This window comes from Dermacentor variabilis, chromosome 5 (assembly GCF_050947875.1).
Source record: "Dermacentor variabilis isolate Ectoservices chromosome 5, ASM5094787v1, whole genome shotgun sequence".
NCBI lineage: Eukaryota > Metazoa > Arthropoda > Arachnida > Ixodida > Ixodidae > Dermacentor > Dermacentor variabilis.
The window spans coordinates 107606291-107894648 of record NC_134572.1 but is presented as its reverse complement, the minus strand read 5'-3'; the positions used below and the strand labels follow the sequence as shown (position 1 = coordinate 107894648).

General features: G+C 44.3%; 1 protein-coding gene and 1 long non-coding RNA gene across 2 annotated transcripts; both read left to right on the top strand.

Moving 5' to 3' along the window:
* The first annotated feature begins 126315 nt into the window (after positions 1-126315).
* Positions 126316-133466, top strand: LOC142583017 (uncharacterized). The gene is made up of 2 exons (XM_075693245.1): positions 126316-126475; positions 132006-133466. Exons 1-2 carry the CDS (start codon positions 126412-126414, stop codon positions 133421-133423), a joined length of 1482 nt encoding a protein of 493 aa, XP_075549360.1. The 5' UTR covers positions 126316-126411; the 3' UTR covers positions 133424-133466.
* Positions 133467-148162: 14696 nt separating this feature from the next.
* On the top strand, positions 148163-253844 carry LOC142581942 (uncharacterized). The gene is made up of 3 exons (XR_012828328.1): positions 148163-148282; positions 220333-220491; positions 253502-253844. It is a non-coding gene; the product is annotated as an uncharacterized LOC142581942 (long non-coding RNA).
* The last annotated feature ends 34514 nt before the right edge of the window (positions 253845-288358 follow it).

Sequence of the window (288358 nt, the reverse complement as noted above, 5' to 3'; positions counted from 1 at the left end):
GCACGCGCTTTTTCTTACGCGTGAGCTTTTCCTGCCATAGGACGTAGTTGACTGCGCTCCGACGAGGATGACACCCAGTGGTGAACTATTTTGCACTGTCCGCTGGATGAATGCTAGGCATTAGAAAGAATAAATGAGATGGGTTTGGGCCCTGAGAGCTAAGAAAGTAGAATGCGCAGAGTGGCACTATCTCGTGAGATTTATGCGCCGCCTCAAAATCGGCGGAGCAGAAAGTTTTGCAGAAAAGGGCGTCGCCTTAAAGAAAGGAATAAAGGAAGAAAGAAAGAAAGAAAGGAAGAAAGAACAAAGGAAAGAGAGAAAAAGAGAGAAGAGAAATATAAGTGTGCCGGTGATCCACCAAGCAAAACTAAAAGGACCGAGCGAGCAGAGCATCAGAAGAATTTGGGCGTGCGGAGTGACAGACAGAAAAGTCTTGGGCGAGCTTTCCTCAGCTTTAGCTTACGCGGCTGGGGATAAACACGCTCCCGGTTCTTGAGGAACAGCGCAAAAAAAAAAAAGTGTGGCAAAACTGGATTCGGGTCGGCAGCTCGATGCGATGCGTCGTGGCTTAGGCGTCGGGAAGTTACGCAACGTTGCGCGCTGAGGCTTCATCCAGGACTCTTTGCTGCGACTGCGATGGCGTAACCTCTCCCCGCCCTTCCTTTTTCCTTTTTTTGGCTCTCTATTTCACTCGTGCGAACCTCTGGGTTTCGTTGTGCTTTCGATGATGCCGTTTCATCCCCGAGCTATACTGTAGTGGGAACCTGAAAGTGAACTGTTGCACAATGCTTCGTAGATTTTACCGTTGTCTTTTGTTTCGGTTATTATTGGAGTATGTGTGCGCGTTGCTGTTGCCTTGCGCTATACTGCGGCGCGGATACGTGCCACGAATACGCGTTCTCCGTGGAGCGTTTCCGCGAGTGTGTGCGTTTTTCAGTCCGAACTGCGTCCTTGTTCACTGCATTTTTGAATTCCTCCCCGAGGCCGTTTTTCGCCGGCGATTTGCGACAAAAGTGACGATAAGAATTGGCCATTTTACGAATCCCGATTCCGCTTCGAGCGTTGACCTAAAATGGGGCCAACAGTTAACTTCTACTTTCGGACTCTCTAAGCTAAAGTGCATTGTGGAGAAATAGAGAGTTTTAGAATACTGGGGACCTATAACGTAAAACTATTCCAATATGTATTTATTAAAATCTCCTGATGTCAAATTTGCATAAATTCCGACGCAAGGATCGGGCGGTCACCCGCAGGGTTGTCTGAATAGACCAATCAAACGCTCTCTTCGTTCATAGGAGGTCACTGTTGTTTGCTTGAAAAAAGAATAACATTGCCTACACTGAGTGGCTTGTCTTATCTAATTGGCTGACAAGAGGCGAGGAGCACGCTCAAGTGGAGAGGGATTCAATGGGGCCGAGCCACTGCACTGAAAATTGATAACCGGATCAAGAGGGTATAGTGCCGGCGTCTGCGATTGGTCCGCTTTCCCTTACTTTGCTTGCGGTGGCTCGTCGACAATCGCGGCGGCATGCAACGGAAACTTAAGAATGACGAATCCTCAGCAAAGAAGAGTTGGCAGAACGAGGTCGTAAACGTGCCGAAAGTGCTCGAAAACGTTGCACGGCCACGCAAAAAGTCTTATTACACGCAAATAAACCCATGCTCACCGATAGGAGCGAGTAGCCAGTGAGTGAGCGATCGGCGGCATCTATCTTTTATTCCTTTCGGAACGGGGCAGCCTGCGGTTATTCAGAAGAAAATTCAGTTTTGTTCGGCATATTAATGCATCTTTATCGCGTACACATTGACGCGGTGAGTTTTTGCGGTTTTGTGACGCCGCGTGAGAGGCAGGTGAAGAGGGTGCAGCCCGAAAACTCTTGTCCAATAGCCGAGGGATAATGGCGAAAAGGCGTTGAATCAGAAATAACTATCTTTCTTTTGTTCGATCAAATCATGCATAATAAGTGTGCACACATCGTATCAGATGGGGAGCTATCACGGTTTTCGTGACGTCGCGTGACAGACAGGTTAAGGGGGGGGGGGGGTCCAAAAAAAGTTTTTGACCAATCGTGGAGCGCTGATTGCAGAATCGGAATAGAAAAGTTTGGAATAGTTTTACGTTATAGCGCCCTGGTGCTCAAGGCACACCCAAACTTTGGGAGATACAAATTCCACTGCGGGCCCTTTGCATTCTTCTCTGCTCGCTTTAGTTTCTTTTGAACTTCCGGCGGTCTGTGGTCCCCCATGGCTAGGGCGACCTAATCTGAATCTCTCTATTAAGTGTAACTGCAATGCATTTCGCCATGCGCATTTCATAATAATTTCATAATTTATTGATTGATAAAAATAAAGATAATTACATGTGCGTAGTATACACAAGGAGGCTACTTAGTCGATGACTGTATCGGGACCTCCTGTTAAGGACACTTATGATGGTATATAATGTTTAAAGCAACAGTGTCACAGATAAGAGCTAAGAGTAATATCAAGGCATGTTTATGCTATATGAGTAATAACAACACTTGTTAACAGCACGACAGCGTAAAGAACAGAATAAAATGAGAAAGAAAAGGCAATATCAATAAGTATTTATTATGAATGCTTTAGTTCTCTTTTAAATTGGCATAACATTTTTGCATTTTTGATTATAGGTTGTAGATTATTCCAAAGCGATATCGAGGAAAATTCCGCAGTCTGTTTACCATAGTTTGTGCGAATTTTAGGTAGACGGAAACTGTTACTGAGTGCAAATTTAGTGTGACTACGAGCTATCAGATCACAAGGTGAGAAGCAGATCGATGGTAGTTCCTTAGTCATATATTTGTAGCATAAAATCCCTAGATTATATTTGGTGAGTTCTGAAATGGTTAAGACGTTGTTTTCATGTAGTAGCGTTTTTCCATTTGCAAAGCGTGAACTGCTTGTAACAATTCTTATGGATTGGTTCTGGATTACCTGGAGGGATGCCAAGTGAGCTTTATAAGTGGTAACACTTATAACACTCACTTGACATCGCACACTGATAGCATATTATGCCGTAGTTAATATGAGAGTGAATGAATGAGTGGTATAGCGAGATTAATGCACCATGTGTAAAGTAGGCACGAGTTTTAATTCGAACGCGAATACCGTGTGCTATTTTTTTTAGTGTGAGAAATGTGATATTTATATTTCAAGTTGCAGTCAAGAGAAATCCCAGTACGTATTTCTAGAAGCTGCTACGGTTTCTAGCAAACTACGGTTTCTAGCAAGCAGGCGTCCTTTGCGTATACTGGCTGTTTTCAGTCTTGTAACTACAACATGTGGTACCCTTTGAAGTTGTCAATAAAAATGTGATTGATTGGAATTTTTTTAGTTATTTGAGTGGTTGGGTTAGTCACACAGGCTCTGACATCAGCCGCTGTACATGTATTATAAAAAAAAATATCACCGCCTAATCTTTGCGGTGCCGCGTTTCGTAATCACTCAAAATCTTCGTGACAGCATTTACTATAACGCGTGTTAGAATACGACAGCTGTTGGTGAGTATAGTGAATAGTTATGCGCAGGTTTTCCGCTTAAGTAACGATGAATTACTCCAGAGGTATTGCAGTGTACGCCTAGGATTATGTACTACAACCTTCCTTGGGAAGTTAATGTGGTTTATGACGCATGCGCAGGGTATTCGTTAAATATTGACAAAGACAGGATGTCATGCCACCGTGAACTACATATTCACGTCGCACAACCTCACAATTTAAACACGCCTGGGTCATTGGAGTGCATGCTTAATGGATAATGGGGTTATAAACTTCCATGTTTCAATAAACCTCTGTTCTGAAACTGTTTCCTGGCAAGCTATTCGCTATCCGTGACTCTTTGCTGTCGAAAGCGCCTTGAGATCTAGGGGAATTTTCCTTAGTGTTTATAGCACGTCTACCGACCTCTCGAACCAAGTAGAGAAATGTGGCGTCGAAAATGTATTTTTTGTTGACAGAATGAAGTTTTGTAATCGTTTACGGCTATATTTAGAAAAGTCGAGCCGTTTATTACGTCTTATTTGGAGAGCGCAATCCTTTTTCACACCTCGGCTTCTAGCTCGGTACGGTTTATAGGTGCACCATTCTTTTAGTATCTTTGAAGAAAATGGCAATCGCGAAGAACACTGTGGGACATGAACCGCTTTCCTGACGAACACGCTCATGACTCAAAAGAAGGAACAAGCGTACTCGTGTTCTCTGATTCCTGGGATTCCTCTGCCAATTCCACCGTGACGTGATGCCCTTGCATGGATTTTGATGTCGCTAGACGCGAATGTGGCGCACCACCAGTTCAGCGCGCCATTCTGCGCTGCAGCGCGCAAATTCGAGCCAACTCGCTGCCTCTGCGGGTGATCGTGCCCTCCTTGGCGGCTGCGAGAGTAGTAGGGAAGAGAAGCGATTGTCAGGCAATATGCCTTCACGACTAAACAGCCCATGACAGAACACAGTTGGTAGTCGCTCCTAAGCGTAAGTCAGCGCCCTTGCTTTCTGATTAGTGCCGCTAAGCTAGTAACCCTGCTATAGTTACTGTATATGCTCCCTACGGGAGCACTAAAGGGAGCCATATACAGTAGCTCTAAACAGTGCTACATTCCCCTTTGATGAAGTAAGGTCATTGTATTGCGCAAGTATACAGCCACCAGCCTATGGCACATACCTTCTTGTTTTTACACTCTACCCCACACGAAACAAGTTGCATGCACCTCTGAAAAAGAAAATCAGTTGTTGTTGCCACATGTCAGGGGCCCTTTTAACAAAATTCTTAAACGTTCGACAAGAACAAAAGCCTTGGGTGCTTTTCCTTCAGCAGTGCTGTTCCATAATTGCTTTCTGGTTTGCTGGTTAGGATGTCTACTTCAGTTGCTTTCGCCATCTGGACATTTTCAACAGGACGTTTATGTTTAATTTCCTTCTCCCCTTTCCGGTCACAGAAATGCCATAATTGGCGCTAATGTAATTGCATTGTCATTGCTCGGATATTGCGAGAGAAGTACAATTGAAATGCGACAAGTGTCGTTTATGCCTCTAACATAGTTGAGTAAACATTCTTCGTGTGTGAATACTTGTACAATGCTCGTATTTGTCTTTCAGCAAAGTGTTAGCTTTGAAACTCCCCAACACCTTGTACACTATAGGGAAGATGTTTAAATTTGAATTTTATGTATACAGTGGATGAGGAAACAGCAACACATTCCTACTAAGACGGAAAATAAAATAAATTGGGATTATTTACAGACGTGAAAATGCCAGGAAGAAAATACAGAACGTTTCTGTAGCGAAAATAAATGATTACAGCACATGCTGATCTTGCCTTGCAGCAACAAACCCCGAAAGCTGTTACAAAGTCCGTCGCCGCTCCGCAGTTTCTTATGATTGCCGGTAAACATAATGTAAGCTTGAACACGGCATCGCATTCAAAGCTCTTGTTCAGATGCGGGTCAAAACGACTGTCATCAGTGGCTAACGACGTCGTTTAGGGATATAAATGGAGTTTCTGCGGAAGTGCCCGCACAGTAACTGAAGAGCTTGCTTTATCTTTTCTTATCGCCGCACTCCTTGTAACAGCCTGCGACACTCTTTCTCCACACGAGCCTTTATTAAGCTTAACAATCCTGGCGCCTTTCGATTTAATTCTTACGACCGGAAATAGCGCACGCACAATTGTGACCGGGACAACACCTTATGTATAAATGTGCTGGGCAGCCTGTGAGAAAGTGAAATCAGAGGCAAAGAACCCACTGGAGCGCTGCTCCAGCAGTGCACAGCAGGAAAAATTAGCGCTATAAGTGTGTGTTTTAGCGGCAATATGCAGTGCGTACTGCGCTAAACACTAAACACTGGCACTCACGCACACTTACGAAGATTGAGTTGCGGGTGCCTTCCTATTGCGAACATTTTGGAAACGGGTCAACAGAATAGTTGGGATGCGAAGTCAGAGCGAAGAGCCCAGGTGGTGCAGTCGGTTGTTTCGAAAACTTCGAGCGAGTCCACCATGCTTTGTTGGCTATTGCCATAAGTCGGCATGCTCACTCGCCAGTACACTGACTCATGCTCGCTGCACACTCGTTTCACACACCCGTGATAGGGCATTGATGAGTAAGATTGGGCGCGAGTATTGAAGGGGGCGAGTGCCGATGAATTTAATTAAGGTGACCATAGGTACCGATTAAGGCGGGACCGCTTTTACCGCCGTGTTCCCGCTGTCCCACTGCTTACGTGTGGGGACGGTGTTTTGTCCCGCTTTGGTCTCTCCGGACCTGGAGTTGTCCCAAAATGCCTGCGCTGTGGTGGCTGAGCTGACTGTGCTCTTTCTCGGGCGTGGTGGCTCCGCATTGCCCGTGGAAGAACGTGGAATAATGCCTAAACGCAAGTGTGAATACGGGAATACTTGTGACCGCATAAACCACCACAAGAGCGCTACTCAGTATATCAGGCTAAAATATCGCTGGAGAAGAACACTCAAAATTGAAGAACACGCTGGTGAAATTTCAAAGTTAATAGTTGCTTGCAGGAGGAGGAGTGGGTTTCTTGAAGAATGCCTCTTGTTAAGAGGCGTGCGGTGCGTATAACGGGAGAGTGGGAGAGCTATATAGTCACGCTAACAGCTACGCTGCAAGTTATATTGTGATTCTGCCTGGTGGCACAAGTGTGCTATTCTTTTCTGATCTGAAGGGGAAATTCGAGCGTTTTTATACTCATTACCCAGAAAACAACAACGACAACAGCACTGCGAATTCCGGAGGGTAAAAGAAACTACTCTACTTGTGTGCGACAATATCCCTGTCGACTTGAAGATCAGTGCCGCATGTCAATAATTGAATTAGAGATAAAGGTACATTGAAAAACTCGACGCCATATGGTTTGACGAGTGGGTGGAATCATCTCTCTTGTGCAGACAGTACTTCTTTATGCCTCTAACCAATGCTCAAGATTGAACAAACCTTAAACATTTACATCGTCTACATCTCGAAGTCTCACGATCCACTTTCTTTGTCGCACACGTAAATAGGTCGAGCATACTGTTGGCTTGACCTAGATGCTCGGTCATGGTTCAAAGATGTTCATATGGCGGTCATCCAATCGTTGTGTTCGTTGTCCTGGTGTAGTCTGCGCCGCGAATTTCTTTGAACGTAGTAAGTCTTCTTCAAACTTCACATACTTAACTACCTATATACTCTGTTGAGCGCACCTTCATTGAAATTCAACAATTAAGCCAGCCATTAAGAGATAACTTCGTGGTCATCTTGCCGTGGTAAATAGGTGTCTGTTATTGCAAAAAAAAAGTACATGAACCGTGGCCCAATCTCTATATATAGCTGTGAAAGCGTTGTACGATTTCGTTTCATGGTAAGTGATCTACATAATAGTGCTGTAAAATTTGTATGGTACACTATTTATCCACTTGGAGTCACATGGTGACTTTCTCTTGTCATTTACACTGTGTTCTTTGATGTTATGTTAGACGTTTGTCACTGAACTTTTATAACTTGTGCTGTGCACTCTTCTAATTCAGCATCATGAGAGGCTACTCATGCTTGTCGCAGGTAAAAGCTCCCATTTCTTGTGTCATATTGTCATTAAAATGTGAGAGTTTTGTAAAACATTAGTGTTTATTTTTATGTACATTTTGTTTTTGCTTAGATCTTTCTTTTTACCGATTATACGGGGATGTACGTATTGCGAACAGACGTACAATAATGTTGCAGTTAGTAACAGCGAGAGACACATTTAAATGACAAATATATACAAGTAACATAGTTTTTTTTCATGTAGGTGAAGCCTGCGTGCTCGTGAATTTATTTCTCATAAGATTCATTTCTTTGCCAGATAATGCTACAGACAGCCGATAAACGCTCCATGAAATAGCAATGTCACGTGGGAAGCATTGATGCTTCCTGAATATTTTTCCATGTAATGCGAGGCGAAGGCGACGGTTTCGTCAAATCTTTACAGGAAAGCTCCCGCTGAGCGGTACAAAACGAGGTTTTCTGGTGTAGTTCCGTTGGTGTACTTGTGCTGTCGCAGTCTGCCATTTAAATATCGACCAGCCATTGCCTAGTGCCACTGCTACTACACAAAATAGGTAAACTTTGTGGAGAATTCTATTACTGCGGTCTGCAATTTCGAGCATTTGGAATTCATTGCGTGCGTTGGCCCTTTCGGCTATTCTTTTCGCGTGCTTGTAGGTCCGTTGTAGGAAGCATTTGACGCTGTGCTAACTTTGGGAAGAAACTTGTCTGGTAAAAACAAATTCTTTCTGAAAGCTGAAACAAAATATTGCTTACGAGTTCTCCCAGATTACGCTTGCAAAATATGTTACTTCAACTGCGAACCTTCTAAGGTTTCTTATAGAAAAAGAGACATTTTATTCGTTGCCAGAAGTGTAAACATGAGCGGCTACCTCCCCGGCTGGCTGGCTTTAGTTGGCTTCGCCGAAAGCGATACATAGTGCGCAACCAGTTCTTGAGAAAGACTGGTCAAACGAAAAAAAAGGAGCTACAGATGCAAGATATGACACGTATCTTACGTACGTCATTTCACGCTCCCTTTTTCACAATGAATCAATGCCAACTTGCCTAACTCACTATTCTTCTCAACGGTGCACGAAAACAGCTGGGCTATGTAAGCACTTAGCTATAGCAGCGCGCGAGCCAGCGTGTACAGTCATCTGTCTGGCCGAGTTAACTGGATCAATCGGAGACTTAATGAACTATGGTAAGTCGGCTGGTTGATTCTGATAACTGCAATATATGTGTTTTCGCAGAGTTTCATTGCGGTTTGTAACTAGGGCCGTCCCCGGAGGCGTTGAAATTGACAGTTCTCACACACCTCACAGAAACAGAGCTAACACGTAAGTGTTCGCAGCAGTGTATATCAGCAGGTTTACCGGGTAGCTATCGCTTGAATTCGAAAATCATCTTTCGGTGGTCACTGCCCAATTATTAAAGCGAAGCTTTCTTTGCCTCTGCCTTCGACTGTCCCACTGCTGCTGCTGCTGCTGTCTGGCACACCATGTCAGGGGGTGGTTCAGAGCGCCTGTATGCATGACACAAGTGAGTCAAACATGAAAGGCGAAACGAGGAACTCGTTTGAACCCCAACGCGTCCAACGTACACAATGCCCTCTGGAGAACCCTGGGCGTCGCCACATTAGCCGATTGACAGCAGTAATTATCCATGACCCCCCTCAAAGGCGTTGCAGAAACTGCAGCGCTTCCCTTTTTACTAACTTGTGAGTCCAGAGGGTACCTAGATAGAACTGTAGAAAGGAGGGAGAAGAGGCAGTTCCCATACAAGAGAGGTGGGGGAAGGTGACGTGAGAAGGCAAGAAAACCATACTAGTATACGACAGCGGTTGCGGAGAAACTGAATTACCTTAATTTCAAGGAATGGTACAGTACTTGCTATTTCTGAAAAAATAAACATCACGCAAGTATGTCAGACATCATGTTAGGCGATGAAATTATTCAGGGCGTGCAGAAGCAAAACTGCATTAAAGCACACCAAAGGGTTCAGGCGACACTACGGAAGCGGTCGACCGTCAAATCAACACTTCTATGCCCGCCGCGGTAGCCTTGTGGCTGTAGCATTGCTAGTGGTCGCGGCTTTGGTGCCAACCGCGGCAGCCGCATTTCGACGGGGGCGAAATAGAAGACGCATGTGCACTTGAATTTTGGGACACGTTAAAGAACATCACGGTGTCAAAATTAATTCGGAGTCCGCCACCACGGCGTGCCTCTTAATCCGATTGTGGTTTCGGCACGTGCAGCCCCATAATCCAATTCAAGTTTAATACTTCTGCCCCGATGCGAGGTGCCATGAGGCGATGACAATGCTCAAGCCTTTCAGAGGTTATGAAATATGGCGCACAAAAACGCCTAAAGCAAACACCTCGCTCTGTGGGTGCTGTGTACTACGCAGACAAACAGCAGTGGTGCATGCAAGGTAACGTTTAACATTGAATTTAATTTTAATTAAATTCTTAGGTTTCACTGGCCAAAACCATTATTTGATTATGATGCCCGCGGTATGGAGCACTCAGGATTAACTTTGACCACCAGGGGATCTTTAACATCAACTCACCACTTTCGTGTTAGACTAAACGTTGAAGACATTCCGGAGTGTATCTCTGTGTGTCTGCTTCTCTCTACGTCCTCGTTCAGTCGCGCTTACGCACTCTATCATGAAGAAATTAAGCTTTTGCCGTCAACATCACCGCTAATTATCGTTAATCAAAGCAAGCAGCACAGAAAGCTTCGCTTACATCGATTCCCACAGTGCGTGGGATCTGCATAATTTTTATCATTATTTGTTTATTTCTTAAAATGGCTGCCTGGACTTCACACATCTGTTCGCTGTTCGAAGACATCGTAAACAAGTGGCGACCTGTGTGTGGACGCCTCCCGGCACACAGCGCCATCCTCTCGCGCTCGTGTATTTAGCCGGAGCGTTTTTGCGTGGCTCCTTGCAACAGCTGGAGCGTGAAGCGCAATGGCGCAGCCCTGGCCGCGAGCACGGAGCGGCTTTAGACCGACCACGCTTCGCTAGGTCTCAGCCCCGAGCTCCCTAGAAACGAAGGCGCGGTAGGGCTGGAAGGGAGCCAGAGGCGGAGGGTCGTGACGGGCATTTAATCAACGCCTTCTGGTCTACGCGCCCCGCTGAATAAAGTCAAAGGAACGCCTGGCTGCTGTTCGTTGTGAGCTTTACGAGGCCGGGCTTGAACCCCCTTCCCTATATGGCTGCCCTCCCTTTCAGCCCGTCATCTAGCCTCAACCCTGCCTCTCTTCGTCCTCTTCTCCATTGCTAACTGTATTATTATTTCTGTCTTTTATTTGCTGTAGCGGGCTCTGTTGTCGGGCGAGCTGGCCGATAAGCCGGGACGCGGTCTCCCTGCTAGACGGAGAGATTTATGAGGGCGAAGAACCTAGGCCCCCTCTTCCTCCTTCCGGACGAGGTGCTAGCGAAAGACAAGCATAAATGCGGAAAACGGTAACGCGCCCTGCCTGTGAAGCATAACTGAAGACTTAAAAAGCAGCGGAGGCACCTGCTTGCTCTCGGTTGCCTTAGTGCGGTCCCTACGCCAACATGAACGGAGACGCCTTGTATCCTCGCTACTGCCGTGTGGATGTTAATCTGCACGAAATTGTACTAGAAGTGAGGCACCCTGTTTTAGAATATCCATAAAGTTGCTCAGTGGGAAGGGAGGTGACGCTCGCGGAGATCGAGCACAGCGGAAAGCTACTGTGTTCGACATGCGCGTTTTTCACATCCGGTGATGCATTTGAAAGAGGCGGGCGCAGAAGAAACAGTAGTGCTTGTATTTTGTTCAATTTATTTCTCGTAATTGCGCCAAAACGTGTTTACGTGTGCGTGTTTGAGAGAGAAAGAGAGAGAAAGAGAGGGAGAGAGATACCTAATTTATTTGAAAGCATTGGCGACTTGGCTGATATGGGAAGGGAGGAGGCATGGAGGCTTCGTGCGCCACACTGTCTAAGTGTATTACGGGATGCTGTGAAATGCAAGGATAATTTTCTTTCTTTCCCCTTTCTGTTTGGGCACATCGTTTGAGTTTGGACAATTTGGGTGGAGTGTGGCTATTTGCAGTTCGTCGCAGTGTCTTATAAGTTGTCATACATCATAAAGGGGACTCGATCGATCGGAGGAAAATGTCGTACAAGTGTTTGGTACTGGTAGGGTGAATTTCCTGTTTGCTACGCAGTTGATTGTAATGTCGTTTTGCTACCATGTTTTCTGTGATAGCGTAGCCCATTTAAGTTTGGCTGTCAACTTGTACCACCTTCTCAGGCAGCCTAGTGGACGTAAGGACAACGCAAATACAGCTTCGTCAAGTTATAAGGACACAAACATAACAAGATCAACAACAACAGAAATGACAAAGAAAGGAAGATTGGCCTCTTGCATCACCAAACCCCAAAATTTTCGTAAAGGGACTAACGTGCTCCGCTTCACCCCATGAAATACAGTGGTGTAAAAACAATTGAAGCGTTGTTGTATCAATCTCAACAAGCGGAATACTGGAAGTCCTTCTATGGTCCGGATACAGATAGGCCAAGCATTTCCCATCTCGTTTCTCCGCGTCTCAAGCCACCTCATTCCTGGAAGTTATTATTTTTAATTATCGCACCAAGAGTCAGTATAGTTCGACACGTGTTCTTGTAATAAAAATGCGTGTGAGAATAGGCTTGTACTTGCAGCTAATAGACTAAAGCGATACAAGTAAAGAAAGAAAGGAAGAAAAAAAATTGAACAGATACGCCGAAACGTCACCTCCGTGAATCTGTAACGCTTTGGAGGATATTTACGAGATCACGGGCAAAAAGCAACGCTTTTGTGAAAACTTACAAGTGAGAAGCACTAGCAAGAAACAAAGTCAAAACAAAAGGAGATTCTACGGAGTTAAGAACAAAGCAGTATTCTCAACGGGCGCTGGAAGACAGACGAAGGAAGAGGACATAAGAGTTGAGCAAACTAGCCATGAAAAAGAAATAAGAAAATAAAAATGACAATAAATCGAACACATCAAATTCTCTGGAGCGGGAGAAGGCAGAGCGTTCTTACAATGGTCGCGAGGTGCGATAGTGCTTCTTTTCTTCCCGTTCAATCTCGCTGCCGCCTCCGAAGTGAGGCGAGTCGCGACAGGGATTTTTCGACTGAGTCATGTAAGCCTCTTATTGACTGACCGACCCGCGGCTCGAACGAGCAGGGAAAACAAAAGAGTTTGTCGACCTGATGTGAACATTGAATGAAGCAGAAGCAACTGCATCCGACCTACGGGTCGCTCTTGGCTGAGCGCCGTCGACGAGACAAAAGGCAGAAAGCCTCACATCTATTTCCACAGGAGGGATGCGAGGATATAAGGCTTGCTCGCCCCCGCCGGGGTCTTCCCTGTTCCCCCTAAGGCTAACAGAGATGGACTGCTCGCGTGCTCTTGCATCATGCAACTTCCTCGCTTTATGTCACTGCTATGGATCTTTTATTCTTTTCTGCATCGTTCTGGCTTTCCGTTTTAAAAAAGAGATCCAGGAAGACGGCGGGAAATTGCGAGCACGCTAGTTTGCTGCCACCTAAAGTTAAAGAACTTGGGTCCGCAGTCGACCTGTGCTTTTGAGTGCTGGTAGAACTCGATAATCGTTGTCGTGGACCTCCAGTCTGTGTGATTTACCTATTATTACATTTCACTGCGTCCTCCGCGGCTAGTTTTAATCAGTGTTCAGTACATCTTAGTTACTTATTGTTCGTTGATGGTAAGCAGAATATTACGGCAAGACGTTTCTGGTTTCTCTGCATTGTTCTTATGCCAACGTGATTTCCCCACATGGGAGGCTAGCCAGTGTGTTTGTGGACGTCATAGCGTCCAGTGTTGGGAATAAGGACTTTCGGGATATGTAAAAACGCTTGCCTGCGGTTTCGGCTTTTTTTTTTCTGCGTAAAGCTTCATTACACGCGATAACTTAATGTGGCCGTTTTTTCATCGCGCGAGCACAACACAAAACACGTATGTTAAACCATCTGTCTTGCCTTGCGCCAGCTTTTTTTTCTGTTGTTTTGGTGATCACTTCAAAAGTATTTTTCTGCGTCGAGCGCGTTGTTATAGTAAGCGGCCCGCTGCGCGCTCACGCGCGCCCTAAGGAACCCCAACAAAGTTCATCCATCCATCCATCAATACAGCGTTCCACATACTTGCGGCTGGTAAACTTGTCCAAATGAAACTTCGTCGTCGGGACATTATCATTCGAATTGATTCAACATTACAATCTAAAATTAATTTTTTAAAGCTTCCTTCACAGCCTGTGCTGCGCTGTTGAAATGTTTCCCATCAATGGACACCGAAAGAAAGCGGTATGAGTCGTCGAGGTAGGGACTGATTACTGCAGAAAACAATGTACTGCTGATCCCGCGCACCTGCGAAAATTTGTGTTCAGCAAGCTTTCCTAGATAACTACGCATGATGTGAATTTGCGGGACTCGTTTCTTTAGTATTTTGTTGTAGTATTTTAGTATTTGTAAGTAACTTTAGTATTCGTTGTATCGCCGTCACTCGAGATTTCTAATTCGACACTAGTCATGCCGTCATCGCCACCCCGTTGTCATCACACAGTCGTTATTCATTCGTTGTTACACCGCTATAGTGATGCGGCATAGCCACTCAACCTCGTCAATTAAGCTTCATTATCCGACCATCATGAGGCCGTCGTCATACAGTGGTCTCCTGTGGTCTTTATGTGTCCTCAACAAGACACATTCTTTCTTATCGGCTGCAGCGGAGGGCATCCTCAACGGCAGCAGAGCTTCACGGCATCAAAGAAGCCGTCCTCTATCTACTGCGCGGAGCGCCTGATCAACGATGATTTTCACTGACTCTAAAGGAGCACTACAACATTATGTAGTATGTGAAAAAACAATAATTAGCTTGTTTCTTTCGATATTGCGTGCTTACATCGCTTGGCCATTGAATCAGGCCACTGTATCACATTTCAGTGGATACCTGCTAATTGTGGTGTTCTGGCCAACGAAAAAGCAGATGAAGCGCACACAAAGGTCTTCAGCACCAAAACTATAAGCGGAATTTTTCACCAGATCTGATGCTTCCCAACTAGCTAAAGCATTTGCTTCTGAAGAAAAGGACCGGCTGTGGAGCTTGCCGACCCAACATTACCCTTTTCTGGACTCAGTCGACCCAACTCTCAGATCCAGACTCCCATCCGACATTCCTTGCCATTTGGAAACTCAATATCATCGTCTTCGCCTGAACACAGCCTATATGGAAACGGCTCACAGTACCGCTTCGGTTAAGCGACAAGTCCAGACTGCAACAACTGTGGCTGATTTGAAACCATGGAGCATATCCTGTTTAAGTGTCAAGCGCATGTCGACGAGCGTGCGTTCTATGAACATTGTATGCATTTGTTTACGCAGAGACTTTGGCATTTGACTGTCTTAGGCCCTTTAGTCTACCTCACACAACAGAGGCGTGCGATGAACTTTTTATTCACATACTTAAAGAACATTGGTCAACTCGACAAACATTAGTTCAACTCTGTCACGCTCACGCACCTTTCATGCAGCGAATTCTGTCACCTCATTGTAGGATGGTGCATACACTGAAGGACTTTACCATAGCATGCCGTTGCCCATGGGTCAGAAAACTGAGTGCCCGACCTTTTTATTAACTTATTCCTTTTATTCCTTTTTTTGACGCCTCTCTCCTTCTCTCTTTCACTCCCCAATTGCATTCCCCACGCAGAGCAGCATGTCAGTGACGTCTGTACGACTGCTAAAATCTCTGCTTTTCATTGAAGGGTTCTCTCTCTCTCCATTGTCAAACCGTCGTCGTGATGGCGTCGGGGTCATGCCATCGTCGTTATACCGGTCATCGTACACTCGCCGTCATACCATTGTCCTCATGCCGTTGTCTTACCATCGTCCTCACTGCATCGTCGTTATACAGTCGTCGCCATACATTTGCCATCACACCGTTGTTGTCATGCCATCGTCGTCATGCCATCGTCGTCACGATGTCGTTTCATCATCGTCATCCCATTGTCGTCATACCACCTTCGCAGATCCTTCGACGACATTCCCTGTTCTTCATTCTAACGTAATCATGCTGTCGTCATTAGATCGTGATTATGCCGCTCTTGTCATGCCACTGTGGCAATGCGTCGTCGTCGCACAGAAGCTATCAAGCGTACGTTGTAGCACCGTCGTCGTCATCTCACCTTGTTGTTCGATCGTCTTCATTCTGGCTTCTTCATCCGGTTGTCGTCATTCCGTCGTCGTCACACTATCGTGGTCATCTGTTGTCCACACCTCGTCGTCTTCACGTTGTCGTCGTTACACCATCGTCATAATTTAAGACTCGGTGAATTTAAGACTCGCGTCGTTATGCGTCTTTGCCGTTCCATCGATGTCATTCTTTCTTCCTCATTCAATCGTCACTGCGTCAGCACCATACGGTCGTCTTAGTGCCTGCACGCTCATGGGTGACCTTGGCAAGCGAGTGCCATAGCAAAGAGGGACAATATTGGGGTATGCTGGATATAGTGGAATCAACGAAAGTCTCGGAATTACCACTACATGTGTTAAATAGACTGGACTTCAGGAATCTGGTCTGTCCCTACATTGCTCGATTGCTATTCGCATTACCGTCGACAGTCATCATGAGATCAGTTCAGCGGTAAATTTTTTTTTTTGCACCGTAACGAAGACCCGCCTGTTCCGCCAGACGCTTCTTTCGTGCCTGCACCTCCGCGACATTAAGAGAACGTTTCGGTGGTCTTTTGCCAGTGGCTTATGCTGGGGCTCGTAATTGGGCGAGTGGAGCTGGTGCAGCCCCCACGAGAGTGATTGTGACGGATTTTAGAATTGACCCGTATACGCAGTCTAATAAAGTACGCGGGCTTTTACTGGTTGATAATATTAAAGCTTTATGTAACTATAAAGTGAGTCTGGCATTTTTTCGCCAGTAAAAGTCAGATGAAGTGCAACTCACAGTAAACGCTTGTGTATGTTGAAGACACCATATATGTAGAGACGCACCCTAATTCGTACAGCATGTTTGCGAAGAGATTAAGCGTCAGGTCATTATTTCGCAGGCATCAAATTTGTTAAATGAACGTCCTGTAATTTTAGACACATTAAATGCAGGAACTACCATGTGTCATTAAGGAAAGCGTGAAAGAATGTTTACTTACAGGAGCGCACTGAAAATAAATTGTAATCCGCTGAGAGTAATGCTCAACTGTCTTCCGTTTCCGGTATATCGCTTCAAATTTATCTTCATATTTGTTTTTTTAACGTTCTCTGTGAGGTATATTTCTACTGTTTTTTATTTTTGATAACGTTTGATTGTTGTAAGTAATACTGTGGCTTTGCCTTGTTATTTTTGATATGTTAATATTGATTTGTGTATGTACTGAAGTCTTTGTTCTGCTTATGTCTCCTTAACTGTGACGCTACCTTAACGGGGGGGGGGGGGGGTGGCGTGATCAGGCAGTGCGTGCCTTTTGCCAAGTCACCCTAGACGACTTCCTAAGCAAACTATTTTGAATAAATAGAACGAAAGAAAGAAAGACGGTAAGAAACAAGAAAGAAAACGAGTAAATACATATTTTGCTTACCAACCGGATACTGATTGCAGACAAGCTAATAAAACTTAATATCAGCCGAAGTTCGACCCTGCGGACTATACAGCGGGAGTGGACTATAATGCGAAAAATGCGGCACGTTTCGAAGCAAGAACTACTGCGACGCAGGTTGCGTTTTCAGATTGGCACAGAGTACGCCGCCGCGCATCACTGTGCACGAACAGCTGTGAAATTCTACTGTACAGCCTCACTGTAAAAAAAGAAAGAAAAGGAAGAAATAGTTAATAGCTTAAAACATATAGTTGGCAGACAAAATTATTCCAACTGCGCTTTCGAACCATAAGATAATTAGCGGTCGAACTTAGCCCACAATCGGCATCGCATCAGTGCGCGTTCACAGCTAGTTCTACGGCGCTTCGAAACAAAAGCTTTTCGCCGGCGTCGGTCTTCGGAGCATCATCAGCTCTGCAAGGAAACTACTCTCTTTGACGGATGAGTTCGCCGCATGAGTGGTACTTGCCAAGAGGTAGTCTATGACTCCTAGTTGTGATGAGAAATGTAGAAGTAAAAAAGAACCAAAACAAAATGCGTAAGAGGAGAAAGAAAGAAAGTTTTGGCGGTCGGGACTGGCGATGAATGCAGTAGCAGAGCGTGCCGCGATCTTTTCGCTCAACCATTGCGCACCAAGAGCGCAACATTGTATCCTAATCGTGTCCCACTTGCAATTAATTGTATCGTTTTGAAGGAATAAAAATGTAAATAAATGAAACACCACGCGCACGTCTTCTTCCGCGATGTAGTCTTTCCTTTGAACGTCGGTGCTCGCGGGGAAAGCCCCCTTGAAAGCGAAGTCGATGTTGCTGTACTAATGAGCACGAAGCCTCTTTCAGAATCGAAATCAAAAACCCATTAGGCGGGCTACCCACACCCCTGCAAATGGCATAACCCTCAGCATCCAGCTTGCCCCTTAATCGGTGCCCGTAAGCGTCGGTTTCAGGGGCCACAAAGGAACCAAGGGCAGCCACCGGTCGATCCCCGACGGGAAAAAACTTTTGCATTCGCCCGGATCCCTTACTTTTGCTACACTCACTTGCAGACATGCACTACTGGACTTCTAATCTCCTTGTACGCCTGGTTGAGACAGAGAGAGGGAAAGAGAGGCAGATGCAATTTAACTTGTCTCACGAGAAGCGTTAAGACTTCAGAGTTCGGCCGATCTTCTTTTAATGTCCACTTGTATTTTTCTTGGTTAATGGCATTTTTTACTAGCTTGTCTGTCCATTTGAGGGACCAAGTGCTGTTGCCGTCTGTTGTCTGCCTGACTTATTGCTGTTAGTTCGGCGGTAGCCGGGAAACGTACTCCCAAGCGCTCATCTGAATCGTTTCCTTTGTCTCGATAGAAAGAAACTTCTAAGCGAAAAAGACTGGAGGCGGTGACGAGGTAGCTAGCCTCAATGTCTCGGAGGCTACCCGAGTTGCAGCAAGTCAACTGCTCAGTTTTGAAATAACCTGTGGTCGAATTCAAGAAAGATTTTCATTCGTTAGTGCCACTTACCATTCGCCGGCCGCATTGACTAATCCTATGTCAAACAACCATTTTCGCTGACGCCTGCCCCCACGAACTGTTCCAGTGTAAGAAAGTTCTCTGAATACGGGGTATCTGGAATATTAAAGCCTTCTCTGAAGATCTGCGTGAGCCTAATGTACTAATAGGTCGCGCTGACAATCGCATCCCCTTGCCCCTCCCCCAGTACAGGGTAGCCAACCGGAGATAATCTCTGGTTAACCTCCCTGTCTTTCCTTTGCCTTTCTCTCTCTCTCTCTGACAATTTGTCAGATATCGGGTAAAATACGGGTAGGTGCGTCAGCACCACTGTCGTCATCATCACCGTCACCGAGACCGCCATCACCACCACAATCATCATCATCATCATCATCATCATCATCATTGTCGTCGTCGTCGTCGTCGTCGTCATCGTCACGAACAACAACAATAACAACGACAACGGCGACAAACAATCCTACTCCAGAGACGATGAGGGGTTTGCCACGGCCACTCAGGACAACAACAACAACAACGACGATGACAGCGGGCCGGCAATTAGCAGTACTAGCATCCTTTCAATGAATTGTTTTACTCGCGAAGCGTGAAAGCGTTAAAAATCATGTGGAACCAAATCTGTTGGTAGGCAGCTAGCTGGTCGGCTGAGAAAGCAGCGGTTGGAAACAACGTGATTATCGCTACCTCATTTTATTTTATGGAAGCATAAGTTGTACGCTTTGAAGAAATTATTGTCATAAACTAAGACGATAACCTATTGTTTGTTTTTGTTTTCGTATTGCTGAAAAGGATGGCTGCTGCCTTTCATTCCTATATTGGAGAAAAATTGTAGAATGCCTCGGTATTTTAAAATTTTTATTGCTCACACTATTTTGTTATTTCGTTCATATTTGTTTCTTATTCACTTTTATTAAGGGTTAATGAGGTGGGACATATTTTCCACTAACCATGAAATAGAGAGCGGGGAAAAAAGTACTGCGGCCTGTCTAACGCTTACTGGCTACTAGATCATATTTGTCGCGTCACTCTTCAGCTTCGTTGGAATAACACTAACGCCCAATTTGATTTGATCACATTGTTAAAACGATGGTTCACACTCAGAACGACAGTAAAGGACCATCAGGTACGATAATGGTGTAGCTGTTGAAAAATGGCCCAATTATGCACTCAGGAAAGCCACCTTTAACGGAGGCTATGAAAGTGGTTCTTTTCGCTTTACGAGGTTATTTATATAACCACAAGAACCGCTAGTATGTGCTTTATCAAGATTAATGTGAAGCCGCTATGCGTCGAACGCAAGCACAGGGCATTTGTAATCGGCGCTGCGTGAAACTACGCTCACTTTTTCATGCTCGAAGTTCAGCAAAGTTCAACTTTTAGTTCTCGTTCGGGAACTCACAGCTTCTCGTGATACACGCACTTCGATAAAGCACTAATTGGTTTCATTTAAATCTTTGTGAAAGTGATCAGCGATGGGAATAGACTGGATAAAAAAAAAAACTAGGCCCGTTATCCACTATACCAACTTCGTCGGCAATACGTCGTTGTCCCCTTTTAATGAAAGAATGCAATATGTAGAGGCCTCTCCGAATACATTGTGTTCTAAAAGTCGCCATGAGACATTGTAGTTCATCAAAATTGTGTGCTGTACTGTTTGCTTTCGGTGATTGTGTTCAGTCCTATAGCTTGGAAGCGAATTTAGGCTCCGAAGAAATCTCAGAATAAACGTGCGTCACATGTCCCTTGTGATGATGAGGCTGTGTACGCTAAGCATTTAACGTAGCTTTTCTTGGCAGTTCCAGCAGCATACGTACCGGGTGCTTCAGCGAACACGTTATATTATAAAATATTACCTGCGCCAGAGAGCACAATACTGACTAGTCCATGAGCTGGCGTCTACTACAAGAGGCAGGCATTACTAGCACAAAAAATTGAAATGCCTGATCGACTAATTAACAAAGATTCACTAAAAATCCTTTAGCTATTTACCTTATGACACATATTGCAATTTACAAATTCTAGCCGAGGAGTTCGCGAGGCGAATCCAGTTGGAACGAGTTCACAGAATGACACCAGTTTCGATGTATTTATTGCTGAACTTTGCGGAGAAATACATTGGCGTTCTGGTTACTCTTGTGCTTCAATGCATAAACCATCCTTTTGTTAATAAAGCAACTGGAACGACGGCGCATTTTCACTGCAACTTTGACAGCGCATATCTCGTAATTGGTTCCATCTGCACAATGCCCGCCCCTATGACTGGCATACTCTCCAGCAAAAGTTTGCTTAAGTAAGGCAGCAAGTTTGCTGCCTTACTTGAAACTCTAGCTGCTTTACTGGATTGTGAAAGTAGTGCTGTTCTCTTAGGAGACTTCAACTGTGTGTGTATGCGACGAGAATGACCGTTCATTACACAACACCACAGGGACAAAAGTAGTGAAGTGCTATTTAACGTCACTGAATATGCGGGGCTCATAGATACAGGAGCATCAGGGCATTAGGGCTTACACACGCACATTCAAGGGCGTTAACTCGATCATGTATATGTTTCGTCATTGTTGATTTCTAGAGGTCTCCTTTGCAAAAATCACCATGTTTCGTTCTTAGACCGCTGCATGGTGGTTGCGCGACTGGGCGGTGGCACTCCTGCTAGTTTCCGACCCCAGCGGGCCCTCTGGAAGTTAAAATAATCTATTATTGGTGATATAAAGTTTACTGATCAAGTCTTCTTAGCTCTGAAAAATTGCTTCTTTCTTGATTTGCCTCTATTCGCTGCATGGGAGCTTCTTAAGAAGGAAATCATATCAATTACTGTTGAACCTGGTTCTATTAAGTCTTTCTGCAAGAAGTATGAACAGAAGAAATTGCTGAAAATCTTCATAGCCTTTATGAGCTTGAATGTGAGGTTCTTGGAACGTACGCTGATGACATTGCAAACGTGAAATGCGACTTGCGAAAGTTTGACGCAGGATGTTATAGAAGCGTCAGTGTTCGGTCAGGTAATAACCCCACCTTAATTACTAAGAGGCCGATCCGTCAAGCTTCGATCGATGGACACCACCACGCTTCTGCGAATGTTATTAACGACATGCATTAGAACTGCTCAGTAGTAACTGACTCGAGTGATATCGTGCCCCAATTCGTAGAATTCTATTAGAAACTCTTCAGTGATATTTCTGGGGACCAGGATACCAAACTTCTACAGTAATTTGCGTCTATAACTCCTATAATAAGTGGTTCGATTACTAAACAGGAGTTGGAGGTCGCCATTGATCATTATCCATGCCGAAAACTCTCGGTCCTGGTGGTATTTGAAGTGAATATTATAGAAGTCCATTCTTACGCCTGTTCTCTGAAGACATTTTTTAATGAGTTTCGGATTACAGGATTCACCACTGCCTTTTACAAAGAGCAACACAGTGTTAATACTTCAAAGTACCGTCAGAGAAAAAATGCATTCTGTTGAGGGTTATAGACCGGTTAGATTGTCAAACGTTGACTACAATATGTTTCCTAAAATTTTGCCAAATCTTTTGCAGGTAGCGATTTCGACCTTTTTTGATCGTCATCAAACATTTGGTATCAAAGGCCGTTCGATACAAACTAACATACACATCGCTCGTACAGTTACAGAGTACTGTTACACTTGTTATGAGTCACTTGCTATACGTCAGATTGACGTCGCAAAAGCATTTGATCGAGTCTGGCATTCCTTTTTATTTTCTCTTTTAGAACAAGCTAACGTTTGATCTACAGTGCTTAATGGCGTACGACTTTGTTATAGTCAGTGTGCAACTCACTTCGTTGTCAATGGTAGCCTCTCAAATTCCATCCACATCTGTTCTTCTGTGAAACAAGATGCCCTATGTCCCCGCTCCTCTTCGCCCTTTACTTAAAACCACTCTGTTTGAGCATGTTGAATTGCAGCAATGTTCGCGGCTTTAGTATTCTTGGTAATGGTAAACGTGTTAGCATACGCTGATGATATCGTATTCTTCTGCAAGGACAAGCTCAGTATCAATAAAACTCTATCGTAGAAGAGTTTAATACTGTCTCTGGTGTACAAATGCATAGTTCTAAGGGCTCAGGACTATAGTTTGGATCTTGGGCCATTACACCATCACACTATGCTGGCATTGAATGGTCTTGTGTGCCATCTAAATATCTAGGAGTTCCACTGCATGCCTACATGTTAAATGCACACTACTGGAGGGAGCATGTTCCAGCCCTCCAGTGCTACACAAATACTTTTGTCTCGCAATGAATTCCAGTATTTGGAAGAGCAGAAACCGGCAACATGTTTTTGGCAACCAAAATTTTCTATGTCTTTCAGGTTCTTCACTGCGCGGAGCTTTACATTCAACGTTTTCAGATAATTTTTTCAAAATTTATATGGTCCAGTTTTGAACCTACGAGACGCGACAACAATTTTCGACCAGTGAGTGCGGGAGGATTAGGGTTGGTGCATTTGTATGTGCGACATTTAGCCTCGCGCTTTCTCTTTCTTCAAGATAGCTCTCATCCGGTATTAAGAACCTTCTTGCAGGTTAACTTGGTAAATGTCCTGTCAGAATTGGGGGTGTTTTCAAGTTTTCTTTCTAGACCTTGTTTACGGGGGTTCATGCGTGAGGTTTACTTTTCTATTGCTTTTCTGACTGTTCGTTTCTCTAACTGTGTTCTTTTGTAATTTATTCGCAGTGTCACGAAAAAAGATTTACGAAGATTTAGTATCGATGTTGTTCCTACCGCCGTTTTATTGATTAGTGTACGCCAGATTACCAAGACATGATGCACTTGAAGGAGCGTAAAATGCTTGTTGCCCCTTCTACAAAGACCTTCTTTTTTTAAAATTTACACAATGAAACATTGTCAAGTAGAACATGGTTTCGGAAAAAGAATATTTTCGTTTCGTCAATTAACTGTCGCCTTTGTGACGTGCCTGAAAATATTGAACACAGCTTCATTGATTGTAAAGGTGCCCTTTTATATTTGGATGCCCTCTATAGAAATTTGCAAAGATATTTTAATCTAAATGCTCACAGTATCCGATATCTCGTTGCTCCGTGCATGATGTACCATACGATATGTTTTTACTTATAGGCCTGCATAGCCTATAAAGAACTCGTATGCATGACCGAAATGTAGAAAGCGCAGTTTCATCAAGATCGCCTTTCGTTGAAATGATTACACACTTAAAGGACATTTACGATCAAGAAGAATGTCAGCTGGATTGGTATTAACTTCTTATTAGGTGTTTAAATTCTTCTTTTTATTTTTATTGTGATGAAAGATGTGGCTTTGTGTGACATTTTCTTTGTACTTATTGTCCGTATACATGTGATCGCTTATGAGCACCTGGGGCTCATATTATTGTAAATAATTCCTTTGACGTAATAGTTCTGCGAAAAGCCGCAAGGTGGAGGGAAATAATTAATAAAGGGGAAAATATCATTTACCTTTATTAAATAGTTTGTTCACATACATCAATTAATTCATTGTAAAAAAGACGACGTTTTGAAAGAAAGAAAGCAGCGGTGGCGCAGTGGTTAGCGCGCTAGGCTACGGAGGAGTAGCAGCGGCGGTGGGGCAGATGATCGAATCCTCACCGTGACCACATTTTTAACGTAGTTTTTGTGCCGCTTTTCTGCTACAGCTTTTTTCGTTCGTAAGTGGCCCACTGTGGTCAAAGGTGGTGAGCTCGATTCAGCCTGTTTCTGCCGTTCTGGCCGAGTCTCTACACGCCATTTATGGACTCTGTGCGTCGAATCAGGCTGCGCCATAACAAAGCAAGCATGAAGTTAATGCAAAAAATTGCTCCCTCGTAGGCCCTATAACTTCTGACGAGCACTCGTTTGAGGTTGATGGTATGCACCTACTATGGCCAGGTGAGCTCTCTCAAACATGACCACTCCCGCTCGGATCGACAAGCGTACTGCCGAGCATTATCTTGGCAGCACGTGGTATTCGTGGCGCCGACGGTGCCATCTGTGCACACGACACGCCAATGATCAAGTAATGACGTCTTTCCTTTTCACAATGATACTAAAGTAAGACGCGCTGGTAGTACGCTCGCAAAATTATAAGCGATAATGCTATAACATACTTTCGCTACATGCGGTTTTGACGAGCGACCCGATCTGACCAATTTGGAAGACCTGAAAAAAAATAAATAAAGGAACCTCCGAGATCAAAATATGTCAATCACATGTGTGGCTGTGTCATGAGCGGCTCTAAGAAACAGGCTCATACGCCTTAGGTTAGCCTGATACAGAGAAAAAGAAATCTTAACAAATTGAGCATAAGCCTAGTTCTAGATGACATCGCCGTTTTCCATTCAGTGATTTTCTTACCAGCGTCAATGTTTTCGTTGCTTTTTTCACTGCTGTCTCGGCTCATTTGGCCTTCTTCTGCAACTCTGCCTTTCTCTTACTCGTTGCTCTGGGATTTCTGTGCTTGTGTTTATTGCAGTGAAGCTACCTACCTAAAATACCTGAGGCACGGATGTCCAAGATGATTTTGTCTTCCGGCTGTAATGTCAATGTCTGAGTGAAATTGAAATGAAGGGAAGTAAGACAGGAAAAGCAAATTAATGAGAAAGAAAAGAGAGAAAGACAGAACCTACGCCGTTGCAATCCGGGAATTAATGTGCTGAGGCTAGAAAAAGGGCAAAACTAGTGCATTGCAAGTCTTGGATCTCGGTAATATCCCTCAATCCATGTTTTTTTGATGTTCAGCTATCTTTTACTACTTCCTTTCGTATAACCTGTTTGCTTCTCTTTATTCTCCCGCCATTTCTTCCCTTTTCGAACGTATTCAATTTCTGCTGTCTCCTTCACATGTCTCACTCTCTGGCTGCGGCTTTTGGGAGGCGAAGGATGAATACTGTCTGCGTAGACTGTAAAAGCAATAGCAAGAGAAAAACAAAAATATTGGCTTACATTTGTTTGAAACATGGAAAATTCTTTTTTCGTTGTACGTCGCCTGGTCACATTTTTCGCTCGGCCGCGTTAAGAGAGCGATGTTATGGTGCCGACACCCGTGGTGATATAATGAGAGACGCTAACGGGAAAAGTATTTTAGCGCAGGAACGGTATTCTCGATCGATTTGCCTAATAATATAACTTCAAGTGCGCCAAGCCGGGGTGAGGCAACGGAAGCCAGGTAAATAAACATATTTGATGATGACACAGTAGGGGCCCCGCTGCAGCTTGCACAGTAGTCAACCCTGCTGGAGATGCTCAGCGAACTGCATTCTCCCTAGAGCTTCTTGCATCTGTATTGGCGAGCAGTCCCATGTGGACAATGTATGTTATGTGTGTTCCATCGGGTCGGTTTTCCCTTAAATCTACTGACGTTACTGGTTTTGGAACGCTGTTCTAATATTAATTGTGATATGCTTCAGTTCTGCTTTGGGCTTCATACTGCTGTGCAGAGCGAAAGAGCGAAAGAGAAAAAGCATTTATGTGAATTAGGGTGGACCCCTTACCTCTGGGATTCATTGGCTCGCGCCACTCCACGTGCCCGCTGGATCAGCTGTCGCTGGTTAGTGCTGGTCTGAGCTGGTCTGAGCTGGTCTGAGCTGGTCTGAGCTGGTCTGAGCTAGTCTGAGCTGGTCTGAGCTGGATTGAGCTGGTCTGAGCTGGTTAGCGCAGTCTCGCAGGAGGTAGTCGTAGGAAGGGTAGCATGGAGGGTGTGAGTATTCCCAACGGAGTGCGTATTCCACCGTAAAAGGGACAGGAGAAGGGGTAACAGGTGATGGATGAAGTGGCGAGGCAATGAAATAGGTTGCAGTTTTTGCCATGCAAGGTTCTCTTTCCGGTTAAGAGAATGGAGCGGGAAGGGGGGGGGGAAGGAGCAGTGCTGGGCATTATCGAAGATACATGTATCTTAGGTACTATTTTAGATACTCTTTGGGTATCTTGTGTCTGTACCATGATACGGCTCGCAAAACGTGTATCAGTGTCTGTATTTTCGATACATCAAAGAATATATCGTGTATAGTAAGATACAAGACACTGCTATCGCAACATCGCCGTGCGCAACGATAAACGTTGGCTGAACTGCGCTTCTCAAGCTGCTACTGCTTCTACTAAGCCACCTGAATAACACTAAAGGCAGCAACATTCTTTTATCTTTCCGCCAGAGACCTCCAGCGAGGGCAGTCGATGAAGTCTGCGCGTCCATTATGGTGGAGCAGGGTCATGAGGTGGCACTCGCGCCGTCTCGACTAAGACAAGCGCGCGAACGTCTGCGCGCAGCTGAACTTTTGTTTTCTGGATTTTTTGTTTTTAGTTGCGTTGGTGCCACGACACTTGCTCGTAGCCACCGTACTGGGCTGCGTACGCGAATGCGTGCGGCATCTTTCGCGCAAATTCTGATGCCGCTATATTGTCGTTATCGAAGGGACTCTTGCGTGGTGTTTTATTACGAAGTCTGAAGAATGCAAGAATGCCTTGCGTCTAGTGGCTTTCATAAGTCAGAAATTTGAAGGATCTCGTAGATGTAAGTTTGACTGTCGTGAACCAAAGCCTAGATGGCGCTGCTTCCGGAAGATTTGTGCATAAGGCGGCTATTTTGTGTACGTGATTGTTGCTCGCAAGCTTCAAAAGCAATTTTTTGGACCATGTTACATGATAAGAACTACGCGAAATAATAATAAGCTACGAAAGCTGCGCATTACGGATGGATTAGAGCTTGTTTATGCGTTATGGTCGGCAAGTAGAGCAGCGACTCGCACCAATTACAAGAGCGACAAGCAAAAACCGCTGGCGGCGCAGCATATGAAGAGCTTCCATGTTAAGAAGCTAAAGCAACCCCAATAAATTGTTTCGGAGTGAAAATATTCTATTTTTAGCAAGAAAGACAAAAGTTTTGAGATACAGACAGACATTTCATTTAAATGAAACAAGGTGGAACGGAGTTAAGAAATTTCCGAGCAAACATTTCTCTGCCTACGGGTTTGCTGCTACATTATATAGATATCTAATAAGAAATTTACTAATGTATCGAAGTACTTGAAGATACAAATGGAAAGTATCGTATCGGTTAGAGTAACTGCGCTAATATCTTGGATCTGTATACCGTATACTTGTTGCCCGAGGATCTGGTATTGTATCATAATACAATTGCAAGGTATCTTGGCCCAGCCCTAGGGGGAAGTGCCTGCTGCTATGCCTGTAATGTTCATAGCGATGAGGATGTTCAGATATTGTGCTATTTTAATGTTTAAGTTATTAGAATTGTAGAAAAATTTGGGGCTGTAAAAATTCGAAGCGCTTTCACTGCTTCTTTTTCATCTTGATTACCGTAAAACATGGAAAGTTTACCCACTGCAGCAACAAGCTATTCCTAAAATCTTTCTAAGAAAAAAAGATATTAACAACGTAATAAAATACTATCTAGGCGAATTCTAGGATCAAGAAACAATAGATAGATAAATGAGATGCGAAAGGCGGGTAGATGGGGAGATTAACCAGATAACTGCGAAAGCGGCAAGGGGAGACACAAAAATGAAAAAAAAACGAAGAGCACATACAGGGAGAGAAAAAGAGCGAGATAGAAAGATGAAAAGCAAGATAAAACAAAATAAAGACATACACAGGGCCCGTACATAAAAGGACGCGGCAGTGTCAGAGTCGTTCAACAAGGTCGCTTGACCTGAGGAACTTCAGTAGTGCTTTCGTCACCATCTGATGAGAAGACCGTATAAGCCGGGAAGTTACAAAGTAAAAAAAAAAACGCGCAAGTGAAGGAGTCATAGGAACAAAAGAAGAAAACAGTGTGAAGTTGGTGCTTCGCGATTGCCATATGGGCAGGCACGAACATAAATATGAAGTGCTCTGTTTGCCTCACTTTTACCACGTTTGATAGGAATTCTGTCTGCATTCATTGCTCAGGAGGAAAAAGGACACCTTCGAGAACACTGTTACACGCGTCGTCTCGGCTTCGCAGCCTGCACTGTATTCTAAGTAGGTTTCTGGCGTACTCACGGTTATGGTCGCTCGGGTCATTCCCACGCGATGAAGCATAGTTTTACTCTAGTCCCCACAGTGTGCCAATACCGGTACCTGGGCTCGTCGGAGCACAATTGCTTTCACCGCTCACGACCTGCTAGAGGCCGAGCGAAGCGCAAGGGGGAAGTCTAAGTACTAGCATCCAGCTGCTGGTGTTGATCGTATTCGTTTGCGCGGTCAAACAAGATCTCTACGGTAAAGTGAGCGCCCTTGCTCCAGTTATCCTCGCAGTCTCTTATGCAGTGCACCATATTATCGTTGCAGCTTACAGCTGTTTGCAGAAGCAGTCATTTCTGTATGAGAAGGCTTAGGGTTCCCGAAGACTTAGCCTGCTTCTGCTGCTTCTTCTGCGCCCGTTCTATTTGCCTTCCCGTGCACTAGTTTGTCCTTCGCTACGCACTGTGAACAGTGCAATAATGAGCCGACCTCGAGTGCTGGAGTGTTTTCCGCATACAGGAGAAAACATCGGTGGTCACCTACGATTTGGTAAACGAACGGACAGATGAGGGATCAAGAGCTTCGTCGAGTCCCAACGGCTAACAAGGCTGGGAAATCCACAAGAGGGAGTAGGCTCACAGTCAGGTACGACAGCTGCTCCCAACGAAACTTCTTTTCTTTTTTTTTTGCTCTTATAGAACAGTGCAGGTTATGCTGGCCCGTGGGCGGCGTGGTTCTCGCATCACGCGTGGAGGTACCAGTCGCATTCCTCGTGCCTTTGCTTTCCTACCGGCTCTTCCTGTTGGCTTCGGGCTGTTTTTTTTCCTGTTCAAGTACGTCTCTGGGAATGCACGCACAATGTGCTTGTCGCCTAAGAAGACTAAAAGAGAGGTCAAACTGCTGCGCTGTGTACGCAGCTCTAATCCTCTTGCCTGAGAAAGAGAGAGAGAGAAAGAGAGACATTCTTTAATCACCGCTGGAGATGTTTGCCTGGCCATACGCCTGGCGTGCTACTCCAGATGAGATTGATGCTGTATGAAATGGTTCACTCGTTCACAGACAGCGCACACACGCACGCAGTGCGCACCACGCATTTTTCTAGAAGCACGCAGATGTGATTTTTGCAAATCTATAGGTGATGATCGAGCTGGTGCCTATCTACCGAATGCATACTGCCTTAGTTGGCTTGTTGGCTTTGCCAGCTATTCAGTCGTCATGAAAAAATAATGGATGATAAAATTAAAAGAGATAATTGCGGCCAACTAGAAGTAGGTTGCATCAGACTCGTTTTTTCCTTGATTAATGATGCATTCGCGGAGCTGGCAAGTTTTTGAATTCAGGAGTGCAAGAGCTGTTTATTCGTGTTCATTTAAGTGTGTGCTTTAGCAAGTAGCCATTGGTTCGATCCGAGCAAGCGGCTTTGAGCTGAAACTTTGCGCTTGAAGCACTTTTCTACTTTCCGTCAAGCGCAATAGATGAAGCTTTTATATATATGAAGGGGTACCTAATGAGACAATGTGCTTTAGCAATCACCTCTTCATTTGATAAATGTCAAAAAGAATAAATTAATTTACCAAGTTACACGATATGGTTTGCTTTTTTGTAAAGTATCATTCAATAATGCAACGTGCACTAAAGATATTGATGTTGCCAGCATAAAAACTTATTACGTAATAGATACGTGGAGAATGCTTCGCTGTCTTTAGAATATTAAGGTTGAATTACCTAGCTGGCCTGGGGTCCTAATTATCTCTGCTAGAACAAGCAGGGGACTGTCCACGATATTGTCTATGATGAAAAACTTTATTTATCCATCTTTAAAGGGAAGGGGGCAATGGAATAGAGGGTGGGGGGAGGAACTACTTGAAGTAGGCCTCTTTTATCCTCTCAGCCCACTGCAGGATGGCCTCCTGAAGATCGGGCCTGGAGCTGCGCAAAACCGCGCCAAGAATCTCAGCCTAATATTTCACGAAAACAATTCTCATTGGCGAAGCTCGCACATCGCACTGAGGTGTCCACTTCTCTTTTTATTCCGTTCTGACCAGACGGCGCGCAAAAAACAACGAAATATTATTGCTGCCAACAAGAGGCTGCCTTTCTTGAGTGCGAACGGTGTGTGCAAGATAGATGTTCCTTAACACTCGGGTTCACCTTCGCTCCACATCTCCACAATTCACTACGGGTTCCATTCTCTGTTTATCGCGAAACCCTTAATAGCGCTGTTCTGTGTGTGACAGAGATGGCGATTCGTCCTGCAACCGAAGACAAGCGGAATGAAGGCGCGAACCGAACTGTGATGGTTGTTTATCGTTAGCCGTTTTCTTCCACGTTAGCGAAGAAAGACACTTCTCTTACGCTTTTTTTTTCATTCCACTCTTCCTTCGCTCGCTTCATGCTGCTCAGGTTGTTGCAGATCTAGTTTACTCGCGCTTCCAGGATGCCGCGGCATTCTCAGGCTACGGCTTTTAGCTCTTACTCATACAGCAGTTATTGGGATATTAAAGAGCAAATCAGGATGGGTAAATTACTTTTGTCTGGCCCTAAAAATGTGAACACTACTTTGCGCGGAGCCTTGATCAAGCCAGAAAAGGGGGGAACATACGAGACGAGCGGCGCCACGCCTCCTTAGCGTTTTCAATCTCGCCATGCCGCCACGAATTTTTATACCGTCTGCTCGGGACTTGTCAATATTTAGACAAGCGATGCTTGCGTCGCATTCTAAGATAACCAATGGTTCTACCTTGCCCATTTTCAGAAATTTCACCGCTAGGATCATGGCGAAAGCAGGAAAAATGCTTCGAAATCTAGGGTGCCTTGCGGCCATACCGGCGCCAAGGTTTGGGCAAGCCGCACGCCTTCCTCCTTCTATTACCTCGTTACTGGTTCGTCTTGTGCGTTGTAGTGTTAAGTATAATGCCTGCTTCGAGAGACATTGCTGCTTGTAGCGCTCCTTTTTCGTTGGCGCTGTTGTGGCGCGTCTTGCCGAAGTAGCCATTTTCACAAGCCGGAGCCGATCTCGGTTCGCGGCCACTTTCTCTTCTTCGAACTTCTATGTGTAACTTTATCGTGGTCGTAACTTGATCATCGTCATTTGTTCTGTAGTCGGAACATGGCTGATAGTATTCACATGGGGTGCGGCATTAGGCAGCTCTCCACGAGTGAGCTTCTTCACCGTTGTCCTCTTCTGTTACTTCCACAGCAACCCCTTTTGCTGTGGAAATATCAAGGTTAATGACTACATCGGCTACTTCATTTCTCTGTTATGCCGCAACCAAATGAAGGAGTAAATTACAATGATACAATATATAAATGAAAAAGGTTTCAGTGGAGATATAGCGCTAAATGCGAGAGAAATGCGTTAGCACGACGTCGCAGCTCTTTGAGGTCCCGAATTGATGATTTCAACCGCGTTAACCACAGTGCAAAGTTTTGTTCAGGAGCTAACTCGACACATGTCCTGCCTCTTCGTTAAGCTCCCCTATCCACTCTCTACCTTTACCACGTAACCACCTTCTCACACTCCACGCACGTACACTTTTTTTGGCACTCCTGATGCTAACGCTCTAATAAAGCGAAACAAGTAAAGATCACAACATCGCAGTGGAAAGTTCGCTGATGTCTGTCCATGTCGATACACAAATAATAAATGCCCTTTCTAGTCCTTATACGTTGGTCCAAGTTGTGTCCACATTACTGAATGTAAGCGCGTGCACTTCATGTATAACTGGACAAAACTACTTATCACAACCGCACATCTAACTCAGTATCCACTTTGAAGTATTTTAAGAATGCTTGCGTTTTGCTGGAAATATCTTGATGACCATAGTCCAAGGAATATTTTTGTTGCGAAGGAGGGCTTAATATAAACTTCTTACTTTTTTCGCTGACGTTGTTCTTTCCTCGGCGTATCTTGAGCACTCAAGAATGCGGAAAACGTTCTGAATTTCATGACAAGAACAGCGCTCGGGAAAAATGGAGCGGCGCATCCTGCACAGAAAACCTTGCAGTTGGAGCCTGTGGAGTAATGTATCTATCTGGTGCGGGATATTCGCTCTTGTGTTGAGTTCTTGTCGTGGGTAAATTTCATATACCATTGATTGTTTCGCTTTATCATTGTTGAACCACTTCTCGGCATAACTGCGGGTAGACATTTGCGTTATAATATTCCAGATACCGACTTCGGCATAAAGATCGCGCAATAACTCTCTTCGTTCAGGGCATTTTTAGCGGTTCTGTAAGGTGGATAAGCAAAAACTGTTCTTCGAGTTATGTCACGAACTTCTGAAAAAATTTCCGCAGTGGACGATGACTAGACCGTTGTAATGTTACCTCTCGTAATGGTAACGTCTGGAACAAGGAGCAAAGTGAACGAAACACTGTGATTGAACGGGGCAGTTATACACTGAGAAGACTGCCGTACATAACGACGCCTCTGGTTGCTCGCCACAGCGCCGGATTGAAGGCACAGCGAAACTGTTAGAAGAGTGGCAAAGGGGGAGAATGCAAGCTCGCTGTAAGCGCTGCCGTCGCTGCACACGCTCGACTTGCTTTTACGCTTCCACATTCACTTCCATTAGCTAGGAAACCGAACGATGCGAGGCTAACCGTACCCGAAGCGAAGGGGAATGACAGATCTTATATGGAATAGGTAGCTCTTGTTACCCGATTGTCCACCCAGTTAGTGGAACGCAGCAGAGAGACAGGCAGCATACTGTGTAGTTCCTGAGTAAGTTGATGGAACATAGCAAATGCAGTCCTCCAGAGCTTCCTCCTCGTCTACTTACGTGACTCTCCTTGCCGTCTCTCTCTATATCTAACATTCTTTTACTCTCTTTTTCATATCATGTGATATTGACCGAACAACAGACCGGCGCCGCTTTGAGACACATGGTAAAGGGAGAACGCTGAATTGCTCGGCCCGACCAATGACATAAAAATGACAATAGCGAGAGGGAAGAGATTTTGCTTACTCTGTCATCGTGGCCGGCGACACAATCGTGAATGTTTCCGTACATCTGTAACGCGTGTCTGTCTTGGGGTGAGCAAATACGAAAAAGGGCGGAGAAACCAAAAACCTGTGCTTGCGCCACTCTTTCTCCCACTGAGTCAGTCAATCAACGATTATTTTTTACATGGCAATAAATGGAGCGTGAACGTGAAGAATAAAGAATCGCGCTTCTGGTGGAGTGCGCTAGATGACTCAGGGAGTTTGTTCCGCGACAACGTATGCTCGAGTGAATTAATGCGCTTGTATTTATGGAAGACAGTATAGGAAATCGATTGCATTCACGGACAGTAACCTAACAGCACTTTGTAAGATGGAAGGCTTAACTTCAATATCACATTGCATATTATGACGACATTTCGTGAATGATGTACTTTTACATGCTACACTATAACAAGTACGATCTGATTTCCGTCACTCGAATAAACATGCACCGTGATGCAAAACCAGCCTTTGCCTACCTTCGGTGCACTTAAGATTGTTGACTTGCAGTTTCACTTTTGTTTATTGCGGCAGGGTTGGTTGTTGCACAGAGGAGTCGCATTTGGAAAATGAACGAGCAGAAATGTTCGGCATGCTTTACAGACATACTGTGCTCTTTTTCCGCCAATAGATTTGATGCTACTGCATGCCAGGACTACAGGCAATGCAGCGCATTCCAATAAACACCATTTTTCACGCAAAGTTTTGGAAGAAGTTTTCAGTACGGCATGCTGCAACCAACTCGAAGCTAAGTGAAAATAGGTTTATTGCTTTTGTCCACAGGAGACTGTGACTAGCAATTGGCGAAAAAGAAGCACACCAACATTATTTTCTAACAAGTTGTTATTCTTGTTTACAAAGATGGGACAATCGACATCGTCGAAAAATACTGAACGAAATGAGCAGCGCAGCTATCTTGCTTTCAGCACACTCCGCCATCGTCATACCAGCACCGGTGGTATAGTAATTCCAGGACTTAATTTGCTGGCGCAATAGGCCACGCGTCGAGAAGAGATCACGTACATCAAAGTTTAACAAAAACGTTGGCGGCTCTGTCACTATATGCCCATGCCTCTATGGTCCCAAAAGGCTGCAAGCTCATCGTCGAGGCTGCTGAATTTGCGCAGAGATGTCACAATGAGCACGATAGAACGATTTCTTCCTCGGGGCGCTATGATGAACGGGGAACCGGAAAGCGCTGGTACTGCTTAGAGCCAACACGAGGGCAAATAATGCTGTGTGGAGCATTCCTATCGCTGTTTTAATCAGTGGACTATGATTGTAGCTTATATGTTCGTGCGTAGTCGCGCCACTCAATGAGCCGAATTTTAGACAGAGATATGCATTTTGTGTTTCAGGCGGTGCAAAATCAAAATGTGTTTTCCACTAAGTGAAAAAAAAAAGAAAGGGTCTATGAAGAGTCCAGGCTAAAGAGGACGAGTTGATCCAGATGATTCGATGATAAAATGTTGATTATATCTGTCTATTCTACCTCATATTCATGTTAATTATTCACTTATTTTGTATCTTATTCGTATCTTACTTTACGCGCAATTACGTTCATTTGAGCTTTTTTAGCGTCGACACTTGGTTCACCCTTTCGTTTTTAGTGTTTGACAACACTCTTGAGCGCAACCCTTGCCTCGGTTTTCGTTTTTCTCTTTCATGCTACCGCTAGACACGGTCCTGTTTACCCTGAGTAGTAGCAGTAGTAGTAAACTTTATTTTCTCCCTGATGGAGTCTATGGAGGAGAGAAGATAGAGGGCCCAACCACTTCTTCTTCAGGCGGCGGCCTGGCCTTGCGCTTTGGCGGCGTCTTCAGCCATATGGATGACCCGGAGTTGGAGATCCTTGTCTGAGCAGAGCAGTGCAGTCTCCCACTGCTCTAGGGTGGTGACGGGAAGGGGAAGTAATGAGTTAGTGCGTTTTTTGGTCCTTATCAGGGTGCACGCCCACATGATGTGGTGAAGATTGGCTCTACATGCGCATAATTTACAATCTGCTGTATATAGTCCGAGATAGAGGTGACTGTACATGACTGGGTTTGGGAAAGTGTGTCTGCAAGAGGCGCCAGGTTACTGATTGCTTCTTTAAGTTTTTCTGAACGGTGGGCTAATGCCTCCTACTCGGGCAGTAGAATTAAAAAAAGTTCATTGAAAGATACCATCCGGTCCCTACCTGAACCGCGGATGGATTGGAACTGCTCATCGCAAGATGTTGTGAGGCCGCGGATGACCAGTTCTCGGGCCGAACTGTGAGCAGCTTCGTTTCCCGGAGCACCGGAGTGCGCCGGTGTTTAAACGAGTTGCGTCCATCTGTACCGGGTTTCGTGTACCCTGGCCATAATTTTGAAGGCTTCAGGCGAAATTCGCCTTTTAATAAAATTTCGTATGGATGTGTTTGAGTCGCTGACCATGAATTTGGCTATGGAGGAGGCATACTAAAGGCAATTGCGACTTACTCCCCTACCTCCGGCGAGGTTGTAATGACTGAGCTTGCAGCGATGCTTTGATTTTGTTGATCTAGTAAAGCCGCTGTCATGGCTCCTCAATCATGATACTCGGCCTCGTCTACATAGGCCACGTCCTTAGAGTTTGCAAAGCGTTTTTTTAAGGATTTGGCTCTTTCCTGCCTGCACTCTTGGTTGTGCAAAAGGTTGGTGTTCTTAGCTAGTGTGGGACGTGTATGTGTCTTCTGAAATCTGTGGGAATGTCCCGCTTTGGGCCGAATTTGGTGTTGTATGCAATCCCGAGCGACTTCAGAATGCCTTGTTCCGTCTGGGAGAGCGAGAGTCTCTCGAGTTGGGAAATTTTTTATGCTGCTATGAGTTCATCAAGAGTACTACAGCCTCAAACTTTTCGTTTGGGGCGGTAATTGAAAGACGCAGAGCCTACTTGTATGATCTCTTGATCATCAGGCCAATTTTGGTGCGTTCATCACTCTTTATTTGCAGGAATGGGGTATCTCAGGCTATTCTGCTTATGACAAGAGCCTGTACCAATCTGAGTAGGTTAGTTTCTTTCATGCTGTGGTGTGTGTTGGCGATGCGCGAAATGAGGCTTGCTGTTTGATGCACATGTGAGTCCAGCGCCTTTATAACTTCGTTGTTGTGTCCATTGGCCTGTTTTCTAAGTCAAATGATCCTGATGCTCGGCACTATTGGGATGTCCTGTCCGTTAGCTCTGGGCGTTATTTGGGGGGGGGGGGGAGGGTGTTGTGACAGTTTTTGTGCCTTTGCACGTGGGCCTATACAGTAGTAACTCTGACTTTTGTGGGGAGCAGGAAAGTTATCTTGGTGTTACGTATTACGTGACTACTTCTATCGCAGTTTGTAATGTTTCTTGGATTTCCCCGTCACTTCCTTCAGTTACCCGGCTTGTTACGTCGTCTGCCTGTAAGCTATGCTGTAGTTTAGGAATTTCGGCTAGCTTGCTTGGCAATCCTAACATGGTCATATTGAAGAGGTAGGTAGACAGAACTGAGCCCTACGGTGTCCCTCTATTTCCGAGCGAAATGCTCTCCCAGATTACCTCACCGACGGTGGTTGTGGCTGTCCTGTCTGTAATAGTCTTTGATGTAATTGTATGCTCTGGAGCCCCCTCCTAGTTCGTTTAACTGGGCTAGGATGGCTTCATGGTAGACATTGTTGAAGGCTTTGGCTAGATGAAGGCCGAGAATGGCTCAGGTATCAAGTTCTGAGTGTGTTTACAGTCTATTATATCGTGCTTAACTTCAAGCATTAAGTCCTGCGTGGACAGCTTGAGCCTGAAACCAATAATCGTGTGAGTAATGATGATATGTCACTGGAGTTCATCTAGGCAGGAGGTGAGCGAGATGGGTCTAACATTCTCTACATGCAACCTCTACTCGCCTTTGGTATTATGACAACTTTAACTTCTTTCCACTCTTTATAGATGTATAGATGTGGCCAGTTTCCCAACACTTGTTGAGATAGTTATTGCTTCTATGTTATTATCGTGAATGTTCCTTATAATTTTGGTTGTTGCGACATCCGTGCCCGAGGAGTGCTTTCGTACAGTGTGCATGGCCTCGCGGACTTCCACTGCCGTGATCGGTCCGTTGATTATTGTGTTTGGGTCTCCCGTGTATATGGGCAAGGGCGTTTTGGAATAGTTTCCAATGTATCGATTCTTGAGTTCATTTATTAGGTCTTTGTCTAATCCCCGAAGGTATGGATTATTTTGCTAAAATTATGCCTTTGCGTAGTCACACTGTTCTCGGGATCCAGTAGATACCTGAGTATGTGCCCTGTTATGGCCATGCCTATTGGCGCTTCCATGCCATCCGATGCACTGTGCCAGTTTCGGCGGGCTAGCTGGTGAGCACACTCTTCTAATTGTTCGTTTGAGATCGCTCTGCGTTTGCGTAGGGATCTATACAGTTTGTGTTGTTTTAGTCGTCTCTGCAAGCTAGCTCTTAAAAGGCATGTTCTTGCCGCAAGCTAATATACACACAAAAGGCGGACACATAGAAAACAACAAAGGCGGCACTTCCAGCTGATTTAGTTTGGCCGGTGACCCAGGAATATATATTCACATACATGCTTCACCTGGGTCACCGCCTTCCTGGGTGACCACCCAAAGTAAATTGGTTGGAAGTGCCGCCCGTGTTTTCCTCTATGTGTGTTCCTTTTGTGTGTGTTTTAACTTGCGGTAAAAAATGTCTTTTAGGAAGCACCAAGCAGACGAAAAAGCAGTTCTGTTGCAACATAAGCTACCTTTTGTGTCCCGCGCGTGCAGGAGCTTGACATCTCCCACCTGACTGTTAGCTTCTTCTGCTATAGTTTTGGTCACCTGCGTAACATTTTGTTAAGACACAGGCCTATTTACCGTGAGTGTATATGGCGCTTCAATACGCGTCAATATGTTGTGACATCATTCAAATTAGTGCACATAGAACTTGCTCACTCGGTGGTAGCAGATTATTCGACCCACCTAGACGCCTGATTTTGGGTAAAAAAAATCCACTTGGTAGACAAGCTCCTGCATTCGCCTTAATAGTTAGATAATACACTTCTACCTTGCCCTCTCTTTGCAAGTGGAGATGCCACTTTTATGATGAAACGGAAGGCGCACTGCCAGCACTGAACGCTTTGTAACCTCAAGTATCGGTTCTTACTGCGTTCCTATTAAAGTTAACACTTGCCTCTTGTTGCCTCTTGCTCCTACTTTGTGGGTGGTAGTTGCTATCTTGTCGAGCAGCGCATTCTTGTGAAATATCCTGTCGAATGGCTCGAAAGCTGATTACCTCATCATCAGCCTATTTTATGCCCACTACAGGACGAAGGCCTCTCCCCGCGATCTTCAATTACCCCTGTCTTGCACCAACCGATTCCAACTATAGCGCTTGCGAATTTCTTAACTTCATCACCCCACCAAGTCTTCTGCCGTCCTAGACTGCGCTTCACTTCCCTTGGCACCCATTCTGTAACCCTAATGGGCCACCGGTTATCTAACCCACGCATTACATGACCTGCCCAGCTCCATTTTTTTCCTCTTAATATCAATTAGAATATCAGCTATCCCTCTTTCCTCTATGATCCACATCGCTCGCTTCATGTCTCTTAACATCACGCCTTAACATCACGGTCCTTAGCTTTTCCTCGAGCTTCTTGGTCAGTCTCCAAGTTTCTGCGCCATAAGTTAGCACCATTAGAATGCACTTATTGTACACCTTTGTTTTCACTGATAATGGTAAGCTTGAAGTCAGGATCTGAAAATGTCTGTCGTATGCACTCCAAGGACATTTTTATTGTTCTGTAAGATTTCTTGTGGTCAGGGTCCTCTGTGAGTAATTGACCTAGGTAAACGTAGTTTTTCACAGATTCCAGAGGCTGACTTACGATACTGAACTCTTTTTCCTTGCCCGGCTATTGATCATTATCTTTGTCTTCTGCATTTTAATCTTCAATCCGGCTGTTACACTCTCTCTGTTAAGGTCCTCATTCATTTGTTGTAACTCGTGCTCAGGGTTGCTGAACAGGAAAATGTCATCTGCAAATCGAAGGTTGCTTATATATTCGCCGTTGATCCTCTCTACTAAGCGCCATTAGAGACAATCTGCTGCCATTAAATGCACAATCGGCTACCAGAACACCCAGTACTCATATCACGTGCGGCCCAGGGCAACGAGACGCAAGAATAGTCTGGAACGTAGAATTGAAGAAGCGGGAAATAGGAGCTGAAACCAAACTGCAGCAGTTCAAACAGCGCAGTGAGGCGATCGATTGCAACGTTCGAAACCACGACATGTCCATCATCTCGTTCAACGTATAAAGTCTGTATGCTCCCGTTCTTCAAGTCGAAGCTAACCACGTGACGCCAAAAAAAGGGACATCGGGGAAATATTGGAGACGGGCAGCGTGGATCCGCCAGGAATTTCCGGTTTCCAGTGAATGTGCCACTGAAAAGCGTCAGTGTGCTAGGTGCGCTAGCGTACAAATTTACGAGAGACTATCACGCGCATCAGCAGTCATGCAGGTGAAGAAGTGGTCGCTGCTTGCCGACCCGAGGAGCAAGTGCATTCTCGCAGATGGTCTGGGCGACGTGTGCTTTGCATTAGTGAAGCGCGCGTGGCGGGGGGGGGGGGGGGGAGTGCAGGCGCGGAAGTCGCATTGGCCGCCATTCGCATCAGTGCATCGACAAACCAGAAGTAGGCTATAGTGTAAAAAAAAAAAGAAACTAGGAAAGTTGGTATGCATTCATCTCGAGGATTGAGCTTCAGTAGACGTGTGATGATCAAACAAAAAAGAAACACCGGCGCTCTCGCAACTAACAAACATTTGTTAAAGGGAAACCGTTATAATTTGTGAACTAATTCAGGCCTTAACTTGGGAACTAGGCCAGTGATCCGGCTGTGTCGTCGCACCAAGGTGAAGTCGCCGGCAGCTGCAAGTGTAGGTGCCGTGACAAGAAGTGTGGTAGCGGAGGCAAATTTTAGTCATGAGTATTAGGGAGGCCTGCGTCACCTCCTGAGTGCTTTGTACGAAGAAAAAAGAAAAAAAAATGAGGAGTCACATTGAGCCTTGCTGCACGAAGCTTTTTCGCTAAAATTGGGATTCAGAAACTAATTCGCGAGTGCAGCACCTGGCTTAGCGTGCGCTGTTTTCGCTTTCAACTGAACGAATATTTCACTTAGTAACCTCGCCAGTTATCACGGAAAATTCAAGTGTTGCCATTCGGGGAAAATAATCTATCCCTAAATAACGCGGGAATTTACTTTGAATGTATACGGCTGCCAATACGCGAACTGTTCATCCCATCGGTGATTGTCGACTAAAGGAGAGAAAGAGACAGAGAGAACGAGGGAGAGACTCCCTGACCACTTGGCTTCGAATGACCCAGTTTTAATGAGCCATTTGGTTGTTACAAAGGCCACGTGCTTTCGATGCTGACGAAGCATAGAGAACCTCATAAAAATATATTTTGTGAAGAAAAGCGCCACTTCACGGATGTTCGGAATGCTCCTGCAATGAGATCGTATGTCTACTTTGATTAATGTTAAGAGTAAGAAAGGACATTTTCTGTCCTCAGAAGCCGACAGTGCCGCAACATATGGTGCGCAATTTCGCGCTGTATATCTTTACGAAGGCAACAATCGGCTGATATTAGGCTATGCGTTTTCTTATTCACTTTTACCTCCTTTTTGTTTAGGTTCTGTGCAGAATACATTCATTTAAAAAGCATCAGTGAGGACTATCGCAAGTGTAAACTCGGTGCAACACGGGTAGATTCAACAGCGATTGAGCCCGATCAGGATGCAATTTCTTGGTCGCCATAGGTTACTTGTGCAGCTCGCAGAAAAAAGCAAATAGGGCAGCAGATTTCAGTTGTCTTCTGTGTGCACGCTCTTTCAAAGTATGCGTGTGACACGGGTATAGTCTATTATGTTACCTCACTATTTATTCACGTACCTCAACATGCACGGCTGTTTCACTACCGGCATGGCCGTTTCGATCTTATATATATATATAAAAACTATTCACAGGGACGGTCTTGCAGGAGATGAAGTTGAAGATAGATTAGTGCCCAGTCACTATGCGACCAGAAAAATTGCATAACGCAAACCTATTTTTAGAAGAAACTTAACTGCGTGCATTGCTCCCCTTCCGCTCGTTTATTTTTTTCATGTCGAGGATGAGTTGAGCATTAAATAATCGTTGCATGCACTGACGGATAGAAAACCATATCGATATGAGGAAGTCACATTAGCTGGCGAGCAGTTGCTAAAAAGAGCGCGTCGCGAGTGTAATCTCAGGCAAAAAAGCGTCGAAAGGTCCTTGCAACCATCGAGAGGACCCAGTTCCAGCTGCTATCATTTTCGCTTTACGATACTTTTGTTATGCCTTTTCTTAATGCTGACGAGCATAACGGGACGATTTACATCTACATGACCTCAATACGTCGTCGCCAACCAATATTGCCTGCTTTGTGTCTCTGAAAGAGACGTACGCGAAAGTCCCCACGGCCGTTTGGCGTTATTAGAGAGTTTTAGTTTAGGGGACGCAAGCGGCTTGCGTACGCAAGAACTATGGGCGACGCTACTGCGCATGCGCAGACCCAGACGTAGCGGTCTGCCCATGCGCAGTACCGTGGCCCCTAGTTCTTGCGTACGCAAGCCGCTTGCGTCCCCTAAACTAAAACTCTCTATTAAAGCAATGCGCGTGACCCTATCTCCGAAGGAAAGCGCGCGTCGTTTAAGGGGAAGCTGGATATTTATCTATCGGTTACTTTAAATGGCGCAGCACTTTTCCGCCACCGGAACAAACGTTGCAGACCCACCACGTTGACGTTGCCCTGAGTCTCTCGTACTCCTGTGTGTGGCATGCGTCGTTGTGAATTGCCTTTGCCACGTGCCACACTGAGAGAGCGCCCTTCCCGGCGAGAAGTGAGAGTAAGACTCATTGCTGTATGGTTGGTCTTGCTTCCCACGGTCGCATCGCCATTTTGCACGTGCATTATGTTGGGTTGCGCTGCAGCCACAGCTATGGTTGCCATTTATTGAACAGTTATCAAATACTCGTGCTATAGCAGCCGCATGCTTTCTACAGCAGGAGGACCCCAGGCTACAGTAACCGACCATTTTACATGCAGAAAGGTTCAACCGAGCCACTGTTGAAAGCATCAGCCGTGAGAAGCCCACCACGCGCAGCAACAAAATGACAATGGTGCCTGGCACAACTGGTCCCGAAACGAAGGGAGGCGGGGGGAATCTTTCTCAACTGCAGCATATCACATGTCGCAGCGTCGCAACCTGGTCAGACCGGACCATGCTGCGACGGCTAAGAACACATTTTTTTTTCCATTTTTCAAAACATGACTGAGTGGTGTCGCCTGGTGGGAGAATCTGAACAACACTCAAGATGGCGACAGTGATACCTTCGCCGAAACTGTCCATTTGCTTCACATAGTTGCGACTAACAAAAAAAATCTCACCTCTCGGTTTTATCAACTTTTTAAGGCTCGAAAAAAGCTATGAAAGAAATTCGTAGTGCTTATTAATCGTATTTCAGATATTGCGTTATTCAAAATTAGCTGTAAGGAAAAGAAATTAAGACAACTACAATGCACACTATCACATAAAAGTGAACGCATGGTAATTTGCAACCGACCATGTGTATGGTTTACGTGTACTGGTATTTTTGTACTGTATATCCGTCTTTACTGGTCGCACCAACGTATTCATATCAGAAGAGTGCTTGTAGCTCACATACAGGGTTTCCCAATTATCATGCACAAAGATTTAAACATGAGCAAATGCCACGTGGCTGGACAGAAGCAAGGTAATCTTTTTGTTGGTAATGTTTTTGCGTGCGTGTGTCCACGTGTGTGGTGTGGTCGGGTGGGTGGGTACTTCAAGCAGCGTACTGAAGCCAACTTTCTGTGCAATTAAACAAATCTTTATGGGTGTTCTGCAAAGAAAGTTATTATTATGAGTGTATGTTGGGCAATCAAGCACTTAGAAAAGATTGCCATTTGGCAAGCGTGTTTTCGAAAATTAACTTGGGAGGTAAACGGTTAAAGTTACGTCAATTGAAAACAAGTGAGTTTAGCTGCAAGACAGAAGATCAGTTGCCTTGTTTCGTTGACAACCACAGGTCCTACAACAATATATTTTATGGTTTTACGCCAACTTACCAACAAAACTGGACAACTGCATGCGCCTTTGGTATAACAAAGCACTCATAATGCACAACTAAGCGAATGAGAATCAACCGGTAACCTAAAGAAACCAAGGTGAACCTTCACTAATTCACGAGCAGGTGGCTTTACACTCAGGTGGCTCATGAAACAGCATGTTGTGCCAAGAACTTTAACACAAGTCGTGAGCGTAGTATGCAGTGTCTCAGGGAAATGCATGCAGCAGTACGACAATACCAGCTTTCCTGCACTTGCTCATGGCACACGAACCGATCAATTGCGATTAAGACATTCATCGAAAAATGTGAGAGTTAGAATTACCCAGCACGAGACACTACTGGTAATTCAATAAGCTTCAGTGCATGTCTAATGAGTGCAGCAGTGCTACAGTTGACCTGACGAATTGGGCCGTGCGCCTTCTAAAAAAAAACATAGAGGAGGGACTAGCCCCCCCCCCCCCCCCCCCACACACACACGTTCACATTAAGCACTGCATGAAGGTAGAAAGCCAACAGAGAGCGTGGTGGTCACGCGTAACAGTGAAAAGTCGACTATAAGTAGGACCAGAACAATGCTAGCGTCGGCATAGTCCGGCTTACATCCACATAAATCGAGATGAGACAGAGCCTTGAAAGCATTCACCCCTTTCAATCACCGCGCTCTCCTGCGTGAAATCTGCCCGTCGATGCGTGGAATGCGAGACAATAGAAATACATGGACCATCGTTTTCTGGTGGACGTAATGGGAGTGATAAAAGCGCTCACAGATGAGGCTAGTTGTCTTTCGGGTAGTTTGGAAGATACAAATATTGCAGCTCGACTTTACCGCAGACACACTGCAAAGCGAGTGTAGCATTTTGGGGGCGCATAAATTTATGTGCGACGGATCATGGCAGACGCAGTAAAGACTGGGATAGGGCTGCACGTTTACTTCGGCTCCACTGAAATCCCAGGGGACTATTTGGAGCTACGTTGAGCACAGGAGGCACGTGTGATGAGCCACAACAGAATAGCGTAGACTTGGCTGTACAATGCAGCCGGATACGTAAACCAGTTAGCCAACTCAGCTATATAGGAAGTTAGGAACGAGCACACAGCGAGCAATTAGAAGAGAGCGGATTAGCCCGAAATTGAATCCCGATCCTTCGTTTATTGGTCGTCAGATAAGGTAATCCAAGTAGACTTGCCAGGCCTCAGACTCTTGGACAAAGCTTAGTGTCCGTCTCTCGTTGCTCGACCTTTACGACCTTCGCACATTCGAGTACTTTTGGTTTCTGGATAGCAATAGGGCCTCCCCTCTCAGGGCGAATGAGGCGACTGCGTCTGCCAATTCAAGATGCTGCTTCTTTGAGACACAGCAGGTCGGTGGTAATCCTAGGAATGGTTGACTATGGCACCGGTGTTTCCCTTTCCGACCTTCACCGCCTCCGTGTTTAACGCGCGACTTCCTGACACAATGTGTGCGTCGCCATCTTCCCTAACGGCGCCGTCGTCGTCCTCGTTCTATTTCTATTTGTCTACTTCAGGAAAACGGCCTCTTCCAAGGATCTCCAATTACCCGAATTGTATTGCGCTGGCGGACTTCCCCATATGCCCGCGAACATCCTTATTTCATCATACCGCGAAATCCTGTCCCGCTCTTGACAAAGTTTTCCATCACTCGACACCCATTTTGTTTCTTTAATAGAGCGCACGCTGTATGCTCTGCATGTTGCAATAGTCGCGCAATTTCATTTATACCGGTTAATTTCAGCTAGAATTACAGCTGTTTCGACGTCTGATGCCTAACGAATAGTGCTGTTTTCCTGTTTTGACTGGCTACGCTTATCATGTCTCCTTTCATCGCTCGTTGTGTGTTACTTGACCGCGTATCAAGTTCCCTTGTTATTTAAGTTTCAACTCATTAGTTTACTAGAGATAGAATACATCGGTTATAAAGTTCTAAACTTCTCGGGATAACGACAAGATGCTGAAATCATTAAGGCACTCCGGAGTTGTAATTCAACCATCAGGATGGCGGGGGGCGGAGGAGAGGAGGTGGGTTGGATGGGTGGTAATGCTACGAAACAGTTGGCCCTATATGGGAATAGTATATGCGCAGGTTGATTGCTATGGAGTAGCGGTGCGTTTGGGATTGTAAATGCACTTGTACACAGCGTTTTGCTTGCGCCTTCCCACGTAACAATGTTTATCGTAGCACTCTTCCTTCGACTATGATGGTTCTCGTCATCACTAGTTTCTTGTGAGTCGTCTCCGGCCTTGGCGAGTGGGACTTTTCTTTGAGGTAGGTGCAGCTGAGCAGTGCATGCCACTTAGACTTTTCAGGTTTAATTTCAGGTTTTCATTTTCAGGCTTCCATTAATAGGGAGGATGTGCGCTGCAACACAAGATCTTTCTTTTGTTTTTTCACAAATGAATACTGCGGAAACGAGCGTATAGAGGAGACTTCCATGCACTTTTGACGTTGTTGGATGGTGTGGAGTAAGCTTGGTAGCTCAGCTGCGCCATTGGGCGATTATCGCAGAGATTGTTGGGTTTGACTTAAAAGAAGATATTTCTAATCTCTCAGCAGCAGCTGTAATAATAATTGAACAGTATGCGATTTAGAAAGCGTTTCCTACTGTGCAGGCATGATAACTGTCCGATGTCTCGCAAAGTAGAAAAGGTGTTCTACGTGACCTGTGAACTATATCATGTAGTTAGTACGGGAAGAAAGATAGCAATGCAATTAATGATCTGACACTGGCGTGTTGGTGTGATAAGCCTGGATAGACACTCCCGTGGAACGGTAACAATGCAATTAATGAGGTGACACTGGCAAGTTGGTGTGATAAGCAGGGATAGACACTCCCGTATGTACACGAAGAAAATGTTCCTCATGTTGTTTTCTTCTCTTAGTGTGAATGAACTGACTCGAATCTTGCATTCAAGTGGTGTTATTGACGCAAAAAACATAAGATACATTTTTTTGCATAAGTGAATCATTATGAAGCAAGTGTCATCGTTTTGTGCACGAAAATAAATCTTAGGTCGTGAGGTATCTGAATGAACAATCCTAAGAGCAGGTCATAGTGTTAAATGTGCATTCGATCACACAGAATTCAATAACAAGAGAGAGAGAGAGAGAGAGTAAGGCAAAGGAAAACCAGGGAGGTTAACCAGAGATTATCTCCGGTTGACTACCCGGCTGGGGGAAGGGTAAGGGGATGCAATACGTGAGAGAGAGAGAGAGAAGGAAAAAAAAACTAAAAAACAAAAAACAAAAAAGGTAAACCTTCACACGCACACGCACGTGCAGCGAACTGTTTTTGTGGGCACTGCCCCACAGCCCGCAAAGGCGTTCCTATTGTTACGTAGTGTCAACGTACAATCCTACGTCACACAGTGTACAGTCACAATTTGTCAGAAAGTCCCGCGTCTTTTAAGTCCCACAGCAGCGCCTTCATAGCGGATCGTGCTGATGCTCGCGTAGGCAAGTTTCCAAGGATCTCGTTTTCTGTCATTGTCTAGGGTGGCTGAGAGGACTGCTCTTTGTGGGTTGAAACGAGAGTACTGACAAAGAAGGTGCTCGATTGTTTCATTGCACCTGCAGAAGTCAAAAAGTGGGCTGTTGGCCATTCCAATCAGAAAAGAGTACGTATTTGAAGATGCTACTACAAGCCATAGACGGACTAGAAGGGTGCAGTCACGCCGTGGAAGCTCGGGTGGAATGCGGAGCTATAAATTAGGGTCCAGGGTATGAAGGCGTGCACTTGTGAATTCAGATTAATTGCATTCAGTTAATGTTACGTCACGCGCAAGTGCGGAAAGTTTTTTTTTGCTGCGTCGGCTCTCGAAAGAGGAATGGTAACACAGTTGATGCCGTCATGGGCAGATCGGGCAGCTGCGTCTGCTCGATCATTGTCATGTATGTCACAGTGGCTAGGTAACCACTGACATATTATATCGTGTCGTTCGTAAACTTTGCGATGGTGGACTTCTCTGATCTCTGCGACGAGCTGCTCATGTGATCCATGGCGCAGTGCAGAGAGTACACTCTGTAGGGCTGCCTTGGAATCACAGAAGACTCACCATGCATGGGTTGGTTCCTCCTGAATGAAATGAAGGGCTGCACGCAGGGCTGCCAGTTCAGCAGCTGTCGTTGATGATACATGTGATGTATTTAGCTGTATTTTGACGGACCTTGTAGGTATCACCACAGCAGCAGCTGAACTTGCAGATGTGATTGAGCCATCGATGCAAACGTGTACGCTGCCACTGTGCACCTCATGTAAAAGTTCTAATGTGGCCCGCTTCAGGGCTGACGACGGCATGTTAGCTTTCTGCAGCATTCCTGGGATGGTGAGGCGTATTTAAGTTGAGGATGGTTTTGCTGCAGGCATGCAGTTCGATGGGAATGAGGTACGATTGGCCACAATTATACGACTGAAAGTTGGGTGTGGCCTTTCTGCGGTTAGAGCGGCAAGATCGTGAGAAGGTAGTCGGGCAACGTGCCAAATATGCGCCATGAGAGCGTCGGTTGCCAAGTACGTTGACATTGCGTGATCTAGAGCTATGACAATCGTTGCTGTTGTAGACGCACACCTCGGAAGAACGAGACACGTCCATAGGGCTAGAGCTTGTAGTCCCTGGAGTACACGCAGGTTTGTTTCGCAGGTGTTACCAAGCACAGGGAGGCTGTATCTTGCGAAACCGAGGAACAAGGCGTTATAAAGCTGCAGCATTGACCGCACCGATGTACCCCATGACTTTCCGCCGAGAAATTTGAGGATATGTATTATTGTCATTAATCTCTTCTTTAGGTATGAAACGTGCGGGCTCCATGACAGGTCACGGTCGATAATTACCCCTAATAAGCGGTGTTTCCGTGCATTTGCAACTGCTTGGCCATTGACACTTAGAGTAACGCTTCATTGCCTTCCGAGTGAATGTAACAAAGCAGCATTTCTCTGAAGACAGCTATAAGTTCTGTTTTCGCAAGTACAGTGATATTAACGTAGCTACCTTTTGTAGCCGTGCGCGTACCTGCAGTCGTGTTACAGCAGACGCCCAAATGCAGATGTCGTCTGCATAGATTGATACTTGATTTGTGTTGGGCCAGCATCTGACTAGGCCAACGAGCACTAGGTTGAATAGCGTCGGACTCAACATTCCGCCTTGCGGTACTCCATGGAACGTTTGGTGCTGAGTCGTGGCGCCATCCTCAGTCATCACGAAGAAATGCCTGTCGGTCAAATAACTGCAGAGCCACTGGAAAATGCGGACACCGATTCCGGCTTCAATCAGAGCCTCTATAATGGCATAATGTGCTATATTATCATAGGCGCCTTTTATGTCAAGGATTAATGCCGCAATGAGTCGTTTCAGACGTTTTTGATGTTGAACAAACGTTACCAAATCGATGACATTATCTATGGATGAGCGCCCACACCGGAAGCCAGCCATATCATCTGGGTACACGTTGTAATTTTCTAGGTACCATTCCAGGCCCGTCAAAATTATTCTTTCCGTTATTTTCCATATGCAACTGGCCAGAGCGGTGGGGTGGGTACGATGACAAATATAACGGTGATTTATCAGGTTTGAGAAGTGGAACCAAGCGGCTGCATTTCTATTCACGTGGAACCAAACCGTTGCGTCAAGACTCGTTGTAATTGTTTAGCAGCATGAGTCGTGCTTTCTGCCCAAGATTAGCGAGCGCCGCATAGGTAACCCCGTCCGCCCCAGGTGAAGAAGAGCGCCCGCAAGTCGCCAGTGCCGCTTCAAGCTCCTCCACTGAAAACATTACATCCATGCGGGAATCCCGTGGCCCAGGAGTGGCACGTAGTGCAAGCGCGCGTTGGAGCTGCAAGCTGGCAAGTCTTGAGCAAAATTCTTCAGCAATGTATATTTCGCTGCGACCTTGATGCAAAGCGAGGGATTTGAAAGGAACACGCTGTTGCGGTGATACGCGAAGACCACGCATGGTTCTCCATATCTGCGATAATCGCTGACGTGGATCCAACGACTCAGAGAAACGTTTCCATCTTTGAGATTGTAGTGCATCAATGGGGCGTTGAATCTTCTTTTGCATACGCCTTGACTCTCTGAGATCATGGTTGTATTTAGTTCTCCTGTATCTTCTTTCAGCCCGCCGGCGAATTGCTCGTAGTCACTGCAGTTCAGCTTCGAATTCTTCATATCTCGGGAAAGGCTGAAAACAACACGTAGCCTCTTGAATGGCTTTTTGAATTTCGTGTTCCAGACTTGAATGGTTCCCTTGCTGACATACTTCCTCCATGTGCGACGGAAACGCCGACCAGTCAGTTCGCCGGAAGGTCGTGGAGGGGCATTTAGATGGTCCCTTGATCTTCAGGTACGCCGGAATATGGTCGCTTCCATGTGATTCTATGTCTGGAAAACCATTGCACGTTTCTTTCAAGACGCCGAGAAACCAGGCAGCTGCTGTATGTAAGCCCGCGTAAATATGTTGGAATACCATCGTTGAGGCAGTAAAGGTCGTGCTGTGTGGCAAAGAATGCCAGTCGCCTTCCTCTGGAGTCCATCTTCAAGCTCCCCCATTGCGGATGGGGAGTATTGAAAGCTCCGGTGAGAATCGTAGGGCCGCGTGTCGCTGTTGGCACGTCGTGCAATCGTTTAGAGTCGAAGCCACTTGAAGGAGCAATGTAAACAGCGACAAGTGTTAACGTAAGCTTATTCGTTTTCACAATTAAAAAAACGTATTGGTTGTCGTCGTGAGACGGGACTGGGTGCAACACGCAAGTCAGATCATATCTAATATGTACAATTACCTCGCTCACATTACCACAGGTAGAGGCGATGAATTCCTCATAGCCAGGAATGCATATACCATTCTGCACGTTCGGTTCACAAGTTACAAGGGTGGGAAAACGGTATTCGAAGACAAAGTGTCTAAAATCTGAAATTCTCGATTTGAGACCACGGGAATTCCACTGCAGTAAAGATGCTTTTTTGACTTCCTTGTGCAAGGGCAGCGAGGGGCGGGCCATGGTGCTATGCGATGCTTTCAAGTACTGGAGTCAGCGCGTCCAGTACTTGCAGTGCGCTACGAGCAGCCGGAGTGTCCATGCTTGTCAGTAGTAGACGCATAACATTCGCGAGCGATTTGAGCATAGCAATAACTTGTGAATCCTTGTCTCGCATTTGGTCTACTGAAGTGATATTTGACGTTAAATGGCGAGTCATGTGCTCTGGCTCTGGCGCGTGGCTTGTCTTCGGTAGTGCTGGCCACACCTCACTTGATGAACCATAGCATGGCCGCTTTTTTCGTTGACATTCATGCTCTTATTGGAGACAGATGGAACAGGAGGCGGCGTCACACAGAGAAGCATCTCTGTGTGATGATCCGTCTCTGGCCATTTTTCTCAACATTTTCTGCTCTTTCTTTAGGCGTGGACGGTCTTTTGAGGATGCAGCATGCGAGCCTTCACAATTTGGGGACTTGAGCTCCGTTGCACGGTAAGTGTCAGTGTCGTGTTGTTCGGAGCATCGCGGGCATATCGTTCTATTTCGGCAGACAGCACTCACATGTCCAATTCTTTGACACCTTCTGCACTGAAGTGGTTTGGGTACGAAAGGTCGTACCACTTGCCGAAATTGGCCGACCTTTACATGTGATGGTAGGCAGTAACCCTTAAACATGAGCCTTACACAGGTAGACTTGCCAAGGCGCCGAGCTTGTAGTACGGCAACACCATCTGTGGCAGGTTTGGAGAAGATTGACAGGTCGCTGTCGCTAATCGTTGTGTCAGTATCACTAACTTTAATTTGTAATATAACATTTTTAAAATTTTAAAAGTTACAATTTAGTAACAAGACGATGAAGACGAACGCGACTTGCAAACTATGAAAAAGGGTAAACTGAAATATAGATCAAGGCCTCCTGAGCGGGAAGAAAATACACACCAATGGACAGACAGGCATGCTATGACTGGCAGGAGCGATAACCTTTTTGGTAAAAAGTAACGAACATCATTCGCACCTCCTTCACTCTTGGTAGTTACTCTCGGAAAGCTTGGAGAAGCCGCGCTTACAGTAATCTAAGACGATCCTTGCTATAAAATATCGGAGGCGGCACGTTATGTCAGCTCCTGATTAAAGGACGTAGTTCGAAAAGTTGGTCTGACGATGCGATCTGAGAACTCTGCAAGTAAATTAAAAGTGTAGGTTACACATATAACAATACATTCCAAGGCCATAGCTACACGACTTCTCCAGTTGTCTGACTGAGACAGTGCACTACAAGAACTTGATCGATTGTGTCAACCATGCTAATGTAAACATGGCTGGAGATATCTACAGTGGGGGTTTCGTGCGACGTTATTTCTTGCTGCATCTAGATCGCGACTTATTTAGAAAATTTTGGATTTCAGAAGCAACATAAGGAACTGTGGGAAACCTACTGTGTGATAAAGAAAGAATTATACGTGCGAAAGCCAGCGCTTCGGTGGCCTATTTGTTTCAAGTTCACATCATACACAGCAGCAGCAACACAAGTGAACGTGTTTCGTTATCGCGATACTTTTATGTATTAGAATTAATCTCAAACATTTTCCACTAGTGTGGTGCGTGATAGCGAACAAGCTTTTATATTTGTAGAAATTTCGGTTTCCTTGCATACAAGGGTGTGTGGGGAGAGGGCGAGAAAATTCCTTTATATTTGGACATTGTGGTTATGGGCATCAGCCTACGTACAAGGTTAGCTTACGGCAATGGAAGTTGGGGTCACGATGAACAATGTAACGTACATAGACTAAAAAATTGCTAACAGAAGAAAAATGAGATTATTTCGGCATAGTGGCGGACCCGCGAAAACTGCATCCCCCTTTTCCCGAGAAAAAAAAAAAGAACAAGGAAAAAAAATGAAATACATAGCGGCACTGTTGGATCAGCGTCAATCTGTCTGTCCTGTCCATTCTTTGTAGCTTCGGTCGGCCTGTTTAGCCCCGGCATTCGACAAAGTCCTTCAGCCGCGTCTGTGCCTTCTTGTGCCTGTTTGCACCCTCTCCCTTTGTGTGTCTGCACGCGTGCGTCAGGTATCGATCGAAGCCTTCCTGGTTCTCCAATGTCGACAGTGCGTAAAGTGGGCATGCAGAGACGATCGAGAAGCAAAAGAAAACGGCGACATAAGCAGCAGCGGCTCCCCGAGCCGAACCGTCTTGAACAAGGCTCCGCGTTTTCCACTGCGAAAGACCGGCCCGGCGAGCCGCCGTCATCTGTGATGATGGTCTTCGGAGCTGCACCGGACAGCGGGATCTCCTGAGTGGAAGCTGGAGTAAGAGCTGCGTGGGGGTCGTTGCCGTCTTGTTTGACCGCGCAAATCGCTTTTGTCAACAACAGCCGACGTGTACTTGCACGTTGACCTCACGGCCTCAGCTTCTCGAATTTAGTTCGCGTGGGACGTGAGTTGTGAACGATAGTTTTGTAGAAAAGGTGCGCCCATCTCTGTCGGTATGCTTTATGTTTACTTACTTGACAGAGTCTTGTATTCTGCGATGTTGTGTCGGGCCACTTTGTTTGGCAGCGCTGCACTCGCATTGTTTGGTTAAAACTTGCCCGTGTGGCGTAAAACGCGGATGTAACTGTGCAGTGAAGGTTGATTTCAGAGATGCGTTTGCCCGAAGAAGTTTAGACTCAGGAACATTTACCTACGGTTGCGCCGGCTTCCGGTATGTTTCAGTAAGTTTCAGGGCACAAGTCGTTCGCCTTTCAAATGTCAATTTCTCATGCAAATGTACCACTTTTGTTGCACAACAACTTGATGTGTGGCAAACTAACGCCACATACGAGAAGCACTTCAACGGTGGGTAAATTTACCAATGCTTGGTGGATATTGGAGATGTTGGCGCGTGAACGTTGCTCTAGCTACTTTTAACACATGAAAAGATACTGCTTTACAAATATGCTTTACAGGTAACATACTTTACGTATATACTGTAGATACTTTACGCACATAATATAGCATACATATAAAATTGAGCGCATTGATAGGTCTTTCATTGCATGACGGCAGATCTACCGAAAGGAGAACGTTCACAAATTCGTCCAGTTATCTTTCCGGTGCTTGAGTAGAGCTCGGTTTTCTTTGATTTGTATAAATTATCCATATACATTGTTGTTGTGGGGCTGACGTGCCATGTGTTAGCATGTGCACCGGCCATCTCTATTTGGCACTGTCGACACGTTGAAGGGAAAATATCAGGAGTGGCGCGTTGATCACAGTCGTTCCACATAAGTTGAGCACTCTCAGAGCATGCAAAGGCACGCCTTAACAGCTGCGCGCAGTTGCTAAGTAAGTTCTTGAAGTTTAGCGAGATGTAGACCTAACGAAGCAAAGTCCCGGTCAGCCACAAACAGCCAGCAATGTACAGCCCAATTGGCTGGTAAGCCACTCGGCAATGAGAAAACGTAGGAGAGTCGAAGCAGTTTCAGCTCCAAGCAACAACTGGGCATTGACCTATACACCTAACTGTAATACCCAGTTATGTAATCTTCAAGGATAAAGCATTCGTGATTAACAGAACGGGCTTGAGGTACTTTTAACGTCGAACGCTATTCAATTCTCTTCACTGCGGCGAATGAACGGGAATGTCAGTTAACTCATTAAGGAACGCTATTAGAAGTGACGCTAGAAGGTGGTATCAGGCAGGGCGTCCTCTCTGTTAAGGTGCTTCTGAGATACGTAGTAGAATGGGAAGCTCACGATAATTTCACTACCGCCATTTCCTTGATGTGCGCTATGGGCCGAAGTTAGCCGCTGTTTATACGTTAACATCCTTATAGGCTACTTCACGCACTTTCAGGGGGCTATCCATATATGTTTGCACCTACTGTATCTAACCGTTTTCCCGCCTGCCTGTGTCACTTAGTCCATGGTCTAACGGGTAGCGCATTGGGCTGCTGTGCTTCCAAAGGTGAAACCAACCGTTGGACCAACCTGGATTACTGAGTATGTGGCAATGTACACATATGTGCCGCTCTTCAACGAACCTCTTTCATGCCGACATGGGTCACTGAAGATACAGGACTGGCTAGGTACCCGCTGTTCAATGAAACTCTTCGATGCCGACTTCGAGGACTCTGTACGTGCCACTCGGTCTCTGCTGCTCTTCAATTAACCTCTTCATTGAATAATTTTGCATGTGCGAGTAAGTACTTACCGCTTTTCAATAAACGTCTGTGATGCCAACTTAGACAACTGGGTATATGCCACTGGGAATGTGCCGTTCTACAAAGAAGAAAATAACCCTTAAAATTTTCCCATGCTCAGCCGAATCGAACCCACCTCACAGGGACTCCTCAAGGACAGTAACCCGACCTTTTGCAGGCTGCGCTACATATGTACTGGGTATGTGCTGCTTTTCAATGACCACCTTTCACGCCAAAACTTTTGCGAGCTGCCCCATGAAGGCACTGGGTATACGCCGCTCTTCGATGAACCGCACGCCAACTTCGGTTACTGAGTATGTGCCACTGTGTGTACAGCAAGCGCGGGAACAACGTCATATGTGCGTTTAATATTTGCTTCTCTGCTGCTGTATGGTCTCACACCATCTCACTTATGTCTCGTGGTATGACACATATTGCTTAATTATCAACAAATAACCGCAAGAAGTCCTCAAAGCGCGGCGTTCAGATATCGAAGCGACCACTTCTCTTATTTGCAATGATGCTTTTTGTTTTTTTCTTTTTGTGAAGTCCTTAAATCACAATGCGGCTATAAATTTTAAATGATTGTGACGAACGGAGCACGCGACGATCGCACATCGCGCGCTCGAAGTGTGAAGTCACTAATTTTATCGCAGCGCAAGATTGACACCGGAAAGTCAAATGAGTCTCTACATTGAATAAAAGAATACATACCACCATTTGCGACTGGGATACAACCACGTTAAAACCGACTATGAAAGATATGTGTGCCGCACGCGCACATGTAACCAAGTAGCTGCTAGCAGCCAGCCCGACGCATCAGCCACACTATCGTAGTTCAGCCAGCGTCCGCCAGGCGCCGACCCCGCCCTCTCTCAAGGCGGCAAATTCGTTTTTCTTGTTAGCGTCAATTAATCCAAACCTTTAGAGACATACCTTAACAGACACAATCTTGAAAACCCCCCATTCATGCTCTGGTTGGGCTGGAGTTTTCGCCTGTATACTTAAAAAGCATTGCAGACAACTTCGCCTTAAAGCTAGAGTGATAATATTCTTTAAGCTTCCTTCCTATCCTTTAACCCTTTGAGACCCAGTGATTTCAAATGGAACCATCAATTTTGTAGGCCGGTGGACAACCTGACGTTAAAGAAAAGAATGGTTCTTCAGCTACAACTCTTCTGTAGCTTTTGCTCTACATATGCTGCCAACCTGGTAAACTCAATGAAGTACCGTCATCTGTGAAGGAAGAAAAAATTCGCAGTTCCGCCGGAGAGGTGAAACGCCGATTGCGATAGCAAATTAGTATAAAGCTGTACGGAATAAGAATAGAAGTTTTATCGACTGTATAAACTTGTAAACATTCCTTATTAACTAAATTAACAATGATAGAATTTGTAAGCGTGACTCAACGAGGCCTTAGAAAGAAACAGACACACGCAGACAGCGCTGTCTTTTGTGTCTGCTTCATTCTACGACCTTGTTCAGTCACGCTCACACATGTTATCATACGTTCAAACCAACTAGCTCGTCAACGTGCTTTAACTAAATTAACCAGCATGGTGTAACGCGCACACAGGTAGCTATGAACACACACCGCTCGATGATTGCGAAAACTGTCTGTGAAAACTCTGTAGTTAGGAATCGCGGCAGTAGCCACAAGCCAATTGACATCCGTGCATCTGTCGCTTCAAGGCGTACGAAACGTCTAGAGCACTGCACATACGAAGCTACCGGCACAATTCGCACTATGGAAACATCGCAGATCGCTTTGAAGATGAGGTCCGCACGGGCGCGCACTTTAGCCACGTCGCAGACCGCTTTCAAGGCACACGAGCACCGGCAACGCGTCTCTACGGCGTCCGCCAAAGGAGACTAATACGCCGTCCGCGATTCGCGTGGCCAACGCCGCAGAAGAGGCCGTGGTTGTGTCCACTCCGTACGAAGCGGCGGGCGAGGAGGACATCGAGGCACCGTAGCAGCCACCGGAGAACACCCCTCCTCCCTCGCCTCACCCTCAGTCTCGTGCGCCACAGGAGAGGGCACGCATTCGGGACGCGTCGCTCGCTCGTGAACGCGAGATTGAATTGCGTTCGCTCGCCCTCGAAAGCTTTCACTCGCTCACACAGCATACGGCGCGCGGCGGCGGTTTTATCGCCCTTGGTCTTTACACGCAACATCACGTCGACACCGATGGTGACGGTGACGCCGACGGCAGAAATGCGCCTGGAGTGTCCGTATAATGGCTATCGTAATAAGAAATGTTCCGAAGCCTGTGCTGACCCCTCGAGGTGACGGGTCAGACGGAGGGATTGATTTGTCCGATGAAGATGAAGAAGCACTCATTGCGCGAACTAGAAAAAGTGAAGACTGTGCAAGTGAAAATCTTGCCCATGATATCGGCCTTGAAGTCGAGACTAAAAACTTCAGTGATGGTGAAGATGGTGGTGAAGAGGCAAAGAGTAGTACAAAGCTGTAGCAAGTCAGGGACCCCACGAAAAAATTGTTAAAAAATCGCTGTTGTGGGCGCAGGATCATATACACCACCTGCAAGTGGAATACAATGAAGAAATTGAATCTCCACAAGATTACGATCGCCTTACCTGTATTTAATGTTATTTTGTGACGACTCAGTTTTTGAAAACTTCGCAGACCAGACATGTCTGTACTCGGTGCACTCTACTGGAAGTTGTGCAAAAACGACAGCTAAATAGATGGAACAGTTTGTAGGCATACATGTTATTTCTGGAATTGTGAAGACGCCTTCCTACAAGAACTATTGGAGCGGAGCAACAAGGTTCAGCCCTGTAGCAGACGTATTTCCGAGGAACTGTTTCAGGAAGCTGACAACACTTTTCCATGTCAATGATACCAGCTACGTGGCTGCTCCTACAGACCGCGAGCATGACAGGCTCTTCAAGTTAAGGCCACTGCTCAAGCGAGTTTCTGAAAATATGGCAAAAGTTGAACCTGACAGGTTCAGCGCGCTCGATGAAATGATCATGCCATTCAAAGGTAGATGTGCTCTAAAACAATACCTAAGAAGCGAGCCTCATAAGTAAGGCATCGCAGTTTTTTGCCACAGCACGAGCAAGTGGCATCATATCATCTATGTAGGTAAAGGCGCTGTCACAGAAGCCTCAGAGCTCGACATCAGTGGAGGCATTCTACTCGAATTGACCGGCGCTTTCTTACCGAACAAGAGCTTCAAAATAGCCTTTGACAACTGGTTTGCCTCATATGGTCTTGTATGTGCACTAAAGGGGAATTCATTCCGTGGGGACTGTACGCCCCAACCGCCTACTGGGTTGCACTTTCAAAGGCGACGTTGCACGAATGAAGGAGGGCCGAGGTAGCTTCTGCGCAAAGAGTGAGCCAAAAAACAAGATCGCTGCGGTAAAGTGGTATGACAATAAGGCAGTTAATTCGGGATCGTCCTACGTTGGAGTGGAACCAACTGTACAAGTTCAGAGGTGAAGCTCGACGAGTCACCCTCATGTGACAGTTGATCAGCCGGCCATTACAGGAGAGCACAATCGCTGCATGGGACATGTCGACTTGTGCGACATGATGGAGGAACTGTATCGCTGGGACATTCGCGGGCAAGCACTGCTATCCGCGCATTGTGTTTCACATCATTGGTGTTTGCGTTGTGAATGCCTGACTGCTGTAAAGGAGGCATTGTGCTCAATTCGGCATGCGACATTAGCCGCTTGTTAACTTCCGTATGCAAGTTGCTCAGGCTCTCCTGAAGGCAGGTACACCAGAAGAAGGAAAGCGTGGCCCCCCTGCACCTCACACGCCGCTGCCGAAAAGAGAGACTCCATACCTCCGACCAGTTCAAGATGTGCACTTGGACAGGATGGCACACTGGCCTGTGAGCTGTTACACGTAGCAGAGGTGCAAGCTGTGCCGTCTATTACTCCCGCATTCGGTGCGATAAATGTGTCACACCTCTGCCTCAACAAAGAAAATAATTGCTTCAAAGAATTTCATCTGAAAAAGACTTTTTAGGTATTGTTTGCAACGACGCTTTTAAGTCCACCAAGTCGCGTTGATCACATTTGGAATTATTAAATAAGATATGATTGAAAAGTGTGGGCAGAAATATTTGTATCTACCACGATCACGCACGTCTCAAATCGTCAAAAAATATCTTAATATCTTAAATATCTTAAAAATATATGATTTGGGCCTGAAAGGGCTGAAGGCGGCAAATGTGTGGTCCTTATCTGCGTCATGGGAGCCAAACATTTCTAGACATTTTTAAGATACCCAATCTTGAAATTCCTGCTCTGGTTGGACTGCAGATTTCGCCTGCATACTTAATCAGAATTATAGGCAGCTGCACCATCAGGTTCTAGTGATTATACTCTTTAAGCTGCCTTCAGGTCCTTTAATATAACATCTCAGAACGTGAAGTAAATACCTGCAGACTTGAAACTGTGCTGTTGAGATGCTTGCAAATAAAGATACAAAAATTGGTCGTGTAATGTCGAGGTTCGGCCTGACTTGTATAAAAAGTGTGAAGAAAAAAAAAAGCCGCAGTTTCGCCTGAAAGGCGGAGCATCGATTTCGATAGCAAATTAGTAGACAGCTATACGATGTAAGGATAGCAGCTTTATGGGCTGTATAAACTCGGGAACATTCACTTACTAAATTAAAGAAGCATGTTGTCACGCGTGCACGAACAAAAAAAGAACACACCTCACTCGATGAGCACGGATAGTCACTGTTAAAACGCTGGCATGAGGAAGTGCCGCAGCAGCAGCGATCGAATTGACGACCTTCGTGCTGCCTCTCGCTTCAATGCGAACGAAGCTATGAGCCATCGGCGCGCGGAAACTCTGTTCTCGTCGCAGATCGCTTTCCAGATAGGGCCCGCGCGGCCACGCCATACGCACAAGGCTGTTGCTGGCGGTAGATGATGGAACGCTTTCTTGCGCAGCAGCTCGAGGTCACGGAAGCTTCAAGCGACAGCTTTATTTTAACGCGTAACGTGTATTTCAAGAGAACTAGCCAACCTCGCCATCTTTAGACGGCTTTATCCCAGTACAACATAGCGCACCGTATTCTAACGTGTGTACCTTAACACGTCGGACACCGCAATGTGTTTCACATGTCGCTCATATGAATTTGCAAAGCCGGTATAAATAATGGCAAAATTAGCGCACTTTTCATCAGCTCCTGAACGCGCATAATGAGAGCGGAGCGAACCGTACGCTGGAGTTGAAACAGGTTTGTCTACGTGGCCTCCTCCGTTCCTTCGTTGGTGGCCAGCTGGAGCGGAGCTAATTGAGCCGTTGTACCTTAGCCAGTAGAAGGCGGGAGCGCGAAAGCGGGGAAGGTCCGGGCGCATGGTTCGTGCCGTTTGTTACAAGCAGCCGGAAACCAACTCTGCCCCGTCGCTGATCGGCGAAGAGGCCATGCGAAATCACCCGCGTCGAGTGCCGGGGAATTGCATTAGACGGGATCTCTAACGAGTCCCGAGTGACAGCGCCTGTTTTGGCTGCCGTCTCGCACACTGGAGTGATGGATGGCCCTCCTTGTGGGCACGTGGCAGAGCACGCGGGACACGATAACGTTCTCTCTCTCTCTCTCTTTTGTTGCTGTCAAATGAGAGTGGTAATTGTAATAAGTACACTAATGGCGTCCCGTCTATTTTCGCACTTTTCTGGAGCGTCTCTTCTTGAGCGGCTGGTGCAAAGGCGAGCGGCGTTGCGGTCTCGCGTTGGATATGGTGCCGCGATAGCAGCTCTTCCAACCCATGATTGGAGCGCCAGTCAAAGCCGGTTTTGTCGCTGTTTGAACCGTCGTTAATAGAGTTGGTTCAACTCGTCTCAACGTCTTATGCTGTGTGAGATTAAGTGGAATTCACACCATGAAGCATGAAATCAGCAAGAAGGAGACTTGACGTTGGCAGTAACAAATGGCACGCAGTCAATGAAAAACACGGTGCCATCGTCAGCAACGTTGATCATATAGTAATGATAGGTTGGAGATTCTGTCCTTCTTGCGTATCGAAAAGAACGAACAAACTTCTTAAATCAAACATTGCAGTGCCTAGAAAAGCCACGTAGCTATGATAAGAAAAGTTGTATAGAAGAAATGGAAGCCTTGCGTGCAACTAGGAGTCACGCTTTGCAAGATATACATATGGAGAACAGAGATCTGGGAACATGAAAGAGTAGATCTTATAAAAAATGGCTGGTGTGAATACTTCAAAAAGTTTGCAAGCCTTTATGTAATTGTCATCTTTATGTTATTGCCATTGAATATCTTCTAGAGCATTAGAAAAATGCCAACATTATATTAATCCGCGAGAAAAGAGGCGTTCAAGCGCTGGATAATTGCAGGTGATTGAGCTTTCGGTCTTTTTTGTACATGATATATACACTAAAGTAATTTAGAATAGAACGGGGCAACACTCGATATCAGTCAATCTTGTAAACAGGCTGGCTTTAGAAAAATATATTAACCGTTGGATCACGTCCATGTGATCCGCCAGCTAACTAGAACATTGCAAGCCGCTTAACATTGCCTTAAGCTTACCGAAAAGCATTCATTTTAGTAGAGTTACCGACAGCCCCAAAGACATTGCATGGTCAACGAAGAAAGGAAGCGTCCCTAAATATTTTAGAAATTATATACAAGAATTCCACAGCTGTTTAAATGTTCGTGAACAACAAGAACGACGGGAAATGGAATGCCGGTTAGACAGGTTTCACGGAAAAGAGACGCTCTTCCCAAGACTATTAACAGCAGGCTTGTTCGAAGTATCCTATATGCTAAATTGGGAAGGAGGAGATGTACTTACATCTCCTCTTTAAGGAGGAGATGTAAGGAGGAGGAGATGTAAGGAGGAATGTGCGAAGATGATTAAAAAGGAATCCGTCATCCATCTGCTGTTTGGAGATGGCAGTCTTCTATTGAGCGACTTTGAAAGCGAGTTGACACAAATGATTTGAGAGTTGAATAGCCCAAGTCTGTGTAGCTTTGGAGATTAACATGCAAAAGACTAATTTGATGTTCATATAGCTCACAAGAAAACAAGATTTCATTAATGGCTGTCTACTTCGTGAAACTGCGCAACATTTATTTTATGCCGATTGGTCACAAGCGATCCGAATATTTCTTTAGTATAAGTATTTTTGCATTATATTGCTGCATCCATTGCGTGCAGTAATTGCAAGTGTGTGTTGCAGTCGTGTCTATTTCACCCAACAGTGCGATAAATCAAGAAGGATTCAAACATCACGGATAGAGAAGTCGTAAGGGACAGGCAGGGAGGTTAACCAGGCTGAGTCCCGTTGGCTACCCTGCGCTGGGGAAGTGAGAAACGGGACTAAAAGATGAAAAGGATGACGCAAGAGATGGTCACAACACTCACGCGCTCATGCACACACAGTCAAGCATTCACAGTTAGCAAGAACGGTAAGATAGAGAGAAAGGCAGGAAGGTCAGCCACTGTAGAATAGGTGGCTACCCTGTGCAGCCTGGTTAATGGTGACATATCTGTAGTGATGTACAGCGTGGTTTTTTAAGCTGTACTGAATTTCTGAATATTGCCTGCGGCAGATAGCAGAACATTAAACCTTGAGCTGTATCACTCACTGAGGCGGCCATTACTTCTACGATATATCAAAATGCCTAATGGAACAATTGACAGAATTACGCTAAATAACTTTTTAAATTAATTACATAACTGTGCCTATTTTAATCTCCGAATCGCAGCTAGTGAGTCTGCAAGGCATATCAACTCGGAAAGAATTCTGAGGATGGCGCATGTTTTGAAATATGCGCCGTCAAAGCTGCAGTAAAAAGGCACTGTTGCTCCACTTCCTTTATTTAGGAAAAATCTGTTTCATGCATTGAGGCACATAAGTAACTGGAATGCCAATGCATTTCGTCAGACACTGAAAATTATTATCTTGAAGATTGTGCAGCCCTGGGAATTCGTTCCAAGTGGATAGTCCCTGTGAACTCACAGGATATAATTCGGAAATTGACATACGGGGAGCAAAGTAAATAATGAAAAAGCTTGTTTGTGTAATTAGGGTAATTATTCAATTAGGCATTTTGATTTCTCGTAGAAGTAATGGCCGCCTCATTCAATAATTTTGGCTCGAGAGGTAAGATTGTCCTGTCTGCCACAGGCAATATTTAAAAACTTGGTTGAGCTACAAAAAAAGATCTCCTTGCATGTGATGTAGATGGTACTTCGGTACAAATATTATTTCTAATGAAACCGGAAGTAAATGTTCGCGTCGCCAATGCGCCCCGCCCCCTTTCCTTCTTTTCGCTCTACTTTCATCTGTTGCTTTTGAAGGCATTCAAGAATGCTTTTTTAGGAGTTGGAGGGATCACATGTTTTCTTTTGGATTTTCTTATGGCTACAAGCTGCCTCCTACGAGTGAAACATCACTTGTCTGGACAGGAAGCAAGCTGGAGTTCAAGTAGGCGCTCCAAATCATTTTGTGAGCTCGCGGAGCATCCGGACTGTTTTATCTTCTTTGAGTTACTTTATTAGCTTCATGAAGTTTCAACAATTCCCGAATGCCTGCACCTCCGGACTGTGTCCATATAGAACGTCCAAGAGATCGTGCTTGTTCAGATCTACGTGATTTGTCGAGCATTTTACTTAAGCTTACGCTTTCTACAGTTTATGTTTAACTGTTGTGAAGAGGAACTATACAGAGGACAAAATATGTCGAGAATTGAATTCTTGGGTTTTACTCGGGAAAACAACTATTTCATTATCAGGCGCGCCGTAGGGGGGAGGTGGACTCCGGATTAATTTTGACCACCATGGAAGCTCTAAAGGGCCACGAATGCACGAGACACGGACACTTTTGCAATGCGCCCCCAGCAAAATGCGGCCGCCGAGGCCGGGATCACGATCCCGCGCACTCGTGCATTGCATCGCAACAACACAGCCGATTAGCCACCGTGGCCGGTGCCAAATGTGTTAACGGTGCTAAACGCTCATGTCGCATTCTGAAAAGAGCCTACATCCTTTGGGGCGTATCTTTGTCCCATAGCGATATTTGTCGTCTCTTTTGCGTGCTTTTCCTATCTTGAAAACTCTGCGGTCACCGCTTTCCTGTCAATAATGCTACGTTACGCTGATAGGGCGCGTGCCGTTTGTGACCAAGAAATACCGGGCGCAGCGTTAAAGAAAGGATATGCATGTAAGATAGACTATGAATGTGGTTGTGGAATGACTATGAATGAGGCATGCCTGAAAGTGCGTAAACATTATTTGGAGCGCATTGCTTAATCGGTGCTAGGTCAGGCTATGAAAGGTATGAAAGCCCTCCGTGAACTTATTATGGACAGTGATTTCACTGCTTCCTTGTGAATAGTGCGGTATAGCTTATGAGACGTACCTTCATATTTAGTTTACTTTTTTGCAATGCAGGAGTGTCATTGTGTTGGGTCAAAAGCCAAGACTAAGTCACCCGTATGACGGAGTAGAACAGAAACAACAGAGGTTGCACAGGACATTCGCATCTAAAAGAAATTTTTATACATACGAAAGATTATTACGCTATAAATTCAGGCGGCATGTTTATACAATGGAATGAAATTCACCTAATTACTTTCAGAACTTTATTAATGACAAGTTCGTGCAGAACAAACCGATTTCGCTATTTTCATTACAAATGCCCCCCCCCCCCAACTTCCAAACGACATCAACAAAAACGAAAATGACGACGACAACAACAACAAGCTGAAAATGAGAGAAAAATGTGTGTAAATTGAAACTAAACAAACGCGCAATGATATAAACACATACCGCGCGTTCAAAATTAAGCTTTAGGGTTTTCTTAAAATTAGGCACTGGGATACACACGAAGACCACCTGTGCAAATAAGTTGTGAGGTCAGTGGGACACAAAGTGACATGATAATTATTGCTGTCAGCAGCCCAAAAAACTAAAATTGAATAATTAACTTTTTGTTGACTGCAACAAATGGGTATGTTTGTATTGAAAAGTTAGAGTCAGTCGTGTTTCTACACAGTATCAGTAGGAAGAATTCTTTTGGTGTGTCTCTGAGATATCCGACTCCAATTTTTGATTGGCGTTCGCATGATTACACATGCAAGTGACTGAGGATCGGTGCAAAGCTCTTCCCTGATGTGACGCGGCTGTTGCGTGCGGCGTTTAGTATGACAACAGGGCGGAGTCATAGGCAAAGATAACTGTTCCCCTTCCCCTTTGTTCCCCTTTTCTCCTTGGACAGGTGGTATTTGCGTGCCTCCCAGTGCCTAAATCTAAGAAAACCATAAAGCTTAATTTAGAACACCCTGTATATATAATATGATATCAATGAGATTTTATAATTGAACAGAACTGTTTGTTGGCTTAGTTGGTATTTGCTGAAGGACATACTTTGCTGCAAACTAGAAACACACGAAAGGAAGATGTAGATGTTCGACCGCTGGATATCCTAAGTTTGTGACTAGCCTGCGCATGCGTGTATCTATCTATTTATTACTGGGTCTGTATGCCAATTAAACCACTTGGAAGTACCACCCGCGCGTTGCCTATACTTCGTTCCATGTGTGTGTCCTATTTCACGGAAGAATATGTACTTCAGATTTTATATTTTGCATCATGGTCATATTCTCGTGGCTGTGGCATTTTGCGTGCTGTGTCACGTTGTTTGTTTCTCAACCTAATTCAGCGCAGAGCTTTCTGCCTCAATGATATTTTATGCACTTGGATGTGAAACCATCATTTCAGCAGGATTAGAGGCCACTCGTGGTCGTGACAGGTAATATGCTGACTCTACGTTGCCCATGATATGGATATATGTTCTTCGTGTACAGTAAGAGTTTCCTTCATTTTCAGCATTTGTGATATCATTTGATTGTTTCTATTTATCATATATATTTATTCCTTAATTATATAAATTAAATTATGAGGTTTTACGGGCCAAAAGCACGATCTGATTATGAGGCGGGAACTCCGGAAATTTGAACCACCTGGGCTTCTTTAACGTGTACCTAAATCTTAGTACATGAGTGTTTTCGCATTTCGCCCCCATCTAAATGTGGCGGCCGTGGCCAAGATTAAATCCCGCGACCTCGTGCTTCGCAGCCCAACACCATAGTCACTATGCAGCCACGCCAGGTATTTATTCCTTGTTTACAGTGTTTTGTTTTAGCTACAATTCGGAATAATGTCCTGATCAGTAGCAAAATGTATCATTTTGTCACAACTAATGAACAACAACAAAGTAAAATCTCTTTTGAGAGTTAGTTATATTTCTCATGCACTCAGGTGCTTGCTGACTATATAACGCAACGTTTCATTATGGCCTATGAGTAGTTATGATTAAAAAAAATAAAGTGTGAAAGGCATTCACGTGATTCTGCATGGCTAGCAGTACTCTATGTGCAATGTATATTTTTTGCATTGTTTTTGTTGACAATGTTTTCAAACTCTGGGAAGATGGACCCGTCTGGACAAATTTATATCTTTGTCTACCGTCCTTAGCAATTGAGAATGTACTGTAATAACACTTTTCACAAATATTCATATGACTACTAGTTTAAATATATTGGGAGCGGCAAGTAGGCTTGTCTTGTTTTCTAAATTTCCTCGATGCTCTGATGTAGCCCTGAAATTTTCTGAGAACATACTAATAGTACAAAAAGACTGGTTTTAGTTCAGCGGTTGCCCAAGTTAGAGAATTAAGTTCAAAAACCATGCGGGTCACTGTTTCCACAGTCGCCCTGAGAATATGAAGCATGGTTTTAAACTTTGTAGATGTGCGACCAGAGGGAAAGTATTCTTTAATGCGCTGTGTGATTTCGTTGACAAAAGAAACTCCTGACTTTATATTGAAGCACTTTTGTGCTTTCGTTGATGTACTAATTGTACTAAACCACGACAATCGATGGCTTTACAAAAGAAGGCTTCGTAATTTTTTGAGCCCTTAAGTAGCTACTAATAAACTTTGCTGCTTATTTATTATTGAATTGTGGAGCCTAAACGATAGAGATGGCAAGTACAGCAGATGTATGAACGTACTGCATAGGTGTTCTGATATGAATATAATTTAGTGCCTGGTTCGTAAGACTGGAAATCGACCTGCGAGAAACAGGAGGCTACTGCACACCGTGTGAAATATTCAGCATAAAGCCCAGATGAATATGTGCGTATTATGTTTGTCAAGTGTAAGTACGCTTTAATTTCTCCTCAGCGCTTGTATTTTAGTTAATGATGTAGGCCAAATAAAACAAGCCACTTCGCGACTACTGAAAACTCTGAGAATCTGCTCGCCAAGTTAGCTGTATGTTTTTGAATGCTTCAAAGACAGATCTTTTAAATATCGTCTGAGAAATTATAATATCATGATTTTATTCTCAAACAAAATAATTTTGGGTACTGTTGCTGAAAGTTTGTTTTCGTAGTGTCATTTAATAAAGTATGAACTGTGCAGTCTCGTTCTGGTATTGTTTTGCTTCAATTGTTTCTAAGATGTGATTACTGACAACGTGTGCGTATTTGACAAGTCACTAATCAGTATGGATGTTTGTAGCAAATTGTAGCCATAATTTGTCTTGCCTGTCATGTGCGGCACACAGGATTTGCAATTTTGGTATGATGATTGAAGATTGCTACCTGCGTTGTACACAACATACCGCCTTAAGCATTTCCAAATGCAGTGCCCTGTTCCATTGCTATTTTGTTTTCTAAAATAATTACAAGATTCTTGAATACATCCAGAAAAACGTACGAATTGTTTAAAGCTAGTTGGTATGAGTTAACGCCTAAATTTGAGAGACAGTGCTGCCGGTTTAATATATAATAAGAAACGTGCCATTTGCTGCAGATGTTTTCTAGGCGATATGGAAGAGCGCTACTGCATTGGCTCCGGCTCTGATGATGCAGTTGTCACAAATATGATGTGTCTTGGTTTTTAACATTCTCGCCATAATTTGGGATGATGTTTGCTGCACTTAACAGAACACCCACGATTTCGATGCTTTGAAAAGGGTCTCTGTCAAACCAAGTTTTCTCTTGGCCATCCCAACATCAGCGAAGTATGGATAATTAATCAATGGAATGCCTGAAAAATGACGGGCGCATAGCAATGAGGTACTAATAAAAATATACCGGGTGTGTGTTTTTAAGATAATGCAGAATTTTTATAATCCTTCGTTAGATGGCGTAATTCTTGTCATTGAGCTGGATTACTGAAAGAGGCAGACATTCCTTCCACGAGAAATTGAAATTCGTAGTGGACTTATCATTAAAAAGTGCACTAATAAATTTTTAATCATTAGTTTGAGGGCAATATTGCAGTTTACGAATTGTAGCTGCTGCCTCCGGAAGGCGTGTGTACATGGAACGAATTTTCAAGATGACATTAGTTTTAGATGACAGAAGTTGACATTAGTTCCGTATAAATAAAATAAGTCTGCTTGTTACGATCACTAGATTTTAACATTTTCGTTTAGATGCCACAAACCTAATCATACTTAGTGCTGTGGTTGCTGAGAAAGACTATTTCACCGTTCCCATGTATTTATATAGGAGCTCCGGAGCTAAAGGTTTTATAGCAATCTCAAACTTAAATGCGGATTCTCTACGTAGGGTCGCGATGTTTCAGTGCATTCTCGGTAATATGCCTAATAGGGCCTTGCGAGTGAAAACGATGCGAATGTAAAGGCTGCACATAACTGCTTTCTGCGTCAGTGAACCCGTGAGCCGATCGAGGAGGGCAGTTTGACTTGCAGGAAAGAAAAAATGCACTGACCGCAATCGGCGAAGGAAGATTTCCACGAGAGCTCCACCCGGAATTTCTTATTCCAACTATGGTTCACGCTGATCGTGGATACTATCGCACGTAATTTAGTAAAGTGACATACAGGAAAGAGACGGGTGCTGCGTTGTCCAAGGACTCGCTGAGGATGTATGGGCCTAGGAATAAGCAGCGCGCATGATCCGGGCTCCACGGGATGCGCGATCGTCGAAGAACAACCACGCCGCGCGCAATGACAGCGCACGAAGTGGAATTTCGCGACGAACAACGCACGCTCGAAGAATAAAATGGCGATTTTCGCCGTGGAAATAGAATCAAATTTGAAGCCTCGGATGTTTCGCGGGAGCGACCTCCACGAAGTGTTGTCGGGGAAAGCGGGTATAACCAAGACGACCGAGGCGGACCACGCAGTGCGACGGATGAAGCTCGATGGGCAGCTTTGCGTAACTTTTTTTTTTCCGGGCGCGTAAGCCCCGGCGCTTCGTATGAGCTGCGGACCAGAATCGAATACTGCTGCGATAAATAAAAATACATTCGTCGCGACGACCCCGTGACGCCGGGTCGTGGCGGGCTTCGAGCAGCGCGAGCGTATACGCAGATTTAAACTCGGTGATAACTCTGTTTCTGTATGTGGCTCTTTGCAACGACAACTCCTTGTTTCGTTCACTCCAGATATGTTTCGCACTCTTTTTGTTTTCTGTGCACAAAATGCGGCGTGCATTTGCCGTTGGCCATTTGGCTTTCGCCGACTCTGAGCGGAGCTTTTGTGTTCCGCCAGCTTTAGGCTGCATAAATTCACGGACGCAGTGGGCGTGCGCTATTTGCTTCGTATTTCACGCGCGCCAGCTCGAGCCCTTTATTTCAGCGACCATAATGCTCGACATTTCCGCGGCGGGGTCGCCAACATTTCAAGTGGCTGTCAGCAGCGGCTTGTGGTGCCTTGGCATGCTGCGTCAGGAGGGCAGTGCCACTACTTCACGCTAGCCATGTCGTCCATATATTCGTATGATGAGCGTAGCGCGCTAATGTTAGGTATGTTTGTCTTCGGCATTAGGTAAATAGCTTAAGCTGGCTGAAGTATGAGGCAATGTAGACGAAAAGCGCTGCAGATTTTGCACGTGACCATCGAACGTTGCATCAAAGCAGCGAGAAAAGTTGCCAAAGTTCTTAAGTTACTGAGTTGGGTGGTTAGTTGCTCATACTTAGTTGCTTAGTTACTTAGCTAGTTAGTTACTTGGCTGGTTACTTAATTACTTAATACTTATATACTTAGATACTTGCTGAATCTTTCGGTGCGTTAAACAAAGGGGATCATCAAAAATTACAGCGCTGACAGCGACGGCCTCAGCGCACGCCTCCATCGGAGCATGGGACGGCCGCCTACGTCGGTGGTTCTTTGTCTTTCAAGCAATTAACTATCGCCTGCTTTTACTTCGTTGGAGTGGAACACGCACTACGAAAGTAGAACAAATTCACCCAGCCATTCTCAATGTTTAGGCTTAGACACGCATGAGAAGACGACTCCCGTCAATCTGAATCGTTCGGGCATCATTATCTACAGCGTTAAACCCAGACCATGAAGTCTGGGGCTCTCCACCCTATGACTTCCAAAAGCGGTTCTGAATAAGGCAATGCGAGCCACTGAGAGGCTTTGAACGGCCCATGTGCCTGAATGACAGTGATAGCCTTTCCGCCAAGTAAAGGTGACTTACCCAATTATTTAAGCATGTTTTGAGACTTTCCTTTACGCAGTCACAAGTAAGCGACCCACGTTTTAAAATAATAATAATAATAATAATAATAATAATAATAATAATAATAATAATAATAATAATAATAATAATAATAATAATAATAATAATAATAATAATAATAATAATAATAATCAGCCTGGTTACGCCCACTGCAGGGCAAAGGCCTCTCCCATACTTCTCCAACAACCCCGGTCATGTACTAATTGTGGCCATGCCGTCCCTGCAAACTTCTTAATCTCATCCGCCCACCTAACTTTCTGCCGCCCCCTGCTACGCTTCCCTTCCCTTGGGATCCAGTCCGTAACCCTTAATGACCATCGGTTATCTTCCCTCCTCATTACATGTCCTGCCCATGCCCATTTCTTTTTCTTGATTTCAACTAAGATGTCATTAACTCGCGTTTGTTCCCTCACCCAATCTGCTCTTTTCTTATCCCTTAACGTTACACCTATCATTCTTCTTTCCATAGCTCGTTGTGTCGTCCTCAATTTGAGTAGAACCCTTTTCGTAAGCCTCCAGGTTTCTGCCCCGTAGGTGAGTACTGGTGAGACACAGCTATTATATACTTTTCTCTTGAGGGATAACGGCAACCTGCTGTTCATGATTTGGGAATGCCTGCCAAACGCACTCCAGCCCATTCTTATTCTTCTGATTATTTCCGTCTCATGATCCGGATCCGCCGTCACTACCTGCCCTAAGTAGATGTATTCCCATACGACTTCCAGTGCCTCGCTGCCTATTGTAAATTGCTGTTCTCTCCCGAGACTGTTAAGCATTACTTTAGTTTTCTGCATATTAATTTTTAGACCCACTCTTCTGCTTTGCCTCTCCAGGTCAGTGAGCATGCATTGCAATTGGTCCCCTGAGTTACTAAGCAAGGCAATATCATCAGCGAATCGCAAGTTACTAAGGTATTCTCCATTAACTTTTATCCCCAATTCTTCCCAATCCAGGTCTCTGAATACCTCCTGTAAACACGCTGTGAATAGCATTGGAGATATCGTATCTCCCTGCCTGACGCCTTTCTTTATTGGGATTTTGTTGCTTGCTTTATGGAGGACTACGGTGGCTGTGGAGCCGCTATAGATGTCTTCCAGTATTTTTACATATGGCTCATCTACACCCTGATTCCGTAATGCCTCCATGACTGCTGAGGTTTCGACTGAATCAAACGCTTTCTCGTAATCAATGAAAGCTATATACAACGGTTGCTTATATTCTGCACATTTCTCTATCACTTGATTGATAGTGGGAATATGGTCTATTGTTGAGTAGCCTTTACGGAATCCTGCCTGGTCCTTTGGTTGACAATAATAATAATAATAATAATAATAATAATAATAATAATAATAATAATAATAATAATAATAATAATAATAATAATAATAATAATAATAATAATAATAATAATAATAATAATAATAATAATAATAATAATAATAATAATAATAATAATGCCGCAAAATTCTTTGACATTTCATCATCATCAGCCTATTTTTATGTCCATTGCAGGATGAAGGTCTCTCCCAGCGATCTCCAGTTAGCCCTGTCTTGCGTTAGCTGATTCCAACTTGCGGCTGGAAATTTCCTAATTTCATCACCCCGCCTAATTTTCTGCCGTCCTCGACTACGCTTCCCTTCCCTTCGCACCCATTCTGTAACTATAATGGCCCACCGGTTATCTACCCTACGCATTGCATGGCCTGCCCCGCTCCCCATTACTTTCTCTTACTGTCAACTAGAATGTCGGCCATCCCCGTTGCTCTCTGATCCACACCGCCCTCTTCCGGTATCTTAACGTTACGCCTAAAATTTTTCATTCCATCGAGCTTTGCGCGGTCTTTAACTTGTTCTCGAGCTTCTTTGTTAACCTGCAAGTTTCTGCCCTGTATGCTAGCACCGGTAGAATGAAATGATTGTACACTTTTCAACAACCAGTGGAAAGCTCCCAGCCAGGATTTGTTAATCCCTGCCGTATGCACTCCAACCAATTTATATTCTTCTGTAAGTTTCCTTCTCATGATCTGGGTCGGCTGTGAGTAATTGACCTAGATAAAAGTGCTTCAGTGCCGATTGTAGGGGCTGACTGGAGATGCTCAATTCTTTTGTTTCCTTGCCCATATTGAACACTACTTTTGTCTTCTTCATATTGATCTTCAACCCCGCTGTCGCGCTTTCTCGGCTAAGGTCTTCAATCATTTGTTGCAATTCATCTCCAGTGCAGGTTATTGTCATCTCCAAACCGAATGCTGCCGAGATATTCGCCGTTATAATAATTTTTTTTCTCTCGCCGTGGTCAGTAAGGTAGGAGTGCCCATCGAAGTGAAGCAGGACCGCAAAATAACGCCAAGAGCCCAAGAGGCCCCCAGAGCTACCTTAAAAAAGAAAAGAAATTCGCAGTACCGCCAGAAAGCCGAATCACCAATTCCGATAGCAAATTAGTAGATAGCTGTACCAAGTAAGGATATTAGATTCATCGGCCGTACCAAATTGCAAAATTCGCTTACTAAGTAAATTAACAATGATAGAATACGTAAGTGTGACTCAACGAGGACATAAAAACAAAACAGACACAGAGACAGCGCTGTCTTTGTGTCTGCTTCTTACAAGTCGCGCTTACAGATTTTATCATGGATTCAAACCAACTAGCCCACCAACGTGTTTTAACTACATTAACCAGTATGATGTCACGCGCGCACAGGTAAACGTGAACACATCTCGCTCGATGAGCGCGGAAACTCGCTGTCAGACTTCTGGAGTGGCGAATCGCGGCAGCATAAGCGAATTGACCTTCATGCATCTCTGGCTAACCAAATGTCGTAAGCACAGCGCATAGGAAGCTACCGGCACTACGCGCAATCTGCAAATATCCTAGACCGCTTTAAAGATCAGGCCCGCGCGGGCGCGCACTTTAGCCACGTCGCAGACCGCTTTCAAGACGTACGAGCTCCGGTAACGCGTCCCAACGGCGTCCGCCAAAGGCGTATACTGCGGCGCCCGCGATTCGCGTGGCCGACGCCGTAGTAGACGCCGCGGCTGTCTCCGCTCTGTACGGACCGGAGGGCGAGAAGGACATCGAGGCACAGCAGCCGCCGGAGAATAACGCCCCTTCTCCCTCGCCTGACCACCCTGCCTCGCGCGCGACAGGAGAGGGCATGCATCCGGGCCGCGTCCCTCGCTCGGGCACGCGAGTTTGAACCGCGTTCGCCGGCTCGGCCTCACATGCTTTCACTCATACGGAATTTCACAGCGACGCCGACTGCAGAAATGCGTCAAGAGTGTCCCGGTAGTTGCTATCGCAATAAAAAACGTCCGTCGCTCCACGGAGTGTTTCGCGTGAGCATACTTTCTCTCATTTTTGCTGTTGTTTATCACATTTGCGCGTGCGAGTTGGTATCGCTCCAGCTGTGCCAATGACGCTATCCGCAGTAACGCTCGCCTGTTCTGATATATAGACGGTGACAACCTCAGAATTACAAGGTTACACTGTCCAAGTACAACAAAATTGACATAGATGCGCCAGCCAATTGGATTCGCCTCTCTACCTGACAACTTCGTAAAGATCGGGCTTTGTGTTACTGGTTTGAAGACGAAACCTGAACGTCTAGGTACATTTTATAAGTGAACCTGATGCCACTGCCGAGCCAAAGGTAAAATTGTGACTTTGAAGAACTAATTAGAACTAACTTTTCTAATTAGCCTAACATTTACTTTAGCCGCCCAAAGTTATTAGGTTTTGGCGGAATCCAGCTGATTCATCTCTCTTTGAGAGGTAAGTGGTGCACTGTGTTTTCGTGGTTGTAGTTTCTTTGTAATTCTTATACGTTATCACGAGGTATAGGTCATCCAGAAGGCGGCTTAAGAATTTTTGTAAACCCCCTTGGTGATCCACCATCCACCGTGACAACTGCGCCGCTGACCTCATTCCTGTCGCTGTGCCAACGTTTATCACCAAGTTTCATACACCCGCATCGCAAATCTTCAAAGGGGGACTCATATGCTCACTCGTGAGAATAGACAAACGGGACGCCGAAGAAGCGGACGCTAACATGTGTAAGCCGGCCTAGCTCGCTTCGGTGGGGTGTCTGCCGTATGACGCATGCAGCTCGAGCATACGGTACATCTCGTGTGTTATTGGCTTCTCGCTAGGTAATGCGAAAAAAGGGCAGTGGCTTAGCTTGGCTATGCCAGGATATAAGTAGCGAAAGCTAAGGCATAGCATGGTTAGCCTTGGTTAATCTTGATTACAAGTCCAGGTTAGTCCCTACGTAACGAAAGCTAAGGCATTGCATGGTTAGCCTTGGTTAATCTTGTTTGCAAGTCCAGGTTAGTCTGGTTGTCTAGCTATGTTGCGGCGTTTAGCCAGTCGTAAGGCGCGCTGTTCGTCTGTTTCCTGGGTGATTCGTTTCCTCTTCATCTCGTTACGATGTCGATTCCAGGCCGACTCCACCAAATGCCGTCAGTTCAAGTGCCTTAATTATATTTGAATAATGTACCTCAATTAGCTTCGCCTTAAGTAACGCCAAAGGTTGTGGGTTTGACCCAATCAATGGTAGTGGGTTCGTAGTGTTTTCGAACCATGGCGTGGTCACGCCAACGTCGTATATTCCGCCTCATGAGCCATATAAAGCTTTCGCATTAAGAAGTCGCAAAGTATAACTTTATCTATCCGTACTGCGACGGCGCTTTTGATTGACCCGATAAATATTAGCCAGAGCGTCCAAACAATGGTTCGGGCTACGATCCACTGCATGCACATTAGCTTTTTCTGACACTCAGAAGGTTAGATGAACTACGTAATGTAGTGACGCAGCAGCACGGAGCAATAATAAAAAAAACGAGGAGTTAAGAAACGTCGCGCAAATAATAAGCATGGAGACCGTAAAATTTGTTCCATAAGCATGCACGGTGGTTGCAAGCAGGATTAATGGCCAGAAATTTACGCGTAGCCGATTTACGAAGATATTAGCTTGTTCGCCTTCACCGAAACGCATCTACGAGATCTGGAGGAGCCACCTGTTATGAACAGTTTCGTATGGAAAGGATGCAACCGAATGACAGGGTCAAGGAAAAGTGGAGGCGTAGGTATGCTGATTAGGCGAGGTATGAAGTGGCAAAGGTAAAAGAGACATGTAAGGAACATTTGTAGATTAGCGTCACTTGGGAAGGAGTAAATACGTGTTTGGGGTAGCCTACTTATGGTGTTAGATATGGGTCCTTTTCCTGGACCTACTTCGAGTTCACCAGACCACATCGAATCGCGTCACAGCTAATTAAGGTGCGCAGAAGCACATCTACCACGTTCCTGAGGCGCCGCCCTTCCAAACAGGCTGGCGTCCCCCACCTCGTGCGCCGAAGGTGGAGCTGTTCACTGCTTGATTCTTCCCGAAAGTGTAGCGGGAGCCTGGCAGAGTTCCAGGTAACGTGGGTCCCGAGGCAAGACGGCTGTAATGCACCGTGAAGCCCTCGCAGCAATCCCCCCATCCGCCTTGGTGAAGGCAGTTGCAAGCCAGGAAGGTAATACCGCAGAGAGGAGTAAGACCTCGGACAATTGGAACCCAAGGAGCGACTCCTTGCGCCGGGTGTGACAATCGCACGGGTGCCTACCTTTGGCCGAAAATGACGCCACCTGAGCGGGCTCGCCGATTGGCCGAACGTGACGTGACTTCGAGACACCGAAAGGGGGGTTAAAAGCCAGAGACCAGGAGCAGCAAGAGAGCATTCCTTGATTCATCTCTTTCGAGCTTCTTGCCACGGGCCGCAGCGTCCGAGTTGCTGCCGGCCCATAATGACTTCATGACTGTTAATTTCTTGGTACTCTCACTCTAAATAATGTAAATAAACCTCCAGTTTTCATCTCAAGGTCCTCCTCAACCTCGGCCAACTCCCGCACCCAACGGCAGGGTCCAAAATCTGGGGGACAGCATTTGTGATCGTCCTCCAGATCCAACAACGGAAAGGTAGAAGACTTGTACGTAATGAATTTCATCTAATTAATTACTGGTAATTAATTACATTCTTGATAATATCGTAATTCAACGATCACATTGCTTACTCAGTAATGCTCATGTAATTCAGTTACATTTTTAGTAACACATTACAAGTAAATATTTACATTTTAGCCAAAACAAGCTATAAAAGATGATGCAGCTTTCAGCACTTAAATTTGGCGGGAACTAAAGTAGAATGCCCGTGGCTTCAAACAATTAATTTAAAGGCTGAGGGTTTACCTGCTTATACCACGATTTGATTATGAGACGCGGCGTAACGGCGCACCAGCGCAATAATTTCGCAGCGGAATAACCGTATGCACGGTACATTGGCCTTTTTTGCCTTTCTCCCCCATCGAAAAGCAGCCATTGTTACCGGGAGTGCATCTGGTGACATCAGTCCACAGTGTGCAGTTTAAATTGTCCAAAGGCATGAAAACCCGTACAGGGGGTACCTTCTTTCCACAGTCAGCGTCCTGCAGCTACGCTTCGATTACTAGAACGTGAGAGGATTGCAGATTTGCACGTCTCTCTCGGAAGTTCGACTTCTGAGCTTTTCTCTTATAATAAACTTCTTTGTCTCTCGCTTTTGGAAGTACTCTTAAGCGCAGTGCGTGATTTCTACGATATAGACAGATTTTGGTCGTTTGTCTGTCTGATACAGGCCTTTTACACCAATTTGTCAATTGTAACACACAGACAGTATTTAGGACTGAGAAATGTTCAACCTTATTTTAAACTGCTTCACAAATTGGGTCACGTTTTCAAGGAACGTCAACGTTTGCTGGCATCAGTTACAATTAGTCATATAAGTCTAAATGGCTAGCGTGTGAAAGGTGCTGAGAGGAGGTTCACCAGATGTTGGCCGACAAATTGCAACGATGCTTCTAAGGACGTCGATACCACGGAACCATCTATGGACGATTTTTCAGTTTTTCACTGGCCCTATGAGGAGCGCGTTCCCTTAACTCCTGCAACAATTAAACGAAGCGCTGCGCTTCATAGAGGACCCTGATGCAGGCATCGCGGCATTGAGTTACTAGAATTTTTTGGTGCGATGTGCTCGTAAGTAACGACACCACCCTTCCCTCCAGCACGCATATCGAGCGAGTTTTCAGTGTCGTTGCTGATGCCTTCGCCAGAAAACGAGGGCAGACGACCATCGAAAACTTGAAATAGGATTTGTCATTGAAGATGAAGAAAGCGTGAGGGGCTGCAGTGTGCGCAGTGAAACAGCCAGGTCAGGTCGTTCGTTTTGCTGTATTGGTCCAATGTAATTAAAGGTTGGGAGCAATTTATAAATGCGCAATTCATTATTTTTAGGAATTCCTCAGTTACTTTCCTGGGGCAGTAATTGGCCACTGTTTTAAATTGCAATTTCGAGCGAATTGTAATTGTAACCGGCTTTATTTTTCTGTAATGCCTAGAAGTCTGACACGCACCGATAGCAAGCTCAAAATAAAAGTTCTATTGATTGTATTATAAGCAGTATTAATGGCGTCCAGGAAATCGGACCAGGTGATATTAGGAGTTGGTATGAATGTGCACATGGAGGATTTAGACGGCTATGAAGGCTAGAATGGTCCTCTAGGGCGGGATCTATGCGATGAACAAAACTTTATAGTAGTTAACAGGGAGAATAAGTGCCATGGACAGGTAACCTGGCAGTGCAGATGTAGACGGTAAAGTAATGACTACGTACGCCTTAGTCTTAGAAACGTTCCACGAACGACTAGATCAAATCGTATCGCATGATTAGTGCCGAATTGTTGATATCTTTGATATGATGATTATTGTAAAAAACGCCACATACCCAGTGACCGGCGTTGGATTCAAAGCGGTTCATTGAACAGCAGCACAAGTTTGTCAACCCAAGTTTGTCGGACGGTTGGTTTTGAACCCAATCCCCCCAGTACAGCAGCCAGATTCTGCAGCCATATCACAATGCACGATCCAGAGATCCAAGTTGGCGAGAAATAGGTTTGGCGCGGACATACATATACACATATTCAGAAAGGCACGGCGCAATCTTGGTGAAGTAAACCCCCCCCCCCCCCCCCTTATCCCGAAGAAAGAAAGCATGCTAGTCGCATTGAATTGCATTTCAGATGTATATGCGTAAGAGAACGCTGCAAAATTGGAAAGCATGATTTTTTGCCCATCACCTTCTTGCTGAATGAGACAATGCGGCGTTTCCATGTTTCATCATCATCATCATCATCATCATCAGCCTGGTTACGCCCACTGCAGGGCAAAGGCCTCTCCCATACTTCTCCAGCAACCCCGGTCATGTACTAATTGTGGCCATGCCGTCCCTGCAAACTTCTTAATCTCATCCGCCCACCTAACTTTCTGCCGCCCCATGCTACGCTTCCCTTCCCTTGGGATCCAGTCCGTAACCCTTAATGACCATCGGTTATCTTCCCTCCTCATTACATGTCCTGCCCATGCCCATTTCTTTTTCTTGATTTCAACTAAGATGTCATTAACTCGCGTTTGTTCCCTCACCCAATCTGCTCTTTTCTTATCCCTTAACGTTACACCTATCATTCTTCTTTCCATAGCTCGTTGTGTCGTCCTCAATTTGAGTAGAACCCTTTTAGTAAGCCTCCAGGTTTCCGCCCCGTAGGTGAGTACTGGTAAGACACAGCTATTATATACTTTTCTCTTGAGGGATAATGGCAACCTGCTGTTCATGATTTGGGAATGCCTGCCAAACGCACCCCAGCCCATTCTTATTCTTCTGATTATTTCCGTCTCATGATCCGGATCCGCCGTCACTACCTGCCCTAAGTAGATGTATTCCCTTACGACTTCCAGTGCCTCGCTGCCTATTGTAAATTGGTGTTCTCTCCCGAGACTGTTAAGCATTACTTTAGTTTTCTGCAGACTAATTTTTAGACCCACTCTTCTGCTTTGCCTCTCCAGGTCAGTGAGCATGCATTGCAATTGGTCCCCTGAGTTACTAAGCAAGGCAATATCATCAGCGAATCGCAAGTTACTAAGGTATTCTCCATTAACTTTTATCCCCAATTCTTCCCAATCCAGGTCTCTGAATACCTCCTGTAAACACGCTGTGAATAGCATTGGAGATATCGTATCTCCCTGCATGACGCCTTTCTTTATTGGGATTTGGTGCTTGCTTTATGGAGGACTGCGGTGGCTGTGGAGCCGCTATAGATATCTTCCAGTATTTTTACATATGGCTCATCTACACCCTGATTCCGTAATGCCTCCATGACTGCTGAGGTTTCGATAGAATCAAACACTTTCTCGTAATCAATGAAAGCTATATATAAGGGTTGGTTATATTCTGCACATTTCTCTATCACTTGATTGATAGTGTGAATATGGTCTATTGTTGAGTAGCCTTTACGTTTATGTTTACGTTTACTTTATGTTTCATGTTGTCACAAATTGAGGTGCTCATATTAAGGCATATCAAAGGTTAGCTGGTCTGACAACGTGAGAGAGATAAAGAAATCAGAAGTACGTGCTGATATTAATAATTATATATACTAGACGCAGGCGATGTCCCGAGTTTCTATGAATTGGCACTTCGCTTTTCTTTTTAATCACTTCCTATACGATGGCAATTTTGCCAGTCAGAATTTTCGCAGAAAAGCACTTTCTTCTTCAGTACCCGGCGTAAAGAAGGCGTGAATAACGGTTTCCTTGCTACGCCGACGATGCCCCCTGTTCCCGATGCATGTCACGTCCCATCTTGCCTGAGAGCGTTCCTTCGCCGCTGTGTACCGCGTTATTTTCAGCGTGGCTTCTTCGCGTTCCCTTTTTTTTTGCGACAGTTTCTTCCTTTAACACCCAATTTCTCGTGATTTCTCCAAGGACGAACCACAAAGGGGCTTCTTGAAGAGGCAGCTCATTAGGCTTAAATTGCCGGCTCGCACCCTACACTTGTCATGTCGGTTTTGCTGTCTTTGAGCCGAGGCGCACGTGCTCTTCAGCGGGCTCTGGGGAGGAAGCGACAACTTGCGAAGCCACCACTGGTAAGTTCAGAAAAAAAAACAGAGGTGTCTGCAACGAGCGAAACCTAATCTCGTGCTTGTATGGGGCGGCCGTTTTTTGGTCGCCTTGCTTTGGAACGGCCTTCCAACAAGAATTATCGACTAAGGACTGCTTCACACGACGTGAATTAGCTTGTGTTTTCGCGTTTAGAAATTTGCAGGTGCTGGTAAATGGGCCGTGTGAGCGATATTTCATGTTCGGAGGGGCCGAACTTCTCTAACATCCGGCATACGGCGGGCACTGGTAACTGATGACAGCGCGAATAGCCAGACGCGTCACTGTGACCTGACTACTTATTTTTTTCGGTAGTATAACAATTTCAAACATGAAAAAAAAACACATTTCACAAGATCAGTTCGTAGCCTGTTTGACTTGATGTTCACCGAAGGAGGCAGAATCAGTATATTTGAAGTATCATTTAGTCAACCACTAGATGTACGCAACTGCAAAAATCATAGCCGCCGCAGTAGGCCCACGTGTAAAAGTAATGCAAAGTTCGAATTTGAAGAAATTATGGTTGCTTAAAGCGCATTGCAATATTGCAGCATGTGAACCAGACATACGAATATCTTGTAGTTTTTGCTTATACTAATATCTGTATGCTGTTTAAACCATAAAACTGCACCTTGCTTTATTAGGCACAAGACGAGATAATCAGGCAAAACCAAAGCAGCCAGTATATTACAGGAATTGCATGGAAGTCCTCCTACCTTCACGTGCCGGAAGGGGCGATCCAAGTTGCAGGAAACGTGAATCTGATCACGTTCTGGGATGATGCGAATCCCACGGACACGTAAGTCTTGCGGCAAGGGTGTTTTCTTGGCGTATATTTTTCATCCTGGCCGGTATACTCTTAGGTAATGTACACATCTGATAGGTATACACGTGGCAAACACCAGAAGGTTTATACCCCATTAGTGCAGTCTACGACTTGCATCTTCTGAGCCCCTGAGATTACGTGAGTTATGCGGCAGCGTTTTCTAAGTCGCACTTGTGGTGGCTAGGTGCGCTCGCAGTTTACATAGCCTGTCAGGAGATGGCTCCATTAGCCGCATGCTTACCCACACTCCGCTACTATGGCCCTACTGAGCCTAGTTGTGATGCATTGTTGCTGCATTGCATAGGAGGGAGACGGCATTGTGTGAGAGGTGGGCATCTGTAGCATTAGCGAATGTAACGTGCCAGAACTGAGTCGTACACTGATGCACAGTGAATATCAGACGTAGTGAATGACACAATACGTGGAAATAAAAGATAGTCCAGTCTTGATAGCTGTATATAGCCGTCAGCAATTGGTACGCACAAATGAAACCTTCCATTCGTGGTACCTTTCTGTTGGCTGGTTAACATAAAGCATCAACACACGTTATTGCTAGCAAACACTGCACTTTCGAATAAATGTTCGCATTTACCAGTACTCAGTGAAGGAAACATGCTGAAAAAATTGCTGGCTCTCCCGTAATCGACTGTAGATGTAAGCATGAAGTGGCAACCGGCAAAGCGGATTGGTTGGAGCTGATACTAGCAACAATGTGAAAATGGGGGTAGTGCATGTTCGCAACGGCACAATCCACCCCACCACTCCACACCACACCACACCACACCACACCACACCACACCACACCACACCACACCACACCACACCGCACCCCACCGCACCCCACCGCACCACACCTCACCCCACCACCCCACACCACACAATACTGTGCACTGGTCCATATGGACGCTGCCCCACTAGAAGAAAACTGGCTGAAGGCCGCACGACAGGCAGCGAAAGACACCAGGAAGACAGAGTGCACTGACTAGCTAGAAAAAAGAAATGAATTCCAGGGTCTAACGTGCTAAAACTACAATTTGATTATGAGACACGCCGAAGTGACGGACTCCGGATTAATTTTGACCACCGGGGAATCTTCAACCTGGCCCTATTCCACGGGGCACGGGCAATTTTGCATTTCGCCTCCATCGAAATGCGGTCGCTGCGGCCGGGATTTGATCCCACGACCTCGTGCTCAGCAGCGCAACACAATAACCGCCAAGCCACCGCGGCAGGCAGAAGCGCCTGAAGGAGGCGCCATGCAGCGTGGCGCCATCTCTTGAGGCGACGCCAAAGCCGCGCCCAGGAACTCGCGGACCGCTGGCGTTCAAGAGCGCTGAGCGACTAAAGATGGCAATGAAGTGCATGGTGCCTTGTATCTATGTTTTGAACGTCTGTATTGGAAATGAAAAATAAAACTTCAACGTGCTAGAAGTAACAGTTTGAGTGATATTGGGAACAAAAATTAGGAAGAACTCGGAAGCAATGTTTTTTGTAACTCGTTTGGTCTGTAGCTAGCATATGTAATGCGATCCTGTACAAATGTTTGGTGGCCAGATACCTTATTTTCTTAAGGTTTGACTGGTTGCCAGGATATTCTCGTTTTCTTCTCACAACTTGGCCAGATGTTCTCGTTTGAGTGCCCGAATAACGGCTTGGCGACAATGGCAGCTGAAAGAATTTCATGCTTAAAGCTACGCTGCTCAGAAAGTATTTCCCCAGCTCCGTGAGAAAATGATCATAAAATAAATGAGGAACCTTCAGGGGTTCCTCGGGCCCTGTAGTCCCTTACTGCGATAGCATGAAGCTGCAGCGGACATATCTGTATTCTAGAAGCTTGTGTTTCTTTTAGGGAAGAGTTACAAAGATTAGAAGCCTATGCTTAATGCTACTCCATCATTTCACTTTTACATGTGCTAATTTACTATGAGCAATAAAATTTATGTGATGCAATGCTGATGGGCAGTAAAAATGACGAACAAATGATGGATGATGTATTGTCACGCGTAAGTGCGAGGTTGAAAAATATAATGGGTTTAAATGCATGTACGTTGACAATGCTTGGCGGTTAACTGGTTTTGATTAATTTCCTCCCAGCACATAATGCACTGTTTGAAATGTCTGGAGAAGGTCAGGGTGCAGGAATGTTCCCCAAAGACAGCGCAGTGCTTCTAATTGTTCTAAACTTGCTGTAGAACCTTTGCCTCTGCTGAGCAAGTTAATAGCACAAGTGAGCCGTCCTCATCTTGTTCGCCACAAGCAAATGATGATGATTAGGCGCGGCATATGCCACCTCCATCTTCTAAAGAACAACGGCTAATTTGTGATGGGAACAGCGTCGTCCTCGTCACTGCAGTATAACCTGTGGGATACGTGCATTTCTGTGTCCTGTAGTTTTGGGCGCACCTGAAATACACTTCTACCGAAGTCGCGTACGGATAAGGGAGCGACCACCAACGAACTTTTCGGATGCTACGACATATACACGTATGCGGCACTTTAGGGATCTTAGACAAAGTAATTAGACCATGCTTTCTTCAGAAAATCCTGTAAAGCAAAAATGAAGACCGAATAATGAAAACCCGTTGCACGTCAGAACAGCGTATACTACATTATTGATAGTTCTACGTTTGAGACACTTGCAGGTGACAGCAGGCGCACTTCGCTGCCTTCGCAACGAAGACGATGAATAGGTTTAGCGTGAGCGGGACTGCATCTTGCTCAGCGCAGCGTATCTTCTGCAAATACATTCTGTAAGTAGTTTCGCGCTTGAGTTTTCTCCTACGTAACATCTTTCATGAAGGTGCTAATTATCTCCCCCATCTACGACCTCTTTAACATGCGCTGCATCCGACTTTCACTTTTTATTTCCTGAGGGGTTGACACCACACCAGGTCTGACAAGAAACAATGAATCTTGATCAGTAATTCGCTCGCAATGTCCCCCTCTTCTTACTGAGACCACTCACGTATATTCCGCCTATGACACAACAAAGGTACCAATAAACGAAACGAAATGCACACTTGGAGTTGATTGTGTTTCAAGTAGAAAGATTTGCCCGGCCAGGGGGCTGCTTAAAAGACACTAAAAACAAAAGATAAGACTTTTGCAGCGTTGATGCTGTCTATTATGCGAAACATTCACCCAGACCGAACAAGAATATCAAGAAGTAATGCTAACTACTTACTCTCTCTCTTAATACTTCTACGTGTCGTTTCTTAACTTTTTATTTCCAACGTTCATTTTTACCGTATAATTCCATTATAAAGTTTAAGCCTGGCACAGACGCATCTAAAGTATCCGAAATTTCTTTAATTTAGTCGCCATTTACAGAGCGAAGGAGCCATGCTTGATGGCACGCCCTGTGAGTTCAGTGTTGCAGTAAATCCTTGAATGTGTGCGAGCACATTTGATTACTCTGGAATGTATGGGGAGATGTATAGGTTGACTCAAGATAAACCGAACCAAAAGCAAGGGAAGAGCATACAAACTGTAAGGCGATATTAATACCCGAAATGTCGCTCGTCCGGCGTTAGTTGCTCTACGAACGGCTGGAAGATGTTAGCAATGTAACGCGCTTAGTTCACTGTGTACGCTACTCGTATTATATCGCCTTAGAGTTCACGTGTTAGTCACTTGCTTTGGGTCTGGTTTACCTTGGTCCACCCTGTACATATAGCGGACCAACACGACACGTGGGATTACTTTAGATTACCGACGGCTCTATTGATCCCTATCGTTGTTAAATTGAGGGTTGCTTGCCTTTCTTGGTACAAGTTTGTGAAATAACCTGTTGGATCATACCTCTCAATTCTAGCATTCTTAACTCTCAATTCTACCTCTTGTGTCACTTCAGTCATTACACTACGTGACAACATCGATATATTCTACTTAGCGCAAGATGAATGATTGTCATTAGGCATCTTAGGCTAGGCATTGGAAGAAAATGAAAATGGAACATGTTTACGGATCCAACAAGGTCCTAGGACTACGAGCCGTAATAAAAAAATTGCAAACCCTGTGCGCATGTTGAAATATTTATGAAGCGAAGCTTTACTAAAGCGCTTAAGAAAATTCTAAACGACTAATGGTGACGAGTAGAACTGCATTATTTTGCATCCTATGCAACCTGTAATCCTATGCAATGTTAACGTTTATCCACCACAAAGGTCACTACTCGTGCATTTCTTTTGCATTTACGCACTACACCATTCGCCAGGTACGGCGCAATGCAAGCACCAAATCTTACGGATGCACAGCGCGACACGTGTACACAGTGGTGTCAAGAAGACGGAGGCTTTGCATGATGATTGTCGAGGGAAGAACTGTGGTGACAGGCAAATACACAGAAGAGTACAACAAACATACGGCTTCATTTAAATCGTGACTGACATGCTATACCAGTGATTAGCAGACTTAGATGGGCTAGTTGGTTGCTGGCTTGATGGAACCTTATTATAACGACGCGTTTTGAGGACAGGACAGAGAAAGAATGCACACAGGACAGACGCCGGCGTCTGTCCTGTGTGCATTTTTTCTGTGTCCTGTCCTCAAAACGCGCCGTTAAAACCATGCTATATCAGCCTATTGCCTTTTTTTCTTGCGCTAAATGAAGGTTCTAGGATTCTAAACTCTAGAAAAGACAGTGGGAAGGCTCAGAACGCTGTTAACATTCTAATTTAGTAGCCAGTTTTGGTTTCGTTTTTCACGATGATATTGTGCTGTGACGTCATGACACCGTATGTGGTCATGTGGGAGCAGGACATTGCGACGTTTGGACACTTTCTACGGCTTGCTCTGTCGTCTCGTAAGCTGCTGCTCGTGGAGAGGGCCGATGTTGCAGCACAGCGGACGACCTAGCGAGCCGTAGTGTCTATATTTTCTGCTCTCACGGGACCAAATGCTGTGCCATGACGTCACAGCGTAGTACGAAATCGAAACTGGCTGCAGAAAAGCTATTATATTACATTGTTTGCAGTGCTCCCAGGTGTGCGAGTATGGTTGCTAGAGTTTAGATGTGCCGGACCTTCATTTAAAGGAGAGAAAGAATACTCGAAATTATGAGGTCAGTACCCATTCAAGGATTCTCTACCTCTTGTGTCACAGTGACAATTAAGAATTCTGGTTTGTGGATTGGCACACACATTTTGGGAAATGACCAGGAATGGACCCACACCCAATGGTATCTAGCGAGTTTCACATACCGAGCTGCACATAAGTGCAGAGCTTGTTTGTTCGGGCACATACGCAGTGACTCAGATGTCTTTCCAGGCCAGACAGCAGTTGGTCGCAGGTTGACTGTGCAGGCGCATACTCAGGTGGTCCGAGTTGTTTATGTACAGAGTGTCCCAACTATCGGGCACCAAGATTTAAAAGTATGCAAATGCCACGTAGCTGGAAAGGGCCAAGGTATTGTTGTTTGCCGTCACTTGGAGATACTCAGACTATTTCTTTTTGCATTCCGCCTACTTACATATTTACTACAAATTAATTAATCAACTTCTCTAATATTATAATTGGATGCAAATTGCCAGTGAGAAAATTCTAGAGCAACATGAAAAACTCTCAATACAGTTTTCTGTTGCTCAATAAGTGCTACCTAAAACTGTTTTTCCGAGCGTGACAGTAGCCTGCGAATACACGCAAAGGGCCTCGAGCGGCCAGTCGCGCGGTAATTTTACTTGCACTCGTGGAACGGAGGAAGGAAAGCGTAGGAGAGGCCCCAGCCAGCACGGTCGTGCTGGAGAAAGTGCGGCGGAAGTCACGTGCTGTTTTTCGCAAAGGAACATTGGGACTGGTACCCCAAACGTCAACTTTGCCATAGCAACCACGCTGATGAAGTTGTCGCTGCTGCTCTCGGCCTCTGAAAAATGAGACGAGATTCTTCGGTTTGTGTCTTTCTCGCAGTATATACTGTTCGCGAGACAAGCTGACTTCGGAGCGTGGTGTGTCAGCTTGAAAGTTGTTTTTAGGGTCTATGAGTGCGAGTGTCAGCCAGCAACAGGGACACTTAATATCCAAGGGGCGGGTCTTCGTCGTCTTGGTCAACACGCCGCTAAACAGCACAGGAGCACGTCAGCTCCACTAAAACTGTCACAGATCTTTCTTAGGCTTTGTTCTGACGCACGCACCTCAGCAGCACACACTTCCGGCGGCTCGTAGCAATGCAAGTTCAAAGCTCACGCCTTATATGCTCCGGCGAGCTGATTGGAGGGGCGAAGGGAGATGGCACACCAAGATGGATGCCTTTCAGGCTTCAAAAACGTGACGTCAGGACCTCTGCTACGTTGTTTCTTTCCTCCAGGATTCGCGGGTTCTCACGCTCGAAAAAAACACCTTTATATGGCACGTATTGAGTAACAGAAAGCTGTATCGGGAACTGTAAATGCGTAAGCGTAAATGCGAATTTCAAGCGCAGCAGTTTAGGTGTTTTGAATTCGCGATATATTATGGCAAATAATTTCATTCTGAACGACAAGGTGCTCTAGACGGCGGCGCTCAGCCTTCAGCTTGTTGAGCCGAAGTGGCAGACGAAGCATTTCCACCGGTTATGTCGCTCATTGTTCAGAACGAATGCATGCCGAAAGCGTGAAAACGAGGACGCATGGCTGGCGCGGTGCGCGTTATTTAGCGGTGCCGCAGGCGAAGTAGCGCATGCTCAGTGGGCCCTAGACCCCCCTCCCCCCCCCCCCCCCCTCCAGCGCTTTGTTTCCGCGCTGGCCGCATGCCTGGTCGTGCCTTTCGTGCGGCACGCCGCTTTCCTCCTCACCGGTTTCGCCGTGCCCTAGTCCATTTTATCCATGTTATCAAGGTCCTGACGTCACGTGTCCGTCATCCCCGAGGGTCCGGGACGCGCGGTTACGTCGGGGTGTGGGGGTCGGGTTGATTTGCAAGGGCCATGGAGTGGGCGTTCGCCGCACGCTCTCCAAGGCCATTAATACATCTGATTAGTTTCATTAGACACGAGCTGTCGAAAGGAAAGTCCAAACAGCTTAAAAAAAAAAGCTACACAGCAAACTCACCTTTCCTTTGAAAATGTGAACGCTTAATGAGTCTATCAGCAAGTGATGCATATTTGTCTAATTAAAGCAAATGAACCCCAACTATTTAATTAATATCAGCACATTTCGGACGGGCAATGAACTTCGTAATTCTGCCTGGTGTTCTTAGGATTTTCCAACGAATCAGGAGGGCAACATTAATCGAGGCCTCAATACTTAATGAAAACTGATAAAGCACTTTTGAATAGATGTAGTTTGTTTTATTTGGATAATAAGAAATATAATTTTTGTTTTTCTGGACAATACTTATCACGCAAAGCCCATATAATACTTTGCAGCATAAGATTGGGAGCGTTTCCCGCCTTCCCTGATAATCGTTAGCAATGAGAAACATAGTGTAACAATGAAATTAATTACAATTTCCAACTCCGCTCTCACCTTAGCTGAACTTCCTATATTTATTTAGCTACGAAACGTAAAAAAAGGCAATGTACTTCATACACCACTATTAGCATTGCAGCAAAGGCCAGCCAATTATAACATCTTGCGTACTATTATTATTGGGATAGCAATTATATGGCCACTCCTGACCCATTTCTCCCTTCGGCGTCGCCGTCGCCGTGAGGTTCCGTATAAATAAAAGCGTGTGAGGGTGAGCCATCGAACGCGGTTCAGTCACGCGTACGCGAGCGAGGAACGCGGCCCGCGTGCATGTCTTCACCTGAGGCGCGCGAGGCAGGAGGGTCAGGCGAGGGAGGGGTGTTCTTCTCCGGTGGCTGCTAGGGTGCCCCGATGTCCTCCTCGCCAGCCGCTCCGTACAGAGCGGAGACAACCACGGCGTCTACTACGGCGTTGGCCACGCGTATCGCGCACGCCGTACTAGGCGCCTTTAGGCTGTTTCGCATGGCGCAATTGGGGCGAAAAGAATCGCTCTGCCGCGCACGTCGCAGAGCGATTTTCGCTGACAGCTTTCACATGCGTTCGCGGCAGCGTGATTTCCGTCGCAGTGATGCGCAAGGTTGCCTCCTGCTCACCAAGTTTCTATGCCTGCATCGTTAAATAAAAACAACATGGAAACTAGTCAAATAGTCGGATTTTCCTGTTATTATTCGAGGATAGAATAGGTAAGACACTTTTTAACGTTTCAAAGCGTTGAGACTTTACGACAGCTTGCAGATACGGTGAGTGAGGCCCTGCAAAACACCGCCAGTACGAGCGTGCAGCTTGTGCGGCGTCGGTGGGGTGGTTCCGTTTAGTACACTCTAGTTTCATTGTTACTATGGAAGCCACAACTTTTTTTCCTGGATGAGTATTTGCGTTTGCAGAAGAACAAGATACTATTGAGTGTGCATGTATAAGCAGCTGGCGCAATATGTAGCGATGAAGAGGTTAACGATGGTGGCGATCAAGTGGGTACGTGCCTTATGTTGAAGCGGCGTCCTTCTCCCCACCTGGATGGCGTGCAGCTTCTCCTTTTAAACGAATTGTGTAAGCGCAAGAAAAGAAAAAAAATTACCGACGATTACGTTACTTCCTAATGCGAAATTTGAGCGCAGCAAATAAGCTGTTTCACCTTTTCGATAGATTGAGGCAAAGAAATCGAGCAACACATGTATGCGCTATCACAGAATTTTTTTTTATTTTTCACACGTATTCCTTTAACAAAGACTCCACTAGGTAAGCTTCTGCTTCGGCGGCACGCACCTCTGGATTCTGACGGCGACGGCGCTGGGCCTCTGCTCTGGCAGCTCGTTTAGCAGCAGCAGCAGCAGCAGCAGCAGCAGCAGACGGAGGACTTCCATCGGTCGTCTCGCTCATGGCTCAGAAAGAACTGGCAGATAATTTCGCAGTGGCGAACGGCAGTGGCAATTTCGGCTCGGGCGGTGCACATATACAGATCCGCCGCCACCGATCTGGCTCTCTGATTGCCACCGCACAGGGCGAACGGCAGCGGCAATTTCGGCTCGGGTGGTGCACATATACAGATCCGCCGTCACCGATCTGGCTCTCTGATTGCCACCGCACAGGGGTTGCATTGGAGGAGGAGCGAAGAAAGGAATTAAGTTCGAGCCGGCGCTTTGACAACCGGAGACTCGCAGGAAGAGGGGGGAGGGGGGCGGCGTGTACACCCAGCGGCAAACGATGGGGGCAGAAGCGCGCGCAGCAAGCGGACAACACGATAAAGGGAGGAGGGAAGAGATAGCAGCGACTGACTGATGCCGCTGACGCCGATAGTGAGTCAACCCCAGCTGCGGAGTTGGTTTCAGGGACAACGCCGCCGATGCCGACACAAACAATATGATACCCTCGCTTCCGCAGCGCTAAGAACCAGGTCTAGCCGTGGGAAGGTGGTCACGTATTCGTCGACGTGCCGGGGCCTACGTGAAATAACCGGCGCGTCGGCAACTGAAGAGCACCCTATCCGCCACACAAGAACAGGGGGGGGGGACCCTTTCCTCCTCTTTCTGCATGGCGGCGACGGTGTTCTATGCAGTCACGTTATCTTGACTCTCTAGCGGCGTCAGCGGCATCCAGCGGTATCAGTCGGTCGCTGCTAGCGCTGGGGGGATGAAAGGGGGGCGGAGCTGGTTACGAGGCCGACGACAACGCCGACGACGACGCGAAACCCAGGAACGGACGCCAAAGAGCTGCGCTCTAAAATGTAATGAAGCTCCTAAGCCGCGAACGCTGGTGCGTAAGCCCTATTAAAACGGAGCTAAAGTTGGCGCGCGACATTGCTCAGCAGAGCTACCAACGCGCGGTAAAACAGGAAAGCGCCTATTTAGACGGCGCTTTGTTTAGTCACCATTGCCGCTCCCACATCGCGCCGATCGCTGCGACTCAGCGACGGCGCGACCAATTCTTGGAATGTCGCGGAGAGCCCACGATGTCGCGGCGGGCGCTCAGCGGCGGTATTCGCTGTGTGGCTGACTCAAAATCGCGCCATGTGAAACAGCCTTTTGCCGGACGTCATGGGGACGCGTTGCCGGTGCTCGTGTGTTTTGAAAGCGATCTGCGACGTGGCCAAAGTGCCCGCCCACGCGGGCCTCATCTTCAAAGTGATCTGCGATGTTTACAGAGTGCGCGTAGTGCCGGTAGCCTAGTATGCGCTGTGCTTCCAACGTTTCACTCGCGTTGAAGCGACAGATGCACGGATGTCAGTTGGCTTGCTGTTGCGGCGCGATTCCTGACTCCAGCGTTTTTACAGACAGTTTCCGCTGTCATCGAGCGGGCTGTGTTCATGTTTATTTGTGCGCGCGTGACATCGTGCTGGTTGACTTAGTTAAAACACGTTGACGGACTAGTTGGTTTGAATCCATGATAGACTGTATAAGCGCCACGGAATTAGGACGTACAAAGAAGCAGATACCCAAAGGCAGCGCTGTCTCTGCAGTCTGTTTTTTTTCTACGTCCTTACAGAAAAATTCGCAGTTCCACCCGAAAGGCGAAGCACCGATTGCGATAGCAAATTAGCAGATACCTTAAAATTGTAACAGCGCAAACACATGCAACCACAAAGTACCAAGGACGAGACACAAGCGCTTGTGTCTCGTCCTTGGTACTTTGTGGTTGCATGTGTTTGCGCTGTTACAATTTTTATGTCAAGTGTGCACCAACTCGCCCAGAAAGAAGTTTTAATGTAGTAGATACCTGTACGAAGTAAGGATAGTAGTTTTATCGGTGGTATAAGCTTGTAAACATTCGCTTTCTAACTAAGTTAACGTTGATAATATATGTAAGCGTGACTCAAAGAAGACGTAGAAAGAAGCAGACATACAGAGACAGCGCTGTATTTGTGTGTCTGCTCCTTTCTACGTCCTTGTTCAGCCACGCTTACATATTCTACCATAGTTAACTTAGTTAGTAAGCGAATGTTTACACGTTTATGCGGCCGATAAAACTACTATCTTTACTTCGTACAGGTATCTACTAATTTGCTAAAGCAATCGGTGCTTCCCTTTCGGGCGGGACTGCGAATTTTTCTGCCTAGGGAGCCTCATCTGTACGCTTGGGATGTCTTGAAAGAACAGGCGTCGACTAACCGTGAAGCTTAACATATTGCTAACGAAGGCAACCGACCTTTGACGCGCTGCTGACCTCGTGCTCAGCAGCGCAACATGATAGCCGCTAAGCCACCACGGTGGGTTCTGACACAGAATAACGATGATTGTGAGTATGCAACTTTGTTGATTGTACATGACTTGATCTCGGAGTGGGTTCTTCTTTTTTTGTAGCAGACGGCTTCACGCGCGCTTAACTCTTGTCTTAATCTTGACGCTTTGAAGAATTAAAGTTTATGAAGTGCGTCACTGAAATGTTCTTTTTCTTGTCTATTTGAAGGAAGACCGAGACAGAAAGGCTTCTATTTTTTTATGTGAGTACGTCTCGATATTTCCTTAATTCGACGCCTATATTCAACTCGTACATACGTCCCCTCATACTATTTTAAACCTTGAAGGCAGTATACTCAGTGGGTACTGATTTTCTGGCTTGCTGAAAGGCTTAGTGCGCCGTTGAAAGAAGAGCCAAATGCAGGTCGAGCATTTTTAAAGAAGTGGAAAACGGTAACCTTCGTGTTCGTTTTCTGGTCCTATTCGTAGATCGCCGAGAGAATCGAACAAAGAAATCTGAAAATAAATTGAATACAAATTATTATAGCCCCCAGATTATATTTAGCACTGCTGCATACGAGATAAAAGGGAAGCAGTTGAAGTGTGCCATGAGAGGCCTTATCAGGGTTCACACACGTGGTGCGAAAATTGAATTCAGGGGAGGTGAGTTTAATATAACCTGCATTAAAGGAACTCTCTCGAATATTTGCTGCCTGGGAAGCCAAACAATGAATAGAAGGTTTTTGATGGGATGCTCCGGAGAAAGGCTCATTTATCGGCAGACCGGGCTCGCAAACTTTTTGGGGCCAGAGCTCACTTCCTGCACTGTCGCATTAGAGTGTAGTTGCCTACGCCTCTTGAATAGCCTCTCTTTATATTTACATTAAATAAGTGCTTAGGCATTCGGGATCTAGAAGATGATTGGATTATTTGATGCTATTTAAATAATGTTCTTAGCAGCAATCGGACTTTCCCTAATATTCTACTTTTGCTGAAAATACGATACACTTGGAACCCACACTATTGGCTGCTTCAAGTGGGCATTGCTAAGATCGTTGATGTAGACTTTAAATTCAAGATTAACGAATTGACTCGGAACTTCGTTATCACGAAATGGTAGCAAGACTTTCTTACCGTTCTCACCGCAACCGTTTTTAATGAGAGTTTATTCTTTGCAGCAACATGTTCCTCATGCGCAATGGGAGCAGGTGCTGGAAGACTACACATGGTGGTTTATTTCCTGAGCGTCTTACAGTGAGGTAAATCAGGAAGCCATGCGTTTATGCTGCTTGCAGATATGTAATCGCTTGTGATGCGACGGTATGCATTGTTTTATTGGTCGTACCTTGGCACCTTGACTAATGATAAATGCGGTGCTGCGTATTGCGTTCATATATTTTTCTGAGCGATGACCTAATGACGTTGCACAAAACGTTACATACTCTGTCGACAAAAACAGTTGATGTGAATCATTTTTGTTTTTTCTTGCCGTGGTAGTAAAGCGTTGCATGGGATGTTCGGTAGCCGCTAATGTATAATCAAGTTGATGTGCTTTAATGTTCATCCGAAGAATATACAACCATTTCAATGTGTAGCCTACTGCTGCGTTTCTACATTTCACACTTTTGTAAATGCTAGGTTATGAAGATCATAATGAAAATAAGTTTTTCACGCATTCCTATTTTCTTTCGAGCATTATTCATCAAAAGTATTCCGAAACTCTAAACTGGGACTCTTCATTTGCACTTATTTTTATTCACTCCTCTTCCCATGTCACCCTGGTGTTACAGAAACTGAAAACAACTGAGACAAAGGGAAAAATGGAGAGAGAAAGGGAAGCAAAGAAAGGCAGGGAGGATACCTATGCTTTGTTCAGTTTGCTAGGGTACACTTGGGGAGGATGAAAGAGAGAAGGCATGAGTCACTCTCATGCGCTAAGAAAGGTACAGCGCATTTACAGTTGAACACTCAAGTCTGTCGCGTTCATGCAGTGTGGAAGAGCTCGTGTGGCTTTCTAGGCGAATGAGCTGTCAGGTTGCGCTCCCAAGACCTTTGCCTCTGTAAACGACTGACGCTATAGTCTATTGAAGCCACACTAGAGAGTCCGGCATTGTTTGTCGAAGTGGGAAAGTTTTGGCGAAGTGGCATAGGAGATGATGGATGGTCTATTGACATGTGTACTTAATAGATATCAGTGAGTCAGTCATTCTAATGCGATAGTTGTGTAAGTTAGTGAAGGCTACTCCGACCCACTGCCGACGCAGCAGTGTTGCTCCCCGTCGTGGAATATTTTTTTTTTGGTAACTGCAGTTCCAATGATGGATCGAGGCTGCATAAGCAAAGGTTGGATTTCTCTAAAATAACGATAACAGCCGCAACGATGTCCTTTTGACTACTTATTTCAATGCTAACAAGCAGAGAAATCGCGCGATAATGGAGGCCACACACTAAAGCAAGACGCATAAAAGTTATAATGATGCTCAACTAAAGTGTACAAAATGGATTGCAAAAATTACAGGAACTTTACAGAAGGCTGTATGTATTTTAGCGTCAGGTAAACTTTTTTTCTCAACATACGAGCCTAAGCGGGGCCATCAAAGCCAAGTTTTTTTTTGCACTTCAGAGATCTGTACTATACCGGCCAACTTTCATTTCTTCACTAAGACACAGTCGGCTTGGTAATGAAAGTGTTAGATCACTGTGGAACCCCGTATTCGCTGAGCGGCTGTGGTGTTGTGCTGATGAAGACGGTGTTATGGCTAGCATTCCTGGTTGCGGCGGATATTTGAAATCCCCTTGTGCCTGAATGCAAATGATCTCGCGTATCGTGCTGTGGGTGGATGTCAAGAAACACTATAGCTGGTACGAATAATCCGCAGCCCTCTGTTACCTCGTCTGCGCTATATAATGCTAGAACAGCAGCTTGGGCTTGTTGGTTTTCCATCCTGCTAGTAACAGCGCTGTTACTAGCAGGATGGAAAACCAACAAGCCCGAGCTGCTATTCTAGCGAAATACATTACAGCGCTTGTGGTGTCTTCTTGTCTCGTCTCTTGTCTACATTTTGCGCTCTTACTAGCAGGAGGGCTATATAATGGAAGCTTCATCTTTTTCCTACTTTTACAACGTGCGAAGAACCTTCATCGCACAGTCCACAGCCGACAAATATAATCGTAAGCACGTTCGTAAGCATGGGTTCATATCAATGCAACTAGCTTTCAGTCTTACTTCAATGTCATGAATCGGGCCCATTGCCTGGACTATTTCCACGGCCTATATCCACGGCCTGGATTCGCGTGTCTTCGTCCTTCTGGCCGATGATAGAGGGAGGTGGCGCAATAACTGTGGTTAAAATCAGATATCATCGTCAGTTTTTTCCGCGTGCCAACTCAATTGAAACGTAGCTGACAGGGCTGTGCTATACCTTAAAAAAAATGACTTATTACATGCACGCCGCCCTCCTTCCCTTGCTTTCCTTCTTCAACTCGTTCTTATGCGACTAGCTTTCGAGTGACAAGCGCAGTAGGCCGGGAGACTATGTTCTATGTTCGCATACGTTAGGGACTGCAAGTGAACGTAACAGAAAGCAAAAAAAAAAATAATAGGCATATCAAGTGCATACGTTGGAATGTGTGTTAAGCGAAACCATAGTGAAGCGGTTGATTACACGCTACACAATCAATGGTGATGTATACGATTGTGGTTACATTCGTCCTATGCAGCCTGTAAACTCACGTACTGTTTATGTTCATACACCATAAAAGTCACAATTTTGATGCCACGCAAGTTTTATGTTTAGGCACTGCATCGCTCACAAACTGTGCCGAAATATGAAGTACAGGGGATTCTGAGACGTATGAGACGTATGAGACGTACACGTAGCGATTGCTAGTATTTCGATTTGGCGCGCGTTAAACGTTTGTATATTTATCTACAGCTATATCCACCAAAATACCGACCAACCCAGCAGCTAGCACACGGCAGAAGCAGCAGCAACCTCGCCAGCTTTGGGAGAGTAAGCAAGAAAAAAAACTCACTTCTAAAGAGAAGCAAATGAGGTAGCAGTTGAACAGGAGGAAAAAATGGGGGGAATTCAACGGCAAAAATCGACGTGAACCCAAACCGTTGTAGGTCACCTACTCTGCTGCTTCCACTTTGTTTGCCCACAGTATCGTTATCGTTTTCTCCGAATCGCAGCATGGTCCTCGAGGCTAAAAGACGTTGTAGCCGGCCTATCTTCTGGTTTTAAACTGTTTATTTTACGTATGTCTGTCAGTTGCCCATTTCCCTCTGACTGTTTTTTCTCAATTTGTTTTTTTTTTACACAGCACTGCGGCATTGAAACCGCGACGGTACACGGTGACTTTCCTTGCTTATTTGTGCTTCGAGGCCGAGTGATGAAAGCGGGGATAGTGTTTGCGCACCTTGGGGGTGTGTACAGATCCTGCTTAGTGAGCGGAAAGGCCAAGATTGCATTGCACGGGATCTCGGCATCCCCAAAGTCGCAGTCGGTGATCGCTGGCAGCCAGAAGGCGAACGAGCGATGCGTGAGGTACGCCAGTTGCTTGCTGTGCTTCCTCATTTTGCGCAGCCTGTTACCTCCTTGCAATCCGAGACTGCTTCATTTTTCACTTTGGGCACTGTGCGTTTGATGAGACAAGACTATACTGTTTGTTTTTTCGCTTGTCCGTAACATGGTGATTTCATTTCATTTTCTTCCAGAGCTTGAGCTTCAACGTAACATACGCCATTTGCAAACATACTGAAGTATATCGCGTGACTATTTAACTGTTACCCTTATAAAAACGGCCTCGTAAAACGACTTCAATAAGAGCTTGAAAGTAACAATAAAGCTATCGCAATGTTTAATAGCAAGGTGGCAGAAAACACATTTCAGTGTATTCGTAAACGTGCGTGACCCGAGCCATTGCATTTCAAGCATTTCAGAACCGAAATCTGGGAGAGCGCTAAAACCACGCGAACACTGAAAATCAATCAATCAATCAATCAATCAATCAATCAATCAATCAATCAATCAATCAATCAATCAATCAATCAATCAATCAATCAATCAATCAATCAATCAATCTTTCGCATTAATTTATTTACAAGGAATGAACGCTGGGACAAGAACTAAGAGCTGCTTTTTTGCAGCTTGACAAGATTCTTGCCCGTATTCATGACAACGGTGACATAATTAAATAAAGTTTGTACACTTTAGTGTGTGCAATGTACAAATGTATAAGTGAAAATGTGTAAGGCGAAATGTACAATTAGTGATACAAAGCAGTGTGTTTAGTCAGTACAAATGACATATATGAATATACACTATAATGTACAATAAATGATACAAAGCAATGTGTTTAGTCAGTACAAATGACATATATGAATGTACAGTATATAACAGATATACATCAGATTATGTATGCACAATGAAGCTGATCAAAAACCAAATTACCACTTCGAGAGTTGTAGCGTTAACCGAGAAGAGATAAGATGATGTATCTGCTCTGGTTTATATAGATTGGCTTAGATATAAGGCCTGGTTGAAGTTGAAATAGTGTTAGCACTTTGCATGCCCTGAGTCCTCGCAAGTGAGATATTGATTATGCAACAAAAAATGTCCACCTGATTTTGTACACGTGACCTTTTATTTCTCAGAAACTTCTAGTGCTCATTTACCGCCTCTATTTATGTTTCGACCTCAGCCAGTGCGCTAGGCTAGAAGGTGCGACGTTCATCTGCTGAGTACTGTATCGCGGCTTCGATTTCTTGGTGCGATCCTCGTATTTGGACCGAATTAGAACTATTTTCGCGCATGGGTTGGTGCATGTCTAACTTGTCTTAATTTTAACGTCGAACTATATAATGCGCAGTCTCTGAAGCTTTATATGTGAATTTCGAATATAAGTAACGCATTCGCATTGCTGTTACTTCCTGCTGACCCTTGGATCCGAGGAGGTCGAGGATATTTCGTTTTAAAGCAAGTGCTATTGATGTTAACGTTGTTTTATATGTTAGCTAGGAAAATATACTTCGATCGTGCCTTACAAAATGAGGTTTGTTCAGAGCATAAGTGACCCAGCGAAATAGCTCAATCAACATATATGGAAGCGTTAGTTGGCGTGAATGCATAGCTGATTATGACATTTCTCAGAATGAGGACAAGAAAGGCACAGGCAGGACCGTGCGTTATGTTAAACACTAACTTTTTAAAGAAAACTTATCGCCTGAGCACAACGCGAACCTCCGTGGGCAATACTGTCCCAACCAAGATCAGCTGTGAACCACTGATCTCTAAGCTTGAGGAAGATGCCCTGTCTCAGCGAAAAGGACAACTCCTCAAATTGCTGCATTTTCTAAAACATACATTGGAACCACACAACTATGAGACCTCTCTCGAACATGGGCTTGTTGTCAGATAAGTGGGTGTAGCTGAATTTTGAAGAAGGTAAGCCTAATACCAAAGCACTATCTCCAGTGTGTCATTTGCACTTGTTTTCTCCAAAAATAAAGTATTGACGAAGTTATATATAGAGGGAAATATGTAGACAGAAATATGCGTAGCGCTCAATATCAACGCAGTTAAGCAATTTTTTTCTATGCGTTTTGGTCGAGGGGACCAAGAAAGGAGAGAGGAGAATTAATTAGAACCACGATAAATACATATGAATTTCTGAGATTTTTTAACTCCGGTCTCATACTTGCTTCATTCTCACCATATGACGAAGACGACACTGTGCGCGAGGAAGAGCAAGACTGCTCTAATCTCCACTAAGCATCGAATTCAGTGTGGCAAAGTTCATTTCAGAGCCGGATGTGCTAAACACGAGCTATCGTGTAACTTAGATGCCAGGTAATTTGTACGGACTTTCGTTCTCTACGCAGTCTCGGAGAGTGGTGTGCAACTCGTCATGCATTTAGGAGGCCACTGCAGATAATGGTGCAGAGGTCGAAGACGACAAGGGGACGTCGCAAGGACGCTGCTGAAAGGAACATGGGGGTTTGACATAATTTGACACAACAACAACGACAACGACAACGACAACGACGACGACGACGACAACGACGACAACGACGACAACGACGACAACGACGACGACAACAACGACAACAACGACGACGACGACGACGACGACGACGACGACGACGACGACAACAACAACAACAACAACAACAACAACAACGACGACGACGACGACACCGTGCCTGCTGCGAGAACTTGGCGCTGTCGTAGTAAATTAATAATAACAGTGTTGGAGGAATCGCTCCAGCACCCTTCGTTTAAGCTCCAGGGCAAAAAAAAAGAATCCTTAGGTTTCTATATTCTGAAATAAGAAAACAACAATTGAACTAACATCGAGGATGACTTTTGCCGCTGCGTACTGGACTTGGCGTTAGAACCAGTGCTCTTTTTGAACAAAAAGAAAAAGAGCTGGCGTACGATGCTGAAGTCTTCCGATGTGCTTTCAATCAATGGGATTTACACTCGACTGTGCGTTGGAGGATAAAGTTTTATGTCCTATTTCGTGGCTCCGGGTCTCGGCGGTACTGTTTCATGTCACACTTGGAAGCTCAGTTTCCTTGTTTCAACTTATACGATCAAAATTTGTATCCTTATCGAGAGGCTCAAAGGCGTGAGTTCGGCAATGCCATAAACCTGTGGTCGACGAAGCGCGAAGTCAGGAGAGTGAAAAAAAAAAAGACTACGACGAAATACTAAAATTCGCACGTCTTTATAGATAACGGGAAGAAGACGAAAACGCTTGCACAAAAGTAAGACATCTCACGAAGGCGTCGTACCGTTAAAAACGGTGAAATTCGAATGAAATTATTGATGATCAGAATACAGCTGCTCAAGAGAACACGGGGCGTCGCAGTCTTCTACTTCTTTTGCTTGTCAAGCAAGAGGCGAAGCGTGTAATTGATATCACGAAGAAAGCTTAGGCGCATGCGTCTCTCGCAGGTGTCAATCTTTTTTCCATAACTCGTTCTTTTTCTTTTCGTAAAAGTGCGGTAAAAAAATGTGTCATGGATGCGCATGCATAGTAACTCTTAGAGGGGGCGTGTCGCACGCAGGGGCATCTAGACATATATGTCTCGCCAAATGTAGCAAAAGTGAGACCGTTTTGACGTTAGTTGCTTAGAAAAGGAAAACGTTGAGAAAGGAATAAGGAAGAAGGAAATGCAGAGAAGTTGGCTATATTCTCGCCTGATTGACTACCCTAAACTTGGGGAAGGCTAACCGAGGAAAGATGCCCCCCCCCCACAAAAAGAAAAGAAGAAAGAGAAGAGAGAAAAGAAAGCAACTTTGATAGCTACGATGTGAGGAAAGTTTCACGGCTACATGACCCGAAGAAAACGCTAATGTGAAAGTTGATTGCTTAGATTTAAGTTATCCTGTCATGATCTGCGTACATAGTATTCAAAGATTTTCACCGTTGCCAAATAATTTTTATCAGAAGAGAGCTGGGGGGGGGGGGGGAGGAGTGGAATCGCAGCGTTTGGCATTGACGCATTCTATTTCGAGTCTTAAGCCGATTTGGCGGCGGAAAGCGATCGAATGTTTTACCCAGCTGATGAAATGCGCATGCATTTTTTGCACACTTGCGACCGCAAGGCGAAGTGGATTAAGTCTGGTCAACATGACGAGTGTCAGAATAAAGCAGCGGAGAATCATGGAAAACTTGCCATTACAACGTGTGTAATGGCAGTCTGTCAAACGATGGGGTTAAGCATTATTGCGTTAATGTGGTGTTTTCAGCACCGAGGCTGAATTTGAAATTGTGTGCTATTTAACCGATACACAGCGAAGGGTGGTTGCACAACCAAGCTTCTGCTTCTCTAACTCTGTCATACGTATTTGGCTTGCTCTCAAGCTAAACGAGCGTGAGAAAAGTTAGATAAACGCGGGGGGAAAGAGAGAGAGAAGGAAAGAAAAGAAGAGGGAAGTGAAAATAGATTAGCACAGTGATATTGTAGCGCCTAGTTTCTGAATGCCATGAATATGGATGGCTGCTTTTGCATGGGAGCAGGTTAGAAAGGCACTGACTTTAGTTCAGTGATACTATGATCGTTCGGCCGAACAGAGGTAGGAACATCTCCGAGGTGATTCACGCATAAGATATAGGCTAACTATCACCCTTGGATGGGTCGAAGCTAACTGTTCTTTTGTTCACGGAGTAAGTAATTGTCACGACTTGTCACCTGTTCGCCATCGGCGCGAAGTCGTGGATTGGGTATACAAGACGATTGGTCGTTCTGTACTCAAGCGAACACGGCGAAGGAGTTACAGCCGGGAGAAAGAGAAAAAAAATACTTATAGACTGGCAACGGCACACAATTTGAACGAAACACAAAAACACAAGAACGCTAACACACATGCTCTTAATCTAGATCAATGATGAATACGAAAGAAATAGAACGAATAGGTAACAGTACATATAGAAATTAACAATACAAAAAACACACTTCACTGTGGTCAACTAAACAGAGTTCAAAGGAAAACAAATGATGGCATACGCATGGCCGGGTAGGAGCAGCAAGTCCATAAAGCGTGGATTCGACGACAGAGCTTTCCCGAAGAACGCTGGCCAGCCAATCTCGTTGCCGTTTATGCGATTGCTGTGCTTGGTTTCCAGGGAGTCTAGGCCTGACGTCTTTCCTCGAGCAGGTTGAGCTAATTTAAGGGGAACTGCCGTGAGATTCGTTGCAGACGTTGGTTTGTCGTCTCTTACGTCAACTAGTAAGTCGCAGTTCAGACGCGGCTAGGCGGCCCAGATGGTACTGGAGGGCACTAGCTCCTTGACGCTTCTCAGCAGATTGTAGGCTCAGCTTCTAGATTGCTTAGCTCGGTCTAAACTTGCGTTTAAATAACTTCTTCTTTACCTAGTTCCCTGTGTTGGGGAACGGCAGATATCGGTTACGATCCAATCAAGTTCACCCAATTGCAGGCCGGCTCCTCCCAAGGACATGGCCGCGCCCATTTTAATTAGGGGTGAGGGAACGGGTGATTCACCCCCGCTGTTAGAGGTCGCGCACTTCTACTGCACCACACACGCACACCCTTGAGTTCATGGCGCGCCTCTGTTGTTCTTTCACAAAGACAGGAGAAACAATGGCAGCCAGCCATACGGCGTTGTCGGCACACATACACTGTCAGCAATTCGTGGACACAGGATTCTACAGAGACACCACATATTTCGGAGTATTCACACCCCTGCATTCTTAGCAAGCTTCTCAATACACGCTCGGGGCAGAGAATACACAGGGGTTCCTACAAAACGCTGTCGGGGCGTCACGGTCGCGCCGACGACAAAAAGCCTGCCTTCGACTTCTTTCGGTCACTTGCCCGAGAGGCCGGCAGTTACCGTCTTGCTCATCGGTACCTAATACTACGACCTTTTGGCGCCCGTCGATTGGTGCTTCGAACAGTGATACTCATGCCACACCATGACAGTAATTAAGGGGGTGTCATGGCACGAATTGTTATTGCTTTGTCAGCTCTTTTAGCTTATACCTAAAAGTTTTTAAATAGAGGACGTGGCAGTCTTTAGTCATGATCACCGGGTGAAGTGTCTAAATTAAAGCTAACAAACAAAATTGGTTCAATCGGCATTATAATATTAAGGATATGTCGAAAGGCTGCACTTCGTACAGGTGTGGTGCCCTTTTTTCAATTGTAATCTGTCTAACTCTTTCTTGTTTTTGAAATGAAGGAAACGCTATCACAATAGTGCTTTTCCAGCTGGTTCTTACCGTCCCCACTTTGTCTGTGGTATATTTTGCGAAGTGTTAACATATTTGGGTGACATGAATACACTGTTTGGGTACCCTCTTCGTAGCCTAACCAAGTCTTAATCTTTGATGGTCTGTTTGATGAGGACTTACAGGCCATCCTAATGCAGGCTGCATGCATACTGACGTCCAGTCGATGCGATTCCAGTCATGGTGGTTCCAGTCAAACGATGCTCATGCAAACCAATGTTTTCGTTTTTTGGAACTTACCTGATTACAACAAAAGCAAGCAAGGGGTTCATAAAAAACGACAGATGTACACTCATATCTCCAAGAAAATTTAAAACCACTCGACGGGTGCTTCTACTTCGTTCTGCTCAACTACAGCGTTTCAAAAAATATTTTTCTTTTCCTTTTTCGCTTAAACTGTGCTTTCAGTGGCCTCTGTTTGTATGTAGCTTTTGCCATCGCCACTAGTTCTTTATTTTTTTACGATCCCGCTCTATTTTACGACGGCCATGCCAGTGCATAGCAGGGTATATCAATCAACTTCGGCGAAGTCGATCGCCGCCGTATAAGTTTGCGGTTCACAGCTCTGTTCGTAGGCAGCGAGGCAGTAGGCGAGAGAAATCGACATGGCCCTGGTCGTTCATCACGCACGTGCGGCCGAGACCGAAACCGAAGTCGAAGCCAGTGCGAGTCAAACAGGGCGAACCTGCTGAGCCGATGAAACCACGACCCACTGGTCCACGTAATCTTTCGGGCGAACAAGCTCGCCAGCTCCCGACGAGTTGAGCGGGAAGGTGTGCTTTCCCGGCTTCCCCGTATTTCGGAATTGTTTATTTCGCGTGTTTTCGCTGTATTTTCTTACAGGTGAATGGATCACTCGTCCTCGTGTATTTGCGAAATCTAATGGTCTCTTCGACACATCACGAGGCTTACCTTAGTTGTGAGGAGCGCAATGATTAAAGATTTTCACGAATAGGAGGTTTCGATTTCACTGAATATGAAAAATTGAAGATACGCCGAGGAGTTCCCAAAAGTGACCTTGTTTGATTTTTCGTGAGAGGAGGTAAAATATCTGAAGGTTGAAGAATGAAAGCTGCCAACTGAAGTAGCCTCCATCGTTGGGTTAGTCGCACAATAAGGTTTAGGCTGAACAGCTCACTAATAGCAAGGCTTCACTCCATCCATCAAAAACCCTCATTCTTGCACCAATTTAAGGTTGTAGACAATTTAGCGACATATTTAAGTTCCCGCCAACCATATCCTATCAGTAATGAATAAAAAAGCAAATAAATCATATCGACTTCAGTGGTTGTGGAAGAACGTTCAGTCTAGAGAGGGGTTAGTCACAGTGCCGAAAGAAAAAAAAGATGTGCAGAGTTTGCGGAGGGTTTCGCTTTCGAGAATGTTCTCATAGAAACCAGTTGTCTACTTGGTTGTACGCCAAGTTTGCAGGACGTTATTTATCTCGCTTACACTATAAGGGTTGCTATTCGCCAAGCTTGGAATGACGCACAGCTCGCTCAAACTCAACACTAAGCGGGCAAAGTACGAGCTATAAATAGAATGCGAAAATATTCTTACTTACATCTTTTAATGACGACTTCGTCTTATTATTCCATAAATTTGGTGAGCTCCTATATTACGCTACATGAAGCCCAGCTGGAACTTGCCTGCACAAGCTTTGGACGGAGTGACATCGCTTCGTTGAAGGAGTGCAATTACTTTGTGCAGTCACTGGCAGAGACCATCGATGCCATAACCAGTGTGAAAGTGCGTGAATGCGGCCGGAAACTAAAGATGGCAAGCTAATGCGATGCACATTCCCCTTCAGTTTTTGATAATGTCTAGCTTAGGGATAAGTAGACAACACACTAGAACTGTCTAAAGCCAGTGTGATAAAAAGCTTTACGGGCGTTAGCTGCAAAGCAGAACATATATTAACCGTATACATTCAAATTTCTACGCATCCATGCGTGAGCGTGTCCACAGAGGCAACATAAATTTAGCTAAAATGCGGCCGGTAGCGTGATTCGAGCCCCTTGTTCCTGATAGCTTGCTGTGGAGCATGTAGCAATCTACGATATTTCAGTCATAGTTAAAGTGCTGAGGGCCGCACGACATGTAAAACTAACACTGCTAACATGCACTGCTGGATGAAAAACAATGTAATCCCTCCTGAGACACAAGCACCTTATGTGGGTGAGCGGTTAATTAAATGGAAGTTTCTGTGCATCGAAAATATTTACTGCGCTTGACGTGTACAGTGCAGGTGTCTTGCCCTTAGAAGAAGATGACGAATTAATAATGTTTGATGTGGTTTGTGGCGTTCTTGTAGCAAGTTCTGAATGAGCAGGTCATTAACTTTATGCTCTGCACTGCAGTTTGTGGCAACCTCTAGGAGGATCAGATTTTGCATCCGCGTCGTAGCAACTGGTGGGGTTATCCCGGCTTCATCTAAGGGATTACCGTCTCCGGAACCGATCGGTGAGAGGGCAGTAATTTTTGTCGTGTGATTTCTTTTTCCTGCGGTTCTTCCTTTTATCTACGCAGAGAGACTCATCCGGTCAATTTTGCCTTCTTTTCTCCGTTAAACATATTTTCTTCCTCTTTATTATCTCACCTCTCAAGCAGTTCATGCAGAGCAAACTAGTTGGATGGCCATGGGCCGTATGACACGGTGAAGCTTTGTGTGTTGTCTAGCCAATTAGGGACCACACAATTAGTAATACCGGCAATACTAAACAAAATGCTTAAATGTCCCTTGTGTCTCCCCCTCCTTCCCCTCCAACATGGACTCTTCGTAGCTTATGTGGAGATAATTTCTATTGTCAGAGCTAGTTCTACACATGCTGTTTGCTTCTCGCTGCTTCTCTTCAATACCTACAATATACTTTTACACGTGCATTTTTTGTCGTCCTGCCGAGGAAACCCGCCGAGTGACTGTGAGCAGCGGAGCTTCAAAGAAATAGAGCCTCATGAAATTCCCCGGCTACCCCACATGTTCTCTTCTTCTCCATCTCCTCTAACACTGCGATTCAATAGTTTAGGCGAGCCGTAGACGTTCCGCCAATACCACGCGCTCTTCGCGGAGACGCATTAGTTGTCGGCTGAGGATTCAGCACGCCAGACAGACAGCTTGGCTAGGTACCGCTGAGAGCGGCCTGATTACGCCATCGTGCACTCTGGGAACTCAAAAACGAAATCCGACTAACAGTAAGGCCGGTTTCAAGCGGATATAGGAAAAAATTCTGGTTTGTCTTACACTACATCCAATAATACCAAAGGACACAAAGACAATTTAAGGCAAGCTTTGAAGTTGATGGCCTTGCAAGACCACTATTATGGAAAAAAAGATGGTGCCTCTAAATTTTAAAGCCTGCCAGATTTCACCAAAACAAATACCTTTAGCAAACGGGTATCTGTTAAGCCTTCTGAGCCCTCTCTTATGGGCATTATGTTATATCCATCCTAACTAGTGATGTGTCTAAGTGGCAGTCGTCTGCCATAAACCCGAACCGTGCACTTTCGGCTCTTTCCCCTCTCTGGACCTAAAGCGTCTTCCTTTTAATTAGGAATAGAAGATTACACAATTAAAATGAACGACATTACTTGATATGTAGCTATTGTTGCGGTGTAACGTCAGCAGAAAATTGACGAAGAAAAGAAGAATGAAATGGTCAACCAAGTGCCGATGCTAAGAAAGACAATGTGACGTAGATAGATGCTCAAAATATTTGATGATAAAATGCTGATGATATGTTTCTATTTTATGTTTTCGTGTCTTTCTTGCATTCATTATTCACTAATTTTATATTTTATTCGTTGCGCATTTCACACACAATTACGCTGGCCTTGTCGGTCTTCTTCAGCGCCGACACTTGAGTGACCCTTTATTTTTTTTTCCTGGAAGTGGTTACAAGACAGCCACATCCGAGTTACGCCGAACACGTGTGAAATCCGCAAAGAAGACCTTGCCTTCAAATGCCCGTAAATCTGACGCGCGCAGAGAATGCATGGGGCGTGCAGAAACACCCGGGATTACCACCGCGTGCGTGTGATTTGGGGATGCCAATAAACCACCATCAATAAATAAATTTTGTGGACCCTGTATCTATTTTATATGTGTAAAATTTTTCATTCGCCCTTATTTATGTGTATGTACACCCGGCCACAAAAGTTTACGGACCAGGGAATTGTAGAAAACGTTGAATTTCCAAGCAGTCTGTAGCAGTAGCCAGTAGAACTGTATACGACTGTGTTGTTAACATATTATAGTCGATGCCCGAAATGCAAATACCAGGTTGCGTTGTGAAGTTGCGGAGATATTCAGCTTTTTCTCAAATTTTATGGTCCGAAATATTTTGTGGCTGGGTGTACGTGTCAATTGTCATATTAAGGCGTAAGCCTTTAGAGGCTCATGGGTGTCCGTGCACAGTCCGTAGTGGGCGCAGGAAAGCGGTGATCAATCACAGCCGGTGACACTGCGCTTGCATCCCATGCTCGCGGTCACGGCGGCGTCCGTTCGCAGAACAGTTCAAACAGCAATACAGGCAGTCACAGATAGGCTTTAGCCTATCGCAGTTTAGCTTAACCAAGCTGCCATAGATTTCGCGCGTTGACCTTGGCTAACACGCCTTACTCTCTCCACGCCCCCCCCCCCCCCGCCTCTACTTTCTTTGACGAAGAGGCCAGGCTGGCTGATCCTGAAGTAGTGCAGTTTATAGAACAGTGTGGTTAAAGTGGCCTGAATCCCTTTTGAATATAGTAATGAAACAATGCCGATCAGTAAACGAGGCTCCTGTGAACATGTGAGCCAAGTATTATTCCCTGAGATGCAGCAGATAATTTACTAGCTCGTGTTGAGAACAAATAGCTTGACCTCTCCTTCGCAATGTCGTCAGCAGCTACGTCACGAGTAGCCAAGCAGCCAATCAACAGGCATTGGCGGATTTTGGGTTAGCGAGAACGTTATGGCACTACTATTGTTGTCAATTTCGAGTGAAAAAAAACAAACTTACAGGGACGTTTCACTTCATGAGCGCGGATGACGCGCAAACGTATGAGTGTTATTGGGCACAAAACGCTATCGGCCCTCGGTGCGCCTAGACGCCTTCACTACCCGTCCCCATCGCAGAACATATTAAATACAGGGCTTGCGCGGCCGCGCCATCCGCAGCAGCCGCCAGAATAGAACGAACGCGCCGTTCTAAACATTCGCTTACTAGCTATCACCTAGCATGGCGTCAGCGCGCATAGGCAAACATGAACACTTCACAATCGATGACGGCGGACGCCCGCTGTCAAAACGCTGGCGTGAGGAATCATTGCAGCTGCAGCGAGCGAAGTGACCTTCGAGATACCTATCGCTTCAACGCAAACTGAGCGGTGAGAACACAGCGCAACCAAAGCTACAGTCTGTCGGCCCACCTAAACTGTGCCCCAAAGCAGATCGCTTTCAAGATAAAGCCCGCGTGACCGCTCGCTGCCAAAGTGCAGCGCCCCCTCCCTCCCCTCCGCCGGTGCCATGGTGCCATGTGCGCGACGGAATTTGGCACACTTTCTGACCTTGCGCACGCGATATTGAGCCGCCGTCATTTACTCACCGTTGCACGCTTTCACCCGCACACACAGTGTATGGTGGGCAACGACGATGTTACCATGACACCAACCCAATACGTAAGCATCGCAAGAAAACCTCTAGCAACTACCAGAAGAGGTCAACCCAGCGCACCTCTACCTTCCTTCCTCCTCCGCGACCCTTCGCCTCGATACTCCATCCCCACTTCGCTCAACGTTGCCTACACATTCCTCTAGGCGGCGTTACTTTGCCGTGCATTCAGCGCCCTCCTTCGTACTTTTCCCGGCGCGCGATTTTCTTCGCCTCCAGGCACCTTCCTCGTTAGCTTGCTTCACGGCCGGAGTCAGACACCGCCGATTTGAAGAGCAGGCCAGTTAAGCTTGCGCGTAAAAATACCTGTGTCTGTGTTCTAAAAAAAAGCAAACATGATTCATTTTGCCCTTTCCCTGTATCCGCAACAGTCGCGCGTAGCTGCATCTGGTGGTCATGGCCTCAGAGATCGCACCGGTTTGCTGCGTACCATAGATAGCGCAGCGGCCGCGACGTGCGGGGATAAGCCCTCTGGCCACTGACGACCGCGGTCTTTGATTGGCTGTCTAGCGGTGACGTAGCTGCAGGGAAGCGGCGGTGTGAAACAGCCCCACTGCTGGTCTTACGTCGAGAGAGCGACGCGCACGTTTGAAGCGGAAACAGCGTCGTAAAGAAAGAAAACATGGAAATGCCCAACTTTCGGGCGAGACCTTGCCCCACTTGACACACTCAGTCTAGCTTCCAGCGCGCTAGTGGAGACGAAAGGAGAGAATAAGCCGTGCATCGGTGCAATAACTAGTTGTAACTGCACTCATACTTGAAGGATTCTAAAGAAAAACATTGAAAAGAAGAGTTGCGGTAGGCTATGACCGCTATCTAGTGAGACCATTTTATGAATAGTTAGAAAACGTGTTTTAGGGCCCGTTTAATCTTGGACTAAGTGGCATCTAATTACTCCAATACAGTTCGTTTTGCCTACTTTGCGACTAATGCTTGGTTCCTGTCTCGTTGGGACTTACAGTTTGGTTCCTTTTTCAGGTCCGTACGACACTTGAAAGTAAGGAAATTTGCCCCCTTTGTTAAGCGGTCACAAGATAGATGACCAGGTCTTCAATGCACCAAAGCCGCATTAAGTCAGCAAACAAGACCTTGTCTTCAGTCGAAACTGGAGCGAGGCACTATGACGATTTCTTGGAAAATAGATAAAGCGATAGGCGGGCGCTAAAGATACGGTTGAAATTAAAAAAATATATATAAGAAGCAGTGGGGCGGGGAAAAGTGCGAGCCACACAGTGAGTCGTCGCGGTAAAAAATAGAGGCGCAACGGCGAAGGCAGTGTCTGCGGGTTTCGGTGTCGGAAAAAGACACGACGCGTATCACTCATTTCACTCTGAAAATAAGCGAATCTACTGAGTCGCACAGGTTATCTTTCCCTTTTTTTCAACAGTTTCTTTCTTCTCCTGAACGCAATACAGGCAAAAATGCTGAAATTCTGTGCGTACGTTGTAAATCTTGGAAGAGAGGCGCTGCTCTAAGAATCCTCTTCAGATTAGTCTTTAGGCCTGTATAATAAAGAGAGGGACCATCTATCAATTTCTCGCTGAGAAAGAAGATGACGATGAATGGGAGCGCAGTGGAAGCTTTGTGAGGCCGGAGTAAACTGCCAGCTGGGATAAGAGTCACACTATATAAGGTAGCAACCTCTCGAGGAAAAAAACGCAAGCGCTTCGTTTGACAAACGCGTCATGGCAACGAATATATACCACGTCCGCCTTCCAGGCCGCTTTGGGCGCGAAAAGCGAAAAAAGTTCTTACGTGGGCAGAGTTTTGATGGAATAGATTAAAAAAAAAACAGGTATATTGAAACGATGGCCAATAGTCAGAAGAAAAAAAAAGAAAAGGTAACTCTGAGGAGGCAGACACCTAATGGGCGTGGTAAATCAGTGTGATTGCCAAGGGGATACTTTCGCCGCTTAGGCAGAAATAGGCAGAAATTAACTAGCACGATGTCACGGGCGTAGGTAAACATGAGCACATCTCCCTCGATGAGCGCGGGAAACCGCTGTGAAAATTCTGGATTGAGGAATCGCGGCAGGAGCAATCGAATTGACCTTCATGCATGCCTCGCTTCAGCGCGAACGGAAAGCCGAAAGCTCAGCGCATACAAAGCTACCGGCACTACGCGCACTCTGCAAACATCCCAGATTGATTTGAAGACGAGGCCCGCGTGGGCACGCGCTTTAGCCACGTCGCAGACCGCTTTTAATTTCCTGCCTCAACTCACCCCCCTGTCTCGCGCGCCAAAGGAGAGGGTACGAATCCGAGCCACGTTCCTCGCTCGCGCACACGAGATTGAACCGCGTACGCCGGCTCACCCTCACACGCTTTCACTTACACGGAACCTCACGGCGACAGCGACGGCGGAAATGCACCTGGAGTGTCGGTGTAATTGCTATCGCAATAATAACTCTTAAATACATGAGAACTGCGTGCATACTCCTCCGTCTTCCCCTTTACGTGCAACATTGTGTTGCATTTCTGGTGTGTTCTGCCATATACTTGCAGTCGCTGCACAACAGTCATTTGGAGCTCCGAATTTTCAGCTCGGGGTACGTTGGTACTCATGGTTTGGACTACAGAATGGCGCGTTACGAAGGCAAGGTTTATATTAAGTTTATACAATGTAAGTCTAGTTTATTTTATATTATGCTGTGAGCGCAGGCACCGTGGCGACAATACTGTACACGGCGATTGTGGCCAGTGCCATTAACAGTGGAAAGATTCACGATGCTGCTTTTCTCCTTGCTGTTCTCTTAGCCTTGTCAGCCCTCAATGAGCGCCTAGGCCAAGAACTAAAACATTTCTTGCGTGTCCGACTCTTCACTTCGATCGTGAAAGTATAGCCCGAAGCCCCAGTGTACGCCGCAATGTACTTCCAGATAAGATAGACGCCAATATCCACTGCACAACGTATATGCTATGTTTTCACAAGTTTAATTCAAATGAATTGTGTTATTAATCTACTCTTGTTCTCGGAGCGTCCTCTGTCTAGCACGCCATTCATTATGAGGCTTAGGCGCAGATATTAGCTCGCCAGGTAAGAGTTCCGATGAACACAGATAAGCGTTGTTCCTGGTGTAGTAACAGGACCATAAGTACGTATACTGTTGACAGGACATCAAGTGCGTGTTGCTCACTTGCAATTAGAAAATAAGTGGCAAACGATGATTTTGATTTTGCAGTAGCTGTTGTAGGTCGACATGCAACCTGCGTCTCTTGAGCCGTACCTTTTTCTCGGGCGCTACTGAAAAGAGCGACTTTGCTACTACTTCAGTATTAGCAGTATCAGCAGTATACAGGAGTATTAACAAAGTCACTATCTTGTATAGCTGAGCTGTGCAGCCAACAGCGCTTCTATTGCCCAGAAAGGCGTCCTTTTGTAGGGTTAGGCAGGTACACTCATGATTCCTAGTATATGTGCATGTGTCTTTCTCTACAAGAATGCGTTGAAGAAATTGTTCGCAGCAATCTCATTAGGGAGGTGACCTTCATTGTGGGCTGCTTAATGCGTAAAGCAGGAGAAACAAATATAAAACGCCAAATTTTTCTGAAATACATAGGATACGAATACGATAACGGCAGTATATTGGGACGTAGCAGCGAGGAAGGAGACGTTTAGGGGAATGATCACATTAAGGAGAGAGAGAGAGAGAGAGAGAAAGAGAGGGAAAGTAGTGGTATAGAAAGATATGGCACTCAGAAAGAGATTCGACGTAGTAGTTCTGCGGAAACCCGCAAGGTGGAGAGAAGTAATGATTAAAGGGAAAACCAGACATCCACCCGTCCGTAGCAATTGCTACAAAGGAAACCCATACGGGTTCCTCGAAAGGAAAGCCTCATAGTTGCTTCGTGTTGTCGACAAATTCAACTTCGCCCTGCCATCTGCTAGCCGCCTGGTTAGCTCAGATGGTAGAGCGGCTGCCCCGGAAAGGCGGTGGTCCCGGGTTCGAGTCCCGGACCAGGATGAATTTTTCTTCAACTATGAGGCTTTCCTTTCGAGGAACCCATATGGGTTTCCTTTGTAGCAATTGCTACGGACGGGTGGATGTCTGATTTTCCCTTTAATCAGAAAGAGATTCGAGAGAAACTATCGATCACAGCTTTTAGTGGCTTGTTTGCATCGCACGGAGGGACCTTGTCAGCCAAGAGAAGTCCTCATAGCCAGTTTATTCTGCGTCGAGTCTTAGATGTCTCATGTCTCATGATGATGTCATGTCTCATGATGTGGCTGCGTTTCTAACATGATAAAAATATTTTGACAATCGTACCTTTCTGCGATGACAAATTTTCTGGTTGAATAAGCTTTGCGAACCCAGCTAACATGCGTTTTTAACATGATGAAAATATTTTGTCAATCGTACCTTTCTGCGATGACAGATATTCTGGTTGAATAAGTTTTGCGAACCAAGCTATACATGTCGCAGAAGCACAGGCGCTTCTTGCCGCCGCATAGCTGTTGAGATGTCGCATAGCTAAGAGAAGTCCTCATAGCCATTTTAGTCTGCGTCGAGTCTACGAGTCGAGGTTAATGGTAATAAAAAGCAATCACTGTGATTTTCATCGTAAAAGATCCGTGTTGGGATCACCATGTATATTTCCTTTGTTGACGACGAATCAACAGCACAACTTATTATGCTTAAAGGCAGGATTCCGAAGTTTAAGAAACAATGGAAATTATCCTTTCTTTTCAGAGCGTGCCATATAATCGCCGACTATATTCTGTGCTATTGTCTTAGATCTACTGTGACAAATTGACTAGTTGCACTTAGTGCAAACGCACTTGGTTTTGTTGATTTCGGGGAAGCGCTAGTCATGTATAGTGTCCATTATCACTTGTGTTTGTCTCCATTATTGTAGGTGGCTAGGCTGCATGGCTTCCGAAGTGCAATTTCAAACGTTGGACAATAAACCCACTTCTTTTTGGTTGCTCCAGCGGCCGTTAAGGACAGAATGAGACTGAGAACTTCCAAGCGAAGAATTTCTAAAACCGTCACGTTGTGCTTGAGCGCTGCCTTCTTACATTCAATGCTTTTAAGCCCAACCGCAGCGCGTCGGCTTACGTAAGATGGGATATCGATGGATAAAGCATAAAAGGTGAAATGTGGCGCAAGAACCAATCTGGGCGCTAAGCGAAACGAGGAACGTGATTACCAGCAGTTCAGCATGTTGAGCATTGTTGATCTGGGAGTTTGAAGTATAGCAATGCGACAACTAGCGTCGACTGGTGGTCTGTTCAGAGATGTAGACAATGCATCGTAGAATTTTGAACCATCCGATTACATGCAAAGGGGCTTATAGACCTAAACATGACGTCTCATGTAGGACCTCATAGTTCATAGTCGTTGTCCCTGGACCTCAAAACTGTTCTCACTAGTAATTCATATCCAATAATCATCATCATCATCAGCCTGGTTACTCCCACTGCAGGGCAAAGGCCTCTCCCATACTTCTCCAACAACCCCGGTCGTGTACTGATTGTGGTCATGCCGTGCCTGCGAACTTCTTGATCTCATCCGCCCACCTAACTTTCTGCCGCCCCCTGCTACGCTTCCCTTCCCTTGGGATCTAGTCCGTAACCCTTAATGACCATCGGTTATCTTCCCTCCTCATTACATGTCCTGCCCATGCCCATTTCTTTTTCTTGATTTCAACAAAGATGTATTTAACTCGCGTTTGTTCCCTCACCCAATCTGCTCTTTTCTTATCCCTTAACGTTACACCTATCATTCTTCTTTCCATAGCTCGGTGCGTCGTCCTCAATTTGAGTAGAACCCTTTTCGTAAGCCACCAGGTTTCTGCCCCGTAGGTGAGTACTGGTAAGACACAGCCGTTATATACTTTTCTCTTGAGGGATAATGGCAACCTGCTGTTCATTATCTGAGAATGCCTGCCAAACGCACCCCAGCCCATTCTTATTCTTCTGATTATTTCCGTCTCATGATCCGGATCCGCCGTCACTACCTGCCCTAAGTAGCTGTATTCCCTTACGACTTCCAGTGCCTCGCTGCGTAGTGTAAATTGCTGTTCATTTGCGAGACTGTTAAGCATTACTTTAGTTTTCTGCAGATTAATTTTTAGACCCACTCTTCTGCTTTTCCTCTCCAGGTCAGTGAGCATGCATTGCAATTGGTCCCCTGAGTTACTAAGCAAAGCAATATCATCAGCGAATCGCAAGTTACTAAGGTATTCTCTATTAACTTTTATCCCCAATTCTTCCCAATCCAGGTCTCTGAATACCTCCTGTAAACACGCTGTGAATAGCATCGGAGATATTGTATCTCCCTGCCTGACGCCTTTCTTTATTGGGATTTTGTTGCTTGCTTTATGGAGGACTACGGTGGCTGTGGAGCCGCTATATATATCTTTCAGTATATTTACATACGGCTCGTCTACACCCTGATTCCGTAATGCCTCCATGACTGCTGAGGTTTCGACAGAATCAAACGCTTTCTCGTAATCAATGAAAGCTATATATAAGGGTTGGTTATATTCCGCACATTTCTCTATCACCTGATTGATAGTGTGAATATGATCTATTGTTGAGTAGCCTTTACGAAATCCTGCCTGGTCCAATAAATCCAATATCCAATAAAAAGCAATAAAAGCGACGTGCCAGCCGATAACAATTATTTTAGCGACGCTGCACCCATGTACTAGAATTGATGCTGCTGCTAGTGAACTTATTTACTGAAAGAGTAGATGAGTTTAGTAACGGCAGGATCCATCCTTGCAAAAAAAAAAGGAAGTGGCTGAATGTCTTCGTAGGCACACCGGACAGCATTGTCCTCAAAGTCGTTACCAATAATGCGACAATGGGCCGGAAGCTATTGTAAGATGATCTCGTGCGCTGTTTCCAGAACGTGATCGCACGATTATAGAATTCTGTCGATCCCGCATGCTGCAGGCAGGATGTATTCACTTTCTCCCTCTAATCCTTTTCCTATTTTTCCGTTCCCTGACCACCCGGGTAGAGTAGCACGCCGGACGCTCGTATGGTTGACCGTCCAGTCTTTCATCTCCTTGCTTTCTCTCTTTGTCTTGTCACTGCGAACAAAGCTGTGAAGTTTTGCTGTTTTAATGCCTTAACATTAGGACTGTCACAGTAAAAAGAAGAATTTGTGCTTGTGTGAAGTGTGGGAAGCCGGTCACGCGGAAGAGTTAGGGAGGGGATTGTCCTTTTTTGAAGTTCTGAACCCGGCTGGCTTCTTAGACGCACGCCTGTGCACGCTCGTAGCACATTGCCCCTCTTGCCCATGACATTAAGAGGAAGCTCTAGCTCGGGCCCAACTCCGACGCGGGCTATTCAAATACATGTAAAACGCAAAAACATTTTTCTGAGATAACCCCTGGACCGATTTTAATGAAGTTTGTTGCATTTGAGAGAGAAAGTTAAATTCTAGTGACTGTTGGAAGCGAAATTTCGATTTAGGTCCTGGGTCCTGTTAAAAGAACTTGCGAAAATTCGGAAGTTCGAGAAAAATAGAAGAACGAAGTTTACAAATTCATAACTCTGCATCAAAACAGATATCGCGTTTTTGTAGACGGCATCCATGAGACCATTGAAAGCGGATAAATTTGATATGCCATTTTATGTTTTACGCGAATTCGTTACGCTGTTTACAAAGGTTCTGCAAAAGCTTTATTTCCATTTGACAAAATTTTTTTAGATTCATGTATAGCATAAATTTTGTCCGCATTAGATGTACTATTAGATTCAATTCAAAGAATTGTATTGTCGTTTTTCATTTTAGAGTTACAGAGTTGTAAACTTGATAGTTTCTTTTCTTGAAAATTTGCAATATTTTGTCAAATTTTAATAAAAAATTATGGACCTAAATCGAAAATTCGAAACCAACAGTCACTATATTTTAAGTTTTTCTTTTAAAAGCAACAAACCTCGTCAATTTTGGTGCAGTGGTTGCCGAGGAAAACGAATTCTCCTTTTACATCTATTTAGATAGGAGCACCCGAGCTAAAGCTTCCTCTTAAGTCAATTGGTCGAGATGGTCGTTCAATTCCATCCCAGATGAAGGTAAGCGATAAGCCACTTGCGAAGGTTGGGGATTCGTGTGGAGAGCCAACCCAGATCCGCGCTTTTAAAAGCTATCGCAGTAAAACTGTGCAGTGTGCTGGTGTCTCGATAGAGCCGATGTCCATAAGCTGGAATGACAATACTACTGCAGACTTCCATGTATCTACGGACTGCGCCACAATGTCTCCTTCATAGATCTGTGGTATGTTTATTAGATCCTATATTCTTCCTCACGAGCCACCATTGCCTGAAGCGTGATGGTATGTCGGATGCGCAGCATCCATGTCAGGAAGAGGCCTCCTCTCTTAACATTAGGGTGTACATACAGTGGCATATGCTCAGATCTTGTGAAAGCAGGCAAAATACGGCTGCGAAGAGAATCCTTTTGGAAATATCAATTAGAAGTGGTCAAGAAGAAAATCGGGAACATTCAAGGTATAACGGGTGAGCGTGTGCATTCCAATAAATTTCTGTACACGCATATCAAGGCACAGATGCATAAGCGGGACTCAATGTTTCGCGACGTTCGCATAAGCCACAAATGACAGCCTGCGCACAATCAGCATATTGAGAAAAGGTCAGGATTTGCAGAAATTACTAGCCTCAGTGGGTCATTTTTGGTTGCTTTCTCTTGGACGTGATATATGGCGCGCGGTATATCTCACCGTATTTTGGATTAAGGGGTAGGGAAAACCGTGGAACCCTAACTTGACTTCATGGTTGGCACATCCTTGAAATGGTCACTGTCGTGACTCTGGCGAAGCTGCACTTGTGCCGCACAATGCGTGTGATTTTTCAGACTGCCGCTCTCAACGGAAAAACGATGTACAACAGTGACTGCACACAAGACTGAAAGTTTACGTTCGCAACAGCTGGTTACGCCTTCAGCAGTTTGAATAAGATGAAAATTATGGTTCGACAGCTTCTGTTCTTTCCTTTCTATATCTAGCACTATCATTATTCCCGAATTTCCAACCTCCTCTTGAGGAGAAATCAATACACTAAGTTCGATAAATAATTGTTCTACCATTAGAAAGAACTTCCTGTGCAAAAAGAACCTTGGCCATTAAGTCCTGCGAAGTAGGCTGATGCGAAAAAACACTGAACAATAGACAGTAAGATTGTTTGTGCTGTGCAAACATAACAGACGTGGACAATGTTTCCACAATCGATCTGGTAAAATGGGTTGGAGGTAAGCACCTTCTTCAGGGAGCGTCGGAACAAAAAGTGGACCTGGAAAAGCCATAATGGTGAAATAAATGAAATTGGTTTCATAATGTTTGCCGGTCCCAGCATAGTGCAGGATGTAAAAGTGTTAGGTAGGGCAAAATGCAGGGATCATGGGTTAGTGAGGGCTAGGAATAACTTTAATTTGAAGAGAGAAAGACTAAAATTGGTCAAGAAGAATGAGGCCAACCTAGACAAAGTAAGGGTAAAAGCAGACCAATTCAGGTTGGCACTTGCAAACAAGTATGCATCCTTAGAATAGACAGATGGAGATGACATTGAGGTATTGAATGAAACTATAACTAGGCTAGCTTCAGAAGCCGCAATTGAAGTGGGAGGTAAGGCACAAGGCAACCAGTAGGTAAGCTATCCCAAGTAACAAAGGACCTAATAAAGAACCGACAAAGAATGAAAGCGTCCAACTTAAGAGATCCGATGGAATTCTCGGAACTGTCAAAACAAATCAACAAGGAGAAAATAAGGGATATTTGAAATTATAACGTGAGGTAGATTGAGGAAGCAGTAAAAAATGGTCTGAGCCTGAAATCAGTGAGAAGGAAACTTGCCATCGGACAAACCAAGATGTATGCACTGAAAGAAAGCAGCGTAATATCATCAGTAATCTGGAAGATATAATAAAAGCAGCTAAAGAATTCTGTACTGGCCTGTACAGTACCAAAGAGCCACAGCTACTCTATTCGAAGTGCTAATGAACAGGTTACAGAGACCCCTTTTATGACTAGCGATGAAGTTAGAAGGGCCTTGCAAGACATTAAGTGGGGAAGAGGGGCAGGATAATAGGGACTACCAGTTAATTTTATCAAAGATAGAGGAGACATAATGCTTGAAAAACTAGCAGCACTTTATACCAACTGTCTATCGACTTCAAGAGTCCAAGAGGAGTGGAAGAATGCCAACATTATACTAATCCACAAAAAGGGAGACGTTAAAGAATTGAAAACATATAGGCTCAATAGTTTACTTCCAATATTATATAAAATATTCACCAAGATAATCTCCAATAGAACAAGGGCAACACTGGATTTTAGTCAGCCGAGGGAACAGGGATGTTTAAGGAACGAGTACTCTACAATGAATCACATCCATGTCATCAATCAGGTAATAGAGAAATCCGCATATTACAATCAGCCTTTCCATATGGCTTTCAGAGATTACGAAAAGGCATTTGATTCAGTAGAGATACCAACAGTCATATCGGCATTACGTAATCAAGGAGTGCAGACTGCTTACGTAAACACCCTGGAAAATATCTACAGAAGTTCTACAGCTATCTTAATTCTCCACAAGAAAAGCAGCAATATACCTATAAAGAAAGGGGTCACACAGGGAGACCAAATCTCTCCAATGCTATTCACTGCGTGCTTGGAAGAAGTATTCAAGCTATTAAACAGGGAATGTTTATGAGTAAGAATCAACGGCGAATATCTCAGCAACCTTCGATTTGCACATGGCATTGTCCTGTTCAGCAACACTGAAGACGTGCTGGAACAAATGATTGAGAACCTTAACAGAGTGAGTATAAGAGTGGGGTGGACGATTAATATGCACAAGACACAGATAATCCTGAATAGCCTGGCAAGGAAACGAGAGTTCAGGATCGCCATTCAGCCTCTGGACTCTGTGAAGGAGTACATTTACCTAGGTCAGTTATACGCAGGGGACCCTGATCATGAGAAGGAAATTTACCGAAGAATAAAAATGGGTTGGAGCGCATCCGGCAGACAATGTCAGATTTTGACTGGAAGCATATCATTATCATTAAAAAGGAAGGTGTACAATCAACGCATTCTTCCGGTGCTGACATACGGGGCAGAAACTTGAAGACTGACAAGGAAGCTCGAAAACAAGTTAAAGACCGTGCAAAGAGTAATAACGAAGAACGTTAGGAGTAACGTTAAGAGACAGGGATAGAGTGGTGTGAACCAGAGAGCAAACAGGGATAGCCGTTATTCTAATTGACAATAAGAGAAAGAAATGGAGCGGGGCAGGTCATGTAATGCATAGGTTAGATAACCGGTGGACGATTAGGGTTACATATTGGATGCCAACAGAACGGAAGCACTGTCGAGGACGGCAGAAGACTAGGCGGGGTGATGAAATTAAGAAATTCGTAGATGCTAGCTGGAATCGGTTGGCACAGGACAGGCGTAATTGGTGATCGCAGGGAGAGTCCTTCATCCTGCAGTGGACATAAAATGTGTTGATGATGATGATGATGATGATGATGATGATGATGATTATGAACGACTTTGCTTTCTATAACCTTAACACAGGCACGTTTCTTCCAGTTATATAAGATTTTATATAAATATTTCGCTCTGAAAGGAAGCAAGGATCAGTGCGGAAAACCAGAATGTTTTTCGGATGATTTCCTGTTCATGTGTTTGTGTCGCAAGTTTGAATGTGCTGCTGCAGCGTTTTTTTCCCCAGAAGAATACTGACGGGTTTCCATAGAACTATGAGCTAATTTCAAGTAGAAAGAAATTTTCTGTTGCGTGCTTATGATGTATAATATACAGGTATGAAAGCGCATGGTGACAATGACTGAAACAATTTGCTTTTTCACTAAGCGGCAGCATGCTGAGTTCAGTAATTCAAAATGTCGCGCACAACAAAATCTGCCGAGTCTACGAGCGAAGTTAATGGGCAAATATTGTCGAAAGGGAGGAATGCAACTGCCACTATACCGTGATTCCCAGCTAAAGTTAGTTAAGCTGTCCGAAGAAAAAGAAAAGAAGAATAAGATCACGGAATAAGACAACTATCAAACATAGGGTGCACGGTCGTCAGATGTCTGACAACCAAGCACCGTAGCTCTTACGTTTGTATCCTGCACTGTATTTATTAATCAGTTTCTTTTTCTTTAAACAGCTTGGATAACGTTAGCTGGGACACCTTATAGAATGTATTGTCTAATCTAACTTCGACTATGTATATGAAATTGGTTCCTTGAGATGCTGTGTCATTGTATGCTATATTGATGAGGCTCACCCCTCTGCCTTCCATTCAGTAAAATCTCTGTCTCTCTTTCAAGCAGGTGCAGCGTGGATTGAACATCTTGATATTAAGAACGAACAACAGCAGTAAAATAGATCCGAATTGCGTAGTGTTCTAAAACATTCTGTTAATTTGTTAATATGCAGTAAATATTTATGTGTATGAGCCGTTATTAAAACAATTTTATTTTCGCAAATGTGCATACTTGTTGCATAGTATAACGCTGTGCAGCTGCAGCCGTGCGTAAGTTGCAAGAATATGTTATGCAGTTAGTGAAAGGTCATTGCGGCAGAGCAGCCTTGTGAGAGGAATATAAAGGCTGTTTTTCTAAATCGTATATATAGCGTTCCGCTATTGTGTACCAAGTTAATAAAAGACGGGAGGCTTTCTGTGCTGCTGAACGAAACTGCATGTTGTTAGCAGCAGCCCAAGAAAAGCGCGCACTATTTAAAAAAAAAACATTTTCATTGGTTCTAAATATTAGCTTATGTACTACGATTAGCTTGCTAGCCTTTTAATTATCATACTTTCAAAAGACGTCAAAGCTATATTTGAGATAACATTTGAGAAAATCCAATTCAATTGTTTCCGGTGTGCTATATCTTATTGTGCCAAGTTAGGATGCAACCAGGGGAGGAAAAAGCTTTAGGACCGTAGAAAGCGCTCTTTCCTGCCCTAAAGCTTTTTTCGACCCCTGGGTGCATCCTAGTTCTGTGGAATAAGATAAACCAATCAGCACAGCAACAAGTGCTGATATGCTTTCTTATGCGTGGCTCTTTTTCTCGCGTTTAAGAGAAATAGCTCAAAATATAGCGAACGCTGACTTCGGACCCCACTTGCGCAGCGCAGCTGTAGTGCTCTCAAACACGTGGTGAACGAACTAATCCCACCCGTACAATGGGCCATTCAAGTCATAACTATGCATGGCAAAGTGCTCTCAAACACGCAGTGAACGAACTAATCTCACCCGTATAATGGACCATTCATGCCATAAGTATCCATGGGATGTCGATTTTCTTCTAAAGTGGGTGCCACATGTACGGTTTGTCGTTACGCGGTAAATCGACAGCTGGCGCAGCAGTTTTTGCCAAGGTGGGGTTTGGCAATCTGTGTAGCGCTGTCACAAAGGTCGTGCGCCGAGACTAGAGGCTCATCGCTAGCAAGAATTTCAAGGCCATACCGAGAGACGAGCCACCCTCCATGGTTGCTGAGGCGCTTTGGCGTTGCGTTGCTAAGATCGAAGTCGTGGGATGAAACTCCGGCAGCGGGGGCCGCATTTAGGCAGAGGCGAAATGCGAAGATGCACGTATACCGTTCATTTGGGCGCAAGTTAAGCAACCCCTGGTGGTGGAACTTATTCAGCAGTTCCACATTATGGCGTGCCTCATAGACAGATCGTGGTTTTGGCAAGTGAAAACCCAAAGATAATTAACTGATAAGAGTCAAACGCCCTGTCAAAGTGGCGCAATGGCCAGGTCAGAGAGGAATCTTGTTTAGTTTCGTTGCGGCATGCTTAAACCCAGCACTGCTGCGGCGCGCAGGCACAGCCCGGGGTCGGCATTTTAAAGTGTTTCGTGGGCTTCCTTTTAAACACTAACGAAAAATAGACACGCAGGCGATAGCGGGTTGCAAACAATTGAACTGGGTATTTGCGAGTGGCTTCTAAAACATAAAGGTGACATATATATTGTAACTGTAATAATTAAGAAGGTGGTTAATTAGTCAATGAAAGATAATAAATTAAAGACAATATAAATATGAAAAGCAGCGCAAATAACACAATGCACACAGAATAGAAGACCGGCTTCTCCGGACAACACGCAGGGACCATTGTGTACGCTGTTGTGTTCCATGTGTCTTGTCCCATTCGCGCGGTAACGGCTTCATTTGGTACAGACGAACAAACCCAAGGACAAGTTATTTTGAATATAAAGAATACTGGACGTTTCTTCTGTCTGATGCTGATACACAATTGGCTTTCTCTACAGTTTTTTTAGCACATGGCGCATGTTAACCGGGAGACCCTCTAGATATGCTTTTTGTATGATTTGTGTATCGTTCTGTTCACCTTTATATCTTAGAGTACATCGGGACTTCATACGTTTTCTCAGCCCATAAAGCGGTGAAGGTGCTTTTGTGCTTCTTGAGGACGACGGGCTTGTGCGACCATCTGTGACTATTAATGCAATTTCTATAAGACCACACGCGTCAGCGAACTCACCGCAATTTCCTTTTTTCCTTCCCTCCTCTCTCTCCCTGTCATATTTGTTTTTGCCTTTCCCGTTCCCCCGGTGTAGGGTAGCCAACCAGACATTATCCTGGTTAACCTCCCTGCCTTCTGCTTTTCCCTTTTCCCTCCCCCCTCAGCTCTTTCTGAGTAAGTGCTCGCCACATGCTCCTGTATTTCTTGGGCCACAGGATGATCTCCTTGATTTCCTTTAACTTTCAATGCGAAAGCGGTATATGCCCCATTAAGCGAAAATCCGTCGGCGTAATCGGCGTGACCGATCGATGGTACCAGAAATGATAGACACACAATGCACAAAGAGTAAAGACGCGTCAAAAATACCCGGACTGACGTCAAATTTCTCAGGGAGGTTTCTTTAAACAATGCAAATGATAGCTCTGAAAAGAAAATTTGGTATATTTCGGTCTGGGTTGGAATCGAACCCAAGCGCGACGAGCACGCTGCCTTGATGCCATGGTGACTCCATGGTTATGGCAGACTGATGGTTCAGATTCAGATTGAAGTTCATTGTTTGATTAGTTTCATTATGGTTTGTCCAGATTCATATTGAAGTTCATTGTTTCATTAGTTTCATTATTGTTTCATTAGTAGTTGTTATACAGAAAGAGTAGTTCCGCAGTTAGAAACTGCAACAGGACCTCTTGTTCTTGGTTACATAATAACATAAGACTGAAAAGGCGTCAATTGCGGTTAGGAACACAAACGGATTACACTAGTTATGCAGTGTCTCAAAACATCATAACATAAAAGTGCACATAATAAGCAACATAAAAAAAAAACACCGAGAAAGAGATGCAGTTTACATAAGCTCCCAGGGACCGCTGGTACGATGATAATATAGGTGATGAGTTTACAAAAAGCGTTTAAATTATTCCACATTTTCACACTAGCAAAACCAACAGTTTGCCACAGTTGCTGCGACATTTTGGAAGTAAAATATTATTTTGCTATGAGAACTATCTTTCTTTCTTTCTTTCTTTCTTTCTTTCTTTCTTTCTTTCTTTCTTTCTTTCTTTCTTTCTTTCTTTCTTTCTTTCTTTCTTTCTTTCCTTTTCTCTCTCTCTTTCTTTCTTTCCTTCTTTTTTCTTTCTTTCTTACACAAATACATTTCATTATACAAGATACGCACAATCTGTATGGTCCCATAGCCAATGGCTTGTACGGGGCCCATTTCAATATATACTTATACGAAACTGTTATAAAATAGCGCAAGTAAAGAGTTTCCAATATATTAACCAAGAATACAAAAAAGACAATACTTTGCAATAAATACAGCAATAATGAGCAATAGTAGTACACAGATTTTCAAAATGAAAACTTATTGGGTAGGTATTATTATTAGTCTTTTCGAAAAGTTAGCAAAGAGAGCAGGAAAATTGCAACACTTCGCGATAAACGTAAAAAACCGGATGAAATAATAGTTGTACATGGTTTAACAAAAAAAGAACATAAGGATCAGTTCAAGGAGCAGAGAGAATAAATTCGAAGTAATACTTATTCATTCCTCTCAGCAAGTTCGGCGAGTTCTTTATGTAATGCGGAATATCATTCCATACCTTCGCTCCAGGATACTGTAGCAGTCGTTTGCCATAGGCGTTTTTTATTGGCGGGATAGTTAAGTTACCAAAAGTTTGGTTCCTAGCGTGGAGTTGTGGGGGGCAGAGTAACGGAATAGGGAATGGCTCGATGTATCTTATAGCATTGCTAATACATGTGGCTAATCGTAATTCTTGTACGAAATCAGAAGGCAAGATTTTTAGCATAGAAAACAGGCGTTTGCTTGGTTCATAGTATCGCGAACCTAGAAACTCGTAGTGTTAAGGTCAGCAATACTATTTCTGCCAATGACATAATGTAATTGCGTGCTTTTAAGTAGGCGGGAAATAACGATGCTGTGTGCCAAGTGCACACGTCATTGAACACGTGACGGCGCAGCCACTGGGGAGGACGTGGCGCCGCGTCTTGTGTGCATAAAATGAGCAATCTGCCTCCCGCACCTCACTTGCTCTTCGGATTTCAACGATGCTGGGTCTACTGCGATGGACCCTCGGCTGCTGTCATGAGTGTATAAAATGAGCATGTCTTCAGCCAATGTATATGCAAACACACACAGTCAATCAGCAGACAGAACTTCAATGCATGTAGAAAACATCAGTCGAAAACATTTCACCAAAGGGACTCCAATGCTTTCGCATTCCCACACGTAAGCAGTCTAGCGTATTTCCCAATATTTTTTTGATCGTCATGACTTAGATTGATAATTTATTCTTTACTTATTGTCCTTCTCGCTCTTACTCAAAGGATGTAGCCGCTACCACTGTAAGGTTATTGAAGGTTTCTTTTACAGTCGTCGCAAGAGAAGAAAGAAAACTTGTCGGAAAGTTTTTGCTGGAATGATGCGTCAGCTATCACTCTTACTCGGGAAGCATATCTGTCATGGACGACTAACCTAGCCACGCCGCATGCCTAAGATTTACTATTTGGTCCATCTACCTCGCATTCGTTCCCCTTTTTTTGTGTGTTTGGCGCGAGACCATAGTTCCGCGAAAGCTTTCTTGCTTTGCGTTGCTTGAAAAAACACGCTGGAGGTTAAAGGAGAATTATATGCCACAAAAGTTTGCTGACCGTGGCGTGCAAGTTTCTTTAATATGTCTACATGGGATGGCATAAAATGTGGTAAGCTTTCAGTAGCCTCGCAGAGCTACGTGGCGCAAAACAATTGGCTTGTCAAAGCGAGATGACCTTGTCATTCGTGCTATTGATATGGCCCAAAAGCAAGACTAGTTCTCAAAGCGACGCGCTGTCAGGCCTTTCTACCACAATAGGTAGATGAAAGAAGAAAGAAGAGCTGTCTGAGGGAGTATTGCGAATTCGGGTATTGTGTTTTGTCCTGGTTTAACGAAATGGCTTCAACTCTGAGTGATGCTGGAACTGTGTTACAAAAAAGCATGCAAATGACACAGCCGCTTAAGAGAATGACGATGGCCTTTCTTGAATGTTGCATCTAGTTGGTGGTTATAAGATTAAGCACTGGTCGTCACCATGATTTCGGCAGTGTTCTTTGTTTTTATGATATCCGGAACCAGCCATGCTCATACGCTTCCAGGTGATGGCTACTTTTTTTTTGTGGCCCTTGCGGCGGACATTTGCTTCCTCAGTAATACCGAGCTCTTGGCTTTGCCACTTATTGTATAAAGTGCGTTCGAGAGGCCGTAGGCAGAGAACTCGCTGTGTATTTTGTCGAAGAAGCCATGGATTAGAGGGAGGAGAAGCTTATATTAGTTCTTAAAATACTGTTAGCGAATTCCTGACGGAACTCGCGGTGCTCTACTTAACTTGGCATTACGCGTATTTGGGTCACATGTACCGCGCACGTATCACGTGTGAACTACAATGCGCGTTTTGTGCATCACATGCGGGTATGTGTATGGCGTGCATGCGGGGCTGTATACACACGCCGCATATGTATCGCGTAATGGCAAGTTTCTCTAGTGTTTCACATGTTCTCGTAACATGGCAAACTGTTGTTTCTTACTTGAATGGCGAGCTTTCAATATCGTTGGCACCAGCTTTACCATGCGGGTTGTCTGTTTAACATGCAGAAAGATTCTTGAAAAAGAAAAAGGAAAAGGATAAAGCTCGTATATCCAGTAAGCTCCAAAATCAATATTTTAATAGGATCATAAGTGATTTTAGGATTCATGATTATATTGCGCTTAGTGTTACACTGACAAACGGGAAGGACAGGACGCGGACGGACATTGCGCTACGTACGTCCGCGTCCTGTCCTTCACGTTCGTCAGTGTAACACTAAGCGCAACATAATCATGAACGTCCAGGAACTAGCCCCGTTCATTTCTTTACTAAATGATTTTAGGGTGTTAGCGTGAGGTTTTTTTCCGAGCTTTCCTTGTAAGCAAAGAATTGTTTTAAAGTTTCTCCAAGAAACCAAAGTATGCCTTAATATGACGTACCGGGTTTCATTTTTTCAGACCACATATGACATAAGTAAGTGAGAAAATTTGCTCTAAAGGTCACTTTTGCTGACATACAAAATTATACACAAATTATACAAATTTTAAAGGGAAAATGCCTAAGTCTCACACGCGCTCACATGCATTTTTCTACGGTATATACACGTCTGAGAGCAGCCCTTTATTTCTCGCAGTTTTGAAGTGGTGCGGCCTTTACACGGGGTTATGCCATTTGTTATCTAATTATGCTGGCCACGTGCGACACAATTGATTCCCTTGTGCTAAAATAGCAGTGCTGTTAGTTTCGTATACCATATATTTGTTCGCGTAATCTCGCCACGCAGCTGGTGCCCGTGTACAGTACTCACGACTGTCACTGTCACCACTGCTGATATTTAGTTAGGCAACACGCTCTTGGATAGAGTTGTCCTCAGTGCCCTCCGTGGCGTTAGGTATGACTGTGACGTCAAAGCTTTCCGCAACGGTCTCAGGAGACTGCACATGCCACGCGCTCAGAATACAAAAGCATTTGCACAAGCTGCGACGCTCTCTTCAGTCTTCGAATTCTTTATTAGAACTATTCTTCTTTATTTTTTTTTTATTTCAGGCTGCCAATTTGTGGTTATGGCTCTTGAAAGGGTACGTCTCTTAGTCGAGTATGTATGGTGTGTAGTCATTGTGGAGGTGCAGCTTAAGCATAATGCTGTAACCTTAAAGACATTCTTAACAATTGGTGGCTGTAGTGGACTGTTAAGGCCGGCTGCCTAGAAATATATGCCTTCCCAAACTACTAAATGAAGTTGCGGGCTACTAAGTTAAATGGGCAGCTTCTATTGTCTACATCCTTGCGCTTGGGGGATCAATCTGACTTACATGGATGCGTAAGCCTTACAAAAAGCTTTAGCAAGCAGTTCTATGATTTCATTTGTGCACAAGTTGTAGATTAAACAGGACAAATTATGTTTTGGGGAGTTTGAAGTGTAGTTTGCGATATAGATATACGATGTCACAAGGCATGGCGTGGAACGAAATGTATGATCGGAGAGGCCCTGCGGTACAGGTCCGTAAGTTGTGAAGATCAAGCTCTAGCCTTGGCAAATGTCGCTTGCCACCTATGCAACTTGATATTCTTAGGAAAAAAAAAAGAAAACAAAGTCAATGCCATAATTCAAAGAAGGAAAAGGTATTCTGTGGCTATCAGTGCTTGTTGCAGTCATGTTCCTCCGTGTTGTTTGCGTCGTCAGTGTGCAACACAAATAACTAGCCTTGCTCAACACTTTACTGAAGTACAGGTGCTGCGTTTGCGTAAGGTGGTGTCCACATTTGCTCAACAACCATTGATGTCTTTAATTGACATTGGCGCTCAGTAGCAGCTATCACATGAGAACGCCATACAGAGAAAAATTAACCTTACAGCGCTTAGAACAAAGCCACTTCCGCAATCCTGTCAAACATGTGCGAAATTCCCGGTGGCTCGCGCAAATACTGCTGTATTGCACTTTAATGGGACCTCAGGTCCACACACGCTTCATGCGTTGCTGTAGTGACCCAGAGAGGAAGAGGCATAGGTATGGTAGCATATATCTGACCCAGCCATTGTTCTGGCTATACGGGACCAGAATAGTGTTTCACAGCCTGGACACATTTTTTAAGTACTCCACAAGGCTCTATATCCCACCCTAAAAAGCCTATGACAAAGACTCATGTCCATGGCAACAGTATAAGCTGACTCATGTCACTGTAATCACACAGCGTGATAAAGCGTCCTGAGGTTTGCTACTGTGCGCTTTTTCGGGGATAAAATAACACTCAGTGAAGCATTAACTCATCACTGGCACCAAAGCCTACTTAAAGAAAACACAAATGGAGCATTGCGATCACGTTTTGCTTAAAGGGTCGCTGAAACGGTTTGGACAAATGTTGTAGACGCGTAGAGTACAGCTACAGTAAACTCCAGTGCCACAATTTGAGCGAGGCGTCTCATACTAAGAGAAGTACAGATGATGGCAAGTTACCCTCCTTCCTAGCCGTGCTTTCTCTCCTCAACTCATTCGCCGAGTTAGCGAGACTAAAAGCGTCGCCTTCACTGGTTCTGCGCCATGATGTGACGTCGTGCTGTTTACTTGCGGTTGTCTTGGAGCCAGCGCGCGATGCCTTTCCAACCCCTCCGTTAGCCGCCTGGCCGTCGAACTCCCGCGAGAGCTATCCAACCAGCGTGCGTTGGGAGCGTTCTGTTTCAGGGCCGAGTGTGACCGGCATTCCAGTTACCGCAAGCGAGCTGGACGTTTCGACGGAGGGGTGGAGGCCTAAAGTAAAGCCCCTACATGCTGATACTGCTGTGATGAAGGGGCATAGAATAAACGTGAGTGGCCTGAGCGGCCTGTATGGTGTAGCAGCCTGGTGGCGCAGAGCTTAACCGGCGAAGCACATATCTACTATAGCTTTTACCAAGTGTAAGACGTTTCGAACATTTTAAAAGGTAGTGCGTTTACGATGGTGCTCCTGCCGAATATTTACGCGAGTCGCAAAGTAGAATACACTTAGTTACTGCTAAATTACCTCTGTGGTTGTCTAGTTGAGCTCTGTGTCACCAGGTGGCGGCACCATGCAGGGGGTTCCTGCCATGAGTAACTGCTTAAGAGGAAAAAACGAAATCAGGAAAGAAACAATTTATGATAACTGAAAGAGAAGCTCATTACTTTTCGAAGTGAGATCGGGATGCCTTAGAACACGCACCTATAAAGCGAGATATAAGAAGGAACAAGAAGCATGCACTTGCTGCGGTAAAGCTTGGGAAACTATGGAGCATATTTTATTAGAATGTGAAGACGTCTACCTAGCGGTGAATTTAGGCACCACTGGCCTCCTTGAACCCCTTGGGTTCAGCGGGAGCAGTGGAAAAGTAAGCATGTCCGCAATAGGCATTAGTAAGAGGCGATTGGAGGATTGGTGGACGAAAAGTAGGGAAACGACAAAAAATGGAAACGTACAAAAGCACAGTTAGCAATAGAAGATCATAAAATTTGGGTGTTGGAGCTCATAGTGTTTATTTATTTATTTTAATTGTTTAACTTAGGTAGGACATTAGGCAGTATAATAGCAAGTGCTTGGTGGCGCAAACCACCGCCCCGTTCCAAAGGGGACGCTCATAACATCCATCCATCCTTCACGTTTGCGCCTCCACTCATCCGGTAAAACGCGCAGGGCCACTCCGCTTGCGCTTGCGTTTATACGAATACCGGGCACGCTAAAGCTCTCTATTGGGGTAGTAATCCTTCGGCGGGAAGTCAGGGCCACAAACGTGTAGATGCTGGTGCCAGTCAGTTACCGACAGCCCGATGCGCTGCAGCCACACAACTCGCATGTTACTTGCAGAGGGAACCCGCCGTGGTTGCTCAGTGGCTATGGTGTTGGGCTGCTGAGCACGAGGTCGCGGGATCGAATCCCGGCCACGGCGGCCGCATTTCGATGGGGGCGAAATGCGAAAACACCCGTGTACTTAGATTTAGGTGCACGTTAAAGAACCCCAGGTGGTCAAAATTTCCGGAGTCCTCCACTACGGCGTGCCTCATAATCAGAAAGTGGTTTTGGCACGTAAAATCCCAAATATTATTACTTGCAGAGGGACACGATGTCACGGCTTGACATGATGACGATCGCTAGATTTGCAGCCCACAACATAACAAGGGTGATCCATGGTGCTCGCGAAAAGAAAGCTCGAGAAAAGCACTGACCGCGCAGCTTGCGTCCATATGGAGAACCTTGTAACACAAGTAGACGAGACCTGCTATTTGCCGGGAGTGCTTGAGTGTAGTGAGAAATTGCTGGTGTGTATCTTTCTGTTACCTTTTTCATAGAAAGAAATTAAACAACATTCCAACTATTACGAACACCATTTGTTCACCGTAAAGTTACAAAAATTATCAGGGACGCGACCTGGGTAGCCAATGGGATAGCTCGCCCTACTGCCGCCAATTGGAAGGGGCCGGCTGAAAACAGTGCAGCTGCGCCGATGCCATTGGTAGCGATGCAAATTTCAAAATCCTAAATATAAATTACGTGCTTTACGCGGAGCGCTTCAATGCTTCACCTAATGATCAGAAGGACCTAGCCTAACGACTCAGTATGTTTGTACAATATCATTAAAAGTGTTTCAAGGTCAATTTAGGAGAGTCTGAAAAGGGCGGAGTTTCTACTACTACGTGGTTGGATGCCTGCAGCCGGCCAGCCTTTTTTCCCCCGATATTCTAGAGTCGTTTTTCTATCACAGATTCATAGTCGATGCTTCTGCAGCCGCGAGGCACAAAATAGCTTGGTATACATTGTCTTATACATTTGCCGTTATTCTGGGTTACCGTAGAAACTGATATTTTTCCCCATAATATTGAGTTCACAGTGTGGAGATAGGCAGTAGCAATTATGAGCCCTCGAAGCCTGCTGCTTCTGCTAATTTATTTAGGCAGCAAACGTTTGTGAAACTATGGGACTATCCTCAGAAAGTTGTAGGCGCATATTTGTGAAAATCGACACGTTACAAGTGTTTCATAGCTATTGGATAATAAAACTATTATCACGGTATTGTTGCGCAATACAGATAGTTTCTGATAAAGAAACAAAAATGATTTTTCGGACTAAAGCACAGGCTTTTCTATCTCCTTCCAGAAATGCGAAAATCTGGAACGTACTTGACAGTGTCATCGTTCAGCGGGCTTGAGAAGCACGGCTACTTCGAGCTGAACTGGTTTGGCATACAAGAGGATTACATAGGCGAAACATTTGCCGTTCTCTCAAGATATAATCCGCCAAGGGCCCTGTCTGACATTCTCAGCTTGTGGACTATCAAAACTTCTTCCGGTAGATACGAAACTAGCGCCTTAGCACCAAACTTCGGCGTCAGCACATTGATGAGAGGAGAGTGCCTCGGCTACTGGGCACTCATAGTGCGAAACGAAAATGCCGACAAAAATGGGAAAGCGTTGGAATTTGTTAAACAGAAAGCAAGGTGGAACTTGGAAAAAGGAGAATTGAACACAACCATTCTCCACCTTACTCAGCTTATACGCTGTTTTCCGAAGCGCCTTTCGTCGTCAAAGGGACCAGCTCCCAAATGCGTCGAAGTACTGCATTCATCGTGCTTCACACCGAAGCCCCGCTGGATGCGTGAAAACTACTCCGTACTTTCCTCGCTGAGTTTAATGGACATGCTCATTCCCGGAACGCACGATGCCGGGATGTACAACCAAGGCGTCACGCTTCCACACGAAAAGCACGTGTACACTCAGGACCAGACGATAAAGCAGCAGCTGGCCTATGGAATTCGTTCCCTGGATCTGAGGGTGCAGTATTCCAGTGGCCAGTTTTATATTACCCATGATAGGGTTCGAGGATGGCCAACCGTAAGGCAGGTACTCAGGGAGGTCCGCGAGTTTGTGGAAGAGACCGGGGAGCTGGTGATTCTCGACTTTCACAGATTCACCACGGGTTTTGACGAAGGATACGACGACGTGTCGGCACGACATGCGGAGCTTCAGAAACTAATCGTGACAGAACTGAGTGGCGTGATTCGAAAGCGGTTCGATTATTTGAAAAAGTTGAACGAGATCTTTGGTGAATCCCAAAATGGAACCATGGTGCAGGGCCACGTCATAGTATTTTACCATTCGAAATACTTTAGAGGGCGTTATGAGAATTACTTGGCACCAGCCATACTGCACCGGTGGGCCAATGCGCAATGCCCCAAAAAGCTTATGAAATACTTAGACGCAAAAGCTTGCGCACACGGAAGTTGTAATCCTATTTCTATAATGGCTGAGCTCACGCCGTCATTCCCGGACCTTATCGTGGGTACGCGGCGAGCGGCGGAGTGGGCAAACCATGACGTGACGGAATTCTTCAGACACAAACAACAGACGTGCTCCGGCATCGTTGCCACAGATTTTTTTCTCGGAAATGGAATGATTGACGTAACAATCGAAGCCAACCTACTTAGAGGACGCGACGGACAATTCGTACAACAATACAAACCATACACTCAATGCGACACGGCAGATGTACATTTGAAGAAGACTTTGAAACAATAACCCTGTGTTTGTATCGCGTGTATAAAAATGTTATTTCCCCGAATGTTCACAAGTGTCATTGTTCTTTCTTTCAGGGGAAGGGGTTGAGAAAGCATGGAGCTAGCTGTCTCAATTGATAAGTTCCAGATAGCCTATGCAGCGTACGCCACATGCTTTGCGTGCTGTACCTATGATAATATCGATTAAATAGTTATGTTCCTAGAAATGTGCTCTCGGTTCATTTGGTAGTTGATGCGCCATTTTTCGTATTTCTAAATTTGTACCATCGGTCTACACTTCGATACACCTTGCCAGATATATTTAAAACCTTACGTCCAGTATTATGGAGGTCGCATACAAAGGGCAAAGAGGGACAAAACCGAATAATTTAAAAATAACGAAGAAGTGATCTCAGTAATTACAAACAAGGGCATAGCAGAGAGTGAGTATACTTTAACTAGAAGAAAGGAAACACGAGCGTACATGTATATTGACATATGTACTTATTCACGTGTGTCCACTGTCCGGTTTTCACCAGCTAACAAATGTGTAACGCAATCGCTCGGCGCACTTATCGATGGTGCTGTCCGTTGTCTGTTGTTACCACACATTGTGTAGCCTGATGTATACTCGACGCAAATTGTGTAGTGCTTTCTGGATCGCACACCGAAACCGGCCATTACGCCGGAACCTTGGATGAGTCATGTACAAAAGCCGACGCGTTTGCCCCGCTGATCAGATTTCGACGATCGCCGACTGCACTCGCCGCTATCGTTGGCTTTGAGGTTCAATGAAGAGTTCGTTTCGGGCGTGATTGACAGTTGTTGCCATATATATGTATGTATATATATATATATATATATATATATATATATATATATATATATATATATATATATATATATATATATATATATATATATATATATACGCACATTTATGATGACATGATTTCGATGCATGGTGGCAGCGCGGCGTTTTGACGCTAGTACATAAGCCTGCGCAGTAGATAACGCTTATATTGATAGACTATAGATACCTTTAAACCAGATGAATAGGCTACGAAATCGTCGTTTTAAAAGATGACCTCTACTTAAACAAAGTTTGGTGTTGTTCCCGTGCGCGATAGCGGTGAACGTGCTTTGTTACAATCTCCCCACTGGCACAGTTTCTTGCAACTCCTGCATAGTGACTGCTAGTTATCTATCGTTGTGCGGGAAAGACCAGTAGAAATCGAAGTGAATACAGAGTGTTTCTCCTGTGTATTTCCCTCTACTCTGTACAAGTTTGCGTCGTAATATATTGTTCACTAACACTTATAATGAACATACCCATCTTACTTGATCCCTCCTTATCACGCGAGCATTGTAAGACACCTGGTATAGTTCAAAGTGCGCTGTTTTTTTTTCCCGCGCAGCAGGAGTTGCCTTGCGTGCTGCATCGTGCCAACATATCGCACCCGCGTATAGTTGTACTACTGTCACACGGGCTAAAACAAGTGCACTTCACCGCTAATGTCATTCGCAGGCGGCCACGCGGGAGCGCTTAGTGGCACTTACGGCAGAGCGCGCTCGTTCGCGAGCGTGTTTGGCAAACACACTTCGACGCGGCGAAGTGTGTAGCCTCGTTATCAATGAGTAAACTAAAATAAGTAATATTGAAAGCAGAGTTAGGAGTAATTTCTCATAACATATTCTTTAAAAACTGCCAGCGTTACAGGTATTAAAATGTGCCACACTGCAAAAAAAAAAAAAAAAACATCCTACATTCGCTGTCGGCTGTTTACGGCAACGCCAGGTAATGGCCGTGCAGTTGCTTGGCGGAACGCGTAATTTGGAGTGGTATTGGTCCAGTCGGTCGTTGCGGCCGTCCGGTGTTTGTAAATGCTGTTTATAGAAGTAACAACCTACCGACTGTGGTTTCTTAGTGGCTTTGGTGTTGTGCTGCTAAGCACGAGGTTGCGGGACAAAATCGCGGCCACGGCTGCCGCATATTGATGGGGGCGACATGCAACAACACCCGTATACTTAGATTTAGGTGCATGTTAAAGAACCCCAGGTGGTCAAAATGAAACCGAAGTGCTGCACTACGGCGTGCCTTATAATCAGATCGTGGTTTTGGCACGCTAAAACCCCATAATTCAAATTAATATATCTTAAATAACGAACTGTTATTCCTCACGCTTTCTTAGTTGACAAGGCAAATATGTACTCCGCCATCTGACTCCCGATCGCCATTGCCACCAACTTGAAAGAACACTTTTCTTTCTCGTGTCTGGCAGCGCACCGCTAAAATAACACTCAGCATCTTGAAGTGCATTTGCTCAAAGCGCACTTTAGTTTGCCCGTGTGACAGGGATACTACAACAACACCTGAGGAGTCAAGCGCAACGGTAAGTCTTCCTGTTTGCTGTCAATGCTTCAAACTGCCAACCTTCTTCTATAAAAATTAGACCCACCTAGAAGTTACACCAGCACTCCTTGGTATCTATGAGTAGCGAGCATGTCTAGAACGCAACTTTAGGTATATATTTAATTTCTTTCAAACATGTTAGTTTAAAAAATATGAAGGAAACTTCAATAAAGTTGCCATTAGACTTTTATGTCGTGGCTCGAAGTCTTTGTTAGATATGCAGATAAGATCTGCGGTCTAACCAGAGGAATTATCGAGGCTTTTCAAGATACGTTATGTTAGCAGTGCGTGTGTATATTTTGCTCCTTAGACACTCCGTAGAGTTCGGTTCAAGTGTTTCGTTTGTACTTCAGAATTGCTGCCCATTTCACTCCGTTTCATACATAGCGTGCGGCGCTATGGAGACTAGCCTATGGCCTATGACTAGACTATGGAGACTTTTTGCAGTAGCTTCATATTCTCACCAATAAATGTTGTTTTTTTACCAGCAAATATATAAAATTGTCGTTTATTTGGGATCAGTAATATATGAATAAAAGAAATAGGTTTATCCTTAACATTTGAATACCTGTGTTATACAGCTCTCAGATTTTTTTTTTACTCCTTTTCTGGTTTTTCATTACCGGCCCATCGTGGCAGCCATGCGCAAGCTCGCTTGCAGGCTCGACCGAAAATGCATGCCACGATAGTTTATCAGGAAACGTGCGGAGTGGTACATTTCGATTACCGGACTTATTGCGTAGCTTCGACAGCGCGGCACATTAAATATGAAACAGAGTAAACGTGCTTTATCGCCCTTGCGCTTAGGAAACCTTCATCTGCACGCCTAGAAACAGATCTTGAGCATGTGTATAAGATCGTTTCAAATGGGTCGGGCAGCTTCGGGCGAAAAGTGGTCCAGAACCAATTGACGCCGACAGCAGCAAGGGCGCTTATGGGGGCATCGGATTGAAGGGCGGCTAGGTGAGAAGGGAAAAAAATTTCTTCAAGAAAGACTGCTGTTTTCTGAAGAACAAGACACAACTTGGATTGATTCACAGAGATCAAAGTTTCTAATTATATTTATATAGATGTGGTGAGGAAAGAAAGCAATTTTCTAACTTCATAATTAACAACGGACACCCGTTTTTCACCACCCACAAAATAAAAGCGCGGGGGGGGGGGGGGTGTTCACGCGCCATCAGTTTGCAATTCAATGCAGTTTGTGCAGTATGTAGAAAGACGTGCTCGTAAATTTAACATGCCAGTATTCGCCCCTTCACATGTGTTGCTTGCCAACGCCTGTAGGAGTTCTAGTGGCGTTGTGCTTGCCAGGTGTGTTTCACGGTGGTAAACGTGTTCAGTGAAAAAGTAGTGAGTTACTATCACGAAAACATTTTTCACTTAGCCGCCTTCGTGCGGCTGCACCGGCCAACTGGCTTGGCGTCTGACGATGAGACCGAGACCCAAAGCTTTCTTTGATCCGCAAAGAAGCAATGCTGAGTGCATGGGTGCGATTGTGACACCCGTATGGCTGGCCTTTCGCTGCACCGCTTTCCCCGCTAAAAGCTCGAAACGACCATAGCGCCGAAGTTCGGGATATTTGAACATAGTGCCATAATGGCAGGCCATCAAAATAACTTTTTTGTCCTTGACGATTAAAATTACGTCGCTTGTTCTTCAACGGATATGGCGCCACTTCATTTTTGGTTCAGCCGGGATTCTTCCCTCTTCCCACAGGTAGCGCTAAGCCCCATGTATCGCCGATGGACCGTCACGTTTTGACCGTATGGGCTTTTATGGCGGCTTCGCTACCTGGTATATTTACTTTGGCGCATGTACAAAGGGTGCAGACACGCGTTTGCTCAGGCTTACAAATTTTGTTGGTCATTGCACACAAATTTTGTTAGTGCCACTACTTTGTGCCAGTTGCCTCCAAAAGAATTCTAATATTTTACGCCGTGACTGTCATCTGACTGTTATGACTGTTACCTTAGAGTGGCCGTGAGTCAGGCTCAATGTCTATATTGGCCCTCGTATGTATATCCAAGGTGTACTGGGGTATTAGCTCTGCCTTCTGCAGGCTAGGCGAAACTGGCCCGTACGTTTGTGTACAAGCGAATCCAGAGCTTTCCGATATTGGGTCGTAGTATGACGCCATAAGCTAAGCGGAAGTGCCCTGCCACCTTTGATTTGCTTGAGAATTGTTGCAGTTCGTGTTAAGCCACTCCCTAAGCAATGTTTGCAACGCCACTGCTGAAGCTGTTCCTAGTTGCCGTGCACAAATTATTTTTCTCATCTGATCAAAACATGTTTGCTGCTGCAGTTACTGATGGTGAATGCTATTCTCGTATAGGGAAACAAAGGATTTAGCTTGCATTGATCCATGGCCGTTTTTCCATGCATGCTGGTATTTACAGAAAGCTCCCGCCTCCTTTGACGTGTCGCTTGTTACCGTGGTCCTCTGCAAACCAGTTGCTTCAAGAAAGAATACGGATTTTTGGATAATGTGATGTGGATAATGTTTGACCGCGGAACTCGGTAAAAACGAGATAATACTTGAATTTATATACTTATATAATCTAATTTCGTTGTTAATAATTACGTTTGGTCACACGTTGCACTTGCGGAACCGAAGTCTGTCAGTGTTTGAGGTACATTCAATTAATAGAAATCTGATGTTAAAAGTCGCATCAGTTTCGAGTATACTTACCAACGTATTATCCAAGACGCAAAAATGCCCTTCGAGGCAGTTTGTAAGCCCGAGTTACTCGTAAATATAAGAGTTTCAGCTCTTTCACTTTTTTTCCCAAACTAACATGTTTTAGAAACGTCTGTCGTAGCGTTCTTGGTGCTTTTGCATATTTTCTGAACCAAACCATTTGTATTGCCTTTCAGTCTAGGCTTACTCATATAGACAAGAATGTACCCATAAAATCGAACTTTTTTGACAAAACTACTATTCCTGATTTGACCCGTATTTTCACTGGTAAACCAAATGATCATTGAAATTCTTTTGATGAAAGAAATTTTATAAATTTGCGCGAACAAAGCTAGTCACCTGTTTTATAGAGAGTATATAGCTGCTTACAGGGAAAAAAAATAAGAATGGAAATATTTACAAGCAGCAAGGAAAATATGGTGGCGCCGAATGAAACAGAATGCTCTGAAAGAACCAGGCCTCTCGCAAAATTTGTTGCAGAGCTGGCGAGCTTGCACATTGAGGGATTACTCGAACCTTTGGGCTAGCGGTGTTGCGGTGTTGCTGCGGTGCATTTGTGTTCCTTGGCTGGCGTTGCCTTCGGCTTGGATTTCGTGCTCTATCGTACATTGGTGATGAACGAGTTCAGTCACGCCGACTTCGCTGGCCGACTCCCTCGCTCGGCATAGCTCACTGCAGGGAGTTGCGTAAACATAGACGGCAGCAATTGACTGCGCCGAACGAAGTCGACTGATCTGTCCAGGCTGTGTGCTGGAATCACCCCGTATAGAAGCGTGCGTAACCTTAGAAAGTAAATTGGCGCGCGAGACTAGCAAAAGGGGACGGCTGTCTGCTAGAGGGAAAAAAAAAAGAGAACGAAAATTTAAACGGCTGTGGGACAGGTTGAGTCAGTTCTTTTTGTTAGAATGTTTGCTTATTTCTTTTACGTTACGAAGAGCGTGCACGAGTAAACAGCGAAAAAGGCGAATCTGCAATGCCGCCGAAAAACTTACCGAAAGGGCAAAGCGGGAACGTGATGAAAAAAAAAATGTAGATCCAACTGAGATATACGAAGAAAAAGTGATGGTCTCAAGGAACAACAGCAGTGGCTGAAACAAGCGAAATGGTAGTGCCTTCTATTTTTTTTATCCTCTGTACGGTGGATCAAGATGATAGAGGAAACGAGATGCGCATATCCACTCGACGAAGAATATTGAGAATTGCCTGTTCTATTTCTTTGTATCCGGTAGGCAAACACATACATCACCGCCAACTGCATTGGGATGCGCATTATTGTTGGGGTTGTGACAACGTTTACATGTGGTCCTGCCTATGAACGCTACCTTGGGACCGTTGTGCACTGTGGGTGCATTGCTTCAAATATTTCGTATGCTTTTTGCTCTTAATCTCGGTTTCCCTGTTCGCGATAGCCGACTGAACGAAATGGTGCCTTGTGAATTTACGGCTTGTTTTATTGCCTGGAGAGGCCGCCTTGCTCTGTGGCCGTTACGCGAGCATATCAGTCATCGCATGTAGTGAATGGAAAAATGGACTGAGGTTGAACTTATAAGAATTGGCAAACACTGCACGCACGCTAACGTTACTCGCAGCGGAGATTTCTTGAAAGATGCGGCTGTACCTACTGCCGGGAAGCAGATGTAACGTACGAGATCAATCACAAACCTTGCAGCAGCGTTAGCAGCGGCCGCGCTTTTCAGCTAAATAGATGTAAAAGTGCGGAATTATCTATGCGCGTGGAGGTCGTCGACGCCAATCAGAGAGAGAAAATGAAGACTGCTGCAACATCGTGTCTTCGAATTAGCCATTCCGATCTTGAAAGTAGGCTCTGAAGTCTCCGGTGATGCTTTCTGACGAAAAGTATACTTGGGTGATAGTTTACACATACGCAAGACGAAGTGTAGCTCAAAGATATAGCAACAGAATAAAACTTCAAAAATAAGTATAAAATATACATTGGTGAGGAAGGTAATGAAACTGTTGCCCTATCTATGATTTTAGAAGCGGACGTTCCAAACGATGCCTTTAGAATAAGCAATGAATCTTGAAGCTTCGAGAGAGAGATGGAGAGAGAGAGGGTGTTGCGAGGAGAAAGCGTGTAGGGCTGCGCTCTTATAGAGTAGCGCTAGAGAGATCTTGCATTTGCTTTAGTGTTTTCCTTTAACCGAGTGTTCCATGCACTCCACTAATATTGAATCGTCAAATTTTTTATATATCTCGACGCCCAAGTCACATAACTTAAATCTGCTTTCGTGGAATACGGTGGCGTGAAAACAGGCAGAGATTGATTTAAAGATGAGTACTTTGACGTAAAGTACCACCTCACCGAAAAACAATTGAAAGAACGCAACGAAATGCATCGTCTACAGTAAATTAAAGAGGTGAGAGCCCATCGACGGCAGGCCCGGTTCTTCGCATACTTAGGTAATCAATTTCTATAATTTCTGCGTGAATTTTTTCAGTCATATCTGCTTTGTGACTCTTGCGTTATACCCTGACTGCAAAGAAGAGAAATTCCGGGTTTCTGAAAAAGATGGCGAAGAATGCTACTTCACGTGCCGCCATGCCTCTTTACCAACAATGCTCAGTGGCGTTCTGCTCGAAGCTTTTATTTTACCTAGTGCCACGCTTGCCTCACTTCTTAATTCACCAGATCTTCACAACGCTTCCCTTCGTTAATACAAAGGTCTGTTTACTCGAGGAATGCTGACCTTCGAATGAAGATCAGTATTCCTCAGGTCCTGTCATCGTCATTGCCCAAGTCCGGTCCTCCGTCGTTGCATCTTTGCTGTCTGTTTGTAACAGCGCCAGAAATATGCAATAATATGGAGTATTCCAGCAGGCCAACTGTGCTGCATTAGCCAAACACATAGACTTGAGTCAGCTATGTTAGCTCCGGCGCATTTGCTGAGATATTAGTCTTGCTGTCAAATCTAGTTTTACCGTACCTTCAGGGATTAAGGATATGTCACATTAAAAGTTTACTACAAGCCATGACTGGCGAGGTCTAGTACGTTTTTGACGCAAGGTTAACTGTAATTCGCTGCAATTAACGCGAAATTACATCGCAGAGAGCGAGAGCGCTCAATATCTGGGGCACGCTGCACTTAACCTGACTTCGCATTAATTTCAATTGCACAGAATGAAACTTTTTACATCATTAATCTCTGCGTCGCAGAACAGGGATATTCGCTTGAGCGCGTCAGGTGACGCTAGCGTGGTTTCAAGTCTCAAGGAACCCGCCACGGTGTCTGAGTTGTTGCAGCATTCTGCTGCCAAGCACAAGAGAGAGAGAGAGAGAGAGAGAGAGAGAGAGAGAGAGAGAGGAAGAGAGAAGTGATAAACGCAAGAAGGTAAGCCAGGCAGGGCCCGGGTGGCTACGCTGAGTGGGGAAAACAACTGAAAGATGAGAAGAACGAGAGAAGTTCACAGTGTGCACATACGTACTTGCATAAGCGTCCAGCGTTCCGTCCGTCGTAGGTGGTCATATAATTTGGTGGACCTCAGAAAGCGAAGCTACGCTTTCATGCCTTTTGCTCATCGCAGACAGATGAGGTCACTTTCCAGGATTTTTCTGTTCTGTAAAGGGCACGCGTCACCTATAGTGTCTCTAAACGGCCCGAAGAACACGCCTTTGATCTTCGTATGGTGAGAAGTCGCACAACAGGTGGAACGCAGTTCCTTTTCTGCCACAAGTGTCACAGTTATCACTGTCCGCCATTACAATTAGAAATGAGTAGGCGTTCGTAAAAGTAACATCCATTCTCACTTGACAGAGTAAAGTACCTTCACATCCAGTATGACTGGTTTGAAATCCCGGCCGCGGTGGCCGTACTTTATTAGGGGTAAAATGCGTAAGCGCTCATCTACTGAGAGTAAGGTGCACATTCAGGAGCCATAGGTGGCCAACATATTCAGGAGACCTTCCCTACGCGTCTCTTATAATCCCAGCGTGGCTTTTGGACATTAAGCACCATATATCTATCAATTATTCAATCCGTCCTCAGGGGCCCAATCACACGCTTGTTTCGTGGTGTTTCACCATCGCTCCCTGCCCGAGGCTAACAATAAGAAGCAAAGGAATGTGACGGATGTTTTAGGAATTTGTGAGCCGGCAGCAAAATACGGCATCGGTGGTGAATAATAAGCATTGTGCAAATAATTTTCACGTTGCCGCACTGGTACTTTTGTACCTTATGCCTTACTCTCAGCAAATTGTGCGACCATCTGTGACTTTAATTGCAATTTCTGTAAGACCTCACGCGTCAGTGAACTCGCCGCAGTTTCCCTCTTTCCTTCCCTCCTCTCTCTCCCTGTGATTTTTGTTTTTCCCTTTCCCATTCCCCCGGTGTAGGGTAGCCAACCGGACGTTATTCTAGTTAACCTCCCTGCCTTCTACTTTTCTCTTCCCTCCTCCTACTCTCAGTAAGCATGAAAAAAAGGAAGAGGTTGAGATGTCGTAGGCGACGCATGTACGACTTGTGAACAAAAAGTTTAGATAAAGCAATTCTAGCAATGCTCCCATTGAACGTGAACGTCAATGATTGAAAGCGATAGCGGAAGCTGAAAGCAGCAATAATTCTTTTTCAGAAAATAAAAGGGGAGGGGAGCTTGTAAATAATCAAGATCAACATGTTTAGAATTAACCCGAGAGAATGCAAAAATATTCCGTACCTCAAACGTCTTCTTAAATTTCAATTTTTATGAGTTTAATTTTGTTACGAAAGAATCCTTACCACGAGACAGATATACTTTATAGTCACCACTTATTTACAGGCAGCTCACCAGGCAAGCGTTTGTTACCGAAGCGACTGAAGGTAGCATTTAGGAGACATTGTAACGCATCAAAAGCTGAACTCGTCTCTGCTACAGTCCCACTCACTCGTTATAACGTGTGCCCAGTTTCTTCACTTTCCAAGGTTACGAGCACATAGGACGGGACTGAGAAATAGATTCACCCTCTTTTATTAGGCGCCAAACAGGAACGCAAGAAAAGAAGACGGGCGACAACGCCGTTGTCCGTCCACCCCGATAAATCTGTAAAAAACTACCCAAATATTATTTCTTCGGAGGAAAAGATATTTCCTTATAGATACTTTAAAGTTACTGTAAAGTTATAAGATCATTTTTAAAAAAATGTCGAGTATTCGGTTGCAGCATTTGTGAACTAGAAGGAGTACAACAGGGGCAATAAGCCAGGAGTGATCAGCGTCTCAAAGAAAAGATACGTTACTAAGAATGAAAGTCACAAAGAGAAAGAGAGACAGCGAGAGAGAGGGTTAACCAGTTGAAGTGTCCGGTTGGCTACCCAGCACAGGGGGACGGCGTCAGGGCAGAAGAGATAAGAAAACAATAGAAGATGAAAATACAGAACTCACCAGTTCGCACACCCGATAGTTTTTCGATCAGTTCCGTTTTCTTTAAAGAGAACAAACTAGCACTTTTCAAGCAGTTAGGGCGGACGTCGACAGGGGCCAGGGTCCAAAAATTCTGGTCTTCGTAAGGGGACGGTTGGCAATCTTGTCGCGCGGGGTGCTGAGGACCATTCTTTGCGCATTGAAACGACGAATGTGCGCACATTCGTCGTCGAAGATAGCGCACAGAATGTGCGCTATCTTCTCTTTGTACCCGCAAGCGTTACATTCTGACTTCGGCCATTTGTATGAGGTCCGGAACACGCATTAATAAAATCTACTATATGTTGCTTAGGGTGCTCACGCGCTATGGTGATTGTGGCTGCTGTCGATGCCCTCTTAGGGAGGTCGAGGCACGTCCGTAGAACTTGGGCTTGCATGCTGTGGCGCAGTGCAGGGTAGTATTGAAGGTACATGTACCTTAGATACGGTTTGAGTATCTTGTGTCCGTACCATGATACTTCTGCCAAGATGTGTGTCAGTATCTGTATTTCCGATACATGAAAAAATGTATCGTGTATCTTAAGATGTAAAATACTGCTACTGCAACATCGCGCAACTGTAACAGTTGGTTGAACTCCGCTTCTAAAGCTGATATCGCTGCCGCTAATCCACCCGAATAAAACTAATGGCAGAGATATTGTTTTTATATTTCTGCCAGAGACCTCCAGCGAGGGCAGGCGATGAGGCCTGTGCGTCCCTATTGGTGGAGCAGAGTCACGTGGTGGCGCTCGGGCCGTCTCGGAAAAAACAAGTGCGCAAACGTTTGCGCGCAGCCGATATTTTTTTTAGTTGCATCGGTGCCATGACACTTGCTCGTAGCTATCATACTGTGCTGCGTACGCCATCGCGTGCGGCATGTTTCGCGCAAATTCTGATGCCGCTGTAGTGCCGTGATCTAAGTTTCTCTTGCGTGGTGCTTTGTTACGAAGTCTGAAGAATGTAAGAATGGGGTTGGCTTGCGTCTAGTGGCTTTCACACACTGCTTCGGAATGAAAATATTATGCTTTGAGCAACAAAGACGGAAATCTTGAGATAGTAACAGACATTTAATTCAAATGAAATAAGGCTGTTTGGAGTTAAGAAATTTTCAATCGAACATGTGTGTGCATTTGCCTTTGCTGATACATTATATCAATCTATCATAAGAAATTTGCGAATGCATCAAAGTATCTTGTGATACAAATGTAAAGTACAGGGGTGCTATAACCTAAAACTATTCCAAACTCTTCTATTCCAATTCTGCAATGAGGCCTCCGCGATTGGTCAAAAACTTTTTCGGACCACCACCTCCACTTCACCCGACTGTCACGCGACGTTACAAAAACCGCAATAGCTCCCCATCTTATATGACGTGTACACGCTGATTATGCATGATTTGACCATGCAAAAGAAAAACAGTTATTTCTGATTCGACACCTTTTGGCCATTAGCCTTCGGATATTGGTCAAAAGTTTCGGGCTGCACCCACTTCACCTGCCTGTCACCCGACGTCACAAAACCGCAAAAACTCACCGCGTCAAATTGACGTGTACGCAGTGAAGATGCATTATTATGCCGAACAAAACTGAATTTCTTTCTGAATAGCCGCTGGCTGCCTGCTCCGAAAGGAATAAAAGATGGCTGCCGCCGATCACTCAGGCGCTTGCTACTCACACCTGCTGGGGAGCATGGGTTTATTGGCGTATAATAAAGCTACTTGTGGGGCCGTGTAACGTTTTTGGGCAATTTCGGCACGTTTACGACCTCATTCTGCCAACTCTCATTGCTGAGGATCCGTTTTAGCGTCATTCTTAAGCTTTTGTTGCATGCCACCGCGATTTTCGACCAGCCACTGCAAGCTAAGTAAGGGAAAGCAGACCAATCGAAGACGCCGGCACCACATTTTTCATCCGGTTATCGATTTTCAGTGCAGTGGCTCGGCCCTATTAAATCCCTGTGCACTTGAGCGTGCTGCTCGCCTCTTGTCAGCCAATTAGATAAGACAAGCCACTCAGTGTAGGCAATGTTATTCGTTTTTAGAGCAAACAAAAGTGAACCTTTATGAACAAGGAGAGCGTTTCAATGGTCTGTACAGACAACCCTGTGGGTGACTGCCCGATGCTTGCGTCAGCGGTTACGCAAATTTGACGTCAGGAGATTCGAATAAAAACGTATTGGAATAGCTTTACGTTATGGGGCCCCGGTGTCGGATACAATAGTTGCGATAGTATCTTGTATATGGATATAAAACACTTGTTGTCCAAATATCTTTATCCTATCATGATACAGTTGCAAAGTATCTTTGCCCAGCCCTGTTCTGGAATGTGCGAAGGTTTATTTTACTGGTGCTACCCGGCACGGGCAGGCTATATCTTAGGAAACCCATGAATAATGCATGGCATAGCTGTAGCATCTGTTGCACAGATGCGCCCCAAGGCTTTCCGTCGACAAATTTGAGTACATAGGCTATTGTAGTTGAATACATAGGCTATATAGATGTATTTTATTCGCCACAGCCGTTGTTTTTCGTGAAAATGCGACTAATCCGTACTTTTCTGAGGACACGTCAGGCTGGACGCCCTGATCAAGATATCTGCACAGATGGATATCTGGACTGTCTTTGGCAATGATCCAACAAGGCTTAATAGTGCTACGTTGCAGAGCGCGGCACGCATGTAAGTCGGCGCATGTTTTGAAGAAAAAATTGTTTATGCTATCAACATAAAACAGAAACTCTGTCGTGGACGGGCTCTGAAGTTCTGCAGACAGTGTCTGCTGTATCTCACAGTGAGTTACCCTGAAGTCAAAGTTTGATGGCTCGAAAAAGGTGCCTGGAAAGGGGCTCTAAAGCATTAGGGTAGCCATAACAGCAGACATGCACGTGGGTATTTGATTTTACTCACCAAGGAACATCGAGTCGAGTAGTTCATATTCACTTTTACATTGATACCTTTGTTACGCCAACGCTTTGAAGGCTGGATACTTATGAGCTGCCTCTGTTTTTACAGAAAGACACCTGGGGCAAAATAAAAGAAGTTGTGAGATACTCTATAAGTTTCGTTTTCTCTATCACGTCTAATCGGCAGGATACACTACACCCCATCAGCTGTCCCTGCCGCTGCTAGGCGCTCATTCGTGAGACACCTCTTAAATTGCATTAAGTGTTGCTCGTGTGCTCATCTAACGTGACTATGCTGGTCAATGATATCTGGAGAAAAACGGCACCGAGTATCCGTCTCACAGTTGCTGCTTGCCCACGAAAAAAAAAGATCTGAAGAAGTCTTGCAGAAGCCCGCTTGCAGCTTGCTGATTATTAGGCTCTTGTGACGCCTCCTCATTATGATTGCTTCAGGACGGGTAACTGAAGAATGTCGCAACAGTGCATCATCCTAGGAGCTGACAAATTGTTTTCTGCTCTCCCAATAAAGATAAAAAAAATGACGATAAAGTACAATAATAAAAAATACTCAGCCTCACATTATATCGGCGATGTAACACAAGTAATTGGCTCCTATTTTGTACTAGGTGAATAAAGGAGTTACATAAATGCACAAATCACGCACGATGCAATTGAAAGCAGATGGCATCCAGCGTTGGAGGGCAATAAAAAATAAAGATGGTCGAAAATAAAACAACCAAAGCCCTATGAGGCGCCAGGCCCTGTATGCTGTCGAGAAAAAGAAACCACTTCTATTTGTGATTTCTCCATGGTCCTCTGTTTTTTTTTTTAATTTCTACTTTTCTTGATTTTTACCGCTTGCTGCGAGATGTCAGCCCACCTAAAGCATTGCTCAAGCCACGTCCTCTCATATCCGCTTTCTCATTCCCTCCGTTTCTGACAGCGCTTTCATTGTCACAGTTTTTCGGACTCCTTTCCTTTTCAGCTCAAAATAAGAGAAACGTAAATACACCTACGAATGCGTGAAATACATTACAATGCACAGCGAACGAGCAGTTCGTATGGGCTTTTTGGGGTGGAGGGATCAACGTCAATAAAGCAGCTGTCAAAAATGTGCTGTAAATAGTAGCAATGGCGCAAAGAAGTACAATAGGGAATATTCGGAAGCTAATAAGTCTAACGAGAACCGAATGTACAGCGTGGAAAACAATGTGTGTGTGGTAGGCGTCTGTGTAGATGCAGAGGGCAAAAAAAAAAAAAAATGACAGGAAACGAGGGGTCAAGGAAGCTGCTGCGGGAGAGGAGTTTGTATGTGGTCGGGCACTATCCGAAGCACTTTCGATTTCCTGGTCTCTCGCAGGCATCGCCAGTGTGCTGCCTGTGGGGAGCCGTTATTGGCATCGTGGTGGAAAAATGCTTCCAGCAGCTGGTTCCTCTACTTAACTCTTCTTTCTCAGCGCTTTGTTTTCTCGCGGGTGAGTTGCAGGCACATGGGCGGGCATCTAGCTCGGTCCTCGACCCATATGCGGTCACGTTCTTTAGAAGAACGCCTCTGCCCTGCTCGCCCAGAGTAGAGCCGAGTCGTTGGGAATGCCCCCCGGGGAATCCGGGTCTCGTTTCTTCTGAGCAGGGCAGTTATAATTTGTGCGGGGGCAGGGGGAGCAAGAATAAAGAAAAAGCATTTTAATTACGCCAATAATTTTGTGTGCGACGAGAGGGTAAATTTTTCGGCGCACAGTTTGTACTGTACGTACCCCCCGTGCCCTGAATATACCACGAGGGGAATGCGCTATTAGGAGACAGCGCTCATTGCAACTGACAGCTCAAAAGGCATCGTGAGTGTGCGTGGCGCAGAACGTCTGACCCGAACAACTTTGCCTGGCTTGTGTGATAGAAAACTACGGATGAATTCTAGTTTCCTTGGCTTCTCTCCATGGTAGTTTTTTACGTGTTCTTCTGTGCAGCACTGCTGCTATACATAATGTTCCTCACATTCTTTCCCTGTCATCCCTGGTGTGCAAACAGTAAAGAGTTTGAGTACTGTCTTATGCAGTTTTGTTTGCGTGGTAAGCTTGGAATATTCGGGGGTATTTCAAGTAATTACGGCGTAAGTGCGAAAACAATAATGTCATGAGATCCAAAGTAGGTGCCTGCTGGTTTCTAAAATATTTGCCATAGTTGTTATTCTCGCCGCCTACCTCAGCAGCTGAATGTGTATCGGAAATATGAGTAAGAATAACTATTTAGGACATAATGTAGCAATATCTAATGAGCGTATTCTTTCATTACAGTACTAAGCTATAATACAAAATAATAATTTATGTCGGCATATGTACGTCATCTAACAAGTCAGTCGAAATCAATTGCATCCTGATCTGTAGATGATGTTGCAGGTTTCGTAATCAACGCAGTAAATAAGTTTGATCTTAGGAAATCCTATGAGTAAATACAGTTTTAGGCTCAGAAAGAAAATACAGGGTCCATAAAGTATAGGAGGTGAATGGTTTCTTTGTGCATTCGTATATGTATCCAGTATTATTAGTATTCTTTTATTTATGTGCCCAACGCCCAACCACTGGAAAGGGCTACGACTTGCATCTCGGAGTTGTGCGCGGACGACGACGTTAGTGCGGTCGTTCAAATAGCGGCGATCATCGGCGAATAGCGGCAATTATCGGAATCTTTTAACGACATCGTGCACACTTTGAAGACGATATGAATAAGCTGTCACCATAACACGCACTGTGTTTTGATGCGGACTCGTAGTGTTGTCCGGCTTTCGCTTCCGTGGAGCTCAGGAATGCGAGAAGGAAATACGAGAACGACGTTATGATGGCTGTATTCTGAACACCTACAGGCTATTAACAAAACATATGTCGAGTGATAGGCTGCAACGTAGCACATTTTCTGAGAAACCAGTGTGTGTAGCAACGTTCTGCGTGAACATCCAAAAGGCAGGCATGCATTCTGGCTATTCACTTGCGCGTTCGCATTTCTACGGGCAGATCGCTTGATCATCGAAAACCCACGCACAGTTGAGGAGGTATCGACCTATACAGACAGGTCCTTAGTCTTCTTCTCTAATAAATATTAAAAAAATAGATGTTTGCTCACAGATAGAGGCTATACCATAGATCATACGTAGGGAGAAAAAGAAACTACGACAGTAAGAATGCTCGTTCATTATCTAAGACAACGGAACGTACTTCTCCCATGCACCTGGCTCTAAGATCGAACGAACTTGCGTCCTCCCGGAGAAGCGTTCACTCGAGGACCGCCACATGCGCGCGCTGGGACACCACGACGACGTACGACCGGAACCAAAGGCGGTCACAGACGCTACACGCCGCGCCAATTTCGTCTGACAACAATGCTTTTGGAAGAGCGTGTCTGCGACCCGAAAGTGGCGGTCCTCCAATCGGCGCCGCTCGGTCTCGGCTGCCTGTTCAGCGGCCGTTCGCTCGGTGAGCCACTGTTGCTCGGCCGCCCGTCAATTACCTTGTTGCTCGCGCTCCACCGCTGCGCGTATCTCGTCGGCCCGTCGCTTCACTTCTTGCTTCGCCGCTTCGGTAGGCATCACGTATGCCTCTGAAGTCTCCGCAGAACCTTTGCACTCTTCCGCCCCTCTTCCACTTGATAATTTCGCTCTTTCGAGGGCTCACTGTTGTATCTACAAGTAGAGGCGTACGCGCAACATAGCGCGGTTTGGGCAACCGAGCCATGTCTATTTGCGGCGCGGACACCTGTAGCGGCGAGTGGAATAAGGAAGCACGAAGCCAGTAGCGGTGTGCGAGCGGGCGCGTTGAGAGTGCGTGCATGCGCGTGGTGCTAGGAGGGGCCGGGCCAATAGTGGCCGGCTAGCGGACGCATGGGGGCGTGCGCGCATCGGCGACAAACTTAGTCACCTTGGTCGGCCTCACGTGAGACTTTGGCTCCCACTAGGCAAGGAAATGCTTCGCAGTTAAAAGACAAACAAAATTAAAAACACCGTCAAACGTCTGTATCAAAACGGCAAAGCAGTGCTGATCAAGTCCATGGGTCACCAGAAAACTAAAGAAAGCAATTTTCTCGATAAGAACAAACAAAAATGTACAGATGCTTTGAAAATACGATACTTTGAGTAGACAGAAGAAATGCAGACCATGTACGGTTTACGAGGAATTCATCAATTCACTGTACAAGAGAAAATATCGTAGAGCCATTAAAGCCAAAATCTGTTTGTTTCAGCACGACCAAGGTGTCCGAGGAGACGTTAGTGCACTTCAAGTAGAACGTTTGGTGAAACAGTATGGCGCAGAGGGTTTCCAGCAGTGAGGATTCATCACGTTGAAAAGTCGTCGTGCACACCTCATGCAATCTTTGTGCTTCAACAGTCACTGCTCTTCAATCCACCACCGCTGCGTCATCGCTCACGCTTTTGCAGCCACGCGTCATCACGCGCATGACTTTCTTTTGTAGGGTTGCTGGCAAATAGATTTATTAAATGTGTAAGCATCTTTTATGCTTACCCAACGAGCAAAACCGTCTGTGCGTCCGTCCCGTAAGACGATCCCTTTCAAGATAGCGCGTGATAATCAATAGATAACGTAACAATCGGGAAATACGCATGTCAAAGACGTCTGTGGTTATAATACCATGACGTTACCTGGTCAGAACTCTTTTCCCGGTGACTTACGTCTTACATCTCGCGTTCGTATTACGAAAGTGCGCCGTCTCATTGTGGTTCTCACAGCAATGAATTGAATTCCGGGATTTTGCATGCCAAAACCACGATTTGATTATGAGGAACGTCGTAGGGGGGTCTCCTGATTAATTTTGACCACCTGGTGACCTTTAACCTGCTCCCAGTGGAATGGGACACGGGCGTTGTTGAATTTCGTCCCCACCACCCCACCAAAATGCGGCCGCTGCGGCCGCGATTTGATCCCGCGACCTCGTGCTTATTAGCGCAACACCACAGCCGCTAAGCAACTACGGAAGCTATTGGCACAGTAATGACGTACAATTTCGAGCCAGCCTATACAATACAGCGGGCCTTGCCTGGCGCGAACGTTCCGCCTTTGGCAAGGCGCTCAAGATGTTAAATTCATGGGACTGCTGGAGGGAGCTCAAGGTTGCAGGCTCACTTCGATGGCTGGAGTGGGGGGGGGGGGGAGGCAGCGCTAGTGGAGGCAAGAACTCTTTTGTCCTTAGAGCTAAGTGCACGTTAAAAAACCCCAGGTGATCAAAATTAACCCAGAGCAGCCCCCTGCGGTGTACCTCATAATGAGACCGTGGTTTTGGCACCCACAACCTCAATATGTAAATACATTATTATGGTGTTTGACAAAAATTCTACTTCCAATCTTTCAGTTGCTGCGCGATGGTTCATAAATTCTGTATGTTTCGTGAAGAAAATTGGTTTTCTTCAGGAGAAGTGGTTGCTCATGTACTCCTCAGAACAAAAGGAAGTCTCTGGAGTAGCCGAGAGGAGTGAGAGGGAACGAAAAAACAAGAACATGAGAGAAAGAAACCATTTTTTTTCGGGAAGTTTTCGGCTGCCGCGTTTGCTTGCCCGCAGGATTATTGGACGCAGCTGCCGCGGCGGCCGGTTTTGCAGCTCAGCAGTGGCTGTCTCGTTGGGCTGGCATTGACTTCGGCTGCTTGCCCGATCGTACGTGAGGGATATACGAAGTGTATCCGAGCCGATCTCTTTCGCCCACTGCCTCCGTCGGCCTCGCTGCTTTCGAACAAAGCTGTGAAGCGCAAATTTATGCCGTGGCGATGGACTGCACAGGAATTGATTAATGTACCAGGCTGCACAGAAAACGAGAAAATTAAAAGAGGGCCTCGCGCAGAAGAAGGATTGTGGCGAAGCGAAATCAGAAAGCTGACAGGAGCCATTCAAGCCGCACTGCAGGCGAAGAATAGTAACTGGAAAGAAATCAGCAAACGAACGTAAAGCTCTTGTTTTTTTTTCCTCAGGTTATTCGTTTATATCTCGCTCCTTCACGGGAGCCGATAAAGATTTGCTGAGAAAGACATGGCTGGAAAAGCTTAAAACAGCTTGCTGTGCAGTCTGAACTACAGAAATAACATGGGTATAGCTCGCGACATAATGAAAAAAAAAGGAACGAAAGTTACAATAGCTCGAAGAGCTACATAAAGCTTCTACGGAAATGTAGGGTAGGAAGACTGGATGGAAGGAGGGCAAATGCGTGTGGCGCAAACCTCTCGAGCGTTTTATTTATTTTTTCTTGAATTTCCTGCTGACTCGGGGGACGCATTGAACATTTCTACTTGACGAACTGCTTCGAAAAATTGGCACAAGCTCCATTGTGCGGCGAATACACGAAGCAAACAGACATACGGCGCACAATGTCCCTTTGAAGGCATCGACGGTAGAAACACAACGCTGTATTTGCGCCGAAGAAAATGATCATTGCTCAGAAAGTGCCCGTCGCAGGCATTCGTGTCGATTGGTTGTGCCGTAGGTGCGTGGCATGCCTCCTATTCTGCAATTCTTCGCGGTCAATAGCCATCGTTGCAGCTGCGTTATTTACCGCGCGCACGTATCTGCTTTCCCGACGAGGATCCTTTGGCCTTGTGAGGCCTGTCGTTCCAAACACATCACAGTTTACGAGTGTTGTCTTGCTTTTATGTCTATGTGTTCCGGCGTGCCTTATTGGAGGAAGCAAGCCTTTCGAATTTATTAGACAGCATATTGCTTGAACAAGGTCACCCAGCCTTATTGCCGTTGTGCCGAAAATGATATTAAGGCTGTAGGAAAGGGATCAGTGATGCCCTTGTAAGCTATAGCAAGAGGGAAGAAGACGCGCAATAAGAAAAGATTCCGTATAAACTTGGAAATGGTTGCACGAAAACACACGCAAGGCGCAAATGCTTGACACAAAGGGACGGAAACGTTAGAAGCGGCACACGCACGTGGCGTTAGTGTTACCGCATGCATATCCGCCGAGAGAAATTTTATTTAAAAAATGCAACAGCCACGACGTATGAGGATAGAAAAAAAAGAAAATGAATTTAATGGGTTTTTCGGAAATTCTGGGAAGGGTGCAAGGTGAGAAGTTGATGGCTGATAATACAAGCAGTACCAATGGCACCCACGACGATAATGGAAGAGAGAATTGTCTAGAGGAATTCGAAATCCCACAAGTAATGCCAGGAGAAGTCAAGAAAGCCTTGGGAGCTATGCAAAGCGGGAAGGCAGCTGGGGAGGATCATGTAACAGCAGATTTGTTAAAGGATGGGAAGGGTTAAAGGGTGGGAAGGCTGTTCTAGAAAAACTGGCCACCTTGTATACGCAATGCTTCATCACCTGAAGCGCACCGGAATCTTGGAAGAACACTGACATAATCCTAATCCATAAGAAATGGGACGCCAAAGACTTGAAAAATTATACACCGATCAGCTTACTGTCTGTTGCATACAAAGCATTTACTAAGGAAATCGCAAATAGAATGAGGAGTACCTTATACTTCTGTCAATCAAAGGACCAGGCAGGATTCCGTAAAGGCTACTCAACAATAGACCACATTCACACTATCAATCAGGTGATAGAGAAAAGTGCGGAATATAGCCAACCTTTATATATAACTTTCATTGATTACGACAAAGTGTTTGGAGGCATTACGGAATCAGTGTGTAGACAAGCCATGTGTAAAAATACTGAAAGATATCTATAGCGGCTCCACAGCCACCGTAGTCCTCCATAAAGAAAGCAACAAAATCTCAATAAAGGCGTTAGGCAGGGAGATACGATCTCTCCAGTCATATTCACAGCGTGTTTACAGGAAGTATTCAGAGACCTGGATTGGGAAGAATTGGGGATAAGAGTTAATACCTTAGTAACTTGCGATTCGCTGATAATATTGCCTTGCTTAGTAACTCAGGGGACCAATTGCAATGCATGCTCACTGACCTGGAGAGGCAAAGCAGAAGGGTGGGTCTAAAAATTAATCTGCAGAAAACTAAAGTAATGTTTAACAGTCTCGGAAGAGAACAGCAGTTTACGAATGGTATCGAAGCAGTGGAAGTGGTAGGGGAATACATCTACCTAGGGCAGGTAGTGATCGCGGATCCGGATCGTGAGACTGAAAGAATCAGAATAATAATAATGGGCTAGGGCGCGTTTGACAGGCATTCTCAGATCATGACCTGCAGGTTGCCATTATTCCCCAAGAGAAAATTGTATAACCCAGCTGTGTCTTACCAGTACTCACGTACGGGGCAGGAACCTGGAGGCATAAGAAAAGGGTTCTACTTAAATTGAGGACGACGCAACGAGCTATGGAAAGAAGAATAATGGGTGTAACGTTGAGGTATAAGAAAAGAGCAGATTGGGGTCAGGGAACAAACGCGAGTTAATGACATCTTAGTTGAAATCAAGAAAAAGAAATGGGCATGGGCAGGACATGTAATGAGGAGGGAAGGTAACCGATGGTCAATACGGGTTACGGACTGGATTCCACGGGACGGGAAGCGTAGCAGGTTGCGGCAGAAAGCTAGGTGGGCGAATGAGATTAAGAAGTTAGCAGGGACAACTTGGCCACAATTAGTACATGACCGGGGTAGTTGGAGAAGTATGGGAGAGGCCTTTGCCCTGGAGTGTGCGTAACCGGCCTTATGATAATCATGATGAATACACGCCCACATGCAGTCGCATTTTTTCCGCAGACCACGATCACTGCAGAAATACATTTTAATGCGCAAAAATTGTTTTGATGACGCTTTACTGCGATGCACTTAGGCTACACGCAGTCAGCCTTGGCTATGTTAAACTTCTGAAAAAAGTGGCCTATAACAATAGTGCGTAACGGCAGTCAGTTACGAGATAACCGTGGCCTCGCGTCATGAGCTAACAACGCTGCCACGTTTGCGAACGCTAGGTTCGTACATAGAATTTAACGCATCTTGCGGACGAGAAGCCAAGTGCACTGTTTAAACTAGTGGTACATTACTTGTATTTTGCCTAACAGCCTGCATACAATGACGTTTTTGACCTTATTTGGTTCTTCCGCAGAATTCTGTGGTCGTTCATCGTTTGTTTTTACTCGCCATCTAACCGCAAACGCAAGACGTTTATTAAATAAGACACAGAGAGCGCGACGACACGTGAACAGGCAGTCGTAAAACTTAGAGGAGTGAAAGAAGTAAAGTATTGAAATTAGTTCTTTTTTTCGTATTTCCAAGGGATGCATTCGCAGTTTTAGCGGCCCTGACGAGTAGACGAACTCGCCGTTCTCGAACATGGCAGATAATTTCTTAGCATAATTACTCTCTGCTGACTTCTTTCTTACTCAAGAAAATTGCGCAGGCCTCATAACGGGACATTTTTGCTATTATTACTGGCTTTTCAATGCATCACACTTTGGGGGCTCTATAACGTAAAAGTATTGCAAGCTCTTAATATTCCATTTTCTTCGTTAGCCCTCTGAATCTGGTGAAATATTTTCGAGACCACGCCCACTTGGTCTTTCTTTCTCAAGGGTTCGCGAAAGCGACGAGAACACCCCATCTCAATATAGTGCCTGCAGAGTGATTATGCATGATTAGGCCAAAAAAAAGTAAACATATCGTTCAGATTTTATGCCTATGTTTTCGGGACACGCCTAGTTCACCTGATTGTCACGCGACGTCATAAAACAGCAGTAACTCAACACGTCAAAGTGAGGTGTGCGCACAAAAGGTGCGTTACTATGCAAAAAAAAAGGAACTAAACTTTATTATGAATAGCCACAGACTGCCCCGTTCCAAAATGAATAGAAGATGGCTGTCCACTGATCGCTACGGCGCTCTGTACACTGAGTTGCCGGCGAGAACTGGTTTCTTTGCGTGTGTCTATGTTTTTTTTAAATCCTTTTTCTCTTTCTCATCTATTGCATCCCTTTGCCCGTCCTTCTGTGCAAGGTAACAAACCGTATATAATCCCTGGTTAACGTCCCTGTCTTTCCTTTGTCTATCTCTCTCTCTCTCTATATATATATATATCTCTGTCTTGCGTGTAACTGAAATTTCGCGGGGCAGTATACCGTTGCGGAGCCCTTTCGCCATGTATACGACATCGCTTTGCCAAATATCCTTCACTGAGCATCCGGTTTGGCAACATCTTTGACGCTACGTTGCAGCATTCCAGAACCGTCGACAAGCCACTGCAAGCTAAGCAAGGGGAATCGGTCCAATCGAAGACACTGGCACCGCTCTATTCACCCGGTTATGTACTTTCCATATGCTAACTCAGCTCCACCACGGTAGGCAATGCTATTTGCTTTGAAACCAAACAAATGTCCCCTTCCCGTCCTATAAACATGGCAAGCGTTTCAACTGTTCAATCAGTCTTGCGTGTGATCACCTGTGCTTGTCGGTGGTAAGTTTGACGTGAGGAGATCGACAAGAAGTCAAAATTAAATAACTTCACGTTATAGTGACCCAGTCGTGCGAAATAGAAATGCATGTATGCGCCAACTTAGTACGCAGCATATAACTCGACATTGTTACACCTTGAAAATATCGTACTAATCTGGAATGTATAAAATGCCGGCAGAGCCCACTTCACGTTATATGTCGATGGTAATGTGATTACCAATGAAGCAATTTGGCGATATATCGTATTGACACTGCAGAGATGCGTCATGAATGAGGCCTGTATGCCACCGTTGTCGTCCTCGTGATTTTTTTTTTGCACACTAGCTAGCAGAACGACCGCGAAGTCCTCGCTAGTGTCAAATAATTTCACTGAAGGGCGGCAAATACCCCGTGACACATACCCCGTGTCGAACCTAGTTTCTTCAGCACAACAGTCCGATGCTATTCTCTATTCCATACGACGATGGACTACCCAGTAAACTAAGTTGGAAGGAGAACGGTTCGATAAAGACAGACAGATAAGCAGGCAGCCTGGGAGGCAGTCAGGTAGGCAGGTAAGGCAAGTCAGGGCAAGTCAGCGCGGAGTAGGGCAGGGCAGGCAGATCGTATAGAGCAGGTAGGGCCGGCAAGGCAGGGCAAGGCAGGCACGCAATGCAGGCACCAAAGGCAGGCACCCAAGGCAGGCACGCAAGGCAAGCAGGGAAGGGCAGGGTAGGGCAGGTAGGCAAGACGAGGCAAGGCAAGGCCACCGGAAAGTGTGCGAAATATTCTGAGAAGGCTAATTCAATTAAAAGTTAGTCCACCGGGCTTTCGACGAGTTTTAAGAAACTCGAGGGGCTCTAAAATAAACCGGAGCCTCCCACTATGCCGTCTATCATAGTCCGCAAGCTGCTTCGGGATGTAAAACCCCAGAATTTTATTTCAAATTTGAATGTCAAGAGTAAAGCATATGCCAGCGTTCGACAGGCTGCTTGCTTTTCAGATACATGAACGTCATTGTTCACTGTGCGCGTTGTCATACCTAAAGTAGCTAAATCAATGAGGGCGCTTAGTGCATCAAATATGCTAAAAACATTAAAAATACCCCTCCTAGTCATTGTGTTTTCTTTAATTTGGTGGTGGACGTCCAGGGGGTATGTCCGGATGTCCTTGCCCTGACTCCTCCACCCCGCGTCCTTAAAGGGACACTAAAGCGAAACAATAAATCAGTTTAGGCTAATGAAGCTTTGTTTGAGAACCCTGCAGGTAGTCATTTAGAAAAAATGTTTCATTATTAGATGAGAAAATGAAGGTCCAAGTATCAGCATTTGAATTTCGCACCGACACCCTAGCGCCGGTACGTCAGCGTGACGTCAGGGATTCGAAAGTATGCTTTCGCATTTGGTCCACGTTGGCTGAATAAAGGTTCCCGAAACTTGCCATGTTTAATATTTGGTTCCGTTAGAACACAATGTAGCCAATCTATACCGCTATACATATTTAGTAGGCCCTAGAAGATGCCATCAAAATCCAAGACGTCACAGCCCCCAGGTGCGGGAACTTAAGTAGGCGTCGCTACCCGTATTTCGTTCTTGCGCTTTTTCTGGCTTACCAAACGTCTTATCGTTGCAAGAGTGGTGTTTTTGGTGTTGTAGAACGGTAATTTACTGATGCCGAAGAAATAATTTTTCGCTTTAGTGTCCTTTTAAATTTGAATGCGCAACGCCAGCTTACGTGTGACAAACAGATGGACTACTTAATTCGTCCCAGCTGTTTCTGTTCTTTTCCTTTGGAGTGACAAGAAAGGTTTAATGATTAATGAAGAGAACCCGCCAGCATGTAAAAAAAAGACTCTATGATCATTATCGGTCGCCATCTCAGTAAGACCAACTCTCCTTGAAGAGACCCTGGATCCGTGCCTGACCGTAATTAATAATAGCTGCAGGTCAAGAGAGCGAATAAATCAGCACGAGTGTCCATAAGCTTCGTATCTCCTCTCTAATCCGTATACTGCTCTGCTTCGAGCTCTCGAGTACCAGAGAGTTCCTCGTAGCTTGCTCTTCAGCGTGATAGTATCACCAAGTGCAGTGTGGGCCCTGTCATTCACTCGGTAATATTATGGCAACGATGTTCGCAAAATGACGTGTGCTGCAAACATTGCATTACTTAATATTATACCTGCTAGAAATGAGGCGCTTTCTGTTAATGCGTTAGCATTCTTGGGGTACTTCACGCACTTTCCAGGGTCTCTCTCTTTATGTGTGTGTGTGTTAAATTTGGTCGGCCTTTTCAGCAGGTGATGGAGACCGAAGTGATGTTTTGTGTATGACATGGATGAAAGAGTGAAATAAGTGGCGTCTATATTAACATACACCATCTAGCGATCATCTGTACTAACTGCAGGGCAGCCAGGAACCTATACTCCGTCTCAAAATCAACTTGCCGTGCAGCGGAAGATACGTCGTGTGCTAAGACACTGGAACGCACCACGTCATGTAATTCGGGGCTTCGGTTTCGGCTATATCGTAGATACGTTGGTTCAGCAAAGTTAGGCGCTACATAAAAGCTTATGTGTTTTATAACGTCTGCAGGAGTTTCCTTGTCTAAAAGTGACAGCAGCGTGTCAAAGGCGTGGATTCATAAATCGCGGACTGACACCACTTGTACGTTGGCCCCTCAAGCTTACACATCCAGTACCATTCATCGCATTGCAGAAAGATTGCGACATGGATAGTAGGTGGATTACTGTCGGTCTCCCCCATGTTATAGGCAAAATGCTCACCATTAATAGAATAGTATACTTATTGTACCTCTGTTTTGGGGGTGGATAGGGGGGTTCATAGAACTGTTCTCGCGCTTATAATTTTCTATTTCTGAGTTAAATGCAGGAGGAGGCTCAGTATAAAGCGGCGTGAACAAACGGACACAGGACAGCTTTATATACACACCACATTGTGTGCGCTCCTTTCCAGCTTTACAATAAATCCGCACCAATTAGATCAGACCTATACTCTCCAATAGAATGAACGTATTTTCTTTGTTGCATTGCATGTTTCTGTTGTTGTTTTCGCTGACTAGGCAAACCTACGTGAAGCGATATACCGCTAATAATTTTCCTTATGGGCGCTGGCCTCGCCTACCATTTCCTGCGTAACTACTGATGCTTCTTTTGTTGCCAGAATTTTGCCTTTCTGGTAAATAAAACATAAACACTGTCGCTTCTTACACCGGGCACATAAAAAGATATATCTTAAGAGAGCTCTGCGCGTAGCATAAATGCAGAAATATTGCCGTATTTGCTTTTATACTTTCTTTTGTTTTTGTGCTGGAAGAGAGATTAAACGATAAGTGGAGGAAGGTGGGAGGTGAATAACGAGAAGCACGCCCATTTTATTCACGAGATCAATTATACGCTTCACCTCTTTTCTGACAAAAGGATTGCTGCCCTCTGAATTCTTGAGCGAGTCCGTTTTTCTCATCGGCAATTTATTTTATTCGCTATACTTGTCGTTTCGTCACGGTACAGTGCCTTTGCGAGATCTCACTTTTCTGAAAAGAGATCCCGACTGCTTCGTGTTACCTTAAAAAAGCACGCGGAAGTTTCATTTTTCTTGTCACCTATTTCTGTTTTTATCCTCACTACGATTTCACACCTCGTCGACCACAGTCGTCGTGTGTTTCTCAACAGATTATATTGGACGTTTTTATGCGAGAACTAAATCGTTTCTCAAATTCAAATAATAAATGAGCGAGCGAGGTTGTCAGGTGTGACGCGAGTCATTTGATGCCACACGTGTAATTGTGGTGCTGGCATGTAAGGATTTTTGTTAAAGAACATCGCAGAAATTTTGTAAAGCGTCTTGCTGATCATGGTCACTTGCCATAACTTGAGTACTTTTTGTCATTGGCTGCTTCTTCTGTCGCTGGGGAGACTCGCACACATAGAAGTGATGCGTCGCACGTAAGTTCAATGGGGGAAATGTGTTGTCGGTGTTCGTTGTTTTTTTGGTCTGTCTTTTCTAAGAATGAAGAAAGAAAGACAATCCGGCAGAACCCTTCTCCCGACGAATGTCGACGTTAATGCCATTAGCAGTGAAGCAATCTACTCGACACACCGTATTGCCAACGCCGCAACACGTATCCAGTCCGGCTCCTCGCTCGCGCTTCTTCAAGTGCGTATTGTGTCACCTAGCGGCACCGCCATGAAGCCTACGCGTGGCGCTGTTTTGATTCCACCGACCGTCGGAGTAATTGAAGGGATCGTTTTTTTTTGTCATCGTGGGGCATTGAATACCCAATGGCATATACCTGGTTACCCAAGTTAACGTCACAGAAATTAATTGAAGAGCGGCACACACATTACTGGCACATAGCCAGCGATTTATGCTGGTATCAAAAAGGTTCGTTGAAGGGCAGCACCGACCGAGTCTCGCATACTCAGTGTCCCGATAAGTGCCAAAGATATTAATTTGAAGAGCCGTACATAACCAGTGCCACATACCCAGTGCTACATGCCCCCCCTTCCCCCCGGCCCCTGAAGAAAAAAAAAACAGTGCCACCATCTTTTGGGCCCCCCCTGAAGAAAAAGAAACAGTGCCACCATCTTTTGGAGGCCGCCTCCTGAATTAAGTAAATATACGGATTCAATTTCGTATGAAGATAGGTTTGCGAGCATTTAGTACTTGTTCTGTCAGTATCCGAGTAGTCGCGCTATCCACATTGTCCGTTGCATAGCTTCTATGCGGATGATGTTGATATGGCTCGCAACATATTTGCCGAACACGTTGATTTGCTATTTATCGCTTCGTTATTACGTATTTCTTCCACTACCACTATTTCCTGGCGTTTTTCTTGCTGCATTAGAAAGCTGTCTACTGAAGTGTTCCTGCTACACCTGCAATGGGCTCACCATACTAATGTTAACGCGAAAAAGCCACGCGAACAAATGAAAAAAGTGTCTTGTGTGCTCCGTCTCTACCTCAGTCTGGTCTCCTGAAGAATACAGGCGGGCTTAGGTGGATCACTTTAGCCCGGCTGCATTACTTCAGGAAACCAGACTGAGATTTACTCGTAACTGGACAATAAATGGAGGTCTGGCTGCATGATTGGTCGTACTAACAATCTTCAGGAGGCTAGCGTGGCTTCATTAATAGGCATGCTGGCCCTGCACATTTATGTTCACCTGCGCACAATTTTACAGCACCTTCGCTTAGCAGCTAAAAAGACTAACTATAATAAGAAGTAGTCGCTGTCATCCACTCAAGAGAGCAAATGGGAAAATGTGCCGCGAATTTTGTGCGAATAGCTGCGTCTACGTTCAATGAAATCGCACACTGTAGAGTGTTTCTTTTTTCTGGAGGGCCCGTTTTAAGCCTGAGAAAGCCACCAGACTGCTTATGCTCCGGCATTATCAGCTGCAATATGGCATATGCGAAGCACGAGAACACTTTGCATGAACTCATAACTCCTGCAACATTCTGCTTTGTAATATCGCTTATAACATGAAGTCTAACTTTTCTGCACTTACAAAAGTTTACGTGATGTTATCTGAGTATTGTCGCTGATGATCTTGTGCACGATACGAATGCACTAATCATTGTCGAGGAACGAAATTGATCTTACTTGAACTACGCAACAACTGCTTTTTAGGCGCTAAATTTTAAAACCATTCCAGATTTCTCACACGCTGTCACATTATTGGTCGATATGTCTAGTATTTTAAGGTGTGAATGTTCGCACCTCGAAACGCTTGACATATTTCTGTACCACTAAGCATATCTGTAAATGCGTTGCACAATTCAACTTCAATCAGGCATTCATGTATCATTAGGTATACTGAGGCGCTATAACGTAAAGCTATTCCAAATTTTTCTATTCCAATTCTGCAATCAGCTTTCCGCGATTGGTCAAAAACTTTTTTTGGGCCACTCCCGCTTCTGCTATATGTCATGCGACGTCAAGAAAACCGCGATAGCTCTCAATCTGACATGATGTGTACACACTGATTATGCATGATTCGGCCGAACAAAAGAAAAATTATTATTTCTGATTCGATGCCTTTTCACCATTAACCCTCTGCCAAAGGGTTTCAGGCTGCACCCACCTCCCCTGTCTGTCACCCGATGTCACAAAATCGCGAAAACTCATTGCGTCAAAGTAACGTGTACGCGCCAAAGATGCATTAATAGGCCGAACAAAACTGAATTTTCCTCTGAATACCCGCAGGCTGCCCGATCCCGAAAGGAATAAAAGATGACTGCCGCCGATCGCTCAGGCACTGGCTACTCTCACATGCAGGAGACCATAGGTTTCATTGCATGTAACAAAACTTCTTGCGTGGTATGACGTTATCGAGCACTTTCGGCACGTGTACGACATTGCTCTGCCAACTCTTCTTTGCTGACGATTCATTTTAGTGACATTTTTAGCCTTCTGTTGCACGCCGTCGTGATTTTAGACAAGCCACGGCAAGCTAATTAAGGGAAAGCTGACCAATCGCAGACGCCGGCACCTGGCTCATCATCCGGTTATCTATTTTCCGTGCGCTGGCTCGACCCCATCGAAACCCTCTCCACTTTAGCGTGCTCCTCCCCTCTTGCCAGCCAATCAGTCTACAAAAACCGCTCAATGTTATTTCGTTTTTAAAGCAAGCGAAAGTGACCTCCTATAAACGAGAAGAGCGTTTGATTGGGCTGTTCAGGCAATGCTGCGGGTCACCGTCGGAAGCATGCGTGGGCGGTTACGTAAATGTTAGGTCAGGAGATTGGAATAAAAACATATTGGAATAGTTTTACGTTATATGGTCCCTGTATAGATTACCTACGTAAAAGGCAACGCTACACACCGCAGTTTCAGCGAATTTGGTATGTCACAATACTTTTTCGAGTTTAGATTATAGGCTTGGCAGCGCAATGATCACCGTTTATTTACTGGTAGAAATATTCTAAACGCGGAAAAGCTTTTGTGACACGCCAAGGTCGCTGGAATTGGGTGCGTATTTTTATTTTTCTTAATCCATTATAGCGCAGAATCTTACGTCCTGCTAGGCTTGAGCATCAACATAATGTTTCAAAACTGTGCTGTAACGTACGGTACGGCGTGGTAGTGTGACACGTCACACTGGCAGCGTTCTTTCTTTTTTGGCACCTGATTTGGCCTCGAGAAAGGTCATTGGTTTTTTTTATAGAGCCTCTGCTCTGGCATGAAATTATTAGCTATAGCAACTTCACGCTCACGCAATTTGTATTTTCCCTCAAGCACATCTTGGCGCTGCCCGCTGTACGATCGTTCATTAGACCGCTCGTGAAATCAGGCTACAGTAACGCTGCACAATCCTTCAGTGTGGGTCTCTTTATTTCTTGCCGTTGAATATGCTGGAAACTTGTCCATGTAACCGTAGCGACATGGCCGTTCCTGTATTCATTCGCAAGTGTTTGAGCGAAAAAAAAATTGTTTACCGTCCTTTTGCGAATAAACAAAGATCGCTTTTCGCAATAAGCCGGAAACAAACACGGTGTGCTGTTTATCCCATAAAGTTTCACTCTGTGTAAGGTCGCACCAGTATTGCATAAACGTGCCCTCGGGGGATTCTAAGAATTGAAGTGGGTGCGTAGACGTGGACGAACTAGTGGAAAGAAATCACCATGGCACAAAAAACAAGAGACCAAACAGCAGCAGATTGTAAATTTTAGTTGTGCGAGTGCCTAGGGGGACGAGCTAGATGTATTCGTGTGAGGTTGCGCCTCATAGAAAGAAAAAAAAATATCTTGAGCCCTGCGTGTTTTTCTTGAGGACCCAGAATTTGCAGAGCTAAACACACGGAACGCTAAGCGTCGCCATGCGTGGCTCATTCGCAGGCGCCAGTTGTCACCAAGCACTCCTAACATTTCCGGGCATACACTATTCGACAAGGACAGTCGTTGTTCCTCCCTTTTTTCTACGAGAGTATTCAAGATCTTTCTTGTGCTGAACTGGCCGCCCATTCCTCTTATTTTAATTTTTCCTTAGGTGAATGTTAGGGTAGCAGCCACTTTATTGCTGTCGTTTGGACGGAGAAGTCATGTTTTCTTGCCGCCTCTATTCGTTGCTGTCTGTTCGCTGCGATAAAGATCACATTGACTGTCATACACGTTGTGAACTTTTAAGTTTCATGTTGCGAAAATATTGCCCAAACTAAATGTTTGGGATTTAAACCTATGGAAAAAAACGTATTCTCATATCTTACTTTGAAGTTCACCGATATCAGGTATACATAGGCATTTTCCATATTTCTGCCCATTTCGAATTCGGAAAACAAGGAGTCTGAATTCAGCCTCGGCAGCCAAGACTCATACCGATGACGACAACCTGAGCACAGTAATACATAAGACAGTGATCAAACACAGCAGGTGAACTTATTACACAAAATAAAGATCGCGAAGATGTGTGATCGATCCCCGCCAGCGGCAAGTAGTTTTTTCATCCACTTTCATTGCCATTAATTTATCATTTCTTTAATTCAATTGGCAAGTACAAGTAATTTCCTTTATGTTGTTCTTTGTGTCCTTGTTCGTTGGCTTCTCGTGATATGATTAATAAAAATCGGACTCCTCGTTTAACCCCCTTCCTTCTCGTTCTTACACAACGAGGGTCTCGAATCCGGCAACTTTGATACCTTCAGGCAGCATGTGCGGGCTTATAGACCAGTTGCCTTCACCCAGAAAGATCACGTACTCGTGATGCCTGCGTCAGAAAGAATGTTCCATGTCGGCTGCCAAGGTTTGTGAGTGGTGACGCTGGCTAACACTCCCAAGGTTAGTTCTAGTAGTAATGCTTAAATAACCAAGAAAGCGGATGGGGAAACGACGCCGGTGGTAGCTCAATTGATTACGGCATCGCACGCGTAAGGGGAAGACGTGGTTTCGTTCCCCACCTGCATGAAGTTGTTTTTTCATTTACGTTCATTGCCAATAATTTACCATTTCTTTAATTCAATTAGTAAGTACAAGTAATTTCCCCTATGTTGTCCCTGGTCTCTTTGTTTGTTGCCTTCTCATGATACAATTAATAAAAATCGGGCCCCTCCGTTAAGCGCGTTTCTTCTCGTTCTTACAACAAATATTAGTTATACTATACTAATATGGAAGTGCTGGGTGCCCGTCTCGTTCGCCACGGAGCTCTGCAGCGGGCGTCACATGCAGCTTGTGAACATGCCTCCAGGGGACGACATGCCGTCTACGCCTGCACCTGTATCGTGGGCTACCCAGCACCTCTACCAAGTGTTACGCGTATAAAACTATTTACAAGTTGTATCATATAGATGGCCTTCGCAGAGACGGAAGATATCCCAGCCAGGCTGCGTCTACTCTTCGCCGTCTTCGGGACCGTTGTCGTTCTTTTTTTCGCCTAACCGTAACAATATTTGATAATAGTGTGGCTATAATTTTGATATCAGTATGCGAATGTACTTGAAATTTACCTGTGTACCGAGAACTCTTTCTGCTGCGATGGAAGGATGGAAATTTCACTCCTGTGTACATTGTATGCGGCCTTTGATAGGTTATCTGCCACATTGGCCTCACGAGCATGTTCAAAGGCTCCCGTGAAAGGTATTTTGTGCCTGTAAAATATTTTTCTGATTTGCATGAGCCTGAAGTGCACGACATAGAATGATCCACATCTGCAGAAAATAATTTTAACGAGTAGGTCCACTAGAGGCGTTACGATTTCATCCAAGTCCTTTTATCTCCGCGTGGTTTAGGCCACGATGCTTCCATTGATCAGAAGTTTAATTTTAATGTGATTATTTGGGAACGTCACCCAGCCGTCTGTCGGTCTGTCTCTCTGTCTGTCTTTCTGTTATGTTCTAGTTTGTTTGGTCCTGTCCTGTCCTATTCCATTATGTTCTGTCCTGTTCTGCTTGCAAGTCTGTCCAACATCCTTCACCCCACCTTAGATCACACGGTAGTCAACGGTGTAATGAGTAGCGCCTCAGGCTGCTGTGCTGAGAGAATGAAGCGGTTTAGAAACCAACCGTCGGACCAGCTCGTGTGACTGGGTTTGCGCCACTGTGTATGTTCTATTTTTCAATGGACCTCTTTGACGTCAACTTGGATCATTTGGTACGCGCCAGTGGGTTCGTGCTACTGGGCATGTGCCTCTCTTCAATGAAAAAAAAATCCTTTAACATTTCTTCGGGCTTGGCGGAATCGAATTTTCTTCATACATATTCAGAGAACTATGTCCCAGTTCAGACTCAAGCCACGCGCAGATCTCGCGGCGGTGGCGCTAGATGCCGCAGCGTGTTCAGAGGAAAGCGTGAGAGAGAAGACCGACAGCAGTAGATGCGTCATACTCGACGTGCTTCGACGGTGGCAATACGATGTGTCGCCGCATTGCTTCAGTGATAATCGCATTAAGAGGAAGCTTTAGCTCGAGTGCTCCTATCTAAATACATGTAAAAAGAGAATTCGTCTTTCTCGGCAGCCACTGCACCAAATTTGAAGAGGTTTGTTGCATTTAAAAGACAAACCTAAAATCTAGTGACTGTTGGTTTCGAATTTTCGGGTTAGGTCGTCCATTTTTTATTAAAAATTGGCAAAAATCGAAAATTTTCAGAAAAGCGAAACTATTAAGTTTACAACTCTGTAACTCCACCACTAAAAAACGATAATACAATTCTGTGAATTCCATCTATAGTACATCTAAAGCGGACAAAATTGATATGTTAGACATGAATATAAAAAAAAATTTAATCATAGGGAAATAAAACTTTTGCAAAACTGTTGTAACCAACGTAACAAATTCACGTAAGATGTAAAATGGCATGTTCAATTTGTCCGCTTTGAATTATCCAATGGATGCCATTTACAGAACCGCGATATCGGTTCTTGATGCAGAGCTATGAATTTGTAAACTTCGTGCTTCTATTTTTTTTTTCGAACGGTCAAATATTTGAAAATCGTTTTAAGAAAATTAAAGCCTTAAATAAAAATTCTCCTTCCAACAGTCACTAGAATTTAATTTCCTCTTTCAAATGCAACAAATTTCAGCAAAGTCGGTCCACGGGTTATCTCATAAAAAACGTTTTTGCGTTTTACATGTATTTGAATAGGCCGCGTCGGAGTTGGGCCCGAGCTAAAGCTTCCTCTTAACGTCCACTGTCATCCCGAGATAGTTCCTGCCATAATTTTATTTTTTCGATTCGGCACGTACGTTAAAGAAACCGCAGTCCTTGGCTCTGTCTTCACTTGACTTGTAACAGTGAAATAAAAGAAACTTGGCCAGGCTTTGTATTCTTCACTGAATTTTGCTACGGATCTAACTGCCGTGATATTGAATTTATTCAGTCAGTATGGAAATATGCTGTGACTCAAGAACACATTTTATTGGCATCTGCTTTTGCATCTTTCAAAGCGACCCATTCTAAGCGGGCTCCTAGAACAACTTTCTCTGATAAGCGAGCATACGCTGTGCTAGTTTGGTTGAAGGATGATCTACTGAACTTAGTTAATAGATGGAAAATAAGTTAAAAATAACGCTATTTGAGAAATCAATAAGAGTAATGCTACACTCCTAGCATAAGAGCCTGATAAAAATCAAATCGATGCCAAATTGTATCGATAGAATGAAAAGATAGCGTGAATCGGTGCGTGACAGCATCAATCTTAAGAGACAGCATTAAGAAACATTTATGAATAGCAGTTCTTAACCTGCACCCTGCTCGCCTTCTTATTTTGCACCACTTCACCTGAAGCCGTGAGAACATCTACTAAATTGCAGCGCCTTCGCAACCAGATCTGTATTCACCCATGAACATAAGAAAACTGCATACCCATTTCTATTTAATGTACGTAGCCTTGAGCCGAAATAGGAGCGCGGCGTTGAAAGCGGCCTTTCAAATTCAGTTACTTTTCGCTGGGTAAATAAAGACTACGTGGTGGAGCGTGAGAAAAAGGGCACCTTGCCGAACAATTTCATAAAAATAAACTGTTCAGAAGTAAACAAGCGCTTTGCTTGGGTACAATGTTTCTCGGCACTGATACCGTGTTCTGATGTGGGAAATAAAATTAAATATGAGAGCTAGATGAATAAGAAATAGTTGATGGAGAAGGAAGCGTCAGGGCAGACTCTCTTTTTGACAAGTATTTGGTCTTATTCTGCTTTTTTTGCCATGTTCCGTCTTCAGCTGGTTCTTCTGTATTCCCTTGTTTTATATATTGACCGTGCTTTCGGATCGAAAGCCATGCTACTGTAACATCCTTATTCATGGTGCAGGTCTCTCACGCTAGCTGCAAATAAATAGCCTGAAAGAGGGAAGCAACGTGGGAGAAATGAATCGGCAGGTTGCATTCACAAAACTAGCAGTGTGCCTTTTCTTCGCAGTGCCACGTGTCACCGAGCTGCTGGCACGGTCTGGACGATAAGACGGCAAAATCCGTGAAGAGATTTGAGTTTCACCCGCGCGTTTATGCTTTCCCTTTACTTTCCACAACACTTCCCTGTTCATTTCTTGAAGAGTAAGGCATCCCCGTCGCAGTCCTGGCCATGATTCGCAATGAACGCATTGCGTGGGCGAGCATCGAGCGGGATCGAGCCATCGCACGTGCGCGGACTGCCAACAAGCACGGGGGTGCGTTTCTGTGCCACACACTCGGTGGCAGCTTCCTACTTTCTTTTTCTTCGGATGATCGTTTTTTCTTTTATCTTTCTACGCGGTTACGCAGAGAGAAATTTGCTTCGCTCCGTTTTTAGTTGTTGTTTAATGTAGCTTGCGGAAAGCACAGGAAGGAAAACCATCCTAGGAAAAAACACATAACACTCAAGACATTCTTAGTGCCAAAGACTAAGACATACTGAGCGCTCAAGCGTAGTGGCACACGCGAACAAGCAAGCGGAAACACAAAAGTGTTTGTATTTGTGAACTTTCGTTTGCGCGTCTGTCACTGCGCCTAAACATTCCTATGTTTAAAACGTTGGTATACATCTGCTCAAATGAGCAAGAACACTTTAACCTGCGCTAGCTCCTATATACATCAGATATCTCGCAGCTTCATCCATTGTGACAGAATTTACTGCTTCGCTATTGCAGCCATCAAGTTATTATCTCTTCGGAGTTTGTGTTGCATAGGTAACAACACTAAAGAAGTTGACGGGACCGTACTTTGGAAGTGACAATGAACGTCTTCAATGTGAACGCCACATTTGTCTCACGTCGAGGTCTTCGTCTTCGTCGAGAATTGCGGATCACTCGAAGGCGTCGCAGAAGCGGCAGCAGAAAAGCATCCCAAAGCGTTCCGCAACCAACAGTCAGGCACACGCGCCATAACGCAGTCTCTACACTACATACCGCCAGAAAATACGCCAATAGATTGATGCACAGAAAATGTGATAGGGAGCCTCGTTGCTATTACCAGGGCCACGCGCTGTTATATGTACACTGAACCGGACTAGAAATCTTTATTATGCACATCCATGAGCAAAATTAAACGGAGCTCAGGCTCGCGAGAAAGCCCTAGTTTATTTGGAATTGGGAAGCTCAAGTTGAAATTGACAAGTTCGCTAGAAAAATCGCAATGCCAGATTTCCACTGCAGCTCCTAAATTGCAAATTACTTTCATAGGGGGCGTAGAAAATTCGCATTATCGCAGAATTCGTGGTCCGCATACCTAAGGATGAAAAGCCAACTTTTCGGGTTCTGTCTGCCAAAACCGTGACATTAGGGAATACCGTAGTGTTGAATTCAGAATTTTTACTAGCTGGGGCTTCTTTAACGTCCACGTAATTCTATGAATACTTTAATTTTCGCATTTAGCCCCCATCTAAATACGGCCGCCGAAGCAGGGCTTGAACCCACGATTTCTAGCATAGCAGCGCCACGCCATAGCCAATAATGCACCGCGGCGAGTCCGTATACTCTTGATCAGTAGTGTAAGTTAATGCGTTGGGAGCCAGTCGGCGTGCCATGTATGCTGTGCCACACGCGTCATTTCGGGGATCTGACGAAGTGGGGCACAGCTGTGCCCTTGTCCCACTTATAGCTGGGGTGAATGTCATGGCATGCCAGCTTGTGGAATTCTCAAATGTCGACTTCCAGCTCCTTTCTTGTTTATCATGACTACAAAATTCGCACTCTGACGTGAGAACAAAACAGTACAGAAACACGGGGATGCAGAAAGAAGTAGTCGGCAACATGGACGCTTCCTTACGTCTATACACTGTAAGCGCAGTATGGCGACTTCCATCTTTTTCATGTGTAAATGTCATCATCGAACATAAATATTCCCCATCTGCACGGATCAGCATCAGGACGTGCTGCGTCTTCTTGGTCGACACCGTTTTAGCCCAGCGAGAAAGGAGACAATTTTTCTGAATACACAAATATATGTATGTCTCGGACCAGAGCATGCAACATCAGTATAACAAAATGGCTCCTTCAAATGAAAGAAAAAGGGTCTCAGGAAGTGCTATAGCGTACACTTTGAGACACAGGAAGTTGTTTAAATTGCCAATGGAAGACGCACATAAGTGAGCTGAAGCCTACCAGGCAGTGTGCTCTGGTCATAGCAATAATAATGGAACAAAGTACAACGAAATGCGCGTTAGCGGCGAGAAAGAGTAGGCAAGAGAGAAGTAAGACCGAAGCTTGGGCCGAGCATTGGGGGAACTTATAACCAATGACGGGCTCATGAAAGCAGTACACCAACTTTCATCAATTTGGGACATCTAAGAGCGCCTGCTCTCGCTGGCACGTGCCTCAGCATTCGGGAAAATGCTTTTGCTGTTGACCTATTCACGTACACAGAAGAAAAGCCCACAGATGAGATGCGGCACTATGCTATGATCACTGATGCCAGAAAAGGAGACCTTTTCCGGCAACGAATATTAGCACTGTGGGTTCAAAGAAGCAGTTTCTCACTTGGCTGCGCACCTGCCCTGTCCAGGGTATGAGAAAGAAGCTAGCATGTGGAGCTCAATGTACAGGCCTTTGCAACACGTGCTTCGAGAAAGAGCCTGCTCGTTCGTTCGAACGAGAAAGGGGCAAGAAAGACAAACTGCTTGACCTCGATCTGTATGCGCGTGCGTGTGCGCCTGTGTGCGTGTGTGTTTAGGTAGCTCGGGCTACCTAAAGCGAACTGCCTTGACTTGTCGGTGTAGTCAAATGCGTGTTCCTGGGCTACTAGACAGTATTTAACAAACACCTGGCGAACGTCAGTGCTTCGTTTTGATTGACTCTTGCGAGTTATATCAATTTTACATGATTCGAAATGGGAAAAAAATTTTGGTTTTCAGAGACAGTGGGGGAGCGTTCTTTTTACACAGCAGCGTGGTTGCAGTCCTGTACCTAAAGTAATACTCTTTCTTTTTGTTACGACAGAAACGTATATTATAACATTGACGTGATTTCTCGACAAAATCTATTTTTGTCCTGATGAGAAGAATTCTCAGACAAGTATTTCGATACGTCATTTTGAAGCTGCCGTTTGTATGTGTCGAAGGCAAGAAAGCTGAAAAAGCTGGACAGGTTTCTAAAAAGCAATGATGCACTTTGTGTTTCTAGAATACAGCTATACGCGCCTGTAATAAAAACAGTATGAAATGTGACCATCTCATTTTTCGGATTAAAGCCTTGTGTTGTACTGTCTGTAGAACATGAGGTGACTAAACCGAGCGCCCTTTTCTCTTTTCTGTGTTATGACTGACTGATCGAGTGGGGGTAGAAAGTGGTATGGAGCAATTATTGCGATAGCAATTGCACGGACGCTCAAAGCGCCTTCACGCCGCCACTGCCGTCGTCGTCGTAATGTCCCGTTATCGACGGCACATGTGCGCAGGTGGGTGGAACGTTAGAAAGCTTCTGAAGACGCGCTGCGCGTTTGTCTGCAAAAATGGCGAAAATAAGTGGACGCGTCGTCACGATTCACTCAATTGGCTCGGTGGAGTAAATAGCGCAGCGGTCAATCAATCAATCAATCAATCAATCAATCAATCAATCAATCAATCAATCAATCAATCAATCAATCAATCAATCAATCAATCAATCAATCAATCAATCAATCAATCAATCAATCAATCAATCAATTCTTTATTTCCAACGACAGTTGGGGGTCCCTTAGGAGAAAAGTGGCAATAACACTACTTGAAGATGCCTATAGGCCCACGTACATGACAGCGGTATTAAGATTCATACGTTCAAAAACAAACTTACAATAAGCGAGTAAAAAATGCAGTTTAAAAAAAATTAGGAAGAGGTTGTGCAAATAAAACAATGGAACAATAGAACAAATAAGGTCGATATATAAGAACACTCAAGAACGGTTATACATTGTACATGAAATATGCAATGTTCACGCGGACACATATTATAAAATGACGAAAACAATAAACGGGATACAAAGAGTAATGAAACGTACTTGATCATGTTCGGACAGTATAAAACACATTAGACAAGAGTTAGAAAAAATTCACGCATTTCTTTTTTTTTTTTTTGTAAACGCAGAAAAGTTGGCGTCTTTCTCTTCATATTTATTAAGTAGGGACGGCAGTGTGAATCTAAGAGACCGCAAAAAATAGGTCGTGCGGGAACGAGGAACCAGCCACTTGACAGCGCTGCGGGAGCGTGAGTCAGTGTAATGCATGCTTATATTAGATAAACCTTTAATGAACACTATGAATTGTTCTTTTGGGAAGAAATGAGCATGTATTGAACGAAAATCGAACATGCGTTTTACAGTGATTATGTTATAGCGGGTAAACAACGTACCTGTAGAACTGTTGCGCAGGACGCTTGCAATATACCGAAGTGCTCTCTTCTGCAACAGGTGAATTGTATTTATGTTACTTAGGGTTGTGGTGCCCCAGACTAACAAACAGTAATTTATATGGGAAGAAAACAGAGCATGATAAATCTGAAGACCTCCTTGCTTAGCCGGCATGAGCATTTCGCGACTGCACACCAGCAGTCCTGCTCAACAGTTGTGTTTGTGCACCGGTCTGAGAGGCACGGATAGTAAAGATTACAGTCTGGTGTTTCCCGTGCCAAAAGCACGATATGATTGTGAGGCTACATGGGGACCTTTATTACGTACCCGATGCCCGGGCCCTTTTGCATTTCGGGCCTTTTTGCATTGCGGGCCTTTTTTTGCATTTTATTGACGTTATTACTTCCGATTTCTAATTCCCGGCATCCGGGAATTTCGCCAAAGTCGTGCTCACGTGGAGGGGCTCCAAAGTCTACGATATTGTGCTTTGGTGCGCGGTATATAATCAATGATTTCTAAAGAATTTTAATTATTCCTGACATTAAAGTAACTCAACTTGTAATTAACTTAGGCTCTGATATCATCCATAATGAAACCCATGAATTTTGTAGTGTACTATGCTTTTCTATTTTTTCTGATTTATATTTTAAATTTCGTTCCTGGTTGTCTCAGTGATTTCTAATTGATTTTAATTATTCGAGACACTTCAGTAACTCATATTGTAACCAGAGTTAGGCTGTGATATCATATTTATAATGAAACTCATGAATTTTTACTGGACTATTTTTTTCTTTTTTTTTCTGACTTATTTTGACTGTCCTCCCCGGTCGTCTTAGCAGGTGAACTGTAAGTGCTGCGTAAGCAAAAAGAGTGACACTCGGTGCTGGTGCGAAAGAAATAAAATCCCAGCATCAAACTTGCTGAACCACTGCTGCGAACTTTGTTTTCGTACGCCTCCGTTGTTTGTGGTCTTCGTGCTTTTCTGCCACCAAACCTCCAACCTTCTCTTACAAATCTCGACTGCGGCAATGTTTACTTGCCTCCCTGCTGTTCCTGAACCGAAGGGCTTCTAGGAGGCCAGAGGAACCTAAACCGACAGTTGAGCAGATATATTCATATCCCAATAAAACATGCATCCATCGTTTCCCTAGCTTTATCGCCTCAAGCACAGGCTTCTTTATTGCCTCAAGCACAGGCCTACGCATTCTAAGGCATCTTGATGTCGCTTTTAAAAGGAAGGAGCTTTTCTTTGAGGCGTCATAAGTTATTACTTTCCTGATTTCATTTTGTCTCTGTGGTAGCTAATCAAAACAGATTTCTTTTCGATTGCCGCCACCCGTGAGATTGTTTCAGCCTTTCGGACTCAGCGTTCGACGTTTTTGGTTGCAATGTTGCTTACTCTACCGCTCGCATACTTGCTGGCGACCTTCCCATTTCTTTTTCTCCACTGTGAGTCAGTGTTTTTTCCTGTAGAAATAACCGAACACTCTCGCAACCAATTTACTTTCTTTCATATTCCATTTCATATTTTACTCGGAGCTTACCTCCCTTCACAACTTGTCCAGCCCATATCATCCTGCACAGCTTCGTTTGTAGTCTTCCCGTGAGCGCCCATTGCGAGGCGTCCCACTGACCTTTGGTTGCCATTGACGCGCGAAGCCGGCAGCGCCCCTGGTGGCTCTTCTCATCGCATCAGTGTTGTAAGACGCCCTGCAGTAATTGCCAGGGCTCTGTTACTTCTGCGCAGCAGCAGTTGTCTTGCGGACTGCATTTCTCCAACATATCGCACCCGCGTACACCTGGAACACCGTCCTAGAAGTTGGAGCTAAGCTTTGCTGTCGATGTTGCTGCATCGCCCCCCTTAGGGCGAAACTACCAACATTTTCCGTGACGTCATTTTACAAAGGAAATATTTCCTTCGTATTTCCAGGCTATTTCCAGGATTTCATGCTCAGATGGTGGTTTCCTTTCTAGGAAGTGTCATTATAGACGAAACAAGAGACATGACACGCATTTCGATAGAGACTAAATGCGAAAACGCCTGTGTACTTAGGTTTAGGGGCACGTTAAAGAACTCCAGGTAGTCAAAATTTTCGGAGTCCTCCACTACGGTGTGCCTCATAATCAGAAAGTGGTTTTGGCACCTAAGACCCCATAATTTAATTAATTTAAGGAGACATGACACCCAATTTAATAGAGCTTACTCACTCGAGATCCCTGTGGTTGAGTTTACAGAGTTCAGCATGTGTAGTGAAGTGAAATCTACATTTCTTTCTGCCCGCCGTGGTTGCTTAATGGCCATGATGTTGGGCTGCTAAGCACGACATCGTGCGATCGAATCCCGTACCCGGCGGCCACGTTTCAATGGGGGCGAAATGCGCAAACACCGGTGTACTTAGATTTAGGTGCACGTTAAAGAACCCAAGTTGGCCCAAATCTAAGGAGTCCCCAGCTACGGCATGCCTCATAATCAGGTCGTTATTTTGGCACGCAAAACCCCATAATTTGTTTCTTTTTATATTTATTTCTCTAAAGTATTGTGCCGACTGTTCTCTATTTGGTTGGTGACAACTTTACTGATAGTCTTGCAGAACTTTCGCTCATTTGCTTTTTTCATTTTGATGGCTGAGTAACGTTGAGAGAAAGCAGCTTGTCGCGCTTTCTCTATAGCATTATGAAAAAGTCTCTCAACATCAGGTGTATGTTGCGCTTTACAAACAGATATGCTATATCCTAATTATCGTGGCCGATTGTTCACGCTCTCTCCTACTCTCAACTTCTTAGTCTTCCGAATGACCTTTTAAACTGTGAATATTTAGACACCTTTCTCCGAAATGTACAAAATATGCAATGTAATTGTGGGCCGAAGAGCTTACAAGTGCGTTCGTAATACTATTACTTATAATATTACTTAGGAAAGCCTTCTCAAACATCATTTTCTGAGATTGTAGAAAGAAGCTTGAGTGACAAACTCCCGTTTCTCTCTAAAATGTAAACGCTGCATGAATCGATCGCCAAGTGCTACATACTAAATCCTTATTAACAAAAACGAAAGCACATTTTATTATCTCCTCAGTAGATGGAAGAGCCAGATGACTGAGTGTGTTATTTTTGTTGATAAAAAGCTTTCTGATGAAGCTTGATTGCTTTCGGATCACCCAACAGCTTAAGACCACACTAATTGAAGCTTTAGTGGTGTTTGAGAACGGCCAAATTAATTTTTAATGAGAGCGATTTATCGTCTTCGCAATATTCCGCGTTAATTTTTAATTTCTTACTCATGATTTCATACTAAGATTATAAAGAGCGGAAGGCAATAGCACTCAGGGTTTTACTTAGCCGACTTCGTACTCTGCCGTACTCCATCCGCCTATCTAATTAGGATCAGTGTATGAGTTTTGACAACTCAAGCAAACGCAGCGGGACTTCCCCCCCCCCCCCCCCGCTTTCTCCTGACCACGAAGGTAAAACCTTCCACTGCGCTGTGTTAACATTGGAATCTTCGGTCTGCTTGCGTGAGCTGAATGGACAAGGAATCCAATTTTGTAAGGATCGGTTTCATTTAAAATTCTTTTTGCCTGTCATCATATGGCATCGAACCCCTCTAAGCGGTCGTTATTGCGAGAAGCGGTCACTCGGCGGGGCTTACAAAGAGGAAAGGATGGAAAATAAAACGAACTTGTACAGCGCATGCCACCTGGTTCGTGCTTCACTCCAAGTTTTTTAAAGGAGCTAGCCACAGCATATCGATCATTGTTCGTTTGCTTTCGCGGGTGCCTTCCTTGCATTGCGCTGCGTTTCGTTTCCTGCTAACGTTAAACAATTCAGTTTCCTGTTTTTTTATTGCTTTAATGGCAACATCATAATTGTCATGCGAGTGCCTCTAGAGTCTGCAGAAACTAGAGAGGAAGGCATGCAAGAATAAGCTAGCAAGCAAATGCCATAGAAGAGCAAGTGTATGAACCAGCGGCGGCCATATTATGTACTATCTGTTATCTTTTTGAGCGTGAACACGGGAACAAGGGAGCGCGCCGCTTTCAGTACTATGAGTGCTGCCAAGCGGCACCGCAGAATGCTGTGCGCATGCGCGACTACAGTAGCCTATCCTCGTGGGCATTACTTCGTCGGAGTGCTCGCATGTCGCCTTGTAGGCGTACTTTACTGCAGTGTTTCTTTACTGCAGTGTGGGTCACCGCTAACTTTTAGGCCATACTACGCAGCAAGAAGAAATCGTGCGTTTCTCAACCGGGTGATCTGGGTTAAATACCATGGAGTATAATACTGGGTGCTGTTTCTGCCCATACATCTATTCAAGCTGCATTTTTATAAAGAGACAGAGAAGCACGGTGCACGAATGAAATCACAGACGATTTTATTTGTTTAGTTTACGTTTGTAAATAGTTAACGCACAATTACAAGCTTAACAGGTGCTTGCTGGGATTAACCATAGGGGAACATTGGGAAGCATTGTCCGGCTAGAACCATTTCTGCCATTCTACACTGGAGGAAAATGTAGACAACAGGCACGTTGTTTATCTCTGTTCTCAAGTTTCCCAGCTGTTCGCAAAAAAATGTTCATCACTAGTCTGCAATCGCACAAGAAATTGTCATTCCACCACGGCTACATTCATGAACATGTATACATTTTCCAGATGTTAATACTTCACTTCTCGCCGTAAAATGGGCGTAGCAAACGATGAGCGTCATGACGTGACGTCATGAGCACGAAGTAATAATTCGTTTACTCTGTACCCCCTGAAAATGCAGAAAGTTTTTCAGTACCAGCGTTAGACTGCGCTGATAGTAACGAATGCGACGGGCTTCCGTGTTTACGCTCAAAAAAAGAAAAAGAAAAGAGAATAGTACAGTGCAGGAGCAGGCCTTCTGCTAGCGGTTTTGAATCAGCCTTGCTATACACACCCGGCTCCATTAACTCCTGAAAATTTCCTAATTTAACCAAGCCACCTATAGTGCTGTCGCCGACCCCGCCTGTTGTTTTAAGAGTCATCTTCACAAGCGGTATCATATTATAGCATTCTGAATTTTTATACTAGGATAAAGGTCATTTAGAGCTTGTGAAAGTAGGCTTGTTTTTGCGTAGAACTTCACTTCTCGGGATGATTTTAGCAACAATATCCCTGAAGTTGAGGTAAAAGTCTGAGCGTCTGAGCAGTTTTTCTATTAAGACATAGAGACAATGCTAAGAACGAATGCTTTGAAACAATAATAAGTGCACACGTTAATTGCAAGTCGTTTTACAGTTGAAATTATACACCCTACGCGAGCGTTTCCTCCTCTATGTTTGCCTTTGCGCTGCTTCTGTTGCCGTCGCGTGCTGCGAAACAAGTTGGGCATGTCTGGCTCGTTCTCCCAGAAAATAAAGTGATGTCAGTTCGTACAAGGTCGTCGGAGAATCACTGTGTAGCTTTTCGGAGCAGCAGTAACCACAGGATACAAAAATTTGTCTTGGCTGCGCACACAAGCGAATTGCATCAGCAGCTGCGGTGCGTTTACATGTCTAAACTATTTTGGCTGCATCGGCTTCCACTTGAGGACGAGCCGCTGGAACTGTGAATGGCTAGGGTGAATTGGAAAACCTCCTCACTATCTGATCACGTGGCACAGGAAGTAAACAATAACATTGCTTGCGTGCGGCCATGTCATTGCCACCCCGAAACATCATAGGTGCCGATCATTATGAAATATTTGCGTGAGTCACCGGCGATCGTTGTCACGTATTTCAAGTCTAGTGGACTTGAAATCACTATATTATGTTTACGTCGGCCTCCTGCATGTGGATGTACAAGAGTAACATCCGCAGGAAATCGTCTAAAAAGAATGCGGCGGCAATCTGAAAAACACGATTTTCTTAAAATGGGTGAGTGCGTTGTGGAGGACGGGACAAACAAGACAGCAAAAAGAAAAAAAAAAGAAAAAGAGCCGGTTTTCATCCTCTTGTGGCTTGTACGCAAGTAGATGAACACGTATGCATGCGTAGAGTGACCATTCGAACGATTAAGTCTCAATCGTTCATGAAAAAAAAAGGAAAAAAGAAAGTCCGGGCTAATGCCGCAAGAACACCACGCATCGGAATGCCGCATGCTCAACTCAGTATCTACCACTGCTTAGTATGCTCCCGCAGTCTCCAGCCTCCCGCTAGACCACGCGAGAAGTGTGAGTTATGCTTCGGTACGCTATATGCTGTATACTATATGCTATATACAATCGCATTGATGCAGCCGTACGGTGGCATACAAAACAGCGTCATCACTAGAGCTGGGAAGCTTTGTGTAGTTCGTTGCATACTGGAACTGGTTTTGGAAAGGTATGGCGCATAGTGAAGGCTCTCCGCACTCCTGAAATCTGCAAGAACCTTACGGCTAGATTGAGCATAGCGACTGGCCAGTCACCAAAAGAAGTAGCGGAGGCATTTGCAGACATTTTCGTCTCTCCTGCATCCAGTGACACCACAATTAGCGACCTTCCTTCTTTGACATGTCACAGCACAATAAGCGCTTCCTACGGTACGGCCTGCCAGATGGACGAGGCAGATTTCCCTCTTGAGGAGCTGCGACACGCGCTGAGCCTCTCCAAGCGCTGCACTTCTCCAGGAGAAGATGGTGTGACGTATCAAGCATTGCGGAACGCTGATAAGAGTTTTCATGACCGTATATTGGACGAGTATAATGAAGTTTGGAGAAACGGTGTAATCCCTGCTGAATGGAAATCGTCCGTGGTGATACCAATTTTAAAGCCCGGGCGTCCTGCAAGGCACCTCAAGTCCTACCGGCCAATATCCCTAACTTCAAATGTCATCAACTTAATGGAGCGAATCGTCTTGTTTCGCCTAGATGTCAGGCTAGAGGAGCTGATTTTTTTCCCTGATGTCATGAGTGGCTTCCGTCACCGCCGTTCAGCTCTGGACAGCATATCAGACCTTGTCTCAGCACTCGAATTTTCTGAAGGAAACAAGCATTCCGCCTACATGCTCTTCCGAGGCATACAGCAAGCTTTCCATTCAGTTCCGCATAAGGCGATTATTTTCGCTCTTGCAACCGCGGGAATTTCAGGTCGTCTGCTCCACTTTGTGCATAATTTTCTATCAGAGCGCCGGATGAAAGTGCATGTTGGAGGAGTAACTAGTGAATACCGAAATGTTAAGTGCGATGTTCCACAGGGCAGCGTATTATCACCACTTTTGTTTAACACCGTCCTCGCCGCGCTTCCAAGTCGTTTGCTTCGGGACACTGACTTCCCTGTGAGCATAGCTGTCTACGCAGATGACATTGCTCTGTGGATAAGCGGGCCTTCCCACCTTGGTCCGCGGCTTCTAGCAAGGTTGCAAAGAGCTCTAAACGCTACTTCGGAGTTCTTGGGTGAAGTTGGCCTGCTCATATCACCTGCTAAGTCGGCTGCAACAGCATATCACCCTAAACAACGCGCTCGTCGAAGAATTAGCCGACTGTATCTTGACGAAACGCCTATAAACTGGGTGCGACAACACCGTTATTTGGGGTTAATTGTGGATGATCGCCTCTCCTGGCGACCTCCCGTTAAATATGTACGACGCAAATCACATTCCCTCCTTAAGTATGTGGCCGCCTTGACTGCTAGAGGTGCTGGCTGCGACCAAACAACGGCTCTCCAGGTGCACCAGTCATCTGTACTCTCAAGCATGATGTACGCATTACGAGTTTTGAACATACCACCTAGCTTGATGGCCCAACTGGAGCGAGATCATCGTGTTGCCCTTCGGCTAATGCTTGGATTACCTTGTGAGGCACAATATATTGCATTACTCACTGAAGCCCATCAGTTACCACTGAGGCTGCAAGCAGAGCAGAGTGCTCTGTATCATATTGAGCGTCTGCACTGCGCATCGAATGGTCAATCGATCTTTGATCGTCTCATTCACCGCCCATTATCTCGCATGGGAAAAATGGCGGCATTATTTATGAATATCGCTACCATTTCTGAACATGCTGCTTCAGATACGTCTCCGTCTCCAAAAGATATACCGAAACACGTATTCCCCATTTACCTCATAGCCCCTGACATGCACAAAAAATCTGATATGCCTGTTTTGGCAATATTCCAATTGGCTCAGTCTAACATGTTCGAAAAGTTTCCAAATTATCTTCAAGTATTCACAGATGCATCTGTACACAACGACGGTCAAGGCGCGTCTGCAGCTTTTTACTGCCCTTCAACTCAAGTACAACGTATTTTTCAAATACCTCATCCAACTTCGTCAACAACTGCGGAGCTAGCAGCGATTATTGTTGCACTAAAATACGTGCAAGTGGAGTTAACTACATCGAAGCTTGTCATCTCTGCGGACTCCCGTGCTGCCCTTAACAGGTTACAACGCAGCGAGATTGATTGTCCACTTGTGCGCACCATTACTGACTCTGCGAGCAAAATTACATCACGTGGGGTATCTCTCGTTGCGCAATGGATACCTTCACACGTAGGAATCGCCGGAAATGAAGAGGCTGATCGGCTCGCTTCAACTTGCGCTCATAACGACTGTGACTGCCCAGAAATCTTGTGCAAGCTTGATGACGCTCGTCTGCTGATTCGTCGCCACCTACTCAAGCAGCATCCAGATCAGCGCGTCGCAAATGGAACGTTCCTGCCCCGTGTTCACGGTCGAGACTTGCCTCGTCGCGCTAGAGCACAACTACTCAAGCTGAGGGTTGGTTGCGTGAACGTGCACGAACGTTTATACAGACAAGGGCGTGTGGCAAGTCCATTGTGTACGTCTTGTGGCTGCTGCGAGACACTTCAGCATCTTATATTTGAGAGTCCCGCTTTCAGTGCGCAGCGCATGTCGCTTGTGAGAAACTGTCATCTCCTTGGCCTGCGGTGTGCGACACTCGAGGAATGTTTATACCCCAGTGGTTGTGCGTCTAAACGTGATCAGGCCCATCGCGCCTTACTTACCTTTCTAGAGTTAACTAAGTTAGGTTCCCGTCTGTAGCGTGAACATTCAACATTCTGCAGTTGCGTGAGCTCCAGTGACCGGCCCTACTGTGTGTGATCTGTACTGTGTTATACTTTAGTCTTTAGATTTGTCCTGTTGCTCTTCCTTTCCTCTTTACTCCCCTCCTTCCTATCTTCCATTTCTGTTTTCCTGTCACCTCCCTTCTGAAGAGCAGCCAAGCGTTGTGCTCCTTCCGGTGGCAGTTGCCAGCCTGCTCCTCGCTTTCCCTTTCCTGTTAACTGTGCATATGTGTTGAAAACAAATAATAATAATTATTATTTCTAACGAAACTATTTTTTTCGTGGGTGGATGTGTTTCAGTGGCGTCACTCAGCTTTCGAGCACCCGGTGCGGCTGCTAGGCATGCCAGCCCCTGTCCTCTTCTCCTTTTCTGGAGACTGCCTCCTATTTGTTAAACCACATATTGCACACTGAAAGTGAAATAATTTAAAAAAGGGCGCAAAACTTCTATTTTTGCTTGTAATTTGTCATTTGTTTCTCTAACACATTTTGCAAGCGTTCAATAATTTGTGACGCTATAGAAACTCCAAATTCCGAGTCCACAGCTAGGGGCTAAGATAATATACATTAAATTCACAGAGAAAACAATGCCCTGTAGGATAAAAGCAATGCTTATAACAAAATATGATCAGTTTTCTTTATAAGTGGGAACAGTTACTTAGCGGCGACCAGCAGCACAGCCGCCGCTCAGCGGTTGCCAACCGCTTAGCGGGCTGCAACCGTGAGCGCGAAAACAACCACCAGAAACTGCCACCGATCATATACCTGTCATACAACACATCGGTTCATAGGTGAGGAGCCTGCCTACGCAATATAACGGCGACCACGCAAAAAAAAAGAAGGTTATAGGTGTTTGGCAAGTCAACGTCCGACATGGCTCCACCAGAACAGGTTGCTACAAGCTAAACGTGCAATTTCTTCCCTGTTTTCCCTCTTCACGGGAAATGAATGGCGTCGCCGACTTTCTGTTCACTTTGTCTCTCCTTGGTAACAAAGTTGAAGCGTTATATCGGCGGTCTTCTTGGAATTGATTTTCTATATCGAGGGATAAAGCTTTCGCTGCCAAAGCGAACCCGTCGCTATGCTCAAATGTTGGTGCCTCGCTATATCTGCGGCTTAGATTAACGTGGCTTCCGGTGGCGTATGCTCTCGTTCGTTCCCGGCAGCTTGCGTCTTGGAAAAATAGCAAGAGTTATTTGAAATACACAAACTGACGAATGCTTCAAAACGCTTTAAGACGCGGGCATGGGACGCCTCAAGTATATTCCTTTTGGTTCTCCTTCGCTCGCGGCTACTCGCACCTTGAGGCGACTGAAACTTTCATTAATGCCCACAAATGCACGAGCACATCCATCTGAATGTTCGTCACATTACTAAACCTTCGACAGACTCTAAGAACGCCGCCCCCTACCGCTCTGTAGTGTACGCGCTTTGTTTGTGCTTGTCTCCCTTTCTTTCTATCTCCCCCTTCTACTCTGTTTCTCTTTTTATCCCTCTTAACCCTTCCCCCTGCGCAGGGTAGCCAACCGGAACTACTTCTGGTTAACCTCCCTGCCTTTCTGTGCATTATTTTCTCTCTCTCTCTCTCTTACTAAACCTTGCAGAGGCAGCAGAGGATATAGAAGGGCCAAACTTCACAAGGGTCGCACTGGAACAGGACATATTACGATATCGAGGCTTCGGTATACCTTTAAACTGAGCACCGGGGCTCGAAATTAATAATGCTCTTCTTTTTCTCATAAATATTTCTCGACTCTTAAGCGTACTCTCGGTGATGGGCTCGGGTAAGGCTTGGGCTATCGGAAGCCTAAATAGTTTTTATTGATTTCTTAGTCGCAGTTCAGCACTACTCTTAGCGGTGTTCAACGGCAACTCGGCGTTAATCCGCCGTGAGAAACGTCTATATAAACGGTACATACCTCAATTGACGAAGTGGGTAGCACCTTAAAAGGAAGAGTTGGGTGCATAGCCAACTTGGGTCTTTTGGGTGAGCAGAGAACGTTGTGCCCATGTTAATCCCGCAGATTTGGGTCAACAATAATCACGTGGTACATTATGCGCTCTCTGTGACTTCTTTAACTGTTCCTGTAGCGTTTTGCAACAGAAGTTTTCGCGTCCTTAATTTTTTCATTTCTTTCAAGAGAGCAGACAAGTAGATGCGTGCCATCAACATCGAATGCATTTTTTAGTAGACGCTAATCCTATACACTGCCTACGAGTGACTTTACAAAAGTAATACGCTGGTTTTGTTTTAGCGTCTTCATGTCGCGGCCGTGCTGCTGCTCCCAGGGTCAGATTATCTGGAAGCATATATGTTGCGCATATGTATACATAACATGATTTTTGTGGACTCCCCTCTCCTGTGTGATAGGTGACTGCCCCAAGTACTGGTCCGTCTGTCCGGTGCTTGGGCCTACACTATTACACTATTAGTGTAATAATATTAGCTACAGTATTAGTGTAGTTGTGACTTTTGTTCGTGTCTGTATTGCTTGTTAATAACATCTTCTTGCTTTCTTGCCCTTCTTTATTCTTGCCTGAATTGCATAATGATGATTCAGGGATTACCGGACCTAAGGACGCATCTGTTTCCATTGTCTTACAATCAACATAAATAAACAACGGCAACAACAACGTAAAAGCGAATGAGAAGAACTTTCGTTGTAGCTTTGCGCGTCAAAATAGCAAAACGCGAACAAAGATACTCGTATCAGCTTCGTCTCCAATGTTCTTCATTAATTTGTAGAAAATAACGTCCAGAATAAACTAGCATAATAACAGCAGAAGAAAAGAAACATCGCTGGTACACACAGGAGAGAAAGATAAGAAAGTGGGTAGGGTTGTTAACCAGTAAAAAGTCCGGTTCGCTACCCTACACTAGGGGAAGGGAGAAGGGCAACAGAAAAAAAAAGAGAAATAGAGAGATAACGGGAGAGGGACCTACACGGACAGCACTGCGGAGTCAAAGGCACTCGCACAAACCCGACGTTTCAGAAAGCACTAAAGTGCCTTCACTGCATTCCGAGCCGATGATCAGTGGAGACGGTGTTCTAATAATGCCTGTTCACACAAAGGACGATCGTGTAGTTTCCTGAATGCGTTAGACATAGATTGCCTTTGTGCTTCAAACTGAGCACAGTAAATCAATAGGTGGTCACTGTTGTCCTCGCAGTCGCAGACATCTCATGCAGGACTGTCAGCCATTTCAATTAGTGCTCTGGGTAAGCTGATGCGAAGGCAACTCCCAACCACAAAAGGCACTGAAGATATGCTTCGCGTCGGCGCAGTCTGGCCGGAGGTCTGAGGTGCAGCGAAGGGCTTCTGTGCAGTCGGGTGCAGCTTGTATGCGCGGTATTTCATTAACCTAACGAGTCTTTGCGTGCTAGAATGCCAAGCTATCTTGCAGCATCTGCCCTTGATAGAGGAATGGAAATGGAGTGGTCTTCTTGGCTTGACGACCCAGCTGCCTTATCTTTGTCATCATTTCCAATGATACCGCAATAGCCTGGTATCCATTGAAAAGAGATATCATGTCCTTCTTCTCTCAAGTGATGGATAATTTCCACCATTTCATGCGTCAGATGATCGTGAGTTCCATGTTGGAGAAACTACTTCAGACATTGTAAGGCCGGCCTTAAATCGCAGAAAATTTCCCAATTTTCAGGACTCTCTGTACTAATCAGATGAAGCGCACCGCAGAGAGCCTTGTGCTCTACAGCTGTAGACGTAGTGATTTGGGAAGTCTTGAACTGTTGGGCTATTCTCCTTGTAACTACAGTGGCACCGGAGCTGGTTCATGTTTTTCAGCCATGAGTATAGACGTATGTGCAGTCACTCTATTTTTTATATAATATGAGTAAAGTGAGTTGCTTGAGTGCGAATGATGGTAAGTCCGACTTTTTATGAAGTCCTGGCATTGCAAAGTTTACTTGAGTATGTCTCGCAAACTACGGAGGAATCGCAGGCCTTGTCGCACTTGTGCACCCTGACGTAAAAGAGGCATGGTTGCCTCTTTTACGTCAGGAAGGATGGAATCGCAGGCCCCACTCAGCATTCAGTTGCACTGAATGCTGAGTCGGGCTTTTCTGCGTGAAGATTTGTGAGGTAGTGGGTAGACGTTCAGGCGACGTGTCATGTGCACACTCATTTTTTTTTTCAATGCTGGTGTGCATTCTGATAGTGTAATCTAGACCGATTGCAAGAACTTCTGTCGTTGATGCGCTCTGTGATAGACCAAGGCATATCCTGAGTGCTCGGGCTTGGACACCTTGCATGGTGTTCAGGTTACTTCTGCAGGTGTTGGAAATGACCCGCAGGCTATACCGAAGGAATCCAATAAAGAGGACTATGTCCAGTTGCAGCATCGAGTGTATCGATACTCTCCAGGTCTTTCCAGTTGGGAATCTAAACATATGGCAATTTCCGTCACACGTTTTCTTTTTCACATGATTCAGCTGAGGGGACCAGGAGAGATTTCTGTCTATAACCACCCCCAAAAATCTGTGACTTGCACTGTACGACATCATCTGTCTGTCGACGGATATTATGTATGGAGACATTGGTTTCCTGGTAAATGCCATCACTGCATACTTTTCACCTGATACTTGAAGTCCTTGTTCATGACGGCAAGGTGATGTTAAAGTGGCTGCCTTCTGAAGCCGCGCGTGAAGCGCAAGCAGCGTCACATGCGATGTCCAAATGCAGATGTCGTTGGAATAGGTGGGGAGCCTAAGGGTGCATGGAAGGATGTGAGTGAGTCCAATGAGTGTTAGACTGAAGGTCATTGGGCTCAATATTCCGCCCTGTGAGACCCCACAGTTTATGTAATGCTGGGAGAATGGGCAATCCTGGGTAAGTATGAAAAATGATCTTGTTTGCAGGTAGCTACTAGTCCGGAAATAGATTTTGCCGCTAAGCTCTACTGCCTCTAACATGCTGAAGGTCACTTGGTGTGTTACGTTATCAGGTGCTCATTTAATATCCAAAAGCAGGGAGCCGATAATTGTTTGGGAGACTTCTGCTGCTCTACGCACGTCACCAAGTCGACAACGTTGTCAATGGAAGAAGGACCACGTCTGAAACCAGCCATCCCGTCTGGATATACCTGGAAATGTTCGAGGTATCATTCTAATCGCGCCAGAACCGCCCTCTCCATCAGTTTCCCGGTTCACCTGGCAAGCGTAGTTGGTCGGTATGGTGCGATGACTACTGACGACTTGCTAGGCTTGAGCAGCAGAATAAGGTGTCTGGTCTTCCGTTCCAGGGGAACCCTGCCTGCATGCCAGGAACTGTTTAATAAGAGCCGGAGCATTTCCCGAGCTTCTTCTCCAAGATTACATAGGGCGTGGTAGGTCATACCGTCGGGACCTGGCAGGGATGAATGCTTGCTTAAGGCAAGTGCAGCTTCGAGTTCGTACATAGAGGAAGGACTGTCTATGCGCGAGTCGTGTGAAATCGGTGAGTGGTGGAGGGTCGATGTTCCCGCGGAACTAGTTTGGCCAGCCATCCTCTTGCAGAAATCATCAGCGACGACAATCAGAGAGCTACAATGTCCATCTGCTGTGAGGGGACACAGTGAGGAGAAAATGTCGGGGTCAAGGACCTTTAAAACTTCCTGAAAGATATCGGGAGCGCTCAAGAGAAGAAAGCTGAGAGAAGGGTACGACGGCTAGCAAACCGATGCTGAGCCGGACTTCCGCTATTACCGTGTTCCGGTCTAAGGCGGGGTGGATGATTCCTCGGGAGAACGCACTTTGTCACGTCGGAAACAGCGGACTAAGAACAAAGAAAAGGGGACAGCGTTAGGTGCGTTCTCAGTAACACTGAATAACATCGCATAGCTGTGGCAGAATCAACTGAACAGCGCAACAGAACTTTGAGACTAAAATAAAAGCCACATAGGTGCGTGGAGAGTTTAGTTTCAAGTAACAATTGTGTCCTGAAAAGCCAAAGTGAAAAGCTTGTTTCGCGGTGCTTTGCAGACTATTCCATCAAATACACTGCTCGATTGGTCCATGACAATTAGTGACAAAAATGAAACGTTCTCTTTAAATTAGTTTCCGTATTCACTTAGGCGCCAGACCGGCGCATCGCCAACGTTATCACTTTACTAGGGGACCCCGTGGTGATGGATGTTCAGAATGAAAGGGAATGAGGCAAAAAATAAATGTTACGTTACACCAGCTGAGCATTCTTTTTCACACTTGGATATTTTGCCGTTGCAATGCGCCAGTGGGGCTTTTTGTAGATAAGACACGCCATGGAAGAAAAACCTGGATGAAAAAATTGCGTTCCAAGGGTAGTGGAAGACAAGCTCGCTTAAAGTTTTCGATCACAAACAAGACATTTATGTTAGTAAATCATTAGATTATGGGGTTTACGTGCTAAAACAATGCACCATCTGATTGATTATGAGGCACGCTGTGGTGGGAGACTGCGGATTAATTTGGACCACCTGACGTTCTTCAACGTGCAACTAAATCTAAGTACATGAGAGTAAATAATTGTGTCATCGTCCTGCTTTGCGCCTCTAGTGGTCTTAAAAACACGAACATGCTCAGCTTCATCATCTCGCCTTTTGATAAGTGACTGATGAAATTTCTACCTTTTGCTGCATTTATGAACGCCCTTCAGTGATTCCAAGTAACGTATTCGCCAATAAATTATTCGTAGCTTTCATGACATGGATAAGTGTTCTTCTTAAAGCTTCTCTTTGTGCTAAACACTCAAACCCGAATTCTAAAATTTGAAAAATTCATTTGCTTTGTGTGCAGCGATATTACGCGTATGTGGTCGTGCGTACAAGTTGTGGCACTCAGCATGGTACAGGTAGTAATAAAATTATCGGATCTTAAACTACGCAGGAGAAAAAGTGGCTCAGCGGGAAAAAAACAATTAGAACTTGCCTATCTATTTTCTCCTGATCTCCTTATCCTTGTCTGCCGTGACTTACACACCAGTTACTGCGAGAAAAGTTGGTGCACGAATGTGACAGTTCTAAGCGCAAGACTACGAGAAAGCGTTTGATTCTGTCGAAACCTCAGCAGTCATGGAGGCATTACGGAATCAGGGTGTAGACGAGCCGTATGTAAAAATACTGAAAGATATCTATAGCAGCTCCACAGCCACCGTAGTCCTCCATAAAGAAGGCAACAAATACCCAATAGAGAAAGGCGTCAGGCAGGGAGATACGATCTCTCTAATGCTATTCACAGCGTGTTTGCAGGAGGTATTCAGAGACCTCGATTGGGAAGAATTGGTGATAAAAGTTAATGGAGAATACCTTGGTAACTTGCGATTCGCTGATGATATTGCCTTGCTAAGTAACTCAAGGTACCAATTGCAATGCATGCTCACTGATCTGGAGAGGCAAATCAGAAGAGTGGGCCTAAAAATTAATCTGCAGAAAACTAATGTTTAACAGTCTCGGAAGAGAACAGCAATTTACAATAGGTAGCGAGGCACTGGAAGTGGTAAGGGAATATATCTACTTAGGGCAGGTAGTGACGGCGGATCCGTATCATGAGACGGAAATAATCAGAAGAATAAGAATGGGCTGAGGTGCGTTTGGCAGGCATTCTCAGATCATGAAGAGCAGGTTGCCATTATCACTCAAGAGAAAAGTGTACAATAGCTGTGTCTTACCAGTACTCACCTACGGGGCAGAAACCTGGAGGCTTACGAAAAGGGTTCTACTTAAATTGAGGACGATGCAACGAGCTATGGAAAGAAGAATGATGGGTGTAACGTTAAGGGATCAGAAAAGAGCAGATTGGGTGAGGGAACAAATGCGAGTTAATGACATATTAGTTGAAATCAAGAAAAAGAAATGGGGGTGGGGCATGACAGGACATGTAATGAGGAGGGAAGATAACCGATGGTCATTAAGGGTTACGGACTGGATTACAAGGGAAGGGAGGCGTAGCAGGGGTGGCAGTAGGTTAGGTGGGCGGATGAGATTAAGAAGTTTGCATGGACGATATGGCCCCAATTAGTACATGACCGTGGTTGTTGGAGAAGTATGGGAGAGGCCTTTGCCCTGCAGTGGGCGTAACCAGGCTGATGATGATGATGATGATGATGATGATGATGATGATGATGATGAAGCGCAAGACAAAGAACCAGCTCATTGTATACTTAGCATAGCAACCATGCCACCTCGGTGGGAAGCGCGACCTCACAAGTGGATCGGTAAGGCCATGTGGGTCGCAATCAAGGATCCCGTAGGGATTGCCACCTGTACAGCAAAGACGAAATGCCCTCAGCGCGAAGGGCTCTGTAAACGCGGAAGCCGAACCTTTCAACGGAAGGGCAGAGGTGCAAGGAAATACTCAGGCTCATTGATCAGTCGCACACCGATCCGCCGATTCGTTGGTCCACAAGGCAGCCCAACTAGCTGCGCTACTCTTCCGCGAAGAGTCTTTGTTCATTACGCCGACACCACGAATCCACTCCTTGTGTCGTCTCCATCTCTGCGGCCGCGCGCGAACTCTTTCTCCTACCGATGCAGAGACGAAGTCAGTATATAGTACATTCTCGGTAGAGTTTCGTGCTTTGGTCAGCATCTTGATTGATTTGCTGGGGCGGGCTGCGAGCATTCGTAACATGCGGTGTCGTTCTCGACAAAAGGAACAAACCTTCAGAATAGTCGAAGGTAGACTACAGCCTTCTCTTTGCAAGCCCTCCACAGTTGCCGGGCGATATTTGATGCAATATTACCGAAATTAGAGTGTATAGCACGAAGTACTGTATAGCACGCTTCTTAAGCGGGATGGTCAGTGCGGTGAAGGTGCACTCTTCACTGACAAAGCGGGAGAAAATGGGGTACAACTGAGCTAAATTTATGGTAACCAACCTATACACAACAGCGCTGTTGTAATGGAATCGCGTATTGTTTTTAAGCAGTGGCAAAGCCTGCTTTCAAAGAGCTCCAAACTTTTATTTGCAAATCTTTGGTCACACCAAGTAGCTTGACAATATTTTCATGTCTTCTCCCGTCGTTATGCGCTGCGATCGTGCAAGACTTTCGCTCTCAGTGAAGCTGCTGAAGCGCCAATCACATTTGTTTAATATTTTGCTTATTTAGCGGTGACTTGGGCATTACGTGGTCCTTGCTTTCTTTTTCTACATTTGTATGTTGTCGAAAGGTTTCCTTATATACATTTATTTTGTTCGCACAACGAACAAATGACCAAGGCTTTGGTCAAACGAATTAGGATGGCCGAACATTCGGCCATGTGGATAAGCAAAGCACCTTTCTTCTATTTCTCAGAAAGATGCCCTGCTCCTCCGGTATTTTCTCCAGCTTTTTAAACGCCTATACAGTGAACGTTAGCTATAGATTCTGATAATAAATTTATTGTGAGCACATGTGTTGAAAAGTAGGTGTAAGAACGTAGGTGAGAGCTCAGTGCTGATAATTTCTTCAACACATTCATTTTAAGAACTGCGAAAGCATTTGCTTTTACATTATCATAATCGCAGCCTGCAGCACGCGGTTAAATTTTACGCGACAAAGCAGACTTGGCGCTTTCGCGGATGGACGAATTCAGCATCAATGTGACTGGTAGACACGCCTGTGTGCAGTGCAGTACAAAACGATCTCATATGCGACTTCAGGGACAATACTTGCAAAGCCGTTATTACACGGGCAAAAGTAACGCACCCCACTATCACTTATGCGTGTTAAACACAGGAAAAGAAGTCCATGATGTGAGCGTGCATATACACATCGGTTGCAAAACCGCTTTGCATGGTCAAATAAGGTGGCGGCGATAATGCGTTGTTTTCATACCAACACCCACATCTCTTGAGCAGGCTGTCCTGTACAGCTTCACAGGCGATTGTTGCAGATGACATGTGGCACTCAGAACATCTCCTTCCCTACTGGAACACGTGGAGGGTCTTTCAAGGGTTGCACTGTTACTACAGCCGCTAATGTTTAGACAACTATATTTTCAGATCATATTTTTCCTCCTGGTGCTCTCAGCAAAATGAAGAAATAGATATGCGTTTGTAATGCACTGCACAGAGGAATCACGCTTAAACGGGAACGCGAAATTAGGGACAAATCAGAAAGGCCCTGTAAATATGAGAGGCTACGAAGGCCAACAGAGTTTCGAAGAATAGACACGACTGCCAGCCTAGCAGCTGCTGCTCCTTAAACAGCCCTTCTTTTTGCCTGTATAATTACGCTGGTTATATTGCCAAACGACAGCTGTGATTTATTGTTCGCCAGTGCCCTCTTCTTGCTGTTTTCTTTATTTCAGTTTACTTATTTGAAATATAGAAAATAAACGCAATTGACATCAAGGAACTTCATTACATAAATAACATTATCGTGTAAGCGAAGGTTGCATAGGGGTGAATAATGCGTCGCTTGTTTTCCAAGGAAAGGCACCACCGATCTGCCTAGTCCTATTTGTAGCGCAATAACAATTATACGGAACGCTCGAGGCGCGTTCATGCCGTCGGCGCCACTGTCGTGTTGTGTTGATATCGACGGTGCATGCGCGACGTGCACGCGGAGGTTTAGATGAGGAGACGCGGAGCGTGTTTGGATGCAAAAAACGCGGAAGCAAAGTGGACCCAATGCGACGCTCCGTTCAGTCGGCTCGGTGGTGGAGCCAGGGCGGCGTTCTGCCTTCCGCTGCTGACACGAGCACTGTGAGCTTGCACACTAGCGTTTCTGCTCAAACGTTGTTTGTATGCGCTGGACTGAACGGAACGTACAGTAACCGCCGCGCTAACGATATCTAATATTTCACTTGGCGCGCTGACTTAACGCCGACAGTGTCCCGTCGTTCGCATCTTGCGTATCATCGCAGTTTGACGCCGGTAACGCCACTGGCGGTGCTCCTAGCCGTTGCCAGCGTTGTGAGAAGCTTGGTGGCGGCCGAGGTCCTGTCCCTTCTGCCCAGTAGCTGTTGCCTGATGTGCGGCGTCGCACCAACGTGTCGCCCGCGTATATAGTTGGAACAATGTCCTAGGAGGTCTAGTGCAACGCTAGGCTTAGCTATCACTGCCAATGATCTGCCCTTGGGCGAACCTGCCGAAATTTTTTCTATTCTTAAAATTCTTAGTCGTCGTTATCGTTTCATATTTAAAGCAGAGTAATGTGGCGTTGGTGTGTATTCGTACACGCAGCTATGCGCATACGTCGACATATATTTTCCCACCCTCTGCTCTTACTTGCGTCTTCCATTTCTGTTGTACGAAGAAATGCGGAAATACATGTTTACAAAACGTCCTAGGACACCTACGTACTTCTGATGAGTTGGGAATGCGAACGCATTTATGTTCATTTGAACGCCGCCGAGCGATTGTTCGAGTTTTGCGCTGCGAGTAACGTTCGAGCTAACGCTCGTTCCGTCCGGCATGCATTGGGAGAGTTGACGACGATGGTGGGTTGCGCTGCCTGATTGTTCGCTAGTTCTGCTGCATTCTTGCGCTCTCTTACTTCGTCTGTGGTGTACTGGCATGGGCGGCCACGTTTCACTACTGCCGAGCGTGCGGTCGCCGACGATGTAGATGCTTTCAGTAGCTGTACGTGACCCGCCGTGGTTGCTCATACCTATGGTGCTCATACGTGGCATTGCAGCCAATGGGAAGTTAGGTGCCGTTTTTTTTTTCGCTGCTACAGACGTGGTCGGCTTTTTCCCTAGATGCCCATTTGACGCTTTCGCATAGAAAGCGTTCCAAACTTGCTGCGCGTAATTCTGTCCCGCTTTCGCCTGCTTGGAGTATGAGGGCATTTCAAGCGTTAATTAAATTAAATTTCCCCATTTTACGTGCCACAATCACGATATGTTTCTGAGGCACCCTGTAATTGGGGACTCTGAATTAATCTGTAAGCACCCTGGGTTGTTCAGGGTGCGCACGGCATACGCATTATTTCTTTCTTTTTTTCTGTTGCACATCGCCCCCTGGGAATGCACCAGCCGCGGCCGGGAGCTGATCACGCGCCCTTGGGCTTAGCACCACAGTGTCAAAGTCACCACGGCGGGCATTTCATACTTTTGCGTTCCGTGTGTAGCCACTTTAAGTTGTCATTCTACCGTGAACATTCGTACGCACACTCTTAAATGCTCTTATATAGCAGTGAAGCGACTATCTCGAAGCGTTTCAAACATAGCTAACAAGTGTTAAAAGACAGGTGTGTTTGTAGAAATGCATGCCCTAGTTATTTCGAACCTATGAAACTGTTCCTTATTAATAAGGGAAAATTAAACAACCCCCCCCCCCCCCCCCAATCGTAGCAATTGCTACAAACTATTCTTCTGATGTTACAATATTTTTTATATTGCTACAATTATGTGAAAAGGCGTAGAGGTCACCATTATAGGATGACTACATCTTTTCGTTTTATTTTCATTACAATATATAAAGAACTAGGTCTTTGTCACAAAGGAGGCTAAATGAAAGTCATTGATAACTATTTCTTTAAATCCAACATCTGCATGAACACCCCCCTTAGATTAATTAATGGCTACACTAAGATGTGCTTTCACTAAATTATTATCGGAGAGGTTCGGTGTCCGGAAAAAATGCGCCCCATGGAATAGCCATTTTCTTGTATGACACGCCTACCAAGTTCAATAAATTTGCAAAAGAAACAAAAAACAAACAGAATATGAATGACAGCTTGTCGCATTCCGCTTCCACTGTCTCAAAGTGGCAAGCGTAGTTGCTACAAGCGGCCCGACTAGAACGTGCACCAAATTTAGTCGTTAGCGTACGCACCTGCAAGAAATGAGGCGTTGCCTGGCAGTCGGGGAGTGTCGAGGTCAACCAAGGCAGCGCCATTAAACTCTCCTTAAACTAATATAACTTAATATACCCCATTCACAGAGAGACGAAGCGTGCATGGAAGTAGAGGGCATTTAGGTTATGCGAATGACGAGTCAATCCTCTCACGTTCGTGCTTTATCCATCTCGGCAATAGATTGGTGCACTGGTGCTAGTCATAGCGGCCAGATAACGAGGCGGTTCTCCTTAACCGACACATGGTTTCTTTCGGGTTCCTGGTCGCGGCCGTGCCTTTAATAACGCTTACTGGAGCGACGACACCCGTACAAATCCTCTTTTTGAGCCATAAAAGCCTGTAGCATATAATGGCGACGTATTGAGGCCAGCCAGATGTAAAAATCTCCTTTTATTCTCGCGAGCGTAAGTAAAGATAACATCGGAAAAATACAATTGAAAATAAAAGATCAAGAAAGAACTTTAAACCCAGTTTTCTCTACGCTGGCTTCGACGAGCGCGTCGTTTTGCTATCGGCAAGGCTAGTCGTTGAGATTGTCACTGCTAGGCTAGCCGGCACCGCACCATTGCCATGTACTCCCTCGTTGTCGATATGGGTTCATGCAGCATCAGCGTGGCATACATTTTGGCAAGTGAGTGGCCGCGTTTTCATAGGGACAGGCTCCTATTTGTGCCGCTACAAATTTTAGAGGTTCTGTTGACGAATGGCATCGAGATACTGATCTCGTATCGAAAGAGTAATCGTGCAAGAGAATGTCTTAGGAGAAAAAGAGTGCTTTGAGAGCAAAAAAAAAAAAAAAAAAAACAGGGCACGACGACCTTTGAGCGCATGTAAAAAGAGAAGTTGTAGTTTTTCACCCAGAATTGACAGGGATTGTTGTACGCTGCAGCAATGCATGTTCACTTGTGTAACAAAGCATATAAATCACTGGTTTAATGTCATTGCATATTGTGTGGGGAAGTACTGAAGCTTTAGAAAAAAAATATGACAGCCACTTAAGTATCCTTACGTGATTCGAATGCGAAAGCGTTGGGACTTCTCTAGTTAATTGGTTATGTACATGGCACGTGAAGTCATAGATTGTCACGTGTCCTTCGCAACCCAACCTTAATCTACCTCAACCCACTTTAAACCTCCTTGCTCTAATTTCTGCAAGCTCTGATCCGCTATGACCCATCTTAATCCACATTAATCCACTTTAATCCACTTTGCTCTAATTATTACAAACCTTAATCCACGTTGATGATGATTTTCGTAGCACTCGTTGATAACAACGCTGGCTTTTCGGCCTCATGGAACCTATAATGCTTTCGCATTAATCGTCATCATCATCAGCCTGGTTACGCCCACTGCAGGGCAAAGGCCTCTCCCATACTTCTCCAACTACCCCGGTCATGTACTAATTCTGGCCATGTTGTCCCTGCAATCTTCTTTATGTAATCCGCCCACCTAACCTTCTGCCGCCCCCCGCTGCGCTTCCCTGCCCTTGGAATCCAGTCCGTAACCCTTAATGGCCATCGGTTATCTTCCCTGCTGATTACATGTCCTGCCATGCCCATTTCTTTTGCTTGACTTCAACTAAGATGTCATTAACCCGCGTTTGTTCCCTCACCCAATCTGCCCTTTTCTTATCCCTTAACGTTACGCCCATCATTCTTCTTTCCATAGCTCGTTGCGTCGTCCTTAATTTAAGCAGAACTCTTTTCGTCACCCTCCAGGTTTCTACCCCATACGTGAGTACTGGTAAGACACAGCTGTTATAAACTTTTCTCTTGAGGGATAATGGCAACCTGCTGTTCATGATTTCAGAATACCTCCCAAGCGCAACTCAGCCCATTATTATTCTTCTCGTTATTTCGGTCTCTTGATCCGGATCAGTGGTCACTACCTGCCCTAAGTAAATGTATTCCTTTACCACTTCCAGTGCCTCGCTACCTATCATAAACTGCCGTTCTCTTCCGAGACTGTTAAATATTAGTTTTCTGCAGATTAATTTTTAGACCCACCCTTCGGCTGTGCCTCTCCAGGTCAGTGAGCATGCATTGCAATTGGTCCCCTGAGTTACTAAGCAAGGCAATATCATCAGTGAATCGCAAGTTACTAAGGTATTCTCCATTAACTTTTATCCACAATTCTTCCCAATCCAGGTCTCTGAATACCTCCTGTAAACACGCTGTGAATAGCATTGGAGAGATCCTATCTCCCTGCCTGACGCCTTTCCTTATTGGGATTTTGTTGCTTTCTTTATGGAAGACTACGGTGGCTGTGGAGCCGCTATAGATATCTTTCAGTATGTTTACATACGGCTCGTCTACACCCTAATTCCGTAATGCCCCATGACTGCTGAGGTTTTGACTGAATCAAACGTTTTTTCGTAATCAACGAAAGCTATATCTAAGGGTTGGTTATATTCCGCACATTTCTCTATCACCTGATTGATAGTGTGAATATGGTCTATTGTTGAGTAGCCTTTACGGAATCCTGCCTGGTCCTTTGGTTGACAGAAGTCTAAGGTGTTCCTGATTCTATTTGCGATTACCTTAGTAAATACTTTGTAGGCAACGGACCGTAAGCTGATCGGTCTATAATTTTTCAAATCTTTGGCGTCCCCTTTCTTATGGATTAGGATTATGTTAGCGTTCTTCGAAGATTCTGGCACGCTCGAGGTTATGAGGCATTAATAATTCTACTTACATGAAAAAAAGGAGTGGCATGTGGCGTCTAGAGGCGTTAGCTCCGTCGCAAATGCGTGGTAGCATTATGGTGGCTTTTTCGCGACGCTGTTTACGTATCACTAACTGCTGGGCTAGTTGAGCGTACATGACTGTCGAGAGGAGATTAGCGCTAAAGAAAGAGGCGTACGCAGGAAGAGGAGACGTACATACACAGTGGAGTTTACGAACGTAGGAAATGTGAGGGCCTATAGGCGAAGAGTAATATGTTTTAATTCAGTGAACGGCAATTTTCCCAGTGTGATGTGTTCGTAACATCAACTTTGACCTTTCAAATCTGCTGGTTTTATGGAACATAGAAGAAACAGCGAGCGTTCGCTGTAGGCTTAAGCTGCGCTATTATACCCTTCCTTGAGAATGCGCCATATGGTCAAGCTGCCGGTAAATGACGCCAATTTCTGAGAACTGTGACATGCTCCCACTACCACCGTGGCTAATTGGATTGGATAAACATTATTAAAGGTCCTGCAGGACGCACGTCAGCGCGTGTCCTGAAATTTCTTCTGAAATTTTGTCTGACAACGGCTTAAGTGTGTAACGATATGTGCTGTTTAAACAAGTTCAATACAAGGCAAAATTTGTCTTGCAAAGCGAGCTTGACACGCGTTGAATCCTTTTCAGTTTTGCTATTCCGTTCCTGCCAGAATGCTCTCGCTGAGTTATTAGGTAATCTCCGTGACGACTGTCGCATACCAATAAAAATTACGGGGTCTTGGAGAGAACTTCAATGCAATGGCAGACATTATAAGTCACGTAGCAACCGCCCTCCCCCCCCCCCCCCCCCCAACATATTATTATTCAACATATTTCGAAATGTCTTTCACTAATAATCTTTATACAGTGACTTTAGGATGAACGTTGTAATTTTTGGAAGTCCGCTGGTCAACACTAACACGGCATAATGGCAGCGAAAGCGCGAGCACCCCTGCTTGCAGTGATTGTGACTTTATTACTTCAGAATTACTCGCACTATGAGTGCTGTACGCATTCTGACAAAGCGCTTGATGCAATAACCAGAAAAAACGGGGTGTCACTAAGCTCAAGTGGCCCTTTAGCGCCTTCAGTCCACTTGTGTAGACGGGAAGTGTCATTACTCTGAAGAGAAATTGCAGGTAGAATATATAACTACATAACTTATGGATAGCAGAATATTCACTGTGAACGGGTTACAAGAATATAATTACGAAGCTCTCAATTGTAATTATTTTAAACTCGTCTAATCTTCGGGCTTCTTTTTCAGTAAACGAACTCAAAGGTGACAGCATCCATTTCTTTTCAGCGGTGCGTGGCGTTTCTTTTTTGCAGTAAACGTTATTTTTTAGGTTTGTTCTTGGCTCCAACCCTATTTCACCCACTTTTAGCAACTGTGTAAGTTCCTTGTGCTTGAAGGTCGCTCTTACATTGAAGATACTTTCAGATACCACTGGCGCTATTTTTCTTTTGTTTTCTGTTCTTCCTTTTTCTTCTTTTTTTTTGTACGTTCCGGCGCGAATTCGAAACGATTGACTTTCAAAAACGCTACGTCGCTCTTGTCCATTCAAATCAAATCATCAATGAATCGAGATTACGAGAAGAAAATCTTTAGACGAATAAAGGAGGACCAGTGGCCTCACGCTTCACGAAAAGCAGCTTACTAATATCCTTATGTAAAATAGAAGTGAGGCGTGCAGACAGGACACAAGAGTAGAGAAGTGGACAACACGAACGTTTCGTGTTGTCCACTTCTCTACTCTTGCGTCCGCTCTGCACGCCTCACTTCTATTTTGCATAATGAATCTTTACCAACTAGCTCAGCTTTCTGTCGTTCTAAGCTTCATTACTAATATCGTCGAGGCAAAAGGTGTGAACAGTGACTCCGGCAGTGTTATTCTATGTGGCCGAAAATGTGAGGTTAAAGAAGAAACCTGAGAGGCAATTTCGAACCACGCAGCACGCACTCGAAGAGAGACGTATATGCCCAATTAAAAAGACGGGGTGTGGGCTTGCCGAATTTTTGTTTTAGACTAACGGGAAGTACTGAAGTTACGCAAGTCGTGGAAAAATCCTAGAGGAGAGGACAGGTGGCCTATTAGTGTTGTAAATTGGGTTTCAGTAGAAGGTGAAGTTTAAGTTAGGGTGATTAGTGCCCCACATGCGGCTTGCTGGTGCATTTACGATACACTTTTTATACGGGATAAAACGTGCCTCTAGTCTGCATTGTTGTTGCCGCCATCGGGACGAAGATATGCATCACTCCACTTCGAGTGCACAATATATGATTAATTACGAAGGGTATTACAAGCAACTTTGTGGCTTTCAGAAAACGATTCACACTAAAAAAGAGAACTTGTGCATGGCCAATAGCTTGCCTTCGGAAAAGAGCACTTCTTGCTTTGAAAAAGTTTATCGAAGACGCAGATAGTTTGGGGAAATATAAATTTTAGTTTATCCTAATATGCTGCATGATTGAGGTAAATGTGGTGCTGAATCAAAATTTATTTATGTGGGGATCGTGCTTTTTACACTTGTGTTCTGTGCTTTGACCATTCAATATGTTTGAGTTTATATGTGCACATACGTACGGAAGTCATGACCAAACTTTGAGATTCACATACTGTTGGACTGTCTTGTGTTTATAAGGGCTGATGATTGGGCGAGTTGGTATTGCATTCTAAAAGTGGTAAAGCGCAACATACAAAGGAAGTCAGCGCTCTGTTCCTTTATCTGGCCGGCTCGGCTTGTTTCTTCCTTTTTTTGTTGCGTTGTACCAGTTTAAGATTGTGTTTATACATGTGCTATTTTACTGAGTGCCATATTTTGTGATACTATTCATTTCTTTTGGGCATATTTGTTTTCTTTTGCCAAATGACAAGAAGTAGCTGGAGACTCCATAAAGGCCTCAACCTCTCCTATTTATCATTTTAGTCATGAAAAAAAAGCAGGGTGACCGACGATTTCATGCGGTGGTCAGATTGGGATATTTGCGAAGAAGTGGAGTCGGCTGGTTGAAGTTAGGAGAATTATGAACCAGTCAAGGTAACGCCAGTATGTTACATGTGCTTGTGGAAAGTAAGAATAAAACGTTGTCTAATTCGCACAAGTAATTTTAACACTGAGAAACCGACTTTAAAACTCCTTTTTTTTGTAGGCATGTGCACATGTAATGGATAGATGTTCATGAATGCGTGCGCAGAATGTCGGCTTCGGATGAAAACTGAAATTGTTACGAAAGCGTTCTCGCATACGTCATCAAAAAGTTATCCAGGTGGCGTGAAATCACTCATGAAAGTGGTCCAGCAGACTTTCAGAATTAGATACACTCTGATTACACGCAGTGGCCTGTAAAGCAAAGCACATTATAAAAAATCCTGGCAGTAAAAAACCTTGGTTTTGCGACCGCTTTTGCAGTAGAAGAGATGGGTTGCAGATTTTACCTAGGAACGCCACCATGGTAGACCTCGCCATGAAAACAGGATATCTATTAATACGTAAACACTCTTTGGCGAGTACCACAGCAAAAACTATCGTTCAGGCGAGAATTTAAAAGTCTTGTATCTGCGCAAAAATGCATAATTTGCGAAGATATTTAATTGTCATAACAGTATAAGTGTAGATAATTGGTAGCTTTGTAAGTGGTAGGGAACAATTGAAAAAAAAGAAAAATCGATCGATAAGAATACCCATGCGATCAGATTTATGCATACCCATAGGAATACAAAGGTCTCCATAGAAATTACATGGCGAAGCCTATAGTAGGGGTGGGTCGACTTAAATCTGAGGGTGAGCCAACGTGAACTTTAGGGTGCCCCAACTTGAACACAAGGTGGGCTCAACCAAAATTTGGGGGAGGGCCAACTTGAAATCGTCTAATGGCATCTTCGGCTGGTCATTTATGAGCGCTCAAGAGCGCTTTTACGTGCGGCGTTGTCTTCGCCTGGTTGAAAGAGGGTGCGCGCCCTGCGTTCGGCTGCTGCTTCTCGATCGCTCCCCTCCGTCTTCGAGTGCGCCGAGGCGCTCCACGCCCTGTTGTCGGAGCTGTTGTCGAGATTGAAGCTCTACCAACAACGTCGTAACAACACAGCGTCGCTGCTGTTGGCGACGGTTCACCGTAACCTAGGCAACCTAGGCCGCTGCATGCTGGCGCTTCGACGAACGCTTGTCCCACGGTGCGTCCTGCGGTTTTCTAGGCAGCGCCGGGCACTTTGGGTAGGCGAAACATTGGACGTTGGCAGTTGTCACGCGGTTTCGCGTCTGTCACTTCCTCCTCTGAAAGCGAGCCACACGTTCGGTTTGGGCGGTTGTCCTCTACCTCCGCGTTCAGAGAACGTGGGATCTGCCCGACTCTGCTTCGAAGGATAGAGACGACCAGTCGAAGATACCATAAGTATGCTTACGCGTGCCTAGACAACTCTAGTGGAGCTCCTGCATAGTTTGCATTAATGCGCGTCGAATCATAAGGCATGACGTGTGTGATCTTGTAGAAACGCTACACAGCGCCTCAGTATATATATATATGGTGTGAGACGCGCTGCAAATTTCGGGGCCAACGTCTCCCGTAACTTCGGCCTTCAACGTCAGTTGCAAGAAACGCATGCTCACTTTTGAGGGGAACCTTTCTTTGCCTTTTCCTTCGGCGTTCCTGCTGCTGCCGGCTACTGTCTTGGCAAATAGCTCTAGCCGAATGCGTGGGTCATACCGTGTCCGCTTGATGAAAGCGCAAAAACTGAGCGTCTTGATCGAGAGGCCATAGTCATGTTGAATGTTACGTCGACATTCATGCCGCCCTTGCACTATTGTCAACTCTGCTGGCTTCTCGCAACAGTTTAGGACGATTGGCTCGCGTTGGACATGCAAAAAAGTCCCAGATATCGGTGTATTAAATCAAGTAGTTCGTATGGCACAGTTTACTGCTTTCGCAGGTGGTCGGTGGCCGTACTTTCTCCACCGATGCAAAAACACGCGCTCTCACTCAACGAATTGTGGGGCGCCTTCGTCACCGAACGCTTTCTAGCACTTTGAGACGCATGTGCTGTCGCTCGAGAGTTTTGTGGCATCTGAAACATAAAACGTACCTTTTACCACCTCCTGTGCTCGCGGTCATTGCATGTGATCGTCGTCAAAATCCGCTGGGCGCCTTTTGTCGAGAGGCACCGTTTCATATTGCGCAACACCGGCTCACTGCATTTTCGCTAGACTTACTCCCACAGACCGTGGTTCCTGCCTGAGTTTAAAGCAATGGTCGGGTGAATATCTTACCTCCTTAGAATACACGAGTGGAGACAAAAGTGAATGCAGGTGTGCAGCTGTTGACACGCTGTCGTCGTAACCCTGTCGCCATTCCGTTGTCGTTATGCCCTCTTTGTTACGTCACCGTCGTAGTCGCGCCGTCATAATCTTAGTCGTCGCCATTTCATCACCGTCTCACCGCCGTCATTATGCCGCCCTTTTTTGTGACGCTGTGCCGCCGGCCAGAGGAACATGTCAGCGATAATTAATACCACCTTAATCGAAGACTGATGCCAGCAGCGTGCTTTGGGAGTTTTGTTAGGTGGTCCATTTGAGTTAGGCTGTCTTCCTCGGCTATTTAATCTCTTTGAAAATCACCTAGGATAGTTCCTGTAACATTTATTTTAGCTTGGCGTTTACCCTTCGTTCCTCTCAGACTAGTGTATGTGCTAAGTTATGGTACGCGCATAGCTGTTCAGCAGCAACGCTAGTGTGTGCGCTAACAACCATAGGTGCCAAATGAGGGGGTGTTCCGGGATCCAAGCCGCCTCCGGAGATTTCAGAGAAAAGGGCAGAGCCCCCCCTCCAACCCTCGGCGATGCCGCAGATGCCCCCCTACCCACAGCGTCGTTATCAGAATTCTGTTACCGACATCAATGGCAGTTTTTTTTAGTTGCCTCAACATTTTCACTTAACATTTTATTGCGGCTTCAAGCTTACTTCATCATTGTTGACAAGAACGTCCATGGCCTTTAATTCATATTTTAACCATTTCTGCAAATCGTCACAATAGAAGCACAAGCGCATTAGAAGTACCAGAGGCGGCTACCTTATCCATATCTTTTCACTTCAGCATTTCTTTTATTTCGACTGGGAACACCGTGCACAGACGCTACATATTTAAATATATACATAGGACAAACCTTACCAAATCTTTTTCAAGAGAAGGAAACAGCCAGCTAACAATTCTTTCTAATCGTATGCTTACACTCTATGCTTACAGAACGAATATGTTGCTGTATGTTCACCTCGCTTGGAAATGCTTTGCCTGCTTTGTTGACCCTGAAAAAAAGAACTAGAGACTTCAGTGATCGTTTTGGTAGAGTTCTGTATCGAGGGCGTGTGACACGATGTTAATGATATGTGTGTCAGTACTGCCTCTGTTTCCAGTAGGCAATGCTAACGGCTAATAAAAAATAAGCTCTTTTAATAACTTACATTTATTAGTGCTAGAAACATTGCCACTTGCTTGAAGAGGTCATAAATATGTATAATTCACTCGGTAACGGAAGTGAGGCCAAGCCGGATTCACTCATAATCAAATGAGAAGCAGTCATGCGCAACAGCGCTTATACTGGGACTCGCACAAAAAAAGAAAGAAATGAAAAAGAAACGAGATAGATGCTGCAGTTTCTCCGGAAAGGTGAAGCAGTAATAGTGATCGCGAAGTATAAGACAGTTACACAAGCGAAGATGACATCACCCAGAGATGCCAGATTCTTGGTGATGCGACAGGGTTCAGGCTATGAAATTGAACTGTCTCCTGCTACGAGGTCTTGTAAATACTCATATAAGGCCGTCATTTCAGTGAACAATTCTTCGAGGTCACACGAAGTTTCTTCAAGTGCAACTGTTACTAAACGTAATTTTTGTTGCTGATGAAAAGACGCTGCTTTCATGGTCTCTAGCGCGTGTTACTGCCATCGCTACTGTTGATACTGGCTGTTGATTTGACGCCATGGTTCAGCCAGTCACCGATTTCTTTGCGAAGAAGGACATATTGGTGCCTAGTAGCGCTGTGTTCCTGACCAATAGAACCACGTCGTAGTGCGCTCGAAACTGTTCTGCCGTGCCCGTACAACTTACGAAACACATGAAGCTCGCTGTCTTCGACGACGACACGTACATTTCCGTTGTGGTCGTCAGAGACAGGACCAATTACCCAATCGAAAAACTTATCTGGCCCATTGAACCGAAAATTCGGAGCACAGCACGTGTTTGTGTTTACGTGAACCTTAGGCCTTGGCACAAGTGCTATCCCGACATACTTCCGTATTTTACTTCTTCCGAGGTGAAAACCATACCATTCTTCCATCTTCGCGAACTCGCCGTCGGATTGACTCCAGCGCAGCTCATCCTATCCGACCGAAACCTTATTGAGTGTCTTGATTTGAAGGGAGGATTATTGCTGAGCAAGTGCATAATATGCTAAAAAAGATCATCCAAGAGTCCTCGAGCCAATAGGTAGCGCCAGTTATCAGGTGAAGAAAAAAAGATGGCTCTTGAGGAGGATTTGCATTGATTACAGGCGGCTAAACGCGGTCACCAAGAAAGATATGCACCGCCTTCCGCGAATAGGTGACGTAATGGACTGCCTGCATTCTGCGTCATTTTTTTTGTCATTCGATCTTAGGTCAGGCTATTAGAAGATACCTATAGATCTGCTGACAGAGAGAATTTGTGACACCAGACGGTTTGTTCGAATTTATTGTTATGCCTTTCGGGCTTTGTAACGCGCCCGCCACTTTTCACAGATTCATGGACACAATTTTTCGTGGATTAAAGTGGGAGATATGTCTGTGTTGACTGGATGATGTCATCTCCAGCCGTAGGTTTGAAGGGCACAACACCCGCATTAACCTCGTTTTCGTTTGCGTGGAGAACGCTGGCTTCATTCTCAACTCCGGAAAGTGCCGGTTTGGTGAGCGCCAGACATTGGTTCTTGGCCACCTCGTGAGCGAAGATGGACCTGACTCACGCAAGATACAGGCAGTCAGCGTTTCGAACCACAGCAGTATGCACGAGAGCTTCGTAGTTTCCTTGGATTATGCTAATATTTCCGCCGCTTGGTTCCGAGATGCGATGACATTGTGCATCCACTGACGCGTCTCTTGCCAAAAGATGTACCCTTCGATTGGACACCGGAGTGTGAGTCGTCGTTTGGTCAAGTTTTTACTTACGTCGGACTCTATACTGTGGCATTTCGACCCTTCTTCACCCACCAAAATTCATACTGACATCAGTGGGATAGACATCAGAGCAGTGATCGTACAACGATACAACAAAGCAGAACGCGTTGTTTCTGATGCCTGTCGTTGTCTCAGCGATTCTGGGCGAAATTACGCTGTCACGGAGCAAGAAACCCTCGAGGCTGTTTTTGTTGTTCAAAGATTTCGCTGTTATATTTAAGGTCACCGATTGAAGATCATCACCACCATTTTTTATACTGGCTAGGAAGTCTCCGAAATCCGTCTGGCCGTCTTGCACAGTGGGCTTTAAGACATCAAGAATATGACGTGACATATAACAGATGGAAACTTATGGAAGTTGGCCTTCATGCTCACGCCGATTGCTTTTCACGCCGCGCTACAATATATATATATATATATATATATATATATATATATATATAAGGGCGAGTCAGAAAGTATTTTTGCCCCCTGTTTTTATTAGCTATAGTAAGGTATATGCAGGTAATTACAAGTATACGACGATTCCACGTACCTTGCACTATTTTCCGACATAGTCCGCACACCGGTTTGGACGCATGTCCCATCGCAGCACTAAATTTGAGATGCCTCTGTGGTGTAATTCGTCCGGCTGACTGTGGAACTACCGTCGGACTGCTGTCTTAGCTTCACCGTTGCACGTGAATCGCTGTCTTGCCAGGAACATCTTCAGCGGACCGAAAACATGGAAATCACTAGGGCCGAGGTCCGGACTGTACGGTGGGTGGTCCAAACTCTCCCTGTGAAATGACTGGAGCTTGTCGGAGGTTCTGATTGCCATATGTGACATCTCATTGTCGTGGAGGATAACCGTTTTGAACACCTCGAGAATCACTCGGAGTTTTCGCCTGATGGCAGTGAGGAGACGTGACAGTGTGCAACATTAACCGTTGGCATTCATTGTTGCACCTTGTGGCAGGAAATCCAGCAGGTGCGGTCCTTGGGGATCCCATAAGACTGTTAATATCAGTTTCCGAACAGATGAAACTGAAATCATTTTTTTTACACAGGCGGACCCACATATTTCCACAGCACAGGGTCCAAATTTCATAGCCAGTAACAATGCGGTCCAGGAAACTTTCACTCTCCTCCGTATACCGTTGCAGATAATTCAGTGAAGCAATCATTTGGTTGCCTCTCATCGTGTCATACAACTGCTTAGGCAACCACGTACATGAAGCATTTCGGTACCCTAAGGACCCGTGAACGCTGTCGTAAACACTCCCATACGAAATGCCAAGCTCTCAAGAAATGTCCTTGAGGTGCACACGGCGATCCGTTTTTACCATTGCATCCACGCGAGAAATGCTGTCAATGAGCGACGCAGGCGGCCTCCTCAAACGCCCACTGTCATGCAAGTTTTCAACACCTTTTGTGAACTCATATCACCACCGCCTCGCACTTCTCAAATCGAGACACCATTCCCCAAACGTGGGCTGCATTTCCCTGTGGATATCGATGGGCGTTCGTCCATCGCTACATAGGAACGAAACATTTCGTTGCTTACGCCGGCTAAAATCTCTGCCTTTCATTAAAGGGCTCTCTCTCTCTCTCTCTCTCTTTTCGTTGCTCGTACGCCGTGAACTTGGCAAGCACAAACTCTATCTTCAAAAACTGACTGCAGCGCCGTGCCGTGAAGCTACTGGCAGATAAGGCTGGGCTGGATCAAGTAAGGTCCACTTCTGGGAATGGATATGTTGACTTCGCATTTACAGTCGTTCTCCGTGTCTTTGCGTATCGGCAGCCTCTCACAGCTTCACGTGACCGTCTAGCTGGCCTACATCACCTGGGTGGTATTATGAGGAACGACGTTGTGGGGGACTGCGAATAAATTAAACCACCTGGAGTTCTTTGACGTGCAGCCTATGCACGGTCTCGTGCGTTTCTGCTTTTCGCCCAATCGCAATGTGGCCGCCACGGCCGGGGTAAGATCTCACGCCCTCGGCCTTAGCAGCACAACGCCATACCCACTATTCCACCACGCGGGCGCCCACCTATACAAACTAATCGGACAGTGAATGCTACGCCTGTTCTAGGACTAAATATTTTAAAATAAAAGTAATCAAGTAACACCTTATGTAAGCATAGCCTTCGTATTTTTAATGTACGAGGGAAGAGTTTTCTCAGTGCACACTGATGTCTCTTTTTTTTTCCTTTTTTTTTCGTTTTCGTAATGTTCACTAAAGCCTTTTCTTTTCTAAAGATGGAGAAGTGGCACTACTCTAATGAGCTCTTCTTTAGAGGCCTTCTTATTATTTGCACCATATTTGAGTGCCGTGAATGTGCACGCAAATGGAATGGAATGCGGTCTGCTTCGCAACATGACGAACACCGACCAGCGTTGACAGAAAAAAAAAACAGTACTTTAGCGCATCTAAAATCGTTCAAGCCTGCCAGGGAAAGGCCTAGTGTTCATTTCGCAATGTAAAAGCGTCTCAGAATGACAAAATATCGGTAACTTAGAGTATTCCGTGCATGCGCGAGAGTCGCGACTGAGGGAAGCGCCTCGCAACGACTTGCTTCGACAAAAAGAAATTGCGGTGCCTATTTTTGTTGACTGCGGGTACTCGTGAAGTAACCCATTCTTTTTCTGTACTCACAGTGTGCTTCATTCTTTGTTTTGTGCACTCGCTGGGCAGTAGAAGTAGAAGAGGCAAGTTAACAGCCGGTTGCTTTCATGGCGCCCCCACCTGACTCTTACTACAGCTGGTAGCCCTAAAATATATCCGTTGATACTAAGAGCGCTCGCGAGGTTTGTAACGGCTGCGGCCTTTTCTCGCCACATTATCTTGAGTCAAAAAATGGAGACGGTGTCCGCGCATGGAAGTGTTCTTTTTTTTTCACCGAGACAAGTACAGCAAGTGTGCGAATAGAGCGGCTGTTTTCACACCGCCTTTCTTGTCAACACGATTGAAAAAAAATCAGTAAAAGAAAGAAAGCTGAGGCGATGAAACCCCGAGTTAAAGAGATATTCTGGAACTCGCCGACCTCTTCCTCCCTGTGAAGGGAGCGAATGAAAGCAGGAATGAAATGAAATGAAATATGCACTAATGTGAACTCTTGTGCGCGTTGGTTTATCCTGCCGACATAAACAAGATAGTAAACAGCAGGATCGCTGACTATGAAGAACTTGCCATGTTCGACAACGTAACAAAATGCTACTATATTTATACCCTCTAGCGGTGCGATAGATAGCACAGCAAAATAAAGAAGAAAGAAAAAAAGTGCGTGCCAGGATATCAAAATACGTTTGGCGCATCTCGTTCCGTCAGTCCTAGTAGATTTAGAGATGATCTCTTTGTCTATCACAGCCCCGAGAAAATGCTGATACAGGTCAGTCACTTTTTAGATGTTAGTACTTTAATTATTGCCGTAGCACGAAAGTCCTTGTCTTTTCAAGGGAAGCTTGTATTTGCCCTCAAGTTTCGGTGGCGTTGCCATGGTCACGCAAAAGAAACCGCTTGCTCCTAGAGCAGAATAGCTGCCGGAAAGGGCGGTTTCATGAGTTGGCAGCGGCGCCGGCGCCGGACCGTGAGTCATTAGCAAGGATTCCAGCTGCATAGGCTCGCGTTCATGCCACGCGCACAGCCAATGAGAGCCGTTTCGCTTCCAGCGGGGAGGGAAAGGGCGTAAAGGGTTGCGGGCGTGCTGCGCCGGTTTTGGTTTATTTCAGTTCAGTCCCGGAAAACGGATGGGACAGCCAGGCCTTGTGCGTGCCCCCGAGAAACAGGCAGCCTTCGACGAACTGCGGCGAGACCTCACCCGTGAAGGGCTCGCCAGTTGTTAGATTTGCCAGAGCCCAGGCAATCCGACAGCAACGAAAAGAATATCCTGAGCTGAGGGAGCGGGAGGCCGAAGCAATCCGGCACCGTTACCTGTGGGTTACTTAACCGTGACGAAGGTCATGTGCACGAAGAAACATATACAGTGCATGTGTTTCTTCCCCTCAATTTGCGGTTTGGCATATTCTGGCCTTTAATGGTCAGCTTGGGACTCCCAATGATACTAGTAAAAGAATGTGCACAGCGTACGCAGGGCTGGTTCTTCATTTTTCACACTGATGAGCTACAGCTACATGACCGTCGTAATGAGCTATGCCACTCGCCCAAAACCATGTACTACGTAAGCCAATGCAGTAGAGTTTTCAGGTGCTCCCTGTCGGTCCCTGCGTGGGAGAAGCCCACTGCGCACTGACGTGCGTCCTGCAGGACGTTTATTAAATTTTGTACAATCCAAATCGGGTTGTCTAAACCAAGGAGGCGATGCCAGACAATGGCGGCCGCGACAAACTTATTCGAGCGCATGGCGACATACTCTAGTGTTAGCGTGGCCGCACTTCAGCCATGCTAGACGACCCCGCGGGATTGCTACAGGAGTCGTGCTTCGTGGTTTCCATCCTTTCCGTGTAGTAATTGACTCTGACTGCGTTCAGGACGACGTAAGCTTCGACAATAGGTGTAGCGCTTACAGTGGTCAAGTCCTCTAACCTCCTCAATTTTGACTTGTAGTCAATGACGGGGCCTTCAAGGTGCAAGCGCCGAAGCGTGCCGATATATTCCACCTACCCAGTGGCGGGGAACCAAGCTTGCTTTCGCAGTGCCATGTTATGGGGTGAATGCGACATGCCTATGTCCAAACACCACAGCATACGCAGTGAGACATGTGCGAAGGTGCAGGCAGCCCGCGATCTTTCTAAACGCGTTCTGCGGTCACCCTCTTGTGTATCCTTCGTGTTGATAGCAGGAACCAAGTGTGCTCGCAGGGTTGTCGGCATTGTGCAAGAAGGTTTATAGGGACCTCGTTGATGACCCTGTAACAGGCCTTTCTAAAGCGATTTACTTGAATACTGCGCTGTCTTACTAAAGACAGCCACTTACTGGTCGGTGCCGGTCCTGTTCGCTTTCTTTTTCACCCCCGATGTTCTTGCACGCGAGAACGACCCGTTCTGCCTCCTTTTCATAACGTTAGCTTCTAGTTTGTTAATTCAGCGAGCCAGATTTATTCTTAGTTGGGTTTTTCATTTGGTCAACACGTCCTCTGTAGTTGCCCAGTGGGTGGTTGTGGCGTTCTCTTGCCGAACGCGAGGTTGCAGGTTCAATTCTTGTCCTCAGTGGCCGGTCTAATGTCGCGGCGTAATGCGGAAAAAAGGATTAAGGTTAAAAAAATTCTCGAGGTTATAACAAATAACGGCGCTTTGAATGCGACGATGACTCCTGTTCAATCTCATATTGAAGATATATGAAGTAAAACGCCTTAATTTAATATTTTATTTTGGCAGTGCGCACAAGTCTGCACCAGTTTCCTATGTGACATAAATTTCGCTAAATGTTGGTGCAGCTATCTCAAACCGTCTAAAATTTATCCCGATGACCTTTTCCTATGGCTTCGAGAAATGATAACGACAGCTTTCGCTTGGTGCAACTCACTGCTTTTTAGGCACAGAATTTGGAGAACATCTCCTTAGATTACAATGGTGATGCAAACAGTTGACGTTTCTCAAAGTACCACCAAGGAATCAGTCTTAAGTGATTGATTTATTGATTTACAGTCAAGGAAGCGAAGCGCACGGGTTATGGGAGACGTTAAAAGAATACGAAATGGCCATCTACTGCTTATGAATAGCCCGTATGTTGAAATGGGTGCGCACGTCAACCTCTCTATGCCGAGCGTATGGCCTATCGGCTCTGAGTAATAATGTGGTTCACCGGTAGGGAACATTTCAGGTAACATTTCAGTACGCGCTGCTTTGAGAATTGATTGTGGTGCTATGTACGATGTCGATCCCCGTATAATTTTTTTCTAATTAGAGACTGCGTGAGTTATCATTTGATTTTATTCAAGGGCTGCCCAGTAAAATATCTACTTCAGGCCGTGATGCATTTCTCTTTCGCTGACGTAGTTCAATGAACGCAAAATGGCTGAAGAGAAAATACTCTTTCTTTTTTTTTTTCGTCAGACTATTACCAGGCGCCTATAAGAAAGTTCGACCGCATACACGGGCAACGGAATGATCTCATTTACTCCCAGCTTGCTGTATTTTCTGCTTCTGTTTCGTTTTACAAAGTTTCCTTACTTTCTCGGGCAACATTCTTCCATTAAGTACAATATTTCTGTTTTGTATTTCTTATAAACTTGAAAAAGAAAAAGCTGAAAAAAAAAAAACGCTGATCAGCGTACTGAAAACGGGAATCTCATTTTCTCTTGTGATGTAGGGACACAGCCTCGTGCGCTCATGTCTGTTAGACACAGGTAAGAAGAGAATAGATACAAAGGAAAATCTCATTACAGATTGGTAATAGCGAGAATGCCAAGATAGTGATAATGAGAAGTTGTCCGGGCTAAAACGAAAATGAACGGATCCATTAACGTTGCCGTAGAGACCGGGGAATTTGCTATAATAAAAATGTTTCAACAACCAGCAAGAAATTGCACTGCTCCGACGAGCTTGTGACAAGCATGATATTTCTCTCCTGGGTGCGCGTTTAACGAGAAGTACTCTTCACCGAGTCAAACCAATTTTATGGCCTTCTGGTTTTCTGGGTCGATACCGAAGATAGCGTATTCTAAAGAAACGCCGCCAAAAAAAGAAATAAGTGTGGTTCACAAGACTTAGTGTAGTCTAAAGAAACGCCTATTTTGGTTTTTCAAAGCACCAGAATGCCTATAACCGTGTTTTACGCTCCGAAACTTTGATGAATGCAGCCGATTATTACCACGAATATTTTGCCGCTGTTAAGTTTGTTATTAACAAATTTGCAGTGGACAGCAGTGAGAAGGGGTCAAACTGCGCAACGCGAAGATACAATTAAAGGTGACTTAGCATAACTGTGCGCACACTTGAAGCTTTTTTTCGAGGCAACTTCGAGAAACTGAAGGTTGAGCTTATTTGGACGTTCAGGAAATGTCCGCCACCATCTCTGACAGATCAAGTTAATTCGAAACTTCGATTGGTCTGGGACAAAAAATACTCGCGAGTTTTCGGTACTAAAATAACTGTCAACGATGCTGACCAGCGAACATTCTGCAATTCAAGAGGGTATTGAAACATTGAACATTCCGAAGTACAAATATATGCCCCTAAGTTCTGTTTATGTCGAGCGTTCTTTTTACATGCTATCAGTGAAGACAAGCGCTACATGAAACCCGAAAATCATAACAAACTGCTTGTTTTAAACCGAAGCCTGCGACAGCCACACCAAGAGTTTGGCGTGTGGCGTGGTTGCCCGGCTTTGAGTCAGAAGATACCTCGCCGTTTACATTTGCGGATATATATATATATATATATATATATATATATATATATATATATATATATATATTGAAGTATTGGGAAAGCATTCGTGAAGTGGCTTATACGGGGTATCCCAGCTAACTTTAGCCAGAGTTTAAAAGTAGGCGAATGGAATGTAGCTGGACAGAACCAAGGTAATGTTGTTTGCCGTCGCTTGTAAATACTCGAATTATTTTTTTAAATTTCACCTAATTAGATAGTTTGTCTTAAGTAACTAATTAACTTCTCAAATATTACATAGATGAAAGGTATCAATGAGAAAATTGTAGAGCGACGTGAAAAACTCCAGAATACGGCTTTATGTTGCCTAATACATGCTACATAAAAGTGTTTTTTCGAGCGTGAAAGAAGCCCGCAAATGCACGCAAAATTGCCGCGCGACTGGCCGCTCGAGGCACTTTGCGTGTGTATGATGTAACCCTTGTAGGCAGAGCAAGTATGCCTATCTCTGTATTGCGTAATAAAAAGAAAAGGAAGACATCCTACATCAAACCTGAATATACAATGGCAGCTCACAAAGCATCTTAAGCTCATCGATCTGTGAAATATATTAACGCGATAGCATTAAGGGCCCCGTGTCGCAGAAAATCAGCCATCGGCGTCCAGCGTCACACTTCGTTTCCGTAAAAAGAATTTCGAACCACACATTCCCAACCACACAGACCCTTCGTGTAGCGCAACGAAGTTTCTGAACTAATTGAATTTTTCAAGGTATAACACGTCAGAAAAATTGTAAAGTACGACTTACACACAACCTATAGACATGATAGCGTCGGATTGTAATTTGAATATATGGGAAAACATAATTCTCTTAGGTGGCAAGTAAAAAAAAATAAAAGTCCCTTTCTTAAGAAAGGTGGTTGAACGAGAAGCTTTCCCCCAATGCGAACTAAATCAAAGTCCAATGCCTACGACAACGCAAGGAACCCAAGAAATGGTGAGAGACCCGATGCTATGCATATGTGATTTGATTGCTTCGTTAGGATTGTATTTTTTTTAACGTTGAAGTCGAATGAAGCCACATTTCGTTAAGTTGCATAACCTATATTTTACATCATGTAGCCGTTCATGACGCGCGCACACTCACACTTTCACGGACGACTCTACACTTGCACAGTATTGCCGTGTGATCGCTGTGGTAGACGGTCAGAAGCTGTGCCATCGTAACGTGACATAGCCTGCTTGCAAACGTGAGATCAACGCAGGGACGGAGTTGCGCCGTGGGTCTCTGTAGCGTCTTCCGTTTCAAAGAGTAGCGATCCAGCGTGAAACTGTCGATCTATTTGCGTGCTCTTTCGCCACATTGCTATTAAAGTCACCGCATACAAGGACCGGCGTACTAGTGGCTTTATGGTCTTCATCGTTTCTGCCAGGAACCTTTCTGCGTCACAACGAGACGTATTCGGTCTGATGTACACGCTGACGATCACGACACTAGTAGGCATCTTGACTGCACAAGCGTCTCCCATATGGCTTCTGCGTGCCGTTGCCGACACGTGGGATCGGCCTTACGGGCCCGATCGCGCTTGCGCTTACGTTCGCTTATGGCAGCCTCTTCTGCCGTGCGCTGCACCCGCGGTCTACACATGGTGGCGGCCGGCAAACATTGCGTGATGCGCTTAATGCAATGCACGTATATACAGTCTGTCTGGGCAGCGTGGTGTTCGACCATCTTTCTTTAAGAAAGGGGCTTTGAATTTTTTGTTTCCCTAGATCCTCAAACGGAGCCCTTGTTTACGCGCGCTTGCTGCCTCCGATAAGCAGGAACGTTCAGTTAAAAGCGACAGGGGTGTTGTCATGCCTAGCAGACACGACTTGCGCTTCGAGTTAACTTTGTGCGAATGCGCTACTCTTGCTGAGCTCGTCACTTCGCGCCGTTATCAGGCACTGGCCGGCCGGCCAGTCGACATTGGCGCGATACTGCGAATATAAGCGGTAGTGTTCTACGCAGATGTATAAGTTGACTTTCGTGCAGTGCGTTTTCGGTGCTCACGGACGTAGCAGTGATACATGGAAAGGTTCGCCTTAAAACCTGAACCCCTATTCCAACGTTTCTGCCATTCATAGAGCGGCAATGGCTTCCTAGATTGGCGCGCGCCGGCGCGCGCAAATCTCGAAGGTCATAAAGCAGCGCGCCCAGTTCCTTGCAACACCTCCAGATGGCGCTCGCCTCCACCGAAACGCAGCCCACGCAAGATGCCGCGTTTCTACCAGAAAGCTCGCCTTCGTGCATAGCGTTCGCCACCAGCGTTTCCCAGTAAACATTACAGTTACATAAGCTGCATTTTCCGGGAACCGTGAGAAGCAGTCAGGGATGTTTGAATGCTATCGCGTTCCACTTCTAAAAGTGAAGCTTAGCGTCCTTCAAGTTCTTTTTTTCAGATTCTTTGATTTATTTACTTTGTTTGATTAAGCCAATTGGTATGTTCCACTGTGGCTGCGCCCGTTCTTGGCCAATCTTCCAGAATACGTGTGTTCCATGTGTCACTGAGGTGGAAAAGAATACGTGTCGTTATTTTCTGTGCGCCCACCTGTCATCGCCGTGTACCTTCCTCGATAAGCATCATGCATCGCCTTCGTCCTCGTGAAATTGCTGCTAATACATTTCACACTGTGCGTCCGCCGCATTTGGTGCTTATTTCGGCATAGGGGGCGGCAGCTGGCGGCAAGGGCGCATGGAGAACCCGTTTGTGTTCATCGTCCAGATAGCCGCAACCCTACTGCTGATAGCGGCAGACCGTGGCCTCGGTGAGAGACGAAGCCTACAGATGAAAAACGCGCATGCTGGGCATCCACTTCCGGACCGATACACCGCCGAGACAGTTCTGCTGGCACCGTACAGCAAGAGCCCATTCTATCAGCACACTTCATCGACCACTCCGAGCGCCAGTTCTAACTTCAACTCCACGTTGGTGGCGCGTCAAACGCCCTGAGCCATAAGAAGCGACGACATGTTTCCGCGGGCCATAAGGCGTGGCAGCTGGCCGCAAGGGCACATAGATAACACGTTTGTGTTCATCGCGCAGGCAAGAGAACACATTAAACATTGCAGGTATTCCAACGAGCTTCGTTTAAATGTGCTGACGTGCCCTGAGCTGCCGTGTGAACTAATTTTTTATACGGTGCATCTCGTCAAATTATTGCTATTAGCGGGAGTTATAGTAACAAGCAAAGGTACTGATGCACCTGAAATTTCTCGGCAACTACAACAAATTCTGAAGGATCTAAAAGAAATGAAGGAACAGTGCCTTATCGCAATAGACAAGAAGCTGGAGCAACTTACAACCCTAGACGAAAAGATTTCGTCTTGCGCGGAAATGGTCACTAACCTACAGAAAGTCGTTGCAACGCTTGAACCAAGACTAGATGACCTTGAAAGAATCGCTTCAGACGATCAAAGTTAATTGTGTATGGTGTGACAGAAGACGGCAAACAATATGAAGACACACTAGAACTTGCATTAAATGAAAAAATGTCAAAAATGTCCTGAAACTTGAAGCTGTAAGTATCGAACGCGTTCAAAGATAAGGCAGGCCAGATACCATTAAAACAAGGGCAATAAATTTTGAACTTCTCGATTTTAGAGACAAAACTAGAATCTTGAGGAATTGTTTCAAACTAAAGGGATCGGCTTTTTCGATCTCCGAAGATGTTTCGCCTCACGTACGAGATTTAAGAAGAAAGTTGTGGAATTCTGCCAAATCAAGGAAACATTGCGGTGACAAAATGAACCTGGTTTATGATAAACTGCGAGTAAATGGCGATATGGTTTACTGGGATGAGGAAAATAATAATATAGCCGCTTTGAAGTCTGGTTGCGCCAACCCTGATCCAAAAAACCAGCCATGCGGCTCTTGAAGCCTGCATTTCCGCTGAACTTGATATCCGACTTATAATTTTTGAACGTAAATGCCCGCAGCATATTGAGACAAAAACCGATTCTATTGAAGCCTTGCTTCTCGCATACGAACTTGACTTTCTAACGCTAACAGAAACTTGGTTAACATCTGATATCAAAGATGTTGAGATAGCCCCTCCCAACTACGCTATCATCCGGAAAGAGCGGACGACACGAGGCGGAATCGTGGCCATTCTGGTAAAGAAAGAAATCCCGTTTTTAGTGGTACCCGATGTTACGGACGTTGAGGTTATCATTTGTAAACTGCGTTTCGCAACCCACACTATAGTCTTCGACTGCGGCTATTGCAGGCATTCCTCCGGCGTCGACAATATGCGCCGGTTGCATGAATACACTGAGCAGTAAGCATCAGGGTCAAGAATAATAATCGCAGATGATATTAATGTTCCTGAAGCGAACTGACAGATAAGGTAGCATCATCTCACCCTGTGTGGATGTGTTACGTGGTTTTATCTTATCGTTCAGCCTTACTCAATGTGTAACTGAATCTACACGTGAACAGGGATCCAGCTGTTCCACACTATAGATCTAATATTCCTGAGCACTCACTTCATAAATGACGAAACTAAATTAAGTTTACTAATTGGTATTTCTGAACACAAAATCACCGATTGCACTACACCCCTCCATGACGTCGTTACTTCTCAGAAAATCGTCGCTTGCCCTGACTGCAGCAAACCTAATGACACTAGTATGCTTGATTACCTGATTCATGAATACGATTTGTTCTTGCAAGTTTCACATAACAGCAGTGCGGACATCGATACATTGTGGCTCCCGTTTCACGTGATTATATACTATTGTATAACTATTTACATACCAACAAGACAAAATAAACTTAGTAAGCGTAATCCATGGATAACGCGTGAAGTTAGTTATACATGTGAAACGCAAAGTAAACCGAATGCGAAAACTGCTGAAAACTAACCCTTTAGTATTTACGCATGACAGTCTCAGTGCAGCTATCCAACGTATGAAATTAAAAAAATTATACAGCCATACAGTTCTACTTTACTAATACAATGACAAACGTTTAGAAAACTGCTCCCACGAAGTATTAGAACTACATTAACCAAAAGAATTATAACGACAACGGAGTCTCAAATGAAGATTTTAGAAACTGTGCTAACTTGCTTAACCACTACTTCTGCTCTGTTTTCACAGAGCACAACGGCACACTATCACAAGCCGGCTTCTCTAGAAATAAGTCACTAGAGCCGCTTACACTAACCGAAACAGGCATACTTGAACTACTGCTTACACCCAAAGAAAACAGCAGGGCCTGATATTATACCAAATGCATTCTTTCGCAGGCACACTGAGTGGATGGCTAAGTAGAAAATAATTTTTAACAAATCAATGTCATCAGGCACTCTCCCTAAGGATCGGATAACAGCTAAAGTGAAACCAATTCATAAATCAGGACGTAAAACAGAACCCGCTAGCTACAGGCCAATCTCACCAACATGCACAGTCTGCAAACTACTAGGACGTACTATCTTAAAGCACATAATCAAACACCATGAACAGGAAGAAATGCTAGCAGATTGTCAGCATGGTTACCTCAAAGGAATTCGCGTGGTTACACAATTAATTGAGCGTCTTCACGATGTATCGTTAAGTATTAATCTACAGAAACAAATGGATCTAATCATCCTAGACTTTTCAAAAGCTTTCGATAGCGTAACACATAAGAAATTAATTTATAAACTCGAAGTTACCTTGATAAAAGAACCTATTCTCAACAGGATCAAAGACTACCTCACTAACAGCACTCAATTTGTAGAAGTTAACCAGCAATATTACACAAAACCTAGCATAAGATCCGGAGTTCCCGAAGGAAGGGTTCTGGCTCCTGTTTAATTTCTCATGTGCATTAATTATCTGCCTTCTGATACTCCTGTCATTGTTACTTTTTTCTGACGAGTCTATTCTGTACCAGGTAATTAATTCTCATAATGACCATGTAGCTTTAAACAACGTCTTATCACTTCTGTACAAATGGTGTATCGAATGGTAAACGACCTCGAACATTTTTATTTCGGCGGCTTGAAAGAAACAGCTTAGCTGGAAACTGGGTTGCGATTCTGTAAGGTCATACAAGCCTGCAGTCTTTTTTGAATTCTGAAACTGAAAAAAAAAAATAAACAGCGCCATTGCTGCTCGCCGGCAGTGACGCTCGACGTAACGCGCGGTTCCTCGGCCTGACCACTAGGTGGACAGCTGGCCTAGTTTCGGCATCTGGCAAATAGCGTCGCCATGTTTCTGGTGGCCAACGGCAAATTAAATACATTTTACGTATTTTACTCTATCTTTGAAACCTACGAATGATTAAACATTAAGAAACTGGGTGTAGAAGAAATGAATGCGTCGTTGTATTTTCTTTTCTGGCGTGCTTCCTTGTATTTGGTCGTTTCATGCGTTGCGTCAACGAACGGCGCTGTCGGTGGTTATCACTTTGACTGCCATTCTGTTCGTCTGCTCCTGGGGCTTTCTGCACACGTGCACGCTTTTGCAGGCTATTGTGGGCTGCAAGATTTTGTTCCTGTATCGCCCAATGTTCCAGCAATTTGCGAAAAACATAAGAAAGGCCACAAGATGTTCTGAGAGGCTCTGTGGTGGGCTAGCATGGGGATGGACAGCGGATCCACTTTTTCCGCTTGCAAGGGAACGAAAGGTAAGCACGCTTTTTATCCTGTTATGTACCAAATTGCCGCTAACCTTATGGAACCGGCTACGAAACGAACGCAAGGGTCTTCCAGCGGTACATTTGTCTGTGGTGTGTAAATACATTGAAGCTACGTATTGACAGCAGCTCCCGAGTCAAGTGAGTGCTAGCTGAGCCTCTGACGGAAATTGTGCACCGTCATATGTCGGCGACTGCTGTTCGCTTTATGTAAGAATAAGAGAAGTTATATTTTTTTAGTGAAGATCTTTGAATGCTTGCTGCACGGACGAGGGGGTCAGGTTAGAGAACATTGTGCTTGCGTATTCTTGTTGGTTAGACATTGCAAGCTACCTAGGACTTCACAAGGGGCGGAAACCGACCGAAGGATCACTGTGCTGGCGACAAAAGCACTGGAAGCGATGTTTTCTTGGAGTTGCCTGCTACGGTGTTGCGCGCATTTTACGTCTTACGTAGCGAAATGTGTCCCAAAAAATATTAATAAGATCGCGTACTTGTGTGTTGTTTAACCGATATTCGTATGCGATGGGCGATGTTCGCAGTTATTATTTGAGAACTAAGCAGACGAGCAGATCTTGCTGAGAACGAGCGCATTTACATTCGCGTCAAGTCGCGTACCCACGCAATGCGTACGAAGGCGCTTATACATGAGCTCGTGTACAGATGGAAGCGAAATTATATTCATTTAACCTTTGATCTGTGTGCCGGCAAAATTATTTTTTTTTTGTCATACAATAGTGCTCGACCACTCACGGTGAGTACGACACTTCTTACCATTCGAAACCACGCCGCTTCATTAACTATTAAAATTTGGGAAGTAAGAGACAGAGAAAGCGTTGGGACAATGTGCGATTACTGCGAGGGAGCTACTGCAGCAGGTTAACTGTGGTCTTTAGCAATTGTCGAGTCGTACTGACTTCCAAGAGCCGTGTCTAACTCAGTGGGTAGCAGCTCAAGTTATCATTATCATCGGATACTCATTATGGCTGAGACATCGATGCGTCCAGTTTGAATAGCGTCAGTCATGCTGCGTTATCCGGTAGGGCACCGTCAGACAGCCACGAAATGTGAGTACCGCTTTTACTAGAGGAGCGTGTGGCAACGATAAAAGTGCCATTAACTTTTGCACGTGCGCGATATCTCGCAGTATTGTTTTCTCACGTTGTTCTAAAAGTTAAGTGCTCATATTGACTTTTGTGTCAAGTACTACGAAGCGGCCTTTTTTTGCGCTGTTGCCTACGGCTGCCAGTAGTTCGTTCAGGTCACGGGAAGTTCTCGAATCGTCTGTGTGTAGCATATTTTGTTGTACAAAACGTGTTGCTGAATCCCGTCGGAAATGTACGTGAAAGGTATTCGCCAATTGCTGGCGCTTATTTTGAAAGGTATTTCACCTTCTCACCGCATTACCCACGCCTTCTCACGAAATAAATTTTTAAGGGAACGACGCGGAGTAATCGGACAGGTGTTCACCTTTGTTGGAAACCACATTTTACGCACTCTGATTCCATATCAAGTACACAGGGTTCCTTATGCGAGTTATGGCGGAGTGTTTATCAGCATAGCATCTCAACCTACAGCCCCTGACAACGCACAAAGATATTCGAGACAAGACACTTTAATCACATACCCGTGCCAACGTATCGCAATTACTGGTCGTGGTCTGAACCACGACGCGTGTTTCAGCGCGAGAGAATATCTGTCTGTACAAGAACGTACTCGCCACGAAATTACTATTGAATGCTACACGTTCAAGCAATACATTGGGGGGGGGGGGCGACGTGGTGCTAGTGCGGGCTTCTGTTAGCCTGCCATCAATCGTTTTCACGGGCGTCGCCTTTTCAATCTCGCCTGTCCTTACCTCGCGGCGCCGCCTCACTCGTATAATCCTTCATAAGCCATCAGCATCCATCACTACCAATAACGAACACAACAAACAGCGACGCGAAGGCATTGTCAATGAAGCTGAAATCAATTTTATGAAATTTTGTTGGAATAATTCTTCGTGAACGCTCCCTTCCACTTAATGCATTCGGGGTTTCCATGAAAAGGCTACAGCACACCATAACACGACACCGTTTGACACTCGTGGGCCCTGATGTGAGGACGACAGTCCGTATAATGTTAACGCTGAAAAGCGGAGCGTTCCGTAGTTCGTTGAAGGTAGGCCAGGAAGGGTGCACCCGGCTCGCCCCTCAATTCTAAGTTTCAAAGAACGACATGTTTTGCAGCAAACATGAAGTAAATGCGATATGGCAGACTCACAACGATGCGGAATTATGGTCGTCGTTCCGCGTATCTAAGGCCCGCAGAGAACGCCCTACACATGTGAAACTGTAGGTGGAAAACGAGAGTTGAAAAGAACAGCTGCGGCGTCTTTCACACCAAGGGAATGCCATCCTGAATAGAATGCTAGGAGGGGCATAGCATCAAGTGGTTTGATGGCTTTTCGCTATCAGCTGTATCTCAAATGAGAAATTAGAAGAATCACTGAGCGTTTCTTATACGCGTCCTTGTTGATTTGCATTAGACTCACGTTCAGAAAACATGTATATTAAATGCTGCTCGAAAACCGGGCTGAGAGCACAATTCTCAGCGAAAGCCAAATCCATGGCCGGGGTCATCTGTCTTGTACGCACCGTGCAAACGCCTGGAGCAGCTGCCACTTGATGCCGATAAAAGTTATTTAGTGTGAGTCTGCCTGGCCTTTAACCGCTCACACGGTCGCTTTCTTGGCTTTGTGGCGTATCTGTCTCTTCGTCTCCTAAATTAGACCCTGGCCAAATCCGGGCGTCAATTCCAACAGCGGCCGTGTCACTCACACGCGCGGTACCACTGGCGCTATAACGGCATCGCATAATGTCGGTCAGTACATGCCAGTTGGTTTGACATGACGATGGCATCTCGCCGCGCACTGCATAAAGTGCACCTTCTTTGCTAAATTTGATGCCTGCACCATAATATCCCGGTATCTTAATGAATGATTAATGCTCATTATCGAGGTGAAGTCGATATATGACGGTATATCAAAATGTTTGAGAATAGCGTCCCTGACGTTGACAGAAAAAAAACTATGGTTTTTGGATGCGTAACGAGTGCAATGTGCCTGTCAGGTCTCACGTATGACCCCTGAGATGACGTGATAAGTGACGACCTTATGTTCGAATAAACAAGGTGAAAGTTGAGCTACGTGTGTCTCGTCTTCACCTAACGGCCTCATTTTTCAAGCCCATTTTCACCATCATCACATAAGGCTTCGACTGCTACTGTTGCGGAAAAAACGTGTCCGTTTTGCGAAGTCGAGAATTATTCAATAAACATTTCGTACGTTTTCTGTTGTCCGTTGCTCAATAATACTTATGCGAATATAGACATTTTTCTCTGCTTAACTTTTGGTTGCCGTATAATGGTATTTTTCAACTTGAAGCCCGTCACAAGGGGGTAATTTCCCTATCAAGCTTAGTCTTTTTGTCACGTGGCTTCCTCATAAAAATGCATGGACAAGCCGATGTTTCTCCTCTCCCGGCGCCAACATTGCTCACACAAAACAAGCCGTCGAAGGACACTTACGACGCTCTCCATTGCAAAATATGAATATGTTATCGAGGTGTGCTCGTTGCGCTTGCGCCAGTGTGGCTGCGCAGGGAGTGAAGCTGGCCCTACCAAAAACACTCCTGGGGCCGTTCCAAGTGCTACTCTTCTCCCACTGAGAAGTGCAGTCGGCACAAATAAATGTGTACACATTTGCATATCTAGGTCCAGGTATCATCTGGCGGGTTCATTGAAGACCTTCATCTGGTGTTAGGAACTCGCGACCGCTATTCAGCAATGAATGCTAACATATTTCACCGTCAATGAGTCACTTACTTGGTGAGCCTGAGCATGGTGTAACAGTGGTCATGTTCCAAAACCAAACATTGAAAGAACAAAATCTACACTGCATACGTCCATGTGAATCTTGAGCTGCGTCCTTTCACTAGTTCCGCAAGAGTAATAAATTCCAAGAATATGTTCTTAGTCTCTGTACCCGAGCATCGTTGTATTTCTAGGCGTGAGCGCTGTGACCAAAGGATGCTACAGGCGCACAGTGTTGCTGAAACTTTATCTGTAAGCATCATGGGCACCAACTGCTGATTGCTCTCTATTCCATTCCGTTACTTGACGCGTAGAAGAGCTGAACAATGCGCTAATACTTCGCTTCAACAGCTTACTCTTGTTTTGGTGTACAGGGCCTTAAAAGTTATACTGCCGGCATTTTAAAGCTAACTTTCCACTGCCTCTTCGTCTTTCCCGCTACTGCTGCCGCAGCTGCTGCTGCTGTCTTGCTGAGTGTCGGTACCAGACCTCGTGGAAATAAGCACCGGATATAGTGCAAATGGAGGTGCTCCGGGGTGGGGAGGGAGGCAGGGGGCAGGTGATGGAGACGTAAGCGTGTAGGTGAGCTTGAACACAAGCACACCGTCTTCGTCATGTCTTCGTCACCATTTGATCGTCTTCATGTCAATGTTGTCATTCTGTCATTGTCCTGCCGTAATTACCGTTCCGCTGTCTTCGCTCTGTCGACGTCATCAGGCACTCCGCAGCCATCATTCTGTCCTTACTGCGCCAAGGATGTTATGCACGTGTCACTATTCCGCAGTATCTTACCATCATCATCATGCCGTCTTAATCCCGCTGTGTCATTCTATTCTCAACATGCCGTTGTCTCATCCTTCCATCTTCATCATGCTATCGTTGTCAATGCGTCGCCATGCAGTCGTCGTCCTGCATTCGTGACCGTAGTGATTGCGCCGTCATCATACTGTCGTCGTCATTCTATCAATGTCATGACATAATCGTCATTCTTTCTTCGTCATTCCACTGTCGTCCTTCCGTCATCGTCATACCACCGTCGTTATGCTATCGTCATCATGCACTCGCACTCATTGCGTCGTCACAATATACTCATCTCGTCATTCACATTGTCCTCACGTCTTCGTAGTCACGATGTTGTCGTCATTACATCATCGTTGTACCTCAACATCTTTGTGTTGTATTTGTAGCGGCACTCCTTCCGCTCGCGTCACTGCTGCGCAACGTGAATCACGTCTGGACCACCAATTCTAGGCAGCTGGGCGATGCAGGTCGTCTACCATTCACTGTGTGCAAACGCGATTAACAGCAGCCTCTGGCCAACGGTAGCCAGCAAACAGTAAGCAAGGCTGGCATACTGTTCTTCGGACCCAGTAGCCTGGAGTGTTCTTTTAGCTCGCATCTAGCTGATCGCACTCACCCTCTGCGGTCACCGTGGTCATCTGATACTAGCGCCGCTACACATTCACGCACTCGTCGTCATGCAGTCGTAATTCTATCGCCGCCATCCAATTATCGCCATGCGTCCGTTGTCATTCCCTAGCCGTCATTGTGTCCCCGTATGACGTCGTCAATCCAGTGTTGTCCTCCTCTGTCGTTATGGTGATGTCGCGCCCTCGCAGTCATTCCTTCGTCACCATGACATCGTCGTCTTCGTGTCATCGTCAGAGAGTAGGTGTATTCTTGTGATCACTACTACGGCCAGCTCATTCACACCATGGCGTCATCGTCATTCCATTGTCAATATGCCATGTCGTCATCCCAGTGTCCTTATGCTGGCATTATTTCATCGTCTTCATGACATCGTCGTCATTGTGCCGTCGTCATACAGTCGCAGCCAGAGTCGTTCCATCGTCGCATTCGAGTGTCGTCATTCATCTCTCCTGATGGTTTCAATTGTCGTCATGCGATTGCTGTCATCGTGTTCTAGACACAGCTATTATCATGTCGTCCTGGTCCTTGCATAGTCGTCATTATAGTGGCATCGTTCCATTGTCGTCATGTGGTTGTCGTCATTCAATCATCGCTATGCGTCGCATCCGCATATGCTTGCGCTACAAGCTATGTTCAGTAAAGCGCTTCCTAATTAACATGTATCCAACTTCTTAGTTTGCTCTAAAGAGAAAAATGGCAGATGAAATATCAGAATTCTCAGCAATGTCCGGTAAGACCTTCACTAAACCTGTGCCCACAGCGCGTCAGATCTTCATACCTTTTTCATAAGTCAGCCAGTCAAGGACATCTAAGTGACGACAATGAACGTGGGAGGAGTTGGTCTATATAGGAAAACATTTTCAGAGGTCTTGCTTTCGCTGCATTAATGGGTAAGTCTTTCCTTTTCGATGAAAGAAGCTCTCTGAATTCGTTGTGCGCTGCGGTAAATCAGGGTCTTCGATAACATCAGGCACAGAGAAGCACAAACAAACATATCAGCGCATCGTGGAGTCTAGTACCTCTTTGCAACGCAAGTCACGTCTCCCAGGCGTCATTGAAGCCAGTTCTTCACCGCGAACATTTCTTAAGCAATAGATTCAGCGCTTTCAATTTGTTTTTAGCGTATTTTCCTTTCCACTGATTCGCAAATTGCTCCTTCAATTCAAGGAGGGCGCACAATGAGAATCTTCCCTGAGAAGGCAGCTCATCAACTCCAAATCGGGAACACGAACATTGTTTAGTTTGTGTTGTTCTCCTTCCTCTGAAGAGTCTGTTCCTCCAGGGCTTTTGAGGAAAAGCAGAGAATTCGCAGAAGAGGAACAACTGGCCCGGATTAGCGCAATGTTCTAAGCCTGTACATATGAACACGGTCTACAGGCCAGCGAGATAGGGTGTGAGAATGATGAGTGCCACTTCAATTTGGTGCGCTGATTTCCGTTTCGATGCAAGTCCTTCTGCCTTCCTACCATTTGACTTCATTTTGTCTTCTTCCCCATGCAGTTTTGCAAACCGGACTTGTTATAAACTCCCTGCTAGTCTTTTGTTCCGGTGGCTCTTCGACTGCTTCCCGTCTGATACTTGAAAATGTACGCAAAAATTGTCTTACGTTTTTTTTGTATCAATAATACCTGAGCACAATGCCACGAAATAGTTTGTCGTAGTGCGCGTTTACTTTATATACTAAAGAAACAGGAACACAATGCTTTGACAGAAAAAGGCAGAGGTTATATTGTGCCACAATTATGTGGCGAGACATCCATTTTAAACAAGTGTATATATATATATCGCGACAGGAGTGCTTCAGAATATGTGCACGTTTACGATTGTATGTCCTAAGCCCCACTCTGCAAGGCAAAAAGAACGACATCCATTGGATGAGAATAACTTAGCGCAAGTGAGTGGAAGACCAGGTGAAATGGCTGTTTCATACGACCAGCGTACGGGCTTGTCACATGCTGATGCTGTATTCCACGCGCTTGTTTAAATGTTGGTTTCTGGAGGGGCGCGCAAAGCAAGAACGATCATAATGTAAAGAGTTTACTTCAGGAATTCTGAGCAATGTAAATACCTTTCTGTATTGATGTGCAGCTTTGTCCTCGTAATAGTGAATAAGTGCAACTCTTGCAATATTGCTAATTAACAAATTATGTATAAAATTACGGCGAATATGTCAGTACAAAGTTACTCGAGCATTTCTGAAATAAACGTATTAGATTATTCGCGGTGTTCTATCTCTACAATACCTCACTGCCTAGATTTTAAGACAACTCGCTAAATTAAATAAAAAACGCAGTCTCTCGCCTGTAAGCTGCAGCAGCAGTAGTGCTGCTCTAAACACGCTCCGAGCGAAGCAACTCTCATGGTGTCCCACAAACAAATAGGAATGACATGCGCGCCACGCTCGTTGGCGTAAAGAGCCTGCGTGGCTCTTTACGATCTACACAATAGCCTGCGCCGCTGTTAGTGATAAGTTAGCTTTTGCGGATGACATGAAGCTGTCATCAACAATCCCGGGCTAAGACAACAATCCGACCAGGTGCGCCATTAGCACGACTTTAACAGCCGCACAAACGTTATCGACTGTCAAATCGATGCGACGGTTCATTAAGCATGGAGTAGGCCTAGTTCGTTAGCATCGTGTTTGAGAGCTGCACATCTTCCGATGTGCAAGCGGAAGTCAGTTCTGGCTTTTTGTTTTGTTTTTAGAGCCGGTGTTTTAAGCTAAAGAAAGCTACACCCAAGACAGCCCGGCGCGAGGGACTGAAACTCATGTTTTCAAATATGCTCCAAGAACTTGGCGCTAACATACTGGCGGTAAATTTAGTTATTACAAGCTTAAATAACTGATGAATCTCAATTTAATGCGAGCGCGAAATGTACTAAGGGCTTCCTTAAGTCACTGCTACCGTATGGTTGGTTTAAACCGCATAGAGCTCATCAGCTTTCTTTTACAGCCAAGCTGTTTATGTGGACCCTGTCCGTCGTTGTCGGACTTCGATAAAGAAGGACCACGTGACCTAGCAGGAGGGGAAAAGAGCTCAACAAGGGCAAAGGGGTCGAAGTGACTCCCTTTCCCCTGTGAGAACACTATCTTATACGCGAATCTTATACAGTTGTCACATGGTGCATTTTCGGTGATCGAGCAAGATCGGCAGTGGCATCGAATTTATTGACGATTGATTCAACCCTGCCGCGAACGAAATAAATGTTATCCTGGCGGTTTGCGGCCAACAAGCAGTGTCCAGCGATTGAAGCGCGATACTAAAAGAGCGTGAATGCCTGCACTTCTTGCGCCAGCAAGAAGTGCCGGCAGTCACGTGGGCTCCTTTCACGCCGGGAAAAACTTTTATCTAGCACGTATTGAGCAACGGAATGCTCTATCGGAAGTTTTTCGTGTTAGTCTACAATTTTATCATTGACGCTTCTCATCTAATTATATTGTTTGAGAACTTGATTGGTTAATTAATACTAATTATGTAATCAGGTAGAATGCAAAAAAAAAGAAAGTATCTCCAAGAGACGGCAAACAACATTGCCTTGGTTCTGTCCAGATACGTGGCATTTGCATATTTAAAAAACCATTGGTACATGGTAGTTGGGACACCCTGTATAGCCGGGTGTAACGGAATACTCAGAATGGTCACTATATACTTTAAATAAACGTGACTCGAGCAGTCCGTTGTGGCACTATATAACTTGCTTGAATGCTAATCGAATTACCGTCGACAGACATTGTAAGATGGGTTCTGCCATAAATTTGTTTGTTTGTTTTGGTTGCCTGCTTCTTTGTCAAATACTTCCGTCCACCCTCTACGCAGAACTACAAGAGACCATCGCGGTTAGGGCAGTTATTTAAGGGGGAGGGGAAGTGTGTAGTTCTATAAAAACTTACAACGTAAACTAACAATAAAAAAGTAATATGAACTTTACCATTTCTATGGCACTTCGTAAACAGCGTTCAACTCGACAAGCTGCTCGTAACAAAGAGCATGGCATTGTTCATGGCCGCATGACACGAATGATCTGCACAGAGGCGATGCCTTGAGTTTTTCACGCCGGTGAACGCACCAGGGCAGTACGGTAACCGAAAAGGTCATTGTTAACCTATATCCACCTATATTTTTCAATGCCTGCCATGTCGCTCCTAAATGCACGGGGACCAGTAGTCCACTGCCGCGGCACCACATTTGCAGTCCTTTTATGCATCTTGTTGTCTGAGCTGCAGGGATAAATTTAGCTGAGAATGACGCGCGATCAGGTGCAATACAAGAAAAGTGACATGGCGTTAATGAAGCTCCTAGAAACTGCGACCAAGTACTGATATAAGTGACCAACTAAGTGGCGCTCTCTCGGTGAGTACCGGTCTCGCCGTCGCTTGGCTGGTATTGAGAAGATGCAGGATGCTACGGCACACAAGCGCGAAAAAGAGGCCATGTGATTTATCGTTGCACTAAAACCTCCTTCCTTCACCCCTTGTTTAGTGGGACGCTGTATGACAACTTTTCCCACGTCCCTCGGCCGGCAATACTGTGGCGATGACTGAGGGTGGCAATGGAGCAGCACAGGACAGTGTCGAACATAATTGAACTATATATCTATATTTCTTGATCTAGTAATCAATGAAAGTTTGGTACGCTTTAAAAAGATGACCTTGTTCTCAATTTAATGGATTATCTGGTTGATGCTAAGACGAAATTGAGGCAAAACTAATTTTCTTATCACCAGGCCACTGGACAACGGCCTCTGCTTCCCAGGCAGAATCAGCAAGTCAGCAAAGGACGACGTGCGTACGTGGTTCTTGCACTAGCAGCAACGCTGGTCTCCCATATGTTACTGTCATTGCTCGGACGAGGTGTTGAGCACAACCTCTAGGAAGTGGGACATTTTGCATTCCCATCGAAGGTAGGCTTGATGGCGTAGAAGTACACGCGTCGCATTTGTGAGACTAATACTTCCTTCGAAACATCGATCAACCTGAGAGTTTTCGAAAAATACATCGCATAAAGAGGAAAAGCTGGCCGTTCTGAGAACTTTCCTTCAGGGTAACTGATATTTTATTACGGCACATATACGCACGGGGAACCTTGCGAATAAACCGCAAGGACGAGATGAGACGCAAACAATGCCCACTCCGCTCTTCTTGTCTTGTCTTGTGTCCCTGACAGCGGCGCGTACCCACTATGGGGGATTGGCCAAGAAGCAGGCGGCTTTGCGTGCGGTTAGAAGTATAGAGAAACTAGATTTGAATAGTGGAGCGTGGGATGATAGAACTGTAATGTAGACTTGCAATGAAAATATTGTTAAGAATTTTGATAAAATAATTTACCGTAAAGAAACGAAATAATAGAAACTATAGATAATTGTAGAAAATCAGCAAGGTACTTTTTTTGTCTCTCTAATAAAATTGTAAACTGCAAGAAAAGCATCCCTGTGGCTGGATCCCAGTGAATTCGTCCCAAAATAAAGAATGCTTGTCGAGGTTAGCGATAGGCCAAGTTTGGTAAATGAGTATTTTAATATTTTTCTTTGTCTTACAAAGCGGCGGCACGAGAGAAAATAATGTTTGATAGTTTCAGGTGCACTGCAAAAAGGACATAGAGGGGACATAGCGAGACCAGACCTGTGTAAGTAAAAAATTAGAGGAGGTATACGACATCTCAATTTTGTAAAAGATACTTCCAATTGCCTTGAAGGACACCAATTAATATTCCATGGGAAGCCAAGATGGTGGAATTCAGAACACGGTGTTAGCATGGATATTGCAGAATATAGCGAAATTTCTGTACCTAGCCGCGGTGACATAAGCTGGTGTCGGCAAAACAGATATGATAGGGCCGTTCAGGGATGCTCGCGCGAGTGAATCTGCCATTTCATTCAAGTGCAACCCATGATGTCCCGGTACCCAAAGCAAACATACTTTTCGTAAGTACGGAGGTACCATGGAACTAAATGTTCTTTGAATTGCTGAATTTAAAGATGCAGTTAGTGCTGTGCATGCAGATAGCGAGTCGGTCACGATAACAGCTAATGGGTCTTTTTGGGGGAGTTTTCGGCATGCTAATGTAATCGCTAATAATTCTGCCTGAAATATAGGTGTGAAGTCGGGAAGGCGGAGCGGAGTAGGACCATTTAAAAGATTCAGAGAAGATCCCCACTCCTGCCTTCTCATTGCAAACAGAAGCGTCAGTAGCTATTACGTTGTCAGTGGTTAGCTGGTGTAGGTGGCCGTGAAAGATATTAATTAAATCTCCAAAATAACGTACAGCGCGAAGGACAAGGACAGCGATAGACGACATACACAGCGCTGACTTCCAACAATATTGTATTGCGTTGCCACATCGTGTGTATATATACAAGAAGAGGCATGGGCTCAGAAAGTGTACGACAGTCACATGGGGTGTTCTAACAGCAAGTCATTGAACTAAGAACATGGTCACCTGAAAAAATAAGAAATATAAAAAAATATAAGCATTACGATTTCTATCTGTTTAGATACGAGACTTCACCAGGGGTCAGCGCGATTGAGGGCGCACTAACGCAAATACTACGAAGTTTTCTGATGAAATCAGCTTCCACAATTTCCCGGGTGAGCTGAGAGCTGTGTCTCGCTAAAACTTCAGTATCTTCAAAGAATGGCACGCAGCCGCAGTCCCGACAATGGATGCCCAAGTGGGCCTTGTACAGTGCTGCGGACGTTGTTACAATGTTCTCCTAGTCGATCGTTTAAGCACCTGCCTGTCTGTCCTACATATTTACTGCCGCAAGACATGGGAATTTGGTAGGCTACATTCGTTGTGCACGTCACAAACCGTTTTCTGTGTCCGACAGAATAAGAACTCTGATGCGATTTAGGCGCGTTTCCACGCCTTGTCCTTGTCCTTCGCGCTGTACGTTATTTTTGATCATGAATTGCCAACTAGCCCAAGCAACCACCCTAGTTCTAATTAAATCTCGCCTTGGTAATAGTTTAGCATGATTTGAAAATATGTCCTCGAACTCAATTTTGAGGTCTGGTAAGGCATCATTTGAATGGCAAACTTGGCGTATGGACACATTCAATTTTTGTAACTGTGCTTGCACAAATATTATATGAGGACTGTGGAATCTCGACCAGGATACTTGAAAAAACAGACATTTCAGTGATAAGTGCACACTGCTTTCGTCTTTATAAAAAGTCAAAAATTTTTAAATATGTCTGAACCGTAAGCATGAGAGATCTGCAATCTAGGGTGGGTATTCTGTTGCCAACGTGGCCAGACTGATTCTAGCGCTTCAGAAGTACTGAGAAGCAGGAAGAAAGTGACAGTGCTTCATGCACATCGTTTTTATTCATAAATGCGAGCGCGAAGACGCCCACCTGAAGTAGAAGGCATTTCCTGGTTTTGCATCTTCAATACTTGTTGTTGTTGTTGTTGTAGCCTGTGGCACGTGTGGCTCCTACCCACGATGGGGGATTGGCCAAGAAATGGGTGGATTATTCCAAAATATTATAGAGCATAAATTTCCTAATATCTATGGGAATAGCATTGAATAGGGTTGAATTACCGGCTAAAATAAAATCAGGAAGGTGCTGTTGACTGAGTAATAATTAATTTAAAAGTAATAAACAATAGAATTTAGCAGGGCATTCGCTTACATTCTGTAAGGAATGTTTGGACAGCGAAGCATGCATCCCTGTGGCTGAATCCCAATGTGGACGCCCCGAACGAGAGAATTACTTGGCCCACTGATGCGTGGCGAGCGCCGTTTGAAATTTCATCCTTTTCTATAGAAGCTTAATTTGTGGTCGTTGCTATAGGGCTACAATGTATCCCAAACCTTTCTAAGCAGCGCTACTGGCAGTGTGAAGTGCCCCCAACTTGATTTTTTTAAAAATAAATTCTCTAAACACGTCGAAATTTCAAGCGCTCCCACAAATTCGTTGCGCTTTCTATATTAATTTCCACGAATGAACCGCCGTTTCGTGGTGGCGCCTGCGACAGTAGTGCAAGAAGAAGAGACAGAAGAAGAAACCGCCGTTCATACCGGAACCCTGTGCGCGACGAGATGTCCTCCGAGGAGAACAAGGAAGGCGGCGGCAGCAACGAGGAAGAAGGCGACAACGGGGGCGAGGAAGGGAACTCCGGGGGAGAGAACGCGGGAGGCGAAGAGAAGAAGGACTCCAGCGAGGAGAACCAGGAAGGCGGCAAGGACGAGAAGGGAGAAGGGGGCGACGCCGGCGGCGAAGGAAGCGGGGATGCCGGGGGCGCCGAAGCCGGCGCTGCTGCGGCGGCACCGGGTGGCGGATCGGATACCGCAGGTGGCTCGACCCACCGAACGTTCGCCCTGATCGGCATCGCCGCGGCCATCGCCGGACTCGCCATCCTCATCATCACCCTGGTGGTGCTCGGGGGACAACCCGTCAGTGTCCACCCGGAGCGACCGGTCAACACGTCTAACGACACATTCTTCAACTTGCCCGTGGGAGAGGAGGAAAGCTGGTGGCGCTGACGCCGCTATAGGGGCTCCCTACGCTTGCCACCCCGCTCCCCTTGCCTCTCCCCCCTACCGCCTTTCATCATGCGGTGCTGCTGCTACCACGCTGCCATATACAACGGTTAGCGCCCATGCGCCAGAAAGGCTGCAGTGAGCGCATCCTCGGCAGGGACATTACACGCGAACGGAAAGCGGATTGCGCAGCGGATTGCATATGTGATATCGCGAAGTGATTACTGCGACAAAGTGATTATAGACTCTTGAGATAGCGCTCATAAACGACAAAACAATATGTTTTGTGAGGTTTCACTTTAACCGCGTCAATATAAATCGACGTTACTTTTGGACAAGCGTGCGCGCCTGTGTGGCAGTGTTATTTGTGCAATTTCGTGATCGTTGCGCGAATGTATTTCTGATCTTCACAATAATCGTAAACATCAACATTATAGGCTCGAAAAAATGTAGTCGGTCTATCTTTCTTTTAAACTTACTAGCCTAAAACTGGGATCTTAATTTGCATGCTAAACAGTATTGTGGTACCGTAAAGGTGCTTTCAATTGGGCATTATGGGAGACGAGACAGCCACTAACGGACGCGAACTTGCGGGTCTATATTTCGCACAATTCGGCTTTACTATAGAAAGCCCCGCTATACAACGTACATAATTTTAAACCGGTTAGTGGCAAAATTGCAAAAGGCTATCGAAGCAGGTTATCGTTTCAAGCCATGGCAGCTTTCCAAAAGTGTTTTATAGAACCATGCGGTAAAAACAATCCCTTGAAGAAAAAAAAAAGAAAAGTGCGGCGAAGAGGCACATTTCAGACTTGTGATTTGACACGGATAACTGAAAACACAATCAGCACCAGGTGAAAACAGTGAATAAGATATATAATTGAGATAAGCATAGAAAAAAATTAACTCGCCGTCCCGCCCCTGCAAATGCGGAAAACAGTCATTGCAACTGCTGAGGGGGGTATTCTAAAAAATGCGAAAGCATTATTGCCCATGAAAAAACAAAAACAAAAAAACAGCATTAACATCCAACAGTACCAAAACTCAAGCGACCAAGTGTTGACGTCACGTTCGGCATGATGACGTAACGTGATTTCTTAACGCAGAAAGTTGGGCTAGTTGGGTGTTGATGCATTTTTTGAAATGTAGTTATACTAGCACTAACAAGACTAACAGAAAAAAGTTGGGGCAGTGCAGAGCGCTAGTCCTCTCTCAACTTTTTTCCGTTAGTCTTGTTAGCGCTAGTAACTATGTCTCAGCAAACGTGCTAACGTTCATCACACTAAATGTCGCGTGATGATGTTATCGCACCAAAGGTTGCGTTTGACATCATCACGTCAAACGCTACGTTACATGATACGGGGATCGTCAAGTGACAATATCGCCTGATGACGTCGTCGCGTCAGACGTGACGTGACGCGATGACGTGATCGTCAAGTGATGATGCCGCTTGGAGAAGCAGCATAGTGTACGCTTCCCTCTTCTATGCACTGTATCCGCCATAGACCCACATAATTCTGCGAGCACGCCACCACGAAAAATCCCAACCAACTAGAAGCTAACAGCTTCGCTGTTAAATGTCTAAGGGCACCTGAGCACTTGTGAAGTCGAGTTGTGAAGTCTAAAGCATTCATGTCCAATTGAAAGCCGCTTAGCGGTCCTTCAAGTTTCTCTCTGCGAGCAATGTTTTCGAGTTTTGAAATTACATTAGTGCGGGTTACCCTTTCTGTTCAGTTTCGACCTTAGCATATTGGCTGCGAAGACAGCAATCATTTGGACGATACTGGTGAGAAAGCAAGGACGCCGCATGCAACCGACGTTGCAACGTTGCATGAAACCGAGCAGGCAGCAGCCGCCACCAAGACCGGGAGGCGCACGCATCAGCTAAGCCCATCGTTGGTGAGAGAGAGATACGGACCGTGCGCCGGCTTCCGAAACCGAGACGGCGACATATGCACATGGCGGCAGCAGGTGTTTCGATTCACCCGTTCAGCTCCGTCGAGGCGTGCTCTTGACGTGGCGTCGCAGCCCTTGGGAGAATTTAGGTGGCATTATGCTGCTACAGACGCCACTCGCTTTTTCGCTCAATGGGCCATTTGATGCTTTCGCATCAAAATGAATAACGTTACCTATGAAATTTTACAAAGCAATAAAAAACATCTCCACATCAGCTCAAGGAACTCTGGTGGAATATCGGGGGATCTGATGTTTATGTCGAAATCGAGGTTAGGCGATGTCTTCATTGGGGTATAAGCAATTCATCCCAAAATTTTTCGAATGTGAGACGCTAATTTTTGCACAAAATGACAGAAACTGAAATATCGTTTTATGTCAGTGTAACCCTGATGGTACAACTGCAATGCAGTGCTGGTGCAACGTATCATGGTCACGCACACGCAATATAGTGAAACAAATTTTCCGATGTAGGAGTGGCTTCCGTTTCAATGCGACACAGACGTACATTATATGCAAACACGCTTTTATTATAAGCTGACGTTAGACATGTCAGTGTTCGTAATCACTGATTCGAGTGCATATAGCGCAATTTCATGTGGTTGCACAGGCGTCGAGTCGAGACTGCAGTGCATGGTTCGCATCTTTTTTAGTGTGCTATTGCTCTTGGCAGCGAGGAGTTTGCACAACGGCGACAAGCGTTGTGTGCGTCGAGAAATACTAACGGTAACGACAAACCTTCGAAGTCCCGACTCCTCTAGCGAGCACGTGGTCAATCGCACGGCTAGCTCTCGAGCAGGGAGTGACGACTAGCTGGGGTGAGAGCTGACTAAACGCGCAGCGAGGACCTTTTCCATGAATGGCGTTTACCAACAGTTTTGATACGTTGACGTTAATGTCTCCGGTGAAGACCAACGGCCTCGTCTTGTCGTAGCTGTTGTCCCGTATAGGGATCACTGCCCAGGGTGCGTATTAAACACTTGCTTTTGCGTTGCAATAAACTGACGTAAAGGGTGGCCAACGCAATAACCACGTCCCCACACTTCCCTCGAATAAAGCATGCGTCGCCCACATCATCTGCTAGGGCCAGTTCGTCCCGCGTATCATCACCATTAAAGCATTAGATGCTCGGTTCATACGTGCTTAACGTTACCAGGTTAGCTAATCTAGTAACGTGGTTACGTGCCACTGGCACGATCTGATTATGAGGCACGCTGTACTGGGGAACTTCAGTTTAATTTTGACCGCCTGGCTTAGTTACCGTGCACCTAAATCTATATGTACGTGAACGTTTTTACATTTCGCTGCTATTTAAATGCGCCCGCCTCAGCCAAAATTGAACCCGCTACTGAGAGCTCTGCAGCACAATGGCATTGTCACTAGACTACCATATCGTGTAATCATCATGTTAACCATCATCATAACGATCACCAGAATCAGCTTATTTATGTCTACTGTAGGACGAAGGCCTCTGCCAACGATCTCCAATTACTCCTGTCTTGTGCCAGCTGGCCGCATCTTATGCCTGCGAATTCCTAATTTCACCGCACTACCTAATCAAATAAAATAAAAAAGTGAGCTTTATTTTTTTATTGTATTTAGTTCACTGTAGTGCTGAGAAAAGAAACTTTGAAAATGTATCATGATACAGGTACAAGATAGTAAGCCAATAAGTACTGCAGATTCAGATACGAGATACTAGCGAAATAATTGTATCCGATACGATACTTGCCGTATGACGCACTCTTGAATCAATGTGTCAAAGCATGGGCGACGAACTACACCAATACTACACGAATGTTCGAAGCTGTGCGTTTCACGGCCGTCCACAGAGTAAACGAGTGACTAGCAATACTACGACTAATACGAGGTATGTTACATTACAAAGTAAGCATACAGTACAGAACATCAGAAGTATACAGAACATCAGCGTTCCAAGCCTTAGGTACGGCAAGAACAATACTTCCGCAACTGAGCACACCCGCGAACGATTAGGTAGAAAATAACCAATCAGATAGTGACCGCACCGAGAAACCTTTCTGACTCTGAAACAGGCCAAGACGCTGCTTCAGACTGCCAAATAATGAACGGAGATTAAGATAGAGTGATTCTGATTTATTTCAGAAGAAAAATGTTTGAACCGCTTGAAACTTTTGAATACATTCTAGCACCGCTACTAGTGCAAGCACCCTTTGGTGTAGTGAGCTCAGAAAGCGCTTACATGTCTTCTAAAGCTGTAGCCAAAGCTTCGTGTTCACGTAGCCTCCGTCTATGACATCTGCGGAAACAGAACTTTGGTGACCACTACCGGCGTCATGCACATCGATTGTAAACACGGACGCAACGGAGGCAGCTGAGGCAAGCAAGCAATAAACGCGTCACCACGTGGCCAAACATGGCGTCGTCGATGGTATCGCGGTTTAAAGGGCCCATACACCTTCTCACGCTGTTCGGTAATTGAGCTGACAGATGTTGTTCTATCTCACGTCATCCAAATCATTCTCACAGTGGTGAACTGCTGGCCGTATTTTGTGCAGCCACACAGAATAATCTGCCAAATAGTGCCTTTTAGGTCAATTGACTTCACACCAGACTTGTACATAACGATCTACATGTAACGAATTACCTGTAATGAATTAATTTTTTTTTGTAGTTTCGGAAATCATCGATTCTTCTTTGGTCGGTAACTCTCGCGTTTGTTCAGTTACCTTTTGTCATACTTAACAAATTTATTGACGAGAAAAACTGTAACTGGTGATAGTCTTGGGAACTTGAATTTGGAAGAAACACTGTAACGAACAAGACCGTGCCGCTCAGGAGCCTCGCAAATGCGCATGTTCGGACAGGGAGATCCAGGTTCTCTATATTTCTTTCCTTATGCTAACGCTCCACCAGACGTTGGCTGATCAATTGAACCGATACTTCTATGACTCGGGCCTATAGTACACTTTAGTTCTTTCCCCAAGCTTGCATCACGCTCGATTGATGCACACGACAAAGCACGACATTCATTACATTTGTTACACGTATTTCAATTTGTAGAAAAAACAAATAAGGAGATTGGGAGATGACGTCATGTTACGTCGGCTGGTGAAAAGTTAGTTATTACTATATTGCGCTATATCCACAGAGAAATAAAGCTGCCTGGTTCACGTTTCTGCCCCTGGTAAAAAAAAAAATCGGGCACAAGCAAATATTCCACTGATTGTGCTTCGTAGAGCGGTGTATAGAACACTCGTGGGGGGTTCTTTTTGTGTATGAACATCGCTTAAGTAGCAGCATTATTTTTTGGTACTTTCATCATTTCTTGACCTTTGCCCCACCCTCCTCATGTCCTGCAGCTCCACTGCCCAATGTTATGGTCCGTAATTCTTTTAAAGCAAAGTCTTCTTGGCCTCTTCCCATTACTTTGGTTTCCATAACCGTTTCTTACCGCTATCGACTTGCCGCCAGAGCACTCTATTCAGACTACACATCCTGAACCCATTGCTTCCTCAACTCTCATGAATATATTATCAGCCCTGACATTGGCGCTTGACGAAAGGTTATGCGCTGCAGGTGTGAATCTGTCACTTGCGTGATTTATGACGCATGCACACAGAAGCAAGCAATTGACATGCGCCAAAATCACTACAGCGGAGTATTTCGGCAGAAACATGAGTAGTGGCGTATTGCAAATATCTGGAAAAAAATGTATTCTGAACTGCTGATCAATTAGAGTAATGTAATTGACACCACCAGACGTAATAATTAAGAGGGTCTGAAGAAGCGTACCATACACGCTGTGAAATGGAGTGATCATGTTATCGATCCCTCCACTATTCGGTCTCATGAGCAGCGGTTAGGCCACGCCCTTGCGCTCCGGCTTTATATGACTGCTAGAAGCAAACAATGCAATAAGTATCTGCTTGTGAGATGGACGGCGCACGAAGTGTAATAAAACACCGGCTCTGAGCCCTGAATTGACTTTTCTGGCGACGATCACGACATGCAGTTGAAGGGCTGTCACGCCGTTGCAGGAATGCCGAGCGTTATAATACAAAAAAGACAGCAGACATGCACAAAGCCAGTAGAAGCCAGCGCACGCGCAGAGCTTACACGCACGCACGCACAGAGCTTATACAGCCTAGGAAGTGACAGTGCGTGAAAACCTAGGGGAAGACTGCAGGAATGGAAGAACAAACACACACTCATTCTGTTCCAACGAAAAGAAAGAGAAATGAATTACACAGAACAAACTGCGGGTGTTAACCGACAAATAGACGGCTGAATACATAAATGGAAAGCTCAGCCGTATTTTGTGACCTTAGTTTTCCTCTGTAGAGGCAGCCATTTTTTTGTAATGATAGCAGCGAAGATGTCGCGCCCACTTAATGCCGAATTAGATTGTGTTCTGCAATTTCAACCACGTTCCGGGGCCTCCATTCGGGGTATTCATCTGCGCATTCACTCGAGTGTCCGTTGTTGGGCTTTGGCCACACCACGGTCCTTCAAGCATTGATGGACTCTGGCCATACCTAATGGCTGCGAAGAATCTGTATAGTGCAATCTTCGTCTGGAAAATGGGCAGCTCTTGACAGTTGGTTGCGTCTATCATTTATATTGCTGTATCTTCGCGAGTGCCGCAGGGGTCCGTTCTAGGGCCCTTGCTGTTTCTGGTGTATGTTATAAACATTCTGAAAGATGTGACTTTTAAAGTACGTTTATATGCAGAGGGTTGTTTTGTCTACCGCGATCTAAACAATTGTTCAGATTTATTTCATTTGCAGACCAACATATATCCAGCAACGCTTTAGGTTATCTCCTTCACACGCAGATATCCTTTCCTGGCCGAATATGGATTAGATTCTGTTCAACTATCAAAAGTATCTGATTACAAATACTTTGGCGTTTACTTTTCCTCGAACCTCACATGGAATAAGCACGTTGAGCATGTTTCATGTAAAGTTTGTGGAATACTGAATTTCTACAAACACATTTTGAAACGGCACCGATAACAGTTAAAGAGCTTCTATATTTAACTTATGTTCAGCCTTTATTGGCACGCTCTTGTGTTGTTTGGAGCCTGCGAAGTTTATATTTAACCGACATGCTTGAACATCTACAAAACTGTGCCGCTCGATTTGTATCAAGAGATTTTAACTTCTGTAGTAGTGTTATTAACAATAAACTAACATTGGGCTGAGAGCTTTTATGTACTCGCCGAAGGAACTTTCAGTAAAACCTCATAATTTAAGTTTCAAGTTTTACTGAAGGGATAACACCTTTTTGGAAGGGTCCATGCTACACCCATATTGACAGGGTGGTGTCTTTGTTACATCCGTATAGGAAGGGTGTCGTTGGTTTTACACCCATGTATTAAAGTGTACTTTTTATTTAACACCCATAGGCAAGGTAACGTCATTTTAACACCCTTTGTTTTGTGGGGTGCTACTTAGCACCCTTTGCTTGAGGTATAGCAATACACCCTAAAAGGGTGTCACACGTGGGACAAGTCATTTATGCTCTTAAGGGTCTTGTCATTTTTAGAGTGTGGGCAGTTGCAATACTTGCAACAATAGTTCAACAGCAGCACACATACAATAGACACTAAAGGTTCTACTTTAGTCGAAGTCTTCACAATAACAATTATGAAAAATTGAAGTCTTTCAATGCATCACACTTAAATTTTCAACGCACTATTCGTAGCAATCCTCGGCATAAGCAGCGCATCATTGCACTTTTCAGATTAAAGTAAAAGAAGGTATTCATTGCTGTCTTAGTTCTGATGTGGGCCTCCAACAATTATCGCCAGTCCAACAAAGGAAATCTGCTCAGAGAGTGAATTAATCCAAATTTAAGCTGCTCTTTTTATTCGATTCTCCGAACCTCTCATTACAAGAAAGCGCTTAGGATTGAACTATCATTAGTTGATAATTGTTTGCAATATTTCCAAAAGATGTTAGTGTGCTTAGATAGTCAAGATACGTACTTACTTTTGTTTTCGTGTGATAATTCACTGTTTTAAGTTCTAAAAGCACCGGTCAGTTCGGAGTCGTGGCACCAATTTGTGTTTTTGTATGGGACAAATTTTTACTTTTGTTCTCACCCGTACGCCACGGCATTGGCTGCTTATTGTACTCAGCAGTGCACAAGTGCTGTAAAATGGCAATACAATAAAACCGTTCCCAGCCGTATTGGCACATCCAGTGATGATGAAATCAAGTTTTGTGTCCAAACTGCACCCGTCTTCAACGATGTTTACCCGCCGTGGTTGCTCAGTGACTATGGTGTTAGGCTGCTGAGCACGAGGTCGCGGGATCGAATCCCGGCCACGGCAGCCGCATTTCGATGGGGTCGAAATGCGAAAACACCCGTGTACTTAGATTTAGGTGCACGTTAAAGAACCCCAGGTGGTCGAAATTTCCGGAGTCCTCCACTACGGCGTGCCTCATAATCAGAAAGTGGTTTTTGGTACGTAAAACCCCACATTTTTTTTCTTCAACGATGTTGCCCTGCAAGAGTGAGCGTAACGGCTGATGCTAAGACCTCTCGCAATATGTTATTGCCACAGCAATTATATGGACACTCCAAGTGCATTTCTGCTGCGGCGTGGCCATGAGGTTTGCCAAAAGCTCAAAGTTGATAAAAACGTCACCGCGCACCGCATGCGGTATGTGCGAGTGAATGCGTGCGGGGGTGAGCAGGCTAAAGCGGCTAAACCTGGCGCACGAAAGGGATGGGGGGGGGGGAGGAAGCGCGCCGTCTCGTGTCGCGCTCAAGGCTTCGGGAGGAGGGTAGGAAGGGGGGTGCGTTATTGAAAGCCATCTGCGATGGGGACAAGCTCCGCCGTGTGTAGGGAGCGGGAGTCGTGTTCTACTCTGGGCGGCGCGGTCGGCCGCGCGCACCATGCCCGGGCCGCTGTACATTGAAAGCCATCTGAGACGGGCACAAAGTCCGCCGTTCGCTGCGTTTTCGCGGCTTAGTTCGCGGTGGATGCGTGAGGCAGCGCGTAGGTCAATGCTCGCTGCCGCTGCCGCGCTTCCTCACTTCAGCGGTCTGACAGCGTGTTTCCGCGGTCATCGAGTGAGATCTGTTCATGCTTGCTTGTGAGCGCGTGACGTCATGCTTGCTAATTTATTTAGTATGCCTGTTTACAGGTTTATGCTGTCGATAAAACTACTGTCGCGTAGCTGTCTATCTTTACGTTTCTTCTTCGCCTGTGTTGTGTAGCAGTGTCCTTTTCTTTCTTATCGTTTTTCTTTTCTTACAAATTGTCTTTTCGCCCACGAGTGGGGAGGCCGGTTGGGGTAATCTCACGTGGGGCACCACCCTATCCGCCTGGGGGTCCGGCCAGCCGACCGCGTGGTCACCCGCCTTTTGTACTGGCGACGGAAGCGGCGTCTTATAATTTGCCAAACTGCTCGGTGAATGCTTCTCTACTGTTTTGTAATCTTCCTCTTTCTCGACGCCGATAATCCTTCGCTCTGGTCCATAAAAGGCCCAATGGCTGCCTCTGTAGTTTTCTGTGTATGTTTATTTTTGATTGGATTATAATTATTTTGGCTGATGGCTGTCATTGAGTCCGAACTCGGTGAAGCCCGCCCACGATTGGCTGGGCGTATTTGAATCTGTGCGGCCTGATTGGCTCTGGTAAACGAGGAGTTGGGATTGACGTTTTGTTTGCTATATGGCGGGGTGTTCTGACGCTTCCCGAGGCGCCCAGGAAGAGCTCGCGCCGGAGAAACCAAGAGACCAGGTCGCAGCGAGTGCTGCTGAGATGTCATACTTATGTAATGTGCTAGCGCCTAAATGTTTAAGTCGGGTAACTAAAGTTCAAATTAAGCAAATCAGAAAACTGTACGGATCTCCAGTGTGCACGCCTCATCTCTCCAGCTTGGAACAAGTAGCGACAACATTCTGGGTTACACTACTATTCCTACTTCGTATAGTTGTCCACTAATTTGCTATCGCAATTGATGGTTCGTCTTTTGGGCGAAACTGCGACTTCGTCTTTTAGTTTAATTTTTACTCATCTAACAAAGCCTTTTCTGTGTTTCTTACACTTTTAGAGGCGGACTATATGTGTCCTTAGTATATGTTATGTGATGCTTTTTCCCACAGTGACCTTTACCTCAAGTTATTATGTTTCCTCTGAAACAATTCAACCAAAGATACAATCCACAGGAAAAAAATGGGCATTCATTTAGGTCCTTTCGTGAACGTGTTGCATCAGAATTTAGTATGTCGGCATGTGTAGCTGAACTCGACTGCGGAAATCAATTCTTGTCCATGTGCACTTCGCAGCACCGAACGTACAAACTTGGATCACAATTTGATTGATAGTTTTATTACGCGTTGCCCACGGCAATATCGCCTCCAGAATTTTAATGTGGAAAAATCTATGCATGAACGGCTGCTACTGGAAAAGCAGGGCACCTTGAAGAAGACGAAGCTTCAAGTAAAGCGTCATTGTGGGTGGTACAGTAAATTGTGACCATTGCTCGCTTTCGTGCTAGCGATATGTCATGGTTTTCTAACATTTAAAGAGCAATCTCAATTTCATTTGAGCCATAAGAACAGCAGACGGGCGATAAAGGCAGACAACACTGCCAATTTATGTGAACCGGTTGGTGTAAACCTTCCCGTGCCTTTCGTTCTAGTTTGGTTTTTCGGGCTTGCGAAAGGTGGTTTGTCTTCGTCAACGTCGTTACTGCTGCTGTTGTCGTCGCTGTCGGTAATTTGAACAGAATATCGATGCCGGGTTTACAACTGCCGTCGCCCTCGCCAGAATAATACCGACAGGAGTGTGTGCGAATTATAATTAATGGCATAGCGCAAATTAAATTGCGGACACAAAGAAAGAAGTGTACAAGGACAGGAGCTACCAATATCTATTTATTCTCATGCTAACAACCGATATTTGTACAATTTGTTGCGCACGCGTGCCGTTGCATCATCGCATCACAAGGGAAGAAACCATGACACAGGGCTATCGCGTGTCGAAGAGCGAGAGCGGTGTGCGAATGTAAAGGAAGTCAATGTACTTTATTTAAACAACCGTTAAAGACTCAAGACACGAGTCGAAGCGGAAGATTTCCAAGATTGTAGCTTCGATCATTATCGCAAAGCCCGGAGGAGCCAACAGAGTCGACAGCTTCAAGAAGGCGGACCACGCGGAGACGGCCGCGCACGCGTCCATGTCTCCAGTTGCCTGGCGCAACGCTATACACCCACGGCTCAGTTGGATCCGCGACGAAAGATGAGGGACGAAAGAATGGACAGGCGCGTCGATAACGCTTTCCTCTACTTTCCCTCTCGCAGGCGCACATTCGTTTCCATTAGCGGCGAAAGCCGACGACGCGAGACTTACCTTTCTTTACACGTGCGCACGTCGATGCCGATAGAGGTCGGAGTACACGGTTCGTGTTACCCGCCGGCACCCAGCGCGTTAGGCGAAGTCGGAGACGTTTACAATAGGCGCTCCTTCCGTACGGGACGCGCTCACGCCTCTTGCTCGCCTTCGCGCCCTCCTTTATTAGCCGCCCCGTCGGGTCTTGGGACGCTGGGCTGCAACAATCGAGCGGTACCTCTGCGAGGCCGCTTCCTGAAAGGAACCCGACGCCTCTGTTCCATTACAATGCTGCAAGGAACACAGAGGGCAGTCCAGTTGTACTCTTTTGATAAGTCGCAAGAGACTGTGTTCGCAACCACGTCCCGTGTTCGTTGCTCTATTACGCTTCACAGACCGGAAGGCGTCAGGCATTTTATGGAAGAACGCTTTTGCTAGGGCAGCCTGATTTGTCTTGCCTTTTATTTGATATATTTAGTTGAAGAGTTGATATCGTAGGTGGTGCTGGCTGTTGCTTTCCGGTTAGACAAGTAACAACAACGAAGACACGGGCAGTTCTCCCCCCTCCCCTAAAAGTAAAGCCAGAATCATAAATACACAATATGAATTAACGTCAGCGTGGTTCTTCAGAACGTTTAATCAAGCACGTAGTACGTCACTACCCATGCAGTTACACAGTAAGATCTGACAGTTTGCTGAAACAATAGTTACGGGCAATTTATATATAAATTGATCGAACAGCGTATGTTAAAATGTGAAGAAAACCCAGCGCCAGCAATAAAACCCTCACGAACATTTCAGGCGCCTTCTACAAAAGGACTACAGCGCTGCCCATGAAGCCAACATACAGTGAAGCTAATAAAAGCGTAGTGGAAATTAACTTTGCCCTATAAATAAAATCTAGAACAAATAAAGAAAGCGTAAATGAAGTTCGAATAAAGAAAATTTGCCACTGGTAGGAGCTCAACAATTTATTCTCCGTAAACACTCGTACGATGATCTACCAGTATAACTACAATGGCGCAAAAAATACATAAAGTAGACAATAACAACAACAATAAATAAATAAATAAATAAATAAACAAGTAAATAAATAAATAAATAAATAAATAAATAAATAGAAGCTATAAACACGCATCGAAAGAAATTATGATTCTGCGGTCTATGAAGAATGGTGGGACAACAGAAGCACACCTCTACTTGGCCGGGCATGGCCATCAACCAAATTCTTTAGCTACCATGAGACAGTGCTCTACACAAAAATATGGGGAGCCAGAATAATTACAGGCGCTTTTCTTAATGCACCAAATTTAAAAGAAAATTGCGCTAGGCACATAGGAGACTTTAAGCCCTTAAACTAAATTACTGGATAAGACGGCCATTATTTATAAACGCGTTGTCCCCTAAAAACACTGATTATATTTTTATTTATTATATTACGCCCCATATTGCCTTTTACGAATTGCAGCTGATGAGTTCACAGGGCATATCAGCTTTATTTATTTATTTATTCACACTGCCAGCCGTAAGGCTATTACAGGGTGGATGCAAACACTACAACTCAACAAGTGCACACCGCCACAAGTACGACATCTATACAAACCTAGTTCAATTAACTGGAGACCAACAGCCACGATAACACTATCCCTCAGTGGTCGCGTGAATCCAGGTCGCAAATACAACATATTTACCGACCAATAGTCACATAAGTGCGATGGGTTTCACTCGGAACAAATTCCTAGGGTGACACCAGTTTCAAGCTAACATTAAAAATATGCGGCGAAATACATTGACCTTGTAGTTACTTTTGTGTATCATTGCATAAGACAGTGCTTCCTTTAAGATAAGTAATCGGAACAGACGTGCCTTTTCACCGCACGTTTGGCGGCGCATATGTCGAAACCAGTGCCGTCCTGAGAATTAGTGCCAAGTTGATATGCCTTGCAAGTTCACTAGCTACAATTCGTAATATACAATATGTGCTGTAAATTATTCAGTAAAAGAATGTAAGTAGGGAAATTTTGTTAATTACTGATTTACGCATTTGATTGCTCGTTGAAGCCCACTTTATCGAGTATAATTTAGTTCGAAAGTTGAAATTGTGCTAGAAAGCAGAGGTGATTTGTTTATTATTTAGTGCAGCTAAAAACAGCACACCGCTTACATGAACACTTACGGGCTGTCTTCTTTACCACGCATAGCGAAAAAAAACATGTAGCGAGGAAGCCGCGTTCTCGCGTAAGATCTTCGTTCAATTCATCCGGGGTTGCTGATGTGCGCGAAGAAATAAAATCAAGCACACGTTTCGTGCTTGTGGGTATATGATCATATAGTAATTTGTTTAGTAGCACACCACCCTTTAGCGAGCTTCCGCAATGAAATAGGGCGTCAACGTCACACCCTTCGCTGGCGAATGAGCATTGAAGCCTTCCACGACGAACTCACTTTTAAGAGCAACGTATGCTTGATATTTTCTTTATGTTAACACCTTTTTATCTTTAAATGATTGGCGGTTTGTTTCATCTTGGCAACAGTTGTGGTACAAACTTTGGAGCACCTCCTAAATGTATATTGTTAAAGAAGCGGCCCATCAGTAAATTGGTTCACTTTGCTTCTAGGAACCATCACATGCCTGGCACGTCTCAATTATAGCTTCAGACATGGACACCTTCTCTCACTCTACGAACGTCCCATAGTGCGTACATATGCCCATGTTTGGTCTCTATTAAAACCCCGTATAGAGCCCTTCAAGCACGCATCGACAATGTTTACATCCTTTGAAAACCAGCCCAACGGGATTGCTCGGCAAGGTTTCCGCTTTAGATCTACGTACCACGAAAAGAAAAAGCAGCAAATTCAATGTATCGCAGTGTATACGCAAGCAATAACATTACCATTTCGTTTTATAAGTTTCATGGGCCGTGGGCTCCAGAAGAGGGGCGGGAAGAAATAATTCGCTGAGGCAGCCTTTTCCCTGCACCGCTCGACAAAAAACATTGGGCTGTTTTCGTTTCAACTGCACGTACAAAGATCCAGGTGCATAAATAAAAAAGCAACGGAATCAATAAAACCTGTGCCGAGATCCGACGTTGCATTCGGATGCAGGGCGAATGTGGAGCTTTTGCCTATGTGGCCTGACATCAATCAAATGGTCGTTTGTCTCAAGTCATTCCTCTTGTTCTGAGAAGGACGCCGCGGAGAACTGCCTCGCAATGTCGCTTGAGTTTGCGCTATCGTTACACCAGTGCGACATCGCATTGAGGGCAAGAAGCATTCGAGCTGCAGTTTCTTCTAGAAGATGTGCACTATTGCAACTCGCACAGCTGGTTTTCTCTAAAAGCTACGCTGGAAGCGGTCCGCTGAACGTTGTTCGTAAACAGAGAAAGAGGCGAAACCGATTTTTCCCGATTTCCTTATTTCGGAAAGCATTCTTGCCTTTGCTACACCCTTTCTTTATTTCATAAGAACACAGAAAAAAAAGCCAGTTTGCTATCAGTGGTCAATTCAGACTGCGTTTTATACATCATTTTATTGAAATCGAAGAAAACCGAACAGATCCAGTAATAAAAAGGATGAAATGTAACCGTATATTTGCAAAGGGCAGCGCTTTGCACGCGCTTTCAAAGTAAAATAAAAGAAAGGAGCTTGATGCAACGCCGTAATCTCTGCGTATATCAATAAGAAAATCCTGCAATTATCCTACATATAATTTTCGATTACATTGCTCACGCTACGTACTGATAGCTCACACTAATAAACTTGTCTATAGCAACGCACACCTTATGTACAGGATCCTTGTTTTTCGCGTATAAGCTGACAATCCCTGACTTTGGCACCCCGAACAAGCTTTAGTGTACTTACGTGACTGGACTTTTCGTTCTTATGATTTGGAGTTGACTTTCACTTATAGTGTTACATTAGTGTACTTATGTGACTACAATTTGTGTTATGATTCCACTATTTTTACTATGATTAATTCTTTTTTAATCCCTATGAGAAAAGGAGTAGCCGGCGCGGATTAAAGGCGACAACATCTACTAATTACTATATAATAAAAAAAGCTATAACTACCTATTCCGTAAAATAAAACATCAAGGGAAGCGAAATGAAACATGATGCAGAAAAACTCAGAATAAAAAAAATACTGACGGCAATGTTTATATTGGTGAGTTACCCGCGATTTTTCGTATGTCGGGTGTCATTCTAGCTTTTCTCGATGGCCGATCCACTGGACCTCGTGATTTTCCATGTCTCTCTCTCTTTCTCTCTCTCATAGCAGAAGAAGCCAACAAACACTGACACCGAGACAGCTGAGGGGAAATTCCTTGTAGTTATTAACTGGAGAGTAAAGAAACGACAAACGGAAATGAAAGTGCATGAAAAAACAACTCGCCGCATGAACCCACGTCGGGAGATTACCAGTGCGATTGCCAATCTGCCACATGCAGATAGAACACGCTGTTCTTGAGTAGGGAGTTCTGTCTTTAAAGCGGAGGAAACTACTGGCACAATCATTTATCGTGCCTCCTAAAAAACGTCGCTACCAACCATGGAGGCATTTGTTAAAAAAAAGCAGTCTTTCTTGGAGAGTTAACCCTGCTTTGCCATATCGGGTGTGTTTCAAACCTCTTTTATGGGTCGATGCTGGAGATTGTGCAGTCTAAAAATGGGGGTCGATACGTGGTACTGGGTAAGGCAGATATGGGCCCCTGGGGCCACTGGTCACCGTGATGTTCCGGACATACATACATACATATATATATATATATATATATGTATATATATATATATATATATACGCAACACTATTCTTGGAATCTGCCCAACCTGTAACAAGCACAGCCAAAAACTTAAGCGGTTTGACGCTCCTCCTACTGTCCTCACGTAAGCGATAACGCGATAGAGTACGATGCCCCTACCTCACCTCAACCTCGCTCATAAAGCCTTTGTCTTTCATCGACTTCATTTGCAGATGGGATCGTCTTCCAATGCTTTTTTTTTATGCACACGGATGGGCATCGAGCTTTTCTTAACGGCAACGAGAGTAGTGCAACACGCACCGGCTTACTCATCCATTTCTGCTTGTACAGAATTCCGGGGCCTCTGCTGAATCAGCCTCACGTGGCAATCAGCAGTGCATCTTGTCAAGCAAGTCCTCACTGAAGACCACAGGGTGGTGCTAACCTGTTCCTCCCGGTACTCTACCTAAATAAGTTCGGGGCCTCTACTGGATCATCCACCAATCAGCAGGCTATCTTCTCCACCAGAAACTGCCATTGCTAAACCACGGGTAACCGGCAGTGCTAGCAATGTTATTACCGATCACTATCCTATAGTACTACGTTTTCAAGATTGTCTACTCTTAAGAAACACATTGTACTACAGAGTCGTACTTGACAAGAAATTGTTCCTTATCAATTTTAAGGAACAGTTTTCCTAGGACAGACGGGTCTGAAGTCGAATCAGCGAACGATGCTCAAAAAGCTTTCAGGCCATTTCTAACAAGGCCCTTATCGCTTTTGAACTCTGAATTGAATTGAATTCTGTGGGTTTTGCGTGCGACAACCAAGATTTGATTATGAGGCACGCGGTAGTGGGGGACTCCGGCATAATTTTGAACCACATAGGGTCTTTGACGTGCTTACAATGCACGGAACATGGGTGTTATTGTATTTCATACCCATCGAAATGCGGCCACCACACTTTCCCAGTCACACCGTCACAAAAAAAATAGAGAAAAAAAAGTGGCATCACCGCAGAATCCTGTCTCACGAATAACCTCCTGAAAGCCATGCGCTCTTGTCAAAATCTTCATAAAAATCGTTTTACCGCCTAACTACTTGCTCAATACAAGAGGGTTTCGAACTTACTGCGCAGCTGAGAAAAGCTAAAAAGGACTTATGATGAAAAAAAATGCCGAGTGTGGTAATAACAATAAAAAACAGCGCGAAATAATTTACAAATTTTAAACAGAAGTACGCAGGAAGTTGTGTCGAGAATCATTCATAATAATAGGTTATACGGCATTCCGCTTCACATACCCGCCGCTGTCTGTGATCAATCCTTGATGCTACTCCCTATGCGTCTATATCGACATGCATTATAACCACCTTCTCCATTCATTTCTTTTTTTGCATTCTCATCGGCTGAAGTAATTTTGACAATGAGGACCCTTAAATCTACAAGATTTCTGGCTTCGATTACATTAATCTCTATATCAATATCATTGCACACTATGTTGCTGACGATCTGTCTGTTATCATAGATTTCAATTCTAAAACTGATGTTTTCCCGCGTGAACTAAAGTACGGTCAGGTCATTCCCAATTTCAAACCGAGATGAATGCGTGCTTTTGCGGAACCATAGGCCTATTTATGTGGACCCGTTTTTTTTTAAGTTATCAAAAAGCTTATTGAAAGGCGACCAATGAACTATTTGGATAATTTTAATTCCCTTTCTCCTTATGAGTTTCCCTTTCGTTCCGCCTATTTGAATGATCTAGGCCTAATTGCAATGGCGGACTCTCTTGAATAAGCTGCGAACGAGGGTAAATTTGCAGCTTCTCTGCAGCACTTGCAGCATCGCTTCACTTGCATCCACCTAACTAAGCATCCGGCACTCTTAATTACTCTATTCTTTTCACTAAACTAAAAGCCATTGGAATAGCCAGTCCGCCACGGTATACTTATCCGCAGTTACCTACAAAATAAACAAGTCGTTAGTGTTTTCTAGAGCATACTAAATATTAAAACAAATTTGGGTGTACTGCAGGGGTCCATATTAGCTCCTTTCCTATTCCTGATTTATAGTAATGATTTACATAGTTGCCTCTCATCATCTTAATGCATTCTGTATGCTGATGACACTACTACATATCACTCTAACAAGTGTTTCACATCTGGAAATTGGGAGTATCGCGGCATGGCGTGAGCATAACAAGCTGCAAATAAATCAAAACAGGACGAAACTTTTCATTTTCACTTGAAATTAACGATAGTCCGAACACATCATCAGCTTTCCATCAGCTGTCACTCGAATTCGGCAATTGATCACTGTAACTGTGTTAGCGCAGAATTGCAGAAAGACATTAGGGGCCAAAGATCCTAAATCACTGGCAACACAATTCAGAACTTGACTAAGAAAAATATGGCTTAAGGCTGGGGCCACCCTCGACCCTATACAAATTCCCGACTTCTGTAAGTACGTGCTGCCTTTCCATTCATCATACATAGAGCGCCAATAAAACAACAATTCTAAAAAAAACTTTGCATAGATGTTGTTCAATTCGCAACAAACTTGGCTTCGTCATTATCATTAACCACAGAAGACCTGACACTCTTCATAGGTTCATCACGCGGTAGCGAAGAAAACATCTTCAATGTAAAAACTAAAAACCGAGCATGATCCAGTATTCTGTGTCTTGAGAAACTTTACCGCGCTATCTGAGTTAATAAGATAAAAACGGTCGACAACATTAAGAACCTCAAGCTGTTTTTGCAAATAACCCGAAATTACAAATTGTCAAGTCCCGCTTTTTGAAATTATGGCCCTGAATGGGAAATACGGTTTATGAGCTCTAACTAAAAAATGCCTGCAGTACTAAACTCTTAGTCTACTTGCGTCGAGACTTCAGGCCTTTCACATTTCTATCCTGTACTATGGAAAGGTCCTGCTACTTAACCTTAGATGCTATAACATCAATCTTGTAAAAATTCTTCATAACCGCCTTTTCAGAATTTTCAGCATACCCACTTACCGGCATCACTACAAACATTCGTTCCTTATCCGCCAGTGTCGTTTTCTTCTTTTCCTTCGTCCTTGTCTGTTTGGCGCTGTTAATTTTCTCAACATGAATTACCGCCAACTCGCCCAAGTTTCCCTTCTGGTGGAGTTCATTGTATTGCTCAAACAAACTAAAACAAAAATCATCTTCCGATTTCGTTACAGGAAAGAAGCACCTGTACGAGAACTGACTTAATCCTGTCGCCTTTGCTCACTAGCAACTGCTGTAGCTGGCCACTTCAAACCGGAGAAATCAACAGAAAATGCCGGCACGTCGCTGCGGGAATGCTGAGCACTAAGCAGACGAAACGAGGTTTGACACTTGTGCTACGCGATTCCGCAGACAGCAAGGCACCCTTTTTCTTGGGAGACATATGCAGTGCTAGGTCACGTGAGAGGAAAGACTAACAAACAAGGAAATCAGCCTTTTTTTTTGCGTGTCACTATCCGTCCTAATGCAATTGTTACCACCTACTTACGGGATGAATAAACGCAGGGTGTTAATTGGCTTTTGCGGCAAGAAAAGCGGAATCATTTTAGGCCGATTTGAAAAAAAGGTAAGTATAACGTCGGCAAAGCCAGGCCACCTCACTTCTCTAGAAAGGCTTCGCTGGCGGCATGCATCACACTTCATGCTAATGAAAGCGTGGCCGTCTATTTGCGCAAAAAATAAATGTACTGTGCCAATTAACTTCTGCGGGAAAAAAAATATGAACCATAGAGGCGAGTAATATGCAAGCGCAGTCAGGTATACCCCCTCATCACGAAAGTGCTGATTCGTCACATATATATTTCTACATGGTTTAAGTGCTACCACCTAATTACGTGGCGAATAAGCAGAATGCGTCAATTTGCTTCTGGCAGGAAAAGTAAGCAAATAGCCCTGTAAAATATCGGGGAAGCGAGGTCCACTGATTTCTCTGCAATGCACTGTATAGTCACGCAAACTACTCTTCAAGTTAATACTAAATTTACCACTTATTCTCGTGATACATAAGCGATTTTCGCGAATTGGTTTTTCCGGAGAGAAACGGTGACCCTTTAGCCCAGTAAAGGCTCGGCAAAGCCGGTTATCTGACTTCCCTAGGAAGCTTTGCTTCGTCACATAAACCCGCTACGTCACATACAAGTCTTGCTGCCTAGTTACGTGACGAATGAATGGATTTCAAGAATTTGCTTTAGTGGAAAGCAGTGTATAGCGTACAACCCAGAAAAATGTCAGTGGAGCAAGGTCTCTCCCCTTCTCTGGGAAGCGCTGCTTCGTCACATACATAACTCTCAATGCCAATAGGCGGGGGTCCACATATTTACGCGATGATTTGACGGATATCGCAAGTTCCCTATTGGAGGAAAAGAAGGTAAGCCTGTAGTCCAATGAAACGTCGTGGAAGCCAGGCCCATTCATTTCTCTGAAAAGTTGAGCTTCTAGTATACATCACTCTCCAGGATAATACAAGAGTTGCTGCCTAATTACGGCATGAAGTAACTGATTTCGGTAATTGGTCTATTGAAGCAAACAGGTAAGAATATATCTTAGTGAAAGGTTGGTGAAGCAAGTTCCAGTAACATCTCTGAAATGACGCGCTTCATCGTACGTATCATTCTCGAAGCTAATACAAAAGTTCCCACTAATTTGTGCGTTGAATAACGGATTTTGGAAATAGTCTCTTCCAAAAAGGAAGGTAAGGCTGTAGTCCACGGAAATGTCCGTGAAGCGAGTTCCAGGAACCACTCTGGAAAGCTCTGCATCGTCGTATATATCATTCTCAAGGCTAATGCAAGAATTCCCACGTTTTTGAGCAACGAATAGAGCTCCTGTCGGATGACAACGAAAATGCATGCTGCTGGCCGAGCGCTACCGATGAGATAAAGAACGTCCTGCCGCTTCCTCGTCGCCAATAACGATGCAGCCGACGTTGGTCACAAAACGCAAGCTTGAGAGCAGCACAATACCACTACAAAAACGCTCCATCACGTGGCTTTTTCACAATTCGCGGGCTTTCTTTGTAACCCGGAAAAAAGACTCTGTGAGACGTATTGTAAACGAATCCGAGTTACTACAGGCTATTGCGAACAGTATGCGTACGATTCAATTCGCTTCCGACGCGCCTTTCACGTTTAAGTTCTCAGCTCAAGTTATGTGGAACACCTTGTATATTATTCTCAAGGCTAAGTAATGCAAGAGTTCTCGCCTATTTGTGCGATGAATAAACAAATTATGGAAATTCTCGTTTTCAAGAAAAAAGGCAAGGCTTTAACTGAGACGCCGGGTAAGTGATTTCTAGGAACTTCTGTGGAAAGCTCTGCATCGTCGTATATGTCATTCTCAAAGCTAATGCAAGAGTTTCCGCCTATTTGTGCGATGAATAAACGACCTTGAAATTGGCGTTTGTAGCAAAAAAGGTAAGGCTGTAGTCCACTGAAATGTCTTTGAAGCGAGTTCTAGAAACCTATGCGGAAAGCTCTGCATCGTCGTATATATCATTCTCAAGGCTAACGCAAGAGTTCCCCCCCCCCCTATTTGTTCGATGAATAAACGAATTTTTGAAATTGGCGTTTTTAGGAAAAAGGTAAGGCTGTAGTCCACTGAAATGTCGGTGAAACGAGTTCTAGGAACTTGTGTGGAAAGCTCTGCATCGTAGTATATGTCATTCTCAAGGCTAATACAAGAGTTCCCACCTATTTGTGCGATTAATAAACTGATTTTCGAAAACGGCGTTTTTGAGGAAAAAAAGATAAGGGTAAGAAATGTCGGCGAAGTGAGTTCCAGTAACTTCTGTTGAAAGCTCTGGATCCTCCTATCCTCTTCAGTGCGAGGGTACCTGTATGGGTACGTTTAAAAAACGCGCGCTGTGCTGCTATATGTGAAGACTGCTAAGCGAGAACAAAACTTTCTGCTAGCGGAAGCATCAGTTAACAAAATGACCTGTAGCTGTCGCCGTAGGCTTAAGTAGGCGCTCGCAGTAAATACAAGTATGACGGCATCACGCAAGGAAAGCGTGCGTAGGTGACCAGGCGAGTTTTACTTTTTCTTCATTCATGAAATGCTGCATATATATTCTTAATCAGTGAATAGTAACGATCGCATGCCTTTAGACAATGCCAATGAAAAGTTCAAGCTTGTTGCTATGCTTTGTCTCAGAGATAGTGCAGCCTAATTACAGCTTTACCCAATTGGGTACTTCAGGTCTTTATGGTAAAAAAAGCATTAACTTTTGTTTTGTGTAGTAGGCAAGTTCCTGAGTGACGAGGAATTACGACAGCTACTCTTTCATAGCGACCACAGGCTTGCAAGAACATTGTCAGAAATGAGAAAAATTGCTGGAATCCACAACTAATGGGCCTTCTTGGACTCTACTGGTCCCGTTTATCCGCCGTCCCTCTTGTCACAGAAAACATGACACGGTACCAATTTTTATAGTTACCTGACATGCTGCTCTTCGTGGACATCACCAAAACAACAGAAGAATAAACTGAGAACAGATTGTTCAGAGCGGAGCCCATCATCCAGTCCTTTCGAAAGGCATGTCTAGAGCTGCCGCGCCCGAATGTGCTATCTGTCGATGAGCAGATGATCCCATTCAGCGGACGTTTTCCTGCCCGACAATACCTACCAAGTAAACCAAATCCTGTTTGCCTTAGGAACTTTCTTTTGTCCACTTGTGATGGACCTGTGCTAGATTTGTTCATCTACACAGGTAAGGTAACGGTTGTGCACACGAAGGAACTTGGTCTTGGTGGGGCAGTTGTGAAAGGACTTCTGGAAACAGTGCCGACTGACCACCCAGTCCATGTGTTTACAGACCGCTTCTTTACAAGCATAAAGCTGGCAGAATTCCTCCTCAAAAGGAATTCATACCTTACCGGTGAATTGATAGGAAACAGAACTGGAGGCGCGGCATTAAAACTTTCAAACGAAAAAGAAATATGAAACGAGGTGAATCATGCTGCGTTTTCCGTAATGATGGGGAAATGTGTGTCACGAAGTGGAAGGGTCGCTAGTGAGTCAAGATTCTTTCGACCACTATCGGCATTACCCAGAAGGAACTTTCAGAAGGCGGTCAAAGGTGGAAAAAAAAAGATGTATCACAACCACATTGCATCAAAGCATAGAACAAGAACATGGGTGGTGTGGATCTTGCGGACAGGTACGTGTCGAATGGCAGGACAAAGGTCCGTAAAATGAAGTTTTTGGGTACAAGACTATTTTGGGCGACTTTTGGACCTAGCGGTCACGAACTCCTGGATTGAATACAGGAACGACTGTAAACGTATGGATGTTGCAGCAAAAGACACGCTCGACCAATTCGAGTTTAGAACAGAATTGCGGAAACGCAATTCGCGCACACGTCAAGGAAATGGCAGAGGTCGAAAATGCGCTAGAGCTGGAGGTTGAAATTGTGGAGTGTGCGGCGAACCCTAAGCATACCAAGGGGATGTCAATATCTCCAAGTGAGGTCAGATTTGACATGCATGGACATTTTCCAGAGCATGGGCCCCTAAAGTCTCAGATGAGATGCCGCAAGCAAGGTTGCAACAGAAAACACCCGCGTTAAATGCACTAAATCTGGCCTGTTTCATTGCCTTATGAACAGAAACTGCTTTTACGATGTCCACTCAGTTAAGGCCCGACGTACCTATATGAGTACCGCCATTTTCTCCTCCTAAATTAAAGTATTCATTTTTCTGGCATCAGAGAAGTGTTCCATGATCCTAAAATGCTTCGAATAAAAAGTTCAAATCAGTTTACGTTGTCTGAATTCTCCTCAAGTATTAAGAGCCTTTACATCGTTCTCAAGGCTAATGCAGGAGTTCCCACCAATATGAGTGATGAATAAACGAATTCTGGAAATTGGCGTTTCCAAGAAAGAAAGGTAAGGCTTCATTCAGTCCACTGAAACGTCGGCGAAGAGATTTCTAAGGACTTCTGTGGAAAGCTCTGCATCGTCGTATAAATAATTCTCAAGGCTAATACAAGAGTACCCACATAACTGAGCAACGAATAAACGAATTTCGGGAATGGGTATTTTTAGAAAAAAAGGTAAGGCTATGCTAGTCAAGTGAAACACAGGCGAAGTGAGTTCCAGTATCTTCTGAAGAAAGCTTTGCTTCGTTTTACATAACATTCTTTAGGTTAATAAAAGAGTTCCCACATATTTTGCGATGAATAACCTGATTTCAGACATACACGTTTTTGAGGAAAAAAGGTAAGGTTTTGAAATGTCGGTGAACGGTAAAGCCAGTGAAATGTGGGCGAAGGGTGTTCCAGTAACTTATCTGGTAAGCTTCACATCATCGAATATAACATAGTTAATGCTAATACAAGGGTGCTCACCTATATGTGCGATGAATAAACGGATTCAGGAAACTGGCATTTTTAGGGAAAATGGTAATGTACAGTGAAGTGTCTGCAAAGCATGTTCCAGTAACTACTCTGGAAAGCTCTGCTTCGTTGTACAGTCATGTGCAACATGACCTGCAACACTGGTGCCCGTGATTGAAGGGGTTTCAAGCCTACGGATGCGCACACACTGCAAGTTCCAGCTTCAACTATTGGTATCCTTTAAACCGCTATTTCCGATGTCAGAGCCGCCGCGCAGCACGGAGGCACTTTCACCATGAACAAGTGTTGTTGCAAGTCATGTTGCACGGGGCTGTACATATCATTTTCTACGCTAATAAAAGAGTTCCCACCTATGCTGCGACGAATACACGGATATTGGAAAATGGCGTTTACAAGAAAAAAAGGTAAGGCTATGGTCAAATGGGGGAAATGTTCCCACCTATTCTGCGACGAATACACGGATTTTGAAATTTGCGTTTACAAAAAAAAAGGTAAGGCTATAGTCAAGGCGGGGAAATGTTCCCACCAGTTCTGCGACAGAAAAAATGTTAAGGCTATAGCCCATGAAAATATCGTTTTTGCGACCTAAAATAAGTTCTCTCGAGGGCACTGTATCTTCGCTTAGATCAATCCCCACGCAAATTCTGACGCCTTTTTAGGCGAAAAATAAGAGAATTGGCAGATATTAATTTTCCCGAAAAATTGAAGAAAAGGTAAGGCTATATAGCCCATGAAAATATCGTTTTTGCGACCTAAAATAAGTTCTCTCGAGGGCACTGTATCTTCCCTTAGATCAATCCCAACGCATATTCTGACGCGATTTTAGGCGACAAATAAGAGAATAGGCAGATATTAATTTTCCCGAAAAAATTGAAAAAATGGTAAGGCTATAAGCCCATCAAAATATCGTTTTTGCGGCCTAAAATAAGTTCTCTCGAGGGCACTGTATCTTCGCTTAGATCAATCCCCACGCAAATTCTGACGCCTTTTTAGGCGAAAAATAAGAGAATTGGCAGATATTAATTTTCCCGAAAAATTTAAAAAATGGTAAGGCTATTCTATTCTATGAAAATATCGTTTATGCGACCTAATATAAATTCTTTCAAGGCCACTGATTCTTCGCCTAAATCAATCCCCACGCATATTCTGATGCCTTTTTAGGCGAAAAATAAGAGAATTGGCAGATATTAATCTTCCCGAAACATTGAAAAAATGGTATATAGCCCCTGAAAATATCGTTTTTGCGACCTAAAATAAGTTCTCTCGAGGGCACTGTATTTTCGCTTAGATCAATCCCCACGCATATTTTGACGCGTATTTAGGCGACAAATAAGAAAATAGGCAGATATTAATTTTCCCGAAAATTGAAAAAATGGTAAGGCCCAAGAAAATATCATTCTTGCGACCTAAAATAAGTTCTCTCGAGGACACTGTATCTTCGCTTAGATCAATCCCAAAGAATATTCTGACGTGTTTTTAGGCGACAAATAAGAGAATAGGCAGATATTAATTTTCCCGAAAAATTGAAAAATGGTAAGGCTATAGCCCATGAAATTATTGTTTTTGCGACCTAAAATAATTTCTCTCGAGGGCACTCCATCTTCGCTTAGATCAATCCCCACGCATATTCAAACGCCTTTTTAGGCGACAAATAAGAGAATAGCCAGATAATAATTTTCCCGAAAAATTGAAAAAATGGTAAGGCTATAGCCCATGAAAATATCGTTTTTGCGACCTAAAATAAGTTCTCTCGAGGGCACTGTATCTTCGCTTAGATCAATCCCAAAGCATATTCTGACGCGTTTTTAGGCGACAAATAAGAGAATTGGCAGATATTAATTTTCCCGAAATATTGAAAAATGGTAAGGCTATAGCCCATTAAATTATCGTTTTTGCGACCTAAAATAGGTCCTCTCGAGGACACTGTAGCTTCGCTTAGATCAATCCCAACGCATATTCTGACGCGTTTTTAGGCGACAAATAAGAGAATAGGCAGATAATAATTTTCCCGAAAAATTGAAAAAATGGTAAGGCTATAGCCCATGAAAATATCGTTTTTGCGACCTAAAATAATTTCTGTCCAGGGCACTGTAACTTCGCTTAGGTCAATCCCCACGCATATTCTGACGCGTTTTTAGGCGACAAATAAGACAAGAGGCAGATATTAATTTTCCCGAAAAATTGAAAACATGGTAAGGCTATAGCCCATGAAATTATCGTTTTTGCGACCTAAAATAATTTCTCTCGAGGGCACTGTATCTTCGCTTAGGTCAATCCCCACGCATATTCTGACGCGTTTTTAGGCGACAAATAAGAGAATACGCAGATAATAATTTTCCCGAAAAATTGAAAAAATGGTAAGGCTATAGCCCATGAAAATATCGATTTTCCGACCTAAAATAAGTTCTCTCGAGGGCACTGTATCTTCGCTTAGGTAAATCCCCACGCATATTCTGACGCGTTTTTCGGCGACAAATAAGAGAATAGGCAGATATTAAATTTCCCGAAAAAATCAAAAAATGGTAAGGCTATAGCCCATGAAAATAGCGTTTTTCCGCCCTAAAATAAGTTCTCTCGAGGGCACTGTATCTTCGCTTAGGTCAATCCTCACGCATATTCTGACGCGTTTTTAGGCGACAAATAAGAGAATAGGCAGATATTAATTTTCCCGAAAAATTGAAAAAATGGTAAGGCTATAGCTCATGAAAATATTGTTTTTCCGACCTAAAATAAGTATTCTCGAGGGCACTGTATCTTCGCTTAGATCAATCCCAACGCATATTCTGACGCGTTTTTAGGCGACAAATAAGAGAATAGGCAGATAATAATTTTCCCGAAAAATTGAAAAAATGGTAAGGCTATAAGCTCATGAAAATATCGTTTTTCCGACCTAAAATAAGTTCTCTCGAGGGCACTGTATCTTCGCTTAGGTCAATCCCAACGCATATTCTGACGCGTTTTTAGGCGACAAATAAGCGAATAGGCAGAGAATAATTTTCCCGAAAAATGAAAAAATGGTAAGGCTATAGCCCATGAAATTATCGTTTTTGCGACCTAAAATAAGTTCTGTCGAGGGCACTGTATCTTCGCTTAGATCAATCCGAACGCATATTCTGATGCGTTTTAGGCGACAAATACGAGAATAGGCAGATATTAAATTTTCCCGAAAAATTGAAAAATGGTAAGGCTATAGCCCATGAAAATATCCCTTTTGGCACCTAAAATGATTTCTCTCGAGGGCACTGTATCTTCGCTTAGATCAATCCCAACACATATTCTGACGCGTTTTTAGGCGACAACTAAGGGAATAGGCCGATATTAATTTTCCCGGAAAATTGAAAAAATGGTAAGGCTATAGCCCATGAAATTATTGTTTTTGCGACCTAAAATAGGTTCTCTCGAGGACACTGTATCTTCGCTTAGATCAATCCCAACGCATATTCTGACGCGTTTTTAGGCGACAAATAGGAGAATAGGCAGATATTATTATCCCGAAAAATTGAAAAAATGGTAAGGCTATAGTCCATGAAATTATCGCTTTTGCGACTTAAAATAAGTATTCTCGAGGGCACTGTACCTTCGCTTAGATCAATCCCAACGCATATTCTGACGCGTTTTTAGGCGACAAATAAGAGAATAGGCAGATAATAATTTTCCCGGAAAATTGAAAAAATGGTAAGGCTATAGCCCATGAAATTATCGTTTTTGCGATCTCAAATAGATTCTCTCGAGGACACTGTATCTTCGCTTAGATCAATCCCAACGCATATTCTGACGCGTTTTAGGCGACAAATAAGAGAATAGGCAGATATTAATTTTCCCGAAAAATTGAAAAAATGGTAAGGCTATAGCTCATGAAAATATCGTTTTTCCGACCTAAAACATGTATTCTCGAGGGCACTGTATCTTCGCTTAGATCAATCCTAACGCATATTCTGACGCGTTTTTAGGCGAAAAATAAGAGAATAGGCAGATAATAATTTTCCCGAAAAATTGAAAAAATGGTAACGCTATAAGCTCATGAAAATATCGTTTTTCCGACCTAAAATAAGTTCTCTCGCGGGCACTGTATCTTCGCTTAGGTAAATCCCCACGCATATTCTGACGCGTTTTTCGGCGACAAATAAGAGAATAGGCAGATATTAAATTTCCCGAAAAAATAAAAAAATGGTAAGGCTATAGCCCATGAAAATAGCGTTTTTCCGACCTAAAATAAGTTCTCTCGAGGGCACAGTATCTTCGCTTAGGTCAATCCGCACGCATATTCTGACGCGTTTTTAGGCGACAAATAAGAGAATAGGCAGATATTAATTATCCCGAAAAATTGAAAAAATGGTAAGGCTATAGCTCATGAAAATATCGTTTTTCCGACCTAAAACAAGTATTCTCGAGGGCACTGTATCTTCGCTTAGATCAATCCTAACGCATATTCTGACGCGTTTTTAGGCGAAAAATAAGAGAATAGGCAGATAATAATTTTCCCGAAAAATTGAAAAAATGGTAAGGCTATAAGCTCATGAAAATACCGTTTTTCCGCCCTAAAATAAGTTCTCTCGAGGGCACTGTATCTTCGCTTAGATCAATCCCAACGCATATTCTGACGCGTTTTTAGGCGACAAATAAGAGAATAGGCAGATATCAATTTTCCCGAAAAATTGAAAAAATGGTAAGGCTATAGCCCATGAAATTATTGTTTTTGCGACCTAAAATAGGTTCTCTCGAGGACACTGTATCTTCGCTTGGATCAATCCCAACGCATATTCTGACGCGTTTTTAGGCTTCAAATAAGGGAATAGGCAGATATTAATTTTCCCGAAAAATTGAAAAAATGGTAAGGCTATAGCCCATGAAATTATTGTTTTTGCGACCTAAAATAGGTTCTCTCGAGGACACTGTATCTTCGCTTAGATCAATCCCAACGCATATTCTGACGCGTTTTGAGGCGACAAATAAATGAATAGGCAGATATTAATTTTCCCAAAAAATTGAAAAAATGGTAAGGCTATAGCCCATGAAAATATCGTTTTTGCGACCTAAAATAATTTCTCTCGAGGGCACTCCATCTTCGCTTAGATCAATCCCCACGCATATTCTGACGCGTTTTTAGGCGACAAATAAGAGAATAGGCAGATAATAATTTTGCCGAAAAATTGAAAAAATGGTAAGGCTATAGCCCATGAAAATAGCGTTTTTGCCACCTAAAATAATTTCTGTCCAGGGCACTGTAACTTCGCTTCGGTCAATCCCCACGCATATTCTGACGCGTTTTTAGGCGACAAATAAGACAATAGGCAGCTATTAATTTTCCCGAAAAATTGAAAAAATGGTAAGGCTATAGCCCATGAAATTATTGTTTTTGCGACCTAAAATATGTTGTCTCGAGGACACTGTATCTTCGCTTAGATCAATCCCAACGCATATTCTGACGCGTTTTTAGGCGACAAATAAGAGAATAGGCAGATAATAATTTTCTCGAAAAATTGAAAAAATGGTAAGGCTATAGCCCATGAAATTATCGTTTTTGCGACCTCAAATAGGTTCTCTCGAGGACACTGTAACTTCGCTTAGATCAATCCCAACGCATATTCTGACGCGTTTTTAGGCGACAAATAGGAGAATAGGCAGATATTATTATCCCGAAAAATTGAAAAAATGGTAAGGCTATAGCCCATGAAATTATCGCTTTTGCGACTTAAAATAAGTATTCTCGAGGGCACTGTATCTTCGCTTAGATCAATCCCAACGCATCTTCTGACGCGTTTTTAGGCGACAAATAACAGAATAGGCAGATATTAATTTTCCCGAAAAATTGAAAAAATGGTAAGGCTATAGCCCATGAAATTATCGTTTTTGCGACCTCAAATAGGTTCTCTCGAGGACACTGTATCTTCGCTTAGATCAATCCCCACGCATATTCTGACGCGTTTTTAGGCGACAAATAAGAGAATAGGCAGATAATAATTTTGCCGAAAAATTGAAAAAAGGGTAAGGCTATAGCCCATGAAAATAGCGTTTTTGCCACCTAAAATAATTTCTGTCAAGGGCACTGTATCTTCGCTTCGGTCAATCCCCACGCATATTCTGAGGCGTTTTTAGGCGACAAATAAGACAATAGGCAGATATTAATTTTCCCGAAAAATTGAAAAAATGGTAAGGCTATAGCCCATGAAATTATTGTTTGTGCGACCTAAAATAGGTTCTCTCGAGGACACTGTATCTTCGCTTAGATCAATCCCAACGCATATTCTGACGCGTTTTTAGGCGACAAATAAGAGAATAGGCAGATAATTTTCCCGAAAAATTGAAAAAATGGTAAGGCTATAGCCCATGAAAATATCGTTTTTGCGACCTCAAATAGGTTCTCTCGAGGACACTGTATCTTCGCTTAGATCAATCCCAACGCATATTCTGACGCGTTTTTAGGCGACAAATAGGAGAATAGGCAGATATTATTATCCCGAAAAATTGAAAAAATGGTAAGGCTATAGCCCATGAAATTATCGCTCTTGCGACTTAAAATAAGTATTCTCGAGGGCACTGTATCTTCGCTTAGATCAATCCCAACGCATATTCTGACGCGTTTTTAGGCGACAAATAACAGAATAGGCAGATAATAATTTTCCCGAAAAATTGAAAAAATGGTAAGGCTATAGCCCAAGAAATTATCGTTTTTGCGACCTCAAATAGGTTCTCTCGAGGACACTGTATCTTCGCTTAGATCAATCCCAACGCATATTCTGACGCGTTTTAGGCGACAAATAAGAGAATAGGCAGCTATTATATTCCCGAAAAATTGAAAAAATGGTAAGGCTATAGCCCATGAAATTATCGTTTTTGCGACCTAAAATAAGTTCTCTCGAGGGCACTGTATCTTCGCTTAGGTCAATCCCAACGCATATTCTGACGCGTTTTTAGGCGACAAATAAGCGAATAGGCAGAGATTAATTTTCCCGAAAAATTGAAAAAATGGTAAGGCTATAGCCCATGAAATTATCGTTTTTGCGACCTAAAATAAGTTCTGTCGAGGGCACTGTATCTTCGCTTAGATCAATCCGAACGCATATTCTGATGCGTTTTAGGCGACAAATAAGAGAATAGGCAGATATTAAATTTCCCGAAAAAATCAAAAAATGGTAAGGCTATAGCCCATGAAAATAGCGTTTTTCCGACCTAAAATAAGTTCTCTCGAGGGCACTGTATCTTCGCTTAGGTCAATCCCAACGCATATTCTGACACGTTTTTAGGCGACAAATAAGCGAATAGGCAGAGATTAATTTTCCCGAAAAATTGAAAAAATGGTAAGGCTATAGCCCATGAAATTATCGTTTTTGCGACCTAAAATAAGTTCTGTCGAGGGCACTGTATCTTCGCTTAGATCAATCCGAACGCATATTCTGATGCGTTTAAGGCGACAAATAAGAGAATAGGCAGATATTAAATTTTCCCGAAAAATTGAAAAAATGGTAAGGCTATTGCCCATGAAAATATCGCTTTTGGCACCTAAAATAATTTCTCTCGAGGGCACTGTATCTTCGCTTAGATCAATCCCAACACATATTCTGACGCGTTTTTAGGCGACAAATAAGGGAATAGGTAGATATTAATTTTCCCGGAAAATTGAAAAAATGGTAAGGCTATAGCCCATGAAATTATTGTTTTTGCGACCTAAAATAGGTTCTCTCGAGGACACTGTATCTTCGCTTAGATCAATCCCAACGCATATTCTGACGCGTTTTTAGGCGACAAATAAGAGAATAGGCAGATAATAATTTTCCCGAAAAATTGAAAAAATGGTAAGGCTATAGCCCATGAAATTATCGTTTTTGCGACCTCAAATAGGTTCTCTCGAGGACACTGTATCTTCGCTTAGATCAATCCCAACGCATATTCTGACGCGTTTTTAGGCGACAAATAAGAGAATAGGCAGATAATTATTTTCCCGAAAAATTGAAAAAATGGTAAGTCTATAGCCCATGAAATTATTGTTTTTGCGACCTAAAATAGGTTCTCTCGAGGACACTGTATCTTCGCTTAGATCAATCCCAACGCATATTCTGACGCGTTTTTAGGCGACAAATAAGAGAATAGGAAGATATTAATTTTCCCGAAAAATTGAAAAAATGGTAAGGCTAAATCCCATGAAATTATCGCTTTTGCGACTTAAAATAAGTATTCTCGAGGGCACTGTATCTTCGCTTAGATCAATCCCAACGCATATTCTGACGCGTTTTTAGGCGACAAATAACAGAATAGGCAGATAATAATTTTCCCGAAAAATTGAAAAAATGGTAAGGCTATAGCCCATGAAATTATCGTTTTTGCGACCTCAAATAGGTTCTCTCGAGGACACTGTATCTTCGCTTAGATCAATCCCCACGCATATTCTGACGCGTTTTTAGGCGACAAATAAGAGAATAGGCAGATAATAATTTTGCCGAAAAATTGAAAAAATGGTAAGGCTATAGCCCATGAAAATAGCGTTTTTGCCACCTAAAATAATTTCTGTCCAGGGCACTGTATCTTCGCTTCGGTCAATCCCCACGCATATTCTGAGGCGTTTTTAGGCGACAAATAAGACAATAGGCAGATATTAATTTTCCCGAAAAATTGAAAAAATGGTAAGGCTATAGCCCATGAAATTATTGTTTTTGCGACCTAAAATAGGTTGTCTCGAGGACACTGTATCTTCGCTTAGATCAATCCCAACGCATATTCTGACGCGTTTTTAGGCGACAAATAAGAGAATAGGCAGATAATAATTTTCCCGAAAAATTGAAAAAGTGGTAAGGCTATAGCCCATGAAATTATCGTTTTTGCGACCTCAAATAGGTTCTCTCGAGGACACTGTATCTTCGCTTAGATCAATCCCAACGCATATTCTGACGCGTTTTTAGGCGACAAATAGGAGAATAGGCAGATATTATTATCCCGAAAAATTGAAAAAATGGTAAGGCTATAGCCCATGAAATTATCGCTTTTGCGACTTAAAATAAGTATTCTCGAGGGCACTGTATCTTCGCTTAGATCAATCCCAACGCATATTCTGACGCGTTTTTAGGCGACAAATAACAGAATAGGCAGATAATAATTTTCCCGAAAAATTGAAAAAATGGTAAGGCTATAGCCCATGAAATTATCGTTTTTGCGACCTCAAATAGGTTCTCTCGAGGACACTGTATCTTCGCTTAGATCAATCCCAACGCATATTCTGACGCGTTTTTAGGCGACAAATAAGAGAATAGGCAGATAATAATTTTCCCGAAAAATTGAAAAAATGGTAAGGCTATAGCCCAAGAAATTATCGTTTTTGCGACCTCAAATAGGTTCTCTCGAGGACACTGTATCTTCGCTTAGATCAATCCCAACGCATATTCTGACGCGTTTTAGGCGACAAATAAGAGAATAGGCAGCTATTATATTCCCGAAAAATTGAAAAAATGGTAAGGCTATAGCCCATGAAATTATCGTTTTTGCGACCTAAAATAAGTTCTCTCGACGGTACTGTATCTTCGCTTAGGTCAATCCCAACGCATATTCTGACGCGTTTTTAGGCGACAAATAAGCGAATAGGCAGAGATTAATTTTCCCGAAAAATTGAAAAAATGGTAAGGCTATAGCCCATGAAATTATCGTTTTTGCGACCTAAAATAAGTTCTGTCGAGGGCACTGTATCTTCGCTTAGATCAATCCGAACGCATATTCTGATGCGTTTTAGGCGACAAATAAGAGAATAGGCAGATATTAAATTTCCCGAAAAAATCAAAAAATGGTTAGGCTATAGCCCATGAAAATAGCGTTTTTCCGACCTAAAATAAGTTCTCTCGAGGGCACTGTATCTTCGCTTAGGTCAATCCCAACGCATATTCTGACGCGTTTTTAGGCGACAAAAAAGCGAATAGGCAGAGATTAATTTTCCCGAAAAATTGAAAAAATGGTAAGGCTATAGCCCATGAAATTATCGTTTTTGCGACCTAAAATAAGTTCTGTCGAGGGCACTGTATCTTCGCTTAGATCAATCCGAACGCATATTCTGATGCGTTTTAGGCGACAAATAAGAGAATAGGCAGATATTAAATTTTCCCGAAAAATTGAAAAAATGGTAAGGCTATTGCCCATGAAAATATCGCTTTTGGCACCTAAAATAATTTCTCTCGAGGGCACTGTATCTTCGCTTAGATCAATCCCAACACATATTCTGACGCGTTTTTAGGCGACAAATAAGGGAATAGGCAGATATTAATTTTCCCGGAAAATTGAAAAAATGGTAAGGCTATAGCCCATGAAATTATTGTTTTTGCGACCTAAAATAGGTTCTCTCGAGGACACTGTATCTTCGCTTAGATCAATCCCAACGCATATTCTGACGCGTTTTTAGGCGACAAATAAGAGAATAGGCAGATAATAATTTTCCCGAAAAATTGAAAAAATGGTAAGGCTATAGCCCATGAAATTATCGTTTTTGCGACCTCAAATAGGTTCTCTCGAGGACACTGTATCTTCGCTTAGATCAATCCCAACGCATATTCTGACGCGTTTTTAGGCGACAAATAAGACAATAGGCAGATATTAATTTTCCCGAAAAATTGAAAAAATGGTAAGTCTATAGCCCATGAAATTATTGTTTTTGCGACATAAAATAGGTTCTCTCGAGGACACTGTATCTTCGCTTAGATCAATCCCAACGCATATTCTGGCGCGTTTTTAGGCGACAAATAAGAGAATAGGCAGATATTAATTTTCCCAAAAAATTGAAAAAATGGTAAGGCTATAGCCCATGAAATTATAGTTTTTGCGACCTAAAATAGGTTCTCTCGAGGACACTGTATCTTCGCTTAGATCAATCCCAACGCATATTCTGACGCGTTTTTAGGCGACAAATAAGAGAATAGGCAGATATTATATTTTCCCGAAAAATTGAAAAAATGGTAAGGCTATAGCCCATGAAATTCTTGTTTTTGCGACCTAAAATAGGTTCTCTCGAGGACACTGTATCTTCGCTTAGATCAATCCCAACGCATATTCTGACGCGTTCTGAGGCGACAAATAAATGAATAGGCAGATATTAATTTTCCCAAAAAATTGAAAAAATGGTAAGGCTATAGCCCATGAAAATATCGTTTTTGCGACCTAAAATAATTTCTCTCGAGGGCACTCCATCTTCGCTTAGATCAATCCCCACGCATATTCTGACGCGTTTTTAGGCGACAAATAAGAGAATAGGCAGATAATAATTTTGCCGAAAAATTGAAAAAATGGTAAGGCTATAGCCCATGAAAATAGCGTTTTTGCCACCTAAAATAATTTCTGTCCAGGGCACTGTATCTTCGCTTCGGTCAATCCCCACGCATATTCTGACGCGTTTTTAGGCGACAAATAAGACAATAGGCAGATATTAATTTTCCCGAAAAATTGAAAAAATGGTAAGGCTATAGCCCATGAAATTATTGTTTTTGCGACCTAAAATAGGTTGTCTCAAGGACACTGTATCTTCGCTTAGATCAATCCCAACGCATATTCTGACGCGTTTTTAGGCGACAAATAAGAGAATAGGCAGATATTAATTTTCCCAAAAAATTGAAAAAATGGTAAGGCTATAGCCCATGAAATTATTGTTTTTGCGACCTAAAATAGGTTCTCTCGAGGACACTGTATCTTCGCTTAGATCAATCCCAACGCATATTCTGACGCGTTTTTAGGCGACAAATAAGAGAATAGGCAGATATTATATTTTCCCGAAAAATTGAAAAAATGGTAAGGCTATAGCCCATGAAATTCTTGTTTTTGCGACCTAAAATAGGTTCTCTCGAGGACACTGTATCTTCGCTTAGATCAATCCCAACGCATATTCTGACGCGTTCTGAGGCGACAAATAAATGAATAGGCAGATATTAATTTTCCCAAAAAATTGAAAAAATGGTAAGGCTATAGCCCATGAAAATATCGTTTTTGCGACCTAAAATAATTTCTCTCGAGGGCACTCCATCTTCGCTTAGATCAATCCCCACGCATATTCTGACGCGTTTTTAGGCGACAAATAAGAGAATAGGCAGATAATAATTTTGCCGAAAAATTGAAAAAATGGTAAGGCTATAGCCCATGAAAATAGCGTTTTTGCCACCTAAAATAATTTCTGTCCAGGGCACTGTATCTTCGCTTCGGTCAATCCCCACGCATATTCTGACGCGTTTTTAGGCGACAAATAAGACAATAGGCAGATATTAATTTTCCCGAAAAATTGAAAAAATGGTAAGGCTATAGCCTATGAAATTATTGTTTTTGCGACCTAAAATAGGTTGTCTCAAGGACACTGTATCTTCGCTTAGATCAATCCCAACGCATATTCTGACGCGTTTTTAGGCGACAAATAAGAGAATAGGCAGATAATAATTTTCCCGAAAAATTGAAAAAATGGTAAGGCTATAGCCCATGAAATTATCGTTTTTGCGACCTCAAATAGGTTCTCTCGAGGACACTGTATCTTCGCTTAGATCAATCCCAACGCATATTCTGACGCGTTTTTAGGCGACAAATAGGAGAATAGGCAGATATTATTATCCCGAAAAATTGAAAAAATGGTAAGGCTATAGCCCATGGAATTATCGCTTTTGCGACTAAAAATAAGTATTCTCGAGGGCACTGTATCTTCGCTTAGATCAATCCCAACGCATATTCTGACGCGTTTTTAGGCGACAAATAAGAGAATAGGCAGATAATAATTTTCCCGAAAAATTGAAAAAATGGTAAGGCTATAGCCCAAGAAATTATCGTTTTTGCGACCTCAAATAGGTTCTCTCGAGGACACTGTATCTTCGCTTAGATCAATCCCAACGCATATTCTGATGCGTTTTAGGCGACAAATAAGAGAATAGGCAGCTATTATATTCCCGAAAAATTGAAAAAATGGTAAGGCTATAGCCCATGAAATTATCGTTTTTGCGACCTAAAATAAGTTATCTCGAGGGCACTGTATCTTCGCTTAGGTCAATCCCAACGCATATTCTGACGCGTTTTTAGGCGACAAATAAGCGAATAGGCAGAGATTAATTTTCCCGAAAAATTGAAAAAATGGTAAGGCTATAGCCCATGAAATTATCGTTTTTGCGACCTAAAATAAGTTCTGTCGAGGGCACTGTAACTTCGCTCAGATCAATCCGAACGCATATTCTGATGCGTTTTAGGCGACAAATAAGAGAATAGGCAGATGTTAAATTTCCCGAAAAAATCAAAAAATGGTAAGGCTATAGCCCATGAAAATAGCGTTTTTCCGACCTAAAATAAGTTCTCTCGAGGGCACTGTATCTTCGCTTAGGTCAATCCCAACGCATATTCTGACGCGTTTTTAGGCGACAAATAAGCGAATAGGCAGAGATTAATTTTCCCGAAAAATTGAAAAAATGGTAAGGCTATAGCCCATGAAATTATCGTTTTTGCGACCTAAAATAAGTTCTGTCGAGGGCACTGTATCTTCGCTTAGATCAATCCGAACGCATATTCTGATGCGTTTTAGGCGACAAATAAGAGAATAGGCAGATATTAAATTTTCCCGAAAAATTGAAAAAATGGTAAGGCTATTGCCCATGAAAATATCGCTTTTGGCACCTAAAATAATTTCTCTCGAGGGCACTGTATCTTCGCTTAGATCAATCCCAACACATATTCTGACGCGTTTTTAGGCGACAAATAAGGGAATAGGCAGATATTAATTTTCCCGGAAAATTGAAAAAATGGTAAGGCTATAGCCCATGAAATTATCGTTTTTGCGACGTCAAATAGGTTCTCTCGAGGACACTGTATCTTCGCTTAGATCAATCCCAACGCATATTCTGACGCGTTTTTAGGCGACAAATAAGAGAATAGGCAGATATTAATTTTCCCGAAAAATTGAAAAAATGGTAAGTCTATAGCCCATGAAATTATTGTTTTTGAGACCTAAAATAGGTTCTCTCGAGGACACTGTATCTTCGCTTAGATCAATCCCAACGCATATTCTGACGCGTTCTGAGGCGACAAATAAATGAATAGGCAGATATTAATTTTCCCAAAAAATTGAAAAAATGGTAAGGCTATAGCCCATGAAAATATCGTTTTTGCGACCTAAAATAATTTCTCTCGAGGGCACTCCATCTTCGCTTAGATCAATCCCCACGCATATTCTGACGCGTTTTTAGGCGACAAATAAGAGAATAGGCAGATAATAATTTTGCCGAAAAATTGAAAAAATGGTAAGGCTATAGCCCATGAAAATAGCGTTTTTGCCACCTAAAATAATTTCTGTCCAGGGCACTGTATCTTCGCTTCGGTCAATCCCCACGCATATTCTGACGCGTTTTTAGGCGACAAATAAGACAATAGGCAGATATTAATTTTCCCGAAAAATTGAAAAAATGGTAAGGCTATAGCCCATGAAATTATTGTTTTTGCGACCTAAAATAGGTTGTCTCAAGGACACTGTATCTTCGCTTAGATCAATCCCAACGCATATTCTGACGCGTTTTTAGGCGACAAATAAGAGAATAGGCAGATAATAATTTTCCCGAAAAATTGAAAAAATGGTAAGGCTATAGCCCATGAAATTATCGTTTTTGCGACCTCAAATAGGTTCTCTCGAGGACACTGTATCTTCGCTTAGATCAATCCCAACGCATATTCTGACGCGTTTTTAGGCGACAAATAGGAGAATAGGCAGATATTATTATCCCGAAAAATTGAAAAAATGGTAAGGCTATAGCCCATGAAATTATCGCTTTTGCGACTAAAAATAAGTATTCTCGAGGGCACTGTATCTTCGCTTAGATCAATCCCAACGCATATTCTGACGCGTTTTTAGGCGACAAATAAGAGAATAGGCAGATAATAATTTTCCCGAAAAATTGAAAAAATGGTAAGGCTATAGCCCAAGAAATTATCGTTTTTGCGACCTCAAATAGGTTCTCTCGAGGACACTGTATCTTCGCTTAGATCAATCCCAACGCATATTCTGACGCGTTTTAGGCGACAAATAAGAGAATAGGCAGCTATTATATTCCCGAAAAATTGAAAAAATGGTAAGGCTATAGCCCATGAAATTATCGTTTTTGCGACCTAAAATAAGTTATCTCGAGGGCACTGTATCTTCGCTTAGGTCAATCCCAACGCATATTCTGACGCGTTTTTAGGCGACAAATAAGCGAATAGGCAGAGATTAATTTTCCCGAAAAATTGAAAAAATGGTAAGGCTATAGCCCATGAAATTATCGTTTTTGCGACCTAAAATAAGTTCTGTCGAGGGCACTGTAACTTCGCTCAGATCAATCCGAACGCATATTCTGATGCGTTTTAGGCGACAAATAAGAGAATAGGCAGATATTAAATTTCCCGAAAAAATCAAAAAAATGGTAAGGCTATAGCCCATGAAAATAGCGTTTTTCCGACCTAAAATAAGTTCTCTCGAGGGCACTGTATCTTCGCTTAGGTCAATCCCAACGCATATTCTGACGCGTTTTTAGGCGACAAATAAGCGAATAGGCAGAGATTAATTTTCCCGAAAAATTGAAAAAATGGTAAGGCTATAGCCCATGAAATTATCGTTTTTGCGACCTAAAATAAGTTCTGTCGAGGGCACTGTAGCTTCGCTTAGATCAATCCGAACGCATATTCTGATGCGTTTTAGGCGACAAATAAGAGAATAGGCAGATATTAAATTTTCCCGAAAAATTGAAAAAATGGTAAGGCTATTGCCCATGAAAATATCGCTTTTGGCACCTAAAATAATTTCTCTCGAGGGCACTGTATCTTCGCTTAGATCAATCCCAACACATATTCTGACGCGTTTTTAGGCGACAAATAAGGGAATAGGCAGATATTAATTTTCCCGGAAAATTGAAAAAATGGTAAGGCTATAGCCCATGAAATTATAGTTTTTGCGACCTAAAATAGGTTCTCTCGAGGACACTGTATCTTCGCTTAGATCAATCCCAACGCATATTCTGACGCGTTTTAGGCGACAAATAAGAGAATAGGCAGATAATAATTTTCCCGAAAAATTGAAGAAATGGTAAGGCTATAGCCCATGAAATTATCGTTTTTGCGACCTCAAATAGGTTCTCTCGAGGACACTGTATCTTCGCTTAGATCAATCCCAACGCATATTCTGACGCGTTTTTAGGCGACAAATAAGAGAATAGGCAGATATTAATTTTCCCGAAAAATTGAAAAAATGGTAAGTCTATAGCCCATGAAATTATTGTTTTTGAGACCTAAAATAGGTTCTCTCGAGGACACTGTATCTTCGCTTAGATCAATCCCAACGCATATTCTGACGTGTTTTTAGGCGACAAATAAGAGAATAGGCAGATATTAATTTTCCCGAAAAATTGAAAAAATGGTAAGGCTAAATCCCATGAAATTATCGCTTTTGCGACTTAAAATAACTATTCTCGAGGGCACTGTATCTTTGCTTAGATCAATCCCAACGCATATTCTGACGCGTTTTTAGGCGACAAATAACAGAATAGGCAGATAATAATTTTCCCGAAAAATTGAAAAAATGGTAAGGCTATAACCCATGAAATTATCGTTTTTGCGACCTCAAATAGGTTCTCTCGAGGACACTGTATCTTCGCTTAGATCAATCCCCACGCATATTCTGACGCGTTTTTAGGCGACAAATAAGAGAATAGGCAGATAATAATTTTGCCGAAAAATTGAAAAAAATGGTAAGGCTATAGCCCATGAAAATAGCGTTTTTGCCACCTAAAATAATTTCTGTCCAGGGCACTGTATCTTCGCTTCGGTCAATCCCCACGCATATTCTGAGGCGTTTTTAGGCGACAAATAAGACAATAGGCAGATATTAATTTTCCCGAAAAATTGAAAAAATGGTAAGGCTATAGCCCATGAAATTATTGTTTTTGCGACCTAAAATAGGTTGTCTCGAGGACACTGTATCTTCGCTTAGATCAATCCCAACGCATATTCTGACGCGTTTTTAGGCGACAAATAAGAGAATAGGCAGATAATAATTTTCCCGAAAAATTGAAAAAGTGGTAAGGCTATAGCCCATGAAATTATCGTTTTTGCGACCTCAAATAGGTTCTCTCGAGGACACTGTATCTTCGCTTAGATCAATCCCAACGCATATTCTGACGCGTTTTTAGGCGACAAATAGGAGAATAGGCAGATATTATTATGAAATTATCGCTTTTGCGACTTAAAATAAGTATTCTCGAGGGCACTGTATCTTCGCTTAGATCAATCCCAACGCATATTCTGACGCGTTTTTAGGCGACAAATAACAGAATAGGCAGATAATAATTTTCCCGAAAAATTGAAAAAATGGTAAGGCTATAGCCCATGAAATTATCGTTTTTGCGACCTCAAATAGGTTCTCTCGAGGACACTGTATCTTCGCTTAGATCAATCCCATCGCATATTCTGACGCGTTTTTAGGCGACAAATAAGAGAATAGGCAGATAATAATTTTCCCGAAAAATTGAAAAAATGGTAAGGCTATAGCCCATGAAATTATCGTTTTTGCGACCTAAAATAAGTTCTCTCGAGGGCACTGTATCTTCGCTTAGGTCAATCCCAACGCATATTTTGACGCGTTTTTAGGCGACAAATAAGCGAATAGGCAGAGATTAATTTTCCCGAAAAATTGAAAAAATGGTAAGGCTATAGCCCATGAAATTATCGTTTTTGCGACCTAAAATAAGTTCTGTCGAGGGCACTGTATCTTCGCTTAGATCAATCCGAACGCATATTCTGATGCGTTTTAGGCGACAAATAAGAGAATAGGCAGATATTAAATTTCCCGAAAAAATCAAAAAATGGTAAGTCTATAGCCCATGAAATTATCGTTTTTGCGACCTAAAATAAGTTCTGTCGAGGGCACTGTAACTTCGCTTAGATCAATCCGAACGCATATTCTGATGCGTTTTAGGCGACAAATAAGAGAATAGGCAGATATTAAATTTTCCCGAAAAATTGAAAAAATGGTAAGGCTATTGCCCATGAAAATATCGCTTTTGGCACCTAAAATAATTTCTCTCGAGGGCACTGTATCTTCGCTTAGATCAATCCCAACACATATTCTGACGCGTTTTTAGGCGACAAATAAGGGAATAGGCAGATATTAATTTTCCCGGAAAATTGAAAAAATGGTAAGGCTATAGCCCATGAAATTATCGCTTTTGCGACTTAAAATAAGTATTCTCGAGGGCACTGTATCTTCGCTTAGATCAATCCCAACGCAAATTCTGACGCGTTTTTAGGCGACAAATAACAGAATAGGCAGATAATAATTTTCCCGAAAAATTGAAAAAATGGTAAGGCTATAGCCCATGAAATTATCGTTTTTGCGACCTCAAATAGGTTCTCTCGAGGACACTGTATCTTCGCTTAGATCAATCCCAACGCATATTCTGACGCGTTTTTAGGCGACAAATAAGAGAATAGGCAGATAATAATTTTCCCGAAAAATTGAAAAAATGGTAAGGCTATAGCCCATGAAATTATCGTTTTTGCGACCTAAAATAAGTTCTCTCGAGGGCACTGTATCTTCGCTTAGGTCAATCCCAACGCATATTCTGACGCGTTTTTAGGCGACAAATAAGCGAATAGGCAGAGATTAATTTTCCCGAAAAATTGAAAAAATGGTAAGGCTATAGCCCATGAAATTATCGCTTTTGCGACTTAAAATAACTATTCTCGAGGGCACTGTATCTTTGCTTAGATCAATCCCAACGCATATTCTGACGCGTTTTAGGCGACAAATAAGAGAATAGGCAGATAATAATTTTCCCGAAAAATTGAAGAAATGGTAAGGCTATAGCCCATGAAATTATCGTTTTTGCGACCTCAAATAGGTTCTCTCGAGGACACTGTATCTTCGCTTAGATCAATCCCAACGCATATTCTGACGCGTTTTTAGGCGACAAATAAGAGAATAGGCAGATATTAATTTTCCCGAAAAATTGAAAAAATGGTAAGTCTATAGCCCATGAAATTATTGTTTTTGAGACCTAAAATAGGTTCTCTCGAGGACACTGTATCTTCGCTTAGATCAATCCCAACGCATATTCTGACGTGTTTTTAGGCGACAAATAAGAGAATAGGCAGATATTAATTTTCCCGAAAAATTGAAAAAATGGTAAGGCTAAATCCCATGAAATTATCGCTTTTGCGACTTAAAATAACTATTCTCGAGGGCACTGTATCTTTGCTTAGATCAATCCCAACGCATATTCTGACGCGTTTTTAGGCGACAAATAACAGAATAGGCAGATAATAATTTTCCCGAAAAATTGAAAAAATGGTAAGGCTATAACCCATGAAATTATCGTTTTTGCGACCTCAAATAGGTTCTCTCGAGGACACTGTATCTTCGCTTAGATCAATCCCCACGCATATTCTGACGCGTTTTTAGGCGACAAATAAGAGAATAGGCAGATAATAATTTTGCCGAAAAATTGAAAAAAATGGTAAGGCTATAGCCCATGAAAATAGCGTTTTTGCCACCTAAAATAATTTCTGTCCAGGGCACTGTATCTTCGCTTCGGTCAATCCCCACGCATATTCTGAGGCGTTTTTAGGCGACAAATAAGACAATAGGCAGATATTAATTTTCCCGAAAAATTGAAAAAATGGTAAGGCTATAGCCCATGAAATTATTGTTTTTGCGACCTAAAATAGGTTGTCTCGAGGACACTGTATCTTCGCTTAGATCAATCCCAACGCATATTCTGACGCGTTTTTAGGCGACAAATAAGAGAATAGGCAGATAATAATTTTCCCGAAAAATTGAAAAAGTGGTAAGGCTATAGCCCATGAAATTATCGTTTTTGCGACCTCAAATAGGTTCTCTCGAGGACACTGTATCTTCGCTTAGATCAATCCCAACGCATATTCTGACGCGTTTTTAGGCGACAAATAGGAGAATAGGCAGATATTATTATGAAATTATCGCTTTTGCGACTTAAAATAAGTATTCTCGAGGGCACTGTATCTTCGCTTAGATCAATCCCAACGCATATTCTGACGCGTTTTTAGGCGACAAATAACAGAATAGGCAGATAATAATTTTCCCGAAAAATTGAAAAAATGGTAAGGCTATAGCCCATGAAATTATCGTTTTTGCGACCTCAAATAGGTTCTCTCGAGGACACTGTATCTTCGCTTAGATCAATCCCATCGCATATTCTGACGCGTTTTTAGGCGACAAATAAGAGAATAGGCAGATAATAATTTTCCCGAAAAATTGAAAAAATGGTAAGGCTATAGCCCATGAAATTATCGTTTTTGCGACCTAAAATAAGTTCTCTCGAGGGCACTGTATCTTCGCTTAGGTCAATCCCAACGCATATTTTGACGCGTTTTTAGGCGACAAATAAGCGAATAGGCAGAGATTAATTTTCCCGAAAAATTGAAAAAATGGTAAGGCTATAGCCCATGAAATTATCGTTTTTGCGACCTAAAATAAGTTCTGTCGAGGGCACTGTATCTTCGCTTAGATCAATCCGAACGCATATTCTGATGCGTTTTAGGCGACAAATAAGAGAATAGGCAGATATTAAATTTCCCGAAAAAATCAAAAAATGGTAAGTCTATAGCCCATGAAATTATCGTTTTTGCGACCTAAAATAAGTTCTGTCGAGGGCACTGTAACTTCGCTTAGATCAATCCGAACGCATATTCTGATGCGTTTTAGGCGACAAATAAGAGAATAGGCAGATATTAAATTTTCCCGAAAAATTGAAAAAATGGTAAGGCTATTGCCCATGAAAATATCGCTTTTGGCACCTAAAATAATTTCTCTCGAGGGCACTGTATCTTCGCTTAGATCAATCCCAACACATATTCTGACGCGTTTTTAGGCGACAAATAAGGGAATAGGCAGATATTAATTTTCCCGGAAAATTGAAAAAATGGTAAGGCTATAGCCCATGAAATTATCGCTTTTGCGACTTAAAATAAGTATTCTCGAGGGCACTGTATCTTCGCTTAGATCAATCCCAACGCAAATTCTGACGCGTTTTTAGGCGACAAATAACAGAATAGGCAGATAATAATTTTCCCGAAAAATTGAAAAAATGGTAAGGCTATAGCCCATGAAATTATCGTTTTTGCGACCTCAAATAGGTTCTCTCGAGGACACTGTATCTTCGCTTAGATCAATCCCAACGCATATTCTGACGCGTTTTTAGGCGACAAATAAGAGAATAGGCAGATAATAATTTTCCCGAAAAATTGAAAAAATGGTAAGGCTATAGCCCATGAAATTATCGTTTTTGCGACCTAAAATAAGTTCTCTCGAGGGCACTGTATCTTCGCTTAGGTCAATCCCAACGCATATTCTGACGCGTTTTTAGGCGACAAATAAGCGAATAGGCAGAGATTAATTTTCCCGAAAAATTGAAAAAATGGTAAGGCTATAGCCCATGAAATTATCGTTTTTGCGACCTAAAATAAGTTCTGTCGAGGGCACTGTATCTTCGCTTAGATCAATCCGAACGCATATTCTGATGCGTTTTAGGCGACAAATAAGAGAATAGGCAGATATTAAATTTCCCGAAAAAATCAAAAAATGGTAAGTCTATAGCCCATGAAATTATCGTTTTTGCGACCTAAAATAAGTTCTGTCGAGGGCACTGTATCTTCGCTTAGATCAATCCGAACGCATATTCTGATGCGTTTTAGGCGACAAATAAGAGAATAGGCAGATATTAAATTTTCCCGAAAAATTGAAAAAATGGTAAGGCTATTGCCCATGAAAATATCGCTTTTGGCACCTAAAATAATTTCTCTCGAGGGCACTGTATCTTCGCTTAGATCAATCCCAACACATATTCTGACGCGTTTTTAGGCGACAAATAAGGGAATAGGCAGATATTAATTTTCCCGGAAAATTGAAAAAATGGTAAGGCTATAGCCCATGAAATTATCGCTTTTGCGACTTAAAATAAGTATTCTCGAGGGCACTGTATCTTCGCTTAGATCAATCCCAACGCATATTCTGACGCGTTTTTAGGCGACAAATAACAGAATAGGCAGAGAATAATTTTCCCGAAAAATTGAAAAAATGGTAAGGCTATAGCCCATGAAATTATCGTTTTTGCGACCTCAAATAGGTTCTCTCGAGGACACTGTATCTTCGCTTAGATCAATCCCAACGCATATTCTGACGCGTTTTTAGGCGACAAATAAGAGAATAGGCAGATAATAATTTTCCCGAAAAATTGAAAAAATGGTAAGGCTATAGCCCATGAAATTATCGTTTTTGCGACCTAAAATAAGTTCTCTCGAGGGCACTGTATCTTCGCTTAGGTCAATCCCAACGCATATTCTGACGCGTTTTTAGGCGACAAATAAGCGAATAGGCAGAGATTAATTTTCCCGAAAAATTGAAAAAATGGTACGGCTATAGCCCATGAAATTATCGTTTTTGCGACCTAAAATAAGTTCTGTCGAGGGCACTGTATCTTCGCTTAGATCAATCCGAACGCATATTCTGATGCGTTTTAGGCGACAAATAAGAGAATAGGCAGATATTAAATTTCCCGAAAAAATCAAAAAATGGTAAGTCTATAGCCCATGAAATTATCGTTTTTGCGACCTAAAATAAGTTCTGTCGAGGGCACTGTATCTTCGCTTAGATCAATCCGAACGCATATTCTGATGCGTTTTAGGCGACAAATAAGAGAATAGGCAGATATTAAATTTTCCCGAAAAATTGAAAAAATGGTAAGGCTATTGCCCATGAAAATATCGCTTTTGGCACCTAAAATAATTTCTCTCGAGGGCACTGTATCTTCACTTAGATCAATCCCAACACATATTCTGACGCGTTTTTAGGCGACAAATAAGGGAATAGGCAGATATTAATTTTCCCGGAAAATTGAAAAAATGGTAAGGCTATAGCCCATGAAATTATAGTTTTTGCGACCTAAAATAGGTTCTCTCGAGGACACTGTATCTTCGCTTAGATCAATCCCAACGCATATTCTGACGCGTTTTTAGGCGACAAATAAGAGAATAGGCAGATAATAATTTTCCCGAAAAATTGAAAAAATGGTAAGGCTATAGCCCATGAAATTATCGTTTTTGCGACCTCAAATAGGTTCTCTCGAGGACACTGTATCTTCGCTTAGATCAATCCCAACGCATATTCTGACGCGTTTTTAGGCGACAAATAAGAGAATAGGCAGATATTAATTTTCCCGAAAAATTGAAAAAATGGTAAGTCTATAGCCCATGAAATTATTGTTTTTGCGACCTAAAATAGGTTCTCTCGAGGACACTGTATCTTCGCTTAGATCAATCCCAACGCATATTCTGACGCGTTTTTAGGCGACAAATAAGAGAATAGGCAGATATTAATTTTCCCGAAAAATTGAAAAAATGGTAAGGCTAAATCCCATGAAATTATCGCTTTTGCGACTTAAAATAAGTATTCTCGAGGGCACTGTATCTTTGCTTAGATCAATCCCAACGCATATTCTGACGCGTTTTTAGGCGACAAATAACAGAATAGGCAGATAATAATTTTCCCGAAAAATTGAAAAAATGGTAAGGCTATAGCCCATGAAATTATCGTTTTTGCGACCTCAAATAGGTTCTCTCGAGGACACTGTATCTTCGCTTAGATCAATCCCCACGCATATTCTGACGCGTTTTTAGGCGACAAATAAGAGAATAGGCAGATAATAATTTTGCCGAAAAATTGAAAAAATGGTAAGGCTATAGCCCATGAAAATAGCGTTTTTGCCACCTAAAATAATTTCTGTCCAGGGCACTGTATCTTCGCTTCGGTCAATCCCCACGCATATTCTGAGGCGTTTTTAGGCGACAAATAAGCGAATAGGCAGAGATTAATTTTCCCGAAAAATTGAAAAAATGGTAAGGCTATAGCCCATGAAATTATCGTTTTTGCGACCTAAAATAAGTTGTGTCGAGGGCACTGTATCTTCGCTTAGATCAATCCGAACGCATATTCTGATGCGTTTTAGGCGACAAATAAGAGAATAGGCTGAGATTAATTTTCCCGAAAAATTGAAAAAATGGTAAGGCTATAGCCCATGAAATTATCGTTTTTGCGACCTAAAATAAGTTCTGTCGAGGGCACTGTATCTTCGCTTAGATCAATCCGAACGCATATTCTGATGCGTTTTAGGCGACAAATAAGAGAATAGGCAGATATTAAATTTTCCCGAAAAATTGAAAAAATGGTAAGGCTATTGCCCATGAAAATATCGCTTTTGGCACCTAAAATAATTTCTCTCGAGGGCACTGTATCTTCGCTTAGATCAATCCCAACACATATTCTGACGCGTTTTTAGGCGACAAATAAGGGAATAGGCAGATATTAATTTTCCCGGAAAATTGAAAAAATGGTAAGGCTATAGCCCATGAAATTATTGTTTTTGCGACCTAAAATAGGTTCTCTCGAGGACACTGTATCTTCGCTTAGATCAATCCCAACGCATATTCTGACGCGTTTTTAGGCGACAAATAAGAGAATAGGCAGATAATAATTTTCCCGAAAAATTGAAAAAATGGTAAGGCTATAGCCCATGAAATTATCGTTTTTGCGACCTCAAATAGGTTCTCTCGAGGACACTGTATCTTCGCTTAGATCAATCCCAACGCATATTCTGACGCGTTTTTAGGCGACAAATAAGAGAATAGGCAGATATTAATTTTCCCGAAAAATTGAAAAAATGGTAAGTCTATAGCCCATGAAATTATTGTTTTTGCGACCTAAAATAGGTTCTCTCGAGGACACTGTATCTTCGCTTAGATCAATCCCAACGCATATTCTGACGCGTTTTTAGGCGACAAATAAGAGAATAGGCAGATATTAATTTTCCCGAAAAATTGAAAAAATGGTAAGGCTATAGCCCATGAAATTATCGCTTTTGCGACTTAAAATAAGTATTCTCGAGGGCACTGTATCTTCGCTTAGATCAATCCCAACGCATATTCTGACGCGTTTTTAGGCGACAAATAACAGAATAGGCAGATAATAATTTTCCCGAAAAATTGAAAAAATGGTGAGGCTATAGCCCATGAAATTATCGTTTTTGCGACCTCAAATAGGTTCTCTCGAGGACACTGTATCTTCGCTTAGATCAATCCCAACGCATATTCTGACGCGTTTTTAGGCGACAAATAAGAGAATAGGCAGATAATAATTTTCCCGAAAAATTGAAAAAATGGTAAGGCTGTAGCCCAAGAAATTATCGTTTTTGCGACCTCAAATAGGTTCTCTCGAGGACACTGTATCTTCGCTTAGATCAATCCCAACGCATATTCTGACGCGTTTTAGGCGACAAATAAGAGAATAGGCAGCTATTATATTCCCGAAAAATTGAAAAAATGGTAAGGCTATAGCCCATGAAATTATCGTTTTTGCGACCTAAAATAAGTTCTCTCGAGGGCACTGTATCTTCGCTTAGGTCAATCCCAACGCATATTCTGACGCGTTTTTAGGCGACAAATAAGCGAATAGGCAGAGATTAATTTTCCCGAAAAATTGAAAAAATGGTAAGGCTATAGCCCATGAAATTATCGTTTTTGCGACCTAAAATGAGTTCTCTCGAGGGCACTGTATCTTCGCTTAGGTCAATCCCAACGCATATTCTGACGCGTTTTTAGGCGACAAATAAGCGAATAGGCAGAGATTAATTTTCCCGCAAAATTGAAAAAATGGTAAGGCTATAGCCCATGAAATTATCGTTTTTGCGACCTAAAATAAGTTCTGTCGAGGGCACTGTATCTTCGCTTAGATCAATCCGAACGCATATTCTGATGCGTTTTAGGCGACAAATAAGAGAATAGGCAGATATTAAATTTTCCCGAAAAATTGAAAAAATGGTAAGGCTATAGCCCATGAAAATATCGCTCTTGGCACCTAAAATAATTTCTCTCGAAGGCACTGTATCTTCGCTTAGATCAATCCCAACACATATTCTGACGCGTTTTTAGGCGACAAATAAGGGAATAGGCAGATATTAATTTTCCCGGAAAATTGAAAAAATGGTAAGGCTATAGCCCATGAAATTATTTTTTTCGCGACCTAAAATAGGTTCTCTCGAGGACACTGTATCTTCGCTTAGATCAATCCCAACGCATATTCTGACGCGTTTTTAGGCGACCAATAAGAGAATAGGCAGATAATAATTTTCCCGGAAAATTGAAAAAATGGTAAGGCTATAGCCCATGAAATTATCGTTTTTGCGACCTCAATTAGGTTCTCTCGAGGACACTGTATCTTCGCTTAGATCAATCCCAACGCATATTCTGACGCGTTTTTAGGCGACAAATAAGAGAATAGGCAGATATTAATTTTCCCGAAAAATTGAAAAAATGGTAAGGCTATAGCCCATGAAATTATTGTTTTTGCGACCTAAAATAGGTTCTCTCGAGGACACTGTATCTTCGCTTAGATCAATCCCAACGCATATTCTGACGCGTTTTTGGCGACAAATAAGAGAATAGGCAGATATTAATTTTCCCGAAAAATTGAAAAAATGGTAAGGCTATAGCCCATGAAATTATTGTTTTTGCGACCTAAAATAGGTTCTCTCGAGGACACTGTATCTTCGCTTAGATCAATCCCAACGCATATTCTGACGCGTTTTGAGGCGACAAATAAATGAATAGGCAGATAATAATTTTCCCAAAAAATTGAAAAAATGGTAAGGCTATAGCCCATGAAAATATCGTTTTTGCGACCTAAAATAATTTCTCTCGAGGGCACTCCATCTTCGCTTAGATCAATCCCCACGTATATTCTGACGCGTTTTTAGGCGACAAATTAGAGAATAGGCAGATAATAATTTTGCCGAAAAATTGAAAAAATGGTAAGGCAATAGCCCATGAAATTATTGTTTTTGCGACCTAAAATAGGTTCTCTCGAGGACACTGTATCTTCGCTTAGATCAATCCCAACGCATATTCTGACGCGTTTTTAGGCGACAAATAAGAGAATAGGCAGATAATAATTTTCCCGAAAAATTGAAAAAATGGTAAGGCTATAGCCCAAGAAATTATCGTTTTTGCGACCTCAAATAGGTTCTCTCGAGGACACTGTATCTTCGCTTAGATCAATCCCAACGCATATTCTGACGCGTTTTTAGGCGACAAATAGGAGAATAGGCAGATGTTATTATCCCGAAAAATTGAAAAAATGGTAAGTCTATAGCCCATGAAATTATCGCTTTTGCGACTTAAAATAAGTATTCTCGAGGGCACTGTATCTTCGCTTAGATCAATCCCAACGCATATTCTGACGCGTTTTTAGGCGACAAATAAGAGAATAGGCAGATAATAATTTTCCCGAAAAATTGAAAAAATGGTAAGGCTATAGCCCATGAAATTATCGTTTTTGCGACCTCAAATAGGTTCTCTCGAGGACACTGTATCTTCGCTTAGATGAATCCCAACGCATATTCTGACGCGTTTTTAGGCGACAAATAGGAGAATAGGCAGATATTATTATCCCGAAAAATTGAAAAAATGGTAAGGCTATAGCCCATGAAATTATCGTTTTTGCGACCTCAAATAGATTCTCTCGAGGACACTGTATCTTCGCTTAGATCAATCCCAACGCATATTACGACGCGTTTTAGGCGACAAATAAGAGAATAGGCAGCTATTATTTTCCCGAAAAATTGAAAAAATGGTAAGGCAATAGCCCATGAAATTATTGTTTTTGCGACCTAAAATAGGTTCTCTCGAGGACACTGTATCTTCGCTTAGATCAATCCCAACGCATATTCTGACGCGTTTTTAGGCGACAAATAAGAGAATAGGCAGATAATAATTTTCCCGAAAAATTGAAAAAATGGTAAGGCTATAGCCCATGAAATTATCGTTTTTGCGACCTCAAATAGGTTCTCTCGAGGACACTGTATCTTCGCTGAGATCAATCCCAACGCATATTCTGACGCGTTTTTAGGTGACAAATAGGAGAATAGGCAGATATTATTATCCCGAAAAATTGAAAAAATGGTAAGGCTATAGCCCATGAAATTATCGTTTTTGCGACCTCAAATAGATTCTCTCGAGGACACTGTATCTTCGCTTAGATCAATCCCAACGCATATTCCGACGCGTTTTAGGCGACAAATAAGAGAATAGGCAGCTATTATTTTCCCGAAAAATTGAAAAAATGGTAAGGCTATAGCCCATGAAATTATCGTTTTTGCGACCTAAAATAAGTTCTCTCGAGGGCACTGTATCTTTGCTTAGATCAATCCCAACGCATATTGTGACGCGTTTTAGGAGACAAGTAACAGAATAGGCAGATATTAATTTTCCCGTAAAATTGAAAAAATGGTAAGGCTATAGCCCATGAAATTATCGCTTTTGCGACCTAAAATAAGTATTCTCGAGGGCACTGTATCTTCGCTTAGATCAATCCCAACGCATATTCTCACGCTTTTTTAGGTGACAAATAAGAGAATAGGCAAATTGTCCCGAAAAATTGAAAAAATGGTAAGGGTATAGCCCATGAAAATATCGTTTTTCCGACCTAAAATATGTTCCCTCGAGGGCACTGTACCTTCACTTAGGTCAATCCTCACGCATATTCTGACGCGTTTTTAGGCGACAAATAAGAGAATTGGCAGATATTAATTTTCCCGAAAAATTGAAAAAATGGTAAGGCTATAGCTCATGAAACTATCGTTTTTCCGACCTAAAATAAGTATTCTCGAGGGCACTGTATCTTCGCTTAGATCAATCCAAACGCATATTCTGACGCGTTTTAGGCGACAAATAAGAGAATAGGCAGATAATAATTTTCCCGAAAAATTGAAAAAATGGTAAGCCTATAGCCCATGAAAATATCGTTTTTGCGACCTAAAATAAGTTCTCTCGAGGGCAATGTAGCTTCGCTTAGATCAATCCGAACGCATATTCTGATGCGTTTTAGGCGACAAATAAGAGAATAGGCAGATATTATATTTTCCCGAAAAATTGAAAAAATGGTAAGGCTATAGACCTAGAAAATATCGCTTTTGGCACCTAAAATAATTTCTCTCGAGGGCGCTGTATCTTCGCTTAGATCAATCCCCACGCATATTCTGACGCGTTTTTAGGCGACAAATAAGAGAATAGGCAGATATTAATTTTCCCGAAAAATTGAAAAAAAATGGTAAGGCTATAGGCCATGAAAATATCGTTTTTGCGACCTAAAATAATTTCTCTCGAGGGCACTGTATCATCGCTTAGGTCAATCCTCACGCATATTCTGATGCGTTTTAGGCGACAAATAAGAGAATAGGCAGATATTAAATTTTCCCGAAAAATTGAAAAAATGGTAAGGCTATAGCTCATGAAACTATCGTTTTTCCGACCTAAAATAAGTATTCTCGAGGGCACTGTATCTTCGCTTAGATCAATCCAAACGCATATTCTGACGCGTTTTAGGCGACAAATAAGAGAATAGGCAGATAATAATTTTCCCGAAAAATTGAAAAAATGGTAAGCCTATAGCCCATGAAAATATCGTTTTTGCGACCTAAAATAAGTTCTCTCGAGGGCAATGTAGCTTTGCTTAGATCAATACGAACGCATATTCTGATGCGTTTTAGGCGACAAATAAGAGAATAGGCAGATATTATATTTTCCCGAAAAATTGAAAAAATGGTAAGGCTATAGACCTAGAAAATATCGCTTTTGGCACCTAAAATAAT

Excerpts from the sequence above, each read along its gene's own strand:
- LOC142583017 (XM_075693245.1), top strand. The coding sequence starts at position 126,412 with ATGATTTCGGCAGTGTTCTTTGTTTTTATGATATCCGGAACCAGCCAT. Across the intron at positions 126,476-132,005 it reads CCATGCTCATACGCTTCCAG|AAATGCGAAAATCTGGAACG; the intron begins GTGATGGCTACT and ends ATCTCCTTCCAG.